The sequence below is a fragment of the Sinohyriopsis cumingii genome, chromosome 3 (genome assembly GCF_028554795.1).
Source record: "Sinohyriopsis cumingii isolate HCF-2022 chromosome 3, ASM2855479v2, whole genome shotgun sequence".
NCBI classification, from domain to species: Eukaryota; Metazoa; Mollusca; class Bivalvia; order Unionida; family Unionidae; genus Sinohyriopsis; species Sinohyriopsis cumingii.
The window spans coordinates 127681946-127970303 of NC_142963.1; the positions used below are offsets into that span (position 1 = coordinate 127681946).

Below are 288358 nucleotides of genomic sequence, written 5' to 3' on the forward strand. Positions count from 1 at the left end.
CGGGGTTTTCCGGGTTTTTCCTCCACCATTAATACTGGCCGCCATTGATAGCCTATCGGGTGCTGGAAAATGGCGTTAAACCCTACAACAACAACAACAACAATGGAGGACTCTTCTCTCCTTTCTCGATCGACCTATTTAAGAATGAACGCTTATATTTCAAGTTACGTTTCGTGTAGAGTAATATTTTTGGTACCGATGTTTAGCTCAGGCATTCGACTTTGTATGCGTATCCAAAGTTTGGCTTACTATCATACTTTTAAGAACAGACCATTTTCCCACGCTACTGCTCGGTATGGCCATGATCGTGCTCGCTTAATATGCAAGAACAGCGCGCTGAATGGAATGCTGCCTTCTCAATGGCCAACTAAAATAAGTTATAAATAAATTCTTGACATCATTTTCTTTTAACCAATGAGAAGACAGTCTTCTATTCAGTTGGTTTTACTTGCATATTAGGCGGGCGCGAGCAGGGCCATGTGGAACGGTAGCGTGGGGAAAATGGCCTGGCATTCCTTAAAAGTATCATATTAAGTCAAACTGTTGATAGGGATACAGTCAAATGCCTGACCGCTCCGGTGACCTAGTGGTTAGAGCGTCCGCCTCGGATGCGGGAGGTCGTGGGTTCGATCCCCGACCGAGTCAAACCTCAGCATTAAGAGATTAGTGTTAGGACTGGTTGGCCTGGTGTCAGAATAATGTGACTGGGTGGGACATCATGATACATGCCTGCGGCATAATGCCCCAGTGCTAGACATCACTATAAACTGCCACATTGCAGACATCGTAACGATATGGCTGAAAAATTGTTGAAGCTACGTTAAAAATCCAAATCACATCACATCACATCAAATGCCTGAAATAAATATGGGTACCAAATTTATTAAGCTACGCAAAGCGTGGCTTGAAATATCAGCGTTTATTCTTAATTAGGTCGCGCGAGAAAGGAGAGAAGTGTCCTCCCTTATAGCTAAATATAGTATATGTATGAAAGGTAAATGTAAATTTTAAGCAACGATACGAACCCCTGTGCTATGGATCGCATCCATGCACTCACAAATTAAAAAATTCATCCAAAATCACAAATTATGTTTCCTGTGGTTTTCCTTGGCTCGATTCTAGACGGACTGGAAATGACTTGAAAATTTGAAGCAACCACTCTCAAAGCTTTAACCAGATCACCTAACCATTTTCCATTTTATTCCCATTCGAAATTTCCACTTGAGTTTAGAATCTTTTACTGTTTAACAGAGGATTCCCATTTGTTGTCTTCAATCTTTTTACCTCGTTTGATATAGGATTCCAAATTGGGTCTCGAATCTTTATACCCTGTTAAAGCATAGGATATCCGTTTGAGCCCAGAATCTCTTTACCCTATTTAACTTAAGATTACCGTCGCCATCATCCCATTTTACAACACGCAAACCTATTAATGACATTTTTTTTGACAATGTATGGAACAATGTCAAACTTACACCAACGTTAATTTTGTAATTCCTCTCTTATTTTCAGTCCGCAGCATCACCACCCCCTTCGTTAGTCCTAGCATACCACAATCACATAGACCCACCATCACCCCCAGAAGATGAGTAATTTAGATGATACTATAAAACTGTTATTCGAAACTCAGATCCCCTACAACAATATTCATAAGCTTCAATAATTGAACCCAGAGGTATAGGTGAGTTGCTCAACATGAGTGCGCTAAGAGATTTTTTTCCCTTGCAAGTGGGAGTGTTGGGCGGGGTGCAATCTGTTTGAAATTATAAACACGTAGTTTTGTACATATCATTAGGCGTCAATATTACTGACATACCTGACCCGATTGATTAACGTTACAGGTGACACAAAAACTTGCATCACTAAAGTGGACAGAAGGGCATTATTAATTATAAACTGACCAGTTTTATCAGAGAGCTGTTTGGAAAGAAACAAGGGAGAACAATTTCGCCTGCCGAAGTTGACATATCGAGATTAGAAAATAAATACTGAACCAGATGTCTCACTGTTTACTTCAATACCTGACGACATTTACTTTGGTGTGGAATATATCTGATATTTATTATTTCTTAATATATAAAACACACTAACATTTTCTTTATCCTTTGCTGACCACGTATCTCAAACTTTCTCCAGACCACATTTGGCATAAATGAATGTAAATATCTGCTAAAAGGTGGGTGCATACTTAAGACATTGAATTTAATACTTCGCTGGTCGTTGGGCTAGGTTGGAGGCGGGTAGGTAACAGCACATATGAAATTTTTCACAATTACCGTACAATCTTATATATACATACATATATGCTAACCTATCTTAAACGCTGAATGAGGCCAAGTAAATAACCCTTGCCCGAATACACTTTTGTAGTCCAGTACTAATGCTGCATGCCAGATTATCGATTTAAGGTTTGTCAGAATAAATTTTGTAATCTCTTTGTAAAGCGGTGAAACCTTTTAATCTCTTGCTTTCATTGCAAGAACAACAACAGCAACAACAACTCTAATACCAATATATCTTTTATTATAAAAAAATACCTCTGAATGAGAGTTTGAATTCTTTTTACAGTGGAGAAAGAAATAATGAAAAACAAGAAATAAACTACTTACTAAAATATATAAAGTTGTGTTGTGACTTTCTTATGTAAGTGTATGCATCACCATTCAAACTTACACTGAGAGTACACTTAGGGGTGAAGGAATGTAAGTATATGCATCACCATTCAAACTTACACTGAGAGTACACTTAGGGGTGAAGGAATGTAAGTATATGCATCACCATTCAAACTTACTCTGAGAATACACTTAGGGGTGAAGGAATGTAAGTATATGCATCACCATTCAAACTTACACTGAGAGTACACTTAGGGGTGAAGGAATGTAAGTATATGCATCACCATTCAAACTTACACTGAGAATACACTTAGGGGTGAAGGAATGTAAGTATATGCATCACCATTCAAACTTACACTGAGAATACACTTAGGGACGAAGGAATGTAAGTATATGCATCACCATTCAAACTTACACTGAGAATACACTTAGGGACGAAGGAATGTAAGTATATGCATCACCATTCAAACTTACTCTGAGAATACACTTAGGGGTGAAGGAATGTAGGTATATGCATCACCATTCAAACTTACACTGAGAATACACTTAGGGGTGAAGGAATGTAGGTATATGCATCACCATTCAAACTTACACTGAGAGTACACTTAGGGGTGAAGGAATGTAAGTATATGCATCACCATTCAAACTTACACTGAGAGTACACTTAGGGGTGAAGGAATGTAAGTATATGCATCACCATTCAAACTTACTCTGAGAATACACTTAGGGGTGAAGGAATGTAAGTATATGCATCACCATTCAAACTTACACTGAGAATACACTTAGGGGTGAAGGAATGTAAGTATATGCATCACCATTCAAACTTACACTGAGAATACACTTAGGGATGAAGGTGTGTTGCACACGAAACTCTTTGTCACCAGGTCATACTTTCCAAAAATCTTTCGAACATTGCTTGCAAATGGTGTCTGTACTGTACATTTTTAAATACTATTTCACCTATAGTCACTAAGTTTGAACTGTACGCGTATCTTGGAATTAAGGTGTGTAAAACACTTCTAAGTTCGATAGCCGAGAACACGAATCATATATGCAAATTAGCCGCTTTGCTGCAAAATTCGTGTATAGGTAAGGAAATACATAATTCCTGATCGTGAGCATTTTAATTTGACCGTTATATATTTATAACAAGTGTTGGTTTGCCACCAACCTGTCCGCAAAATCATTACGTCTTCTTGGTATGTACGCACGACACACGTCTACATATCTGTATTTGAGCGGAGATTTGGGTACACGCCCAAGGACAAATAAGGTGAACATACATACTTGCTGCTCCCGTCAATCAACCATTTTGGCATTGGTAGAAATGAATATAGATGACTTTCATATCGAGTGGCAATTTAATGCTATATACCAATGACTCTCAGAGCGGTGGTGCTTTATCTACAGGTATAGAGGTCTTTAAAGAACACAGTAATCTAATCTTAATCCGCCTTTAATCTGGCCGTTCAGAGTGATCTACTTCAACATGAAGACGGTCAAACTGTTCGAATTGTGTGTCATTGCAGCTGGTTTGTATTTATTTATTTTTTATTTATTAGTGTTGAAATACATAGCTCTGAATGGCATTTGTAATGAAATGCAGTCAGAAATACGCAGCCTCGTATTCTTAGTTTTCATTGTACATTTTTACTCATAATGATACACTAATTATTAAACCAGACTGCTGTGGAATGGACAGGTGGGGACACAAAAAAAATTATATTACAGGTGGGGACACAAAAAAATTATATTACTGATCATATCGAATCTTTTGTGGTCGTTTAACGGTTGGAAATACTAGATATTTTATTATTTGATCAAACACTCTAAAGCAATTTTTACACACATGCATTAATTTCAGCAGCTACTGTTCTTGGAGGACACTCTATACAGAACAGCCACGGTCACGATGGCACACATCACAATGACCAGAAAGAAAACCATGGAAATCATGGCTATAATGAAATTCATGAAAACCAAAATGGGTTCCAAAACAGCAACAGATATCACCAGGGACAAATAGGAAACCAGCAACCTATGAATGGTGCACAAGTCAGCACAAGTGAAACCAGACCTATTTCCGGACAAAGTAATGTCCCAGAACCCTTTCAGCGCTATGGCGCCGTAGCGGTATCATGGTGGAACGTGTATCTCGCGGATCAACAAAGCTGTGGAATTCAGAAAATCAAGCCTAACAACCCTTACGTCAGGATCTTAGGGGGACATTTAGCCAAAGAAGGTAGCTGGCCATGGATGGTAAGTATCCTAGCATACAATATACAGTGAAGCCTCCTAACAGAGTCAGCTCCCTTATAAAAGCCACTTCATATTTCTGTCTTTTTAAATTAACATGTATACTTATCTCCCTTGAACATACATTTTTGTCCCCATCCCACATGAGGCTGGTTGAGAGAAGCTGCTTTGTACAGTTATATTTCAGAATAAATTCATGAGGTTCTTCTTTGATGAAGTTTCCTCATGCAAGATTTAAGCACAATGTCTTTCTCTTTAATATATAGTATCGAGTTCTTGAGATGTTCAATCTTTAACTTCTATTTTAGATTTTCAGACGATACAATCTCAGTTAATAATTTCTGAATAACTTCGTAGATCAAAGGATCCAGATTAGTTTAGAGACTGCCTACTCTGATTTGTTTGGAGGTCAACCAGTCTGATTAAACTCTCTTCTTATTCTATTTGTCGCCATACGCAAAACATAGTCGAAAAATCTTATAGTAATCAGACTGGAGGTAAACTGCTTACAAGGCTGACTCGGAGTAGTAAAACTATATAGTTTTTTAATTACTATTCATTACCAAAGAATAATATTAAGGAAGCTTTGTACTGGTCCACGTTTGCAAACACGAAGAAGTTAATTTCAGAATATAAAAGAGTTGAAGTTGGTTTGGTGAGCAAACTAAATTTTTAATACGTTTAATACAGTTCTAGAATTATTTAATAGTACGATTAATAATGTGCAGGTTTCATATTTGATTTTACACAGTTTCTTTGAATGTATCGTTATAATGGTTAATACGGAAGTGCAGATTCACCAAAATAGATACTAAATGAAAATATGTGCAATTCAATGACTATTTAGAAACATACCAAGCATTTGTTGAATATATCGTAAAGGTAACAGGTTTTGCTAAGACAGATAACACCAGGTAGAATAAATGTAAATCATGTGTTGTAGGTATCTATGTTCTCGACGCTGATTGGACAGCCATGGTGTGCGGGCACACTGATTGGTCGACAGTGGGTTCTCACTGCAGCCCACTGCTTTAGATTGTAAGTTTGATTTCAAATTATTTTAGTTGAAGCCGTACATTTTATAGAAGTGATGTAGAAACACACACACATACACACACACACATTACAAATTGTTCCGTCTTTAATGGTTTTCTCTTTATAGAGGTCAGTGTTTAATAATACCTTCATGTAATGAATAGGTAATGTGTTCGTCATTCAGAGGGTTCATTATTCAAAGGTTTCAGTTTACACGCATTCTATTTGCTATGCTCTGGAGCTAACTTACATTTGTTTGTAGCTGAGTAAGTAATCAAATTAAAAAGTTTTTAATAAACCAGGTTACTGCACTGCACTGAAGTAAAAGTGACGATGCAAGTACATATCATCCAATGTTTAAACAATGTTAAAATGCTGATTAGTTTCATTTTCCAACACTTATGTGTAAATGTACTTTTTCGTGATGTATTTTTATTTTCTCTTAACGTTTAGTGCAGGCTAAGAGTTTCGTAGGATGGTATAAAATATATTTTACTTTTACAAATTCGTGTTTACCAATCAGGCATGGAAAGAATATTACGTACAGAACGATTTCATCATTAGTAGTTTAATGTATTTCATGAGTGAAAAGTGTTTAAGATGAAGAACATGCATGTAAACTGTTGCTAAAGCAATTCACGAAAACAACATGAACATTTTGGAAAGCGTCAGTTTTTCATATAAAAATGACACTGGCATTAAATATCGATGTGAAGGTAGGGACTGGTGTTTAAAAGAATATCATTGGATAAGAAAACCTAGTGAACTCTAGGAAGACTTAAGATCTTTAAAAGAAGAATCATTTGCTTTCAGAAGATTTTAGCTTTAATTGGAATTGCTTGAAGTCCGTGAAGAAAGAATAAAATACCAGTAACAATAACACTATATCCTTTAGAAGAGGAGACCTTTTGTTCTGAAATTGTATATTTATGTACGAGTTAGACAAAATGTTTAGCCCCAGAAATAAAACGGTAGCCTCCTTAAAGTGTAGTCGTTCCTACCATTAAGAAATATAGAGAGAAAAGTTTGGAGACATTCACTTCTTTTTATTTTCACTTGCATATGTGAATAAATATTAACATTCGCAAAGTCCAAATACAGTCAGTTCGCTGATCCGACCAAGTGGGTTCTTCGCTTTGGAATCTACAACGCATCTGGAGCATCTGAAGATTCCAGGGAGCAAGTCCGCCTGATTTCCAGATTAATCATGCACCCTGATTTTAATGACACGAAGGCATCGTTCTCTTTCGATAACGACATCGCCCTGATCAAATTGGACAGACCTGTAACCTTCGCCGACGTGGTGTCCCCACTTTGCTTGCCGGTCACCAATGACCCAATGAATGAAGGTCAAAGTTGCGTGATCAGCGGTTATGGAATTGCAAACTTGAAAAACCGTTAGTATCATTAATCTTGTATAAGTTCTCTGCAATCATAGTGACGATACATAAGTCTTAGACATAGTCATTAGTAAGGAATACTGCCATCATAACATAAGTAACAATAAACATTACTGAAAATTTGACATTAAATTACCGATAACTTGTTTTAGTCACGATTGGTTCTTAATTTACGTGCATTTCATGGGAGAAAACAAACAAACAAACAAACAAACAAACATAATATTGTTGCACGTAACAACCTTATAGTGAAGTGAAAATGCACAATACCGAAAATGGATAGTTTACACCTCGTCATTGGTAGATGATGACGTTTGGGGGTGGGTCGGGTGCACGTAAACAAATATGCGAGAAATGTTTGGGACGGAATCGCAGTGGACGAAGATCCCTGGAAGCTCCTGCATTTTAAGCGTTTCCAAGGCATAACCGTAACCATTAAACTGTAAGAAAACTTACTCTTGAAAACATGCCGGTTGTACCGCACTTACTTTAAGGGAAGGCGCTACCCGGCTCCACCCCTGCAGGTCATTCCACATGGTTCAAATAAAATTAACACAGTAACTGAGAGTAGCGTACTATCGGGGGCGGACTGGGCGGTTGCCCCGGACGACAGAAGTCTTGGGGCGCCACTAATAATTGAGATATGTATTTTGTAGAGTTCCACAGAAAGTATAAAGTTTTACTGTTTATATTTCAGAAATAATTTTTTTAATAATTTGATAGTAAAATTCAGAAGGCAAATTTTGTGTATATGAGAGAGAGAGAGAGAGAGAGAGAGAGAGCATATTTGTATTCTTATTGTCACCAATTTTCAGCGATTGCAGCTGCGAAAGAACTAAATCTCTTGCACCAGGCTACGGTCCCTTTGATTGTAACCAGGCGTTGCTCCATGTTTGATGGCTATGCGGACAAAGTCACAACCAATATGGTGTGTGCTGGATACACAGAAGGGGAAGTGGATGCTTGCTTTGTAAGTAATTTTAGAAAGAGACATTCTTTTGGTCCTATTTTTCATCACGTCGACATAAGTAGGCTATTTAATACAGAGTCATTTGGAATAAAGTGCTTTGCCCAAGGACATAATACAGAGTCATTTGGAATAAAGTGCTTTGCCCAAGGACATATTATGTTAGCCAGCAGGCCTGGTCCGTTGGTAGGATTCGATCCCGTACCCTTTCCGTCGTATGTACGGCACGCTAACCACTGAGCCATAGCGGCACCTGCTTCCATTCGTATCCTCTTATAGCAGTGCTGTCCAACCTTTCTGACACCATGGGCCACTGAAAAATGTTTTTCTTGAAGCCGAGGGCCGCAGCAGAAAACTGAAAAGAAACGACTATATAGCTGCTCGAGCTCTGGCGGGCCATTTAAAACTAGCCCGCGGGCCGCGGGTTGGACAGCACTGTCTTATAAGATGCAGGAGATCACATTCGGTCTGTTCTACATCTCGAACTTAAAGAGGTTTACAGGAATCAGGCCGGGTACTGCTGGTTTGATTTGTGCAGTATTGTTGGCTGTTGCTTCCACTCTTCATCGATATCCCGTGTACAGAGTATGTAGAAAGTATTTCCGGTCTTGAAAACAAAACCCCTTTTCATACATTAATATGTTGTACTTCAAGGTGTAAAATAGGTAGTTTTCATGTATCGTTCAATCGGGGTGAGATATTTTTGTTGTGTTTCATTTCTTTCTTGAAATTAAGTTGACTATCATTTAGTGACATAGTAGTGATAAATGACAGCTACGTATTTAATGTTCGTTAAGTTGGAGTTGCATTTATGGTTCGTTTATTTATGTCAGGATCCTCATGCAGGTTATGTGTTAACACCATATTTAATTACAGTTATGCGCCCACCATATATACCACAGATTTTAAATATTAAAGAATAAAATTGTAAATTTAGTGAGGTGTTTAACGGTACTAAGAAGTCAATAATCTTATTACAGGGTGATTCTGGAGGTCCAATTCAGTGTGAAACTGGCGGGAAATGGCACATTACGGGTAAACGCATCACATGTTTACAACCCAACTAGAAATCTCACCACATTTAGGAATCAGATATTCAAAACACGGCTCCCTTTCTGTACCGAATCAACTTTGTCGTCATAGTTGGTACATCGGTCTTATTCAATTGCTGTACCTACAGTATCAAACTGCCCCCACCCCACCTTTCGCTCTCGCTTTGTTCAAAAAACCACCGCATGTATATACAATACAGTCTGCAATTTCTGCAATAATCTTCCAGACATATTTTCCGGTATTTTTTCCCCTCATAGTATCAGAAAAATAGAATTCTACATATCTAATCCTTCATTGTTTATTTACCTGTCTTTTCCCCACATGAAATAAAAGTGACATGAACAGCAATGCAAAGTACGGTGATCGGTTGTTAAACAGTTTGTACAGGCAGAAGCATTGTTTAATAACTCAGTCTAGTCAGGAATTTGCAACACTTTTTTGGAGTTCCTTTGAGAATTCGTTTACTGATCAATAGTCCTAAATATCGCTATTAGTAAGGTACCATAAATTTTCACCGGGTCTATGTCATAGTTCTAAAAGAAATCAAACAAAATTAAGTACTTTTCTATCAGTGTGCGGAGTATAATTCACTAAGGTTCTTTGTCTTGTTAGAAGCTATCTCAAATCAAGTTTGTATCCTGACTTTATCCATAGGAAAAATGCACTGTCATCATGAATCCAAGTGACCCATTCGTTACGGTAATGCTAAAGTTTGTTTATGATCTGTTTGAATAATAAAAGTATTGACTCACTTCCAAGGTAAAAATGACACTTTCAATGACGTTATTGATATACTGTCCAAGTTGTTTTTATTTTTGTATTTTAAATTCGTAATGTGCAGAGGATGTGTGTGTACAATAAAGTGAATTAAGTTGAATCGGACTGGACTCTAAATTAAAGTAACACTGCTAAGCATTTGCCCTTTTATTGAAACAAAAGATGAGATTAAAAGAACAAAGAAGTACAAAGAAGAAGGGTTTCATAATGTCAAAAATGGGACCCAAGCTGAATAAATTACTTCTAAGATTACGGAACAACTAGTAAGAGTGGCGTAGACGTCATTTAGCATTACTAAGACTTCTAGCACTTTTTCATCTTATGTCCTAAAACAAACTGAAAATGGAACAGTTAGGAATAATTCCATCTAAAGAACTTAAATACCATGAGGTCTTAATGATCGCTTAAAGCTTCTAAATTCTTCAGAGAATTCAAAGTTGTTTTCAACTTTTTGTAGAATATCACTGTATCCTAAAACTTTCTGTTGTTTGCTTTGATGTTAAAATATGACTCTAAGGTACCTGTTAATTATCAAGCGTATATTTAATGTAATTTTGAGAACATGTATTATTATGTTACTTTCTTGTACAGGTATTACAAGTTGGGGCGGAAAGAAATACGACACATGCGCAGAACCCGGACAGCCCGGTGTATACACAGCCGTTCGGAACTATATGTCTTGGATACAAAACCAAATGTTCCTAGACTTTTTCCATGGCTACCTTCTTGGTAGCGGGAAGTAATGACGCCTTTTGATAGTTTGCTTCGAATAATGTTATTTCACTTTGTATTATTTTTTAAAATGTGACGACACTCAAAGGTTGAAATCTATGCAAATAAATACTTGATAGACAAGCAGCATCCTTCATTTTAGAACGGAAATGGTCAATATTGATTGCAAACAGTTTTACCTAGCTAGCGAATTTTCAGGTTGACAAGAAGTGTGTATCCCTTGTACTGCTTGTTGTCGTTGTATTAATATCACGAGGCAATAAAACTTTATTTTAGAAAGTGTGATACAATCTAACACATATAAATATGTAATTAGTACCCTCTTTACTCGCTAATAAGTCGAATCAACCTGCACACTGCACAGGCTCTGATCTATCGTTGTACAGTTCACCGGCAGAACTGGATTTGTTTTGTTTCTTATTGTTTCAAGAGAGCCTGCAGTCTAGACTTGAAGAACTTAATTTTCCGCCAGATCTACCTCTGGAAGAGATGTGGAATCACATCAAAGCTGCCATTCTGCAAACCTCAGAAGAAATCCTTGGATTCACCACTAAGAAATACAAGAATGGTTTGACGAAAACAACCAAACAATCCAAGAACTGCTTGCCAAAAGGAGATTAGCGTACCAAGTCCATCTTGCACAACCATCCTGTCCACAGAAGAAAGCAGCCATCCGCCTTATCTGAAGCTCCTTCCAGTGCAGTCTCCGAGACATACAAAATAAATGGTGGACAAAGCTTGCAGAAAGAACCAAGCTGTACGCTGACACTGATGACTACAAGGGGTTCTATGAAGTACTGAAAGCAGTGTATGGTCCTTCCTTCCAAATATAGAGCCCCCTACGGGGTGCAGATGGCCAAGAGCTACTCACTGACAGGGAATCTATCCTGAACCGCTGGTCAGAGCACTTCCACAGAGCAGGGCACGTGTTCAGGATGGAGGATCATCGCCTGCCAAAGATCGCACTGTATGGTGAGCTGTCAACCGGCCACCGTGACAGATGGGTACCTCGAAGAAGATATAAAGATTCCTTGAAAAAGACCCTCACCACCTGTGGCATCGATCATCGCAAATGGGCATTACAAGCTGCTGACAGTGAAAGCTGGCGACGTACAGTTTACCAGGTCGCTGGCACTTTTGAACCAAACAGACGAACCATCTTGGAGGAAAGACGATGGCAAAGAATAAACCGGGAACCATCGGCAGCACCCACCACAACCCAGACATTACCCTGCAGCCTCTTTGGACGGACGTGCCTGTCACGTATTAAGCTCGTCAGCCACCAGTGCGCGTGCAACAGATATGGGCATCCCCCTTCCTAAACTTCGCAAGCGAAGTCAAGCCAAAAACAACTCGCTAACAAGTCGAATCGACCTGCACACTGCACAGACTCTGATCTATCGGTGTACAGTTCACCTGCAGAACTGGATTGATGTTGTTTCTTAGGAGCAATTAGTTGAACAGTCAACAGAGACCAGCGCATTTTGCAACGACATTTTAGGGTCTATGTTGTTTGTAGTGAAGCTAGACTTTTAACTGAGTATAGACGGTACTTGAAATAAGTTGTAGCTTGTAAACAAATTACTTTTTTTTATGCAAGTAAGACAAATAAAGTTAAAACTTGACCGTGGTACAAATGGTTCTAAGAACAGTTATCGTTATGACTAAATAAAAAACAGATTATAGTGATATTCATTGGTCAGAAACGCTCTTGAGTAATTAATTGTGTGTGTGTGTGTGTGTGTGTGTGTGAGAGAGAGAGAGAGAGAGAGAGAGAGATTTGGATTTTTAACGTAGCTTTAACAAGTGTGTGTGTGTGTGTGTGTGTGTGTGTGATTTGGATTTTTAACGTAGCTTTAACAATTTTTCAGTCATATCGCTATGATGTCTGCAGTGTGGCAGTTTATAGTGATGTCTAGCACTGGACATCATGTCGCAGACATGTAGCGTGATGACCCACCCAGTCACACTATCCTGACACCAGGCCGACCAGTCCTAACACTAACCTCGTAATGATGAGCGCCAAGAGAGGAAGCTGTTAGTACCATTTTTGTAAATTTTTTGTATGACTCGGCCTGAGATCGAACCCACGACCTCCCGCATCCGAGGCGGACGCACTAACCACTAGGCCACCGAAGCGGTAGTAATTAGGTGTGAATTTTTAAATATATACATATATATAATTTTATTTTTAGAAGAAAAAAGAATCAAAATGAATTTGTTTCTTTCTTTTTTTCTCTCACTCAGTTACAGATGGCCATCACCAAATGACAATGAAATGCAATTGCTATTACGATAGAATTTCAAAAGTTGAATTGTTAAGGGTGCAAAATGTTTGGTTCGCTTTTTTATAGTTTTGTGTATTCCAAGGAGACTTAAGTATATGCTGTACCGGGTGTAGACAAGGCATGTGACTGATGTTTTCATTATTCTTATTCTTCTTCTTCTTCTTATTATTATTATTATTACGTAGGTTGACCATTGAGTCAAGGAACACAGTCCCAAGGCCACCTAAAAATCAAACACGTTGAGTTATTCGATAATCTAGGGACAATACACACAATATACCGAAAACAATAAAAACACTTTCGCGAACAAACAGGACTATTTAGATACACAAATTACATAAACAGAATGACGCATAAAAAATCTGATTAGGTGTCATAGACAGTTGTGATACAATATGTTATTCTTGTTTTTTTATTATTTATAAAATCAATGAAATTTTTATCTGATTTTGCATTGTAACTTTTTAATCATCTTTTTCAATTTTACTTTTGTTATAACTGAACCATTTGTTTAAAAGCAAACATGGAAGGTTTGTGCATAATGAATCAGCAAGCGTTAATGTAATATTTAGCCTGTGAAGTTTGGAGCCACATACCTTTTGATATGTAATATACTAATAATGTTTTACGCCTAAACCAAGCCGAATTATTTAGAATATTGAGTTAAATGCCACACGATTCTGTCGTACTATTTGAAACATTACTGATACAAGCAATACAATGTCTGCTATGATTCTGATTTTCATGTTATTGAATGTCACATTGCGTACAGATAAAACTGTATATTTTGGTTACTAATGCGGCTTGCTTTAGGCATAAAACGTGATTAGCATATTACATATCAAAATATTTGTAGTTCCAAACTTCACAGAAGTAACTTCTTTTTCTACTTTAAAAGATTTTGAAATGTGTGCATTTCAGAATAAAATCAGTAGATGAAAAAGGGAATTACATAATATCTGTAGAGCGCCCCAAAGCAAACTTCAAAAGTTCCGGTGTTTTCTCAGAACCGATCACTTCTATTTTGACATTATAGGATTGAGGTCTGCATGCAAATTTACTTGCCTCGAAAATGAGGAGTTGACAACATATCAATCTACGCACCTCCGAAACTAACGATTTGACAACGGACGTACTTCAAAAAGCATGTTTTGTAAAAAAACGTATTAACACATTTTTGTGTAGAATTTTACTTAGATTAAATTATAATCAAGGAAAATATTAGAATGACTTTAGCAAGTCTTCAAAATAAACAAAGTAGTGGGGCTAAGATTTTGAACTATTTTGTCACTCTTAACATACAGTCGCGTCCAGAGTCGGTCGGCGTATGGATAATATTAAAAACTGAGTAAGAAAATCGTCAGATAGCAGAGTCGCTTACTTAGCGACTATGGTGCAGAGTGCCCCCAAAGCAATGGGGATTTGTTCAAAGAAAATGATGATGTAAAACTCTGATCGTATGTGCTATATGAAACCTTACTACTCCGATAAATGGATAAGAAATATAGCTACAGTGGCAGGCTGAAAAGTCACAAAACCAACTGGAACAAAGGAACATTATATACCAATGTCGTAAATATTGCGTGTTTACATAGCTGCTTGACCTGAAAAGATCAAAAGTTTTTAACTACATGTTACACAAATTTGATAATCAAGCAATTGAATGCTTCTGCGGTATAGGCAAAACACACAAATATTTGATTGTACAAATGAAAACAAAATGCATACAAAGTATAGCCAGCAAAATGCAGAACATGTTCAACAGAACAGAAATAGGATATAGAAAGAAATATTCTGCCAATGTCAACAGACCAGACACAGAGTACAAATATAGTTAGGCTATAAACCGAAGCGAATAGGTAAACTCGGCCAAATAATGGTATTATTTAAAAAAATATATATTAACTTGCGAAGTGGCGGAGAGGCAGAGATATGCGCAGAGTGTGAGCACAGTGCAGAGGAATTCAAGAAAACGAACACAGGCAAGAGAGTGAAATTTACCAATCCTAACATTAACCGCTTAATGCTGGGCGCCTAGCGAGGCAGCTGTAAGTAAAAAAAATGTATAAGTCTTTGGTATGACTCGGCAGGGTATCGAACCCACGACGCTCTAACCACTAGGCCACCGGAGCGGTCTTCAGTAAATGTGCAGGTTTACAGATCACTTTCAACGCCGTTAACATTGAGGTAAGCACAACCAGTCTTGACATCAAGATGGCTAAAGAATACAATATGAAGAAGGAACAATTACGTATTTGATCTGTTTTAATACGAGAATTTTCATACGTCTAGAGTTACAGTACAGTGTGAAGTTCACGTGAATTTTACGAGGTCAATATGTTAGTTATCCAAAATAGAGATATAATATTTTAAAAACAAAGTTCGATTTCAGACAGCATATAGTGATTCAGTGTACGAAGTAGCTGTATCAGTGTCAACCAAATGAATAATAAACTTTGAAATAAATCTGAAATCATACGATTGTTAGAATCAAAGAAAAATTTCAAAGTGTTGAAAATAGTATCTGTTCTAGATGGTGGTCCTGTTGGCTACAGAGAATGAAACACGCGTAACGAATTCTCTGTAGTATTTATACACTTACGGTAGCTTTATTATGATTCAGAAGAAGAACAAAAATCCGTTTGCTTAAACAAATGCCAGTCACTTTTGTGTTCATTTAAACGCGACATAAACAGAGGATCTCAAAAGGTAATGACTTAATATTGAATTTATGAAACGAGCTGAATAATGACCAGCTTTTACAGGCCTAATTTAATGTTAAATCATTACCCATTTGAGACTCTTTTTATCAGTTTTATGTTAATTGAAATATTTTAGAAAGAAAGAAGAACAAATGATTTCGATGATTCTGACACAAATGCTGCACCTTTCATTTGTTGCGCGTAAAAATATAGTCCCGGGCACAGTTCTATGACAATTAATGTCTAAAATTAGATTATGTTTTACAAATTATAAATCAAAGAGCAACTGTCCTCCGAAAAATAGAACATCTGACACATACAAAACCATTTTTCAACACAGTGTCCAATGGGAATTCCATGTGATGTCAGAGTTTAGACGATCAATGCTCATACCAATGCAAAGTGTAACTATCACCACTAAACAATTCCCGCTGTTGGTACGTCCATCTGAAACGACGATTACTGGATACAGATATTTCAGATTTACTGTAATGTATTTGTGACCTGATATTTCCATTATTTGATTTAGAACAGTAGACTAAAATTATATCCTGGACTTCTCGGTTTTGATGCACGTATACAAGTTTTATTTACTCGGAATCGCATTGCATATTTAACTGATTAAAATTCTGTGGATGGATAAATTTCTCTGTCAGTTGGAAAACATTCTTCTGTGAATAGAGGTGAGTTTATTTATTCCTACAATTTAACATTTAAACCACTATTGTAGATAGGGTGAATTCCATGTTACATGTATACCACCCATCCCTCTCCCCACGCCGCTATCAATTGACTAATTCCCTTAATTTGATTTGTTATTGTTCTTCTTCTTGTTTTGGGTTTAACACCATTCTTCAATGCATGAAATGGTATGCATGGCTTAACGAGCCCACGTGGGGTAAATTGGCCATATTTAGAAAGATGGGGGTCTTTTTTTCCCAATTCTCTTTTGTCAATCGAATCGAAAAATCGTCTCCATAATGTTTATAGTAATAGTAAAAAGAAAACGTTTCAGAGGCAGGGTAAGGAATAATGTCCACTATCGCAGCCAATCAGTAAAGAGAATACTGCGTAAGAATTTCATGAGTTTATTTTGACCAATCAGAATCGCATACAATGATATTTTAACATGTTGTCATATCAAAATTACGAAACTGAAAACCATATATAACGTGTACCGACTCTGTGATAAAAGAAAATAGCTTACAGCGAATTGAAAGAACAGCTAAACAAGACATAAACTTACACATTACAAATAAGGAAAATATTAGAGTGTATGTTGGTCATTAATCATCAATAGCAATCGGATATATTTTACATGCCAGCATAGGAAATATGACGATGGATAAAAGTGCAATTTGACAGTGAAATAGGTTTTCTCAAAATACGTGGGCTAAGAAGTAAAAGCAAAATTGAGATGATCTACATGATGCTTTTTAAAAAGCGTTAACGAATAAATACAGTTTAATGAAAGGAAGGAGCTTTGCAATAAAAGGTTAAAGATTTGTTTAGAAAGGAAAACATTAAATACTTTCAACTTACTCGGACAAAATACAGATGTAGTCGAGAGGTTCAACAGAAGACTATGGACTAGAATGTAGAAGCATTTCACTCAAAAGACATCAGTAAATGGGTTGACCTTTATCGCAGCTCAGTAGATATGACCATGTTTGAAGCAAACAAGGAAGAAAATAAATCAAAAACATGGATCATTCTACTGAGTTCCTTGATATTTAGAATGACTATATTCAAAATCGGTTATAAAGAATTTCAATATGCAAAATAACAGTGGCAGCATCGTTCATTGATATAAATATTAAATGATATGAAAACTTTCAGTTTCTGAAATATAATGAGTTTATAGACTGTGGTAAATATAGTAAAAACAATGCATTAGAATGTGGGGTAACAATGTGTCTCATTCGTAGCCAACAAAATGGTATACATGCGAAAGGTGATCATGCTTCTACAATCTACATAACATCCTTGCAGAGGTATAAAATATATATCTTCCTTTCCATTTTATTTCAAAGTATCAGCTACAAAATCCTTGCCAGATAAAATTCTCGTCGTTGTTGGTACTAGTTTACCCCTTCTTCTGGAATATATTTTTAAAACTGTCTTGATAAATAAGTGATAGTCTTAACAGGACAAGTTATGAACGAACTATGGTATTTGTTTTTCTTTATTTGTAATTCAGCATATATTTGTTATACACAGGATATTTCTATTTACCTGTTAAGTCATCATGGTCTCAAAATATATTTTCAAGTATTTTCATCTTACATATATAGCTTATATATGTTGAGTAAAAAGATGTCCCTCTTCCTCTTTGTGTGCCGTATTTTTTGCCTTTTTGGGTCTTAATTGTTTATTCAATACTTTTACAATTTTGCTCAATGCAACATAGAATAGTCCGTTAAAATATGTTCCTTTCTAAACCTCTGGTTTATATTTGATATGGATTAATTTGCAACAAATAAAACTCTCTGATGAAATGTATTTGGATGTCTTGATTATCCAGAGTATTTCCACACCGTATGTGATCTCCATACTTGCACTTGGCTTAGCTAAATACTAAACACTTAGTGGTCTTGTGTATTCACAGGTTCAGTGAATAGTTGTTCACATCGCCTTGGACACGATTACAAGCTGGTGACTCTAATACGACAATACTTTAAAAATCACAATAAAACATAGGAAAACATTTTATTAGTGTTGACGGATTCAACATTTCACAGCAATGCCATCTTCAGGGATTATATTTTTCTAGTTATATACGCCGAAACAGTCTTTTGTAGTCGGATTTTGTTCTTTCTAGTGTATTGACAAAACATTTTCAAGCATCATTTTGGAGGTACAGTTCTGAATGCAATGTATGTTTAAGTCTAATGACACCAATCTTGAAAGATTTTTGAATCCATCATAATAGTTTCTTCCATCTGTACAGTCATTAAGTCCTATATTTAGTTATGTTTAACATGTCAACACGGCTTTCTATATTTAGTTATGTTTAACATGTCAACACGGCTTTCTATATTTAGTTATGTTTAACATGTCAACACGGCTTTCTATATTTAGTTATGTTTAACATGTTAACACGGCTTTCTATATTTAGCTATGTTTAACATGTCAACACGGCTTTCTATATTTGGTTATGTTTAACATGTCAACATGGCTTTCTATATTTAATTTCGATATTCTAATCGGTATGACGTAACACAGTTTACCGATTCCATAAATGCTTACAGATATATCAAATTAATGTTCGAATTTTAAAGCGTCTCCTACGTGTACCTGACATCTTATAAATCAATGACTGTATCTGCTCAAATTGTACCTAAAAGGTCTCTATTGATCTTTAATATCAATATTTAAAGTGGATTCCACTGATAAAATAAACACTAGTATTATCATTAAGTTTACGTTACTACAAACATTTTTCAAAATTAATTCCATTCTCGCAAATGTATACAAATACCTTCCTTCAAGTCGCTGTTTCTTATCTATAAGCAGTGCTAAATAGTATAGCCTTTAAAACATTCATTTAATACTTTCACTTATATCCTGTCTAGATTTTATGTGAAGTATTCCGAAGAATGTCTCTATTGTAGTTTAAATTTCACCTTTATTCAATACATGCATAGGCGTTTTCAGTGGCATTTCTATTCTCAGCATGTTCTCGCACACGAGTATACCGTTTGATAATCTAATCGTTCAGTCTAACTGTGCCTTTACAAAAACAATCGCCGAATTTTCGAGGCTACTGTTCTTCAAATACGGTTCGGTATCATTGAAAAATTCATGCAAATCTCAATCCCACTGTCAAATCTATACACGTTGACATTCCTTGCAATGAATATCTAAGTCACTTCTTTATGAATCTGTTCTGATTTTATTTGTTTCTCCTCCTTAATTAATACTGTTCTAGCAAGAAATTTCGGTTTTCTCATGTAGACTTTTATATCATTATTAAAAATAGTTCAGACGTTACACGGTTCTCCCGAATGATGCTGTGGATGTTGGACGAATGTTAACAATAAAAATCTAGTTTAAAAAATCCCTAATCCCATAATGTATCAGAGTGCACCTGTAATAACGGACATTGTCTAAATTGTTTTATACAAAATGATTGATTTCTTTTATTTTTAAATGTAAAACGTACAAGCTTCCAGTAGAATGTGAAAGTGTCGTGGACATGTACCATGTGAAGCTATTCCCTAGTGTCTGAGAAAAGGTGTGGAAAATATCAGGACCATTAAGAGAGAAGTAGAAATATAGAAGAAGAAAAAAAATCGTAATAAAGTCAAAGTGTTACAAAATGACTGAAAGGAAAAATTATACCGACCAGCAGAATTGTGGCGGAAAAATATCTGGAAGCCAATCCACCGCCAACACATACATATACACAGCAGGTGTCCCTAACCCCACCCTCCCGCCTCCCCCCCCCAAAAAAAAGAAATAAGGAGCATGAAACAACCCGATCATTTCCAAGTAACTTTTTATAGCTAGATGGTTAAAATAATGACACAGAAACGCTTAAAATGCGAGAACTGTGGTGATGTCGTCTCACTGGCACAGACCGGGATCTCTATTTGACAGACTCCTGGTCTACTCGTTTACCCCCCACCTACACCCCCCACGCACATTATAAATGATATTTTGGATCCGCCACTGTAGACACACATATAAAACAAACAGTAGTTTTCAGTTGATGATTCTTCATGAACACTTTCATATCTACATAACACAGTTCGGCAGAATACATTCGAGGACGTCGGGTAATGAAATATTTCGATTGTGACTTAGTGTGTAACGTGTACTATCTTCCACCCATCTTCACTCAATATTAAGTATTGGCTCTTTTCTTTTAGTAAGTGTTTATTCACACAGCCGCCGAGTACTGAATTTTTCAATGGCTATTTGCATGGCTGCCATTTATCCACTGTAGCAAAATCTGTCCGGACGGCGATCATGGAACGCATTAGAGATGAAATGAATGATCTTGTATCATATTCTCCTGTGAACACAGGGGCTCAATGCATATGAAATTAAGAGCATAGGTTAATATATAAACAGATTGGGGTGGATGGGTTCCAAACCTGCAAAGCCATTGTTACAACTTTGCCCCCTCCCCAATCCATGAACTCAAACTTTGGTAACAGCCTGTGAAATGAAGGATTGTAGGAATGAACCAGTTTCAGCCACAATGAATATTGCAAAAAATCAGGAGTGAAAATAAATATATATGTTATGGAAGAAAAGATTAAATGTGTTATTTTTTAACAAAGAGAATTCTTACACAACTATCATACAAATACGCGACTCTGGTGCAATAGGTTAGTTATTCCACGATTGCTACACAAGCCGTGCGAATACCGTTCCTGTATCAGGTACACGAAAATTTTACGTAAATTTTATATATAATGGCAGTGCAAATAATCTTTCTAAAGTAGGTGTCACGCATGTCATGTATGCTTTCAGGACCGACTATTTGAGTAGCAGTTGTTTTTTTCTTCAGAATTTGATTACACATTCCTTTAAAGGCGAGTATTCACTTCATTTGGGTCATTATTTACACGTCCCGATAAACACAAGAGGAAAAACTCAATGTTAAAAGTAAATGGACATTTTTGAACGAGGTCAAGCTAAAGATGATCCAGCTCAAACAGGATTGAATGTCGCGCGCTGTGATGTTACAATAAAATTTTTTTATGTTGACAAAAAGATTCGCACTATTCTACGTTGTGACGATTAGACTCGATGTGCTCTTTTCTTCATCCATTTTAGTACATGATCACCATTATAAAAGTCCGTTTTGAAGTTTCATGATAACACAGTTGAGGTGCAAAACTTTCCATAATCAGGATCGAATAGATCAATTTTAGAACAACAATTAATATTTAATTTAAGATGAATCAATGCGCCTACATGACCACATCGACATACAAATGAGTAGGCCGATAAATCAGCCCTTCACCCGTGATGATATTGATTTTAGGGTGAGGGGCTGATATCACCCATTCATTAAAAGCTGCAATTATCTGCATCCAAACTTATCTGCAGACATCGGTGTACATGTTATACACTTACTGGTAGTTCTCTTGGCTGTGCAGATAATGTCGCGGCTGACGCGGCTGAAGGGTTCTTTTGGTGACATGTAGATTATATTTCCTTAGCAAATCATGTGTTTGGTGACTTGTAAATCCACCTGGAATAGCAACAACCATCTGTCCTGTGGCCATTTTGAATTTCGCGCTTGATATGGCTGTTACCAATTACCGGTATGTGTCTAAAGTGTACGCGGGTTTGTTCTGGAATGATTTGCATTGCAGCAAAATTGCACGTTTTAATGAACAGGTAACAACATACCCACAACATCGTCCATCAGTATCAACACAGATTTGTGGGGTTGATTTATCGGACTAACAGATGAGGCATACGACCGTCGTGCAAATACAAATAGTCTTTCCTCATGTAAGACCTTTTCTTTTCCCTAAAATGTTTCAGACTAACGAACAGCGATAGTTGACATTCACTGAAAATAAAAAGAAGGATTAAAGATAACGAGGATGAGGAAACTGTAACTTATTTCATACACATTTTTTAACACAAAGATTCAAATACGAGGAAAGACTTCGAGTCCGCGTGACTATCTCGGTTGCATAACTCTGTTAAATATTTTAGCAGGCCACAATCTTCAGACGGGTTATGCTTTATTCAAATTTCTTTTTACTGTAGTTAGAGATAAACCGTACACCAGTAAAAATGTCCCGGGTGATAATGTAAACAATGTTGTTTATATTAATCCTTACATAGGAAAAAAAAAAGTTTTCTTCACGTTTTATTGTAAGTTATGCACAATGAATGAGTCAGGTAGCTGTTGTCATCATCACTCAATGTATTTACTTATAAACTATAAGTCTAACTGTTATATACACTCCAAAGAGGTGGTGGGTGTAGTCACCTATATTCGATGTTTGAGTATCTCGTTCGAGAAATCAATCACGCTACCGTATCTGGGTTTTATAAAAATGTAGAAGTTGTCTCTATTATTGCGGACAGCTGGGCCACATGCCACTGAAATTCTGTTACTGTAATAAGACAATATCCGAATATATGAGGTGAAAAAATCACACACACACACATTAAAAGCAATGTCGGCAAAGAAATTTGTACAGAATAAAACTCGTACAGTATTTTTTATGCCATTCAAAATGTTTTAAAATTCCTTCCTTGCCTAAAAAAATGAGTGTTGATCATCCATCTACCATGGTAGTATTTACCATAAGGGTAATAGTTTGAAAGTAATCCAGAAGAAATCAACGTTGAAACAACATGAATAAAGTCAGTGTGAGTTCATTTCCAAAGTCTGCTGCATTATAGTTGGCAAGAATTTCAATCCAAAATAAGACTCATAAACAGTACTTTTCATCTTTCATTATTTATGCAGAATAAAGTGAAAACTGTTTTTATTTGTTTTTATATATTGTTGGGAACATGGTCACAATATGTAAGTAGCAAAGGAAGATAATTTGAGTTGTTCTGCTTACAAAGATTAAAATTATTGCGAAATTGTAAATAAAGAAAGATTGCACTATTTATGATATATTTTGAATGGCATCTGAAATTTAAAAAAAAAATATTACACCTCTAATCCACCTTTTAAATTCATTGCTAGTCATGCCTAAGACGTATGATGGGGGCTTTTGGGATGGGGTGGGGTTGGTTGAAATCCTACTGCCTGACAATCAGTGCCGTATAGCATGTTCGATCCATGGTTGGCAACAGAATGGGAAGCCGAATTTCAAGAATATATATGGCATCCCATATTGACATGCTGTACTGCTTAGAGTCCAGTTACCTTACTTGGACTATACTTAATCTGATGCCCTGTAAAGGTAAATCCAGGCTTTCATTTTTCAAACTGTGTTGACCTCCAATTCATTTGTATCAAGAGCAATGGTAGCCCCAAAATTCTTAAGTCAGTTGAACAAAGGATGCATTTTCCATAATAAAATGAGTACCTATGTCTAATCACATTTGGCTCAATTTGATATTCAATATATTAATTTCATTAAAGAGAATTACTCTAACTTCAACCAACCTTGACATTCCTGTATATATATATATATATATATATATATATATATATATATATATATATATATATATGGCACAAATGCATAACTGTTTATCAGTTTATCCTTGTTTTAAGCTTAACAAGTTCTTTGTTAGGACAAGAAACAAGTTACATCCACAAAAAAAAAAACACTGAACATGATAACCAAGAGAAAAGCTGGACTCCTACATGTCTGAATGAATGGGGGAATCTCCAAACGAGACAAATAATGGAAGAAAGAAAGAAGAAATAATTGAAAAAGTAAAAAAATAGGTAAACTACATGTCTATTCTGTGTTAATGTCATAAGCACAAGCATAATACGAAATTGGGGGTGAGCTTATCATTATCGAACAAAAAGATATCTTAAGTAAGCATTTGTCAGAAATATTTAAAAGTGGGATAGCCTATTATAATGCATGGGATTATCATAGATGAAGTGTGTGTGTGTGTGTGTGTGTGTGTGTGTGATTAAGGAACAAACTTAAGAGTTATTGTCTTTTATTTGAATTTTTCAGAAAAATGGGACAGTATGCAGCTCACTTTATTGTCCCAGATGATAAAGCTATTGGGAAACAAACTAACCCCAGCAAATCAAACTGGATCACAGCTCATGCCATTGCCTCAGAATGTAAGTTCAAACTCATTCAGTTTTAGCTGTATTGGTCATAAAACAGTAGAGCTTATCGGATGGTGTTTCATCCATTGTCCGTCCAGATGTTATGACAAGATTTTCATCACTACTCCTCCTAAACTACTTGGAGGATTACCATGAAACTTGCAACACACAAGGTCTTGATAGCTTAAATTAAAATATTGCTGCTTGCATATCCAAATATGGACATGACAGTGGCCATCTTGAAAATCTTGCTATAGGTATTCCTTCTGTATGGATTGTCATATTAAAATGGTCTTTTTTCATGGAAAGTCTTTCTTCTTATATGGTCTTGTTGGTCCTAATTGAAAATGGTGCCAATCTGACATCAGATTTGGCCATCTTGACAATCTTGTCATCACTACTACTCCTACATTGATGGCCTTGTCAACATATAGTCTCATCCAAAATCTTCTTATGATATCTAGCTGATCCTGAATAAAAATGCTGCTGATGTGACATTCAATATGGTCACCACAGCAGCTCTTCTGAAAATCATGTTTTTACCAGAAGATGTCTTATGATGTCCAGTTGGTCTTAAATGAAAATGCTGCTAATCTGACATCCAATATGACCACCACACAGTAGCCATCTTAAAAATCTTGTTACTGCTACTCCTTCTGAATAGATGATCATATCAACATGAGGTTTTCACTAAAATACATCTTATGATGTCTAGTTGGCCCTAAATCAAAATTGTGCCAATTTAATAGCTAGTATGGCCACACAGAAGTCATCTTACAAATTCTTTTTATTGTAACTCCTCTTAAATGGAAATTCATCTCAACGTGAGGATTCCTTCAGAATACTTTTTATGATGTGTTTTTTGTTCTAAATGAAAATGGTTCCAAATTCCTATCCAATGTGTCCACCACGTCATTTGTTAGTGTTTAGGAAGTTCCCAACTGGTGATATTTAGCATGAGACCTGAAATTACTTACATCAACTCAAATGATCTTTTTTGGAGGAAAAAAGATTTTGAGCTAAGACATTTAGTCATTTAATTAGTTTATTGTTTATTAGGTTTCCTTTAATTCATGGACACTGGTGCCAAAATTAGAATGGCAGTTTTGATTAAAGAAGTATTAACTAAAGAAGTAAGTTTTAGTTTTCCTTACAGATCAATGCTCTCAGACAAGTTTGCCAGAAAGGTACAGGTATTGGTTTGACAGATGATGATATAAATGGAAAAAAAACTTGTGCTAATTGGAATACTGTTTGGAATTCCATGATAAGATGAAACTATAGATCTTATATCTGTTCTAAGAAATTGACAACAAATTATATCCAGGCATCTTTTTCAACAAGAATTATGACTGATACTCAATCATTTTGATAACTGAATAAAATGGCAACCTTTACAGATTAAAAATATTCTGTCTCACAGTCCATTGGCATCCTACAATACCTGATAAAGGCTTATTGAAGGATGCCAAGACAGTGGTAAAATATATGCTGACTGTCTGTCAGGCACAGGACAAGTTGAAATTTGTCTGTTACCTGTCCAATCTTTTGTATAGAATAAGAATGAAAATTCTGGTGTTTGTCCATGATTTGGATTTTCCCATCCTAGCAAGGATTTGTGAGAAAGAAACCATTGACTCTGAAAAGTAATAAGTTTATTAACCTAAGCAAGTTATGCTGATTTTTATGTTATTTATAATAAATACCGCATATCTATATAACCACCATATAAGCTAGGTCCAGCTTCAACAATATGGACCATGATCTGCTGTTGCATAATATGCCAGCAAATCAGGGTATATATATATATATATATATATATATATATATATATATATATATATATATATATATATATATATATATATATACTGATTACTTCTTACAAACTGCATAGACTCTCATATCTGCTCTCACATAATGCATTGGCAGATCTGGGTCTATGCAGTTTTCAGTTGGACTGAACTTAGAGGAGAGTATATACAGTATATTGACTGTAGCTAACATTTTGGCAATGACTGCTTATGAGGGATGGTCTTTGGTGAAGGAGACAAATGGTAAAAATTTACTATAGTGATCCCTGTCTATGAGGCCACCTTTTCTTGACTGAAAAGCTGGTCTTATAAAGTGGTGGACAACATGGTAGAAATATACTATCATATAAAGTTTCATTTTAGTCTGGTCAAATTGTAGACTGCATAGACCCAGATCTGCCATCACATGATGCACTGACAGGTCTGCATCCATGTAGTGTGCTAGAAGTAATCAGTAGAACAATCAACAAAGACCCTGATCTGTCAGTGTATTATGTGATGGCAGATCAAAACCTATTTTGTTTGCAGTTAGACTTGACTTATAAGCAAGTAAATATGATATTTTGGTATTGGGCAAGATGGCCTCAACTCGGGGGTGGGGTGGGGGATGGGTGCACTACACCTTGATGCATGTGTAGCAATGGTACCTCAAGAGAGAGGGGGCAAGTGAAGACATGTCTATGTTTGACTATGGTGCAGATATTATCTGGTAACCTGTGATAGATTAATGGAAGGCTAGGTTATCAACTATTCTGCTGACTTTGAATACAGAGATAAATACACAAAGTAATCCACTAACCGGACAAGTGCACCCCAATTTGGTTTGCAATGTCAAGTGAAAATTTGCACTTGTTGAGTGAAGTACCAGAATTGCATGAATTACATCATAATTGTCACTGAAACTAGACTCTGTATAGCTTTTCACCAGCACAAGTGTAGAATGGTCAATCCACTTTGTGTGTACTCTAACATGAACAACCTAATACATGTACAGGAGAATCTTTTTTAATGTAATGTTTTATTTGCATTTTAATATTAATATTTTATATGATATTTTATTTTATATTTTATTTAATATTTTAGAATGGCAGCAATAACATGTCACATTTGAGTACTTACCTTTTCAGTGAGTATAGCAGAAGTTGAGAGGCTGTGGGTGAGATTCAAACAACTTGGTGCTGACACAAAAGAAGGAGTAATAACTGAGGCTAGTTTAAAGTCATCTCCAATTCAGAATGATGTCTTTATGAGAAATGTGAGTAGCATAAGTACCTAAGTAATTTGCATAATTATATATTTGTTATATAATTAATTAGTATTTATGTACACAGACTTTAAAGAGTCTCAATGATCAAAACAAATTTGAACAACCTAATTATCCACAAAAAAGTAATTTAGAAAACTGAATAAAACTAATTTATTTGACATTTTCTTTATTTTTACAGATTGCACCATATGTTTTATTACATAATGTTTCCAAATTGTAGAGCACACAAATTATAATCTTAGAAGTCTTATTAATTAGGTGTCTTATTAATTGGGTACAGTTTCTTCTCAATCACATATTTGATTTAATCAAAAGAGAATGGACTAGATGACTATATAGAATGGACTAGATGACTATAAGAAGAGAATGACCTAAATAATGGATAAAGTGAATGGACTAGATGACTGTAAGAAGAGGATTAACTTGATGACTGTAAGAAGAAAATGGACTTGATGACCATAAGAAGAGAATGGACTAAATGATGGATGAAGAGAATGGACTAGATGACTGTAAGAAGAGAATGGACTAGATGACTGTAAGAAGAGAATGGACTAGATGACTATAGAATAGACTAGATGACTATAAGAAGAGAATGGCCTAAATAATGGATAAAGTTAATGGACTAGATGACTGTAAGAAGAGAATGGACTTGATGACTATAAGAAGAGAATGGACTAAATGATGGATGAAGAGAATGGACTATATGACTGTAAGAAGAGAATGGACTTGATGACTATAAGAAGAGAATGGGCTAGATGACTGTAAGAAGAGAATGAACTAGATGACTAAGAAGAGAATGGACTAGATGATTGTAAGAAGAGAATGTACTAGATGACTGTAAGAAGAGAATGGACTAAATGATGGATGAAGAGAATGGACTAGGTGACTGTAAGAAGAGAATGGACTAAATGATGGATGAAGAGAATGTACTAGATGACTAAGAAGAGAATTGACTAAATGATGGATGAAGAGAATGGACTAGATGACTGTAAGAAGAGAATGGACTTGATGACTATAATAAGAGAATGGTCTAAATGATGGATGAAGAGAATGGATTAGATGACTGTAAGAAGAGAATGGACTAGGTGACTGTAAGAAGAGAATGGGCTTGATGACTATAAGAAGAGAATGGACTAAATAATGGATGAAAAGAATGGACTATATGACTGTAAGAAGAGAATGTACTAGATGACTGTAAGAAGAGAATGGACTAGATGACTGTAAGAAGAAAATCGACTAGATGACTGTAAGAAGAGAATGGATTAGATGACTGTAAGAATAAAATGGAGTAGATGACTAAGAAGAAAATAGACTAGATTACTATAAGAAGAAAATGGACTAAAAAGAAATTAGATACAATCTAAGTATTGTTAAAATTCAATCATGTTTGTAGGATACTTTGAAATGTATACCATTGTTTCTTGCACTTAATAGTTATGCATTATAGTCGAGATTAGGTACAAGTTAAAATAGGAGATGTACCAATTTTAAACTATTCCTTATTTTGCCCAGATAGAAAATGTATGAATCATGGATGACTGAGCAGTAGCCCAGATAGGAAGTCATCAATCATAGATGCCTTTTAGAAGAGGCCCAGATAGAAAATCATCAATCATGGATGACTTTTAAAATGGAAAATTTTACTTTACATTTTCCTTTACATTTTTACAACTGAAGGATAAATTGGTGATTAGAAAAATATAGAATGGATTAAACTTGACTTTTTGCACTCAGGTCTCATTTTGTTCCTTGCAGATTCTTGTGAAATTTATGTCAGGAGCAACAAAGAAGATTACGTTTGAAAATTTCTTGAAGGGTCTCAAATGGTGTGAACAAGCAGACCTGGAGCACAAAGTTAGAGGTTAGTGATGATGCTCATTTGGATTAGAGGTAAGTGATGATGCTCATTTGGATTAGAGGTAAGTGATGATGCTCATTTGGATTAGAGGTAAGTGATGATGCTCATTTGGATTAGAGGTAAGTGATGATGCTCATTTGGATTAGAGGTAAGTGATGATGCTCATTTGGATTAGAGGTAAGTGATGATGCTCATTTGGATTAGAGGTAAGTGATGATGCTCATTTGTCACTGTACCATGACAGTTAATAGGAATAATGAAAAGTAATTAAAAACAGTTTCACAGAAGTAAGGTATCTATTATATATGACACTTGTTTTAAGTATAGCATAGGCTGTCTTTGCCAGCCACCAAGGGGATGGAAGAGTTTGGGCTGTTTATGGATTTAGAGGTTTAAGGGAGGTAAAATGTATTTAGATTGCTTGGGAAAGCTAGCACTGGATATAGAGGTACTTTTTGAGGGAGGTGACCATTGTGGCAGGTTGGAATGGAACTCAGAGTGTCTTCTATAATACTGATGAATCAACATCTCTCAATTAGTTCAGATCTTGCACTTGCACTTATTTTCAAAATAAAATTTAAGAACAAAATTATATATATATATACATATATATATATATATATATATATATATATATATATATATATATATATATATATATATATATATATATATATATATATGCTTATTTTCAAAATAAAATTTAAGAACAAAATTATATATATATATATATATATATATATATATATATATAATATATATATATATATATATATATATATATATATATATTTGGTGGAGAAAGAACCCATGAGAACCCCTAGAAGAACCACTGACCTATGGGAAGCTACTGGCAAGCTTTCTCACATACCCACATTGGCCCAGCTCAAGACTCTAACCCATGCAGTGAGAGATGAGATGACAGATCAGTGATCAGTAAAGGCAAATGACCACTAGGCCACCCAGAGCCCCAAAATTATATGATGAGTTTTATTTGAAATTGAGCCCAAGTATAATGTTTTATCTGTCACATGATGAAAAAGGCTGATTTAATTTGATTTAAACCACAGAATTTGTTGTGAGATGACTTTGAAATACATCTGGATTCTTCTACCATTACACCATTGCCTTACTTGACATAATGAGCTGTTTTGTTACATGTTACATATAGAAAAATTATGGCAAGGGTTTAATAATCTAAATAATGTAGTAGCCTTGCAATAAATATAAATGCACACACCAATTCAGGGGTGTCAAATAACTAAGCAGGCCACATTTCATGGGAGCAGAATACACATAATTATAAATTGTAAGAAAGAGTGGCTCTGTCAGTTTCTTCATGATCAGTTCCAACACTCTTGTAATGCAAATCTTATTATGTTCCTGTCATATATATTATTCTTCTCTCATTTCATCAGAATTTTTTTGAGATTATTAATCTTTTTTCATTAATGTAATATAGACTATTCCAGCAAAAAGAGCCAGAAAAACTTGACTACTAGATACAGTTAAATCTGAGGACAGCTCTGCACAAAGGACACCCATGCATGAGGGACATTTCTGAACCTTGTTTCTTAATTTTGCTTTCATATATACCTCCACTCCCAGTAAAGCATATCTGCCCATATAATTCAAATGATTTTTGGTCTTCTAAGTGCTATTATTTGACAGTTATCATTTGAAAGTAATGGATGATTTTAATGACATGCAACTAATCTCTCATTTATGGTGCATTATGAATGGGAGAATTATGTAAAGATGTGTGTGTGTGTGTGTGTGTGTGATTTGGATTTTGTCAGTCATATTGCTATGATATCTGCATTGGGGCAGTTTATAGTGATGTTTTGCACTGGGACATCATGCCACAGACATGTAGCATCATGTCCCACTCAGTCACATTATCCTGACACCAGACTGACCAGTCCTAATACTAACCTCTTAATGCTGAGCTCCAAGTGAGGCAGCTTACTAGTACCATTTTTATAATTCTTTGGCATGACTTGGCTGGGGTTTAAATCCTTGACATCCCGCAACTGAGGTGGACGCTCTAACCACTTAGTCCACTGGAGCGGTCAGATTATTATGTAAATGTAAACCAAATCGTCTATATTATTGTTGTGACTGCAGTAGGTTGTAAGTTTGAAAAGGAGAAGTGATTTAGGACACAAAAACCCATTGACACTTAAAGCCTGACTGGATTTTCAAACTTGTTGACCTTTTTATCATACAAATATTTTTAACTGTACTATTGGTATGTTAGGTCTGAAATGGAGATATAGTTTATAAATGAGACTTAGACAAAATGTCAATTATCCTGAATGACTAATACCAGTGGTAAAGTTCCAAGGATTATAGACTAGAAGAGTCCATTACAACAGATACAAATATAGCAGATTGAAGGTTACAAGAATGACATTAATACAGTGTGACCCTGCAGTAGCATGCTCCATTATAACAAAAATACAGTGTGACCCTGCTATAGCGTGCTCCATTATAACAAAAATACAGTGTGACCCTGCTGTAGCATGCTCCATTATAACAAAAATTCAGATATAACATGATCGTGGCGTGGGTCCCAAAATTTCATGTACATGTATTTTTCTCCTAGACAAAAATAAAATTCTTCATAAAAGTATTAAAATTGTGTGTTAAAAGTTTATTATCATTTTTGGGAAGAGATAGTGAATGAATGATGAATAAGTTGATCATAGCATGGCTACTGAAATTTTATATACATGTATTTTTCTCAAATGTGAAAATATAATCTTTTTTTGTTCTTAAAAGTACAAAAAATTCTGTGTAAAAAGTTTATTCTGAGATTGGTCTTTGCCAATGTTGCCAGTTGTCATTTTTTTTCTTCTTAATGTTGAGAAATACTCTATGTCATTTTTTTTTGTTGCTTCACTGTTGGCTGTTTAAACTTGTATTTACAGTCTTGAGATTGTAGTGGAGAAATTCAGAGGCACCATAACAGGAAGCTACAATCTTGATATAAAATGCACTGGAATCTATCTATTGTTACATAAACAAATTCTTTGTTCATATTGGCAAACCATTTTAACAGTGCATTGTTATATCATAATCCACTTATGCTTACATGATGTGACATCTGGCCTGTGTACTGTATGCTGTGATACACTCTAATAGTCATGCTACCTGGACTAACTGCAAATGAGCAACCTTTGAAGGCAGGAACAGTAACTGCTACAATATACCAAATGACAGCTAATTCCTTCTTTTTCTTCTTCATTTGTACCCCAAAAAATAGTTTTGTTGAAACATCAAAGAAGACTGATTACCTTTGAAACACAATGCAGCTATATAAATACTAAGCAAAATTACTAAGCAAAAAAAAAATCAGTCTCAATGTTCTACAGTTATTTGATGTTGCCACCTCAATAAGAAACAAGCATTTCTATGGTCCTCACAAGCTTTCCTTCAATAACACCACAATCTTCATCAAAGAAAGTTGACTACAGTCTTCAATAAAAACAATTAGATATAGATCAAATGAGGACTTCCATTTTTTATATGTGTTATTTGTGTTTTCTAATGGGATATGACTGATACAGGAATTTTATAACATGTTATCCTTACTACAGTTCTTAGATTTTTCATATACATGTATAGTACTTAATGGATTATGGACTGTACTATACAAATGTAATTTGACAATATACAAGTATCTTTCAGACTAGTTTGTCTTCATTTAATCAAAAGCATGTATTATTATTCTTGTTTTTACTACCCCCTCCCCCCATACATTTTCTGGTACAAGCATAATTTTCTTCAGCTAACGGACTTGGTTGGATATAACGGTTGGGTTCTGTTAACCCCAACCACCATGTTATAGCAGAATCACACTGTACACACTTTGTAGCTTGGGTGTCCAAAACAGCCCTATATTCCTCACCCCTTTTAATCACATGACTATTATTATATTATATAAGTTAATATAACCATGTCATAATGTTTCTATGCAACATATATAATAACATTTCAAAATGTAACAAATGATATCTTGATGTCACAGAAGGCAAAGGTTTAGTGACTGTGACATCAAAATGCATTTCAGAGTCATTTCACTTCATCATTCAGCAGTTTCATCAAATAAAGTCAGAATTTTTTAAAATTGATAAATAAAATTTTGTTGTTGTGCTGATTTTAAATTTATTTAATTAAAATTGTTGAAGAATTTAAATCATTTGCTTGGCAAGGCTTAAAATTACTTGACTCATTGGATAAGTGTCAATTGCAATGATAACATATGTAAAATCTTCTATATATATGAAATTAATTATTTTAAATTGTTTCAAGGCAGTTTTCAGTTTTGTAATATTTACATTTGTTTTGCTTTTAATTTGAAAATTAGCATAATTGTTTATATATATATATATATATATATATATATATATATATATATATATATATATATATATATATATATATCATACTGTATTTGTACAAATATTGTCAAATAACCACTTCTAATTATAGTATATGTATCCATTTCTACAAAGAAATAATTATTTTTTGGGTATGATTAGGCTACAGACAGTCTAATGGACAAAAACATTGATAATGGCATTGAAATTCAAATATATCATTTTGGAAATACATGTTTTTTTCAAGGTATTTTCCACTTACTGAACAATGGTGGTCCAGTAAAAAAGGAGCTTATGCAGAAAATTTTGGAAAGGGTTTACCCAGGAGATAAAGTGGTATGTATACATATATTATTATGACAGTAATGTGAACTTAATTGCTAGATCGTGTTGAGTTGTCAGCATCTGAAAATTTGGATCTTTATGAGTCATGGTTTGGATTTTCCGATGCTGACAACAAGATGTGACAAGGCAGTCAAGATTGAACTATTATAATAATGATATTTTTCTTTTATATTAATTTTCAGATAAATAAAAATATCACAAAACAGGACTAAATCAAAGAGAAATTGCTAAGAATTTCAACTTTTCTATTACAAGCCTTATCTTAGGTTATATACTCACATACAAGACAAGACCATTTGCAAAATGCATAGATCAGACCTACCATTTCATGATGTACCAGTAGATCTGGCTGAATGCAGTTTGTTAGGAGTAATCAGAAGAGCAAACAACATAGACTCTGATCTGCTAGCACACTATGTTATGGCAGATCAGGATCTTTGTTGATTGCAGTTTAACTGAAGTTATAAGTGAGGATATACAGTAACTCATAAACCAATGTGCACTTTTTTAAAAACTCATATGCAGATCAATATTAGTTTTAAGTGAAGCATATATAACAAGAGTCACTCATGTTTACTACTATCACTGTTAATAACACAAGTTCTTTGACCCATTGGGGCAGGAGACCCATATATGTGATTTACAGCTATTTTGCAATTGTCAAATTTTGCATCACAGAAGGTATCACCAGCTGCATGTTTACGTCTGAAGCCTGACTGTCAGTGCTTGAACTATTTCTGGTGGACATTGTGAGAGGCTCTGATGGGGTTTTGGCATGGGAATGGCAGCATTATTTTTAGTTATTTACAGTGTGATTGAACAAATTGTTGAAACTTGATAATACATTTTTTTTAAAAACAATGTTACTAATTTCCTTTTGTATGTCGAGCGAGGCTATATCATAGATATTCATGCTTCTTCAGTTATAACCAAGAAACCTTGAGGCAAAAGTAGTTCCAACCTCATTTTAGAAGATAGTAATATGGAATTAGAAACAACAATATTGTTTTCCTTCTTTTATGATTTGTCAGTAAAATTCTGGCTTATTCTTGGGTTAAAATTCCAGATAAAACTAACACAGCCACTCCATGGACCCCATTAAAAAATTGTATAAAATCAGTGTACTTTCTAATTTATATCAGCTTATAGATTTATATACAACCACTTTATTCAAGTTGGTCTTAAATATTCATCTCTTTTATATATATTACAATTTTTAAATAGACATCTCAAAATCTGCTCAACAGCCACAACAGAATTAAAACCAACATCTGACACAAAGTGCCCTTGCTTAAAAGTCTTTCAGTTTTGTACAAATGATTCATGTCTGCTACATATCCCCACTGTGAGTATAAAGCAATCAAGGATTAACAATTCTAGATGTACTGTTTGTATTTGTTTTGTTGCACTTGCATACTCAACTCTAATGTAATATTTTGCCATGATTGACAGATTTTGTTTGGAAAATATAGTATATGATTTAATCTTGCATACTCAACTCTAATGTAATATTTTGCCATGATTGACAGATTTTGTTTGGAGAATATAGTGATATATGATTTAATCTTGCAGCAAGACATCAAGAGGATCAATGATATGTTCTTCCAAATTATGGACACAGACAAGAAAGGTTAGTGTTGATATATTTTTGCCATTTGGTGCTGTAATGAGTAATAATACTATGCAGTAGGCTATTTTCACATGGGTTTTATTTTATTCATATTTTTTATCAATAGCTTTTCTGCAAAAATAGAGCAGCATTTGAAACATCACAAAAAGTTAAACAAAAATAACCATAATAATAATAATAATAATATGAATCATTTTGAATTCAGGTACCGGTATATCAAATTTTGTGGTTTGGTAAGAAAATGCATTTCTGTGGGTACTTAATTCTGTGTATTCATCTTTTGAGAAAATAAATGACTTGCAGGATGCAGCGTGACGATGTAGTGTTATGACTCTATGGTCTTAAACTAAGTAAGAGAAAAAGCAAACCATCAAGTTGCAGAAAATTCAACAAATAATTTAATTCTCTATTTTATAAAAATGAAAATATTTAAGAGGAACTAACAGTATTGCAATAAATCCCAAATAATGACACAGATGAATAGAATATTCCAAATAATTCCAAGTCTTGAAATGTGCTGTCATACCAGTAGTCTTGCTGCATCACAGTAATATAATCCAGAATGTCTTTGAATGAATCCACAATATTCCAAAATAGTATTTTAGTCCAAAAGCCAATGAGTGCTTTGTAATTCCAATGAATAATTTAAATAAATAATTTTTCCAATGCATAATTTAAATAAATAATTTCTCTCAACTAAAACTTAACACAACTAAAATTGATTTGACAAAAACTGATGTTAAGATAGGAATGAAAGTTCTGTTGATCACAACCTTTATATAAAAACCTAAGACACAATAAGATGACTAGGTTGTGGGCCATTTTCCCATCAAATTCATAAACATATTCTTTCTAGAAGCTTCTGAGGTCATAATCAGGACTGGTTCTTGAACTCATACCCAAGTAAACATGTATTTATAACTTACAAAGAAGACAAAAACATGCAAGTAGTCAGGTACACACTAAAACTCTATCCTCAATCATGGACAAAGGTCATGTAAACGATACAAAGTAAATGTACATTACAGTAGATTACTCTATAAGAGATAATGCTTATATTCATTTTCATGCATTTTCAAGCAAACATTCTTAATTCTTGATCTAGTGATTAGGCTGATTAGATAAGTTATTCATTACTAACACTTAGCATAAATTCAGAGATTTGAATCAAACAAGATGCTGACAAACTATTGCACAGATGTACTAGCTTAATTTCACTCCATGTATTAAGACTGTAATTAGTTTTTAGTGTTCTTAATGATTGCTACATAAACATAAACTCCCAACAGCAATTAGGAATTTGGTGTTAACACAAAGCTGATGACAGCAAATCAAACCTATTTTTCCATATTTAAACAGTTTCACTCTCTCAACTATCATAATGCTACAGAGACAATGTCAAAAAAGCAGTAAACTTTAAAGGTAGTTGCACTCTTAGATGTTTTCCAAGCACAAAGCAGGGAAAATGGTATCATACCATGGCTGTACAAGATGCATGCAACCCTCAGATTTACATGTCATGATCCAGGTTATTGCTCAGTTAAATGAATGGAAGGACAGTGGAGATGTACTCTCAGATAAGGTCACGATTGACCTTAAGAATAAACCCATAAGGCAATTCTTGCAGATCTGGAGTATTCCCACACATGATGAAGTAATCACTTTGGATGGACATGAAGAAAATGGGCTTTGTTTATTCAGCAGCTCTGTATCTGAAACATGTTTTGGTAATAAAAATGAGCATATGTGTTCCATTCACCCAGTGGAATAGTGATTAGTACTTGTGATAAAAAAAAATGCTGTGTAAACATTTTAGTATATGTATGAAATGGCTAATATTTAAATCAGACATGGTAGTTGTTTCACATTAAAATAGTCAGTATGGAAAAGCAGATAATACACTGCTGTGTGGACTATACATTATGTTCATGGATTAATAGAGACAAACTTGATTCAAGAATATGTGTGCTTCAAACACAGTGCAAATTATGATGGACATTGAATTTTCCTGAACTTTAATACTGTCATATTTCTCAGATGTTGCCAAATTTCATTGGATTACATGAAGTTTTAGTATTAATTATTATAAATGGATATATTTTTTTGTGAAGTAAAGAAGGACACAAACGGTGAGTAATTTATTCTTATGACATCACGTGAACTCATTGCACTTTATATCCAGCTTTTAGGTTTCTGGAGTGTTTACACATGCAAAAATCATGATCAGTAGATTTCTGTTGCTCATCATCTTTCATAAATGTATAAAGATAAATATTTCTCAGCAATATAAATACACTTGTTATTTAAACAAGCACATACATTAGTGGTGCTTTACCATCAGATATCAATGGTGGAGGAATGCGCTTTTGTATTAAGCTGGATACATATTTCATTTACTTTAAATTTATGGTCTAGCTTTCCCATAAATATCATGAAAATTGGTACCCCATGAATTTAAACTTATTCACAGTAAAAAGAAAGAAAAAAGAAAGAAAGGATATTCGTTTAGAGAGTAGTGTAAAATTAATATTAATGAAAAAAATGTCTTAAGATTGGAAACAACATTTTGACACTGCAGCAATAACAAATGTAATTTCGTGCTTTAGTGATGACATGTCTTGGAATTTGTGTCAGGAGAAGATTCACCAGCTACTTGCATATCAGTCAGGTTAACATTTCAATGAATTTTGTAGACAGTTAATTTTCAGATACATTGCTTGCTCATTCTTTTACAATTCATTGACTGATTGTTACAGGTCAGGTGACGGAAGATCAGTTTGCAAATGCTGTGCTGAAAATCCCACAAGGTGTTCTTAAACAGATTCTTGACTTCCAAATCCTGCCAGATGAAATGAAGGAAAGGCTTCATAAAAACTTGCTCGAGGTGAGTAGAATAAAATACTATTCAAGGATTTATGGGTATCGTGGATTTGATTGAAGATTTCCAAATTATGTGTAAATTGTCAAGTATGCTGATCAAATGTTGTAAATGTGACACTGGGATGGCATAGCTGAAGAACAGTTACCATGTCTGCAGAAATGTTCATGAATTTGACATAAACTATTTTGGAAAGCAGGAAATAATAAAGCATCTAAAGGTTGTTCCATTTAAATATACATGGTACCCAGGGAAGGTGGGTTTTTGAAAATATGTGCCACGGTAATTTTTATTCAATGAGCTCACATTAAAGAAAATTTAAATTGCATCTATGGGTGAGAACCCAACATTAAAAGTGCCTTCCCTGGGCCCCAGGTATGTTTTACTGGAACAACTCTAATTAGCATTACAGTTTTCAAGTTTTTTTTTATTAGCATAAAGTTGTATTAAAGATCCAAGTTTAATTTGTTTACTAAGCACAAAACCAAAATGGCTCTTAAAAGTCAAAATGGACTATTAGCACTGTTTGATCTTTTTGTGACCTTTTTCTTAATGGGTGTTCATGTCTTCAGTACTTTGGTTTATGAGACTTTGAACAAAATTACTGCTTAAGAAAGATTATTGCCTAATCCAGGTTACATTTAAAATACATTCGACTTATTTTAATGTTTTAAAATTGGTGTTTTTCTACATATGACTGCTATGTTGTTTGACAAATTTATTGAGCCATGTTAATTGAAATGTGCATGTAGACATGTCATGTATGATCTCCTCATCCTACAAACAGTTCACCCAATGCATGTACTGTAATAGGTTCTTAGAAATTTTTATGTTAATAAGCATTCTGTATCTTCAGTTCCATGACATTGTTCCAAACATGCTTTTACCAATTTTTATTTTAGTTTCGAACAGATACAGGCATGGCCACAGGGGCCACACCCAGAGGACTCACCCCAGGGAGGGGGAAGCAGATTGCTCCAGACAGTGCTTTGAAGGCAGTTGCAGAGAAGATTCATAAGAAAGACTGGGAGAAGGTGGCCAACAAACTGGGATTTTTCAGTGATGATATCGAAGAAATCAGAGATGCCTACCCTTCCAATACACAGCAACAGGTCAGTAAAGTGGATGCAGTATGTTTGAATGGACAAAAATGTTTTTAACCTCTTTGTAAAAATTTATGATAATGCAGAACAACATACATTGTGGTGCTGGGAACAATACTGAAGTAAAAACATACAAGTCTATGAGAGGAGTGCTTGTGGCTATTGATGAAGTGCAGGGAAAGAACATTTAGGTGGGGCAGTAGAATTGTAGCAAACCTGTACCAGATACATCCAGTGAAGGTTACAGGATTTTTTTTTAATGAAACTTTTCTTTTATATGATGGGGCCCTGAGTGGCCGAGTGGTCTAAAGTGCTCTCCGTTACGGATCACTGCCATCTCACCTCTGTCTGCACTGGTTTGAGTCTCGGATTCAGCCAATGTGGGTATGTAAGAAAGCTTGCCAGTAGCTTCTCGTGGGTCGGTGGTTCTTTCCGGGGTTTTCCCGGGTTCTTCCTCCACCATTAATACTGGCCGCCATGTATAGCCTATTGTGTGCTGAAAAATGGTGTTAAACCCCACAACAACAACAACAACTTTTATATGATAATAATTATTGAGTGAGAATCCATAAAAATTTAAGCAAAAGTAATTATTGATCATGTTAAGAAGGTCTAGGTCAAATTTTGCATGAGATCTTAGATTAAGAAGGCATTGGTCAAATTTTGTATGAGGCTTTATTATAAGAAGGTCTAGGTAAAATTTTGTATGAGGTTTTATATTTAGAACACCAAGGTCAAATTTTGTAGGAGAATTGATGTTAAGAAGATGTTAAGATGACCCAGGTCAAATTTTGCAGGAGGGCTTTACGTTATGAAGATATAGGTCAAAGTTTGTATGAGACTTTACATTAACTCATTAACCCCTGGAGGTTTTTGCCTTTTTCACCTGAAATGTGAGTAGGAAACACATTTTGGGGGCTATTTCTGAATCCATCCTAATACATCGACTTCCAAGAGATTTCATGTTAACCTAATGAATAGTTATCTTAGAAATATTGTTTTTCATTGGCTATTTCACTCGTGCATGAGCAGAAGGGTAAAAGTAGGAGTTCTTTTTTTATATTGTTTTATTTTCTTAATGAACCCATCATTTTTGTATTGAGACCACTCTTTATTCCAAATGCCCCTCTTATCCTACCTTTTGCAAAGGTTTGTCTGTCTGTGTGCAGTTCAGACCAGTCTGCCTTAGATCTGAGGCCAGAAAGTCTCAAATCTAGATACAAAATCGGATTCCGACCACGAGTGACTTTTGGGTGGAAAACAATCGGGTCCAAAAAATTTAGTTTTTCCTTCTGTATTTTGTAGTGCAACTAGAATGTCCAGATTATTTGGTATAATTGTAGAGCTACATCTGTCTGCCTTTCTATAATACAACCCAATTTAGTATATCTTACATGATCTTGACACTACAGAGCTCGGCAGTAGGCTACTACCTTAAGACATGTAAACGCGGTGCCAGGGGTTGTTGAGTTAAGAAGACCCATGTCAAATTTTGTATGAGACTTTACATTAAGACTTAGGCCAAATTTTGTATGAGGCATTATGGTAATAGCTAGGTCAAGATTTTTGTATGCCCATACGTTTGTTTCCCTTCATTAACTTTGAAAAAAAAACATCATGGACTGAAATAAAATTTGGTTTAAGACTTTACATTTAAGAGACTTTAAAATTGATCTTCCTAATTTTCAGGCAAAAGTTTACAAAGTTATTGCCCTTATTTGACTTTGAACATTTTCCTTAAATTCCAGCTTTGCCCCTTGATTATTTCATTTTTGCAGGGGTATCCATTGTGTAGGGACACATTTCTAGTTATTGAACATTCCCCAAAATGTCCCAAGGTAAAAGGTGTCCTTTATATTGAAGGATCCCTTTAAGGCAGCTGTTAAAGTTTCTGTCAGTGTTGTTTGAATTGCAGGCATATCAGATGTTACGTCAGTGGAAAGATCGGGATGGAAGCATGGCCATGCTGGAAGTTTTAGAGAAAGCTCTACTAGACTGTGGCATGAGGGATGCAGCCTTAGTGCTATCCAGTTACTGATCCAGAAATTTAATAGTATACCAGTCCAGGCAGTTTTGACTAGACTGTGATATGTACATCTGAGATCACCCCACTGAGGTCATTACAGTGGTGAGAATCTGAGTATCATTCATGGCGTACACTTAGACAATGTAGTGTTTGTCGGATGTAGTCATTCTGTGAAATCAAGAAACAAATTTTATCAAGTACTTTACTGGAGAATGCGGGAAGTCAGTTCAGTCTTTCTTAGTGCTCTCCTAACACATCACACACAGCAAAAGCATGCATGATGATTATTGAATTGTGCAAAAAATCTATACAAAAGGGCGTTTTCATACATTAATACATGTGTGAAGACAGCAATTTAAATTCTAAAGTGTAGAAAGTGCGCAATCAGATCAGCCAGAAATGGTCTCATTGTATAAAAATTGTCATTATTATGAGTGAATGTCAAAATGATTGACACATTACATTATAGCGTGCACTATCCATCCAAACAAGTGTCCACACTCTTCTCTTGCCTGCCTTTCTCACAAATCATCCTATTCATTTGCTTTTGTTTAAAAGTCAAGGTCATACCTAGGTCATTTGTGATGTGTGACACATGTTCATGTTCCATCTGAACCCAGTGATATCATGAAACTTTGCTCAAATAGATCTTATATACTAGCTTATAAGCCAAGTCAAACTGTAAACAACAAAGATCCTGATCTGATGTAGCATAAAGTGCCTGCAAATCAGGGTCTGTGTTCTTTGTTTGACTGATTACAACTAACAAACTGCACAGACCCAGATCTGTCATCACATAATGTGCCAGAAGATCTGGGTCTGTGCAGTTTGCAGTTGGATATGTCTTATATGTGAGTCTAGATGGTACCTTCAGATTATGTAATAAGCAAAAGAAAGTGTTGAAAGCCACTTCCATATGTGTGTGGCACATGTGTCAAGGCCACAATAAAGCAACATTTGACATTTCTTTTGTTTCATTTATGAGTTAGCTTTTGTCTGAAATCATCAAACAGAAGAAATTTTGATGAAACTTTTTGTTATCTTGACACACAGTAAGTTGCAGACATGTATAATTTTTGTCTTGGATAGGAATCATGTGGACCTGATTCCAGTCTTATTATTGTTTTATGTAGGTATGTAATTCTTGACTTTGAGAAGATAATGGATTTTGTTGCATTATCATTGAGTAGATTACAAAGTTAAGAAAAAAAAACTTCACTGGGTAAATGGAAGTCTTTTGATAATACAGTCAGAGAGATGGTAAAAGGTGAATACAAATGACTTAACATTTTTTTTTCTGTGTATAATTTAATATACTTCAATTTTTGCTAATTGTCAACGTAAATTTTTGTAAACCATGTATAAATATATTATGCAATGCAGAAAGATCAATAAATTGTAAACTTGTAATGTGTTCTTGCTATGTGAATGCCCTGCCATACACCTTGTGTGTAATTCTGAAGTCAGGTATGCATGAGAAACAAATAAAAATGACATTATTTGTGATTGGGAGGAAAAAACCTTAAATGACAATTTACATTTTTTTTAAAGAGTGAACATTTTTATCATAGTCATTGATCTGATTGAATAAGATTGTTAATTATTTAATTCCTTGTATCACTGTACATTTCTTAAGGAAATTTGCAGACATATTTGCATAGGTAGAGATTAACCAAAGAAAATGGAATATTACTGTTGTTTGTATTTTTACTCATCATTTCAATGGTGCAACAATGAGCTTTAGTGTGATGGATTAAGATTTAGTGTCAGAGTTTTGCACCTTTTAAGTTTCATAGTTCAGTTCAGCATGGACTAAAAATGTATACACCTAACAGTTTAAAAAATATATAAACCTCAGCATGTTAAAATGATAATCTTAGACCTTGAAAACTCAAGATCTCTGTTCATTTGTTGCAGATAAATGATTACCAGTTTAAATTAGAGGTGTAATTTACAGTAGATGATGGTAGATGTGGAAACTCCTGTACAAATTAGCCATTTTTGAATGGGCCCTGGGTGGCCAAGTGGTCTAAGGTGCTCAACTTTACAGATTACTGATTCGTCTCCACTGTATGCATGGGATTCAATTTTGGGTTGGCCAGTGTGGTATGTGAGAAAGCCTCCTGTGGGTTGGTTTTTCTTTAATGATTTTCCTGGATTCTTCCTCCACCAAAATACTGGCCACCATGTGCAGCCTATTATGTGCTGAAATTGGCGTTAAACCTACAAAACCAAACCAAGCCATTTCTGCAATTATTGATAATTTTCTGCATGGTATTAGGGGTATAACTGGTATTAGATTACTTCTTTGTAAAAATATTCATTGCTGTAGGGGGTCAGCTAGTAAAAATATAACACTGTACCATTTTACCTTCGGGGCCCCGAGTGGCCGAGTGGTCTAAAGCGCTCACCGTTCTGGATCACTGCCATCTCACCTCTGTCTGCGTGGGTTCGAGTCCAAGGCTCGGCTAGCGTGGGTATGTGGGAAAGCCTGCCAGTAGCTTCTCGTGGGTCGGTGGTTCTTCCCTGGGTTTTCCAGGGTTCTTCCTCCACCAGTTATACTGGCCGCCATGTATAGCCTATCTTGTGCTGAAAAATGGCGTTAAACCCTAGAACAACAACAACAACAACCATTTTACCTTCAGTGCTTTGCGTACAATTACCCACAATGACTTGCACATATATATTTCGACATTTACCATCATCTGCCATAAATTATTCTAAGTTCAAGCTGAAGCATATTGATTTAACTGGTTAGAATAACTGAGCTTTGGTGTCATGATGGTTTTCTAGTAATTATTTTTAATTAGATAAAGCATTTTTTCAGAAATCTAGAAGGGTATACATGTACGTGTACCTTTATAATTTGTTGAAATGGACTATTGTGATCATGTAAAACTTAAACCACATGAGATTGTGACCAGAATACCTTGCTATGTTGTAAACGTTTGGGGGGGGGGATAAAGTGGTTTGATTAATAATGGAACTAATCTATTGGGACCTTAATATATAGGGCCAGTCTCCAGAGGAGTGACAGCTGGGGATAGTCAAGGGAATTTTTGTGTACATTTTGTTCTGCAAAATATGCCAATTGCTGAAGATAATTAAATATAGAATTTATATATGTCATTTTGTTGAGATACATACAGTAAATCATTCAGCAATGCAAGATCAAGGTATGCTCATCAGAATTTATCATACAAAAAGGAAATTCTATGCATTATGTGATATCAGGATTTATCATACATAAAGGAAATTATATGCACAGAGTGATAACAGCCTTTACATCATACATACACTTATGCTATTTGTTGTTTTTCTTCACCTCAAATCTCATATTACAGCTGAATTAACATAACAAATATGAATTAATGGATAGCCTGAGAGAACTGATTGAGTGGCATTCTGTAGCACATCAGCACCCAATAGACTATTTAGCCCAGACACGAGTAAAGCACCTTACACACGGACATCCAATGCCAGTCAATTGGACTTTGTTGTGTAGGATTTGAACCTGCATCTGAACTGACTACAAGCCTGGCACATTAATGACCGAGTCATTGTGACTTAGAAAATGGCACACTATACATTAAATCATCAGGAGTTTTGAGGAAAAGAAAATTAAAAAAGATAAATGTACCAAATTATATTGAACACTGAAGAGAAAGTGAATTTGTGTGCATCACCCGATCACTGTGAAATTTGTGTGATTTGTGACCAGGTAGTAAAATTGTGTGAACTATACCATGTGGAAATTCTCCCCTTGCTACATGATATAAATCCATTTTGAAATAGAGTGTGACTAAATAAAATAACTATAGACAGATCATTTTGTTTAAAGTTTTTTTATATATTACTTTATTTCCTAAACCACTATAGGGATTTTCATCATATTTAGGATATACTGTTAAAAAGCTGAGACAATTCATTCCACGATACATGCTTTGGTCCCTTTGATCTTGTGGTCAAGGTCCTTGTCATAGAAAATTTACATCAATGTTTTGGATAGTTTTTTTTTATTTGCTTGTATTTCCTAAATCCTTGAATGGACAAATCATTAAAAAAGTGAAGACAATTTAATCTGTGACATGCTTGTTCTCTGCTTTTGACTTCTGACTCAAGGTCACATTTTACAGAAACACTTTGATCATATGCAGGCCAAGGCTTTCTTGTTTGAATCCATGTTTATTTGTAAGAGTTGCATATTCTGTGCATATTTTTTATGCAGCAGGTGCATCAATATTTGGACATGTTTATCTGTATGTAAGCCCATCCATTTGTCTGGATAACCTTGTTTCCAAGATTGTATAAAAACCACTCGATGCAGACAAATGAATTTTTTTTAGCATATCTATATCCATATGAAGATGACCCGATTTCTAGCATATCTATATCCATATGAAGATGACCCGATTTCTAGAATATCTATATCCATATGAAGATGACCCGATTTCTAGCATATCTATATCCATATGAAGATGACCCGATTTCTAGCATATCTATATCCATATGAAGATGACCCGATTTCTAGAATTTCTATATCCATATGAAGATGACCCGATTTCTAGAATATCTTTATTCATATGAAGATGACCCGATTTCTAGAATATCTATACAGTAAAACCTTGGATTGCGAGAATAATTCGTTCTGGAAACATGCTTGTAATCCAAAGCACTCATATATCAAAGAGAATTTCCCCATAAGAAATAATGGAAACTCAGATGATTCATTCCACAACCCAAAAATATTCATATAAAAATGATTAATACAAAATACCTTTTTATATTTTTATTAATTAAATTTGACTGGTGTGAGGGAGATGAGAGACAGAGAGGAGAGGAGGCAGAGGAGTTTATTGTGTAGGATGACTTTCACTGTCACTAACAGAATCATCTCCTTCTTACCGTCTTCATTTTCAACCTTTTTCTTCATGGCGGCCATTGTTGCAGTACAGTTACTAAAGAACAGTCACTACACTTGGACACAAAATAAAAAATTCTTTACGCACACATATGTGGTGACAACACTATAGTAAACAGTATACGCTCACACAGATGTTGACTATACGAGTGAGGCACGCTGACTGAGACCAAGCATGGGAGACGATTACCCACAATCCCGCAGCGAGAGAGAGAAGAACCATTGGCTCAGTTCTGATCACGTGATGCTCGGCAGACAAAGTGTATACGTACACTCGTATTGCAAGATCTCGCTCGTTTATCAAGTTAAAATTTAATAAAATGTTTTGCTCATCTTGCAAAACACTTGCAGACCACGATACTCGCAATCCAAGGTTTTACTGTATTCATATGAAGATGACCTGATTTCTAGCATATCTTTATTCATATAATGACCCAATTTCTAACATATCTTTATTCATATGAAGATGACCTGATTTCTAGCATATCTTTATTCAAATGAAATGACCCGATTTCTAGCATATCTTTATTCATACAATGACCTGATTTCTAGCATGTCTTTATTCATATGAAGATGACCCAATTTCTAGCATATCTTTATTCATATGATGTCCCAATATCTTTATTCATATGAAGATGACCTGATTTCTAGCATATCTTTATTCAAATGAAATGACCTGATTTCTAGCATATCTTTATTCATACAATGACCTGATTTCTAGCATGTCTTTATTCACATGAAGATGACCCAATTTCTAGCATATCTTTATTCATATGATGTCCCAATATCTTTATTCATATGAAGATGACCTGATTTCTAGCATATCTTTATTCATATGAAATGACCTGATTTCTAGCATATCTTTATTCATATAATGACCCGATTTCTAGCATGTCTTTATTCATATGAAGATGACCCAATTTCTAGCATACCTTTATTCATATGAAGATAACCTGATTTCTAGCATATCTTTATTCATATGAAGATAACCTGATTTCTAGCATATCTTTATTCATATGAAGATAACCTGATTTCTAGCATATCTATATTCATATGAAGATGACTCGATTTCTAGCATATCTATATTCATATGAAGATGACCTGATTTCTAGCATATCTATATTCATATGAACATGACCTGATTTCCAGCATATCTGTATTCATGTGAAGATGACCTGATTTCTAGCATATCTGTATTTATATGGAGATAAACTGATTTGAGCATATCTGTATTAATATGAAGAACACTTGATTAGATTTTCTGGCAATTACAGAAATGTTTAAAATAAATTCCAACACATTATAAAATGTTTTGGACATTTTATTTTTTAAACAAACTTTGTTAGCACATTTAAGCAATAAACACTTTAGGTACAGAATACAAATGAAATTTGGTTGGCTTATTTGTACTGAAATATATATGAATTGACTAGATATTCAGGTCATTACAAGAATATTATCATTTTCTTATAATGATTTTTACCTTTTTGGACTTCAACGTTTGGCAAAAACCCTGTTGACAAAACTAAGCAAAACCTACTTGAGATAGAACAAAATAAATCTAACAGGCTTCTTTGTAAGATGAAATGAATACATTTTTTGGCCAGTGTAGCTGTTTTGCAACCTTTTTTGCACATTTTTAAACTTATTGGACAAGAATATTGTTTGAATGATAGAGCAAAAGCCACTAAAGAGAGATACATGACCTGAATATTTTTTCATGCCAGTATGGCAATTCGTTTTTATTAATTTTTAAAACTCTGGACAAAGAGCTTTTGGTGTGCAGAATGAACATACCTGTTTTACAAACACAGGTTTATTCCTGATTAAAAGTTATATTTTAACAACATAAAAATATATTGTCTCTTGAAATTCATTATAAAAGGGTTCCATATTGACACATTTATCAGTGGAAATATTCATGACCTTGACCTTGTTACCATGACCAACATCTGAAGGACAGAATCTATGAACCTAGTACACATATCCACATATCCAAGCAGAAATACACTATTATTAATCTTTTTACAATTTCATTAATGAACAGATCAAATGAAATGTTCCTATTACTAAAATGGTACCTCATAAAAACTAAATGCATAATATTGTTTTGGAATGTGTGAAGGTAAAATATCAATGATAATGCAATGATGTAATAACAATAATGTCAATGATGTAATAGCAAAAATGCAATGATGTAATAGCAATAACAAATGATGTAATAGCAGTAATGCAATGATGTAATAGCAATAATGCAATGATGTAATAGCAATAACAAATGATGTAATAGCAGTAATGCAATGATGTGATAACAATAATGCAAATGATGTAATAGCAACAATGTAAATCAGAACACATAAAATAAAGACAATAATTCAACCCCAATGATAAAAATCTACACTAAAATTCCCACCAAGTTCCCGAGAAGGATATTGTGCTGTCAAACACTTCAATACGCCTTGTAAACATTAGTTTTGTCACTTTAAAATGACCTCATAAGCATATAGTCATCCCAAACTATAAACACTGTCCCTAATAAAACACTTTAGTATAGCACTGTCCCAAATAAAACACCAGTATAGCACTGTCCCTACTAAAACACTTCAGTATAGCACTGTCCCCAAATAAAACACTTCAGTATAGCAGTCCCCAAATAAAACACTTCAGTATAGCAGTCCCAAATAAAATGCCTCAGTATAGCACTGTCCCTAATAAAACACCTCAGTATAGCACTGTCCATATAAAACACTTCAGTATAGCACTGTCCCTAATAAAACACCTCAGTATAGCACTGTCTCTAATAAAACACCTCTGTATAGTATTGTCTCTTATAAAACACAACTGTATAGCACTGTCACTAAAAAAGCCACATCTGTATAGCACTGCCCTTAATAAAACACCTCCATATAGCACTGTCCATAAGAAACACCTCCGTGTAGCACTGTCCCTAATAAAACACCTCTGTATAGTACTGTCCCTAATAAAACACTTGAGTACAGCAGTCTCTAATAAAACACTTCCATACAGCACTGTCCCAAACAAAGCATAAAAATACTTAAAAGTCTATTTTACCATGTAAAACAAGGTTTCCATGAAGTGTTAAAGTGAGGGACCACTATATAATAATACTTTTCTAAACTGTTCTACTCTCCCAACTTTTACTGCAAATCAGCTACATATTTTGAGCCCAATAAGACCATTCTAGTATTAATCAAGATCAGATACATATTTTGGGCCTAATAAGACCATTCTAGTGTTAATTAAAATCAGATACACATTTTGGTCCCAATAAGACGATTCTATCAAAAAGACCATTCCAAGATGAATTCACATTGGGAAAATATTTTGAGCCCAATAAGACCATTCTATCAAAAAGACCATTCCAAGATGAATTCGCATTGGGAAAACATTTTGAGCCCAATAAGACGATTCTATCAAAAAGACCATTCCAAGATGAATTCACATTGGGAAAATATTTTGGTCCCAATAAGACGATTCTATCAAAAAGACCATTCCAAGATGAATTCACATATGGGAAAATATTTTGGTCCCAATAAGACGATTCTATCAAAAAGACCATTCCAAGATGAATTCACATTGGGAAAATATTTTGGGCCCAATAAGACCATTCTAATATTAATTAAGATCGGATACATATTTTGGTCCTAATAAGATGATTCTATCAAAAAGATCACTCCAAGATGAATTCAGATTGGGAAAATATTTTAAGCCCAGTAAGACCATTCTAGTGTTAATTAAAATCAGCTACATATTTTGGGCCCAATAAGACCATTCTAGTATTAATTAAAATCAAATACATATTTTGATCCCAATAAGACCATTCTAGTGTTAATTAAAATCAGATACATATTTTGGTCCCAATAAGACGATTCTATCAAAAAGACCATTCCAAGATGAATTCACATTGGGAAAATATTTTGGTCCCAATAAGACAATTCTAATATTAATTCAGATTGGATACATATTTTGGTCCCAATAAGACGATTGTATCAAAAAGACCATTCCAAGATGAATTTAGATTGGGAAAATATTTTGAGCCCAATAAGACCATTCTAATATTAATTAAGCCTCTTGTACTGGACACTTTTATATTACTGCAAAACCTTTTGGTCCCCAAGTTTGCTTTTGGGAGGTTTTGGGGTAATGTGTAAAAAAATAAAAAAGTGAATACACCGCTATAGATATGTTTTATTTCAAAGTATTTTACAAAAAAGACAGATTTGACTGTAACATACATACAGCAGTGGTCTCATTAACAAATTAATTACCATTTGATGATTGAACACACATCAGGGATAAATTAACAGAATTTTTCATATGTAAGTTGCATCCATTACCACTCTAAAATAAATATTTACAGTTCTGTATGACAGCTCCAGTGGCTAAGTGGTTAGAGCATCTGCCCTGGATGTGGGAGGTCTCAGGTTTTAACCCCAACAGAGTCATACCAAAGACTTATAAAAATGATACTAGCAGCTGCCTTGCTAGGTTTTCAGCATTAAGAGGTTAGTGTTAGGACTGGTCGGCCTGGTGTCAGGATAATGTAACTGGGTGGGATATCATGCTGCTTGTCAGCCACATGATGCCCCAGTGCTAGACATACTATAAACTGTCACACTGCAGACATCGTAGTGATATGACTGAAAAACTGTTAAAGCTAGGTTAAAAATTGAAATCACACACATACAATCAAGTAAAGACGATGGCACTAGTTTTGAAAGGTGTCTGCTCTTCATATAAAAAAGAACTGTTTGCATGTACATGTGAGCTTTAAAAAATATTCTTTAATTCTAAAAATCTCCGTGATATAACATTTTCTGTGGGAAAAATATTCTGTTCATAACAAGGTTAACACATCTCTCAATATAAAGCTTAATTGCCCTCCTGTTGGAAAAAGAAATGTTTTACCCATCTTTTCCTCAGTTAGATGAGATAGCATACTGCAAAATAAACTAGACTTAATTAAATATGACCCTTGCCTAAATGTTACAGAAAACCTTTCTTAATGTACAGAGGGTGAAGTTAATAAAATGTACTGGTATGTCAACAAGTTAGAAAATTTTGATTGCAGAGAGCTCCTTTTGAAAACTACTGATTGATGTCACAAATATGCACAGAAGTTTACAAAATTCAACCTTCTAAATTGATGCCAAATCAAAAAGCACTCTCTTCAAAACAATGGTTAATGTTACAGTGTTGCCAAATCACAAAGCACTCTCTTCAAAACAATGGTTAATGTTACAGTGTTGCCAAATCAAAAAGCACTCTCTTCAAAACAATGGTTAATGTTACAGTGTTGCCAAATCAAAAAGCACTCTCTTCGAAACAATGGTTAATGTTACAGTGTTGCCAAATCAAAAAGCACTCTCTTCGAAACAATGGTTAATGTTACAGTGTTGCCAAATCAAAAAGCACTCTCTTCAAAACAATGGTTAATGTTACAGTGTTGCCAAATCAAAAAGCACTCTCTTCAAAACAATGGTTAATGTTACAGTGATGCCAAATCAAAAAGCACTCTCTTCAAAACAATGGTTAATGTTACAGTGATGCCAAATCAAAAAGCACTCTCTTCAAAACAATGGTTAATGTTACAGTGATGCCAAATCAAAAAGCACTCTCTTCGAAACAATGGTTAATGTTACAGTGTTGCCAAATCAAAAAGCACTCTCTTCGAAACAATGGTTAATGTTACAGTGTTGCCAAATCAAAAAGCACTCTCTTCGAAACAATGGTTAATGTTACAGTGTTGCCAAATCAAAAAGCACTCTCTTCGAAACAATGGTTAATGTTACAGTGTTGCCAAATCAAAAAGCACTCTCTTCAAAACAATGGTTAATGTTACAGTGATGCCAAATCAAAAAGCACTCTCTTCAAAACAATGGTTAATGTTACAGTGTTGCCAAATCAAAAAGCACTCTCTTCAAAACAATGGTTAATGTTACAGTGTTGCCAAATCAAAAAGCACTCTCTTCAAAACAATGGTTAATGTTACAGTGTTGCCAAATCAAAAAGCACTCTCTTCAAAACAATGGTTAATGTTACAGTGTTGCCAAATCAAAAAGCACTCTCTTCAAAACAATGGTTAATGTTACAGTGTTGCCAGATCAAAAAGCACTCTCTTCAAAACAATGGTTAATGTTACAGTGTTGCCAGATCAAAAAGCACTCTCTTCAAAACAATGGTTAATGTTACAGTGTTGCCAGATCAAAAAGCACTCTCTTCAAAACAATGGTTAATGTTACAGTGTTGCCAGATCAAAAAGCACTCTCTTCAAAACAATGGTTAATGTTACAGTGTTGCCAGATCAAAAAGCACTCTCTTCAAAACAATGGTTAATGTTACAGTGTTGCCAGATCAAAAAGCACTCTCTTCAAAACAATGGTTAATGTTACAGTGTTGCCAGATCAAAAAGCACTCTCTTCAAAACAATGGTTAATGTTACAGTGTTGCCAGATCAAAAAGCACTCTCTTCAAAACAATGGTTAATGTTACAGTGTTGCCAGATCAAAAAGCACTCTCTTCAAAACAATGGTTAATGTTACAGTGTTGCCAGATCAAAAAGCACTCTCTTCAAAACAATGGTTAATGTTACAGTGTTGCCAGATCAAAAAGCACTCTCTTCAAAACAATGGTTAATGTTACAGTGTTGCCAGATCAAAAAGCACTCTCTTCAAAACAATGGTTAATGTTACAGTGTTGCCAAATCACAAAGCACTCTCTTCAAAACAATGGTTAATGTTACAGTGTTGCCAAATCACAAAGCACTCTCTTCAAAACAATGGTTAATGTTACAGTGTTGCCAAATCACAAAGCACTCTCTTCAAAACAATGGTTAATGTTACAGTGTTGCCAAATCACAAAGCACTCTCTTCAAAACAATGGTTAATGTTACAGTGTTGCCAAATCACAAAGCACTCTCTTCAAAACAATGGTTAATGTTACAGTGTTGCCAAATCAAAAAGCACTCTCTTCAAAACAATGGTTAATGTTACAGTGTTGCCAAATCACAAAGCACTCTCTTCAAAACAATGGTTAATGTTACAGTGTTGCCAAATCACAAAGCACTCTCTTCAAAACAATGGTTAATGTTACAGTGTTGCCAAATCACAAAGCACTCTCTTCAAAACAATGGTTAATGTTACAGTGTTGCCAAATCAAAAAGCACTCTCTTCAAAACAATGGTTAATGTTACAGTGATGCCAAATCAAAAAGCACTCTCTTCAAAACAATGGTTAATGTTACAGTGATGCCAAATCAAAAAGCACTCTCTTCAAAACAATGGTTAATGTTACAGTGATGCCAAATCAAAAAGCACTCTCTTCAAAACAATGGTTAATGTTACAGTGTTGCCAAATCAAAAAGCACTCTCTTCAAAACAATGGTTAATGTTACAGTGTTGCCAAATCAAAAAGCACTCTCTTCAAAACAATGGTTAATGTTACAGTGTTGCCAAATCAAAAAGCACTCTCTTCAAAACAATGGTTAATGTTACAGCGTTGCCAAATCAAAAAGCACTCTCTTCAAAACAATGGTTAATGTTACAGCGTTGCCAAATCAAAAAGCACTCTCTTCAAAACAATGGTTAATGTTACAGCAATGCCAAATCAAAAAGCACTCTCTTCAAAACAATGGTTAATGTTACAGTGTTGCCAAATCAAAAAGCACTCTCTTCAAAACAATGGTTAATGTTACAGTGATGCCAAATCAAAAAGCACTCTCTTCAAAACAATGGTTAATGTTACAGTGTTGCCAAATCAAAAAGCACTCTCTTCAAAACAATGGTTAATGTTACAGTGTTGCCAGATCAAAAAGCACTCTCTTCAAAACAATGGTTAATGTTACAGTGTTGCCAGATCAAAAAGCACTCTCTTCAAAACAATGGTTAATGTTACAGTGTTGCCAGATCAAAAAGCACTCTCTTCAAAACAATGGTTAATGTTACAGTGTTGCCAGATCAAAAAGCACTCTCTTCAAAACAATGGTTAATGTTACAGTGTTGCCAGATCAAAAAGCACTCTCTTCAAAACAATGGTTAATGTTACAGTGTTGCCAAATCAAAAAGCACTCTCTTCAAAACAATGGTTAATGTTACAGTGTTGCCAAATCAAAAAGCACTCTCTTCAAAACAATGGTTAATGTTACAGTGTTGCCAAATCAAAAAGCACTCTCTTCAAAACAATGGTTAATGTTACAGTGTTGCCAAATCAAAAAGCACTCTCTTCAAAACAACGGTTAATGTTACAGTGTTGCCAAATCAAAAAGCACTCTCTTCAAAACAACGGTTAATGTTACAGTGTTGCCAAATCAAAAAGCACTCTCTTCAAAACAACGGTTAATGTTACAGTGTTGCCAAATCAAAAAGCACTCTCTTCAAAACAACGGTTAATGTTACAGTGTTGCCAAATCAAAAAGCACTCTCTTCAAAACAACGGTTAATGTTACAGTGTTGCCAAATCAAAAAGCACTCTCTTCAAAACAACGGTTAATGTTACAGTGTTGCCAAGTGAAACTAAGTGTAATACTAGTATGCCAGATTAGTCCAGGTAATGTACTAGAACTAAAAATGGGCATCACTGGAATGACTAGTATGCCAGATTAGTCCAGGTAATGTACTAGAACTAAAAATGGGCATCACTGGAATGACTCACATTTATGTGGAGTGTGGCAGAGATTTAATTGTTAACGTAAGTGAAAAACAGTAACTAAACTGGTATGAAAGATCTGTGATGTGATTTGGATTTTTAACATAGCTTTAACAATTTTTCAGTCATATCGTTATGATGTCTGCAATGTGGCAGTTTATAGTGATGTCTAGCACTGGGGGCATCATGCCACAGACATGTAGCATGATGTCCCACCCAGTCACATTATCCTGACACCAGGCCGACCAGTCCTAACACTAACCTCTTAATGTTAAGCGCCAGGCGAGGCAGCTGTAAGTACCATTTTTGTAAGTCTTTGGTATGACTCAGCCGGGGATCAAACCCACGACCTCCCACTTCTGAGGCGGACGCTCTAACCACTAGGCCAGCAGAGCGGTCGGTATGAAAGATCTACAAAACATGATAATACAACCTGTAATCAAAGTAAGGTTTTCATTAGAAACGGAAAAACAAGAGGTATTACTTTCTTTACGAAAACGAGATGTCAGAGGACAGAACAGCCAGTGAAGTGATGCTTAATTTGAACTAGAATACAAAGGATGCTACAATGACTAATTCCACTCCCAACCATACAATAAATTGAAATAGATATAAATAAAAAAATGTAAAATAATTATTATACTAAGATGTTGCAAATATATCCATAGATAGTACTATAACAACTGTCTAGATGGATTTGTAGAAATAATGCTGATTTTCATGGATTTTGCACTCACATCAAAGCATAAGAAACTTTTTACTTTCCTCCCATTTTTAAAAATGACAGGATTTCTTGCTGGAAGAAATCTGTATGCCACATTTGTTCTGAGAATTAGTTTCTTCTCAGGGCTTTCTTGATATGAGTGAAGTGTGCAGGTTCAACATCTCTGGGTCTGGATGAAAAACCTGCATTCACAGTTGTTGGAATGGGCAGGAAGAAAGCAGGATTTCCCTGGGAATTTCTTCTGGTATTTCAAAAGATCATTGATTCATGTTTTTTTCCCACATGGGTGGACCAATCAGAATTAGACATAATTCTGAATCCCTCAGTTTTTGCATGACAATTGTTGTTTGAGGAAGGGTCTCAACTGCCCATGCTATCTGCTTTGGAACTGGAGAGAAGGCTTGGTGCTCTGCATTCCATTCTGTTGTAAAAGGTCGACCGCAAAAGGTGCTAATTCAACTGAAGACAGTTGGGAGTAAGAACCATTCAGCATCAATCAGCTGAATCTGAAAGAACATTGAGTCAACCAAGACATTATTCGGCCTTGGAGGTGGCATACTTGGATGTGGAATTGTCAGCTGTAACACCAACAGAGAAAGCAAATTTTTAGCAAATTACATTTTTCTGAGATTACTAACCTAATCACATTAATGTTAGGAAAATAAACTCCACTGCCTCATAAATTCAGTCTTCCCAAATATTTATATATATTATTATGTTGATAGCATGCAGTGAAGGCTTAAATCTGGTAAACATCAAGATGATAGGAAGCCGTAGTGGTAGTAAGAGATTGGAATGGTGATGAGTCCCTGTATATGAACTTTATAAACTCTGATATAGTATGCATTTCGGAGGTATAGGCTGCAAGCCAAACCATACCTGAACATTTGGATGTGATGTGATATTTAGATTTTTAGCATACAGTGTGATCCCGCCATAATGCACCCTGCGATAATGCGAATACGGATATAATGCAGTCATGGCATGGCTCCCGAAATTTTGTATATACATTCAAACATGAAAAAATATATTTTGTTCAAAGTTAGTGAAATAGTGTATAAAAAATTTATTATCAATTTGGGGAAGAGGTCGTGCTGGAAAAAATATTTTTTTAAGTACGTGAAATAGTGTGTTAGATGTCTATTATCATTTTGGGGAAGAGTTTGCATATGAATTTTAATATTATATGATTGTGGCGTAGCTTCTGAAATTTAACAATTTCACCAGGTTCTTGAATTGTTATGCCAAAATAAACATTACCAGAAATGTTACTTAATACTGATCCATGAATAAAGCCAGTAGTTCATCTTTGTGATTGTCTTCAATTAATTCTGTATACAATTGTTGCTCAAATAATAGCCAACATGTGTTTCTTCTTTAACTGCATACACAACCAAGCAGCAGACAATGCGGTGGTTGATAAATGATTCTCACAATTTAATAAACATCAAAAAGCAAAAAAAAACTGCCATCACGTTTGTGGAGCTTGGCAGTGTTATTAGACGCAATCAGTTGACCAGTAAATAATGTCCGCTATATTAGCTGGAAATTGAAAGGGTATGAAATTGTACATGCATTCAGCTTAAAAAATTTTTAAAAAGTGACTCGTGACCATTGCAGGCCTACTGCACTTAGTTCTCGGGTTTTACATGTGTTTGGTGTTTGCTTATGAACTCATTATTAATATCCTATTTTTTATAAAAATATTTTACCATTATGGAAAAGCAAGTTCACAAATGCAAGTCGTTTCTGCACTTTGCACAATGATTAGTAGTTTTCACAAGTTTCTTTCAGTATTCACAAAATCTGAAGTAAAAATTATATGCACGCTGAAAGCATGTGTTGATTTTAATTATTCTTGCTGTAGTCGTTCAAACAAGTAGGCGTACAAGTGTTAATTATTGGAAATTTACAATGGATAAATGTACACGGAAACGCATATGAGAAAATTTTAGCAGTATGAAATTTGTAGACACCGTTTATAGACCCTGGAACGTAATTAACCGTACACGTGCTTCGTGTTTCTTAACCTAATTTTGCTGTTAATTTTTCTCATTGAATTCAGACACATAATGATCAAAATTATTTAAGTTTAAATATGTATGCAATTTTTGCAATGGAATTACATGTACTATGGATTAATTGCAAGCCCCAGTGGCACAATATCAGATGGCAAGTAAACAGTGTTAATACTCTGTTTGTGCTATATATTAGATGTTGAATTCAGACACAATGATCTGGAACAAAATTATTGAATATTGTAAATCTGTGTGAAATTGTTCAATGGAATGACATGCATTATGGATGAACTGCATGCCATGTTTGCATGATAGTAAACAGTGTTCATACCCAATTCTTCATATACATTAGACATGAAACATGTATGTGGCAATGAGTTTTTCTCTGAAAAAAGTAAAATACTGTAAAACCCTGCATTAACACAACCCCGCTATTAATGCAATCAATTTTTGGGACCCCAATTATTGCATTATAGCGGGGTTCCACTGTAGCTTTAACAATTTTCCAGTCATATCGCTATAATGTCTGCAGTGTGACAGTTTATAGTCATAGCGAGCACCAGGGTAACATGCAGTAGTCATGTGGCATGATGTCCCACCAGTCACATCAGTCACATTATCCCGACACTAGGCCGACCAGTCCTAACATTAACCTCTTAATGCTGAGTGCCTAGCGAGGCATCAAACTTTTGGAACCAACCCCATTCTTAACATGGTGTCAAAAATGGGGCAAGAATGTTTAGATCTTTGACAGAATAAATCTTGCCGCTATCTCGGGGGTGGGGTGGGGTGGGGACAAGGGAATATTCGGGCGAAAGATCCCTATGAACCTGCACTGTGAACAATCTCAACTGTCCTTTTTGTAAGAAGAGTGTTCATTCTTGCAGCAAGATCTCTGCTTTGCATGGGGTTTCTTGCAATGTCCATGATAAGAAGCACTATTTATAATGAGAGAGGGGACCTGGTCTTACTTTGGGGTCCCTAAAATCCACAGGTCAGAGAGGCAGTGTCTTCTTGATGGGATTGGCAGTCCTTCCTATTTCTCCGATCTCTTCCAGAAAATAATGGTAAGGCTCTATCTAGGTCATTGGGTCTGTGATATTTGCATCAATGGTTGCCTGTTGTGATCTAAAGCTGGCTATTGTAAATGATTTATTAAACAGCTCATGTGGAGATAAATTTGTGTCTATCCACCAATGGAAGATCAATAACTGCAGTTGAAATGAAGAAATGGTCTTATCTTAAATTCCTGGAAATTCTTTTTGCCCAGGTTAGTGTCAGTCCTTTCACGGGACTCTTGTTTATTTTTCCAAACCATACATTATTTTTTTTCCTTCAAATCTGTATTCAGATCTGAACAGTTTGGCTGTAAAGTGACATAATTTGAGGTTGCATAAAATGTAATGACAGTGATTTCACTTTCTCTGATTAACGGTTTACTATCTATAACTCGTGCTAGAACAATAGACTAAAAACAATATTTTCTCACACAGATTATTTTAATAAATACAGTATGGTAACATGCATTAAAACTGTGTGAGGGAGGTAAAAACTATTTAAAAAATTTAGAAATTTTTTAAGAGATAGTTTGCAAATGTTACAAGCCTTCAAATTTACCCTGAAGAATCTGAAAATAAGCTGACCTAAAAAGTAATCCAACCTCAAAAATATGCAACAGAATTCCAACAACCTTTCACCCCAAAGTAAGTCAACCTTGAAAACAGGCTGCCCAATTTTAACTATATTTTGATTATAAAATAACCAAACCTCACAAATAAGCTGTCCAAATCCAAATACATTCTGCCCCTAATGTAAGCCAGTCTTGAAAACAAGCTGCCAAATTCCAATATTTTGCTTGCAAAGTAAGCCAGCCTTAAAATTACACTGCTCAATTCCATTAATATTTTGTACCCAAATCCACCTAAAAAAAACAAACTGCCCAATTCCAACAACATTTTGTGTACAACCAACTTCAAAAATAAGCTACTCAAATCTAACAACATTTGTCACAAAAGAAAGCCAGCCTTGAAAATATAAACTGCCCAATCCCATCAACATTTTGCCCTCAAAGTAAGGCAGCATTGAAAATATGATGCCTAATTACATAGTGTATCTCATGCATTCATTCAAGTTAATGTGCTGAGTGAAGAACAAAAACATCTTTATACAGGAAACATGTTTTTAACTACAAAACATGAGAAAATGTAATTTTGTAAAATCACCTGTCAGTTATATCATAATCTTTTCAAATACTGAATTGATAACTATGAATGTAAAAGCATCACCAGTATTGTAATTAGTAATACTGGAGACAAAGAATTCACTTTCACATGGCTACCAATATTATTACTTGAAAATATGCAAGACATTCTAGAAAATAAGCTTTTATGGTATCCTGAAATAATGTTATAGATCAGATTTTTTTATACAATGTATAACAGCTATACACTGAACGAAATTTGTTTATTGTTTTAATGTCTAATATGTGTCTTAAAATATACCAATATCACAAATATTTTATAAAAATAAAATAAAATAAAAGTACTTAACTGTTATAAACTCTACATAAAGTGAACAAAATTGCCAAATCAATGAAATGGAAAGGTGACCCAAACAAATGTGGAAATCTTCAAAATAATCAAACATGATTTGAAAATCAAACTGTCTATTCAAGAAGTATCTATAAGAAAAATCTGAAAATCTAAACTATATATAGGGGTTCAGTAAATATGACAACATTATACCATTTTTGCCAGTATATTACGTATCCAACAGCAAACAATGCACAATTCAATAGGCTTCTTTCTTCCTCCAAGAGTAAGAAATCCACAAAGTTTGGCCAAGGTATATGAAATAAAACAAATGTTATTGTACAAAAACAATTTTCTTCTTTCAGTCACTCTGACCTTTACCTTTGACCTTTGAATCCCAAACAGATAGGCTATTTCCTTACCAAAAGTGAATGCAATTTACAAATTTGGTCCTGGTGCATGAGGTAGAACTAATTTTATCGTGCTGAATAAATTGGTCTTCTTTCAGTCAGTGACCTTGACCTCTGTCCTTTTTACCCTCAAATGAACAGACTTCCTCCTTACCCAAAATACAAAATAATCTACAAGGTTTAATCACTGTAGATAGTGGAGAACTCGATTTGTGCAGAAACTGTTTTTCTTCTTTGAGTCAGTGACCCTGACCTAAGACCTACTGACCTCCCAACTGAGAGGTTCTTCATTACCCCAAGAGCAAGCCATCTACAATGTATGATAACCACAGAAGGTGGTCAACCTGAGTTACTGTGTGGGAAACTGGTAACAGACAGATGGATGGATAACATCATAACATAACATGCTCCGCATCATGTCATTTGTAGAATGCAATAGCCCATTTCATACCAAATTTAACCGAGTTGCTCCGTAATTATCCGAATAACCTCCCGAGTTACTTTATACTCCAGCCAATCCAACGCTGGTGGGTACATGTACATGACAAAATGGCATCCATTGTTGTTTAGAAATATTTCAGAAATAAAATTAATTAAATGATTGAAATTTATATGTAAATTATCCACAGACTTTCAAAAACAAATCTGATAAACTCATATGAAATGCATTTTGTTATAGTGATGTTTCGGATGCACAGAAATAGTTTGAACAACTTGCTCTTTGATTGCCAGGATTACATTTGTTTACTTCGACACCGTTTCCTTACTCACATGTACATGTCCAATGTAAACAGCTCAAAGCTACTCTCTCGTATGGGTTTGAAATCCGCCCTGGTTTCCAGAAAATAAGACAGGATGGTTCCAATATTAAATTTTGTCAATATCTGCAGCAGCATCGCTGTTGAATATGCATTTTTCAACTCAATAAACGATGTTGAAGTAGTTACAGAAGTTGATGCTGATGCATTAGCCATATTTTGCCCACCACCTATTACAGTCAGCTGACCACTCGCCACATGATCAAAATTCCGAGCAAATTACGAAGTTCACCGAAGTCTGCATGAAATGGGCTATTGTTCCATGTAACACACTACAAAGTAAAACTGTTCTTTATGTTTGACAACTATTACATGAATATTCTCTCTAATGAGAAAGAATTTGTCTCTGAAAGTGTAAAATGCTCTAGTGATCGGTTACTAAATTTCTATCATGAGCGCTCAAGACAAATACTGTAAATAAAATATGAAATTTTCTAAAGTTTTATTTGGAAGACTTATTGCACAAGCATCACTGTTTTTATGATCTGTTGAAAATGGTTACTGAACAAAGTATCACTGTTTGTATGATCTGTTAAAATTGGTTACTGAACAAAGCACCACCATTTGTATGATCTGTTGAAAATAGTTCCTGAGGATTTCAGGTGAAAGTTATGAGCTGGCAGGTTAAAAAATCACAACAGTTGATCAGCAGAAAATTCAATGACAATTTCGTGTCAAGTTCATGGAATTTTCATTAGTTAGGAATGCTGCTTCAGTAGAGAGATCTCAAAATAACATCAAGAAAGGTGTCATGTTCACTCCTGTCTGGACTTCTGGAAAAAGAAAGCAAATATTAATTTAAAAAAACAAGATACATGTGCTTATCAAAGATAATTCAAAACCAAACAATGAAATTTCTAAATGTATGACTGGTATTCCTCAAAAAGCTAAATCCACAGAAAGTTTACTGTACACACCAGATGTTTTCAAACTAATATACAAGACTGTAGTTGCAAAATTTCACAGAACGAGACATGAAATATGATAAATTGGAAACGAATGCCTCAAAAATGTCAACAATAGATAAAAGCATAATATAGACTTACTATAAAAACTTCTAAAATTTGAAAGCTAATCAAATTGTCACTCTTGTTTGTAATGTCGACTTCTGAAAAAATATTCCCAAAATTTAACAATTTTGAAATAAATAAAATTAAAATTTGAAAAATATACATATTTATCTATTTCCACATCTTGCTTAAGAGAACTGTTCAATCAGCATTTCTGCTGTTAATTTATTTTCTTGAAGTATAGTTTATTTTGATATTCGCTATGGCACAAACTACATAACAGATTCATTTTATGATAAACTCTGATGATAATCCTTAGAACAACATTTTCTTTGAAAAAAAAAGATCATCTACAGAACATTCTATGACTAACATTTCTGTCAAAGAAACAAAGTTTCAAACATTCTATGACTAACATTTCTGTCAAAGAAACAAAGTTTCAAACATTCTATGACTAACATTTCTGTCAAAGAAACAAAGTTTCAAACATTCTATGACTAACATTTCTGTCAAAGAAACAAAGTTTCAAACATTCTATGACTAACATTTCTGTCAAAGAAACAAAGTTTCAAACATTCTATGACTAACATTTCTGTCAAAGAAACAAAGTTTCAAACATTCTATGACTAACATTTCTGTCAAAGAAACAAAGTTTCAAACATTCTATGACTAACATTTCTGTCAAAGAAACAAAGTTTCAAACATTCTATGACTAACAGGGGTCCTACAGAATTTTGAATGATAAATTCAAAGACTTTTCCCAAACTTTCAAAGACCACAAACATATATTTCCAAAACATATTTTCACTAACATTTTGTATACAAGTTATTTTATATGAGAAAACAAGGGATGCAAAATACAATATTGTTTAATGATGAAATTCAAACTATAATTAATTTCCTAAAATTGCTTTATAATGATCTGGAAGATAGGGTAACATTCATTATTATTTCAGAAATATGTAACTTATGCATCAGATTTAATACAAAATAAATTGTTCTCTTAACAGACATCAGCACTGCTTTAAATGCATTATTATAGTTGCTGTTTAAAAAAATGGGTTTATTTAAATGTTCAAAGACTTTTAAAGACCTCAGGGTAATCTGCTCAATTTTCCCAAACTTTCACGGGCTTGAAATTGCTTCCTCATTTTTCCCAAACTGTCAAAGACCTTCAAAGACTGTAAGAACCCTGACTAATGTTTCAAAGTCATAGCAGAATGATGACACTATTTTATAGTCAAAGCAGAATGATGACACTATTTAATAGTCAAAGCAGAATAGTGTCAGTATTTAATGACAGAATCATAATAATGACACTATATAACAGTCCAAGCAGAATAATGACACTATTTAATAGTCAAAGCAGAATGATGACACTATTCAATAGTCAAAGCAGAATGTTGTTGTTATAGGGTTTAATGCCATTTTTCAGCACACGATAGGCTATATATGGCGGCCAGTATTAATGGTGGAGGAAGAACCTGGGAAAACCCCGGAAAGAACCACCGACCCATGAGAAGCTACTGGCAAGCTTTCTCACATACCCACATTGACTGAATCTGAGACTCGAACCCACACAGACAGAGGTGAGATGGCAGTGATCCGTAACAGAGAGCGCTTTAGACCACTCGGCCACTCGGGGCCCCCAAAGCAGAATGATGACACTATTTAATAGTCAAAGCAGAATAATGACATTATTTAATAGTCATAGCAGAATGATGACACTATTTAATAGTAAAAGTAGAATGATGACACTATTTAATAGTTAAAGCAGAATAATGACACTATTTCATAGCAGAATGATGACACTATTTAATAGTAAAAGTAGAATGATGACACTATTTAATAGTCAAATCATAATAGTGATATTGTTTAATGTTATAATCAGAATAATGACACTATATAAGTCAAAGCAGAATAATGACACTATTTAATAGTCAAAGCAGAATAATGACACTATTTAATGGTCAAAGCAGAATAATGACACTATTTAATGGTATAATCAGAATAATGACACTATATAAGTCAAAGCAGAATAATGACACTATTTAATAGTCAAAGCAGAATAATGACACTATTTAATAGTCAAAAGCAGAATAATGGCACTATTTAATAGTCAAAGCAGAATGATGACACTATTTAATGGTAAAATCAGAATAATGAGAGCATCTAATACATTCAAACAAGAGTAATGACAGTATTTAATAGTCAAATCAGAATAATGACAGTATTTAATACAGTCAAATCAAAATAATGACAGTATTTAATACAGTCAAATCAAAATAATGACAATAATTATAAGGTATATCAGAATAATTAGTATTGTTTACAGTCAAATAAAAATAATGACAGTATTTAATATAGTTTAGTATATCATTTAGCAATTTCGCATTTTCAAATTGTGATTCCAACAATAAAACCCATAAAATGTATTATCCACTGAAATAATTTCAAACCAAAACGTTAACCTTATTTTCATAAAACTAGAGACAGAAGTGATGAAACAGTCTTCCATTATGTTCACTAATTTGGAATGCTTTAGCGTAATCTGGAGTGATATTTTTATTCAGCCACCCATGTGCTAACAAAAGTGCTCTGAATGGCTTATAATACAATCACCTTATGTTGGAACACGTAGGTTGTGGTTGACTCTGGAAACTATTGATTAATGAATCTCAAATACCTGGGCCATTTATCAAGGTATGCAATTTTGAACTCAACTTTATGCACATAAACCATTATTTTCTTATAAGACTCACAATGAAATTGACTTCTGACCATTAGTACCCTGAATCAATAGGCTTCTTTATTATCCAAGGAGCAAGTGGACAAGACAGATTTTTTGTTGTCAAGGAACCAAACTGACTTAGACTTTTGAATGTAGCAAATCAAAATCAAAATGTTTCTTCCATACTTTAATTGCAAGCCTTCCACTAAGGTCAAGGTAGATGCTCTAGAATCCAAGTTATTATTCTAAACCCGTTTTGCTTCTTTTCCCACAAAGGTGTAAGTCATCCACAAACATAGTGAAGGCACATGGTTGATAACTAAATTTATGTGCAGAAATAATTTTTATTTGAAATTTATGTGCTGAAATAATTCTTGTTTTCAGTCACAATGAACTTGACCTTAGAGCTTGTGACTTCACGGCTTTTTTTACACCCCTAACTGTAAGTAATTTGCAAAGTTTGGTCCATGTCCGTAATGCAGGACTAATGTTACTGTGCAGAAACCATTTTTTTTTCTCAGTCATAGTGGTATTTTGACCTAAGAAGTGATAGACTTCTTCCTCACCCTTGTACCACTCCAGTGGCCCAAGTTAGTGATTTTAAGCTGAGACCGACTGACTACCAAATTAATAGAGTTCTTTCTTACCGCAAGTGCGAGCAATCCACAAATTTTGATAACAGAAGATGGTGGAAAACTTGAGTTATTGTAGAAATCATTTTTCCTTTTAGCTGTAGTGATCATTAACTTTGACCTTTGACTGATACCAGCAGATTTATTCCTTACTCCATGTACACAAAGTTTGGTAACTGAGGATGGTAGGCAACTTGGGAGAATATGCAGAACAAAATTGGTAACAAACAGACAGATGGAAAGACAACAACATAATATGCTACTAATGGTGGGCATATATGAACACCTTATATCTGAGAGTGCTACAGTGTCACACCTCAAATAAAAACCCTAATTTTATGTCTGTTAAATAAATGCACCATCTGACATGAGCTTTTAAAACTGATGACAAAATTTAAATCTTTTCGTAAATGTCATAACTATTTGATAACATATTCCAACGACATTTCAGGTTGTCAATTGCACTTTTTAAAAACTTATCTTAACTGCTGAAGCAAAAATGTGTTACTCAGGACAAATGTAACATGTTTTCGTTAAACAAAAAGAGATGCATTGAGTTTTGACTTGATCTTGTAAGTTCAAAACAATATAAAAGTTAGGCTCAAGTAACAACTTGAAAATCTACTGAGCTACTTGATATACAATTTAGCAATTCATAAAAGGGACTTTTAAAAAATATCTACAGTTTTAACTTTGTTCTAATTACAGTTAAAGAGAGCTAACTTTTGAGTGAGCTTGAGTTTTATACTAAACAAATTTGGAGCATGTACCATCTTGTACAAGAAAATAAAGGTAAGAGTTGAGTTAATACAGGTAAGAGTGGAGTGACATCATGAATGACCTCATCATATCAGGATGTCAAGAAGCATTTCTCAGCCTCACCTGAACATAACAAATTACATACAAATTATTGAGGATAAACTTTGTGAGTTTCAAACTGTTTCTGTATCATTATGTATATGTACCTCAACAACCATGTAACTAAAATACCATGATACATTTAACTCATGAAAGGATTACATACCAACTTCCACTGAATTAATCTGACCCATTCCTCTGATTCTTGAGTTGTTGTGGCAAACATGTAAAATGTTCTCCAAGGAAACTGGATCCTGCAAAGATAAGCAACAAATTAAGACTTTTTTAGACTAAAAAGACTAAGAAACCTTCCTTTGGAGAAATATACAATTTTCAATAGAACTTACCCAAATAAATCTACTATCATGGAAATCTGGCCCTTCCAGGCTTGTTTAAGAACCAAACCACCCAATCTACATCTATTACCTTGGAAATCTGGCTCTCCCAGGCTTATTTAAGAACCTGTGATTTGAGATTGGGGAATGGTAACATTTGATAGTGATGGAAACAAATGTCTTCTCCTTGAAGAATGAAAAGAAGGAAGTAAGTTATTTGTAACAAAGAGGCTTAGTGACAGGTCCTTATGTCGAACATTTCTGCCCACCACTTGTTTTAAAAACTCTTAATTTCTAAGGTCTTGCTTGGTATGAGCCAAGCATGCAGGTTCAGTCTCTCTGGGTTTGGATGAAGGACCTGTATTCATGATAACTTGAACAGGTAGGGAGAAGGCAGGAATTTCCTGGGAACTGAAGACATGAAAGAGGCAAAGAATTTTCTTAGGCAGAAATTGGATTCTGACCCAATGGTTGACACTAATGAGATGATTTCAAGACATCTTCCTAAAAAAAGCAGACTTGGTTCAAGAGGGTTCCAAAATCGATAAAAATGCTGGGATGGGATGAGGTAAGATTAGTCATTGTTTACAAGGAATCTAAGGTGAAGGTGCAGTGAAACAAGTTAATGCTTTGTAGAATATTGATCACTAGGGAGTTTGATGTAATAGATGTGGAGGTGGTTTAGAATTGTGACACAATTCTGTACCCTATTCTGGTGAAGCCACTGGGACTGGTTTTCACACTTGAAATGGGTGCCCTAAACTGGTAGTTATAGTCTGACTGTACATCCCTGTTTGTCTGTACCCCCCTACCGATTTCAATAATGAAAACATTTAATGTGATAAAAAGTGCAGAGAGAGAGACCACTCTCATCTGTCTTCCACCTGGGCAAGCTGATGACATTCGTCACTTCTGTTTGTAAGTATCTTGATCAGGCAACATATTTAAAGAAGAAATGAGCAATCTATGAAAATATTCAAGATACTCTGAGAAGCAATTTTAAACATTGGCAGCCATTAGCAATGCACAGTAATTTTCAGATTCTGTATCAATTTCTTAGTGTTCTGAGGTATGGTTTTATGGAACAGTTTGGTAAAATTTGATGGAACAACCAGGCGTCATTTGATGGAACAGCCTGGCATCATTTGATGGAACAGCCATATAATTTTTAAACTCATGTAAGCAACTAAATCTTTTATTTTTGTGCTAAAATGTCAACTGATGAAGTTTTCATTTCAAGCACGGTGACATATTTCAGTGAGAGTGTGACCAAATCAAACTGCAGATAAAAAAAATGCTTATGACTTTCACTTTACATTAGTAAGTCATTCCTGGTAAGCAATGATTTATTTCAATATAAATAAGGTTGGTTAAAGTGAGTATACAATTCATGCATGTGCTTAAAATTGACCATGAACAGAATTTAATGCCATGTCTGCAAGTTATTTATCAAATATGATGTTACAAAAGGGGCATATGTATATGATTAAATGGAATGACACATATTAAGTCACAAGGAACTAATTATTTTGTGAGCTACGGAACCAGCCCATGTGTAGTGTACTCTATCTAAAATAATGAAAATAACTGAGTGGCTGAAAATAATTACCCAAAGAAATTGACATTAAGTTTTTGCTTAAGAAGACACCATATGAATAAACTGCAAGAAAAAGCTGGCTTCAACCTAAAACCATTTTCATTTTTATCACTTTTGCTGCATAGACACTACTAAATGTAAAGAAGGAAGTCTTGTGGTGGATTTTTTATTGTGATAACCAAAAAGGGAATTGTGCTCAGAAATGAAATGAATATCATTTTCATTATTTGAAAGTTTCCTCTTGGATAGGTCATGCACAGGAATTAAACATGTTTTGTCAGTCTTAACATGAAAGTATAATAATCTGACCAAATATTAACATTAGTCAGTGAAAATAATTACCACAAAGGATTAACTAAATTACTTATGGAGAAATTGTATGTAAAGTAAGTCTAAATCTCAGTTTATTGCTGTCACCACATGGGTTTGTACTACTAGATCTAAAACTTGAGGATCCAGTCATGGAGATATCACCTGGCCAGGTTTTTACAGCAGGCACCTATATGGGAATTTTTTTAAACAAACAGATCTGCACAGCACATCATTTTTGTGATTTAAAAGAAAATTCTCCTTGATTGATAGATTGTAAGCACATTTTGCAGGTCTAACCACAAAAGCATTGTAACTTGATTGAACATTACAGTTTATGGAAACTGAATTAATATTGAGTGCCTATATAAATTTGATCATGTGTATGTATCATGTAAGAAAGGAATTCAAGCCAATAAAGACTTAAACATTTCATGTTTTCATCTCACGAACTTTTGTCACTCTTGAGAAAGTACCATCTATACTGGCTTATAAGTCAGGTTCAACTGTAAATTATATGGACCCTGATCTGCTATCACAAAATGTGGTAGCAGATCAAGGTCTCTGTTGTCTATCTTACTGATTACTCCTAACAAACTGTTAAAGACCCATTAGTGCTAGTGTATTATGCCATCACAGATCTGAATCTATACAGTCTGCAGCTAGCTGATCTGGGTTTACACTGTTTGCAACTGCTAGATCAATTTAAACAGTTTGCAGCTGGCAGATCTGGATTTATACTGTTTGCAGCTGGAAGATCTGGATTTAAACAGTTTACAGCTGGTAGATCTGGATTTATACTGTTTGCAGCTGTTAGATCTGGATTTAAACAGTTTGCAGCTGGCAGATCTGGGTTTATACTGTTTGCAGCTGCTAGATCTGAACTTGTACAGTCTGCAGCTGGGAGATCTGGATTTATACTGTTTGCAGCTGGGAGATCTGGATTTAAACAGTTTGCAGCTGGGAGATCTGGATTTATACTGTTTGCAGCTGGGAGATCTGGATTTAAGCAGTTTACAGCTGGCACATCTGGATTTATACTGCTTGCAGCTGCCAGATCTGGATTTAAAGTTTGCAGCTGGAAGATCTGGATATATACTGTTTGCAGCTGGGAGATCAGGATTTAAACAGTTTACAGCTGGGAGATCTGGATTTATACTGTTTGCAGCTGGCAGATCTGGATCTATAGCTGGTTCTGATGGAGCTGACTTCTATTTAAGTATATAAGGTAGCTTTTGTTTCTTTGATCATGAACATTGTTTCTCATAATTTTAATTGTTTCAAGATTCCTTAAGTTGCTTTATCAGTTAATTGCTTTATGTTATATGTCTGTTGTAAAGATGTCAAAATTTTAAAAATGGTAACCCAGGTACCTGTCGATCCTAATGACTGGTTACCCGATCTAAGGTAAATTATATTAAACGTGAACCAGAACTGCTTTGTTGTAAGTTCATGCATTCCAATCCCCCAAGAGGTAAAAGGGTAATTATTACTAATATGAGTGGCAAAAAAAAAGCAATCTGAGCATAAAAGAATATGATATACATTACATACCATAATTACAGAAAACCACATGAAAAACATATTTTTGCTACTTACCTGGATCTGCAGTTAGTTAAAATTCTTGTCATAAATTGGATAAATCCATGTGGATTAGTACGAGAATACAGACACAAAACAAAATGATAAATTATTTATATACAACGCTTACTTTAACTAGTCTACATCACATGTTTAACTTTTAGCTAAAAGGTCATAAAGCCAAATCAACTAAATGCTGTATTAATTACATCACTATCAAATTCCTCTTTCAACATTTTTAAAGCACTATTGATTTGTCCTTTTCCTGATACAATATATTCTTCAGTTCAACAAAATCCCTCTCCTCTAACATGTTATAGTTATATAACATTCATGAGTTACATCGATAAAGCCCATTTCACTTCATATTTGGTGCCACTTTTCCAGTATAGACTGGTCTGATACTTCAGTGTTTATCAAACTATAATGAATCTGTGGTACATGGCTTCAAATTCAAGAAACCCATCTGTTTTCTTGGAAATGTGTCATGTACAGTTATTGTAAATAGAAAATAAAGAAGCTGTTTGACGTACACAGCCAGATTGTTGTTGTTGTTGTGGGGTTTAATGTCATTTTTCAGCACACGTAAGGCTATACATGGCGGCCAGTATTAATGGTGGAAGAACCTGGGAAACCCCCGGAAATAACCCCCGGCCCCCGAGAAGCTACTGGCAAGCTTTCTCACATAGCAAAATGGTTGCACACATCGAAAATACAAGAGCAGTTGGATCAATGTCATGTGACATGAGTCTCGAACAGTACTCATTTTTTTCTTCTAAAACTTTATTATACATGGACTAAACGGGTACCCTATAGCTAATTTTATTACCCAGGTAATTATGAATGGGCAGGTACCTGAGTACCCCATTACCCATTGACATCTTTAATCTATTGTTGTTATTATTGTTAATTGTAAACACTTATATCATGCATGGCGGAAGACAACAAGGCTTTTTTCATTGAAATGTAGTTCCTAGCATATGAAAACCATGAATGAGACAACTGGGCTGAGACAACCTGAATGAGACAAGAAAAGTACGGTTGGCAATCTGCTAGATTTGTCTGTCACATTGGTGAGAAAGAGAGAGACTGATTCATAACAGAGTGGTAAACAAATGTAAAAACAGATGGTTACATAAATGCAAGAGATAAATGAATGCACAGAAAAAAGATTATGGAGACAGAGATATTTCCATTAATACACAAATGACCTGAAGATATTGGCTCTGCCTTTGAAGCCATTGTCCATTTCACAACCTGTACACTCATTCAGATCCAACACACGGATTGGTTGCCGGTCCCCTTTGGATTTGAAATACTTCAGCTCATTCTTCTGCAGGACAAACCACCGTGTCTTCCAGGTCTGGGAGAAAAATAAAATACACTGAAACCCATCTATCACAAGGAATAACAAAACTGTGTTCTTTGTAAATATGTCTCATACAGTTTTAATACAGGTGTCATTTACATCTAAGTGTCTACTAGGGCAGATTTCAATTTACAACTTAATCTCACTTAATTAAACAGCACAGAAAGAGATGGAATAATTTTGTCTGTGGCCAGAGTTTGATTAAAAGAGAGGACAAAACACTTTAGCAAAAAATGAAATAATTAAAAGCAATTACAGGCTGTATATGAGACATGACAGTCATGGTAAGTTGGGATATACAGTGAAACCTGTCAAAACCATACACTAGTTACAAAAAAACATTAACTCAATAGACATCGCTTTCCAGACTCTTAGATTTTATGAATCAACAACGTGTCCCCAGAATACATTATTATCTGGCATAAATTTATTGGATATCCAGACAAAATACATTTCCCAATAGATCTGGTAAATATATAAATACATTATTTTACTTCAAAATTGTGTAAAATCCTGAAGAAACATTTAAGCCCAAGCAATTTTGTTACAAACAAAATGACCATTTCTACTTCGACTCGATCCAAATTTTAAGTTAAGCAGTTTTTATTGAAATTAACTCCAATGTATTGTTCCTGCTCAATCATTTAGTGATACTGGAGTAATAAAACATTGAGAAGCAGTAAAATTGACAAATCTGACTGTAGAATGATTGCTGAAGAACATGGGCAGTTTCCACATATACTTCTATGCATAAATCCCCCTCCCCCTTTGGGATATACTGATATATTCATAGAAATGATGGTCAAAGTTTGGTCAGTGAAGCAAAACTGGTTGATGAAAGAAATATAGACCTATTCTGACAAATTCAATGTTAAATAAATTTGCTGACCAATAACTATGATAAATAAAAACCTATTTAAACAAAAGTATCATGGTATGCCAAATGATAACATGATACACTCAGTAGCAGTGACCCTGCCATGACTTTAACTCTAAAAGCAAATAGATTCCTTTCTAACTCCAAAAGCAAACCATTTAAGAAGTTTGGGTAAAGAAGATGGTGCAGAACACAATTTATATTATAGGGATCAATGTCTTCATTGCATCATAGTGACCTTACCCTTTTTGCAGTCTGGCACAAAATCTATGTTTTATTACCTTTACATAACAGCAAGCAATCCAAGTTTTAGTTCCATGATGTGGTTTGTAATTAAAACCTTTACATAACAGCAAGCAATCCAAGTTTTAGTTCCATGATGTGGTTTGTAATCAAAATCTTGACATAACAGCAAGCAATCCAAATTTTAGTTCCATGACGTGGTTTGTAATTAAAATCTTGACATAAAAAGCTTTTATTTGGTTTAGTCACGTTCAACTTGACATTTGAACTTCTGATCATAAAGTAAACAGTCTTCTTTTTTATTCAAATGACAACCATCCACAAAGTTTGCTCAAGATGAAACATTGTGCACAAAAAACATTCTCATTTGAGATTTTCTTTTTTTAACCCAGGTGAGGAAAAAAAAATACAAAGTTGGAGTGGGGTTAATGGTCCAGAACTAAACTTATTGTGCTGAAACCATTTTGTATCTTTAGGTCAATTTGACCCTGACCTTTGACCTTTCAAGTCCAACAAATCAACAGTGTTTGGTTAGGATATGTGGTATAAAACTAAAGTTATTTTGCTGATAGAAAAAAACAGACGGATGGACTTCATAGATGATATTCTCAGACTCGTGACAGGCATATAATCAAAGTACTGAAAATACTGATGGCTTGGAAAACATACTAATTTAGATAAGATCAACAAAAGAACATAACTCTAGAGATACTGTGAGGATTTATCATGTTTACAGCAGTGTTACATCAGGGTGTGGTCCCATTGCTGTGTGATGAGCATGTGTTTAAGAGCAATCAGAAACTAACTTTAATGTTATACATTTTCCTATTGTTTGTTGTTTTGAACCTAAATTTGGCAAACATTTTCCTTGCTGTTACTACTCTGTCTAATGCAGTGTTTGACCACATAGCAGTGACCTTGCCTGGAGCTGGACTTCACTTCTGGGTCATCACTAGTTTTGTTTCCTGCTTTCAAAATTTCTGAAGTTTTGTAGAAGACTTTGTTTTGTATATTCCTCCACAAAGAAACTGTGTTCTGTGTAAGGTAATTATTATTTAATGAATATTTATTAAGTTACTGTAAAAATTACATTATTCTTCACTGAATATTCTTATTTTCTTGATTATTATCCATAGTGGAGGTTAGATTTTCTGTGGTGGTTTTCGATAGAATTCCACAATCCTTTTAGGATTTTGTAGGGTATATAAACCAGAGGCTTGGCAGAATCGAGAGGAATGGTCTAAGGAACCATCCCCATTTCAGGTCAGAAATGAAAATTATATGTACATATATTAAATTTAATTTATTTATTTAAATTTATTTAATTTTATAATATATTAAATAATAAGTACATATATTAATTATAGGTACATATATTTAATTGTACAAGGAGTCACACTTACATTTGTAATAGTGGTGCTGAGAAAACTGTTCTAGATGATCATAAATACAAGAAAAGACCAAAATTAAGAAGCAAAACTTTAAGAATGTCTTGTGCATGCAGGAGGAGAACCACTTCTGGATTTTGGGAAGTGTAAAGTCACCTTAGAACTAGACACACTGTCAAGATGGATAAAGAAGTCATTGTAGAAGGACAGGAGAAGAAAAAAATGCTAAAATCATTAGCAATCACAAAACAGGAAATGCCATACCAAACATCAATACAAAAACTAGACCAGAAGCTTGCACAAAATTCATATGCTTACATCCAACTCAATGCAAAATTGGAAAACTGATTTGACATTAACCAATCAGACATTAGAGTTTTGTTTATTTGAGTGAGAATATTTCGTAATCTTAGAACCAGAGCTCTCATTATTTTTAAAATATGTTCTTGATCTAGTATAATAGGACTTATCTTACCTTGAAAATTGCACCAACTTTTGTGAGGAAACCATCCTTTGAATTAATCTGGAGAAGAAAAAAAATAGTTGCTATGATTTGTGACAGGCAATAACTCGGAGTACATTAACTTTCATGGTCATTATATGTGGGGCTGTTTTTGTGCAAAATTACATTTTTGTTCATATTCAAATTTATAGATATGTATATGAAAGATACTGTGTTTATAACAAAGGTATTTTATACTGGGTCTTTTAATTTGCATGTATGTAGATTGTTTACTAGCCCGTCAGAAAATCCTGGCTATATAGTGTCAATAAAGAGTTTAATTTTAAAAATATAGAGTGTGTGTGTGTGATTTGGATTGTTAACATAGCTTTAACAATTTTTCAGTCATATCGCTACAATGTCTGCAGTGTGACAATTTATAGTAATGTCTAGCACTGGGGCATCATGCTACAGACATGTAGCATTATGTCCCCACCAGTCACATTATCCTGACACGAGGTCGACCAGTCCTAACACTAACCTCATAATGCGAGGCAGCTGTTAGTACCATTTGTATAAGTCTTTGGTATGACTTGGCTGGGTTTGAACCTGCGACCTCCTGCATCCGAGGTGGATGCTCCAACAACTATGCCACCTGAGTGATCCAAAAGAACATAAAGGGAAAAATTTATAAAAAAAACTTCAGGAAGATAAACCCTTCCAAATAAAGTACAAATATATGTGTGTGTGTGTGATTTGGATTTTTAATGTAGCTTTAACAATTTTTCAGTCATATCGCTACAATGTCTGCAGTGTGGCAGTTTATAGTGATGTCTAGCACTAGGGCATCATGCTGCAGACATGTAGCATGATGTCTCACTCAGTCACATTATCCTGACACCATGCCGACCAGTCCTAACCCATACCTCATAATGCGAGGCAGCTGTTAGTACCATTTTTATAAGTCTTTGTTATGACTTGGCTGGGGTCTGAACCCATGACCTCCTTCATCTGAGGCAGATACTCTAACCACTAGGTCACCAGATCAGTCAAGTACAAATGTAGTTTTTCAAAAGATTGTACAAAAATATAAAGGTTAACAAGATCCTTCAAAGGGACTGGCACTTAAATGTCTAAAAATAATTTCAGGAATTCAAGATAAGACCATTTCTTCTTTTTACATACCAAGTGTTGAAACCATCTCTGATATTCTTGAGTGATAAGATTTTCAAATTAGCTGCTGTGGTGGATATATTGGAAGTGAGATAATCACCATTTTTATGTACAATAAAGTAGACACCATTAGAAGATTTCTGGTTAAAACCCTACGCCAAAATGATCATCTATTCAGAAGAATTAGTGACAACAAGTTTTTTAATAAGTTTACAGGTTTAGCCATACTGGATGTCTGTATGGCACCATTTTCATTTAGGATTAACTAGATATCACAAGAACCCTGCTGGTGAAAACCCTATACAATATTAATATGATCCTCAATTCTGGCAGAATAGTGACAAGAAGATTTTCAAGCTAATTTTAGGTCTGATAAACATAATTTTCATTTATGATCAACTATATATCTTCTGCTGAAATCCCATTGTCAATATGGCTTTCTGTTTAGAAGTAGTGATAACAAGATTCTCAAGATGGCTGCTATGGTGGCCATATTGGCAGTCAGATTGACACCATGTTCATTTAGGATGAACCAGACATCATAAGAAGCCTCCTGGTGAAAACCCAGCATTGAGATCGCTTGTCATCTAGGATAGTTTCTGAATGTCCATCACTATCATTAATGCTCCTGACTGTGTAAAAGAACAAGAATGTAAAGATAAGCTCTGTGAGCTGATCCATGCACGGTCAAACCATAGTGAAGTTTCTAATTTATAAAGTCTTGTGTAATTGGAGAAAGATCTTTTAGTCTACTCCCCAAATCTGTGTTTGCCACAGCTCTTAATGTTTTTATCATATAGAATAGGGTTACATGATTTGTCAACCCTACCTATGATGAAAAAAATAATTACTGAAACCTTCTTACCTATGAAATTGGTGAATCCCGTGAAGCTAATAGGATGTGTTGTTTTAAATGGGTTTGGTAGTCATCTGTTCCTATCAGATTAAAGGTTTGCCTATGCAAAGCTAAATCTCTCAGATAATAAACTTGAGAAAGTTGACTTTACATGCCAGCCAACAGCTTCTACTAGATCTTGGTTCAAAATGTTATGTTTGAACATGAGGCTTCTCATGGGTTGGTGGTTCTTTGAGGGGTATTACCGGGTTCTTCATCCACCATTTCTACTGGCTGCCATGTATAGATTATCTTGTGCTTAAAAATGGCGTTAAACCCTACAACAACAACAACAATGACCATGGGAGGTTAGGCAAATACGTACAGCCCATTCCAACTGATTGACAGAGTGTCCACGATGCAAACTTCTAGGTCTGGAACTTGACGAGACAAAGGCGTGGAACTTGTGATTCCACCTCCTCACAAAAAGATCGATCACTGGAAGCCACCAAAGTGTACAGATCCTAATAAAGATTGATTGATGGAGAGACCATTCCATGTGAATGACTTGACCTTTCCTGGATAAAGAGTCAGCCAAGACAAATAAGTCTGCCGGGAATGCATCTAATTTGTACATTGATTTGGATGTTGCTGCAACAACATACAAATTGCCAAATCAGAACACAGAGGTTGGGTATTTTGGTGCCCCCCTGTTTGAGGAGGTAGGTCACTACCACAGAGGTGTCAGACATAATGAAGATCGTTTTGCCAGCGAACTGATCCTTCCAGAAATGAAAGGCATTGATGATGTAGTGACTTGCTTTGACATGGCATGGAACACATCTCTTGTCCGGTTTATAAAACAGTAGAGAAGACTGTAAACTGCTTCTAGATTACTGTCAAGAGCCTGAAAGCATCTGAGTGATTTTCATACAAGTGAGATCAGAATGTAGCTGGTACTTGAAAAGAAAGCAAAGAATTTCCAGGGTTATCAATTTTACCAGACAGCCAGTTACTGAACTCCTTAATTTTAGCAATTTGGGAAGGATGGCATCACTTCCTTCTCATCAAAATCTAATGCTGCTTTAACACTGTAGTCTTGAGTAGTGGTAGGAGATGGTGACCAAACTGAAGTTGCCAACACCTTATAATTTTCCTCATCTGTGGTCTTGAAACTAAATTCAGTCTGTTCCATGGTTGGATCTGAGTACAGTTCCATTGTAGGAGCTTCATTACACCTACTATGTGTTGAGTCCTGATCCAGTTCTGCTTGCAGCTTTGATTAAGCCATACCAGAGGGCAATGATTACTCAATTCCATCCTCTTTGAAAATGTCACTAACTCTCCCATGTGGATAAGCAATGAACATACGGAAGTCTGACACTGCTGGAATGGCTGGCTGATTTACCTGGTGTATAGTCAGCCTGGATGCTGACAGTATAGAAGATGGTCAATGATCACTAAGACTCCTAGGGCCTGGCCAGACAGACAGATTTCTTACTGAAATCTTGGTCATAGTGAGAGTATGTCACCAAAGGCATGGCTTAATGAATAGATCTGTCACTAGGATGACTGGAAATCCTACTTGTGTGTCCATTGGATAGCTAGTAATGGCTGGATGTCTGTCACTATGAAATGGAGCCATTGGATCTGGTACAAACCCCATGCACTGTTCCGAGCATGGGCTTCTGGCCCATGCCTGGAAATGCCGGGAAGGTGGTGGTACTTAAGGCCACTGTATAGCCTAAAATTGGGGACACACTCCCACATGAGTCAGAAAAAGGTGTAAATGGAGCAAGGGAAATAAAGGTAATATTTGGCCTGTAATAACTGTGTCCTTTCTTGGACCAGACAACACAGCTGTTCAAATGCAGATGGCGGTAGCATCTCAACGTTATTCTCTCCTCTGCCAGTGATGTTACTGTGGCTGATGGTTCCAAGCAATGAAATTTAGGTTGGCGACAGGGGGACCTCAGCATCCCCCACAATATTCGCAATGGAGGTTGACTTTGGATGTATACTGCAGATGTCAAAGTTATCTTGCCTTGACTTATTCCATCTTTCCTTCCCTTCTGATGCCTTCTGGACTATTGTAGCCAAGATTTCCTCTGTCCACGTATTACTCATGCTGCATGGCAAAGACGATGTACACTTAGTACATACGATACATGAATCACGGTTGTCTTCCTTTCCTTTAAACATTTTGTATTTCAGTCATTTAGCTGACATTTCTACTGAAACAACACAAGAAGAGAAAACAAAGCAAAATTATCAGTTCAGCAAGTTACTAACTTGCTAATACCACCCCCCTTATTAATGGAGTAAGTGAAAATACTGTTGCACTAACTTGTAAATGACAACATGAGTTTAACGATAGCATGTTGTAATGTGGTCCTAAATAGACAAAGTCTGTAAAGGTGACAGAATCACTCAAATATGGAAAACAATGTAAAAGTACTGTACACAACCTGGAGTAGGATGGTCCAGTTTTAACACTAAGATGGTTTAGATAGTTGGAGGTATAATGTACATATCATCAGTACAGCAGCAAAGCTTAAAAACTAGTGACACCTGGCGGTGGCAAGGGGAGCTAATGGGCAAGAATTATTGCCCTTTGTCTATATGAGATGGACAGGAAAAGACAGTAGGGCTGGATGCGTGAGGTAGCAGGCTTTATATCCCATAATGTTAATGTGATTGGGGAACATTTTTGAGGGAGAAATGTAAAAATGTACTCTTTCTTTCTATCCTTTCTATTTGATAGATTTGTTTTATATACTAATTATTTGGGAATTTTTAAAAAAATTTCATGTTAGTCAGACCTATGGAAAGAGCCATGGAAGCCACGAGATACATATATGTTCCATTTTTGAATCAGTATTATTCAATATTTCTATATGGTTGAAACTATCATTCGACAGCACTATAAAAGTGAAAATTATACTTGTTAATAAATAGGTATTGCTCATATTTGTTTATAAAATCTATACACTGATCATACATGATGATAGATTCTTATATGAATCACATTTGTTTATAAATGCTATACATCGATCATCCGTGGTGATAGATCCATATAATCCATCATATTTGTATATGAGTTCAATATGTTGATTCTTGTTTGATTACTCTTTTGACGTTATATGATCTTGTTAGTTCAATTTTGGAACGATATAATTTTCTTACATCTGTAGTTGAACTTTGTGCACACAAGTATGGTGAAAGATTCATTCATCATTCAATTACATTATAAATAAAGATATCATTCATGAAATTGTGTTGTGTCTTCGCTAGATTAAATCCCAACCTGACTTCATCCTGTTAAATTCTAAGTGACAACCACTGCTATTTAAAATAAAGTAAATAGAAAACACAGCATTTACACTGAAAAGCAAGCCATTCGGAGAGTCCTTGAACAGTACTGGTGATGTATAATGTCAGCAACATGTGACATATAACTTGATGATTCTGATGCAGTAAGGCCTACTACATGTGAACTGTAACAGAGTCTTGGCTTTAATGGATGTTTGACAGAAATCAAGGCTTTAGCCATTTTAAATACAGTCATAAACTATTATCAAAATCAAAATCAAAAGATCACACCTCGAAAAAAATGTCATTTATGTTACTGGAAGCCATCAGACTTGGAGCTTTGTATTTAACAGTCCTTGTTATAGCCCTGTGAATAATAATGGAAGCAAGATAACTATCGATGATACAAAATTAAATTTACTGCTGAAGTGAATAATAATGTGGAAAATCATCATGATTAAAAAATAATTCTCTTTTTCCCCGTGATGATTATGCTGTAATCTTAGATGTTCAGTGACTTCTGTTTGTTATTTCCTGACAAAGGAAAAGAAACACCTTGTACAAACAATCAAAGTCTGCCCACTTTCACTGTTATGTTTTGATCGAAAAGAATATAATATCTGTGATATAGACATTAATATTTACAATCCTCTTCTCTTTCTCTCTATGCAGTGTTAAATTTTATCTGTTTTTTTTTTTTTATTTGAGAAAGACATGTAGTTATCCAGGCTACAGTAAAATAGATGAATATCAACATTAATATTTCAATGTTTCTTACGTAATGAACTGTATGCATCAAATCATATTTTCTTACTTCAACAAATTTTAAGAGAATTTCCTCACTTCATATTCAGGATTGTTTTATGTAACTTTGCCCAAAAATATAGTTAAAATATGTGTTCATGGAGTTGTCTGCCTCTGCATCCTGCACACACGCTTTCATCTCTCTTCTGCTTAAAGGAACTCGATAATACAGTATATTCAATTTTCATTTAAAATTTAGCTGATGATAAAATTTCAAGTTTGTGATAATCCATTATGAGAATATTGCATGCACTCATATGTTTAGCCACCAATCTTTAGTTTTTTCTTTCACTATTTCTTCATTCCTTCTCTGTTACTATCAGAGTTTTACATTATTTAACCAAGTTGCAGTTCCCTGAAAGTAGTTAACATCATCAGCTTTTGTACATATAGATTTTAGAAACTGACAAAAAAATAATAATCACATTTTAACAGTGAAGAATGGCATTGAATTTCTAAATGAATTAGTTATACTTCATATTTATTTTGCAATATTTGTTCATTTTTGTAGAGTATGCATCAGTTGGTAATGCCCTTCTCCACCATGGCGTAAGATTTTTCAGTCATACTGCTACGTTGTCTGCAGTGTGACAGTTTATAGTGATGTCTAGCACTGAGGCATCATGCCACAGACATGTAGCATGATGTCCCACCCAGTCACATTATCCTGACACCAGGCCGACCAGTCCTAACACTAACCCCTTAATGCTGAGCACCAAGCAAGGTAGTTGTTAGTACCATTTTTGTAAGTCTTTGGCATGACTCGGCCGGGGATTGAAGCCATGACCTCCCGCATCCGAGGCAGACGTTCTAACCACTAGGCCACCGGAGTGGTTCATGGCATAAGAATGACTTTCAACCTTCAAAAGCTGCAAATCTATAAGTCTGCAAACACGGATGATCTTAATCAAAATCCTCTCAAGGTGACAAATGGAGGAAAAAATATGATTGTACATTCATCTATAAAATGGGATCCATGACCATTTCTGTGATATACGGGATTACACCATAATGAGGTGCTTTATAGTGAGGGACATTTTGGATTATATCATTGTGAAACATCAAGACTACTGGTAAATCAGTACATTTAAAATTCTTCTTGACACTTACAGAAAAATCTGTTCTTCTTTCATTATCTTCACCAGTACTAAGTCTACGTTCAGCATGAATGGAAATGCCATCATACAGATCTGGTTCAATTATTTTTTTGGGGTATGGATACTGTAACATGACTGTCTGACCTAAAACAAAACAAAAATTGACAAAAATAAATTTATGAAATCAAATTAAATATATTTATTACTCTAAAAAATGAATTAATCAATAGGAATATATTTCTTTATTTGCTGTTTATTTCAATGCAATAGGTACCGATAAGGCAAAGGCAATGCATATAAGTACCTTTTACCTACCTTTTGTCAGAACAAATGATAGATAAACGTGCAGAATATTTTTGTTACAATGGGTGTAGTGGCTTTCTGAATAGTTTCTAGTGCTTTACCTTGTTCTGATTTCATGACAAACTTCCTGCAGATGAAAATTTTTCAAAGCATACAACTTTTGAAAATCTGTGTGTGTTATCATAGCAGCATGCTATGAGATGCTGCAAACCAGTCATACAGTTTGGATTAAACAAACAAATTACTTTTGGCATCTAAAAATGGACTCAGGTAAGAAAATAAAGAAAGCAAACAAAACAAAATGATTTTCTACATAAAGCTGTGTGCAAGCCAAGAATGCTCACATGTAATATTGCAACACATCTCTGGTGTGTCACATATGATATTGGCTAGCTTAGATAATATGTCACAAAAACTCACTAAGGTATGCTCATCTTGGGCTTTGTGTATTTCATATAATATGCATATTTTGATATTTTCAGATGACCTCACTTTGCTTAGTCATTTTACAGGCACTGAAATGTATAATGAAGTACAATTTTATGTCATGCTTACTGTTTTAACTATCTAAACCTTTAGCTGGAAATTGGCTATCTTAAAAAAATTCACGGCACCATACTGTACCTGAGTCCCCTCCAAGAAGAGGATTATTTTGAAAGTGGTACTCCAAATCTGCTGCAGTCTTGTACTCTCCATGACCAAACAAGTACATGGAACCAGTCCACGTTATCGCATAATTTTTCACAGACTGACCCCATCTGAAAGCAGTGAAAGTAATTGCAAAGAAATGTATGGCACTGCAATTAACTTTTTTTAGTGTGACTTTTTCAAATAACTTGTAAATACTACTTTACCAAAATACCTTATTTAAGTATGACTGCTTGCAAAATGGATATTTAACTCTTTAAAAATTTATATATTTACATAGCTAAGGGTCCAAGAAATTCAAAATCACTCATTTACAGGTTAGTGTTTGTTTTCTTTTTGCTAACCCTAGTCGAATATTGAGCCCTAAGTCACACAAAAAGTTATGGGGAAAGTACCCTGTCACTAATTGTACACAAAATAATAGCTGCAAATATTCTTCAAATTTGCACAAGTTAAAATTCACAAGACTCCTCTTGTCAAACACACAAAGAAAAGGATATGTCAATGGGTTATTATTTTCAATATGATACAATTACTTAGATCAAATGAGTTTTCCACAACAGAAAATCTGCTGATGATATAGGTCAAGTCGTACATCACTAAAGCTTTTCCAAGGTTGAATATAATTTCTATTTGCATTATTTTCTTTCTCAGGTCTGTTATTCCAATTAATGTACACATTAATCATCATGCAGAAAACCAATTCTGACTAAAGTGATCCTGCAATGAAATATTCACTCCTTTTCCAACCAGAGATTTTTATTGACAATCTTTTATTTTACAACTGTTGTTGTTGTTGTGGGGTTTAACGTCATTTTTCAGCACATGATAGGCTATGCATGGTGGCCAGTATTAATGGTGGAGGAAGAACCTGGGAAAACTTTGGGAAGAACCACCAACCTACGAGAAGCTACTGGCAAGCTTTCTCACATACCCACATTGGCCGAATCCTAGACTCGAACCCATGCAGACAGAGGTGAGATGGCAGTGATCCGTAATGGAGAGCGCTTTAGACCACTCGGCCACTCAGGGCCCCCTTTTACAACTGTAGAACTTAACTTAAAATGACTACTATAAATCTTGTATGATCATGACCCAAACTAAAAAACTCATCCTAAACCAGTAAAATGTAGGTCACTGTGACTTATTTTGTATGGGCATGGTACTAATAGAGATGTATACAATCATCAAGTTTAATGATTCTAGCACAAACTAATAAAACATAAAATTTAACCAAATTCAATGATATATGAAATGTGGGTCATACTGACCTATATTTGTGATGTTTGAACCATGCGATAGTTCATTTCATAAGCTGTTGCACCATCAAGCAGTGAATCTCAAAAGTGTTTCCACTTGCTTGACAATAAAACTATAAAACAAATTTGCACTGGAAAGCAGGATACACACAGAATAATTAAAAACGAAAATGAAATATTTATAACTAATTATTTTCTTCTACAGGTGAAAAAATTTAAAACAGGTTATAGCACATCAAAATTATGACCATTTATGTAAAAATGTTATTACTTGGTAACTCAATTTTGGAAAGAAAGTTCACACAATGTCAAGATCCACCGTGATTCACTTCAAATTCATGGATATCAATTTTCATGGGCAAACTGGACCATGAATTTAGTCACAAGATATGCACCCTGCTTATATTCAAAGCATTTGCTCCCCTCCTCTGTGTGCCGTGGAAAAACACTGCTTGTTGCTTTGTTAGGTCTTGGTACATTATTGATTGAGATCTCTTAGAAATTTGCTCACTGTGACTCAATTTGCAAGCAAAATTACATGAACCGGAAAGCTACAAGCTAATGTAATAATTACATCTGAATCTACTGTATTAAATGCAAAATTACTCATACTTTGTGTCTTTCTTCACTTCACAAAGTAGATGTTATATCCATTAACAATAAGAAAAACTCAATAAAACTGTATGCGATGCAATACAATTTACAAATACTGAGAAAGGTGAAAGCATTAAGACTAGAGAAAATATAACAACTATCAGTTAACTAATTTTTTAAGCTAATGTATCCTTGAATAACCTCTTAAAAGCTGTTTATCCATGAAAATATCCTAGATATGGAACATGAAGGAAGCGCATTATTTACAGTTAGACTCTGTTGCATGAAGGCAGTGCATTATCTACATCTAGACACATGAAGGCAGTGCATTATTTACAGTTAGACAATGTCACATGAAGGCATTGCATTATCTACATTTAGACACTGTTGCATGAAAGCAGTGCATTATCTACAGTTAGACACATGAAGGCAGTGCATTATCTACAGCTAGACACTATCACATGAAGGAATTACATTATCTACATTTAGACAATGTTGCATGAAGGCTGTGCATTATCTACAGTTAGACAGTCACATGAAGGCAGTGCATCTACAATTAGACACATGAAGGCTGTGCATTATCTACAGTTAGATGCTCTTACATAAAGGCAGTGCATTATCTACAGTTAGACATTGTTACAGGAAGGCAGTGCATTATCTACAGTTAGACACTGTTGCATGAAGGCAGTGCATCTACAATTAGACACATGAAGGCTGTGCATTATCTACAGTTAGACGCTCTTACATAAAGGCAGTGCATTATCTACAGTTAGACATTGTTGCAGGAAGGCAGTGCATTATTTACTGCTAGACAATGTTGCATGAAGGCTGTGCATTATCTACAGTTAGACGGTCTTACATAAAGGCAGTGCATTATCTACAGTTAGACATTGTTACAGGAAGGCAGTGCATTATCTACAGTTAGACACTGTCGCATGAAGGCAGTGCATTATCTACAGTTAGACACTGGCGCATGAAGGCAGTGCATTATCTACAGTTAGACACTGTCACACGAGGGCAGTGCATTATCTACAGCTAGACACTGTTGCATGAAGGCAGTGCATTATCTACAGTTAGACACTCTTACATGAATGCAGTGCAATATCTACAGTTAGACACTGTTGCATGAAGGCAGTGCATTATCTACAGTTAGTCACTGTCACATGAAGGCAGTGCATTATCTACAGTTAGACACTGTCAAATGAAGGCAGTGCATCTACAATTAGACACTTACATGAAGGCAGTGCATTATCTACAGCTAGACACTATCAAATGAAGGCAATGCATTATCTACAGTTAGACACTGTTTCAGGAAGGAGGTGCATTATCCACAGTTAGAGACTGTCACATGAAGGCTGCACATTATCTACAGTTAGACACTCTTACATAAAGGCAGTGCATTATCTACAGTTAGACACTGTCACAGGAAAGCAGTGCATCTACATTTAGACACTGCTGCATGAAGGAAGTGCATTATCTACAGTTAGACACTATTTCAGGAAGTAAGTGCATCAACTACAGTTAGACTCTGTCACATGATGGCAGTGCATTATCTACTGTTAGAAACTGTTAGACATAACAGATAATATGAGAACAATTACTGTGCCCAATTCAAATAAGGTATCCATCAACTTACATGAATTTTGTGTTAACACAATTACATATGAATTTTTTATTTATTTAATATAATTCTAGTGAAGGCTAAAAATATAAAAAAATATTTGTCTAAAACCCAAACATTAGTATTCATAAATGGCTAAAATGAAAAGTTTTAAAATTAATTGAATTAAGTTTTTTTTTAAACTGAAAAATAAAAGAAGTGAAACCCTCCCAAAAATCAGCATTATATGGGTTATCACAGACACATCGACACATTCAGCTTTGGATTTAATTTGGATTTCCAATAAGGTATATTCAGCACTTTAATTATTAGGATTTGTGTCTGTAATTCTATGACTATCTGGGATTTAATTTGCAATAATGAAGTTCCTTTTATTACACCTTCATTATGTATTCTAGCGAAATAAAACATTTGTTGAATTTTACAAAGCTCATTGCTTTTCACTCTTTTCTGTTACTTTACTTAAGAGCATAGTCTTGTAATACCTCCCTTGAAAGGGTGATTTAAGTTCCTCCCAGGAGAATTTGTCAGTGGGTAAATCTGGGGGTTTCTGTGCATGTGGTTGGCACAAAGGTATGATGCCATTTCTTTTAAAGAAGACAGCTGCCTCTCCCTGTGATATGCTTTGAAAATGTCAAAAGTACTACTGTCTTATTTTCACACTGATTACAGCATTCATATTCGGCTTGTTTGATTTTCAATACATGAAAAAGGATGTCCCCATCATCTCTGATTTGGATCTATGCATTTATGCCAAGTGTTAGGAAGTAATAACTTACCTAATCAATCTGGTTAGTGCAGTATGACTTATGTCTGACTACTAGGCAGTGCATGAAAGTAAATGATGGTATAATCTTTCAAAGTGATATATACGTTGCCACTCATTAATTTATCATATTATGTCTCCATAATTTCATATTTTGTAACCAAACCATGAAATTTCACACCCACAAATTTAAAGTGATTCATAGCATGTCATGTCTATATTTATTACCATTTAAGACCAAAAATATTTCAGTATTTGTAAAACAATGAGCAATTTGAAAGGACCTGTGCTGTACTGGATGAAAAGAAATTTCAGGAATTCAAGACAAGACCAATTCTTCCTTTTCAATGCTCAGTGCTGTAACCATCTCTGACATATTTTAGCAACAACAAAATGTTAAAATTTGCTCCTGTGGATGTCAGACTGGCACCATTTAGGACCAACAAGACATTATGTAGGACCAACAAGACATCATGCAGGACCATGAGACATCATAATAAGTCTTTCTATTTTGGAGAAGTAACAATAAGATTTTCAAGATGGCTGCCATGGTGACCAAATTGAATATCAGATTGGTGCAATGTCCATTTAGAACCAACTGGACATCATAAGAAATCTTTGCTGAATGAAAGGTATCAATGTGATAAACCATCAAGCTATCATAAGATTTTCAGGATGGCCATTCTGGTGGTCATATTGGAAGACAGATCGGCACCATTTTCATTTACAACCAACTACATTATATATACTTTCAGTGAGGAAACTAGACATCATAAATAATCTTTCATGGTAGTGGAAAACATGCTGTCATTGATTTCAGTGGGAAATGAAACTGGGTTCTAGTCCTGATAGTGACAGTTAGTCTTTGTATTCATTTCCATTGCATTTTGGATCTTGGCTGACTTTCCGTGGTTGAAGGCCTGGTGGGTTTGACTTCTTTGAGAGGTTATCTGTGTTAACATTTGAGGATGAAAGTCAAAGTAACGGGGGAGGAGCAGAGTCTTATGGTCAAGGTATACAAGGCCAGTTATTAAACAGAATAACTGGTCTGTACCTTTTAGTATAGTAGCATGTATGCTTGAATGTGAGGCAGATAGACTGGGCATGATTCTCAACAAGGACTGTCAAACTTTGTATCCCTTTCTATTACAGTATGAATTTTTTTAATAAAGTTTCCATAGCTGGTTTGTCCAGACATTTTAGTTATGAAAACTAAAATCATGTAGTCACATACTTACAATGTGCTTTTTCTATACCTAATTGAAAATTGAGTTCCAAGACTTGGGAGAAGGCTTACTTTTCAAAAACCTGCATTCTCATTGGTAAAAATACTCTGAGAAATTGAGTCAGTGAAATAGTTTTAAATGTTACCTAACAGATACTGCATACTCCCCCTGTTTGGAGCTGTTTCTAATTAGAAAGGTGCCATCAACCCCATTTTGCAGCAGGAGGCATTCTGCAGTATGGCGATCACAGTTTGGATGGAAAAAGCTGAAAAGAGAAGTGGATACATTATGATCACTTAACACTGTACTGATTTGAAGACGATACATGCAGAATCTGGATGACTCGAAGATGATACATGCAGAATCTGGATGGCTTGAAGATGATTAGCTCCAACACCCATGACTGTGTATCTGTGTCCAAGACCTGGCAGAATGTTATATTTATATTTACCCTTGTTCATTTGAATTACTGAACTAAACTCTTCAACTAATTTACTCAGTCCTTTACTATCCAAAGATTCGAGCTGTCAAGGTTGTACTAAATTAGCAATGCATTTACCCAAAATGACCAATAAGGAAACATACTACTGACTGGTTCAGGAGGCAGACATTGTATTATGGGGTGGATGGGGGTGTGGGTTGAATTCCAGTCTCAGTATCAAAGTTCTCTGAGTTAGTCTTCCAGGATGTTTTCAATGTGGGGTCCTTGTAAAGGAACCTTCCTATTCCATATGTTAAATTCTGGAAAAACTCCTTCATTATTAAGTTGGTCCTAAACTGGCTTTCTTTGAGTCACTTTATGCATCAGTGTTTGTGTGGGCTTGTCAGTGTATACTGTATGTCATCCAACGAGGGTACTTATGACATATCTTTTGAAACATGAATGGTATACATTGTACCCACCATGCATGTAATTGTGTACCATGTATGTCATGTGTGTGTGTGATTTGAATTTTTAACGTAGCTTTAACAATTTTTCAGTCAAATCCCTACGATGTCTGCAGTGTGGCAGTTTATAGTGATGTCTAGCATTGGGGCATCATGCCGCAGACATGTAACATGATGTCCCACCCAGTCACATTATCCTGACACAAGGCTGACCAGAAACATTTTTGTAAGTCTTTGGTATGACTCGGCCGGGGATCGAACCCATGACTTCCTGCATCCGAGGCGGATGCTCTAACCACTAGGCCACCAGAGCGGTTGTATGTCACGAATGGTATAGTATGTACCCACCATGCATGTAATAGTGTACCATGTATGTCCTCAATGGTATATTATGTACCCACCATGTATGTAATAGTGTACCATGTATGTCATGAATGGTATATTATGTACCCACCATGCATGTAATAGTGTACCATGTATGTCATGAATGGTATATTATGCACCCACCATGAATGTAATAGTGTACAATGTATATCATAAATGGTATATTATGTACCCACCATGAATGTAATAGTGTATCATGTATGTCATGAATGGTATATTATGTACCCACCATGCATGTAATAGTGTACCATGTATGTCATGAATGGTATATTATGTACCCACCATGAATGTAATAGTGTACCATGTATGTCATGAATGGTATATTATGTACCCACCATGAATGTAATAGTGTATCATGTATGTCATGAATGGTATAGTATGTACCCACCATGAATGTAATATTGTACCATGTATGTCATGAATGGTATATTATGTACCCACCATGCATGTAATAGTGTACCATTTATGTCATGAATGGTATAGTATGTACCCCACCATGCATGTAATAGTACTCTATGCAGGCACTTGAAGTTCATGGTGTACTCATGAGACTATTGACCAACAAGTCTCAATGACCTCAGCCTTTGGTTCAGGAATGTAGTTTTGAACTAAACTTAAAATGCAGAAAAGATTCTTTTTTTTAATTACAATTACAATAGCTTTAACCAAGAACTTTAGCCCCCAGATATGCCATCCTTATGCCTGTCAATGTCACATAATATGTGTGGAACAATATAAAATGAAAGATAGAGGTGAAATAAATAAAACCTGTAGAACTCTTAAGACACATGAACAAAATTTATTATAAAATCTGAATTTCCATACTGAAGTCCATACCAATGATATAAACTAATGTTATCATGCTGAAACCATTTTTCTTCTTTCAGTTATAGTGACTGCGACATCTGATTTTTTAATCCCAAAATCAACAAGCTTTTTTCTTACCCCATGTGCAGTCATCCAAAAAGTTTAGTTTCAGTAAAATGGTGGAGAACTCGAAAAGTTGTTGTGCAGAAAGCATTTATTTTCATCCTGTCACAGAATCTATTAGGATCTTCCTTACTCTAAGTGCAAGCCATTCATGAAATACAGTAATTTCAGATATATTGTGCAGAAACCATTTATCTTCCTTTGTCCTTACCCCAAGTGCAAGCCATCCTCAACATCTGGCAAATGGTGGACAACTTAAATGATTATGCAGAAACAAAACTGGTAAAAGATGAATGGGCAATATCACAACAATATGGTTGACATATAAAAGGCATGTAAAAGGTGACCTAGCCTCTGAAGAAGAAGCAAACTGTACAAATACTGCACCTTTATGCAAGACCATGGTAGAATGGTCTCATCTACATTCAATTAATGTACCTATGTCACTGAAAGAATGAGTTAGTCTGTATTTCATTTATTTTCATAGGTCTCAATTTTCCTGGTTTAGTAAAACAAATGAAGACGTTTTAGTGGGCACTTAAAATTGTGGTTTTGCCTGTCAAAATTTGCATTTTTTTGTAGGTATCTAACTTTATGGACTAACCTTTACAAATATCCAAATAAAAAATATTCAAGAGCAAAACTATGCCTATGACAAATAGCAATCACTCCAATGGTTAAAACAATACCATCACCTGTATCAGGACAAATCAAACATGCCAAGTTCAATCACTGACACTCAACATCAAAAGGAGCAGATGCAGCCAATAACACCAAGCTAATCGGTTATTAAAATAATGTATTTGCTGGCCTATACGTCAATACATTTTGACCCAAAAAGCTTCATCTTGTATTCCAAATTAAATTATATATATATATATATATATATATATATATATATATATATATATATATATATATATATATATATATATATATGTTATGTAATTCAAATCACTTTATTATATGTCATGTAATTTTCGTATGAAAAAAGTGTTCTCCAAAAGTATGAAGAATAATGTGTAAATTTAATTATCGTTTTGGGGAAGAGAACATCTATGAAAAAATGTATGAACCGACACTGACAAAGATTTTAAAATATTTACGTGATTGGCAGTATTAAATTCAGATACATAAAAATGTATTTGTGCTAAAGTAGCATGTATTAGTACTATACATTATTTACATTTGATTATAGGTATGTGCATTAGAAGTTAGAAATTGAATAACCAAGACAAAAGACATGTATTCCATCACATATTTCTTCTTGCATCTCATAATCAAATAAAATAGGAGAGAGAGAGAGAGAGAGAGAGAGAGAGAGAGAGAGAGATGATTATAATCTGTATTGTTTAGTTACCTGATGATCTTACTCAAGTACAGGGGCAATACTATATTCCATTATCAATTAACACCACTGTCCCAAAAACCACATGGCTTTGCAGTGTTATTTACATGCCAATTAAATATGCTACAGCTTTGGTCAGGTCATCCAAGCTAAAACCTGTTTGAGAGCAAGATTCAACAGACCAGATCAAATTAGTGATGCTACCAATAGGGAAATGAGGCTATCCATAGGGTATTGTGAATATGATACTGTATAATAAAATGGAATCCCAGGTGCTTATTCATGTCAGTTTGTCAACCAGTGACACCTTTTGTACTCGCAGACAAACTGTCAGCAATTTAAAGAGACAACTAGCATGAGCAAAGATCAAAACCAAATGCTGCCTAAGTACAAAAAGTGTAGATGCACTTACTGATAAAGGGTAATATTATTTGCTGGGAATGAGGAGGTCATTCTTATACTCCTTCTTGAGAAGTACAGTGTGTGTTGTTTTATCGTCTGAAAATGGCAAGGACAAAGCAAACCACAGTTTAGAAGCACTGGATTCCCCCACAGGACTATCTGAACTGTCCACTACGGACTCCGAAACTCAAAAAGAGTAAGAAGAATCAAATTACACAAAATAATTAATCCAAAAGAAAATAATCAACAAATGGAAATCAACATGGAAAAACGAGACATTGAAAACAGAATGCGAGCAACACGAGGCAATATGGCGACCAGAAAAGAAGTCAATTACTTGGATAAATTTTTCAAGCTGGAAAGAGTAGTGATGCATGACAAAAGCTATCTACAATGTAAATACAGGGAAGGAACACAAGAAATAGACATGAGGCACATTCAAAGGGAAAACATACCTTGTCTAACCACAGTAATGATAGCCATGAAAATAGCCCACCCAGAATGTATGGATAGAGTATACTCCATAAACCCTAATGGATACAAAGGCTACATAATAAGACCAAAAGGGAAGAAACCAATCTTACCATATGGGGAAATACATACTGGGAAGGAAAGAGTGACAATAAAGGAACCAGAACCGCTGCTAAGGGAGATAAAAAAACAAACAGGAGAATTACATGTTACAGACATCCCGCTGGAAATCCCAATAGAAGAAATAGTTAAGCGCTTTGAGGAAAAATTCAATATCCCGGTTATCTCAGCAAGGAATAGAACGATAGAAACAACATCAATTTTAGATGGAACACGGATTTTAGAAATAGAAAGCAGTAACATGAAGAAAGTAAAGAGAGCCTTTTACATATTCGGATTCTTAGCAAAGATGTGGTACAAAGGATGCATCTTTGACAGGACATGTAATAGATGTGGGAATACAGGTCACACACCGTTCAAATGTCCCCAGAACTCGGAAAATATAGGACCAACAATAAAATCTACAAAAACAAGCAGCAGACAATTAGGAAATATGCAGCCACAACAACAACAACAACAAAGAACACAAGATGAGCAACAGCAACAACAACAGCAGCAGTTACAAGAACAGGGACAACAAATACAAGAACAGAAAATACCGAAAAAAGCAGCAACAAAGGTGGAACAAATACAACAACAAAGAGATGAGAAGCAGCAACAACAACAACAAAAGCAGTCACAAGAACAGGGACAACCAAAACAAATACAAGAACAGGGAATACTGAAACAAGGAAAAAAACAAAGGATAGAACAAATACAACAACAACAACAAGAGAGAGAAACTACACTACAGAAAGAAATTGAAAACAAAAAACAAGGGCAAAAAGTTCAACTGCAGCAACCCAAACAGACATGAGAAAATGAACAACAAGGGCAACAACAACAACAACAAACAAAGATACCAACAGGGCAGCAACAACAGGAAAATAGACAAGAAGAACATCAAAAGAAAATAAAACCACAACAGCAACCAGAACAGAATAAAAGTCAACAACAACAACAACTACACCAACAGACTCGAGATCAGCCTCCAGAAAACGAATTACAGGGATGTAAACAACAACAACATCAAATACAAATGCAAATACAAGAAAGTCAACAAGAAAATAACAAGCAAATCCAACAAGATATTGAACCTGGGCAACAATTAGAAAGCAAACTACATCAAAAACCAACAAAACGAAGTCTACAAGAAAAAGAAGTGACACCAATACAGCCACCACTACAAGAAAATCTTAGAGAAAAGACAAAAGCGAAAAGACAAGAAAGGAGGAAAAGAGAACAAGAGGAAAAAAGGACAGATGAAAAACCTATGTTCAGCTACGATGAATACATTGAAAGGAAATATGGAATATAATATTTAACACAAAAAATAAATAAAAAAATAAAAAAAAAATAAAAAAATAAAAATATTTAATAAAAATAATTACACTTCAAAAAGCAATAACACGATAGCCAAACATACAGAATACCAATCATAACATGTAGGGCAGGAGGGCCTCCCTAAATGGTCTGTGAAGATCAAAAGGAGAGAGAACCCTCCAAAAAAAAAAAAAAAGGAATGAGGAGGTCCTTGTACATGCAAGGAAAATTCATAGCATGCTAAATGGAATTCTAGAGATTTAACCTAAATGGAGTCTATATGGATTTAAATATTGTGAGTCTTTAAACTTTGATACTGAAGGATTATGAGGAATGAGAATGAGGAGGTCTTTGTACATGCAAGGAAAATTCACAGCATGCTAAATGGAATTCTAGAGATTTAACCTAAATGAGTCTATATGGATTTAAATATTGTGAGTATTTAAACTTTGATACTGAAGGAGTATGAGGAATGAGAATGAGGAGGTCTTTGTACATGCAAGGAAAATTCACAGCATGCTAAATGGAATTTTAGAGATTTAACCTAAATGGAGTCTATATGGATTTAAATATTGTGAGTCTTTAAACTTTGATACTGAAGGAGTATGGTATGTATTTTAATAGTTTCCATTTATTATTTATATTTAATTTATTACTGTTTTCTCTCTTTGACAAATAGCATGAAGTGCTGAATTCTCTCTCTTACTCTTATATCAAAGCATATTTTATTTGATCATGAGGTGGACAGCGAAAAATGCAGTGGAATACATGTCCCCCCTTCTCTCTTTTCAAAACAAAACTGGAAAAAAATATTTTAGTATCAATGATGCAATTTCCCTAATGCCAGAAATCTGAAATAGAGTGATACTATTAACATTCAGGAAACTGAAGTTACCATAGTTTCATTCTGCACAACATGGCAAATTTTATCCAACCTGTAACTCAGTAAATTTTTAGGTCAGCATCATTAAATGCAACTAAAAGTACATAATTTGTTTAAAATTCTTTGTGTGAAACACATTAGGTACTTTTAGCTACATTTAACAATGCTCACTTGAAAATTTACAGAGTTACTGATAAGATAAAACTAGCGATGTGTGGAACAAATAACAGACGAAGCTGAGTTATTCATCTGGCCCTGCGTTAAACTCAGTATTGACTTCTATACGGATGAAGGGTAGAAAATGTACAAAATGTGAGAAGCTGACTTGTACTTCGCTTTGATTTATAGGCCAGCAATCACAGCACATGTGTTATATGATCCCTTCCTTAAAACACTTTCCAATAGTTGTACCATTAGTACTTTTAATGATCATGACATTAACACAGTAGCAGAAGGGTAGTAGAATTCAACTTAGATCCTCATCAGTTTAGATAATTCATCATTCCCACTATCAACCAGCTGTCCCTTGCTCAGTGCTATTAGCAGCAGCATCAACATTTGATGTATTCTGTGCCCATGAAAGTTGGAAGTTTTAACTAAAAAGAAAAACCAATGATATCACCCCTTTGCTTAATCTTGCCTCATGTGTGAAAAGAAGATCAGTGTACTGTATTACTGGACCTTAAAACCTCATCAGTGTGGCTGATTTTTCATTGGGTCTATAGATCCATGGTTCAGGACAACACGTGAAATCCATGAAAATTGGTAATCTGAAAATCAGTGATACAACAGAATTTACTATATATACATGCTTATAAATCAGGTTCAACTGCAAACAACACAGGCCCTGATCTGCCAGTGCATAATCTGATTGCAGATCTGGGTCTATGCAGTTTGTAGTGGAACCCAACTTACAAGTGAGTACATATGACAATTAAAAATACCTGAGATCCTCTATTTTATTTGGTACAATATTCCTGGATGTCATGCTGTCAAGTCCTTAAAACCTGTCTTCCTTACGTTTCTGATCTTCACTGAAAATAATAGTTGATGCAGGTTAAAATTATGGGAACAATTATTTACTGAAGCAAAAGCTTTACTGAGCAAAACATGGCAAACATAAGTCCATGCATTTTTTTGTTCTTTGAGGTGGGAATCCTTGTGATCAAGATTAAATATGTAAACTTTCAGAGACCTTGAATATTGTTCTTTCTGGCCAGGTGTCCTTTACTGTGGTACCAAAGTCTCAAAAAGAATGCGTGCTTGTCAGATAACCTTTTTTCTAAAAAAATATGGCTGTACTTCAAAAACACCTGGTTGTTTGATTAAATCATTAAGAGGAATTCTAATTCATTGGAGTTCAAATTATTTGTCAATCAGTGTCAAAATATATTTTTCATGTGCCATTTCACATGATTTTGCATCAGGGCAAACATACTTATTAGAAATCATTGCCATCAAAAGCTGGTTGCCACCCCCACCCCCCGCTTCCAATTTGAGTCTTTAGTTGCACAGTTTTAATTTTAGCATGTCCAATGTTACCAGTTAATGGAATTTTCAATATCTGTTTTGTATGGGGTTGTTATGCTAAGGCATGCCTCATTGAATATGCATTCAAACCTCAAAGTTACAAATTCCCTGAAACAACATTAAAATATATGAAAATATACATGCACAGAAACAACACGTCTTTAGAAAAAAGATCTTATTATAACGAACTATTAAAAAGACAGCAGCAGCAGCATTCATTAGGCATCACAGTACTTCATTGCAACCTTAATAGCATTTTGGTTAATTTTATCATCTAGATTTTGAGTTAATCATTAAAATCTTGGTGCCAAGTAGTAATTTATTATTATACAGTGGTGATAAAAATTCAAAGCCTATTTCAACTTTAGAAAGAAACCCACCAAATCCAAACCTGCAGTTAGTGAAATCCCTCCAAGGTTGAAGTATTGGGGGAGGGGGATGAAGTTATACTTTTTTAATATCATTTCATTTCCAGTAAAACTGATACCCCTCTACTCTGTAAACTGAAGGAAACAATTGTGAGAACACAATTTCAATTTTACACCCCTCACCAATAAAACCAAAACTCACATCAACTTAGAAATGCACTGTAGGTGCTAAATTGCATGAAAAGCTTATATTTACGGGCCACAAATAGTCTGTGGTCATGTGTTAAGAAAAATGCATATGACAAAAGATTACTTACAGTTAGCATATACTGTAGTTCTCTAACTGGTGAGTCAGTAATGTGGAAATATCTCATTTATATCAACACAGAAATAGGCTAATAATAAGCTAATTCAGAGTCTCTGAACTTTAAAAAAGGAAAGCTTTTCAAGTAAATTTTTCATAACTGAACATCTGTAGGCAATTAAATTAAGAAAGATTATCTACTTATTATCTAATTGTAATTAAAACTATTCATTTGTGTAATTGATCAATATGACTCATTTATACTTGAAATAATTGGCTTAAATAGCAACCAGCCAAATATTTGATAATTTGATGCTGAAAGTTTACAAAACAGCATCTCTCATTTGATTTTCAAAGAAAAATTGCAAAAAAGTACATCTGATTTTTAATTTTCAAAATGTATGTGTTTTTTGGTCTTAAAGGTAAGGCTGATATAGACGATAATATGCTTGTACATCTACTTGTATTCCAAGAGACATATGTTTTCAAGTCTGTGATACACTTGGTAAACAAAAAATTCAAAATTAAATCTGGTCCAAAGGATTTTCAGTTTAGAGGGGTTTCAATGTAGCTTGATTAAAGTAATGTTGTTTTAAAAAGCACCTTGACACATGCAAGACTATGCCATACAAAAAATCATGAATGGTAGTCACTTTAGGTGGTCTCAAGACAATGGCAACAATTCCTTTTACAATTTTATGTATCTAGTCTTGGCAGCAACATTTGCTAGTCATAAAAGCTGCTCATGTGCTGGTACTCACTGCCTTGAATAGTACCAAAGAAAATATTTAAGTATTTAAAACGTTCCTAAAAGTTTAACAATGCAAAAATGGTAAAACATTAAGAAATAACATTGCAAAAATGGCATGATTTTAAGAAATAAGGTTCAACTTGACTCAGTGCTCTTTGATAAAGAACAAAATGGATCAATTGTTGAAGGCATGCAGAACCAATTGTTTTTTAAAATCAATTTGGGACTTCTTCAGTGGCCTAAGTGGTTAGAGCATCCATCTCAGATGTGGTTGGTTGCAGGTTCAAACCCAAACAGAGTCATTTCAAAACTTACAAAAATGGTATTAGCAGCTGCCTTGCTTGGTGCTCATAATCAATTAGTTTATCTTGTAAATAATATTTGGTTCAAGTTGTCCTTTATCAATGTGCATGGAGCAGAGCTGAAATTTGGTTGGATCCATGTTGATTTAAACCTGGGCCAACTTGTGTTGGGTTGTGGTATCTTTGCTGTGACCTGCTCACTTTCCTAATTTTAATACTGAAAAAGTATAAAACTCAAAGAATCCAATATCTGTAAAATTACATGCCGAGGAATGGTAAAGCTCAGCTGATAGTATCTTACTGGTAGTCCCACAATGTAAGACATAGCACATGTTGGTTTTGTTTTAGTGCTATGTCTTACTATCCAAACAATGGCCTTGTATAGCGTGTTCCGATGTCATTGACATCGGAACGAATAGTCAAAGTTTCAGGAATATCTCACACATTTGGCAGCATATATCGACACTCTTCCACTAATTTATGTGTAATTAATATACTTACTGTGCTGTCTTTATCCTGGCGGAATGAAAATATGACACTAGCAAATGGATGCATTTTCATGTTTCGTTGACATACATTTGAATTTGTTGCAATGCGACGGTAGTTGAGGTATGCCGAAGTATGTTTAAGTAGGTTCATGTGGCAGATATGTTTCTTGAATGAAATGAAACGTTATTTTAGAGTTCCAATAGGCATAATATATTTTTATTCATTTCGTTAAAGAATAATATTTTAATTTAACCTGATTTTGGCATTCCCAGCTTTCATCGCTTTCCAGTCAACTGAAATGTAGGCCAATGAAACTTGAAAACAGGTCCATTTCTTTTGTGAGAATTTGAATTTATTAGAGAAAAGACATAGTAAGTAAAGTCTGACTAAAACATTATGACTTTACTTTGAAGAAAAGCGCCATTATTTTAGTTGCCAGTTGTGTGAGATATTCCTGAAAATTTGACTTTCGTTACGATGTTAGTCGACATCAAAACACACTACACAGTCAAAGAGCTGTTAGTTAGGCAGTAAGACCCTGATGCCCAAAACACAAATATCAACGTCAAGGTTTTACATGTAGGACTATCTTACTGGTAGCCTGTGGACAGCAAGTTTGAACCCATGTCCAGACATCTACCCATATATTTATGTATAACTGGGTCAACCAAAACAACATAAATAACAGGGTTGACTTATGTTGTAGGACTAGTCTGAATGCCAATATCAGTGGATTGTTTTGATTACCATTGAGCAAGGTTTCCTACCTCAGTACAACTCAATGGAACTTGTTGTTTGTGGTAAAAATAGCTGATACAGCAAATGTTACTTGCTGAAATTAAAAAAGCCATGTAAAATAACAACTATTATTACATTTTTTTGTTATTATTATTACATGCAGTAAATAGGCGCTATATAGCCATACAGTGCTGGTATGCCATAAAAATCTACAACAATTAACATGCAGTAAATAGTTTGCTAAACTGAGAAGAAAACAGAGCACTGTACAAGCTGAAGATGAGGCTGTCTCTGAGGGCACCTCCTTCAAGCCTTCTGGAAGGACCAATTATAGCTTCAGGCACAAACATTTTCGTAAGAATACAATTATACAATATGTGTGTGTGTATATATATATATATATATATATATATATATATATATATATATATATATATATATATATATTAAGGGCGGCAAGAAAAGTTTTGACCCAGGGAAAAAAAAAAGAAAAAAAACAATTCCAACTTTCCTCTCTTTGATCTGCCATAGTGAACTTACCGAAATAAAGATAGTCGGAAATAGGTTATTATTGATCGTCACTTAATTAGCAGAATAAGTACACCGCTACTCTCTACTTAAAAGAGGAAATCAGTACATCGATATCGTTGTACGCATCGTCTCAACAGATAGTGAATGAACAACTTCCTGATTTTTCTATGTGAATATTTACATATTTATGTGAAAATCTAAGTGCATAATATGTATTATAGGGATTACAGCCGAAATATACCTAGTGATTCGAGCTAATTGTTTAATATTAGACTTGTACTATCCTAAGGAAGCCATTCGGACCATCTCTGCTAGGACTAAGAAACAATACAAAGCCCATATATGATCGTCACATTGCGTCATAGTCGCTAAATAATGGACTCTGCTATCTGGCGATGTACTATCCAATTTTGGATATTGTCCCTATGCCGATCAGCTCTGAGGTCACGTCTGTATATCAAGAGCAACTAATTAGCTTCAAATACGTGGCCATTATAATCTTAATTTTTAAGACTTAATGAATTCAGTCTAAAACATCTCTTGGAAGTAATTTTAAACTAAGCACAATTTCTTTCAAATAAAATTCGGTTAGTATGTGTTTTTGCAAAGCGTAAAATTGCTGATGCTATTGGAGCACTATTTCGGATGTGCGCAGTTTTGTGCTATGTAAAGCTCTTGTTATGTATATGAAATTTAATTAATTGTTTGTTTTTTAATTTTTTATTTCCATTACATGCTATCGAATGTAACTTAATTTACTGGGTTTGATATTGTCCAGAATAGAGTTCAAATCTGACCGATTTTTAAACAAAATTGACGTAAACAGCTAATAATAGAGACATTGTATATAATGCTAACCTGGTTCCTGCCCTTCATTTAGAAACTGTGGCAGTTCTAGTTAACATTTTTTAAAATAAAAATTATTATTCTTTCCCAGAGTAAGAACACTGATTTCAGTTTAGGCCATACTGGGAGTACGTGATGTTAGGCATGTAAAAAAAGCTTCTGTTTTGTTCTGGAAGGGTAACCATGTGACCATCATACAGGAATCTGTTTTGCGCCTTAAATTAGTGTATAACTGTTTTTTAAATATAATTTGTGCATTCGGGCTCTAAACTATTGACACTTAAAGGTGTTTTGTTGTGACCAGTTTGAGTTGAAATTTTATTTTATGGAATACAAGTGATTCTTTTCCCTGGAAATATATAAGTTCTCATACATAATTCTTGGACAAATACATGCATTGAAAATTTATTCGGAATTCAAAACTGGATTATTTTTTCTGTGATTCAACAAGGAACTGTTGACACAACAGCACTCTGAAGGTTGCAACAGACGTCATTGCCTTCTGTTTTGGATTTCATCGGGGCTCGAACTCAGATTCATTTAGGACTTTTTAACAATAGGACTTCTATTTTCTAATTCTTCGGTAAATTTAGGATTTAATTCGTAAAAACCGTAAGTTCTTTTTCTCATTTTTACCTTGTTTTTTCTAGGGAAATAAATTATTTGTTAAATTTTACAAAGCTTGTTGTTTTCACTTTTTTCTTGTTACTATTTGTAAGAGCCAAAACACGTAACACTCTTGAATATCTGATTCGTTGGCCATGTGTTTAGATCGTCTGCCTCGGATACGGGAGGTCGTGGATTCGAACCCCGGTCGAGTCGTACCAAAGACTTATAAAAATGGTACTAACAGCTGCGTCGCTAGGCGCTCAGCTAGCATTACGAGGATAGTGTTAGAACTGGTCGGCCTGGTGACTGGGTGGGACATCATGATAAATGTTTATGGGATGGTGCCACAGTGCTAGACATCACTATAAACTGCCACAATGCAGGCATCGTAGCGATATGACTGAAAAATTGTTAAAACTACGTTAAAAATCAAGCAATTATTGATTTTCTAAGCTGCACCAAACTGAAGTTACGGTCTCCAAAACTTACGAATTGCGCAAATTTTGTCTGACGGGACAAAGTTACGCTCCTGTGCAACGAGCTCTTTTTTACTGAGAGATACGGTACTTGAGACTCAATGCTACATTCCTTCATTAATCGGAGAACAGCGGTAGATGTAAAACTATGTTTCTACTTACCATTATCTCGATTAAACTTTAGGAATCTTGTTCCATAGAAGGATTTATTTTTAGCCAACACAAATCGAATACACATTATACTCATTTTCAAAATATCCCGACTATGCGGCACACACGTTAACGGCCAAATATGATCGGTTGAAAGGGTGATACTTAATAGCACGGATACATCTCGTTCATGATTTTACATTTGAGCCAATCATATTACGTTTTGAAGTTTTTTAAAAATTATATATAATGTTTATTACATGGGCGTCAGCTACATAGGAACCGAGAACCAGGCTAGTTGCATAAATGACGGTATATGACGTGAAAATGACGTTACTTATCAATAATGACGGCTACTGTAGTATTTCATATGTACTTTTGATCGTTAGCAGAAAGTCCCGAGGTCTTTCCGATTGTTTTTAACTTAATAAATGTCTGACAACCAGTCGAAGATTGAATGGAAAAATGGCGGGGGTAGACAAGAAAGGAGACGTAAATTCGTATTATGAAAATGGCCAGGACTCTTTATCCAAAGGATGTTCGACTGGCCAGAGAGAAACAACGAAGAAAGAAGGACAGGAAGTAATCGAAATGCCCGATATTGGGGATCGTTATATGGTTCAAAGAGCAGATAAATCATGGCGTAAGATATTTTGAATTCACGTTAAAAAATATTTTCATGTGAAACAGTTGTGCGTCAGTTTCTCTGTTGTTTAGTCCGTAGCGAAAAGCAGGATAACTTAGCATTAAGGGAAATTTTTTTTGTGAAGCTGAAATCTAACAGGCTGGTTTGAACAATTATCGTATCGCTAATCATCATGTTTATTACCCACCCACCCTATCGATTTTGAAAACGAAAATTATGTGATATAAAAGAATGCACAGAACGTGGACATTTCATTCATTGATTTATAATTTATAACTTGTCTGTTGCCACGGGTCCCTAACACTCTTGACTATTGGCATTTCAAAGCAAACAGAAGCTCCCAATGTAAACAAGCAGACGTACTGCTCGCTGTCCTTTTCTGGTTTCTAGAATATTCCAGTTTAGTTGATGTTGTTGTCGTGGGGTTTAACTCCCTTTTTCAGCACACGATAGGCAGTACATGGCGGCCAGTATTAATGGTGGAGGAAGAACCCAGGAAAACCCCGGAAAGAACCACCGACCCATGAGAATCTACTGGCAAGCTTTCTCACATACCAACGTTGGCTGAATCCAAGACTCAAACCCACGCAGACAGAGGTGAGACGGCAATGATCTGTAACGGAGAGTGCTTTAGTAGAACCTGTGTCGTGCATGACCAATACTTGCAATATCTAGTTTACTATTTCTAAAATAAATTGAAAAATAAAGAGGAGGAACTCTGATAGTTATGTGTTTAGGGACATGTAACTGTATGAAATTATGAGATTATCAAAAACAGCGAACTATTTCACATCTTTTACTTGAAAAGATTGTCCATGCAAATATGGTGACCATGTTACAAAAGAAACTCCCGTTTGATTTAAAACGCCAACAAGTTGAAATGGATTTGGTTGGACCATACTTTAACTTGTCTTGATGAAATGAAATCCTGGCACAATCAAGTGGATATGTTTTCAGGATCCATTGATATACATTTTAGATGGATGAAATGAAGAAATGCTGAAATCAGTTAAAGTAGGAGTTCTGTTTTTAAGACAGGAATCTGTCAAACCTGTAGCACCTTAAGTGATTTGACCAATTTGTTTAATTAAAGAAACTTCATCTGACCTAAGCATTCACAATGACCATTGCATTTGAACCAGCATAAAATCGATCTTGAAAATGCATCCACTTGATTGCACCGGTAAAGAGATGACCGGTTAAGTATAGTCCCATGGAAGCAATCACATTTGAAACTGTACAGTAGTATTTGACCTGATTTGACTTAGCAACATGATGCTCAGCACCAATTGTCCTGGCAGTAAGATGTCGCCCCTTTCCATGATAAATATTGATGTTGTCATCTTATATATACAAGGTATTTTGAAGGTGTGATATTAACTTCATTGGATTTATCATGGTTTCATTATTACATATTTATAATTTTTTTCCCCGTAAACCCTAAACTATTATGCCAGGAGCTGTCCAAAAAATAAAAATCTAAAAATAACCGGTTGTCAGCATTTCCAGCCTTTGGAGATCAAGAATTTTCTCTACAAAGGGGAAATATAAAAATGGAAACATTTTTTAAATGCTTCAACAAAATAAATAAAAAAGTTGTAACAAATTTGTACAAGGTAATAAAAAAATACATATAAAACATATTCAGATTTTTTCCTTGCATGGTAATTTGGAGTAAATTTTATCTGATTGTGCATTATGATTCACATAAATTTGAATTAGACCAAAATATAAGCACATTCAGGGTGAATCAAAAATACGAAATGCATCTTATTATACATTGTTTCAATTTCACTGATATTTGTTCCTGAAAACTGAGTAGCAAATTAAAAATTTAGAATATACTTAACACTTTGTCAAGATGGTGAAGGGTAGGTTGCATTTATAATAATGTAGGATGGCTCTGATTTTTATCTCGCAAGCTGGTGATCAGTAATATTAAAATTACAGTGTGACCCTGCTATAGCATGCTCCGTTATAATGCGAATTTGGATATAACATGGTTGCGGTGTGGCTCCCGAAATGTTATGTACATGCATTTTTCTGAAAAGTACGTTAAAAAAAATGTAAAATGTTTATTATGATTTTGGGGAAGAGATCACGTATGAATAATACAAGACGATCATGGAGTGGCTCATGAATTTTTATATGTATTTTTCTAGTACACGAAAAAGTTTTTTCTTCTTAAAAGTACAGTGTGACCCCACTATAGCGCGCTCTGTTATAACGTGAATTCGAATATAACGAGGTCGTGGCATGGCTCCTGAAATTTCATATACATGTATTTTTCTTGTGCACAAAAAAAAAATCTTAAAAAGTACTAAAAAAACTTAAAAAGTTGCTTATCATTTTGGGGAAGAGGTCGTATATGAATCATACAAGACGATCGTGGCTTGGCTTCTGAAATTTTATATGCATTTTTGTCCTGCACGAAAAGTATTTTTTTCTTTTTAAAAGTAAGAAGAAGAAAAAAGTGCATAAAAAATGTATTCTGGGATCGCATAGGTTTTCGCCAATGTCGCAAACTTGGATTGTTTTTCCTTATTGGCTGCAAAACATACCATGTGGCTTTTTTATTTATTGGCAACATTGTTGGCTGTTTAAATTTTTTTTATACAACCATTGGTTTGGAGTGCAGAAATTCAGAGGCCCCATGAAAGGAAGCCACAAACTGGATATAAAATGCACTGAAATTTATCTATTGTTACATAAACAAATTCTTTGTCCATACTGACAAACCATCTAAACAGTGCATTGTTATATCATAATCCGCTTATCTTGACATCTAGCATGAGTTCTGTATGTTCTGAAATGTGCACTTTTTTGTTGTTGACATTTCTGGTAACAGAGATCAACCGGACGAGGCATTGTCTAGTAATCTATCTTTCATCAGATTTTCAGCCGTTCGCTAGTAATTAATATATTTACAAAGACTGACATTTGTATGTGGATGGTAAGTAAAATTCCTCTTCTTTTCACTCAGAATTAAATCCTTCAAAAAACTCACGTTTTCTGTAATAATCCCAGTCACCAGAACACCTGCGTCTCTATCGTCCATTGACCCTTTGTTAATTTTCAGACGCATGCGTGAAAGCATCACGCTGCTACCACAAATGTGAAAAATAAAAAAATAAAAATACATTTTACTTATTGGTTTATTCAGTAGGCATGAAGGGACAGTAACTGGAATAGTCTAAACGACGGCCAATTCCTGTTTAAAAATGTACCCAGATCAAATAGTTTGCTGAAATTTCAAAGGAAACAGATTACCTTTGTAGCACCAACTGTTATGAAAACATACTCAGCAAATGGAAAAAATACCAGTCTCAATTATGCAATACAGTTATTTGATGTTGCGGCCACAATAAGAAATGGGCATTCGTTTGGTTCTCCAAAGCTGTCCTTTAGTGGTGACTTCAATAGCATCATGCACCCTACATCAAAGAAAGCCGACTACAATCTTTCAACAACAGCAAAGAACTTTTCTTCAAAGGAAGTCAGTACCAAACTTAAATAAAAGTGATGGAATCTGATGGATTTTTGCATTTTCCAGTGTGACTGGAACACGTTAACTGTGCTTTGAAAGTGTCCTTTTTTGTAGGGAAAAAGTTTATGTTTACGAACGCTACCAATGGTGGCTTAAAACGCAAACTAACTTTTACTGACTTGGAACGTACTTTAAAGTAAATGTGTTAAGTCATTCGTTACTTGATTGTGTTACATTTTTCCACTGAATTCAGACCAATATGACCTGCTACAAAATTACTGAATATTTTAAAGCTGTGAGTGTGCATATGGAATCACTTGTATTGTGGATTCAATGTATATGATGAGGTTCGCAGGTGAGTACACGGTGTTGATACTCTAGTCATGCTATACATTAGACATTTATATAAAAACAGGATTTATGTATATGTACCAATTCATGGTTCTCTAAATAAAGTAAACTATTATATTATGTCTTCTCTGTTTTCACTACAGGTGTATTTCTCATTTAATATGCATCAATTTAAGATGGCAACTGTGCCGACGAAGCACATATTTTACCGTCTGCATTTATTACCCCACCCACCCCCACACAATTTTTTTGTTGTGTGTTTGGGGGGTAAATTTTCTTCAGCTAACTGACTTGGTTGTATATAACGCGGTTCGGCATATAACATGGTCGGGTTTTATGGCTCCCAACTACCGTGTTATAGCGGGGTCACACTGTACAAAAAATAGTGTAAAATGTTTGTTCTAGGATCGCGTAGGGCTTCACCAATGTCGTAAACTGTGATTGTATTTTCCAAATTGGTGGCAAAATATAACATTGGCGATTTTTTATTATTGGTGACATTATTGGCTGTTTAAGCTTGTATGTACAACCATTGGTTTGGAGTGGAGAAATTCAGAGGCCCCATGAAAGGAAGTCGCAAACCTGATACAAAATGCACTTAAATTTATCTATTGTTACATAAACAATTTCTTTGTCCATATTGACAAGCCATCTTAACAGTGCATTGTTATATCATGATCTGCTTATGTTGACATCGAGTATGAGTACTATATGTTGTGAGATATCCGCTTTCTTTTGTTGTTGACATTTCTGGTAGCGGAGATCAACCGGACAAGGCATTATCTCGGAATCTAACTTTCGTTAGATTTTTGGCCGCTAGTAATTGACATATTTACATTGACATTTGTGTGTAGATGATATGTAAAATTCCTCTTCTTTCCACTCAGAATTACATCCTTCAGAATACCCACATGTTCTGTACTAATCCTTGTTATCAGACCAGAACACCTGCGTCTCTATCGTCCGTTGACCCTTTGTTAAATTGAGTGGAAGGCAGCATCACTCTGCAACCACAGATGTAAAAAAATAAAATCTTCTTGGTTTATTCAGTAGGCAGGGAGGAACTGTAACTATGATTGACCAAATGACGGCCAGTTCCTTTTTTAAAAATGTACCCAGATAAAATAGTTTGCTGAAATTTCAAAGAAAACATTACCTTTGAAGCACCGACTGTTATGAAAACATACTCAGCAAATGGAAACAAATCAGTCTCAATAATGCAATACAGTTATTTGATGTTGCCGCCACAATAAGAAACAGGCATTTGTTTGTTTCTCCAAATCTGGCCTTTAGTGGTGACTTCAATAGCACATGCATAATTCATCAAGGAAAGCCGACTAAAATCTTCAATAAAAACAAAGAACTTTTCATCAAAGGAAGTCAGTACCAAACTTAAATAAAAGCAATAGAATCTGATGGAGTTTTGCATTTTCCCATGTGAGTGGAACATGTTTCCTGTGCCATGAAAGTTTCCTTTTTGCAGGGAAAAAGTTTGTGCTTACGAATGCTACCAATGGCAGCTTAAAACGCAAACTAACTGTTATCGACTTGGGACGTACTGAAAAGTAAATGCATTTCATCATTCGTTACGTGATTGTGCCATTTTTATCCACTGAATTCAGACCTATATGACCTGTGACAAAATTATTGAATATTTTAAATTTGTGTGGATTTTTCCGATGGAATTACTTGTGGATTCAATCTATGCGACGAGATTTGCGGATGAATACACGGTGTTGATACTCTATTCATAAGACATGTATATAAAAACAGTATACACGTATATGTACCAATCCGTGGTTCTCTAAATAAAGTAAAATAAATATATATGTCTTATCTGTTTTCGCTACAGGTGTATTTCACATTTAATATGCATCGATTTCAGATTGTAACTGTGCCAATGAAGCACATATTTTACCGCCCGCACTCCCCCCCCCCCCCCCCCCCGGCAAAATTTGTTTGGGTGCATGCATCATTTTCTTCAGCTAACTGACCTGGTTGCTTATAACATGGTTCGGTCTATAACATGGTCGGGTTCAAAGGCTCCCAGCTACCATGTTATAGTGGGGTCACACTGTATGTATCTAGTGTTTGAAAAGTTATGAATTTGGCTTATGGTGTGCTGATTTTGGTCAAAAAGTTGATATAAATTTGCAGTGTAACATATTTTCAAGCCATGAGAATATCCTCGCAAAGTATTGGTACTACTTCCATCATGCTGGCAATGCATCTTCCGGTTTGGATTACCTGTCTGACCATATTATTCAGAACTCAATTTCATGCAAATTGCATCAGCTACAATTTTCAAAAATATCATAGAAAATGGTAAAAACTTTGATCTTCCTAAAAATGTACACATAGGAGTGCATATTTGGCCGAATAAGAGGATAAAATGCAATTGAAATATTTCTTTGTGCCATTACTCACTATAAAATGCATGCTAAAATTAAAATACTGCCAGATACACAAGATTTGGTGATTTTTACTTTACATAAAAAACAATAATTCCATGCAAGGCGTTATGACGTTAACACAGGGTATGGTGCAGAAAAGGACCTGTTTTGGTCTCTGGGTCTAATGTTAATTTTCAAAAGCATATTTAAGTTGTGCAGTCTTGCTTGTGCATATATATCTTGTATTTTAGGACTAAACAATTATTCAACAGAAGCTTGACATTAGATTATGTTTACTTTTTTTGAGAATTGTACAGACTATATAACAAAGACTTGGACGTACAGTTGCCATATTTGTTAATTATACCGTTCATAGTTTGCTGGTCAAGGATGAGTTCTTACTGTGTACCATTTGTCACTTGGGTTAATATCTTGTCAACAGATTTAAATTTTTACTTTTTATGCATCCCTTTAGAAGATCATTTTATGAGGTACTTTACAAGGTATGCATGATATGTAAAAGTTAATAGTATATTAGAGACATATTAGCCCTGTATTGTCAATTTTTAAGCGGCAAGAACGACCTCCACCAGTATGTAATTATTACATCAATGATCACCCTTTAGGAAAACCATCCTTCTCATATGGCTACATTCCTGCTGCAGAATGGATGGCAGTATAAGACGGGAACCACTGTAATTTGCATATTGGAAAAACAGATGACAGTTTTCTTAAAAATAACTGTAAAAAATGACTTGAAATATTCAGGAGCCGTGTATATACCATATTTATTGGGTACAGCATTTTAGAAAAAAGCCAATTAAAAGTCTCAGGTCTATTAATCTTCTCGTTTTTTTTCCAGATGCAGCTGAAATCATTCAGACACGAACAAATGAACAGGAAAAACCAGAATTCTATGTACATTATGATGGCTGTGAGTATTAAACATCAGGTTATCATTTAATACACAGTAGCAGATGGCCTCCTGTTTACCCAATGATAAATATTTGAAAATAATGCTCAATTCCCTATTTTTAGCTCAGTTGGCCAAGTCATTTGATAGTGTCATGCTGCATCTGTCATGCATTTGTTTGTAATTTCTACTTAAAGAAAACACTGAAGCAATTACAACAGGATTTTGCAGAGGGCATTCTGCAATGAAATATTTAATTTATATACAGTTAGGCTGATCCATCATCCAGTATTGCTAATGTTACTCAACACAGATGGACCTTTCCTTAACAGAATTAGACTACATTTGAAAGAAAGCATCCTGTTATCAGGGTCTTCAGTTTTATACAAATGATACTGACTTGACATCAGATATGGTGGCAGATGCTAAATATAGAAACAATTACATTTTGTGTCTCCTTGAATCACTCTTCTTTTGATGCTATTGTGCCTAGCACATATTTCCCCCTGAGGTAAAAATAATTCAGAAAAAGATTCTTGAAATTGATTTGTGCATCTGGTTGAGCCAGTTAGCCCTGTACTTGAAGTTATTAGTAGATTAAAAATGTTTAAAAAAAACCTACCTACCCTGATTTTAAAAACAGTGCAATAGGAAATAGGAAACACTTTTTTGGCCTTAGAATACAAGATACATAAAATTTAAATGGTACAAGTCACCAAAAATTGCAAGAAAGTACTTTTTAGGGATTGCAAGAAGTGATTTGAAATTTAAACTGAAGAAATGTTGAACTTCATGGAAATAGTAAATTCTTTTAAGTCTGAATCCACCAAATTGTTTGTCGATGCCAGTCTTGACAACAGGTGACTACCAAAAGTAGGTGACTTATGCTCATCATGAAAACCCATATTATTTTCCTTCTTTAAGAATATAAAATAATAGATAAATTTGTTTCTCTCTCCATGTATGTAGCCATGGAGATAATTAAGGTTGTGTTTGGATTACAGAAGCATGGAATTTCTAAGTTCACACGTGAATTTTTGATGGGGGTCTACATAATTGCATGTAATTTGTCTTTAAATGAGTACAAAAGATGATTACACACATGCGCATTAGGTGACAGCCTTCTGTACATTGTATTTTTTTCCTGTTAAATGGCATGAATGTTGCATTTATATACAGAATACTATAGCATTCATGGGTGGTGGGTGGAGCTGGCAACTTAAGTAGTGTAGTCAGTGTATTGGAGGAAAATGACAAGACTTGGGTTGAATATTTCTCCTGAATCCCTCTCCAGTGTAAGTCTTAAATTTGATTGTTTGGCTGATTGCAGGTTAAAGATGTGGACACTTCCAATACACTGGTTGATAGCAAATGTAATTGTTTTTGTATGTTCATTTAGAGACTTGATGCAACATAACCTTGAAGTTGGTAAACAGAGCAGGTCTCTTGATCTAGTTGACCACTGGAACCTTTTCAGCTAGCATCTAACTGTTGTGAATTTACTACATACAGAGTCACGGTTGAGGTGTGTAATGGGGTTCATCACAGCTCATGCATTATTGAGAATGCTGCAGTCTAAGCTGATTTTGTTTCTGTTCTTTGACATTATGTACTGTATATACTATTTTATAAGTCGAGTCCAACTGCAAACACCAACAATGCTGATGTGCTATAGCATAATGTGCTGTTTATGCTGTTTGTTCTACTGATTACTCTTAACAAGCTGCATAGACCCAGATTTTCTGGCACATTATGTGGCAGCAGATATGAGTCTGCAGTTCGCAATTGGACTTGTCTTGTGAGTGTATATGGTAACATTCTCTCTGAAGCTCAAGCCATAGATTGATTATAAATGATTTACAAATTGGTTTCTTGTGTCAGTCAACCGTCGACTGGATGAATGGGTTGAGATTGATCGGTTTGACTTGGGAAGTAAACATGAAGACACCAGCAGCAAGATGAAAGATGTCTCCATTCTGATGACGGATCTGAGTGATGGCACTGATAGGAAAATCACCAGAAATCAAAAAAGAAAGCATGATGAAATCAACCATGTACAAAAGGTACTTATATACATGTCTCCCTTGATAACTCGCACATAAAGGGGTCCACAAACATTGGCTGCACTATAAGCGAGGGCACAAGTTACAGAGGGATCTCTAAATATTGAAAAAAAATATCCGCTTAGACATAGAGTAAACCATGGGGGATATAGGGAACTGGGCTGTTTAATGACTGAATCCTCATTTTACAATTACGTTTATAATAATTGTTAATAACACACTTTTTCTAATGAAGTTGTTTGTTTTTCTCTATAAGTAGCATTTATTTTCAAAATGTCTAACATGTGAAAGATCGTTCCAGCTGGTTTCAGCAACCATTATGTGTACATGAAAACATTTGTGTATTATGTCACTGCTTTTTGTTTTGTTGATTAGTCTGGTTCCCGGATTGTATTTAATAGTATAATGCCAAATCATGAGCCAGAGTAGCAGGTAACTAGACTAACTGTCGATACACTACCAAACAAGATTCCTTTTTAAAAAACTAGCGACATTTGTTTAGTGAGACAATCGTTTACATCGAAACTCCATTTTTATATTGTTCAATTAGTACAAAATTGATGTCGTGATTTCATTGGAAGTAATAGTGAAACTTCTTATCATCCTTGAGGATATCTCTAAGTGCCATTTTAGGAATTCTCTGAAGCACCTGCAGTGGTCCGTATCTGTGAAACCAAGCTCTTTATTTTATGAAGCGTTTGTTTTGCTTGGTTGCCTTGCTATCTTTAATCACAATTACGAATGAGTCAGTTAATTTAAGGTAGTTTAATTATGTTACATACACAATAACATTTATAAGTGTTCAATTGATCAACTGAAGTAAGTTCACCCAACATACTACAAGGGCCACTAGATTTTAAGTATGTAGGATTTGTATGCCTTTTAACTTTTCTTTTATTCCACCACCTTTATTTTATTTAAAAGACAAAATTAATGTGATAATACAAAGGAAGCCAGCTTTTAAATTTCAGTGCAACAATACAAATACTTCATAAGTCAGTTATCAGTGAAACACTTGTGGACATAGCTGTTAAAGTAGATTGACACATTTTACGTTTAAATGCACATTGCATTTATCATGATTACACTGAAGAGGAACTCAAAGATATAATTAAAACACAAATTTCACTTAATAAAAATGATTTAATTGGCATTTAAATGTTAACGTACTGCCTACACTAGGTGCAAGTGACATTTTCATTGATCAAAATTTCCTTGAATATCTTTAATAACAGTCTACTAAGAATGTTACTTGGAAAGAAAATGTAACCAATTATATGACTTCTTATTAAAAGTTGATATATATATTGATTGCTTTTTTTACATTCTTGGATAAAATGTTTTCTCTCCTACATTGTTGCACTTTAAGTTCCCCATCCAAATTCCTAATTATTATGTATTCCAAAGGCTTTGTTTTATTGTTCTTTTGTTACCACATTTAATTGGTTAAAAGTTATCGGTCCACCTGAGAAAATTAGTGCAATTATAACATTTTTATTACCTGACACACCAAAGCCAGATCAGAACAATGGTGGTTGTTTACATAATAGAGGGTTTAGCAGCAAAAGCGCAGGATAACGAAAGAGTGATTATCACACATGATTCATACTCAGTAAATAACAATGGCCTAACACAGTGCCAGGTAATAATTACATGATAATAACACCTCATTCATAATCGGTACTTTTGTATCAGTTTGATCGTTCAGTCCAATTAAAGTGTAAAAAAAAGAAATTTTTGTTTTCCACTTTTCTGACTAAATTATTTAGAAATATTCTTTAGCTGATATTCTATACCTTTATGTTGACTAATTGAGTACAGCTTGAATTAAATATTTTCTTTTCATTTTGATTCCTGACTGTTGTGAGAGAAGAAAATCATTTTAGATGCAAAGCTGCAAATAAAAAATAAGGAATAGAAGTAGTAATATGTTCTAAAGATACATTTCAAGCCTTGACAAAAAAGTGCATGAAATAAATATCATGCATGGCATGTTTTTTCCACACATAATGTGCTGCTGACAGTTTTGGCAGGGTTTGGTGAGCAAACATATCATTCATTACCTGTAAGCAAACATATCATTCATTACCTGTAAGCAAACATATCATTAATTACCTGTAGCAAATATATCATTCATTACCTGTAGCAAACATATCATTCATTACCTATAAGCAAACATATCATTCATTACTGTAAGCAAATGCAGATGATGATGTTTGCCTCTTTATGGTGTATGATGCCTACTTTGGTCAGGTAATGAGGATGTTGATTTCTTGGATTATGGTAATTCAGATAGACCCTCCCACCTGTGATACCAACCACTGAAATGTAAATTTGTTGTTCCATGAAGATATTGCTTATGAAATTAGTGATCACCAGAAAGCAGCTGAGTTGTTGATAAAAGAGAATTTTGAATAAAAGTGATTTTTATGATTACTGGCTGGAACATGCACATATTTGTTGATACTTTCATTGGATGATTGCACTTGCTGTTTTTTTTAAATGATCACATGCATTTAGATAAATGTATGTTGTTTGAAAATATTTTACCATTGTTATGAGAGTAAACATACTAGTATAAGTTGTTTACTGCATGCCTTCCAAGGTTATCAACATGGGCAATTATATAAACATTTTGAAGAAGAAACAACCCCATGAATTTGATACAACATTTCTCAGCTAGAATGTTCTTAAATTCCCACTCCTCTGTGGAACATTACTCTCTCTGTGTGTGTGTGTGTGTGTGTATGTGTGTTGCTTTCGTTCTCTTGATGGAACTGTTCTGTTTTAAACAGTATTTAATCTTCAGGCAGAGGATTGTCTGTGTTGTATAAACAAATTTTTGTATCATATTCATGCACAGTGTTTTAATACTTGAAAGTGTGTATGTTTTGGTGGAGATATATTGTGCAGTGTTTTGGCCATGTGAGTTAAAAAGAGCACAGCAGAAGCTATTTATACACTTTAATTAATTTTAATGATAGGACTACTTAGATTACAGTATTGCAATTACAGATAGGTAAAAAATACTTAATCAGCTGCCACTTAGACAAACAGTTTAATTATTGTTGTTTTTTTTGTTTCTAAAACATCTCTAGAAAATGGCATTGGAATACATTTCTAAACCAGTTTGAAACAACCTGTATAACAAATACATGAGGGCATATGTATGGTGTTTTCAAATTCAAACCAGTGGTTACAGATGTATCTAACTTTACATATACATGTTTAGGGAGTTGATTCAAAATTAATTGTAAATCTTTTGGACTGTCATGGCTAGACATATCAGTGTATATGTAGATATTACTTGAAGCATATTGTCAAGCATAAATATTGGTTAGACATAGCTTGTTTTTGTGTAGTCCATACATGACTGGCTTATTGTCTAGCTTATACATAGCTTATTGTTGTGTAGTCTGTACATGACTAGCTTATTGTCTAGCCTATACATAGCTTGTTGTTGTGTAGTCCGTACATGACTAGCGTATTGTCTAGCCTATACATAGCTTGTTGTTGTGTAGTCCATACACGATTAGCTTATTGTCTAGCCCAGGGGTGTCAAACTCAATCGCTCAGCGGGCCAAAACTCAAATCACACGTAAGGTTGCGGGCTGAACAGGATAAACATTCAATAAGCGGAAAATTAAACCTTTTTTAAACATTAATATAAGTTAAAACAGAAACAAGTTTTAATAATAAAAAATCATTGGCATACCCATTTTCGCTCTTATGCCAATTTGTCAGAGCTGGATGTTTGGCATCTTTTCTTGGCTACAAGTTCGTTTATGTTAGGAGTAATGTTCTGTGTCATTGAGATTCTCATGATGGACTGCAAGTGTTCATCAGTGAGACAACTCCTGTGTGATGTTTTGTTAATCTTCATCACAGAAAACAGCTGCTCACACAGATATGTGCTACCAAACATGCTCAAGGTTCGAGCTGCATGTAGACGAAGCTGGGGCATCTCTTCAGGAATGAAACAAGTGAACTGTGCAGGCCCCACAGTGTCGTACTTTGCCTTTAGTGTCCCATTACACTGCAGCTCTGTTAGCTCCATCTGCAAATTTACAGGTGCAGTTTCCACGTCTATGGCAAATGGGTTACGAAACAGCTCGAAATTACTTTTCTGTGCTTCAGAGTCACTAAAGTGCCGTGCGAACTCGGCACGAAGTAAGCTTTTCAGCGAAGTGTGCATTGGGAAACACCATAGCCTAAAATTCTCTCTCGGGCCAGATATAATTGTACGCCGGTCAAGACCTCTCGGGCCTGATATAATTGTACGCCGGGCCTGATGTGGCCCGCGGGCCTTGAGTTTGACACATATGGTCTAGCCTATACATTGCTTGTTATTGTGTAGTCCATACATGACTAGCTTATTTTCAGCCTATACATAGCTTGTTATTGTATAGGCCATACATGACTAGCTTATTGTCTAGCCTATACATAGCTTGTTATTGTGTAGTCCATACATGACTAGCTTATTGTCTAGCCTATACATAGCTTGTTATTGTGTAGTCCATACATGATTAGCGTATTGTCAGCCTATACATAGCTTGTTATTGTGTAGTCCATACATGATTAGCTTATTGTCTAGCCTATACATAGCTTATTAATGTGTAGTTCGTACATGACCAGCTTATTGTCTAGCCTATACATAGCTTGTTGTTGTGTAGTCCATACATGATTAGCTTATTGTCTAGCCTATACATAGCTTATTAATGTGTAGTCCGTACATGACTAGCTTATTGTCTAGCCTATACATAGCTTGTTGTTGTGTAGTCCATTCATGACTAGCTTATTGTCTAGCCTATACATTGCTTGTTATTGTGTAGTCCATACATGACTAGCTTATTGTCAGCCTATACATTGCTTGTTATTGTGTAGTCCATACATGACTAGCGTATTGTCTAGCCTATACATAGCTTGTTATTGTGTAGTCCATACATTACTAGCTTATTGTCAGCCTATACATGGCAAGTTTATTGTCCAGCTTATACGTAGATATTACCAGTTATGATAGCACTGTTACTGTAAAAAAGATTCTGCATTACTTTTGTTCAGGAGTAATAGAATCTATTCTAGAGCTGAGAATTGATGGTGGGCTGAAATCCCACCCTCCATTTGAAAATGGGGGTTGATTTCTGAATATAGAAGGGATTTCATTAAGAAATAGCAGATAGGCTTGAAAATGTGTTGCATGATTTTCATGCAATTGATTTTTTGCTGCAGATTTTCAGAAATTAGTGTTATCCTGCAATTTCAGAGCCAAGTGAACTCTTCCCTGGGGTAAATTTAAATATTTGTAAACATTAACATTTTTAATCAAGTGTTTTTTGTTTTCATTTTTTTCCTCAGACATATGCAGAAATGGACCCGACTACTGCTGCTCTGGAGAAAGAACATGAGGCTGTAAGACTAAAATTTTTTAACAAAATATCTGTCAGTGGTATGATCAGTTTTGAAATCACATTCTTTGGACTGACTGTGATTGTTACAAGTCTGCGCTCTTAAAATAAGTAACAGAAAAGAGTGAAATAACCATTTCAAGCCACTTCTCTAGCTTTTAGATAAGTCATAGCAATTAAGAACATAAATTGTATATAAATATATAAAAGATGGAATCTGAGACACAGAGTTGAAGATCAGAGTGACAGTAACATCTTTTTTTAGTGATTTTGTCCATTAGTCATTCACTTATAATTGTTGGACTTTTTGTAATTTAAAATAATTAGTAACAATATGACTGAAAAAATATACATGAAGATTTTAAAAATACATTTTTTTTTACCCATTTAGATCACCAAAGTTAAGTACATTGACAAGATTCAGATTGGAAAATATGAGATTGACACATGGTATTTCTCCCCGTACCCTGAGGAATATGGCAAAGTATCCAAGCTGTGGGTTTGTGAATACTGCCTGAAGTATATGAGGCTAGAGAGGTCCTACAGATACCATCAGGTACCTAATTATATCATTACTTTATCTGAAATGTCTTATGATTACTTATTTCTGCCTTGGAGTAATCCATAAAATTGCTTCTAGCAGGTAAAGATTTTAAGCTCATGGGGCTAATGGGGGCTGCAAAAAGTAGTTGTTTGCTCTAGCTTATTTAGGTGGACAAATTAACCTGCCTGCAGTCAATCTATTGGGAAATACTCTGCCATCTGCATATTTTACCTGAAACGTAAACTCTTGACCCATTGAAAAGGAGAGTAATCCTATTTAGTATGATATGCAGAATAATAACGAGAGTTTTGGATCTAAGAGGCTATTGTGAGTGTGGGTGAGGGACAAATTTGAGGAAATAGAGTTTGGAGGTTTGACTGATCTGAGCATTAATCTACTTGGATTGGGAGAATGTGATAAAATGTCATATTTCACAAGGAAGTGGTATTGGTGGAAAATAACAATTTCAGAGATTAAAAAAACGTGTGTGTGTATTAATGATCGCTTCTGCCACTGTTTAATTATATGAGAAGAAACAAGACCACTCAGGGCCTTTAAATCATTGATGGAAGTTGCATATACTTGTCCATCTTTTCTACCAAAATGTAAATTATGCTTGGCCATCTTTTCTACCAAAATGTAAATTATACTTGTCCATCTTTTCTACCAAAATGTAAATTATGCTTGTCCATCTTTTCTACCAAAATGTAAATTATACTTGTCCATCTTTTCTACCAAAATGTAAATTATACTTGTCCATCTTTTCTACCAAAATTTATATCATGCTTGTCCATCTTTTCTACCAAAATGTAAATTATACTTGTCCATCTTTTCTACCAAAATGTAAATTATACTTGTCCATCCTTTCTACCAAAATGTAAATTATACTTGTCCATCTTTTCTACCAAAATGTAAATTATGCTTGGCCATCTTTTCTACCAAAATGTAAATTATACTTGTCCATCTTTTCTGCTGAAATGTAAATTAAACTTGACCATCTTTGCTACCAACATGTAAATTACCCTCACTGAACATCAGTGTTAAGCTGTGTACAGACACTGATTTTTGACACTATTTGTTTGCATTTCCATTTGTTCAAACTATGTCCACACATCCAGTGAGCTGTTAGGATTTATCAATATGGCTCACAGATTCACTTATCTTTGACAGTTAGACAGTTGCAAAAGCCAGTGCTTTCTTGGATCAGTTATATCCCCTGTATTGTTTCATGCTTTTTTCTGCAGATTTCCTTTGCACAGTTAATTATACAGCATCAAAAAGTACTGGAAACATGGTTTAAAATACTCAGTATTTCTTAAAAGGTGCTTGAATTTTGAGACAGACATATTTCATTGAAAAACATTAATTTGATGATATAAATATCAAGCTAAGAAATGAATGATCGATTGAAAAAAGCAGAAACCCTGTCTTCCTAACATTTTACAGCCGTTTTGGGTAGCTTACATATTCCATGCATGCTTTTGGAGTAATCATTACATTTTTCCCCACTGAATTACATCTTATGCTTGCCTGTAGATGGATTATATTTTTCTAGTAAATTAAAAAATAAAATAATAATAAAGTAATCAAAATATTGTTTGTCATTTATATTATCTCCTTATTTCCACTTATACAAATTTTGGAATATTCAAAAAGAAAGACCACTGTGTAATAATTGCATAAGAGCTAATTCATCCATCATAGATGTATATGTACTTCCCTGATTTTCTATTTGTAGCAACACATTTCCAAAAAAACAGATGGGTTTCTTTAATTTGAAAGATTGTTTCGTAGATTCAATATGTTGAAAATCAAGATGGTTAGCAGACCAGTCTTTACTTTTAAGGAAAATTGTGCTAGACGTTTAGCGAACAGGATTTTACAGTGTCTTGTGGATGAAAATTCTTAGAGTAGATTAGTGTTGTTCCAGTTATCGATTATAATCGATCATCAGTTGGTTGAGCGAACTAATAAGATAATTGATTGTGAAACTCCATAATTGATTATGTGTAAAGGGAGACTACTTTTTAGTTGTATGCAAAGCACAAAGGTTAGTAAAACTCCCAGCCACTAAAGTTGACCTGAAATTTATTAATTCCCTTCACAACTACAAATATAAAACCATATGATATTTCATAGTTGCAAAATTTCATAATTAGGAACATATAACCATTATTACATGATCAAGTTGTTAAATAGTTGAGTTAATAAATTTAAACACATTTTGATGATTTGTTTCAGTTTTAAATGCAACATTATTTGTAGTATTTGTAAACAATGACAAACAAGAAAACCATGTCCTTCTACACTTAAAATTATAGACACATCACATATGACTGAAAGAATTTTGGGGGATTGTAGCAGTATTTCAGTTGCATATGACTTATCAGTCATAAAAGTTGCGTTCATTTATTAAAGATGTAGAACAAAAATAACACACAACACAATAGACAAAAATGTAATATTATTATCAGGTTAAAGTATACATGTCATTAAAAGAGATTACTCCTGTACATTTACTAACATCTTGAACTATTGATCAAATATATAACTGAATAACAAACAAAAATTAAAATTTGCTCTTAGTAACCAATTATAATCGATTATCAGTTGGTTAAGTGGAACCGATTATCGATTATGAATTTCTGACCGATTCCCATCACTAGAGTAGATGGATCTTTTTAAACTTGAAAACATGTCCGATTAGAAAAAGACCAATCAGCACCATGTTACAAATTTTAAATGAAGAATATGAGAGTAATATAATGCAGTACTTGGATTGGGCGCAAAAGAATTTGTACAGGTCTTGATCATTCAGTGAAAGTTAGATATGTAGAGAAGTTGAGTGTTGAATGTAAATAATTTGTCAGTAAGTTTTTTGTTTGTATTCTGGTTCCAATCCAGATGGATTTTGTCCATTTTGCCAAGAATTTTGACCTGATATAACATCCAGGTTAGTTGCAAGAATAAATGGACATTTTTTATACCGTCTTCGGTAATTATGGCATGTAATATATGCCCAGATTACATTTTTTTCCCACTCCAATTAGCAAAAATTATGCTTTTACCTCTCTCGGGGTTGGCATGTATGATATTCTATAAGACTTCCAGTTGGGTCAGTTACGTGCTTTTAGTATTTAACTTCTTTTGGGATTGTAACCATGCTTTGTTTTAAAATGAATTGATGCTTTGTTCATTGCACCTTTAGGGTTGATAAAATATGTAAAAACTTGGTGATGGGAAGCATATATTCAAAAATACATGCTGTAAGGTAATTCATGCTGGTAAGGCCAAGTGATAATTTTAGTTCTGTGTCATGTGTTTGTCAAAAGACATTTGATTAATGGTAGCTGAAGTTACTTTAGTTCTGCAAGTCCTGCACTTTTATTGATGGCGGGGACAATACATTGACTTACACATTGATCAGACAGGCCTCAGAATGGTATGTTTTTGGCACTGTTGAGCCAAAAATGACTCAGAACGAGTAGAAAATTTAAAATAGATTTTAGAATGCAGAATTATAATTTATTCAGTTAACATCAATGAAGAAATGCAATTGAATTAGCCTGAAATGCTGGATTTTGGGGGGATCTGACTACTCTGTTAAATGTATCCATGCTTGTGACCTTAGCTCTAGAATACCTGCCATCAGTATAACTTTGGAACTTTGGTAGCTATGGTAACTGTAGCCAGATTAATGAGTGAAAGTGTTCTGATGTACCAGGAAATATTGACAGTAGGAATGGATTGTGAACAATGTTTTGCTTAAGCTTGAAAAACTGTAGGGGTTTGAAACTCTGGCAGTTGACACTGATACCATGGAGACTGATATAAATGAGATGACTGCATCTCTACCTCCATTCCCAGAAGTTCCTTAAACTTAAGTGTCATCTCCTAGACCTAGTTTTTAAAACATATTCCTGAGCTGTTTAGAAAGGAAATACATTATTCTGAAATTATATGGACCGAACATACCATTATGAACATTCTCCTATTAAGTTTATATGCAGTTAATTAGTGTTTGAAAATAACATTTTTGTCTTTGAAAAGTGCTTGAATATCCTGATAAAATATCTGTATGAATCATGCCAGGACTTGCTTATGGGATGGTCTGTTGTCCATCTTTCATTGTCTGTCCATCTGTTAGCAGAAGTTTGTTATCACTACTCATCCTAAGAAACTTTGGTACACATTCTTTTCATGGTCTAACTGGTCCTTAATGAAAATCTGTCAGTTACCCCATGTTTGTTTTCACTACTCCTCTGAAAGTACTTGGAGGATTGTCATGAAACTTTACACACGTGTTCATCCCATGTTTTAGTTGGTTCTAAATGAAAATGTTGCCACCACAGTAATCTTGTTACTATTCCTTCTGAATGAATGGTAGTATCAGCATGGAATTTTTGCAAAAGGACTTCTAATTATAAATCTTAAATGAAAATGATCTGATGTCCACTATTTCCACCACAGCAGCCATCTTGAAAATTGCTACTCCTCCAGAACAAAATTCATTTTTCACATGGGTTTTTCAACAGAAGACCGTTTATGGTGTCTGGTTGGTTCTGAATGAAAATGGTGTCATTTGCACATCCAGTATGGCCATCACAGTGGCCAGCTTGAAAGTATGGATTTTTGATGTTAGTCCTAAATGAAAATGGTACTGATCTGACTTTGACTACGACTACCACAATGTCTATCTTGACAAAAATCTTGTTATCACTACTTCTCCTAGATGGCTGGTCATATTGATACTATGCTTTATCCAAAAGAATAGTTGTGGTTGATCATAAATGAAAATGTGCCGATCTGATATCCAATATGGTCACCATGGTAACCATCTTGAAAATCTTGTTATTGTTACATCTCCAGAATGGAAACTGTTATCAGCTCGGGGTTTTCACTTGAAGACTTCTTATAATGTTATGTTGGTTCTCAATGAAAATGGTGCCAATCTGACATCCAGTAAGGCTGCTAAGTAGCTAATTTGGAAATTATTGCTGAAGAATATCAGAGATGGTTTCCACACTCAGTGGTTAAAAGGAAGAAAAGTTCTATTTCCATAAAAGTTATTTTCAGCCAGTAGAGTATCATTCCCTTTGAGGGACTCTTGTTTCTTTTTAACTTGCACTCTGAATCCATGACACCATTTGAATATTGTCCATATATATTTCATTATTTTCACAAGAGGACACCTACAGTATTGGTATATTACAACTTAAATGCACACTTTATGAAATGGTAGACTGAATATAGTAAATATATTACCAAAATAAAATTCTGACTGATAGGGTATGGTACAAGTGGAATCTTATTCTGAATGAAAAATGCTAAACTTCCAGATATCCCAGTGCTGTATTGACAGTTCACCCAGCATATGGAATATGAAGTTTGCAGTTGTTATATTTGAATGAAAAGGCAGTTGTTGCCATGTGTAACAGTTCTACTCAACTAAAATGAAAATCTTCCTTTTTACAGTACAGATCACATGTATTTTGGAACCCCAACTCAAGATGGTAGGAGATATAATTCCTCCACTTTTCACTCTGTGATGGAGCAATAAAATACTAGCAAATCACCATACACTGGATAGCAAACTGATGGCATCTCCACCTTAGAGCGGCTGATATGCATTAATTGACATTTGAACAGCCAGTCAATGAAGATCATCCATGGAAAGATCAACATGCCATAAGTGGTTAACAATCAAATACCATTTCACCAATCAGTGAATTAATTTGAAAAGTCTTGTATATTTTGTACGTTTATAAAACTTATGAGCTGACTTAATCAGAGGCCCACTATTGAGCTTTTCTTGAACAGCATAAATTTATCCTACTGTTTAAATATGAAAAATAATCCTCTGAGGTATGGACAGTTAAATTCCAGATAGTAACAGCTTCTGTTTAAAAACACAACAAAAAAGAATACACTGAATTTACACTTAAATGCAAACCATGTGTTTAGTCCTTAAGTAGTAATGGCCCTGTTATGAGACTGAATATACTGCCATACTCATACATGGGTAACTATCAGAACATAGGCAGCATTGTTTCACATCAGTCAGATATGAATGTGATTTGTAAATTGTTTGACATCTATCATTCTTTTCACTGCAGAATACAATCATACTGAAATTCATATGATACTTTACAAAGCATATTGTGCGAACTGCAACAGAATAAGGAAATGAATGCATCATTCCATTAAGATATTATTGAGAGGTTTATAAATAAATAAGATTCATTTCCCCAGCTGTACTCAAAATAGGTTCATTAGCACTTTCTGAAGATTTTGTTTAGTATTAAATAGAGGATTTTGTAATAAACAGTAGAAAGCAATAAACCAATTTGAGATACATGTAGAGACCAAACTTGGTACTACTGTTACTGATAGGTCTTTTATTTCCGTAAAGTCATGTTAGAGAAATGTAAATTTGACACAAATTTGATACCGATCATTGTATCAATTGAGAGATAAGGAATCATTACCATATTTTCCACTAAATCCATTTTAACTGCAGAGCAGTATGCCAAATTCAGAAATTGGCTGAATACTATTGAAAGAATGTGGTTTGCATGTTTTTTTGTTGTATTTTTATATTTGTGTCTCAATAGCCAAATGCTTCAATAGTCACAGGAAACTGCATTGAAATAATTAAATGTCTTAGATCTGTATTACAATTAGGTTACTTGCGCATCATTTCCGTATGACTGATTAGTTTTTTTCTATCGTGTTAAAATCTTTGTTTTTATATTATTCCATACATCAACAATCAAATAATAGGACATGTGGATATAACTGCACAGAATGCGTTAAATTTGTTGAACCTTTAAGATATTTTCCACATTATTCATTTCAACAATATCCTGAGGTCAAATTAATTCACAACAATTACCAAACTTATGCTGTTAATGATGGAACCATAATTTGAGCTGTAAACTACATGCACCAAAGTCGGATGGCTTTGTGTTAGAAATGTGCCTTTCCCACGCTGAAAAGGACATTGTCTTCTGATGCTAGTTTTATAACAGTGTTTACAATTCTCACTAGCCTTATTTTTGTAGAACATCCACTCAAACTACTTCTTTATTAGGGAGAGACCATTCAAGTTTCCAAAGGATTATATCATTTGAAACAATTTTATCTTGTGATGCATGAAAGAATTAAAAAAATGCCCCAGTCGGACAGTATAAATGCAGTCAGAATTGAACTGCTGTGTTTATATATATTCAGCCCTGTGACTGGGTCATTACTTTTCAAGGAATAAACACATGGTTCACATTTTAGTGTAAATTCTTGTTTTTTTCTTGTTTGTTTTTTTAAAAACAGAATTAGGAATTTTAAATGTACATATCTCAGAGGATACCTTTTCATGTTTAATGAGTAGCATAACATTGCACTGTTCAAGAGAGGATCAACAAGGTCTCATCAAGTCTGTGCATAATTTTTTAAGATTTCTTTGAAAAAAGTAAAAGCATAAACTTAATGCAAAAGATGTTAATCAGCCTTTTGTAAGTGAAAAAACTTAAGTAGTATTAGTACTGTTTTTGAGGCATTGAGACTACATTATCTAAAATTTGATTTGGCATCATACACATTACACAGTCTTCATTAGAATTTGGAAATGTGTGTAAACATCTAATAATTATATAGATAAATTAGCATATTTATCTGTCTTTGTCTTTCAAAAGGGCATGCTTGCAGTGGTCATACACAATAAGCCACACACATTTGATAGACCATGTCCACTCTGCAGAAAGCAAGGTGTGCAGAGCAATTTTCCATGAGCTGCCATGGCAACTCCATCAGGATGCGTGGAGGTTTTTTCTTAGTCCTCTCCACTCTCTTTCTCCAGCACCACCGCATTGTGTGGGGTTCCAAAAATGAACATGAGCTGTACTGTATGCAGTTGTTTAAACATGACTTGCCTAAAAAAATCTAAAACCCAGGTTTATTCACAAAACCTCTTAATTGTATAGCCCCAGAAACAAAAAGTTATACTTTATTGTGCAAATCATTTTCATTTGAAATATGTTCTTGTAGCAGTATCATTCTTTTGTGTTTTGTTTCAGAGTCAGTGTATATATCGACATCCACAAGGCAGAGAAATTTATCGAAAGGGAACAATATCAGTATTTGAAGTTGATGGAAAAGAAAGCAAGGTAAATACATTACATGGAAACTTTCCTCTACTGAACACTTTTGGGGTAAAATATTTTGTTTTATGGGGTTAAGTAGCATACAGTCACTATATTAGAATATGTGGACAGACTGCAGCGGAAGCCAGGTTTCAAAGGTGGTCATTTTAAGGTAGTTTCCAGGTTGCAACTGGGATGTACAGTTGCATGATTCAATCAGAATGCTGCCAAATTACAATCTTTTTGCACTAAAAAATTTGCACACAAAAAAGAATTTTTTTAGTTTTATGTAAATACCATGCATGTTTTTCGTCTTATACAGAACTCATTGTTGGCACTCTGGACACATTTCCTGTCGATTGATTGGATTGTCTGATTAACTTGCATATTTTTAGCTGTACTTGTCACAGACCAGAAAAGCTTCATAATAGCTTGATGTCCATCATCATACTTTGCACACACATTCATCCCATGGTCTTGTTGATCGTACATGAAAATGCTGCTGCTTAGGCATCCAAAATGGCCTCCTTGGCTGTCATTTTGAAAATTTTATCATTATTCCTCGTGAATGGGAAGTCATATTGACATGGAATGTTCACCAGAAGACTTCTTTTGATATTTTGTTGGGTTAAAAAATTGTACCATTCAAACATTGGCTATGGCTGCCACGTGGGCCATCCTGTCAATTCTTATTATTCCTCTTGAATAAATGGTCATATAAGTATCGGTTTTCTCCATGGAGAAATTTTATGATATCTACTTGCTCCTAAATGAAAATGGTGCCAATCTAGAATTCACAATGACCATGATGGTGGCAATCTTAATATTTTGTTATCACTACTTTCCTTGGATGGATTGTCACATGGGGTTTTGACATATAGACTTTTAATGATGTGTAGTAGATAATAAATTAAATTATAAGTGATCTGAGCTGACATCAAATATGACCACCATCTTGAAAATCTCATAAAGGGTTTGCACGCTTATTAAAGGTCATTAAAAGTCATTGAGAAATGAATAAACCCAGGTACTCAGGTACCCACTCATTGATAATTATCTGGGTAATAAAATTAGCTAGGGGTATGTAGGGTACTCATTTATTTTGTGTAAACCATCCCCCAAAGAATCTAGACATGGTTTTGGGTTCATAGCAAAAGTTATATCGGGTGGCATCAGGAGTGAGTGAGACATTACAAAAACCAGTACAGTTTGAGGCATGTATCATGTGACATTGATCCGTTGTAGACCTCCATCTACTGTAGGGTTCATATGGTCTTTGAAGGTCTTTGACAGTTTGGGAAAAATGAGGTAGCATTTTCAAGGCCTTGAAAGTTTGGGAAAATCAAGCAGATTATCCTGAGGTCTTTAAAAGTCTTTGAAAATTGAAAGAAACCCAAACATTTTAATTTCTTTCCATAATCACAAATAAAATTGTCCAAGGTTGTTAGATTCAGATGTAGTAGAGTTTTCTTGGTTTCTTTCTTTTGATGACCTGTTCAGTTTCATTTCATCATGAAACAATATTGTAGTATTTTGCATTCATTCATTGTTTTCTCATATAACATAACTTGTATACAAAATGTTGGCAAAAATAGGTCTTGGAAATCTGTGTTTCTGGTCTTTGAAAGTTTGTGAAAAGTCTTTCAATTTATCAATCAGAATTCTGTATGAACCCTGTACTGATCTTTATATTGTTGATGTGTGTGACCATTTGGCTATGTACTCGACCAGTTTCCTTTTTTTTCTATTTTATAGTAAATGTACATGACATGTTTTGAAGAAAACAGATGGGTTTCTTGAATTTGAAATCACGTGTCACAGATTAATTATAGTTTGATACAGATGTATTTAGCAGACCAGTCTATATTGAAAAAAGACAGCTTCAGTGGCCTAGTGGTTAGAGCATCCACCTCATATGCAGGAGATCGTGGTTTCAGTCCCTGGCCAAGTCATATCAAAGACTTATAAAAATGGTACTAATAGCTGCGTCGCTTGGCGCACAGCATTAAGAGGTTAGTGTTAGGACTGGTCGGCCTGGTGTCAGGATAATGTGACTGGGTGGAACATCATGCTGCGTGTCTGCGGCATTATGCCTCAGTGCTAGACATCACTATAAGCTGCCACACTGCAGATATCATAGTGATATGACTGAAAAATTGTTAAAGCTTTGTTAAAAATCCAAATTACTTGCGCACTCACTATATTGAAAAAACATTGTGCCAAATATTATCAAGTGAAACAGCCTTTATTGATGTGACTCGTGGATGTTATATGACTGAAAAATGTTAAAGAAGCATTTTGTTAAACTGAAGAACATGTTGCATTGAGAAAAGGACAAATCAGTAGCACTTTGCAAATTTTGAAAAAGGATTTCTGCAGTTATGTAGTACAGCATTCAGTATTTATGGACTTGACTTTACGACCTTTCAGCAAAAGTTAAACATGTGATGTAGACTAATTAAAGTAAATGTTGTGTGTAAATAATTTATCATTTTCTTTTGTGTCTGTATTCTCATACTAATGCACATCGATTTAGCCAATTTGTGACAAGAATTTTAACTAAATGCAGATCCAGGTAAGCAGCAGAAATAAATGTACATGTTTCTTATGGTTTTCTGTAATTATGGCATGTAATATATGGATCACTCTTTGTATGCTCAGATTGCACTTTTTTGCCACTCATATTAGTAATAATTACTCTTTTACCTCTTGGTTGTTGGCATATATGAATTTAAAACAGAGCAGTTTTGATTCACACATGATTTAATTTCCCTTTTGACTGGGTACTCAGGTAACCGATCATTAGGATTATTGGGTAACCGCTTGACTTTTTCTAGGTTCATTAGCACTTTCTGTTCAAAGTATTCCTCAAAAAACATTTTGAATAATGCAATGAGAAGTAAATAATACCCAAAAAAAAGTGTTTCTGCCAAATCATTTTTGGTCAATATCCCCATTTTATCTCAACTCTGCCAAAGGTCAGGTGATTTTTATTAAAAAGACTGGAAGCCATTTCCACTGGTAATCCCTTTATTACTTATAACACCCTCATAAAAAACAACCTGCATTTAGTGTCAAACTCAAGATTACAGCAGTAAGGTTATCAGTCAGCGGCCTGAAGTGTATACATATTAGATTAGCCTTTTTAATCTGATTACTAAGCCACACATAATTGCACTGGTAAAATATTTTCACATTAGACTGGTTCCCATTGGTTTCTGTAAAGTGGGGATAGAACTCACAAATATGCTGATCTTTGAGTCATCATAATCTATTTTTTTTTAGAAGTGTTTGTGCTGTAAATGGTCTTTAAAATAGAATTTTTGTCCTACCACCAGTAGAATCATGTTGATGAGCAGCCACACAAATGCTAGTATCAGATTGAATGTTAATCCAGTCAAGGCATATTTGATTTCCATTTTGCTTATATTTGATTTCCATCTTGCTCAATCATAAAGGCCTTTTAGCTCTACCCAGTTGATATTGATTTTGCATAGGTTCAATATTATTGGCTGATAGGGTGTAAACATAAGTCTTTAGCAAACATCGATTTGTTATGGAGCGCATGTGGTCATTAAGAAATTGTACCAAAGGTGAATCAATGATAATTAGGACTGATCGAGGCATCAAGACCTGAGGTTACATGTCTTGCTGAGAAACCTGCCAGATATGTTGTTTTTTTACTGAATTGATTTTCCATCTGAAACTTTTGATCACCAGTGCCAATTTTGTGAATTTTAAATAGTCGATGTTTAAATTATACAGATCTTTAGTTCTTTTTTAACTATTTATTTCAGCTTTATAGAAATTGTCCTTTAAAAAAAAGCCAAAGTTTGACTGCTCAAACAAACACTGAACTGGAGATCATTGGTTTTTGGTTCGAGGGTGTCGTTTTGACTAGCTTTAGCAAAGAGAATGTTAGTGTCTTCTTTCTGTGCATTTTAGAAGCTGGACCTGGTTTTATATACCATCCATGTTTAAGATACTTTTTGTCATTGCAGATGTACTGTCAGAACCTGTGTTTAGTAGCCAAGCTGTTTTTAGATCACAAAACACTGTACTTTGATGTGGAGCCTTTTCTCTTCTACGTTCTAGTAGAGGTAGACAGACATGGCTGTCATCTGGTTGGATACTTCTCCAAGGTAATGTTAGGGATTGATTTTGCTCTTCGTGTATGACATGTATCCCCAATCCCAATAAGCAATGTGAACTTTAGGAATATCTTGGCACTTTGATATGCTGAATCGGTGTGCCTGTTCATTTGTTTTACTGTTATTTTGAACCATCTTTATAGCTTTGATAATAGTTGTATATATGATAATATATTTTTTTTAAACACCGCATAACTTTTTTCTCTCATCTGTATTTGATGTGTCATGAGACATACATGTCACAGAGGGTGAAAACTTTGTCGCATCTCATTAAATCAGTGAGTTAGTAACCTGATGAAGGATTAGCTGACTTGACAAAGGATACATAATGAAACTTATATTTTGTGTGGCTTTAAATTCATTAATTGTACTAGTATTTGTTTCATACTGCAATCTTCAATTAAAGTGACAGGTTTCACACATGTCTGGAAAAGTCTTAGAATTTTAGACTGGTCTTTGAAAAGTACAACAGTTTGTCAAAAAGGGGTTTTATGCTGAAAAAGTCCTGTAACTTAGTATAAGAAAAACTGCTTGATTTTTTTTTTTTTACAAATTGTTCTTATATAATTAAAATGTTGTTTACAAATTATTTTTATTCCAAAAGAAGTTTATTCCATCTCAGACAAACATTGTGATCATGTAATCACAAAACTTGTTTAGCACCAAAGGATAATAAGGTGGCATAGCTATTTCTGCACTAACACTGGTAAATCAGGGCCTTCATATCTAATGGACTCTACCATTATGAATCAAGGCAAAGCACATGGTTTGTACAATGACTGGTTAAAATCCATTTAAAAGACGCAAGGGAAAGGCATTGTGTACAGCATGCAATTGAATGTTAGATATTTTTAACATGTGTGAAAGTATGCAGAAATCGCATAATGAAGATGAGAAACATTATCAAAATGACATATCAACCTGTTATATAACTTACATAGTATTTCCATACAGCTTCACATGAAAGTGATTCAGATATAATGAAACAGTGGACATATTTGGGTGTTAAATATAACCTCATCCCTCAAATCCAGCAAAAATAGAAAGTCTGCTTCTTGCAGCCTTTAAATGTTTATGACCAAGAAGGAGAAGAAAAAAGACAAGCATCTGACATTGAACTACTACAGAAGTCTGCACATGAATTAGAGCTGTTCCATTTAAATACACACAGGACTGGGGGAAGGCAGTTTTGACATCGTAGAATGAGTATTTCTGGCAGAGTACCAAAAACTGACACATTTTTTTTGTAATTGTTCACCTGTATAAGTTGCACAGTATTTTTGTTGAAGTAACCCCCACCCCCAAAAGTTTAAATTTTCATCAACTTCAGTTAGTATTTATTTTATATCTTATGGCTGAAACAAAATAGTAATAAAAATAGACAGGGTTTGTACAGCCTTGAAAGTCCCAGAATTCAGAGGGATGCCTTGAAAAGTGATTGAATTTCAATAAAATTATATTTTTGAAAATTGCTAGAATTTGTGAACAATTTCTTGAATTTCTTCAAAACCTCGTTTAATTTTATCTGTACTGTAAAAACCATATTGCTATAATGAATTTTAAAGGAAATAAAGTAGCAGAATTTAAAAAAAAAGTGTAATATGATAAAATTTAATTCTAAAATTAGTTAATGACACTGGTATTTGAACAAGATGTGTCCCTTTGCATTTGTGACACTGTTACCAGACCAGTGGTGCAGATGGCTGATCTAACTTACACTTGACCTGCCAAGAACTATGTATACAGTTGCAAACAGGAACTTGAATCTGCTTTGCAGTGGTTAGGTGAAAGTGACGAGACAGAAAGGCTCATCACAAGATATTTTATTTTTTAGATGGGAGATGTGTTCTCAAGTCTCGTATTAAAAGTGAGAAACACAATTGGATTGCACATTTGTCTGCTGTCACAATGCATTCATTTTATGGGGTTAGGATGAAAAGTGAAACTTTGGGAGCTTTACCCATTGTCTCAAGTGAAAGGTTAACAGTGCCTCCACCACTGTTGTCATCAGTTTCAGGTGTTCATTGTGCAGCAAATGATAATGTTTTTAAAGCAGAAATAGGCAACTGCAGTTTGAAAAATAGTTAATTTCTACATTTCTCTTTTGAATATATTCCCTGGTCACTTTAACATTAGGAAGATAACTCTGGTACTTCCTGAATCCAGCTCTTCTAAAAGATGACAATTTGTCCTGTCTTTCTGTATCAAAGATATACCTTTTAGACAAGTTGATTTGAATAGACCAAAATCCCTCACTGGTTCCAGAATGGGAATCTGTCCTAGGCACTAATGTGACTCAAATCCAATGAGTTGGAACCATTTGCCTGGACCTTGCTGAAGCTGTGATCATAACAGCTTGTTTCCTGATAGCTGTGATCATACCAACTTGTTTCCGGATAGCTGTGATCATACCAACTTGTTTCCTGATAGCTTTTAGCTTCAGTTTGCAGGGTGAATGAGCTACTTGTCCTTTCAGTTGATCCGAACTATCTCCAGTTTAGATCGGATGGATCGGTAGCCTCATGACACAACTGGGCCAGCAACTGGTTATTGTCGGTGGCAGTCAGAGGGTTGTCAGAATTTTGCTCTGACCTATAGAAAGTTGAGAGCAGTGGCCACAAGATCCTGTCTGAACCCTCAGGCATTACTTGAAGTACACAGAGGCCAATCGTTGCAACTGCAAACAATTCTTTGTCCTTTTTAAGGTGTGAAAGCAGGATATCACCTCACAAGGTGTCTTTGTGGTTTAAGTGGTTTACATGCCGGTATACTTTGATGTTTCAAAAGATCAGTCACCTCATGAGGATTTCAGTTTATGAAATCAGAGCAGTCTCTGCAACCCTTGTGTTCAAATGCAATGTTGCAATCAGAGATATCAGAGAAGCTGTTGGCTGGCATGCAGTCAACTTTTCAAGTTTTTTTTCACAGGAATTTAACTTCCCAGAGACAAAATCCAGTCCGATGGGTCTTGTGACTGACCAAAATGATCACCAAACCTAATTTAACCAGCACATCCTCTTAGCTTTGCTGGATTCACCAGTGAATTTTGATGGTAAGAAGATTTCAGTAAAATCATCGTCTTAAGCTTACAGAGCAGTTATGGATCATGTGACCATAGACTGTGTTGCTTTAAGCAGGAGAACCAGTTATCCTTCACATAGGAAATCCAGTCTTTCCTCCTTAGAAGGATACTTGAGGTATAAGGATCATGCTCAGTATTGCCTCCACCGATTACCTATTCTTATAATGTTAATGTGATCGGAAAATGCATTCAAAGGAGAAAGCAAATTTTAAAGTAAATTACGTTTCTTTTAGAAAACATACCTGTCACATTAGTTCCAACCAAAGATCCTTCCAACCGCCCTGCACTGTGAGCATCCTTGTTGGTAGTTTGCTGCACTTAACAACTGGCAACACAGTGGTGGCAAAGGAAGTTAATGGGCATGTTCTTTGCCTATATATGATAACAGACAGAAAAGATCAATTTGCATCTTTTGGTAGAGCTGGATTTGGGAGGTAGCAGGCTTATGTTCCAAATATTAATGATTGGGTAGGTATTCTCATAGAAACATATTTTATTATACAATTTGCTATTTTCTTGGAAATAAAGTGTGCATGATTGATGAAAATGTGCACTCAATCTTTATCTTTTGTGTGATTATACCCACAAAAAATCAAACATTTTGAGCAAAATTTTCAATAGTGGTGGGAATTTCACATTCATATATTCTATATGCAACACTAAGATACAGTGATCCAGTTATTGATCGTTTACTCCTTCACAGCAATACAGCACGAGAAATGTGAGTTTGATGATGGATTTTCTGAGGTGGAAGATTTTAGAACCTGTTAAATTTAATTGGCAAATTTAGGCAGGACTCCCCAGACAGTTATTTCAACCGCCCACAGAGGCAATTTTATATCATAAACACCAGAGACAAAAGTTATTTTGACCCCAACACTACCATAGCATATAATCTTCTGTCCCATTATCCCATCTAAGTTATCGTGGAACAGCCATTATGTGAAATGGTGAAGAAGACAGGCAAAATTTAATTGGTTACACAGGCTGATTCTTTAAGAACAAGCAGGTGAACTAACATAACTGAATTCCAAAAGTTGATCCTGTATACAAATACTAAGCATAAAGATATGCTATCTGTTCTGAGGTCTGATAGCAGTAAAATTCAGATGGGACATGTAATAAAAGCCAGATGTTTTAATGATTGTTGTAATTCTTAGACACTAACCCAGTAGCTGATGGTTTGATTATCACAGTGACGATTTGTAAATAAAATTTATTGTAAAAAATAATAGATTTCTTTGTCAAAAATAATTTTTGAAAAGCTTAAAAATATTCAAGAAACATCAAAGAATTTTGTTTTGTAAAGTCTGTATGAACCTTGAGTGGATTCAGCCTTTGCGTTATTTTATGTAGCAATATGAAATTGAGAAGAAGATGTTAAACGCTGTAAGATGCCAAAACAATGTTTGAAATAATAGGAAAAAATAGACTGCACAGCTTCTTAAGTAAAGTAGATGGTAATTTTGCTTGCAGCTGAATCAGGAGGCTTGGATTAATATTCTAATATTTTTGTAATTATTGGTTTGTAGGAGATTTCAATCACTCCATGTCTAATCACTTAGTATTCATTTTTCTTTTAGCAAATATAGTTTGTATTACAGATAATAGTAAAAAATATACTAACATTCATTAGCAAAATATAGATCTAATGGACTCTTAGTGTCAAATTTATATGTAAGGGAAGTAACTTTAGATTTAGGAAACAAATTGTCCTTTTAGTTATCTCACTTGGATTTTGCTGTACTAATGGTAATCGAAAATGCTTTTATTAGGAAATTATAGTGATTTTGCAGAAAATGTTTTTAAAATGTTAATATAAATTCTCAAGTGACATATAAAGGAAAGACAGTTTAGAATTATTTCGATCAGTGTTTTTATGATAGTAAAATAGCCACAGAAGCATTATTTCTGGAGTTAATTAATTTTATCTGCTATAGCTTTTGATCACTTCAACCTGTTAGTCCATCAGTATTTTCAAAACTTTCATTAGTAATATATTTTTTTGTGTGCTACATTTAACTGCGTAGTATGGGCCAATTATGATATCAGAATCTCAGAAGATGATGTCTTAGATTTCGAAATAATTATAGAAACAAGCAGATAATGCATAAGAAGTCTAACTGGATCTCTTACTTTGTCATTCTCAGGAAAAAGAATCTCCAGACGGTAACAACATTGCCTGCATTTTGATACTTCCACCATTCCAGAGGAAAGGCTATGGAAAGTTCCTCATCGCATTCAGTAAGAAGTTGCTGATTAAACCCTGCCTTGTTAAAACTTATTGTAAAATAACCACTTACATGCCTCATCAAGTTCAATGAAGTACTGTAACATATAGATTTACAGTTTTCATGTTTATCAGATAAAACCTGTCTTAAAAGTCACTGTAACCTATATTCATCCTTGATTGATTCTGGTTAAATTTTGTTTTATGTTTATTTCTCAAACTTTGTTTGTGCTAGAATCCTCAAGCTAGATGATTTTATGCATTACTATTTAAATGGTTTTTGTGCTTACATCATGGCCAGATAGATTTTTTTACATCCATTATATATAGTATTGTACCTTGTGTCATCATAATTGCTTGTAAAAAAATTCTTTTTTTGGTGCAGTTTCTTGTCAAAAGGTTTTGGTAACCACATTACTTAGTTTGATCAGCTTTGTCAGCATAAGCAAAGGATTAGTGCATGTCCATTCAGATCAGGTAGTTTTCTCAGTTGAATTTCAGAATTAGAGATTAAGTAATTTTTTGGATAAAGTATGATCGGGCACCTACACATAGAATTGCTATTGTTTGTTTTACAGGCTATGAGCTGTCAAAGCTAGAAAGCACAGTTGGTTCACCAGAGAAACCTCTCTCTGACCTTGGCAAGTTGAGTTACCGCAGCTACTGGTCTTGGGTGTTGTTGGAAATCCTCAGGGACTTTAGAGGAACACTGTCAATTAAAGATTTGAGGTAGCTACTGTAATGATTCTGATAGTGTTTTTGTCTGAACAAGATATATGGTGGTCCCCATCTTATAAGGGCATCTCTTCTGCAATGAAATGTCAGTATGAGACATGGCCTCTTTTGAGTATGGGACAAAATACCTTAAAAGTAGACTTTTGGTACAGGATGGGGTTGCTTCTTAACAGAGCACCTTTCAGGAAAAATACTTTTTAACAGAGGGCCTCTCACAAAGGGTTGCTTCTTGATATATGGTCTCTCAGGAGGGGATACTGTAGAGGAGGACTACTGTACATGAAGTTTTAAAATGAATGAGGCATTACATTTCATGATTTTACCAATATATTTTTATCAATGTAATCTACCTCTGACAGAAATAATGTATTTTCTGCTTGTCTTGTACTGGTGTAGAATGATGTCATATACCACTGTTTGTCTTGTACTGGTGTAGAATGATGTCATATACCACTGTTTGTCTTGTACTGATGTACAATGATGTCATATACCACTGTTTGTCTTGTACTGATGTACAATGATGTCATATACCACTGTTTGTCTTGTACTGGTGTGCAGTGATGTTATATACCACTGTTTGTCTTGTACTAGTGTACAGTGATGTCATATACCACTGTTTGTCTTGTACTGGTGTACAATGATGTCATATACCACTGTTAAGCCCATTTTTAAATGTAAGATTGCTGTCTTCTTAGCTCACCAAGTAAGTTTATGGTATAGTTCAGTGTTTTTCATCTGTCATCCATCATGTGTCCATCAATAATTGCTATTTGAAATTTCTAATAAATCACTGGACCAGTTTTAACTAAGTTTGGCAGAGAGCATCCTGGTGTGAGGAATCTGATGATGATTGGCCTTCCGATGTGGTCATCGTACTTTTAAATAACTTCTTCTCCAAAACCACTGAATTGAATTTGATAAATTTGACAGAAATCATCTTGGCATTAAGACATTACAGATATATACAAATAATTCTAATCAGTGTGGCAATTGCTACTAAGCATTACCAAAAATAGATAAGCTTATCTATCGAACTTCATGTACTACTATGTTCAACTTCTTAAAAACTGCTAGACCATTTTCAACCAAAGCATTGCACAGAACTTAATGACATAAAGATCTTTTAAGTGTATACAAATGTTGCAGATTTGCTGTCAAATATTGTTACTGTTAACAAAAATAGGAAAACTTTAAATGACTTCTACAAAACCACTGAATAGAATTTGACCAAATCTGACAACATCCTTTCATGCAGTCCTTTAAAGCTGATACAAATGATGCCGATCTGCCATATATTTTGCCACCATTTTTAAAAGTAGTAAAACCTTTAAATGATTTCATCTCAAAGACTTGTGAACAGACTATTGTCCTGGCATAGAGTATCCTGATGTAGAGTGTCCGATGCTGATCCATCTGTAGGTCATCATTACTAAAAAGAGTCAAATATTTTAAACAGTTCTTCAAAAAACTACTTCACAGAATTTGACCAAATTTTGCTATTCGGCATGATGGTGCCCATGAAATACAAGAGGACGAAAAAGCTTGTAAACATCAGCTTGCTGCTTCATCATACACAGCTCAGCCTGAACTTATGACATATATAAATACCAGAGAGAACCTTGATGTAATTTGATCAAAATTTGGTTTATTAAATTTCTTTTAGAAATGAACTTTCCTCTTTCAGTTACTAGTGTTGCTGGCAATTTATTTCGCACACTTTTTACAGATAGTAAAATCGTAAAGAATTACTAGCCTGCTGGAACAAAAACAGTTCAGTAAGAAAATCACACAGAATTGAGATCATCAATGAAAGTTGGTTCATTGGAATCAATAATGACTGAAAGAAAAAAAAAAAACAAGGTGTGGAAAAGGCTTCTATTAACAGCCTGTGTCTGAGTGTGTTGCACTCTTGCACCTTCTGAATGGGCACCCGAATGGAACATGGTGCCCGTCTAGAAGGTTAAGTGTGCAACACATGCATCTTTGACATTAAATAATTGTGGAGGGCACTGTCCTACTTTACTGATGGTTGTATATGTTTTAAATAGTTACATATGTATTAAAATTTTTTAAAAAATCAGTATTTGTTCCAGAAAATCAGTATTTTTGTCACAAGCAGTCAGTATTTTTGTACTCGGAGGTTGGCAGCTATGCTGAATGGATTATCATATTAACATGGGGGTTTTCACTAAAAGATTTCTTTAGATGTCAGGCTGGTCCTAAATAAAAATGGTTCTGATGTGATATCCAAAATTGCTGCCATGGCAGCCATCTTAAAAATCTTACCACAGCTCTACTTGAACAAAGTCATTGATGTGGAATTTTCACCAAAAGACTTATTAAGATATCCAATTGATTTTAAATGAAAATGGTGCCAATCTGATGTCCAATATGATCTCCACATCAGCCATTTTAAAAATCTTGTTATTGCTACTCCTCTCAGAATGGAAAGTCATATCTTGAAAATATTGTTATCTCATCCCCAATGGATGACTATATCAAGTTGGGGTTCTCACCAATAGAGTTCTTATGATAACTAAATGGTCCTAAATGAAATGGGGCCAGTTGCACATCCAATAAAGTTGCCATGATGACTGTCTTAAAATTCTTGTTGTCACTGCTCCCCTGATTGGCTAACCATTATGAAATGGGGTTTTCACCAAAAGACTTTAATGAAGTCTACCTTGTCCTAAATTAAAATGGTGTCGTGCTAACATCCAGTATGTGTACTGTGGCAGCTAATTTGAAATCTTGTTATCACTGAGGAATAGTATAGGTGATTTCAACACCTGACAGTTAAAAAGTAGAAATGGTTTTAGTTTGAAATCCTGGAAGTTCTTTTTGCCCAGTAGAGTGTCCTCACCTTCACGTGACTCTTGTTTCTTGGTTACTTCAGAGCTGATAGAGGTAGGGGATTGAATGTTTGTAGCCATGTACATCTCAGCAAGATGGTATGCCCTATTCTGCAGTCATTGTCATACAATGAGACCAGGATCTATGAGGAAATGGGGACCCAGGGTAGCTGAGTTGTCTAAGGTTACCTTTCCAGATCACTGATGTCTCACCTCTGCCCACATGGGTTCGCGTCTTGGGGACTTTAACCACATGGGTATGTGAGCATGCTTGCCAGTAGCTTCACTTGGGTCGGTGGATATTCTTCCACCTAACGTACTGGCCACCACGTATAGCCTGGGAAATATGAATTTGCTTGTTTGATACTTGCAAGATATCATGCGATGAAAATTCTGGTTTGGGAGAGATTGTCTGTCAAATTAATTTTTGACAAGGTGATTGTGTGAAGGTATCAATTATTCTTAATTATTCCAGTTCAAATGTTTACAGCAGATCTAAGGGAAAGAATTTGAACTCTGAAGCTATACCTTTGTAATAAAAAATTTCTTTTGTGTTCTGACAAACATATACACATTACAGATCCTATATAATCCTTGTAATTTCAGTGAAATGACAAGCATCACACAGAGTGACATAATTAGCACCCTGCAATCTTTGAACATGGTGAAGTACTGGAAAGGTCAGCATGTGATTTGTGTCACACCAAAGCTTGTGGAAGAACACCTGAAGAGCGCACAGTACAAGAGACCCATACTTACTGTGGATCCCTCATGTTTGAGATGGGAGCCACCTGTTAAAGTACCCAAAGTCTCAAAGAAATGATAGTGATTTTTTATACTGACTGCTACCTGTGAATATTAGGGATCAAGACAAGATAGGACAATGTGTATGTAATGTGACAATTAAAAATGAATGTTCTGGATCCAGACAAGAAACGACATATTTGTGATGTGACTGTTTCATATGAATCTTAGTGTTTCAGTCAAGAAATGACAGTATATTTTTTTATGTGACTGTTTCATATTAATGTTAGGGATCTGTCAAGAAATGACACTATATTCGTGATGTGACTGTAATGTATGAATGTTAGGGATCGAGTCAAGAAATAGCTGTATTTTTGTTTTGTTGCAGTTTCATTTGAATGATAGAGATGGAATTAAGAAATGGTGGTGTTTGTATTAACATAACTGTTATAGCTGAATGTTATATCTGTTTAAAAAATAAGAGGGAGGGCAGTATTGGACTGGTCAGAATAAAACGTTGTGTTGAGCTGTTTGTGTGAAAGGGCAATAACTACAAACATCATGGCATTCAGATGTTTGTTACCTTCCTTGAAAATAATAGAATACAGTACAGTAATCTTTACTTTTATTTGTTATATTTTACTGTAACTGCCGAAACAAGCCTGTAAGAGGTTTTCATCCAACTACAGGTATGCCATTTGTATTTACACGTCTTATCTTTCTTGCTTACCAGCCCAAGTGATTCATATGTCTATATTATCTTTCAGCTGCTAATAAGCTGATAAAAGTTATGTATTTGATTTGGTATGCATTAATTTCAAAGAAAGTTTTTGGTTAATATTCATTTTGTACAAATAAATCCTATCCTTCATGGAAAAAGAATTCTCACCTTCTGATTCAATGATTATAGAAGGAGGAATTTGATTGATCCAAACAGAAATTCAGGTGGTAAAATTTAAACCAGGTTAAAGTACACCACTCCCTCGATAACACACGCCCTGATAACTTGATAACCTGCTTAAAATGTGAGATCAGTCGTAGATCATTTTTTTCTTTTAGAAAGTACCAAACAATTGATCCCTATTTGTTGAAAATGAAGAAAATCACAATAAAAATTGGTAACTGAAACCTTGATATATTGCTCGTACTATTGTTGAAAATGGTTGATATGACCTGGAAATATGAGTCAACGTTGTGAAATTATCAACTTTTAAGGCAAAGTCATGTATTTTGTTAAATTTCTTTCCAAACAACATTCTTGGTACAGCTAAATTACAGTATGAAACGAGCGATCAGTCATTGAAAATGTCTCTAACTCCTACTTGAGGCATCAGTTTTACAAATAAATAATACCAAATAAATTAGTTTTTTACTCAGTTGAAATTCAAGTATTAGTTTTATCTTTTAGTTCAGTTTAAGTGTAATGATTGTAATAATAATGTGCACAGTTGTATTCAAACATGAAATAAGCCAATCTACCGTAACGGCTGTGTCCGCAAGCGTTTCTGTGAGGATCTAATTAAGTGCCAACCTTGTTTTGATACCTGATTGAGCAAATATTTGTTGTATTGTTGCAATGAATTAAAAGCTGACCTTCTTGTGCTACCACATTAATTGCATTTTTTATATCAAATATAGTGGGTGGATTACATGAAAAGTTAAAATTCATGCAAGTCCAACCTGCATAAGAGCTAGCATGCCCCATTAGTGAATGTCAGGTCAACTCATTTAAAGTGATCATTTGAATGCATAAGTATTTTGTGTATTGTTGCAATGAATTAAAAGCTGACCTCCTTGTGTTACCACATTAATTGCTTCTTTTGTATCAAATAAAGTGGGCAGAATACATGAAAAGTTAAAATTTATGCAAATCCAACCTGCGTAAGAGCTAGCATGCCCTGTTAGTGAGTGTCAGGTCAACTCATTTCAAGTGATCAATCGAACACTTATAACTCTTTTGTGAATGCAATATAATTAAACTACATTAAATTAGCATACTGATTCACAAACGTGATCAAATATGTAAAGACAACCAAGTGAAATTAATAATTGATGAAATGAAATTTTGGTTCACATATATGTTCTATTAATGCAAAGCTAGATTCAGAGATTGTAGTTATCTTGTAATTCCTAATTAAATTGGCACTCTGAGATTTCCTCACGGTTGAGAAGTTATGCTATTAATTGTAATGAAATCAATATTTTGCTCATTTGACAATAAAAAAAGTTTCGATGTTGAAGGCTGTTTCATGAACTAAATGTTCCATTTTTAAAAAAATAAAAGGAATCTTGTTTGATTTTGAATCAGTAAATAGTCTGGTTCCCTGATTATTATGATTTTTGTGTTGCATTCTGCAATAGTAGAGAGCAAAGCAAGGAACATATGGGGTAGGGAACCAGACTACTTAACATCAACATAAAACAGTGTTTTTGTGTACACGTGCAGGATTGTTGAAACCAGTTGGAATAACATTAGCAATCTCTCAGCGGTTGGGCATCTTGAAAATAAATGTAATTTTTTGTTTTAACATAAAAATGAATAACTTTTAACGATAAAGCGCTTTATTGACCATTATTCCCGACATGATTTTAAAACGAGTATTCTTCTGTTAAACAGACCATTTTGCCTCCTCCCCCCCCCGCATCAGTTTTCTGGAATACATGATGGCATCATTTCATGTTGTTATGGCGGTCCCTGAATAACTCGTGCCCTCACTTATCGTGTAATCTATGTTTTTGGACCCCATTGTGCACGAGTTATCGAGGGAGAGGTGTACTTCTATTTGCCATTGTTACTAAAGTAAATAAGCATGGCTTTTGTTTTTGTTTTGTTTTGTAGGTTTAACGCCATTTTTCAGCACTCGATAGGCTATGCATGGCGGCCAGTATTAATGGTGGAGGAAGAACCCGGAAAATCCCCGGAAAGAACCACCGACCCTCGAGAAGCTACTGGCAAGCTTTCTCACATACCCACATTAGCCGAATCTGAGACTCGAACATATGCAGACAGAGGTGATTTGGTAGTGATCCGTAACGGAGAGCACTTTAGACCACTCAGCCACTCGGGGCCCCAGCATGACTTTTAGTGAATCCACACTTACTGACCTGTAAAATATCTGTCTTGAAACACTTGTTTTGCAGGAGAGTTAAGAATCTGGGTCACTTGTCAGTCCAGATTTGACTTGGCTCAGTATTCTTGAAAGGTTTTGAGCAAGAAACTTGTGTTCAAGCTCAGAGCCTGAAATGTTGTGATGATTTTAGTGTAATTTTGTCATTTAAGATTCTAGTAGAGCATAGTTAAGAAAATTCAGCAAGTTTTCTGATTGTAACTTTATTCTCATCAAAGTTATAGACAATCAGAATTACAGGTAAGCCACCAATTTTCCAGCAATAGATGGTTTAGCACCTCTTTTAATCCGGACAAAATTACGAGAGGGGAATTGAAATTCCCGACACAGCCAAATTAGTTTACTGTGCACACACTAACTTTGATTGTTTACACTGCTGTTTTTGGTGGTGATACTTGTATTTTGTGCGATTCTTAGCTTATTTTACTTACATTTTGCCCTAGCTATGGCTTCTAAGAAAGGTGCAAGTGTCAGTGGCAGTGTCAAGCATAAACACCAGTCAATATCGATACAAGATAAAGTAGAATTGTTGAAAAAACTGGACCGTGGTGTTTCTGTGCGAAAGCTGTGTGACACATGGTATTGGTTCATCAACTGTTTACGATATAAAGAAGCAGAAGGACAAAATATTGAAATTCTATTCAGACAGTGATTCCAAGAAGTGAATGAACTATGAAAGATGGTAAGAGTACTGAGCATGACCGAGTGATGATGGAATGGTTTTGACGACGTCGAAGTGATTGAGTGGACTTGTAGGGCAGGATGGTAATAGACCAGGCTCAGTGGTTTCATAAAGAACTTAGAGTAGACCATGAGTTTGACTATAGTGGAGGATGACTTCAAAGGTTCAAGAAGCATCATAGAATTTCCATGCATAAAGTGTTTTGAGAAAAGCTTATAGTTTATGATCACCTCAGTCCTAAGCAGGTGTATAATGCAGATGAAACTGCATTACATTGTCAATGCGTGACCTCGGTTGGTCTGGCAAAACTGTTAATCCAGGAAAGCCTTTGAACCAAGGGTGCTGGAAAATTGGTTGTTTTCCTGAGTCTGATTTTGAGCATTTGTTAGAAAACAAGGCGCATAGCCACAGCTGAGCTATTTACTGTTCTTATAACCAAATATTTGATGGAAGCATTTTAGCCAGTTGATATTGACTCTGAAGATGGTGGAAAGCAAAAAAGAAATAACAGGCTGCATCTAAACCTTATGTGGTTCCCAACATCCCCAAATTTCATTTAAATATATTTCTTTGATGTCTTGGAAGGAAATATAAAATGAGACTGTGCTTCAATTTTTGCGACAAATCTTGCCTAAGATTTCGAATTAAAAGTGGTTCTTTTTTCTGGTGATGTTAGTAATATTGTAAGTGTGTAAGTCCAATTTTGTTGTTGCATGGCTGTTTTGAGACCAGATAGTCGTGGGTACAAATCAGAATGTTGCAAACACAACAAGAGTTATGGTTTATTTTGTTTTTGCAGCTTGTACTTTAGAATTCATGCAGAGGTAGTGGACTTAGCACTACATGTTAAAAAATGTTAATCAACTGAGTTTACCTTTTCATGATGTAACTTGCTATTCATAGTTTATAATGTTTCATATTCATTAAGCAACTACAGTCAAACCTGTGAATAGCATTTTCTCATGAGAAATGCAAAACTGGCCATTGCACACAGGTGACTGCTGTATACAGGTTCTCTTAAAATTGAGCAAATACCATGCTGCACTGAATATCATTGTTATTTCATTATCTAGATTGTTTTATGTGCTTTGTAAAACAAAATCATAATTACAGGTATACATTGTTCTCTCCCAATTTTATATTCTGTAGAATATTATTGTATCCTGCTCATTTTAGTCCATCCTATAAATGAATTCATAACTGACTTAAATATATGCACCGATCTTAGTTTGTTCATGCGATAAAAACAGTATCTGCATTTAGTCAGTTGCTTAACTTGCCATGATCAAAAGACAGTTGGCTTATGTTAAATGCCTGTGATGACCAGAAAATCAAAAGAAGCCATATATGGCTATTCACTGTGACTCATGAACTGAAAGTTTCACCTGCCATCACAGACACGTTTTGAATATTGAATGACCCCACCCCTGACCCTAATGGAAAGGGATGTAACTCATATCTCTTATGAACTTTTCTCTTCAGAGATATCTTTAATTAACAGGCAAATTGATGAAGATATTCAACTATACCTAACACACTGGCATAGGTGACTTCCATTTCTGCTGAAAAACACAACTACTTTTCACACCATCCATCAAACAGATTGCTTCAGTCCCTGTAAGGATAAAAAGTGCCTTCTTTCAAAGCCAACACATTAACACCTTTGAGTTAGTTCGACTGGAGTATGTTAAGTACAAGGGAGATGTTAAATACTTAAATATCAATTCGCATGATATGTCTTAATTAAAACAATGCCTTGCTCATCAAACAAAATAAGTTTTTAAGTGGCATACTCTGAGCATTTGCTGCTGCTCCAGTGACTGCTTAAGGCAGGGTGAGACCATTGTTTTGGTTAGGAAATACTTGATGGTTTACTGTAGAAGGCAGATGGCCATTAAATACAAGGCATTTATGTGGGAAATTTGCTTGGGGGTATTAGAATGGCCATTGTGACCTGGTTACCACTGAACATGGGTGACCATTAGGACAGGTTTGTAGGTACATATTTTCTTTGTCTTTAGCATTTTTAATCTGATGGGGTGAATGTAGAGCAAACAGTAGTAGTCCCCAAAACCAGTTACTAAATGATATTATTTACCAACCATATTTGAACATAACCAGCTATAAAGTTGCATTGTTTTGCTAGAATCTTAATAGGATAAAAACAGCACAGCATCAGACCTGCAAGTGAGTGATATACCAGCAGATGTGAGTAAATGCTCTTCACACTTGTGTACTCTTATGCAAGACAAAATAGCCCTGCCATGAGAGATGCAACAGTCAGCAAAAATCTTTGTCCCTTTGGACTTTGAGGTTGGTGGGGACCACAGATGACAACGTAATTGATTTTATTTTGCTGATGATATTTCAATATGCAGTATCTATTATTTTCATAGTAGATATAGTGAAAATGATACAAAATCATGAAATGTAGCACATGAAAACCATTTTGTTCATGAGGAGAGAGTTGAGGAATTTCTACATTTTGAGGCCTTAAAATTTATCGAGAGATAATGCATGGCTTAAGGAAAATACCATATTTTATAACTTTTTAATCCCCAATGCCTGCTACATGATCTGTGGGGAAAAAAAATCATTACTGTACCCATCAAGCAGTATGAAAGCTATTTCAAAATTTCAATTTGAGGACGTTTGAGATGTCTAGTGAAACTTGGTACCTTGTTTTGAAAGAACCTGGAATAATTCACCTAGTCAAGGAACATGACCGTGTGATGAGAATCAAAAGATAGCTGCGCTGTTACCATGTGTAGGAGCAAAAGTGCTTCAGGGCTTGACTGGAGAGCCAATGAATGTCAAAAAGTTTAGCTTTGGCTGATTACTTGCAGACTGCATCTGCAAAACTCACTGATAATCTGCTTCAGTCAAAGAGCTTTTTGGAGATGTCTTTTCAAGAGCCACACATGTCGATGGTTAATGTGCTGAAATTGCAACCAAGAGGGGGTGGATTTGAGTCCTGCCATTGGATTAGCCCAGGTAAGCTACTGTGATGTGTTTCTGGGCAAGGTACTTTAATGTGTTGCTGAGCTGTATTTAACATTTAAATTCTGCCATCTTAAATCATGGTAGAGTTCTTGAGTATCTTTGTGGACCCTAATCCTCTTTGGTGCTTTAACTTATAAAAATATGGCAACCACAAAGATGGCTGCAAGTGGAAATAAGTCTGCCTCAGATGTGAGCAGAAAAGTGAATAAACCTGCATGGAGAAAATCTCGAGTGCAAATTGCCCTTGACAACCTTTCATTTTCCTAAGTTTGCCCTAAGTGGAATAACGCAATGCAACAGGTAAAGCATGCTTTTCTCTGAGGCCAAAAGTCCAGCTTGAATGAAGAATAAACCTTCCACGAATTGTATCTGTATCCAAATATTACCCGGCCAGAAGGTGAAAGCAAGTTTACAGTCTCGACGTGTCCCAAACCGGTGCAAACAGCCACTCAAACCGAGCGTGAAGCAGATAATGAAAGTAACAAGGATGACTGTGCAACCTGATAAGGAACTAAACACTATTAGCAAGAAACTGTTGGATGTAGCTCACAAAGAGCAGTGAACTTGTTATCAGTGTAACAGTGTGACAAGTAAGAAATGAATACTACCAATTCCTAACAAGTTACATCAGGTCCACACAAAAAGAAAGAAATCACAGGCCATTATGTTCTGTAATCCATGCGCAAAACCGAACTAAGCATCAATTAATTGACTAGAATTATGAAAGGTTTGATGAATCCATCAAGTTCTTTGATAAGTTTGGAAGACTAGGTGATATTGAAACAGGATAGTCCCTGATATCATGCCATAGAAACCTCTTAGTAGCCTGCTTTCTTAAAAAATGTCTGACACCGTATACAACAGAAATGCCAAGGGTTAATGGCAAATACTGATAAAATAAATATTCTACTTAAAGAACATGACCAAAGAGCCCTCGGTTTTCATATCCTTTTACAAGAAGATGATAGAGTTAATATAAAACATTTAATGAAACAAGCGTTCAAAAAATACTGGCCAGGCTGCAGTAGGAGACCGGTCATTATAGTGTTTAGCTTTGCCTGTAAACTGACTTTCCGTAGTATATTATAGACACCTCAGTGACGTTAAAAAGCCATGTATTTAATGCTAGTGATTGCAAAACACAGATTGATGAGCAGACCAGAAGGTCTTGCTAGGATTATACAATAATTCAGTAAGATCCACATTTGCATATGCTTTGTATTCAGATCTGCTTGCAAACCTTACCTGCAGATGCTTGATACACAATCAGGGACTTTGACTTTTTCTGAGAATGTCTAAAACTTCGATTTCAGAAAGCCTCTATGTTGTAGTGTTTGGTCATAGTTTTACATCAGATGAATGAAACTTTCTCTTAAGGATACACCACTCCAGTGCACTAGTGGTTATAGTGTCCGCCTTGGAAGCGGCCGAGTCATACCAAAGACTTACAAAAATGGTACTAACAGCTGCCTCGCTAGGCGCTCAACATTAAGAGGTTAGTGTTAGGACTGGTCGGCCTGGTGTCAGGATGATGTGACTGGATGGGACATCATGCTACATGTCTGCGGCATGATGCCCCAGTGTTAGACATCACTGTAAACTGCCACACTGCAGACATCGTAGCGATATGACTCAAAAATTGTTAAAGCTACATTAAAAATCATAATCACACACACACACTCACTCTTAAAGATACTACCAAATTATTAAGTTACAATGTTATTTATTATGAAGACATGGATTAGAGGATGAATGGGTCACACGAACTTGTCCAGATTAACCCACAGTAGATTGCCTCATTGGATTCCCTTTCTTGGACCCTGTGTTGACTTTAACTAACCCAGAAACAATGAGCAAAACACTCAGCGCCACCATGATTAATAAAGTTAGACTCGGCATTTTTCTTAACAGTGATAGAAGGTAATCTTTCTTTCACCTTTGAATAAGGCACAAACGAGCCAATTCTCGCTCTCCAGACTTCGATACTTGTCCACATTTTCGATCAAATTCCAGAGCTCACGCAAACACATTATACACTTGAATTCACAGTTTACTTTACATAAATGGGTGCATTATAGCATGTATAAAGCCGAATTAGAATTGGAAAAATATCTCTCGTGGGGATTATCATATTTTCTTTGGAAGTTGCTTGCTTGGTTTACGTGTTCAGCGCGTATGCTGAAAACAGAGACAGGTAGGCTTAGCAGGATTGGCAGAATTAATAGGTATTGTGAAATGTTGATTTCGTAGAAGATGAATTCCATTTTGTATGTATTTGTCCAGCTTATGTACATTTAAGAAAGAAATACTTTAATGAAGTTTAATTCCATTTAATAAAGAAATACTTTAATGAGTCATAGTAATATATTAATCAGAAATCTTTCTTACTATATCAATTCGGCCTTTGGTCTTGGACAATGTTTGATAACTCAAATGAATGGTGAATAATATATTTAGAGGCAGTACCATCTTTGTAATATTGTTCACCGAGAATAGGAAATTACATGTAAATATGTATACTCATGAGGAACACTATATTGACACCATGGCACAGATTATATTTACTTGCATTGTATTTTGTAATATGGACCAGTGACCTAAATTAATGAATAAAGTATTATTATTAAAAGCTACAAGACATCATTACAGTTGTGAAGGAGACAAGACTGCCCTGAGAGTATTTTTGTCATAAACTTAACCCGAATGAAGGTATTACATAAACCAGCTGTCGGTGTATCTCAGTTCTAGTCCAGTGTGGAACGTTTGATTACTTTTATTGTCAAGAACAGCTGAGTGATATTTAAAGCTAATTAGAATAAGGTTAGTACTACTCGAATCTATCTAACTGCACATGTTATGTCGTTTTAGGACATAATATCAAACCATGTAAACTCAAAAAACATAGTTGAACCTTTTGACACAGGAATTCGTCCTCATCGAGAAACATAAAAAATTATGCTTACTGCTTGCCGATACTGCTAGTTTCTTTGTTCTCAAATCACCACCTTATGTGTCGCCACCCTCACTCACTCCAATATTGTATCTTTCCAACCAATCTTTTCGTTTTGCAGATTAAATTAAATGATGTTGGAGCTTCCTATCGTAGCCATGTATTGCTGGATACAATTCGTTTGAAAGAAGGAGACGAGGTTGCGGCTGCCGTTGCAACACCAATGACACCATCTCGAGTCGATTTATATTTATTAAAAAAAACGAAATTTTTACCGCAGAAATTAGTTATTCTCAAATCTTGGAACTTCATTAAACTAATACAAAAATATCTTTTAAACCCTTTAATACCCCAAATCTTACAGAAAGATGTTTAGCGCGTACAATCAGGGACAAAAAATTAAAAAACAAAATTTGGTACTGTTTTTCTGTCTAGCCACAATTAATATTAAGGGTAATGAAAACTAGATAAAGCAGTTATGACTGACCAGCAGTTGCACGTTTCCGAATAGAAGATTTCATATACTGACTGGGGGGTGACAGGTTTGTTATGCTGTCACTGTAGTAGATGTGGGGTGGGGTGCTTCAAATATTATATTTAAATTATTATAGAAGTCCCACCCAGGCTCGATTTTGGTTGGAAGTTAAATTAGTGAAAGATAGATGTAAAGCTCCGAGCCCCCAGTCAGCAATGCGGACGGTTAAATGATTGAATATACAAAAAAGTGAAATTCAGCTAATAACAATTTAATGACAATTCAATAATCAAATGATTAAAATTTCCCAAGTACTCTCCTTCCGCTCGACCCTGTGAGAGCCTTTTGCATCATTTGATTTGTACTGTGAGATAGCTTTCCACCTGTCCTTGTATTCTACTCATCTGTGTATTCTTCTCTCCTATTCCTCCAATTCCTTCTCCTCTTACTTCTGACTTTCTCTAAATTCCTTCTCTCCACCGACTCTTCGATACTCTTCCTCCTTCTCCACCTTCTCCTCCTCTACTCCTTTTCCTCCTCCTCGACACTATCCCGACTATACTCTCAAAACCGACTGTTCTGCTAGCCGCATTTCCTTCTCCCCTCTTAGGGACCCGGGACTCACTGAACAGGAAGTTCAATTCCCCAAAAAGCTTCCTCTAGGAAGCTTTGTCTTTCCTTAGAATCTCCTCTCTAAGTTTTCCCGCCAAATTAAGATTGGCTGTCTCAGAGTGATCCTATCTGCTCAGCAATCTTCCCAGGAGAACTAAATTTTCGCTTGCAAGGTTAGAAGTTATAATTAGAATGGAAATTGTCACCACACCCTCCGTCTCAATTCCAATTAGATGTCGCTTTGATTCGATCCAATCAAACTTAGCGGACAATGTCCTTCTTGTTGTCTGTCCACGTAAGGACGGAGTTAGAGCACGTTCCGTCCCTCGCGTGTTCCTCTGATCTCTGGACAAAGCTGTATCACGTAGGTGGGAAGTCGCTCGATCTAACGCCTGTGCCGATTCAGGATGCCGGGTCGTCTCTCTAGTCGCGGTAACCTTGCGTAAGAGATTAACTCTCGTCTGCGGCATGATTAAACAGCAACAATAGCTTGTACTAATACCTTAGTTTATACACGACTTACGAACTGGGGTTACGCACGAGGGAAACTATGTGGAATGAAAATTCCCAAACAAAATTCTGAACGTCCAAACACACCATAGGAGACCGGCCCAGCCATATAGTGTACGAGACCTAAGCGCTACATTGGCAGCGGGACCCGGCCGGTGGATTTGACAGTATGCCTAAATTTAGTTTTGGTCAATTGGAGAACGGGGACCAAGGCAGCAGCTTTGCTCGCTTTGCCCTAAGGCCCGTCCTGACTGGAGACTGACGTCAAACCCATAACTAGAGATTGTCGCCAAATTCGTCAATGGAGACTGTTATTCTTGTATAGGACAAAGCAGAGACGTGGTTCTACTGTGCCTCATGCATACCTCCTGAAGTGTGAGCTTCGAGCAGTGTACATACATTGCCAGTGTCCCGTAATTGGGAATCAATTTTGTTTTATGTATCGACTTGCACCCAATGAGACATAAGTTTCTGATCTGAAGTGAAGAAACCTTATGAAGATTTACCACCAGGGACAAATCTTGGATTTTGTTATTATGGAATGCAGTCTGTATAACAAATTTGACATAATTTATTTTAAGGATTTTGTATTCTTTCACTTTTATGTTATGTTCATTAACTTTACAAAATTCTAACACCATTTCTTTTATCTTGTATTACTATATGCATACGTCTATTTGTAAGGTATTATCTTCTAAATTTAAAAAAAAAAACATTTACTTTTTTCTATTTTAGAACTTAACTTTTAATCAGCACCAGATAACCAGCATTGTGCTGACGTGCCGTCGAACCCCGTATTTATATGCAATGTCGAATCTTCTTTCCAGATTTTCAGAATGAATGAAAAAAGAATGTGTTTAATGCATAAAATAAAACAATAGTACCTGAATATAGATAACTAAAGGTCTGTCCATGAATTAACTGGTTTTATTATTCCCCTTTACCCCCACCCACGTACTGAAGGTGAGGAAGATATAGCCATAGCGTTATCCTTCCGTCGGTACACGAGTCAGTTTCCGCAACACAGTTTGCTGTGGTCTATTTTTATCATTTATTCTCATGTGGCTTACTCGTGGACAGATGCAGATGTTAAGCTCCAAATGCTGTTTGCTTGAAGTTTAATCTTTGTGGTGAGAACTGTAAAATACTGGAAATGTTTCATTCCATATGGTCAAAATTTAAATTCTCTATCATTGTAGCCGGTAATTGTATCGTATTTTTAAGACAGACTTAGTTTACGCGTGTTTAGATTCAGCTGTGAACTAGTAAAAACGCCATATGATATACAATATTCAGTATGTTTGCCCATGACCTGTTTTGACAAACGAAATTTCCTATACCTACATTTGAAGGGAGATTAAAGTACATTAATTTGCCGTTTTCATGGCGAAATCTGACTGGATGAACTTTTTTAAACATGTTTTTTTTTATACTTTAGCAACGACATTGTTATAAATTTTAGCAAAACCAAGTATGGTAGATACATTTTAAAACGACATTAGAGCAATGTTTCATATTTTTCTACGGTTTAGAATTTTGATGACTTGGACTTCTTGTATCAGCTGTGGGAACATACAAATTCTACCAGCAGAGATCTTGACTTTATTAAACTAAAGCAGATTGCTCAAACATCCAGAAGTCTATCTCTTCGAAGCCCTCAAGATACAAACATTTGATAATATTCGTTGTTTTATCTTTTGTTCTGTCCCAATAAAGTATTGACAGTGTCATCGAGTTCATTCATCCATTTTTCTCCTTCTTATATTAGGATATTGTCAGATTGAAGATACTTACATTATCTTCAGACTGTTTGAGAAATCAAATGAGATAAGATGGCATCATCAATCGAGATCAGTTGGTATCATCAATTGAGACCCAGCTGGCATCATCAATTGAGACCCAGTTGGTATTATCAAATAAGACCCAGCTGGTATCGTCACTTGAGCATCAGCTGATATAATCAATTGAGACACAGTTGGCATAATTTTTAAAAACATTTTTTTAAACAAAAATTTTGCGTAATTGTCAAAAGGTCATGGATGCAAAACTACGTTTTACATTTATTGGAGGGCTGGAAAAAAGTTCTTTACGAAAACAAACGTAACTGCAGTTGTAATCAATCTATCTTCGGTTTTTGACTGTTTACCTTATGATATTCTAAACTGTAAGTTGTTAATGACATTCGTTACGTCAGATGCCTCAGTGAGTCCTTTTACTGAGCTGTCACAGTGTAAGCCGCTAAGATGTAGTATGTTTTGAATAATTGGACTTAAATTCAAAAATGGGTTACACAGGATGAATCCTCGAACCTTTACGTTGCAATGTTGTTTTCGATATTTCTTTTTAATTTTATTAAATATGATTTTCTACATAACTATGCTGATGAATACGCACTGTCATTTTCATTCTCAGACTTTGACATAATTCAAAATGAGTCCAAAATTCTGACTGACTGGTTCAACGGAAACATATCGCAATAAAGGTTGTAAGCATTGCCTTAGTAAAAAGACATTCTATGTAAAACATGTACTTAACATAAGCGATGTCGTCGTAAAATGTGAAGAAATTGCCAAACTGTCTGGAATCTGTAATGACAACCACTTGTAATTTAATACACGTGTAAATATATTTGTGGGATACCTTGAAGACAATTAACTGTTTACAAAATTATTGTTCAAAAGTTAACAAGACTCATTAAATAGATAACTTTATATACCTTTTTCCGTCAGCATCTGTTCCTTTACCTGGAACATCGTCAGTGATAGGAAAACTACTAAACTTCATAAAAGACAAAACGACAATAACATTCTCTGAGACGTGCATGACGATTACACCTGAAGTTACCACACACTCTTACTTAAAACAACAATGCCAATATTTAGTGCATAGACTTGGGTCAATGGCTCTAGAGACTTTTCAAATTCTGAATAAGTTTGTTCTCCATTGTTTGGATGATTTGCTCTATCATAAACACAATAAATGCAATTTTAATATTGAAATATTTGTATGTCCCACGAATTAAAATCCTAATCTATGGCAAAAAAAAGACAACTTTAGATCTGCATTATTCAAATTCTTATCCTGTGCTTTGTTATTGTTACCAAAACACGAAATTAACTTTTTAAACTGCCTATTTGAAAGTGTTTTCCCTGCTTAAATTTTAAAGTATATGATACGTAATATGTATATTGGAATTTTTAAAATATGCAATGTCTGTACGTGTTGCGAATCATGTTGATTAAATGTCTTCATTGTTTTGCTTTGTTTTTTGGTAATGTTGGCTACAAGCTCATCAGAGCACTTTTTGAATTGTTGCGTTAATGCAGACTATAAATGCAACATCTATTATCTTACCTTACAATGGGTCGGATCTCTGATGCATTCGATGTTTAAAACCTTATCATGTGCACAAAAATGAGTAAACGTAGATTCCCTTTTTTTTCCCAGACCCCCAATTTCGCTTGCTTCATGAAAGGAGCGCTGCTTCATTATAATCATAAAAATGAAGCCTTCTATCTTGGATAAACAATAATAACATCCACGAAATGTTTGACTTCGTTTTTAGGTACCACTTTCTTATGCCTCGTTTTCTGAGCACGGCAACCTATTGTATTGTAAGTAGAATGAAAGAAAATTGTTACAGGGTAGACAAATTGGCATATTCTTCAGTTGCAAATAATATACATATTTGAACATTTCACAGATTGATTGATTGATTGATTTTATTTTTAACGGCGCATCAGCACTGTTAGGCTATTTAGCGCCAAACAAAATGTTATATGCATAATCTTTTAAAAATTATAAAAAATCTCATATCGACCAGCGATATAAAAAAACAAATAGTTGAAAATAAAACGGTACGATGGTAACGGTACAAAATAAAGCTTCCCGATCAACGGGGGATGTAAATGTTGTATGTTAATGAAAAATTATGAAAAGGTATTAAAAAGGGACGGTATATATATTGCATAAAACTGCACAAGGTGATAGCATAAAAGAGTTTTGAGTAAATATTCACTGCTTTCAGGAACTCTATAATACAAGTCATGTTTATAGTATGAAAAGTTCCTTCATGTCATGCACATTGTAATACTGATTGCGCGTAGGTTGCAGGTCAAAACATTCTATCATAAAGTGCTTGACAGTGAATGGTTCATTGCAAGAAACGCACTCTGGTGAGTCTTCACCTTTTATTATGTGGGAGTGGGTGATATAAGTATGGCCAATTCGGATTCTTGCAGTGACTACCTCCTACCTACGCATGGTTCTGTAGGAAGGAGTTCATTCTCCTAGAGTTGGCTTGATTGCTTGAAGTTTGTTATTCAATGCATCATTCCATGATGCCTGCCACGTCTGACGTAAGGACTTTCTGACACTAGGTTTAAAATCAGTATACACAGAATGTAGGCTATTGAGTGGTAATTATTTTGTTGATATTTTGTTTCGTCTGTTTTGCTGTAATTGAAACGAGGACATGTTTATTTAAGGGATCGTTGCATGTGAGATAAAGTGGGGAGCTGTAGAAAATTAATTACCAATTTTTCATCTTAGTTGTCATCATTTTCAATATAAAAAACAGTTAAGTTTTCTTCCATTCAACAGACATTCCTTGAAGTACAGAGAATACTATATCTTTTGGCGGCTGTGTTTTCTTGAACTAGCTGAGTGTTTCTGTAACTTTATTATATAAATTTTTATTTGGAATTCCATGATTACATCATACTTTTCGTAAGAGTCATTGATGTAAATGTTCCTTTTCTTACAGTACCACAAAATATTTCACAGAAGTTAACTTACATAGGTAAGCGAAATTAGGAACAGTCTATACCCAAATTAATTTCTTGTCGGTATATAGAGAAAACGAATGCTCCTTTACACGCTATTACACTACTGAGAATGTACTAGTAACTGATCTGTGTATTTATGCAGGGTATCCCTAGTGTTTTTGTGTAAAAGTATTTTTTCTTGTAACATTAGCATTGGAAATTTATGTCACAACTTTTGAATCAGAGTTCGCAGTGCGTTTCTCCGCTCCATGAGGTCTCTCAAAAAGATTATTAGTGTTTACATTGCTTTTAAACGACTGTTTTATCTGAAACTAATGTCCACTATTTAGTACTTCTAACCTTAGATTTCTTATTTTAGTAACATGAGGACAATCGATTTGTGCTGCAGAGAGGGACACTGTAGATAGATATGAACCGGTATGGTCATGCCTCATGTTGGCGTTGACCCGTATTCTGTATGAAGAGAACATATGTACCGATAAATTGGTCTTATCTTTCATCCTAACAGACTATCCCATATCCTACATACACACTTGGGAGAGTCGCCTTTCATGGAGTGCTAAGGCCTTTACAATATGGGAAAGAGCATCGGTAAGTTCATTGTTCTCAACTGGATGGAGTATTTAGCATATATGTAAGCTTTTAACGATGCTCTCTACAACTGATTATTGCTTCTTTTTAGAGTACTAACTCTATTCAATGCCGTGAATGACTTAGGCTTTGTCGTCATACCCACGAGAATTTTACAGCAATAAAAAACAAGCTATTGTGCTCCAAAATCTGTACATTGATGCTGACATTGTACAAAAAGGGGTTTGACAACAATTTAAACATCATGTAAGCAATTTGTAATTGTTAAATTGTACATTTAGGTCTCAACTGGTTCAGCTTTACTTTTATGTGTATGTAGGAACAAACACAAGATATTCTCAGCACTACTTTTATTACGTTTATCAAATCTATTTTCTAAATGAAGACCCCAACACAGTTTAAACACAAAGGTGGCAGAATTTAAATAAATGATGTACATCACAAGCATTCTGAAACTAATTGGACTGTAAACAAGACTATAGCTTAGGTATCAGTGGTTTTAAAGCTGTCAACATTTACCTGTCTCAAACTCCAATTATACATGGCTGTGCCTCTTTAACTGATCTTACTATTAGATGGATAAAGATCGCATTTTCACCCGCGTCAAACAAAGGGAGACCTGATAATACCCGGATGTAAAACCTCATATTAAGGCACACGTGACAATTCTATTATATATATATATATATATATATATATATATATATATATATATATATATATATATATATATATATATATATATATATATATATATATTGGTACATTAGGCATTGTTGTAAGGATCGACGATTATCAGGGTTATATACATATTGTAAGTACATGTCTTTATATAGAAGTTCTTTTATGAAAGTAAGTAATCATTTATATTTGAAAATGTTTGACGTAAATATCTAAGCATAGAAGAGTAGTCAGGAAATTTTATCACACCCAAATGTGCGAATAAATCACTTAAAATGGGTACCGCTGATAACATGTGAGCAGAAATATTGAAACATGGTTCTCTGTTTCTGACCTATTTTAAGCTGCTATTTGGAATCTCAGGCTAAATGTTTACTGTTTGATCCAGATAACAAAACTGGTAATAGTAGTAGACCCACAGCCGATGGCTACGCACACATACATCATTGATCTTTTCGTTTAGTTGGTATAGACAATATTGATCTGTTATTTCTGTCTAGTAAAGACAATATTGATCGGTTATTTCTGTCTGGTAAAGACAAATGTTGATCTGTTATTTCTGTCTAGTAAAGATAATATTGATCGGTTATTTCTGTCTGGTAAAGACAAATGTTGATCTGTTATTTATGTCTAGTAAAGACAAATGTTGATCTGTTACTTCTGTCTAGCAAAGACAAATGCCGATCTGTTATTTTTGAATGTTATAAATATGTTGATCTGTTATTTCTCTCTAGTAATTACAATGTTAACCTGTTATTTCTGCCTGGTATATACAATGTTAATGAATAATTTCTGTCTCGTACAAACAGAGTTGAAATAGTTATTTCTCTTTCGTATAGACAACGTTAATTAGTTATTCCTGTCTCGTAATACAGTGATCAGTTATTTTTGTCTGGTATGGTTGTTTCTACCTGATGAAGTATATTCTGTACAAAAAGCGCCCAATTCTTCCACCGCTGTTGCATTTTATAACTGATATAACACTATTTTACAAATTAATAAGTCACCAAAAATTAAAAAGATTAAAAAGACACTTATTTTACAAACTGACAGGAATTGATATTTAAATAATAAACGAATTTCTTTCATCAATACATTTCTCTCATTTATATTTTGATTTCGAATTGTCTCTCTTAAATTTACAGACACGATTCTGTCCTTTCAAGTAATACTACTTGCGGCGTTTCCCGTTACTTTTACATGTAAGTACAGACACGAACAACTATTTATTAAAATTAATTAATCTTCTTGCAGATTCTGTCAGTTCATTTTTACAGCGATAACTGCTTTATTTAATTAAAGATGGAAGCAAAAATAGATGTCCATACATTTGTCAGTTTTTATAGATGCTGTTAGATGTCATACACCCTTCAGTAATAGTCACCCTTTTAAGTCATATTTTAAAACGATTTGAAAGGTCTCAATAAAAGAATGGTATTTCAATGAAGTGTACTCAACTCGGTGTCCTGTACTACATAAAATCTGTTATACGGTAATATATCATAAGCCAAATTATTTTCGTACTTTCAGATTTGACGTACATGTGTTGAAACCTCGAATAAAGCAATTAATATGTAACAATATTTGCATTGTTAATGCTTATTTAAATTTATATTGATTTCAAAAGTCAAATTAATTTAATGTTGCGGAGTAACAAAGTGCAGAACTAGTGAATTAAATAAATGAAATATTTAAAATATAATGTAGTTATTCAAATTAAGTTTAGCTCTGAGTGTTTTATTCACTTCTTTCTAAAATATCTTTCTACAAGATGGTGGACCGTTATGTTTGGGATGCCATCACATATCTCTGCCACGTGACTGTAACAGGCTCATACGATGCGGAGACCACGAAGTACGATTTTTGTTCAATGTTGTCATCAATGGTTTCTTATATCCATTACCTTGGCTGACATGAATAATGACGATAAAGTAACCATTCTTAGTAAAAGTTTGAAATATATGTATGCATTGAGGTTAAAAAACGTATTATTAGTAGCCAACCAAACACGATCAGGGAAAAACCTACTTATGTAAACGTTTAGACGATAATTCCATGTATGTACATGTCTCTTTTTAGACCACACGACGATTTGTTATGGGTAATGTTCCATTCATTAACTTAATGTCTTTATGTCTGTTTAATAATCGAATACCAGGAGAGAGAGAGAGAGAGAGAGAGATTCGTACAACCCCGTTCGATTTGTTAAAAAGCTTCTCTTAAACTCTGGAACATTTTGGTATTTTCCAGGTGTGCTATGTTGAACAAACTGTGTCACCCTCTGGGACGATATGGTATGATTCCGGATGCATGTCGGTTATGGTAAGCTGTGTGCGTGTGTGTGTACGGGGGGGGGGGGAGGGCGGAGAGAAAGAGATATGAATGTATGGACGATGGGATGAATGGATATTCCGGTACTTCTTTTAATATATTTATTACAACTGGTTCAGATTAGTAATAGTGTTGATTTGATATAATTAATAGTTATTTAATCAAATTTAGGTCGTGAATCTTTTGCATAACCGTCTCTACCACACGACCATGTAATAGTAATATTTAAATATTTAAGCATATATAGATTATTTATATTTTCCAGTGTGGCTTTATATATATATATATATATATATATATATATATATATATATATATATATATATATATATATATATATATATATATATTAAACAAGACTTGAAAATTGTATATTAAAATATTAACATTGTTTCTCAAATTATTTGAATTGCCTTCAATTTGTGTCCGTATTACCATATTAACAAGTTTGTTCAATTCCTATATTTTTAATCCATTTCTGATGTTGTTCAGTACAATAAGTTATTATTTCCTAAGATTAGATGTTCCTTTGTAAATTGGTCATCGTAGCAGTTAAATCGTCTTAAACTGTTTCCTTTATATATTATAGAGGAGTCCACGATAATTGTCTCTCCAGTTCCCTATCAAAAGAATATCTGTTTTTTGTGTGATTTATTTGCGAATCACGATCCTTTCCCAAGAGATTCGTACTCATTTCAAAGTGTGCGAAATACTATTTATCTGAAATAATGTTTGTGCATTCATCTGCATTTTTCTGACCTGATTTTTACTTCTCTTAAAGAGATACTGTTTTTATTTCTTATCTTTATACTTAGTATTTGGATCACTATCACATACAGCAACATTTATAGGCTGCAAAATTATATAACTGATCTTACTATTTGGAATGCTTTTGTCAAAGACCATTGATTTGACTTTGGAGTAGATATTGCAATATAACAATTTAGCCAAATTACAATAGTTTTTATTAAACCAAATTTCGCTTAGAACCTTTTTAACATTATTTTGTTCAATCCTATCAAAAGCCTTGTTTTGATTGATAAAAATCATTGCTCCCGATTCACCAGTTGTATCTGCACAGTCTGATATATACTATATGCACAGTCTGATGTATACTATATTCACAGTCTGATATATACTATATTCACAGTCTGATATATACTATATGCACAGCCTGATATATACTATATTCACAGGCTGATATATACTATATTCACAGTCTGATATACATTATATTCACAGTCTGATATATACTATATTCACAGTCTGATATATACTATATTCACAGACTAGTATATACTATATTCACAGTCTGATATACATTATATTCACAGTCTGATATATACTATATTCACAGTCTGATATATACTATATTCGCATCTTCTCGTGTCTTCATTGACAGGGTCTTTATGGCCAATCAGAACGACCTTTCTTTCAACCTTTTAATTTTCTTCAGGGTTTCCTTTATTTTTCCTTTTTCATCTTTATTATTTTCTGTTATTATTTTCTATTTTTTCCACCATATTTATTATACCACTACTAATTTTTCAATTTCTTCTTTCCCTCAGCTTTCAAATGTGTCTATATTAACATGTAATCTATTTAATATATTCCTTATTTTTACTTAATCAAAATTATTTTTTTAATTATATTGTTATGTTTATGTTATTCACTGTGCATTTCCCCCATATAAATCTATTAAAAATATACCCCATATCGGTCTTTCGTTCATATATAATTATAATTCTAGTGGAAAATGATATGAGAAAGCATCATCCAAAATATTCCATTTTTAAACTTCCTTTTCAAATTGTTTTACTAAAATAAAATCTTCTTCGTTCTTTCATATTCTATTGAAAGTATCTTTTGCTAGGTTATAATTGGCTACAATATCTTTTATATTTTATTTTTCCATGATAGGTGCACTGATATTAGCGAGTCGTTTATCTTTTTCCGCAGTCGTATCGTAGTTTGGTAATACATGGTTTAAATCCCCCAATTATTAGAGATGTTTCGAATGTTTCGTAATATTTTCCCAGATCTGTCCTACAGACCTTTTTCTCGTGATACTAAGTTATTGTGTATATATTTATAAAATTAATGGCTTTAAAGTTTATATAAATCAATCTCCCATCAAATAGATGGTCAGATTCTATTTATTTACGCAATTTGTATAATAGAATTCAGATAAAAGTAATAATTTTACCCCTCTGTTATGATTTCTAACAATAACTATAACTATCGGATACAGTTTCATGTTTAAAAATATTAGATTCTTCTTGTGTGATTTTTCCAGTTTCTCGTAGGAAGATATATGATTTATATTATACCATTTTTATTAGCTGGTTTAATTTATATATAATATTAAAAAGATATTTTATACTCAAATCCAATTTATTGTTATTATATTTTGTTCACGAAGGAAATTTGTTTTGTATCTGTTTGTGTCCTTGTCAATGTATTGTTTGTAGTTTTAGATTCTGTTCTAACTCCTTTGCTTTATCGCCAGATTTATCTTTTTCTTAATTTACTGATTGGGACCGTGAGTGTGGAGGAAGAGATCCTTTCCTTTTAATGTACGGGCCTTTAATATGTTGTTTGGACACCAAGACATATTTGTGAAGACAAATGACAGTCATGGCTATTTAACTAGATTTTTATAATGAAAATCAATTGAGTGACTATGATTTTTAGAATACTGTGTTGTCGTCTCCTTCGGCAAAGCATTAAAAGGAAGGCCACATGCCTGATTAATCAAGCCCTCATTCTTAATTAAATTAAAAACCAAATAAAAATCCCAAACATGTTCTATGGACCATGTATACAAATGAATAACATCAATCACAAATAGATAATAAGCAGATAATAATCTTTCTTCAATGGCTTTCCTATAGGCATTTAGTTGTTAATAATTCGCCTTAAAATTGGCATTTTCCATGGTGGAAAGACTTCAGATTAGCTTATTGCCATCCCTAATCTGTGTTAAGTATTGTTTTAACCCTGCCTGCTTTTGAAACAGTTTCCAGGTATTTGTTTAACCGACAAGTCTACTACACAGCAACAGCATTAGATAATCATTTTAAATCTGTTCCAGCGTTTGTCATAAATTTAGCAGCTAAAATACATTGAAGTCTGGAGTGAGTTTGGGTTTAATGGGGCGGGGGGAGGGGGAGTAGCGTAAAATTTAAATTTGGGATCGAAATTTGTTTTGGTATTCGGAGTTAAGGGGTTTCGTTTTTCTGGATCAAAATGATGATACTAAAGAAGGACATAATTCGGGACACCACACAAATTATATTTTGTTTTGAGGGGTTGCTATATATATATATATATATATATATATATATATATATATATATATATATATATATATATATATATATATATATATACTCTTGGTATATGGCTATGTATAATTTTTTACGTTTTTATTCCTGACTGTAAATTGTAGTGATTATATATAGATGAGATTTGGCGCACGTTCATAGTGTCTTATTTCTAATACATTAAAGAACGTAAATAGATGATTACGTATGTCTTAACAGTTACCAATAATATAATTATTTATAAATATGTTTGCAAGATTGGACAGATGGGTCAGGTGATATAGAAAAATTTAGTTTATTCCCATTGGATGAGTTAGATCACACAAATAGGTGTTTTGAAATATTAGATTGGGTAGGAAGATCTGTTTTTGTAGGTTATATTGTGACATATGGTCGTAATAGACTTTTGAAGGTGTATATAATGAAATAATGGAGCAATCAGATTCATTCCTGTTTTAGAGTAATTATTTATATTATTCTTGTTGTAACATCAAGCCTGCAGACATATTCTATGTTGCATTTAGAGTTTATTTTATTTGAGAGGAAACCATTTGTTTGGTATATTCAGTAGAAACAGAAAGTACTGATTGGACTATAACATTATTTTGGAATTATTGTGAATTATTCAAAGGAATGTTGAACAAAGCCGTTTTTACAATGTCACGATTCTAGGCGAACCAGTACAATTCAGAATCTTTAGGACATTAATATACTTTTTTCAGGATTATTTTGAATAGCTTTCATAATGCTGTAAGTTTCTCTTACATTTTCATTTATAACTTTGATAATTAAACTAATTGTTAAGTTTTACAAAACTTGTTGGTTTTGATTCTTTCTGTAACTAAGTTTATGACCATATAGTCGTGACAGAAATTGGGGGCTCGTCCGGGATATGAATTTCAGAAATATTTCAGTGAAATTAAAATTGTTCTGAATTTTAAATTTAGATGAATTTCAGTTTAAACTTTTTGTTGTCCCTGGTCTTTGGATTTTCATCGTGAAAACGAGAAGCTTTCACAGTGTCATTTAGGGTGAAGAGTTTTGTTTCCGATCCAATCCAGGAATGGCTAGAGTATTTGAAAGTGGAGTTACAGATAAAAATAATGGAATCAGAGTTAAGAAAGGTTAGGTTTGTTTCAGATAGAAACAATGCAGGAAGAAAGAGAAAGGGAAGAGCGGTAAGTGCAGATACAAATTTAAATGCCAAATGTTCATGGGAAAAAGAATAGTTGAAAGGTTGTGTGCATCTAAAAGGATTGATAAAAATTATGACAAACTTAGACAACTCGTATTAGTAGAAGAGTTTAAGAACTGCATTTATAGTGACATCAAGACTTACCCCGATGAACACCGTGTAGACACTTTGGTAAACGCTGATGATACGCCTGTTGACTATTCGTTGACTCGCTACGTTTTATTTGTCAATAAGTTTTCCTTTTAGCATATGGTTAGTAAGAAATCACATCAGTCTCAAGAAAATACTTACAAATTCCAATCTGGCAGAACTTACAAGAATCCAACGTTTGATAAGATTGATCCGAAATCCGTATCTCTACCTACATAAACGTATTGCAAGAAAATGGTTCACGTTATTTTGATCGCTTTAATTTAATAAATAAACAATAGAATACATACAGAGCAGCTACAAATGCTCTTGTTTCTCAGAGGTCAAGGGTATGGTCATATATGGGAAACAATGCATTTGTGGAATCAAACAAACGCCAGTCTGATTTGATTATGGAGAATTATGAACAATCAACGTCGAAGAGTCCTATATCATTAATATTGATTTGGCCACTCCTGTCCCTACTAAAATGTTAAGGAACAACGGGGCTTATCAGAGTGTTTCATTATCAGGTACTTGCCTTTGTCTGCGAAGTCTTCATTTGAATGTGTTCTTGTTCAGGGAGTACAGTGTCGCTAAATTCAAATTCCATGGTGTTCATTTATTGCTAGGCAATGACTTAGCTGGAAATAAGGCTGTGGTTAATCCACTTGTAACTGACAAGCCTTGTTTGGATAAAAAACTGATCCTATTGGAAATGAAATCACTGATTTATTCCCTGCTTGTGCAGTTACTACAGCTGTGGAAAAAGAGCTCTTGAGAATAAAGTTGATAAGGAAATCATTGCTTTAGCTGATACATGTATTGATCAGGATTTTTGATGAGGTCACCTTTGCTCCTGTCTGATCAATCAAGAAGTACTGATCAAAGTGATCCTTTTTTAACCACTCATTTTTTTATTTCTATCAGGGCGACAAACGACAATGACTTGTTGTCGAACAGGAAAAAGGTTCCTGAGATGTTTTTTTAGAGGGCTATTAGCGAAGCTGATTCTGTAGAGATACGAACTTGCTATTTTTTCACATCTGGGTCCTTATGAGAAAATGGCGACTACCTGAGGTACCCGCTGATGACGTGTGGTCACTGAGCAATCCAATTGTAGTTCCTAAGTCCTATGTGTAGGAAATTCTTAGTGTAGCCGATAAAACTCATTTGGCTGGTCATTTAGGAGTCTCTATTACATATCACAATATATTACATCATTTGTATTAGCCAGAAAATTAAAAGTGATTTTCCAAATATTGTTTATCTTGTTTCATTTGTCAGTTTGCCAGTTTTAGTTCCTGAAATAGTTTTTGGACGTGTCATTGGACCATTGGATTTGGTAAAGATAAACTTCTTTTAACAGAAGAGTGCGACATGAATCTTTAAGATTTTGACTATGAATGTGGATTAGCAAGATATAATCTTATATTTACTCACTTGAGACTGAAATTGAGGCAGGTCAAAACTACAAAAGTAGGAATTTTTTTCAGCTTTGTGATAAAGTTCTGTCTCTCTTTGCAATACTGTATAATCCTCTTCAGGTTACATTCTATGGTCCTTATAAAGTTAAAATGAAAGTGATTTAAATTATATAAACACTCCTAGGAGGCCTTAACAGAAATAACTCCGTCACCGGCTATGTAAATATGTTAACTGAGTAGGTTTTACGAGATAGCTCTGTAAATCATTCAGTAAATTTAATAATATTTGCCCTACTCAGTGACGATTTAAATGATGACATACAACCGGATTATATTGACTTTGATTCAACCAGCCTTCAGAGTTATGAAATATTAGAGAATTTAAACCGTAAACTTTCACATCTACAAATAGAGGAAACTAATGCGCTAAAGCAGCTAATAGGTGAATATGTGCACTAGTTTCCAGATGTGCCCACTGGAACAAAAAAATCTACCACTATGTTGAAATTCTAGATTCTAAGCGTAAAATAGAACCCTTACAGGATGAATCCCTCTCAAGCAGGAATGTTTGAAAAGGAAATATAATATTTGTTGGAGAATGAATTTATTGAACCATGCAAAATTAACTGGAGTTTGCCTTGTATTCTTGTGCCGAAACTATATAATTCTTTTCGTATGTGTACTGACTATAGAAAATTGAACAATGTCACCAAAATAATTATTTCCAATACCAAAAATTGATGACTGTATTGAAAGAACTGGAAATGCAAATTATGTCATCAAGTGTGACCTGTTAAAAGGATTCTAACATATTCCAATTACGGATAGAGCAAAAGAAATGCCGGCTTCTCCAACTCCAGATGGTCTGTACCAATACAAAGTGATGCCATATTGGTATGAAAACTTCTCCCTCAATATTCCAGTGACACCTGAAAAGATCATCTGGTGACTATCAGGAAATTCTTCGTTCGACTGAATGAGGCAAATTTGAGAATTAATTTTAGCAAACGTATGTTTTGCTGAGATTCAGTTTCAATTTTAGGACTTGTTGTGTGACATGGTCAAGTTATGCCTATAGATACTATGGTTAAAGCTATCTTTGAATTCCCTGTGCCTATCAGTAAAAAGCAACTGATGCAGTTTTGGGATATTTCTGAATATTATGGGAAATTTTGCAAAACATTTTCCATGGTTGCTGAGCTTCTAAACAATTTATTGAGTAAGAACACTAAGTTTTATTGGTCTGACAAATGTCAGGAAGCGTTTGATAAGTTAAACGTCATACTTAAAAGTACAACTGATCTTTCAGCTCCAGATTTCAATCAATAATTTAAAATATCTGTTGATGCAAGTGATGTATCGGTTGGTGGCGTATTAATTCAGGAAGATAAAAATGGCGTGGATGATCCAGTGTGCTATTTTTCTAACAATTTAAACAATCACCATAAAAATTAATCCACTATCGAGAAAGAGTGTCTGGCTTTAATTTTGGGTTTACATCACTTCGAAGTGTATATTAATTCTGCTTCTTCTCCGAATTGTGTCTTCAGTGATCACAAACTGAAATATAAAAATCACAGATTGTTGATATGGAGTTCGATCTTGCAAGAATACAACATAGACATTCGGCACATCAAAGGAAAATAAAATTTAATCACAGATGCACTTACACGTGTATATGAGCTCTATATTGCCTTATTTTGTATAATTTGTGAAAATTAATTATACAGCTTCCTGTTTAATTTCATTATTATTATCATTTTTGTGTTTGATTAATATGGAAAAAGAAAGCTTTTTGGATAAATGTTTCTTTTCCTTTTGAGTGAAAGTGTTATATATAACTATGTTCTTTGTAGCTCCTGGTACAAGAGTTTGTATAATTTTTTTTGTTACTTGTATTCATGACTGTAAATTTTAGTGATTATCTACAGCTGGATTCGGTGTACGTTCATGGATCTATTTTAAGATAGTAGAGAACTTACAATTTCATAGGATGTATAAATAGTTGCTCATCTACGTTTTGTGTGTGCATGTCTGTGATTTGTATTTTTAACGTAACCTTAATTTTTCGCTACGATGTCTACACTGTGGCAGTTCATAGTGATGTCAAGCACTGCGGCAGACATATAGCACCATGTCCAACCCAGTCACATTTTCCTGACAACAGACCGCCTAGTCCTAACACTAACCTCTTAATACTGAGTGCCAAGCGAGGCATCTGTTGGTACCATTTTAAAAAGTCTTTGGTATGACTTGGCTGGGGTTCGAACCCGCAACCTCCTGCATTTGAGGCGGATGCTCTAACCATGTAGGAAACGGGAGCATTCCACCTACGTCTTTACAGTTACTAATAATATAATTATTAAAAAATATATTTACGAGATTCAACCTTTTATCCCATTGGACAGATCGGTCATAAGTATCCTAGAAGAATTTAGTTAATTTCCATTGGATGAGTTAGGTCATACAAATAGGTATTTTGATATATTAGACTGAGTAGTAAGATCTGGCACATGGAGTCTATTGCAACTTATAGTCATAATAAACTATTGAAGGGGAGAACATAGCAAACTGATTCAATTCTGTTCTGGAGTCATTCTTATTTCTTGTGAAGTTGCTGTAATATCAAGTCTCCAGACGTATTTTATATTGTATTTAGATATTATTTGAGAAGAAAATCATTTTTTTGACTATTCATTGGAAATAGAAAGTGCTCATTCAAATATAATATTATTTTAGAATTATTGTGAATTATTGAAAGGAGTTCCTGACAACGCCATTTTGACAACGTCACGATTGTTGGCAGACCAGGACATTTCAGGATCTGAAATATATACGGAATATATCTTTTGGGTTTTAATATAACTTTTTTTTTCAAGATTATTTTGGACTGACTTGATAATACTAAAAATTCCTCTCACAATTTCATTTATAACTTTATGTTTTACAAAACTTGCTGTTTTTGATTTTCCTGTCACTTAGTTTATGACCACTGAGTCGTAACATCTCTCTCTCTCTCTCTCTCAAATAAACATGCATACTTGGATGCATAGAGAAATAGAAGATGATACATCATGACTACAAGGAACGTTAATTTGTTTGCTCCACAATATACTAGAATAATCTTAGGCACAAGCCCGATTTGGAGAAGACCAAAAATTCCATTAATACATAAGCAGTATTCAAAACGTTTTTCTTAGTTGTATCAGAAGAACATTATATAATACATTTAATAAAAAGGAAGTGGAGATGAGATGATAGTAGCGAACGTCATCATCAACATCATCATCATCACAATAATGATGATGATGATGATGATAATAACAATAATAATAATAATAATAATAATAATAATAATGATAATAATAATAAATTAATTCAATAAGGTAATTACAATGTAGATGTAATTTAAGTAACATTCGTCGTATTTTACTTTGTTTGTGCCTTATGGATATAACTTTCCCCGATTTCTAACCTCGGCAGAGTTTGTGATGTACATGTTTCTAAGCGACAAATTGACGTTGTCATTCTAATACAGACTGATATGCTGCACTCATCTTTTAGCACATTGTGAAAAATACAAGTCTATTGTGATCTCTTCCATCTTTCTGATTCGGTAAGTCGATTATAAATATATAATACTCATAATAATAATAATAATAACAACAACAACAACAACAACAACAACAACTACAATAATAATAATAATAATAATAATAATAATGATAATAATAATAATAAATTAATTCAATGAGGTAATTACAATGTAGATGTAATTTAAGTAACATTCATCGTATTATACTTTGTTCGTGCCTTATGGATAGAACTTTCCCCGATTTCTAACCTCGGCAGAGTTTGTGATGTACATATTTCTAAGCGACAAATTGACGTTTTCATACTAATACAGATTGATATACTGTACTCATCTTTTAGCAAATTGTGAAAAATATAAGTCTGTTGTGGTCTCTTCCATCTTTCTCATTCGACAAGTCGATTATTATTATTATTATTATTATTATTATTATTATTATTATTAATTCTAAAAATTATTAAAGAATCGTTTATAGCAATATTTTCTTGTGCTTTATTGACACAAAATATATAGACTGAAATTATAATAATAGCGCAATAGTTCTTGACTTATAACACCTTTATCCACGACAGAAGCATAAGAATAGTAGAATCAATTTAATTCAAATCTGAGGTTCTCTTATATAACACATGAACACATGACATTTTGTTGTAATCGTACATTTCCAATTGAGGCCAGAATTTCTTAACCACAATTCGTTATTGATAGCGAAATTGTTGGACGAAATTCGGAGCAGGAGTTGTGGGATGTTCGCTTCTGGAGAATAGCCTTTCGAAAATGAATAATTTGAGTGTACAATTCCTTGATTCAATGCAATTTATATGTTATGTTAGGGCTTGTTGTAAAATGTAACAGTGTGATGGCAGATGGAAATATGTTAGTCGATGTGGTGGATGGTTTACATTGCAAACGAAAATTGATGACCAACTCTGTTTTGTTTCTTTTGCTCCGTTATTTATGCATTAACGTTTCTTTGTTTACATCTATCACAGAAATGTCAATCATATAGTAAACAAAGCCCAATTCACCGTGTGCAGACCGGCCTTGACATTAGCACATGCATGGAATGCTGTACTGGTGATTACTGTAACATGGCAGGATGTGGAACGGCAGGTAAAACATTATCATTGTATAGCCCAGGAACAGTTGTCGCATATTTGTCTACCGGAGAAATAACGTTAGCACAGTTGGAAACAATATATTATTTTAAAGCGAAGATAAAAGTTGTGAAAAATTAAAAGACTCCCCACCCCCCAAAACAATCTTTTAATTTTTTCTCATCAAGGTGAAAGTCATAGCTCAAGATCAAAGATCGGGTCAGCATAGATAATATATACTCTATCTCAAGAGCATTGATGCTAGCATAAACTAACCAAGCCATTCAGAACTTTGAATTTTTCACCAAAATCATCGTTGTTCTGCAAGAATAGGGGAATACAGCCTGTGTACAGCTTGTATACAGCCTGTCTATGACTAGCGGTCTGATGTTTAGACTTTGGTATTCTGTCCTAATGTTAACATTTAGATTTCAACATGCTGATCTGAGTTCTTGATACTTTCAATCACTGTACTGTATCTATAGGTAGGGTTTTAAAATAAAATAAAATGGCTGTTAATTTTTAGATCGAAAGGTTAAACTTCAAGGTCATCGTGATTCAACCAGAGAAAGAGTTTTCCTGAGTCTCAATAAGTATTCCTTCACTAAAGTTTGAAACCAAGTTGACCGTGAGTGTATACAGAATCCTAACAATTTCAAAGAAAAAAGTGGAAGGTCAAGGTGAATTTGGTCAGAAGGGGGTAAAAAAAAAACGTTGAATGGTTTAAAACTTTTATTTCTTACCTGCATTTAAATTCATACGGTGGATTTACTGGAATACGAACAAGACTTGCTACACTTCAAGTCGGGAGATGGAAGGTCTTCAGATGTATTGCTTTCTAACGGAAAGGTTTAGCCTTGTCCGTAAATTACAGCATTTGCTTCAAATTAAAAGTATCAAAACAGGTTGAATTAAATACAGATAAAATGACGAACCGAACAGACTTTACCTTTTCTTTGATATCACTATTGACAATCGACATTGTAGCTCGAACCATTCACCCTGAAATTAAACAATATACAAAATAAACTTGTTGTGCGAGTACAGTTTCTACTGATTCTGACAGCTGGAGAAAGACATTTCGTGCTAATAGCATACGTTTATTCATTGTTTTTTAGTAACCCTGGAAACTTAAGCATGTTATGGACATGACGTTCAATGACGTGTGAAAGCAAGAACTGAGAAACTACAATCTAATACCAGCCACTGACACTGACATCGAAAGCATGCATTTGTAGGTTTGAACATGCAGACGGATTTAAATAGTACTCTTGTCATGATGTCAGTGCTACAAACTTTACAAAACGATGAGAATGACAATTTTCAAGGCCACGAAAGATGATTTTCAAAATAGGTTTTTGTTACGAGTGTTTGCAAAATATATTATCTGTCTAAAGAAGTATTTATCTTGGAAGAGTCATCAGATTCATATGTGAAAATATATAACTGTGTCAGAATTTAGAGCGTTTGTGGCTATATAAGTCGATAGTCACCAAGCTACGAGTGCATATCTTTACATTTGTTATCTGATCGCATAGCAACCAACAGACGATAGAAAAGAAAACTTACTAACTGTAATTTTTGGCACTTTTTAGTGTTGTTTAAAAGCGATTTTTATACTTTCAGATTTACTTTAATCACTGAAGACATTACGATTCTATAAAACTTTGGTTTGAACGAGACAATACACGTTCTATTACAGCTTTTATAGTGCTTTTTGACTTACTTATCTCATATTTCGTCTTCTTTATTTACAGGTATTCACACCGGGACAAGCGCGAGTTTGATATGCTTCAACTGTGAAAATCATCTTGACCCAAATAATTGTGATTTGCTAACTGGATGTACTGACACTGAGGTTCGAAAGTTGCATCTTATACCTCCTCAACATCTTCCTTCTCCCTTCTCACTTCTTTCTTCTCCTTCCTCACTTCTTCTGGCCTGATGTGCATAGTAACGATTCCGCACGCAAAATGTCGGAGTCAAGGTCAGCTCTCTATGTGCATCAGCAGGTTGCTGTAGCTTATATAGATAAATGACCCAAATCGTACATAACAAATATATGATGTCTGTCTGTTCTTTTGCTCGCTTGTCTTGATATGTGTGTGCATTTTAAAGATATTTCACTGTTTTTCACTTGAAGCGGACAGTGGTATTGGGATTCTGAATCACATCATAGCCATTGAATATTAGGAACATTTTTACACTCAGACTCCAAATTTTGGTGTCTGATTGGTCAGTGATTTGAAGTAAGTCAATAAAATTTCAAAGTTTTTAGTTCACTCTGATCTGAGTGTGCGATTGCATTTAACGTGGTTTTGATTTTGTCCAGGATGCATGGTAAAAACATCTAACCGGGTTACGTCAAAACATTGACCAATCAAATGTCATACTTTTATTTTTAATCTGACCGTGAAGAGAATAAAATAATAATTTTATTTTAATAATTGGAAATGCAGTAAAATATTTTTTGTTATATATTTGTTTAAAAGTCCGAATTAGTTTTAGATTTGTTTTAAAATGAATAAGCAGACTATTCCTATTGTTATTCACAGTTATTTAATAAGACTCGTTAATTACATTTATTTATTTTTGAGCACGATTGAAGTTAGATCCTGGACAATGTATTGTAAGTGACCATTTCAACATATATCAAGATGAAATAAAGGAGTTTTCTTCTTTTCATTTTTTTCTTTTGGTACAGTGTTTCTTTGTTGTTATATGGAACCAGCGTACATTTTACTTTTTTACATTTTGTAAAATTTACGTTACAGAATATATCATATTCATATTCACCGTATTGTAAACTTTTTAACACACCAACTTTATGAATGATGATCTTTTAACAGTCTTCTAACACACTGACAGTATATATGATAATCTTCTAAATCACTGACAGTATATAACACGGGTTTCTAACGCACTGACAGTATATGTGATGGCCTTTTAACACATTGACAGTATGTATAAGTCTTCTAACGCATAAACAGTATATACGATAGTCTTCTAACGCAATGACAGCATGTATAGCAGTCTTCTAACGCACTGACAGTATGTATATCAATATCAGTCTTCTAACGCATAAACAGTATATACGATAGTCTTCTAACACACTGACAGTATGTATGACAGTCTTCTAACGCACTGATAGCACATATGATGGTCTTTTAACAGTCTTCTAACGCACTGATATTATATATGATAGTCTATTTTAACACACTGATAGTATATATGATAGTAGTATATATGATAGTTTTCTAGCGCACTGACAATATATATTATAGACTTTTAACACAATAACAGTATATATGATCGTCTTCTAAAATGTCATTATTTAATAGTGTAATGTCTAATTGCATTTTTAGTTGGACACAATACTGTATTTTTACAAACGTTTCCTCTATGTTCAAGCATTCAAACAATCTTGATGTTTGGACATGTAATTTTAGTTAAGCGGTTTCTTTTTCATGTCAGAGTTGTTACCTTAGTGTTGAACCTAGCATAATCGTGGATCAAGTGTTCAGAAGTGGGTGTATCTCCAAATCGGCAAGTAACATTTAATTATGATTTATAAGTAACTTTATGCAACTTCAAACGAAATATTATTAGCAGCCTCATCTTTGATTATTGTTATTATTATTATTGTTATTATTATTATTATTGACTCTCAGACGGAAAAAAATTTTTCGTCATGGAAAGTCTTGCAAGTGCACGAAGTAGGCATTATAATATAAAGTTAGATTAGGAAGGGCAAAATGAGTGCTGGAATACTTACATTTTTAAAAATATAAAATTTAAAATCTTTTATTCATATTATAAAACATATAAAAAATATATTTTCCCCAAGGTCCCTGGGCCATAGTGATATTTCAGAGCTGGGCCATATAAAATGATTATTTTGTATTTTTACAATCACTAATAAGAGAAAATTTCATAACTACTCCTATTTTAATATAACAACCAAAACCAGAGTGCTTGGTGAAAAAATTAAATAGTACACTTGTTTTTGGTGTAAGCTTCCTCTCGTAAAATCACTGCCATCTATTTGAAATCGGACTGCTCGCTTCCCAAGTTTAGGGTTGTGACAAAAGGAAAAAAAACCCACAACCGAATAACACTACTTTAAGCATTTAATAAATTACAAAAATTGCATTTGAACACAACAGTTTCATATATCATGAAATTTTAATATAAAAGATGACAGACAGTGGTCGCGATGTCTCTTCGAGATATAAAAACACTAGCACAGTAGAAAAAAGAGTTCACTTTAAAAAACTAACACACATGCATTTTGAAATATCTAAGTTATTCATTTATTCTATGAGATCTTTAAAAAGTAGACCGAATATTTCGATAACATATTTGTTTACAAAGAGTTTGCTGATAGCGACATAAATGACAACGAATATTATATACTGCTAACGCAGAGTTCAGATATTGAAATAAATAGTTTTTTGACGAAACAGAAATAGAGTTATCACCTCTCGAAGTTAGCATTGCATATGTCTCACAAAATACCGCCGTGTTTAAGGCATTATTACCTGATCACCGTGTTTAAGGCATTATTACATGATCATGATTGGGACACAACAATTAAAACCTTAATGATGTAATCAAATCTTAGTCCTTTTTATTTCGTAAAAGATCATGATTCAACACAGAATCTAAAGCTAACTACTTTTTAACAGCATCATGGAATAATTAAAAGTACCTGTGACAAAATTAAAATCAATGTTAAACTTGCGTAACAATTAGTTTTAATGTATGGAGAGTTAAAATCTACTATACTGTAGCAATCACTTTTTAAGTCATCAGGACTTGCTCAGCGTACAGAAATATGTCTGATGTACAGAAAAAATGTTACGTAAAACATTTTGAAGTAACCAGTTAAAATATGCTACGTAAAACATTTGAAGAGACTATTCAAAAAGGTGTCACGCAAAACATTTCAAGAGACTATTCAAAAATATATTACGTATAACTTTTGAAGAGACTATTCAAAAATATGTTACGTAAAACATTTGAAGAGACTATTCAAAAAGATGTTACGTAAAACAGTTGAAGAGACTGTTCAAAAAGATGTTAATGTTAAGTAAAACAGTTGAAGAGACTATTCAAAAAGATGTTACGTCAAACAATTGAAGAGACTATTCAAAATATATTACGTAAAACATTTGAAGAGACTATTCAAAAAGACGAAAACGAATAGAGATTACAATTGCAATAATAATAACCTGAATCGTTGCTAGTTCGTTAGGTAGAATTGCTTACAATTGGATGTGTCTCCTGCGCCCCCAGCTCTGTACGATGACAAAACTCTACTTGAAGGTCTGAAGGAAACTGTTAGGCTATTAAAATGACGACACAGAAAAATGCAACTGTTACCATTATGTTGACCGCATTTGAGACAGATACAGGGGTACATGGGTTAAAAACACATTTAATATCAACAGTCATTAGTTATCTCGGTGTTTGATTTGAAAGATATCCAGTAATTTTTTAAGTCCTATTTATTTTAAGTGGCCCAGAACTCTGTTTCTTTATATCAATACTTAGGCAGAGTTAATATATACTATGGTTCAGGAACTCGAGTGTATTTTTGTTTTTATGTGAACACATTGACTTGTCCAGGAACGTTCTCTTGAATAGTAATAGAGTTTCAAGATACAAATTGTAAACGAATGTAAATGGACCAGCTCCAAATATTACTATTGCTCAGGTCTCTTATTTTACATTCCTTTTCTTTGCGTAAGAGAGAAGTGGTGCAGACATGTATGAAATACGAGAGTTTAAATTTTAATTCCCAAAACCATCCACAATTCAAGTTGCTCAAAATGGTTGGTTTTGCTATTACTATTTAGATGTTTTGGTCCATCCATTCTCATTCTTGTCAGTCCAATAATACAAATTCTTTATTCCAGAAAAATAAAGGTATTCTGATAAGTGATTTTATTTCTTTTGAAATTTCAAGCATAGTATTGATTTAAAAAATACAAAACTAAAGACTTCCTGTCTGTAATTACTTAATATACTTTATAAATGTTTAACAGGAAACAGCGAATTATATTTCTTTTAATAAATTACAGATGTGTCACAATTTATTTGGTACGGAGATTGTCGGTAAAAGACAGAATTACGGCACTTGCCATGGTTGCTGTGAGACTGACTTATGTAATCGGAACTGTTCAGTTCTCAGGCATCAACACTTAGAACATACATCACCATGGGTATCCAACTCCGAAATAACGACGCAGAAAACAACAAATACGCAAACAACAACGAGGCAGACTACCAAACATACGTCATTGCAGACAACGCCTACAACAACACATACACAATCACAAACAACGCAGACTAGAACACAAACATCTTTACCAAAAACGCAGATGAAAATACATTCGTCGTCGCCAACAGAGCACGCACCAACAACCGTTTCGACTAGACAAACAACATTGCCAGCATCTCCAAGTATTTATTTATTTCGTTGACCAATTTTTGTTGTTGTTACGAGATTAAGAATTATATACTAAAATTCGAATCCAAATTAGATACAGATAAGTAAACCGAAACTGAAATATTGTCTACCCTTAAGTGACCGTACCCATATTTCCTCAGCTGTCCCTATTATAAACCAAGTTGTGCAAGGTTTGATATTTAGTGATCAAAATATTGCAAATATTGGGATTTCTGGATGACCAGGTCTCCACAGTGGCGCACAAATTCGAGCATGGAGTGGAAGAGGAAGAGATTCATAGTGGTGCAGAGTGGTGAGAATGGATGCACACGGATGTACACGGATTGATGGTAAAGACAGCTAATAACAAACACCCATACTCATTGACAAACACACATAATTACAAACATATATTTATGGATAAACTGATTCTTACAGCCAGCACTCAATCTTACAACCAAAACACAGCCTTAAGGCAAACACATGCCCTTACAGACCAACACACGACCTTACATATCAACAATCATCCTCACAAACAAATGTTTTCGAGGTGAGTGTTATGGTATGATGATGATAATGTCAGGTCAGACAACACCTGCTACCTTAAGTAACAGTAGATGGTACCGCATGTGAATGTTGAATCAGGGTTGGCTGGAAAGTAATTTCTGATGGATGTGAATGCAGACGGCAAGACTTGTGTGGGCAGCGCAGGGCATGAGATTAGGTGCAGTAGGAAATGATTATCATCCACTACATCCGGAGTTTTCTCCACACATCTCGAAAATGGCATTGGTAATTACAGCAAAAGCAGACTAATACTTCTGAGGAAATGTACCAAACACAATTGCCTAATCATCAAGACAAACCGTAACAAGATGCACTCACTCTCCAATCAGTGACATCTTATTGACAACGTCATAGTCCGGAGAATGGACAGCCATGATGTCCGAGTGACAATAAATGCTAGACTTACCACTGGTTCATAGTCTCCAAGTTCAATATCCAGATTCAGCCTAGAAGGCGACAAGACAAAAGTGCCCCAAAAGCTTAATGTTCCAAAATCGAACAGAATAATGTGAAACAGGTATTTCTTTTGAAGAACTATGCAACCAAATAGGTACAGTAGATATAAACTCCGAGAATGTTGAAGAGAACTGGGCATCCTTCAGAGACTCCGCGTACTCAACTGCTTCCAGAACCCGTGGTCATGTCACATGTCAACATCAAAATTAGTATGATGAGAACGATACTGCCATACCTTAATTTCTGACTATAAAACAACGGCTACAGAAGGCCTGCTTAGAAGGCAGTACTGCACCATCCATCAAAGCAGCATTCAGCAACATCATGAGGACTGTCCAAAATAAACTTGAAGAGTCGCAAGACTTATGCTTGATAAAGAAGGCAATTAAGATTCAGTCCGATGCAGAAAGGAGTAAAATGAAGAACCTTTACGATGCTTTGAAGACAATCTATGGGCCACAATAATCAGAAACATTTCCAATAATGAGTGCTCACAGCAACTCAATGCTCACTGCCAAAGAAAAGATACTTTAAAGATAGACAGAACACTTCGACAGTATCAGCACTTGAGCAACATCATCAATCAATAGTCCTCGATCAGAAAGTAGGCAAATGATCGTCCGCCCCAAGTGGAAATCAATATATTCCTTGTTGATCCTGCAACGCTGACTGAGACTGTAAAAGCAAATGACCTGCTGTCACATGGCAAATCCCCTGAAGATGTTATTGCGGCAGAAGTCTACAAAGCCGCTCGAAAAAGGCAAAGAAGCTGGCTGAACGTTTCCAGTTAATGTGGAGTCAGTGAACTATACCGCAGGGGTACAGGGATGCATGCATCAATTACTTCCACAAGTGGAAAAGCAACATACAATTCTGCGACAACCATCAGGGCATCTGCTTACTTTCAATAGCCGGCAGCATCCACCCCAGAACTGTGCCGAATCGCATCGTGTATCACATTGATCAAGGGCTCCTTCCTTAGAGTCATTTACCAGGAAAGCCTACCATCATAATAAATGGCTAGACCCTCGTGGCAGTGGAGAAGTTCACCTATCTGTGCAACACTATATCACGTGCAGTCCACATCGATAATGAAATCAACGTCATAATTGACAATGCAAGTGTGGCTTTTAGCAGACCACATGCAAATATGTGGGAGCGCAGAGGCATCAGTCTAAAAAGAAAGCTGAAGTTCTTCAACACCGCTGCATTGCCAGCTCTGCTGTATGCTTGTGACGCCTGTAATGTGTTTAGACACCATGCCAAGAAGCTGAACTAGTTCACATGGGCTGCCTGAGGAAACTGATGAGTATCAGATAGCAGGACAGGGTCACAGAGACTAAGTTTCTTACATGGGCAGGCATTCTGTGGATAAAGTCACATTTGAGATGGCAGGGCACGTTAGAAGGATGCCAGAAGACAGACTATCAAACTGCATCTTCTACTGTGGGTGGAAATGGGAAAACGAAAACGATCCCAGAGTGGTCAGAATAAAACGCTTGAAAGATTCCCTCAAGTCTTCCTTGAAGCACTTCAGCTTTAATACTGAGTATTGTGAAAATCTCGCACAGGATCACCCCACCGTGCAGAGTCTCATCCATACTGGAACTAATGACGGTGAACTGAGGGGAGTGAGAGTAATGTAAATCTATATACAGCATGTCGTCTATTGATCAAGTAAACCCTTGTGGCATCTCCTGTCAAGCGTGCCACAGACAGTTTAGAGCACCAATTGGTCTGATCAATAACTCATGTACTCACAGAAACAAAACCAATGAGTGATGTCATGGTCATCGTCGAAATAGATTGACCAGAAAAACACATATGGTATGATGACCATCACATGTACATACAGATAAAGACCCTCACATACAAACCAACTCCCGTATGGATCAACACACACTCTGAAAGATGACAATCATGACGAGTTTGTTCTTATCATGATCGAATTTGAATGATCCTGACCGGACTCCACAGCACATACTACTCTTGGACGATTTCTCCCATGACCAAAGTGCTGACGGAGACCGAAAGCCTAAAGCTAGACTTCGTGGCCTTCGCCTCCAAATTGTCATACACAGCTTGGTGGTACTGGTGGTATTGATGGTGAAAATCCTGTCCTGGCCTGGTGTTGTTGTCCTTAGACCTGCCTTCCTCTCTCCTCTGTCTCTAATTTCTCTAATTCGTCTTTTCCTTCTAGTGCCTAGTTTGCGTAGCCATTTTCGAAAACCAGTTACAGTTTATTTTTGTCCTTTGCTTCTAGTCCATCTGTCTCTTTTGTTGCAGAAGTCCACATTGGATCCATTGGACTAAGGAAAAATTGATTCAAACAATTAGTATGGTCTCAAGTAGGTATTATGACTGCATTGCTGAATATGTCAACTGGTTACTGGCCCTTAAACACCTGATCTATCTCTGATCTGACTCGAGCAGCAGTAGTGATGTTTTCTGTTACTCGTCATATATGAACTTGGCAGTTTTCCTTGTGAGAGTTTGACTGATTTAACTTACTACTCTAGATAAGAATTATGCGCGTCACTCATACATTGTCCCTGCTTCGATGTTGGTTTTGAAATCGATAGCATTGACCAACATAAAATGTTTGATTCAGTCTGAGATACCCCTCCGCTCCGTTCAATAAATACTTATCCTGCAGCAACATGGCAAAGTGCAAACTATCAATCATTTCCAATCTGCAACCTTGTTTGATTTTTTTTGTGTCTGATTGTGGTTCGTGTCATGATCAGCAACCAAAGTCGCGTATTGGAACCTGGTGATCGTGTCAGGTCGCTATACCACAGAAACATCCAAGTGTGTTTTCTGACTTCTTTTTCATAAGGGAGTAGAATCTTTAGGTGAGCCATCTAGAGCTAAGTGTATATACGGCTGCATACTTGTTCATTGTTCAGGTACAAATCCACTTTTTTGAACCAAGAATGCATGAGCAGTTGAATGGTTGTCAGCGTGACAACTGGGTCTGGATTCGTATTGTAGTTTCGATCGCTCGCACGTCGAGGTACAGGTAACTGTTATTAAGCTCGACGTAGGCTTGTCTTGTCCATTGATTTCGAAATCGATGCAAGCTGTGATATTGCACCAACTGGGCTTTTTGTTTTATCATCCTTGAAGGTGGCAAGGCCAAACAGGTCCAGTTCCTTCTTTGAATATTCGCTAGATACTTGATGCACCTTGTCTGCTTTTTAATTTGCAATAACTAATGTCCAAGTCTATAGTGTTCTGTTTCTTTTTTTCAGTATCATTATTGACTTAGTATTTTACTACGTCTATTAACATATCGTTGTTGCGGGGTGTCAGAGCAACTGCTTCGATGGGTGTACCATATTATGAAAAACATTGAATTGTCTCACTCCAAAGGTGAATTATAGCCATAGCACTGGCTCAATCCATTCTCGACATATGTGACTATTATTTATTGTGTATCCAGAAAAAGTTTTTTTTTCCTTATACACTAGACAATGCTTTTCGTCATAGGACACTGAAGATGATCGCTTAGAATGTAAAGAGGCAAACGCACTTCTGTTGTCTCCCTTTGGGAAAGTCTTCTTGCATTTTCTTCCGTGAAGCGTTGACTTTAAGATTTTAATTTCGGTTACAAGTCACATTCATATAGGATTCGGCGGCTAGTGCGGTATCCACTACTTCTCCCAAAAACGGAGCTCCAGCGTTTGTAAGACAGCAACGTCAATTATCATCTTTCTCAGTGGTAAAAGTTTTGTTTCAGCAGCGTCATTTCGAGAATGGTCGGCCCTTATTTTTTCAAAAAGTGATAGGAAAACTCCTCCTAAAATAGGACCGGCTACTGCTCCTAACAAAAGTGCAGCTAAATCTGCCACATTCGGTGCACTCATCATCAGAAAAAAAAATAAAAGAAACAAATAAGAGCACCATGCTCTTTTCGGTCATTGTAATTTTCTTTTTCATCATGTTTCGAAGCAATTGATGACGTTGCTCTCATCGATGTTTTTGTGTTTTCTTTAATGGACCAGTTCTTTTTTATTACGTTTGTTATGTGTATTTGATTTAATATATATTTATTTCAATTTAATTGTTTGTCAGTTTTGCTTTGTTTATTTTTTATTACATGATGTTGTAATGTTAATTTATTCACTAGAGATGATACATTTTTCAGAAAATAGTTTGACCTTGACTGTTAGTTTATAAACACCAGGTGTTGATCTAAATCCTGAACTTGTTTCAGAATTTGTAGCAACCTTCGTAAACAAGTTCTATTTTATTTTAAAATGATTGGTTGTTTTCAAGGTCATGATATGACTTCATGTTTAAGATGTAAACATTTTTTAAAAGTTTTTTTTTTCTTAGATTAAAATGATTGGTTTTCGTCAGGGTCACACTGGGTAAATGAGATATGTAACAGGTACTTGCCTTCTATACTCTTCAAGAAGATGATCAAGTGACCCCTTGGTTACGTTAATAATACTATACAACCCATGTTCTGGATAATTATTTTCAGTAGAAGCTGGGCTGTTAAACTGCTAGTTGTGTGTTGTGCTGTTTTGAGTTATTTCAAATTACTTGGTTTGGAGTTATTTCAAATTACTTGGATTCAAAAGGATTAATTCTGATATTTTTCTGGAAAATACGTGTGCTCATGTAATATTGTAGAACAAGAACAATATTCTATAAAAATTTATTCAGCTATCAGAAACCGGAGTGATAATTACTGTTTCTACAAGGAACTGTAGACTTCAACACTACAGATTCCAGCATACGTCATCGTCTTCCATCTTGGACTCTTCGTCGTGATTCGAACGTGAAATCAGTAGAACATTTTGTTATTAGAACTACTACAATTTTATTCTTGGATTATTTTTGGATTATTTTTGGATTTGATTCTATAAAAACGTTAGTTCATATTTTTTCATTTTAACGGAATTTTTCCAGGAAATAAATTATTGTATTTTTTTCAAAGCTTGTCGTTTTCACTCTTTCTTGTGTTACTGTTAATTCGAGCCTGAACAAGTGACGTAAGGCGTTGAAAACAATATCAGGATATGATTTAAATGCCCTCCCAGGGATGGTTTTAGGTTATAGATATAATTTAGCTATGGCGATCCCTGGTGTTTGGACAAGATTTTCACTTGAGGTTTGTATCTGGAACTTTTGAACAGCATCAGTAAGGATGCATTGAAACTGATGGTGCGATGCATTTAGTTTGTTAAAATGTATTTTGCGTGATTTAAATATAGCGATATGCAATGTTCATTTAGGACATAGTCTTTTTTTCTTCCTCAATGTTACTATGATGCCGTCAAAAGATGGCGAAATGAGTCTAACAGGAGTAAGACATGATCCTGGTCGTCTTCTCAAGGAATATCCTCCAATAACGAAATAAGATGTCATTGACTTTCTTGGAGTAATGAGTGCGTCGTGTATGACGATCGAACAAAAGTGTTTTGTGTTCGATCAAAGTTCGAAGAATCGAGACTCGGTCACACAATCATCATGTTCACGTGATTGCTTAGATACCCCCTCCAACTATGACGAACATACATTTCATCGATCGCTTTGATGGCGGATGATGCATAATTACTTCAGACTCTTATGGTTCTGATATCGAACGTACAAAACAAAACATTTTATACTTTACACCAACATTGTTTTAGTTTTGGACGTCTTCCATTTATCACAACAACTGCGACAGTTCCATTTTTGTTTTGTCACAATACGATACTTATTGTTTGTTGTTGTTTAAGGTTGGGGCGTAAGCAATCATGCACGTTTCCAAAGATGCCTTGTTTATTGGTTACATTTAATCTTCAGGCATAGACTCAAAGAATTTTCGAGTCTCACAGATCATGCCAGTGTAGAGCACGAGAGTGCCGATTACGGGCTACTTAAATTCTTGGCAAGTGTAGTGTGCTTACAAGGTACGGCTTACCTTTTTCTTAGAGAGATGTTGATTCGCATTCAAAACAAATCGCATGACTTTGCAAAAGACAGCTTTTTTCATGAACACACAAAGTTGTTCCTCTCGTCATTGCGATTATGTCTTCTGATGTAAATAAATTTATCAAAATTCTGTTGGCGGAAAAACGATATCCAAACAAATTCAGCGACCAGTAGGCATACCCTAGGTTGTCTCAGGTTGAAGTGGTGTCGTCCTGTGACATTAATTAAGTCCTTAATAATTCGACTGACATCTTCCCGCGCAATTCGAAGCTACACTTTGTTCAGGAGACGTAGCATGGGTTTTCTTATAACTTGTTTGCAAATTTTCATCTGAAAATTTTCCAGGCAATCAGTCTGCTTATATCATTCAGACATCAGTCTATACCATTTAGGGTGTAGTTCTTCTTTGCGTTTCATATGAAACCGTACCAAATGCTCGTAAATACATTATCTGAGTTGAGTGTCACAGGTGGAATCTAAATGCGCATATCCAAATAGTCCGTGATGATGAAAAGAGCGACATTACGAAGACATTATGTCAGGTTCATTTTAGGATGAATCTTTATATCCCCATTCGTATGGTTTGCCACCACAACTGAAATTCTGCACTTTGTCTACTTTTCCCAAATACACCAATCCCGCTTTGCCTAATTCATTGGAATTTGGTCCCTGGAAGTATTTTCGACGTCTCCCTTTGAACGTATTGAATCTTTCTCCACCTCACAATACTCATGCAGAATGACTATAGTCGTGTATTCTACTCACATAAATGATTCTTCGTAATGTAGATGTGGTTCTGGAACGATCGGTTTCACCTAAGCCTATGGTGTTGGGAGCAGATTTTAACAGACATGGACTGGTCTGCCACACAAATGATTACCTCCATAGCTTGGAACAGTGACAACATCACTTCCCGTGGTGTAAGGCGCCGTATCACATATGTGGTTAGGCACGAGTTTATTCTTTTTTTCTGTGAAGAAAGGAACATTAGAGGATGGTTGCTTTTGTTTATCGACGGTTCTGGTGAGAACATTCGAGTCACATCGACTGCTTTGTAATATTCAACGGAAATTGTACGTCACAGTATTCATCGGGAAGACAATACCATTTTTCCAAGACAATTTGATACATTTACTATAACGTGATTACATTATCACCTTGGATTACAATCGTCGAACTTAAAGCAGCTTGCTCGATGAAACCGACATACATTTGGGCATAAAACAAACATTTTACCTCAAAAACAGAGTTTAGATTGTCAAAGCAAAATATAAAAGCACCGAAAAAAAAAAGAAAAGAAAAAAGAACAAAACTTCCCAACCAAACAAGTCGTTAAATTCAGATATACGGGTATTCATGACTGTAGCTAAATACAGCAGTGTTATTTAGTGCAAATCTGATTAAAATCAGATCTTCGCTGTCCTAGGTGATGATCTGACGACCGCTGAAGGGTTATATTCTGGTGAACTTTCGAATTAGCCAATGGAAATGCAGTTTTCGAAAATCTGAAAGTGAATCAGATCGTTTGATACACATTCATGTTCTTCATCAACACTGCTCAGTCTCCAAACCCGATGATCTAAGACTTCATCTGATTGGTTGATAAAATGAACGATTATGGTAAAAATATAGGTTACCATAACATGACTTCAAAGCGGTCGCTGTCAGATCTTCATGTATAACAGTGAAGATCTTATTTTAATCAGATTGGCTTTCGTGCTATCAATGTACAAGCGATATATGTAAATAATCATTCTATCATTGATCTTAGAGGTGTGTGAGGCAATACTATCGTGTGCAGGACGGATGATGTGCACGATTACTGAGCTAAGGCTCAAACCTACTCTACCTACAAGGCTCTAATAGACTTTACTGAAACAGACACAAAAAAAACAGTGTACAATGTATATATATAACGTGAACCTCCTTTTTTCTGAATGGGTTATGCCAGATCTTCACATTTGTTCGATACGCATGTAGTTCGGATAAGTTGATATTAATAGGGATAAATGAAGTTGTGATACATAGGTTTTATTGACATGAAACATAACATACAAATAATAGCATTAAACTATGCTGGTAGGTAAAGTGGGTCTGCCTTAGCTATACAGAAAAGAATAAACCTCTTAAATGATATTGCAGTTACCACAAATGCCGTGGTATACACAAATTTATGCCATAGTCCAGTTGTTGAATGAGTTGTAACATAGATTGTAATTAGATACAACTATTCAAACTCAGTATGACTTTTTAATGCTCAAACCTAACTTGTAAATTGGCTGGTGTCAACTTGTCAATGTGTCAGTGTCTACGTGTCAATGTGTCAGTGTCTACTTGTCAATGTGTCGGTGTCTACTTGGACGCAACATAAAAAGTAGTAATTAGTCTTAAATGAATCAACATCTTAATAACTAAATCCAACACAGTAATTAAGATACATTACATTTTATTCAAATCAATGATCGATCTTTGGAAACAGGGGGTCATTGTATTGAAACTCTGTACAATTCTAGTACGTGTTGCAAAAGTACAAGACCGCTCCGGTGGCCTTAGTGGTTAGAGCATACGTTTCGCATGGGGGAGGTCGAGGGTTCGAAGCAAGTCATACCAAAGACTTCTGAAAATGGTACTAGTAGCATTTTAGTTTGGCGCTCATCATTACGAAGTTAGTGTTAGGACTGATTGGCCTGGTGTAAAGATAATGTGACTGGGTGGGACAGGATACCACGTCTGCAGCATGATGCCCCAGTGCTCGACATCACTACGAACTGCCACACTACAGGCATCGTAGTGATATGACTGAAGAATTGTAAAACCTACGTTAAAAACTCAAATCACAAACACTTAAAAGTAGACATACTGCGAGATATACAAAATCAAGTGTATATATTGACTGACATGGAAAAAAGTGACAGTCAATTGATTTTTAATGCTTTGTTAATTATTTTCAAGCACCAAAGTCCGTATTTCAGTTGTTATTAACTTGTTGACGATTGTAAATATCAGCACTTGTAAAACACCATCTCGGTCGATAGATTATGCATTCATGTGAAATCCTTGATTAGTCCTTTTCTGATTGGTATTTATAATTTTCATGTTTTTTTGCAGAGGACAGTTGCCTACAAGCAGGATACACCTTTAATGATCAGCTTAATTTGTGCATATACATAAATCACACTCGGATCACCTGGGAAGCTGCACGCGCTACATGCCGGGCTCATGGAGGGGATTTACTGAAACATATCGATGTCCCCATATTGAATTACCTGAATAATATGCACTTTTATGGTATGTTTTGATGAGTTGTTTTAGGTAATACGTTTTTGATCTCATTTGTGTACATGGTTGATTTGCATAAATAACGTTTGGTGTATAAAAACCTAGTGACCAAATCTAACTAGAATAAAGAGCTAAGAACTGATAGATGAATTTTCCAACTTAATGTTTCCTACAGTCTAGACAATAACAAAGTTCAAGAAAACAAATATTAAATAGTGGAAAAATATCATGCAAACGAAAAGCCTAATTCGCCCAGTGGAATTCATGGTCTTATACAAGGAGTTATTATATTCCGTTGTTACGTCTCAAACACACATAAGACTCAAATATTTGGTAAAAATAGATCAACTAAGCAATGGATCTGTTTGGATTTGATGGGTCTATTCATCCCCTTAATTTCCATTGATATTTAAAACAGGCGTTTTTCGTTCAGAAAAAATGATAAACAGTCATGACAACTGACAGAACCCGTAAGTTCTGAAAATGTTATGACTTTTAAACATCTGAAATTAGACATTTTATGTAGTCAAAATGTCAAAGTGACCCACTCAGATTCGGTATTCCACACTCAGCTGAAGGATCAATTATCATCAAGATAGGTTGAAAATTGGCTCTGTTTTAAGTTTTCTAATGCTTCAAGTACTCGAGGACATGGCCAAACTATTATTATTATTATTATTATTAGTAGTAGTAGTAGTATTACTTGTAGTGTCAGGAGTAGTAGCTGTTATTGTAGTAGATAGCATTAGTATCAGTAGTAGTATTAGTGTGTGTGTGTGTGTGTGTGTGTGTGTGTGTGTGTGTGTGATTTGGATTTTTATCGTAGCTTTAACAATGTTTCAGTCATATCACTACGATGTCTGCAGTGTGACAGTTTATAGTGATGTCTAGCACTGGGGCATCATTCCGCAGACGATACGTAGCATGATGTCCCACCCAGTCACATTATCTTGACACCAGTCCAACCAGTCCTAACACTATTCTCTTAATAAGTCTTTGGTATGACTCGACCGGGGATCGAGCCCACGACCTCTCGCATCAGAGGCGGACGCTCAAACCACTAGGCCACCGGAGCGGTCTGTTGTATTAGTAGTAGTTTTGGTAGCATGAATATTTGTAAAAAGTAGTAGTAGCATCAGTAGTAGAAGTTGTAGGCTTAGGAGCGTTATAATTGTAGTGTCATGGTGATGATGATGGTTATCATAGCACCACACCACCATCACCATCATCAGAAGGGGTAATTGATGCTTATTATTATTATTATTATTATTATTATTATTATTAGAAGATGAGATTTTCAAAGAGAGATACTGGGTTGGGGCTTCAGACATTGGGAGAGAGAATGACTGGCGTTGGTTGGACGACAGTGCAATTCTTCAGAAAGAACTCCTCTTCCACACCGGGGAACCGAATGACTACAACCACGTGGAGGACTGTGGAACTGTTTATCATCTCAGAGATGACAACGGTTTGAAGATGAACGATGACCCATGTAACGCTTCCTTCCCGTTTATATGCCAATTTCATTTTTATGGTAAGTTGAAAATCATGTTCTCTGAACAAAGTGCTATCAAAGTTCGAGACTATATATCCTTTGTCTTTCTGTCTTTCCTTTCCACATAAATCTGCTTTCTATAGCATGCTGGTTTTGTTTGATTAATCTAAAATTGTGCTCATGACGAACTGGTGGCATAAAAACAAACATATTCACCATATAAAATTTTTGGTGTCCAATACTTTTTCGAGTTTGAGAAGCTTTCTTCGTCTATCTGAGCCATGTAATATGTTTCTATTGTTATCGGAGAGGGTCGTAGTAAAATCTGCAGTGCCTACTCGTTAGTCTGGACCCTTAAGTTTGTTTTACTTGAAGTAGGTTTGCGGATCTGAGGATGAATATTATACAGTAGAACTTAGAAAACTAATAGTACTTTAGCCTAAATTTGATTCTAGGTTTTTCGAGATCGCCGGTAAGAGAAAACTCGATATTAGGACTCCTCCATTCATCTGATCTGTGCCGAATATTTGGGAAATCGGTGTTTGACATATAGCAGTTTTACTATGCAAATATGGTGTGATGGCTGTCTCTCTAACCCCACTCATATGATGAAACTTAAAAGATCTTGTTTGACTAAATTAATATATTGCTAGCACCAATTGTGTCATACCTAAAAATAAGTAATACTAGCAATTTTTGTATCTAATAGTTTCATTGTTAGGTTTACATGGGTGCAACAACACTGAATATACGTATGTGAAGGCGCTTGATTTGTGCTACAAGATACATAAAGAAAATCCTACCAGTTGGATGGAGGCTAATTTAGCTTGCCAACTGGAGCATGCGCATCTGATATACTTGAAGAACATCAGTTATGAGAAATACCTGCAGAGTCTGGATTTCTATGGTAAGAGTGAACATAATTTTTGTATCTTGTATAATCCGATGGACAGCACAACTTTTTTTTATTGTGATGCAATAGAATATATGTTAAAGAAAAATCTCCAACTTACAGTTTCGTTCCATTAAAGGAAAGGAGCAAACATCAACATGCAAGTAAACAAATTTTATGAATTTGTGTTAGAAGTAACATATATCATTGACCTCGAAGTTTATCATGGAAACTTCATTGCTTTTCTAATATGTATTAATTAAATTAATTGGTACTCAGACTTTCACACTTTTTGTAAATAATATGTTCTCAATAAGGAACCAATCATTACATCTAAAAGTATAGTTAATGTCTTTAAAGTTTGTTTTTTACTCGAAGTGGAACTTACCCAAGAATTATCCTACAGTTAAAATGTGTGTACTAGTGTTCTTATGATATCCTCGTATCACTTCTAACTCCCGAGTGACAGACAGTGAACAAGGTTTTAGTTCGATTGATCTCCTCGTATCACTTGTAACTCCTGAGTGACAGACAGTGAACAAAGTATTAGTTCGATATATCTCCTTGTATACAACTTGCTTACCTCCTACCGCAGAACAACTCGATAACTGTCTGCGTTCATTGCTTGACAAACATGCCCCAGCTACCAAGTGCAGAGTATCAATTCAAAAGTGTTCTCCATGGTATAGCAGTGTTAGGGACCAGCTTCGCACTGCTAAAAGAGACCGCCATGAAGCTGAGAGGCTCTGGCTTTCCACCAGACTCACTATTCATAAGCAAATCTATCAAGTCGCTAAGAAGAATGTTACAAATATAGTCCATGCAGCGAAATCAGCCCACTACACTACTAAGATCATGGAAAGTTCCAGCTGCAAAGAGCTTATCGAGATTACTAACAAGCTAATGTCAAGGAACAAATCAACACCACTTCCAACTACCTTCTCTCCAGTCGACCTTCCGGACATGTTTGCAAATTTCTTCCGTGACAAAGTACAAACCATTGGAGATAAGCTTGACACCCCAATTTCAACTGATTCGTCGTCACCATACAGTTGGGATACATAATTTGAGCGGCAACCATTAGCAGTATTTGAACCTGTCTCTATGGATTTTGTACGTACAATCGTGATGAAGGGTGCCCCAAAGTCATGTGAACTTGATCCAATTCCAACATCACTGCTGCTTGAGTGCTTAGATCCAGTATTGCCTTCACTAACTGATGTTATTAATACCTTTCTCTCATCCGGAGAATTCCCATCATTTTTCAAAACTGCCATTGTAAAGCCTCTGCTGAAGAAACCAACACTAGACCATAACGATTTAAAGAACTACTGCCCTGTTTCTAATCTCCCATTCATATCAAAAAGGTTGTTCTATCCCAGCTTGTATCTCATCTAAATTCAAACAGTCTTTGTAGCAATGTTCAATCTGCATATCGCCCTTGCCACTGTACTGAAACTACTCTTCTAAAAGTAATTAATGACATTCTTTCTGCGTTGGATAGCGGAAAGATTACAGTCCTCACCCTCCTTGATTTGTCTGCAGCATTTGACACAATAGACCATGATATATTACTTCACCGTCTCCAGCATGCATCTGTGTGAGAGAGCTTGCCAGTAGCTTCTCGTGGGTCGGTGGTTCTTTCTGGGGTTTTCCCGAGTTCTTCCTCCATCATTAATACTGGCCGCCATGTATAGCCTATCGTGTGCTGAAAAATGGCGTTAAACCCTACAACAACAACCAGCATGTATTTGGCATTCATGATACAGCCTTACTGTGGTTCAAGTCCTACTTGGTCAACAGGACACAGATTGTATCTGCAAATGGAATACACTCCAGTCCAGTTGATCTGTGTTGTGGTGTTCCACAAGGGTCTGTTCTTGGACCTGCTCTCTTCATTCTGTACACTCAGTCGCTCTCAAGTGTCATAGATCATCATCCAGTGTCTCACCAATTGTACGCTGATGACACCCAAATATACAAATCTAGCCACCCAACTGAAGTTGATGCTATCATCCAAGGTGTAGAGAGGTGCATTTCTGATATGAAATCATGGATGACATGTAACAAGCTGCAGATGAATGATGATAAAACTGAGGCCATTCTGATCACAACAAGACTTTCTCATTTACATCCTTTAACTCAAACAATAAATATCAGCAACACTAACATTAAATTCACACAATCAGTACGAAACCTAGGTGTTACTCTGGACAGTACTCTCACATTGCACCAACATGTCATTAACATATGCAAGGCTGCATATCTTGAGCTGAGACGCAACAGCTCCATTCGCAAATATCTTTCAGTTGATACCACTAAAACACTTGTGTGTTCATTAGTACTTTCAAGACTGGACTATTGTAACTCAATTCTGTCTGGTTCATCTCAATATCTACTCCAGAAACTTCAAAAAGTTCAAAAGACAGCTGCTCGAATCATACTTAGAGTACCACGACCAGAGCACACCTCCCTGCTGCTCTGTACCCTACATTGGCTATCCATTTGATCCAGAATCAAACACAAATTTTGTTCTCTGTGCTACGTTTCACTGTCGTACTCTAGTCCAACATACTTGTCCGATCTCACCCATGTATATACACCAGCAACAAACTTACGCTCCTCTTCTGACAATCGTATACTCATTATTCCCACTAATGAAAACAAAGTCATATGGACAGCATTCTTTTGCATACCAGGGCCCAGCAACGTGGAATGAATTGCCCACTGAACTTAGACACAAAGACACAGTGATCACATTCAAGAGTGCTCTCAAAACTCACTTATTTCGACTGCAAGAACAAACTTAAAGACCTAATAATGTTTCCTATCTGAAATATTCTCAGTATGTTTTTTATTTTTTAATGTTTTTCTGATTTCATGGTGTTTGATTTTGTAATAATATTATTATATGTTTTTTATCTTATAGGTGTTGTCTAATGCTGTAAAGAGCTTAGAACTTCTCAAGATTAGGTGCTATACAAAGTCCTTATTATTATTATTAATTAGAGTAATATAATGTTCCAATTTTGTTTCTTCTTCATGGATACGAAAGTCATCTAATACAAGTTTGAAAGCCCTTTGTTTTTAACACACACAAGGGTCATCAAATATAAGTTAAATTCATCTTTTTCTATGATAAGATAGCAATCCTACAAGGATTAGACTGCCTTTCTCCATACATATGTGGGTCATTGATTTCGACTTTGCGTCGTTTTCATACATACGTGGACCAATTAATTCGACTTTGCATCATTTTGGTACATACGTGCGTCATCTAGTTCGACTTAGACCGTGTCGTTTCCCCTCATAAATGACAGTAAATGGTAAGCATAACCCTTGACACACGTTTAAAGTAATGTTCTTCTTGGGCGTAATGATGGATCTCCATCTGTATGATAGAATGGTGATAACCGTCGACATCTAGCCTTTATTAATATATATTTATTGCTATGATTCTTAAATATCCACGAAACAAATCAAAGTCTTTGCAGTTTTTAGTTTATCTTTGGGAAGAGAGTATTATCAGAAACACCTATTTTGGACTCCTGGGTGGGTACAGCTTGTCTTCAAGAATGTATGTCATCCCAATCAATGTTAGACCGAGTCGTTTTCGTGACTTCTTACCTGATCGGTTTTTTTTTCACGTGTGCTTTTTTTGTGATGACAGCGATAATCAAGCATGCAGTTTATGATTTCCTTGAGTATACGTTTTTGTTTAAAATATTGCTATAAGTACTTGGAATAAATTTTTAGTTAGTATTTTGTCAAGATAGAAAGACAATTATACACAATTTGCAGTATGACAACGTTTGCCCAAGCATACTGAAAGACATGGAATCTGAACGCAGAAACTCTTTCCTTGCATTTCTAGTTCAAAGACCCATGACCCTGAATTGGACTGATTGGTACCAATTGGACGTACCAAATGAAACAGTGCTTTCCTAAAAGCTTGTTATCCACGTCTATGAAATTGTAATATATACTCTGTTGGCGTGACAAGTACAGACCCAATTACGACAAAATTACTACAGGAGTTTGACACGGGTACGATGCGAGTGCAGACACGGGTACATAAACGTTCACTACCCACGGACTACTGTTATGATTTGTATCAACGCTCGAGTGGGGAATAAACCGGCCACTGTTATTTCAATTGTATTACACACATAACATGTGCACAAAATGGAAGTTTTCGGTGAGGCCGATATTATTGATTGTGACTATACAGCATCATCTGTGGAGAGTCATTTTCTGTGAGACTAAACTACTACTGCAGGAATAGGATTTCTGACTGCTACTATACAGTATAGAAATATAGTTTTCTTTTTGTGGCTATATTTATATTGGCTCTGGCGGGGATTGTGTGAGGATATTATATTTAACAAACGCTGGGGTATATATATATATATATATATATATATATATATATATATATATATATATATATATATATATATATATATATATATATATATATATATATATATATATATATATATATATATATATATATATAGTATGTGTGTGTGTGTGTGCGTGTGTGTGTGTGTCCTAAAAGTTTACAAATTTGATGCTTATACTATTTGGATAGAATTTATGAGCATATCTAATGTGGGAAACACATTATTCGAACGATGAAGAGTTTCTAATGTTGTAGAAAAGATAAGTGCGTCATACAGATCTGTCAAAGAGGCTCAAAAGAAATATCAATTTCAAAATAGGATCCGGGGCATCTTGATTAATTAATTGGGTATCGAATTTTCTTTGAACAGCATCAACGCATATTTGGCGAAGAATACAACAAAAAGCGAAGAATCACTGTTTGTCATGGTGCAAGAAAACGCCAGATAGTTGACGCATAGTGACAAAGACAGTGCGTGCGACAATATTGATAGTGCCTCTGGCAATTAAAAAGATACTTTCAATATTAACATAACAATTGCACCCACACTCACTATCCAATGGGATATATTTTTTTATAACACCCTGTCTACTGGATGTGATGCCACGTAATGAAGTCTGCGGTTGATGCAGTACTCAGCGATGTTTCATTTGAGCTGTTCTTGGTGGACACCGACTTAAGACACATTTTACATGAATTTGTTGGTTTGTTTGTTGCTGATCAACCATATAATTTTGCCTGTTTATTTACATGACCCTCGTTCCGCATTTCAGATTACCATAAATGAAGAGCTTATACTACATGGTACTGTGTTCTTGCTCAGTTAGATGAACTTTCATTTACATGACACTCAGTAGCATTGAGACGCAATCACTGCAATGGTGAATGCCTTAGAACATGATAAATATGTAATAGAACACGCCATTGCGATTACTCTAAATCACATTTCCTAGCATTACGTGGTCTAGATCAAGGGTCGGCAACCTATTTTATATCGCGTGCCACTTTTTTTCCAGATTAATTACAAAATGAACGAGCTCGTGCCACCAGTAAGAGAGTAACACTGTTTAAATCGAGATTTTTTGGCTGCCCTTCGCGTGCCACACACGCATGCCGTAGGTTGCTGACCCTGGTCTAGATGCTCAATCATGTCGTAAATATGACAGTTGTAGGTTGCTGACCCTCATGTCTTAAATATGGCATCGAGTAAAGTAGCGTAATCCATGACTGGAGCGATTGAGATGGAAATTGTTCACCATGTGAATTTGTCAATTTGATTATGCCACTAAGCCGTGACAGTAATGATGCATTTAAAATCACAAGTCCGCGGAATCATATCGGTACTCGTGTGATCCTCAGCCGTAAAGACACTGAGGCCATTAATAATTAAACTGAGAAAACCTTTCCAAGGATTTTTGGGACGTTCGAAAACTTTTCAAGACAGGATCAGGATGGAATGTAGGCATACGCATCAAGGTTCAACTGCATATTTCCCCGCTAAATCCTTTCACGGTTCGAGTTACATTCCAACACAAGCACATATTCTGCTGCAAGCAGTAATCAATATGAAAATTGATTACTGTTGACGTTTTGCATAGGCTCTCATGTCTGCATTGTATACCGCAATCGTTAATCAAGACCAACCTAGAAATGCATGCAATACCTGGGTGAACATAAATTGGGTAAAACATAATTTCGTTTACAAGTTACTGACTTTAGTAAGTTTGAACTAAGTAATTGTGGCATAACTGATACCGTATTTCCTGGGAATGAAGGTTTCGGAAATCGAAATACACATGCAGACATTTTAATATTGATTTGTTATTGTTACACTGCCACTACGTGTGGAGCTAACATTTCCCACGAATAGTATACTGTCATAGTAATTACAAGGGTAAACATTTTCCATGCAGACTTTGCATGCATATACGTTGTAACCAACAGCTGCTTGACTAGCATAACGTTTGCCTTAGTGGAATCAAAAAAAAATTCTCAGCGTACGATTATGCTTAAACCTGATAAAATCATTTTGAAATTTACATTGGTGCAAAGAAGAATGAAGGTACCATATATACGGGACTTTGAATGTCTCAAACACGGACAAATACTGGTTGTTGATGCATATTACCACCAATGATATGTATGAAGACATGGTGAGACGTTGATGGTAATGAATTTAACACCAGTTAAAATCCGAAAGATCATCCACTGGTTAGTAACGAACACAAAAAGGTTTGTAAATTCAAGGACGAGTTCTTGGGTAAACCTATAGAGGAGTACGTGGGACTGCGCCCCAAAATGTACTCCATTGTGGTTGGTGGATCAAGAAACGTTAAGAAGGCAAATGGTGTTTGAAGAGTGGTTGTACAAAAGGATCTCCGGCACGACAGGTACGAGAAATGTCTGCAGCCACAATGTGAGTGTGCACACACGGCAAATATAATCCGGTCAACGAAACATCCGAGAGTGTTTTTTTAATTATTGCACTAGAGTAGGTTTGTCCACATCTGTCACCAAACGGTTGATGCTTCCAAACGTAATAGCTACTTACGCATTCGAGCATGCGTATATCCCAAAATAAATTTTGACGTTAGTTTGGTATGCGCGGAAACAACTTGCAATTCCTATCTACTCGGTGGTTCTATCACAGAGCGGTCTCCTGCAGGTGCTAAATGATAACGTGTTGGTTGCCTCTGAGCATCAATCCGGTCAGAGATTGTAAATACATTAATGGACCAAACCGGGTCAGTAGTACGACGTTGCCTATCTTTTAACTCCCCAGGTTCATACGGACACCGAACGAAAGTGCTTCTGAAAGGATTTAAATAACTGTGTAGGTAACGGTGACATTCATCTGTCGAATAGCCTCGGCGGGTTTCAATCCAATCATGCTCGTGGTTTCATTAAGTAGTGCTTGTATGACTAATAGAAGTCACGTTACCCACTCGTTATATCAAGCACTCAGTGCCGAGACCTCATCAATAATTTCTGTGCGTACCAGTGTCGAAATATGTGTTCCACAATGGCTTAATCGCGATGTATATTAACAAGTCCAACACGAACTCTCACCGTATGTTTTTCTAACAATGCTGCAACGGCTCCGAAAAATTCTTTGGCCGGATTCACTTGCAACAGTTATGGCCATGTTAGTAGTGAACGTGCATGAATAACATTAAACGCACCTGCAAGAATCGCTGAAACTTTCAACGTCAACTTCTCTTCTTTGTATCCACTAGTGAAAATTACGATAGTTAACTAGTGCTTGTATATATGCCCATTTATCCGATGATTGGAGAAACAAAAGATCAGCTTGATGAATTTCGTTGTGCGTCCTCATATCAAACCAGTCACGAGAATTTTGTCTTGGTGCGAGTAGGTAAAATTGGCAGAATGGTTGTTTGGCCAACCACGCTCAAGCAACCTCGTGGGTGACCTTTACTGCGCTCACGAACTGTCAACGGCCACGCTGATTGTATTAGATCTTATCCATGTTTATTATATTCGTGTGCTTTACCTCAAGTAAGTTTACTTTGTCCACAAATGACTCTCTTGGCCTTCAGGCCTTCTTACAGATGATTGATCTATCAGTTTGTTCGAGCGTAGGACTGATCGCGTTCAAGTCATGAATGATCATCAATATGAGTACGTTGACGTTTACGAATATCACTTGATGCTTGGTACACTAGATTATGTTGGTAACATCGACACTGTTTATAGTCGTTTCTCTAAGTTTCGGTTAGTTGTTAGAATTAAGGCATATTTCCAGCCTTTAAACAGGCCAGAGTAATTGTGTCTAGGAATACTCTTTTCACTATTGTATTTCCTACACGGTGTTCCCGATAGCTTCCTTGATGCATCAGCGACATTGACGGTAACATTTTCTTAAAACCCGAGTTTGCGTTTACCAGTGGACCTGGAACCGGAGGTTCTCACAAACGTCAACTTCTCTATTCCACAACGAATGCAAGTTCCAATGATCGCAGTTCTACCGTTACGTGTTTAAATCCATGTTGGATTTGAGGTACGTGTTTTGTGCTGCATCGCATACAAATATATTGTTTCATGGGTCACGGAAGAAATATTGTGCTCCAACAACCAGCAAAGAGTGTATATGATGTATAGAACAAGTAGGCATGCAAGGAGTTTACTTGCTTTACGCAAGGATCTGACGAGCTGTTTGACCTTCATTATAAAAATACTGGATACATCTGTAGCTGAAAGAACATTGCGAATACAAGGAAATGCTTACAGAATTTATGCAACTATTATTGACGGCAAGACAAACTCCCAGTTCGCAAGTACCTTCACTTGAACCCTACGAAGCTACGGTTGAAAAACAGGCAGAAGTGGAGAAAAAAATTGAAGTTGCTGTCGCACCCGAACCTGTAAGTACACGCTTAAAGAAAAAAATGTCCATGTTTAAAAAACAATTGCATCCTTTAGCAATCCTACACCTCCGGTGGAAAGGTTTTCCCAAGCTGAAGATGAAAGACGAAAAAAGCAAAAACAGCAGCAACGTGCAGTTACAATCCAAACTCAAACATCTAAACTCACACGTAAAAAAGAAGAAGACAAATTAAAAAGATGGCTTGAACAACAAGAAAAGTAAGAAAGAGAAGGTCTTGGTGGATTGTCTGAACCTCACGACCATGTGGATCGTTAGAAACACACATAAGGTCGGGTAACGCGGGAAACAACGCACCATTTTAGTCATTAATGAGTCCACATTAATTTATCAGCATTTGCTCACCAATAACATCATGGACCCTGGTACGTTTCACATGTTGATGCATGAACTTGCTGAAGACAACGATGATCTATTCAACCAACGTGCGTACAACAGCGATGATGAATTCTAAAGAATTTTTTGCGACATAAATGCTGATATTTAGCGTGTCGTTGAAAAGACAACCCCGAGCGTTACCTCCATGATTAAGATTTCATTAAAGAAAATTGTATGTGCAATGTTTTATACCAATAACCGCGGGGAAGGTCGGACCCTGAAGACTGCACATCGCATCGTTACTCATTTATTGCAGATGACCTAATATTCGATCGCGGCCGTTTGGGGGATTCCTTCGAATAACTCATTTATGTTTTCGTCAGGCGGTGGCGCCACCTGGAACGTTGTTTAACTTCCCATAGGTACATATGACCTTGAATGGATAAATAATGAGATCTGAGAGAGGATGGCATTGTTGACTTATAAGGACCATCAAATGTACATACGATTACACCAGCACTGATATCTCCATCAAATCTCCATCGTACGAGGTTGATAGTGCGCTGTCGTTGTTAAGAACAGTTCTTGGATGGCCTGAATATATTAACAAAGTTTCCCCCAAACGAACAAATTTTTGCGTACAGGACTCGACGGTACCAGTCGCTGTTTTACGTAAGTTATTGTCAGGATAACCACCACGACACAGGTAAATCTGACTGACTGGGACGTCATCAGTGGTGGTTTTGAAGCTTCATCCTCGGCAACGCAAACGTCGCTGGATTATATATCATTTGGTTTTGGTCTGAATGATGATCCTCGGTGATCTTTTATCGATTACTCATGCAGCGCCCATATATCTTTCATGTCACGATTGCCGTTTGGCACATATTTGTTTCACCCTTGCGGACCAGAACTGGCATATGTGAGACCTACGCGGGGAGATTGTGACGATACAATTGTGCAATATATCGACATGATATTTATATACAGTGACGGTAGTACGTAGAGGCGTGATACTAGTGTCTGGTGTCAACTCAAGAAAACTCGTTTATATGACATTTTACGCAAATATAATTGCCTATGTTGTCCAGGGATTATATACAGGCTCACCAAAGATATTCACGGCCCTGACCTCGAGCACGCAACAATCGCCAAACAAGTAGCAATGCGAGTCTTTGATAACATTAAAAACGTTGCTGCTAATAAGTTGAAAAATCTGGGATTTCATACATAGACAAGAATGTCATTTACCGCTGATTTTATTCAACGCTAGCGTAGCAAACTCAGCTGAAAGGCCAATATGTTGACATTTTGTTCTTAAATGGTTGTGTGCACTCGAGCGTTCACCAACTCCTGTAAACATTTGTTGATTTTACCTTGTCACTTAGAAAGTATGCCTATTGATATTAAAGGACGTTCAACTAGCGACGACTGATGTGGATTTGACCATGTTTGTCACCAAAGCGGTTTGGATTGAGATTACCAGCCCGATTGTTGTTGACGTTTACTCGTGCGATTTTGTGATTTTTGAAGATCAAACCGAAAAACTTGAAACATTTAAATTTGACATTGAAGCTATTGTTTTGAAGCTGCGATGTGCTGTCGCAAAGAATCTGGCTGAAATCAGTGAAATTTGGTGAATCAGAGACTCTGGTATGCCGATTGCTTTTATCAAAGACAATGTTGACGATGTTAGACCTACAACAAGACAATAATTGGATGAAAAGAGATACCTTCACAACCACGATCAGTAATTTTAAGGGGCATATTCGGGAAGATATTGATCAGCAAAGGAGAGAAAAAGAGATTGGTATAGTAAATGGCAGATTTGTTTTTATTGCTGTCAAGGATGGCTGGAATACACATAAACATCAGGTCTTAAAGGTGCGCGAATTTGGATTGTATTTGTTTATTATAAACAGATCTAGAGAAGACAGGGATTGAGTGACATTACTGGTAAACAATCAGCATAATCAAAGATCAACCGTGATACGTTCCCGTAGAGATGAAATTGATAAAAATGTTTCATATATATATGATATCAATATCATTATTATTAGAGATGAATTCCCACATGGTTACTTTTCAATATCTGGTGTTTGTGTCTAAGATTAGATTCATCATTACATATAAGGGTGCATAATTAGTTGGATAGGTTACCATAGACGCCAGCGTTCATGGTGATTTTATTCCACTTCTTGATGAATATTTGCTTCAGAGTGAAGTTAGGAAACCGTCGTCTACACTAAACTATCATCTTTTCAAGGGCCGAATAGTCAACAGTTGGGACCATCCTGATGTACCTAGTCTAGGCCAGCTTGGTGTTATAACATTAACACGCGAAAATACCCTGTTGCTGACTGTACATTAAGGCATGAAAACACTCAGGGATTGTTTCTACAACGATGAATAATTATTCGCAGATAAATCCAGCCTGGATGCATTCCCAGTTAATTGATCTTGCACAAAGACGAGTACAGCTGTTTCAGATACAAACCAATGGCGCAATCAATATGATTGTAAGTGAACTTGATATCCCAGAATGCAACAATGCCAGTTTAAATATTCTATAAGTGCATATTTCATATGACTGCATGGCAGTTGTACTAGTAAAAAGGGTAACCAGCCCAATATGGGCACCAAAAAAAAAAAACAACTGAAAATTAATTGTTGATGATAAAATTGAAAGAATTTTATATGACCATTTAGATCTGAATGTACGAGTATTTTGATTTGAAATTATGGCAGCACTGATATTTTCTCATCTTTTTAGCTTTTAATATTGTTTTTTGGAATTTCACATTTTCCAGGGAGGGTCACCATAATATTTTCAGTGCTTAGGGCCCTGGAAGGCCTTAATCCGGCCCTGTTGTGCGTGACCAACCTGTCAAGCAATTATACTTCGCGATCACATTATTAATAGAAGAACTATGATACACACGCAATTTTACAGACGCGAAAAAATAATCGAAGTGGAGAAAAAAGCAATATGAAATCACCAAGAGAATCTTATTAACATGAACTATAGATGCGTTGGTTTTGGGGTAGCGGGAATCGCGACTATGTTAACTATTACAGGCACAACACTAGGAAATGTTGGATACATATCATTAGTAACCTGTTTCACAGTGGTGCTGGTAAAATAATGTTGTTACAGCTGCATTTGCGAATACTTTATACTTTGAATTTCTCGTGTCGTCACAAACAGTCTCATACAATTTCCAAACTGTACTCAGTAGCTATGGAGGATAAAACGATTTGCATGGATGAGTTCAACTGTTTTAGCGGAAATAAAAACCACCGGCGTCTCTGATCACAGTTATGGAACGGGGGAGGGGGTAAAGAATTTTACAGGCGGTGAAAACTAAGTAAATGATAGCATGTTTGCCCGTGTACTTATGGTGTCAGAATTTTGAATCATAATCATAGCTCGTATGATTTCGCAACGGAGTGATTGAAAATAGCGGTTTTGTAAGTTACTTATCTAGGTTTAACTCTTCTACCACATATGAATTTCCTCTTGCATGGGTTCCTGTTGAAAACTTACGCAGATTACAATCGTGGGTTCTACTGTATGCGCGCGTGATGTGAAAATAAAATCGTGTGTGTGTGTGTGTGTGTGTAGAAGGCGTAGACCTAGATCAGTAACAAAATGCAAATCCCCATTATCATACTACTAAAGGCAACTGGAGTGTATTGTTCTATTCAGAGGCACTCCACGGCGGTATAAAGAAGCATTCTCACTAGTTTTTAAAGGTTAGGAAAATCTTACTATCGGATAATAAAATTTTATGCCAAGTACCGGTCACACCTCTTTCTTGGCACAACTCAAATTCCATGGAGTTAAATTTTCTTCTCTTCTCACATGAACGGGAAAGATGCTTTTAATCTTTGGTTTAGAGGTGTCGCTGAAACAAGGAGGTAAACATACACCCTCTTTTTGTTGGAATCATGACATTTATTAGTTAAAGAAAGCAACTATTTGTCTTTAGAGCATGACGATACACACAGATACTGGATTGGAGCCTCGGATTTGAGACAGGAGGGGAATTTTGAGTGGATAAATGGATTACCGTTAGGAAATTTGCAGTGGCATGAGCACGAACCCAACTCATTTGAAGGAAATGAGGACTGTATTAGCCTGATGTATTTCAACTGGGACAATTCTCTCATGATCAACGATGACGTCTGTTCAAAACACTTGTATTATATATGTCAAGGTACGTAAATTCTAGTATCGTACAATCCTTAAATCCTTAAATAAAATGCAGTAACTTGTTTTCGTCAAATGACCACTGATAATTAGATTAGGCAGGGATTGTTCACAAGCCTAATTCAATTGCATCTATCAGAGGATACACAACATATGCCGTTTATATAGATTCATTCTATTAATGAATACTGAACGTACCTGTTGAAAATAGGCTGATAGATATCCATTCTGGATTGTGCTGTAATTGCACCAGTCCCAAACTACATTGCAATTTATCGACTCTTACCATTAAATTTTCCCTAATTACATTATACTTCTTTGTAACGTTTCATTCCATCAACTAATACAGATAATACATATCTCTATCTCTGTACGTGTGTTCAGACAGTTACAGTTGGTAATAATATTGACTATAAAATCATATGAACTTGAATTTTGATAGTGTCAACATGTTTAACTCACTTCGGTATAAGAAAACGTTATCTTATGGTGTGGACCTTCTTCCAGTGTGTCGTCCATCTAAGGTCAAACAAAAAATGTGTTTCCGGTCGGCGGAAGTTTCCTGTTTTTTATTGAAGACATTAGCAATTTTTCCCCATTGGAAAATAATCACAAAAATCACATTATATATTTGTGCCTGGTGTTTAAAACAGCCTGAATAAATGAAATGACTAATACCAAGGATAGAAGTTGGAGGTGAGCACATATAAAATAAAATAAAACTTGGAAACCCAAATTCACTATAATGGGAATAAATTAAACATTGTTATATTTTATACATACTTAGGCTTAAAGCTTTTTCATCCACCGAAATCTAAAACATTTAGCTAATATCTTATTAATAAAGTCGGAAAGTAATATTTTCACACATAACCACGCACACTCAAACACACACACACTAAAAAGAGTAAATCAATAATGAACAATTAAAACCAAAGTAACTTCTAGGAAAGTTTGCGTTATGGGACATACATATGGACTTGTGAATTCAATAGCAATGAAATTCAACCTTGATTTACTTGCATTGAAAAAATACAGAATACATTTTAAAATGCTGTTTGAGGAGGTGAAAAGACGCTAAATAATTGTATGTGCCGTTGGGAATTGGGGGATATCACCTATTCTCGAGATTGTTATACTGTAGTGTGTTAAATACGATGACAATGTAAACTGTTATCTTACTATACAAAACCTTTTTGTTTTAAACCGATAGATATGTGTACTGTTGTTATATTTTATGGTAGTGTTGAGCAACTCAGTTTTTATCTGCCTGTCTGCATTGGATACAAGGAATTTTGAAATAAAATGTTAGGTTTATATGGTACGTGTTTAGGCTCGAATAAACAATAACAAAAGAAAGAGTGAAAAGAACAGACTTCTCTGGAGAAAAATAAAACACTGTAAAAGTAAACAAAAAATAAGAACTTACGGTTTTAAGAATCAAATCCAAAAATAATCCAAGAATAATTCACGAATAAAATTGTAGAAATCCTAATAATGAAATGTTATAATGAATTCAAGTTTGAGTCCCGATGAAATTCCAAGATGGAAGGCGATGACGTATGCTGTATCCTGTACAGTGCTGTTGTATACAGTTCCTTATCGAAACACAAGAAAAAAAGAATCCGGTGTTGAATATCTAATTTTAAAAAAAAGAAATGTCTTTGTTCAAGAATTCTTTATGAGCACTGAAATATTTCCAGAGAAACGAAATAATCTTTTAGAATCAAAATAATCTGAAGACAAATTAACATTTAAGTCGAAAACTGGCTACAACAGATGAAAACGACTTGACATCAAGTGATTTTGAGACGCAGAAGAGGTACCCGTATGAGGATCACGTGATCATGTTTACATCACGTACTCTCAACATGGTTCTGACAAAAAACAATCATTTTACTCTAAGAATAACATAAAAAACGTTGTTTACTTCACTAAAACTATTTACAAGTCTAGAGTCACGTATTCAATACAGCCTCGATCTCAACCTTATTATTCCCACAATAAAAATAAATAAAAAAAGAGCTTGTTCACGTGGCTGTTACTAATTTTTAATTAAGGCCAGGAACTAGGTAAGCCTTATGGATTTACAGTTAGAGTCAGGTCAAACAGATTTTCTGAAAAAAATTTCAAATCACGTAAACAAGATTATATTATAATAGCATGTAATAGAATTATAAAAAAATAAAGCTGACAAACAAACAATAAAATTGAAATCAATACAAATTAAATCAGATATACGTAACACATAGTTCACATGGTTAATATGCTGATTTGCAAAAATTCAAAACTTATTAAAATTGTAAGTTTTATTTTTTATGGCATATATAAAAGGCCTTTACCTCCAGTCACAACTAAGATTAAATATACCCATCTGTCCTGTAAAGGATAAAAATACCTTACCAGTTAGCTCACGTATACTTTAAATTAAAATTGGCATCTAAACTCGACCCAAATAATCGCCTTAAAACAGACCATGGAACACAAGTAACAACGCTGAAAATGAACTACATCCACATTGTGAAATAAATAATGTGAAAAGAGAACAAATTCACAAATATTTTAATGTTAGCAGGTAAGCCATAACATAATCGAAAGTCAAAACAGGACGGTAAGTTCATAAACAGCTTTATTTCCAATAAACTGTTAAAATTGCTACTGATGTCCTATTATTCTTATAATTTTGTCAATAAATACTCTATACTTCAATACTAAAACATTATGTTGTAGACTACCTTATCCATTTCCTTAGTTAACAACCGTACAATCCATTTGTGTTGCATAGGGAAAAAGGTTTTTCTTAATAAAGTTATTCGCATTCTTTCTGGATGAGGTAAACTTCCGTTTCTCTTTCTGTTTTATCACGCACTACATCGTCATCGTTTTGTATATGGTAGTTTGCAATACAAGTCAACGAAATTGCTTAATATATGGCACGAGCTATTAAAGTAAAACATATACTTCTTGGATTCACCACAGAAATTGCGAAATAAATTCTCTGTACGGCAGGATTATCTGACAGTATCAATCTACTGTATGGAAGACACATTGGCTGCAATCCGTCACTATCTCAAGTCAAGCTTCCAAGAATGAAACAAGAAAGAAATTAGAAAATTATGGTCATTGTTAGTCAACAACTTTTGGAGTTTTGCCAAAGTCAAGACATTACGAACTACGTGTACTTTTGGTCACCCTCCCCCGCTTCGGCTTTTATCCTTTTGAAATAGAAACTTCAGGCTGGGGCGGGTGTAAATCACTTCATTCCTCAACCACCCCAAAAATCACAAAGTTTTCACTGTGGTGCATAGAGTATAACATTGTATTACTGTGGATGAGTAACACAGGCATGATCTGTCTGGGTTTGCATCTACATACGCCTTTCAAGTTATATCTTATTTCATTTAGTTTTGTTTTCCTAAAGGAAAATTACTTTCTTTCATATATATATATATATATATATATATATATATATATATATATATATATATATATATATATATATATATATATATATATGTATGTATATATATATGAAAGAAAGTAATTTTCCTTTAATTTGCCGCGTATAGTGGAGGGCGTGTTATTTTAATTGAAAAACAGTTGTATATTTGGATTTCTTCGTCTTAGTTCTGTCAAATTATATGATGTATATTCTTTTATTAGCAATGGTTTTGTGACAAATGTTCAACAAATAGCATTAAAACATTGATTTCCCCATACTCGTTTCTAGATCTCGAACTTAAAACCAGCAGCAGATTTTGAACAGAGATCTAGAGATCCAAACTGAGTTAAGCGAGTGCTTTCTCCGGAGGTCATTTGAACCGATATGAATAGTTGATGGGGATCTGGTATATTTTGGTACTCTGACCAAAATATTGTTTTATCTACAATTTTTACTGGAGAATGTTGGTGACCTTGTCAAGATTTAAATAAATGATTTTTTTAAAAAAAATCAATATTCAGCTGACCAAAGGTTATTAAAAGACTGGAATGTTGTGAAGGCTGAACTGTATTACTGGTCTCAAGCACCAGTATAAACCCGTGTTTGTTAAAACCTCGGTTTGTATTCTATTTTTTCTGCATCAGAGGTGCCTCGTTGTCGACCAGACTACACCTATGTAAAGGATATAGATCTTTGCTACAAGATTCATCACGAGAACAACTACAATTGGGAACAAGCTCGGACTGTTTGCGAATCGGAGGGAAGCGATTTGATTGTGATGGACAATAGGCCCCTTATGGAATTTCTATACCACACCCTAGATAACGATGTCACCAACAGTAAGTTTTTCTGTCTCTTTCTTAGTCCAGTGTTGGCATTTCGATGGCTTGGCACATACTATATATTCTCAAAGCTTCATGACTTATATTCACTTAGTTTATGATTAAAATAAATAACCCTGTAGTAAAATGAAATAATTAAGCTTTAAAACGTGCCTTTATGGGATGTTTCGGTTACGTACAACCCAATTTTCTTATCCCTGTAAAATATAGACTATTGATATGGCTGAATCGAGACTGTTTGATACTATCACAAAACGTTGAGATCTGAAAGCTTCAGAACGTCAAGGGATAACTAAATATCGTATAGCACAATGTAACTTGTTTGCGTCGGAACATCAATACGTCTAATTATCGTACAAAGTACCGTGTCTTTTTAGTGCCAGTACGTCAATAAATGTATGCAAATTTCGTATGATATACTGTTACATTTTAGTGCCAGAACTCAAGACATACCGGTGAATATCGTATGACACATTGTGTCTTCATAGCGTACGACATATAGTGACTTTTTAGTGTCAGAACATCCAGACATACGTATAAATGTCGTGTGACATACTGTGACTTTTAGCGTTTGAACCTCAAGACATGCATGTAAATATCGTCTGACATTCTCTGACTTCCTTGCGCCAGAACGCAAGATATGCTTGTAAATTTCGTATCACCTGGTGTGACTTGTTTGCGCAAGAACGTCAAGATATACATGTAACTATATTATAAGATACTGTAACTTGTTGCAAGTAAAAGTGGTTTTGACATACTAAAGCATAACTTTCAGCAATTTTGCTCATATCAATGTATAGTAGAACTTTAAAATTATTGTATGAAACGTGTTGAAATGCAGTATATTACTGTTTATATATATATATATATATATATATATATATATATATATATATATATATATATATATATATATATATATATATATATATATATATATATATATATATATATATATATATATATATAACTGTCGGTACCCTTCACATACAGTGCGTGCAGTTTAACATATCACTTTAAGTGATTCTGCTGATTGGTCCAAAAAAGAAAAATAAAGACTATGAAATTCTTGCGATGTATTCTCTTTACTGATTGGCTGCGACCGTGGGTAATTTTCCTTTCCCCGTCTTCTAGAATTTTATAACTTTTGCCATTGACATTTTGGCCACCATTTTTCAATTCGACTGCCCAATGGGGCGTAAGGAAAAAAAGTTACGTCCGTCGGAAGGTGGCTAATTTACTCTTCAAGGGCTCATTACAAATAAAACTAAAGGTATCTGTCAATGGATATAATTCTGAGGGGACGTCTAACAATTACCCAATCCTATGACAAGAGTGGTTTAAATGTTAACTTTTAGGAGAAAATAAAATCACTTCTGTTTAGAAAAGAATGTTGACATATTCAGGTCTCCCAAATGACCGAATGTTATCCAAACGCGGTAAAATAAGCCCAACGAGCTGATGTTTCTTATTATATTATGCAGTTCCGACACTAAAACCAAACTGTGTACATCTACGGTACTGTTTCAAGTCAAATATTGCACACATACATTATAGTTAATCTGGAATTTCTGCATCCAGTAATCATCATCTCACACGAATATCCAACAACTGCAATGCTTTGCAATGGAATTGACACTGTCGGTGAAAACTAAACATTCGCATTAAAATCGTTATATATGACTTGACTACCGAGTCAACTATGTGATCTAACACAGGATTTTACATGCTGTTTGATGATGATGTTTGTGTCAACTATTCTATTGATTTGGAAGGACAGCTGATCTCTGGATTAATAATTTGTAGATATAGTCTACTTTTAAATGTTACTGGTTATATAAATGTACATTATTAATTCAACCAGATGAAATATTCGGACAAAATCCAAACCTCATCCAAAGCATTAGTTGTTTGCAATTTTGTAAAATTAGTCATAAATCTTTGCTGAATTATCACGATGATGATCAGATTGCGTGCAAGTTCATCAAACAAAATACAAACATGCATCGGTGAACTCAGGAACAGCAATCAGCTATTTTTCTGATAGCAATCTGGATACAAACTGTGAATTTGGAATTTTAGGTTTTTGTTTGTCCAAATATTTAAATAAGTAAAAATTGAATCAAATCCCTCCATTAGCCCTTAAAAAAATGAAACATCTAATATCATGAATAGGCACGTGGGTTTAAAGTAAAGTGTTTTTGCATTTTATATTAATTCATTCAAAACAATGTTCGTACATGACTGATTCATATGTTATTTTCTATGATAGTTTAATGGTATAGCTGAGAAACAAGTTGTAGTATAATACTAAGTAACACAGACTAACTTGTATCCTAATTGTATAGTCTCCTAATAATTAATATGTAATATTTTTGGCAGAACAGGATGAACAATACTGGATCGGCGCGACTGACAAAGTACAGGAAGGGAACTTCAAATGGGTAAACGGTCAGCAGGTGGAGACTAATTTCTGGCACCCAACCGAGCCCAACAACGCCTATGGTGATGAAGATTGTGTTGCACTCTGGTGGTACAGTGACGAAAGGCACCTAGGAATGAATGACGTTCCGTGTGAAAAATATACAATGAAATTTGTATGTCAAATGAAATGGTAACTTCAGGCACAATCTGCACAGAACTATCCAGTTCAGAAATTAGTGGCATATTATTTCGTGGAACTACTTAACTTAAATTTAAGTATTACAAGTTATTCTGATTTATGCACATGGTATTAGTTATCTAGAAAGAAGTTTTGTTTATATTGTTATTCATGTTCATTTGAATGTTTTCCAGATTATGCACGGATGGATACAAAATTGATTATGGTGAAATAAAATGCTGTGTCACTGATGCCAGATTGCGACATTTAGTAATAGTTTGTTTATTTAAATTAGTAAAAGATTGATTTTTTGAATCGCGAAATAGACTCAATAGGAAGTATGTTTGAAATTATACTGAAAAATACCCAACCATTAGGAATGTAAGTTCAATTTCTAAGACCACGCCAATAGCTTTGAAAACATAAGTTTTGATCCACTTAAAAAAGATCATTATCATATTTTACTATATTGCTGCGCAACATCTGGCTTCCTGCAATATAAAACCGTTCATTGCTGTTTTGATTTATCGTTATGAAGCGTCCCCACTTCTAAAGTATTTCACGGTGACTTTACAATCTTATTTCTACTTAGTCATCAACAAACCTATCTATCTATCTACCCACTGACCAGCAAGCCTAGTCCGATAAATCAACCCCTCAGATATGCGTTGATACTGATGGACGATATGTGGGTTTGATGTCACCTGTTTATTAAAATGTGCACTTTTGCTGCATTCAGATCTTTCAGGAGCACACCTGCCTATAATTTAGGCACTTAGCGGTATTTGGTAATAACACAACCATAGATAGCGCAAAATTCGAAATGGCCACAATACAGATTGTTGTGCTATTCCACACGGATTTACAAGTCGCCGAAAATAGGATTCGGTCCGGAAATATTATGTACATATCACCAAAAGAACCACTCAGTCGAAGGTAGCTCAGTAGCTGCGAGAAATACTGGTAAGTGTATACACTTTTCACGAATGTGTGTAAACAGGATTGATTGCAGAGTTTTGCAGAATTTAATGAATAGGCGATATCATCCCCTAAATCCCCAGTCATTGTCATCACAAGTGCGGGGCTGACCTCTCGGCCGACAGCCAGACTATCAATCCGTCTACCTGTTCATCAAACAATCCATTTATACAATATACAGTTTTAAATAACATGATTTCTGTTGATTGAGTTGGTAACATAAAACGCAGAGATTGTATTCACATCAATATTAACACAGTTACAAAATTTTTTAATGGAAATGGTTAAATCGAGAAAGTTTCTTTTTATCATTATAATTAAGAAGTGTGGCTCACCATTGAACATAAAATATGGAATGGTTTTTACAGAAAGAACAAATCGGTAAGGAAATTCTGCAAGGAAAACCTTGTGCAGTTACAAGGGAGACATTTAACCACATACTAGATGATTTGATCTCATTCTTCTCTCCCTTGAAGCAAGTATACGACAAGCGATTTCTCAACATATTTCTAACTATGAAAATAAGCTTATTAAACCAGAATGATCGCCTAATGCCTTCTTTCTTTCTCGAATTAAATTTAACACAAGGAATGACAGCAATTGAAAATGTATAAAAGTTATACAACGAAAGCAATGCAATTAGAAACAAAATCTCCTCCAGCTCAAGGGGAAAATTTTATCAATTATTATATTAAAGCAAAACTGCTGTTGTAGATAAAACAAATTTGGCAACTCACATTATCGTTACTTTTTCTTGAATGGTCATATACATAAGGAATTGTGTATCTTATCTTTAGGTGGGGTGAGGGTTGGGGCTAAATTAAAAAAATATTAAAATAACAAATAAAATGAATAACACCCGTTCGTTGCTAGAGAATTGTTTTCACTTTGATATGTCTCAATTTGTCTGCGTGTGTGAAATTCAGTCATGAGAAGATCCTAAACAAAGGACAAACAAAACTGACATTGCACTGAAGGACCCCCCCCCCCGCAATTAGAATGGTTAGTGCGTGTTCAGCCTGTGTACTAAATGCAGACTTTGGCGCTTTCTGTGACGGAGATTACGCATTGTTTTGTGTGTGCGAACGTTTGTTGGATCATGAAACAAGAGTCTCAACTTAAGAGTTCAAAGTTTTCCCCAAGTACTCAAGTAAACGTCTTTCTTGAGTATTCCGGTAAATGTTTGCTGGGGCGCAAGAGAAAATTGTTTTATTTCGAGAGTTAATTGTCTTCCACCGTGTAGTCTGGTAGACGTTTGCCGGAGAAAGAGGTAAGAGCTTCAGAGCTGGAGTTTGAATTCGTTAACGTTTACTCCGGTAAACGTTTGCACAAAGCCATGGATGATCTATATTTTGATGTGATCAGAACTAAGTACATACCTTATTTATATCAAACACTTACAAAACGGAGACTTTAAAACACACATACACACATACAGACAGACACAGACACAGACAAACAGACGCAGACAGACACACACATAGACAATTGTAGTGTCCCAGCAGAACGAGAGACTAAATGTTTGAGTACTTGTGACGTCACGAAACCACTTAGTTCATGTAAGAATATGTATTTTCATTTTTACTGGCAGAATATTATCTGTGTCTGTGTCTGATTTGGATTTTAACGTAGCTTTAACAATTTTTCAGTCATATCGCTACGATGTCTGCAGTGTGGCAGTTTATAGTGATGTCTAGCACTGGGGCATCATGCCGCAGACATGTAGCATGATGTCCCACCCAGTCACATTATCCTGACACCAGGCCAACCAGTCCTAACACTAACCTCTTAATGCTGAGCGCCAAGCAAGGGAGCTGTTAGTACTGTATTTTTTATAAGTCTTTGATATGACTAGGCCAGGGATCGAACCCACGAGCTCCCGCTTGCGAGGCGGACGCTCTCACCACTAGGCCACTGGAGATGTAGATTAATTATTATGGTTTGTCTGGTGGGGTATATGGCGATAGATAGTCGTAATAGACTCATGAGAATGTATATAGGGAGAGAACTGAGCAATTCGATTTTTTCCTATTTTGGATTAATTCTTTTTCGGATTCTTATTTCGTATGTTCAAGTCAGTATGCGGATGTGTTTAATGTTGTGTTTAGATGAAATATTTGTTAAGACTATTCAGTGGAAATAGAAAATGCTCACTAGAATATAACATTATTTTTGGACTAATGTGAATTATTTAACGAATTCCTGAACAACACCATTTTGACACGCCAGGACTGTTGGCGGACCAGTATATTCTTTGATCTGAACTTTGTACGGAACTTTTCTTTCTTTTGGACTTTAATTGAACTTTGTTTCTCAGGATTTTTTTGGATTCAATTCATAATACTATATGTCCCTCTTAAATTGTTATTGAATAACATTGATAATTAAATTATTTGTTAAGATTTACAAAACTTGTTGGTTTTTGCTTCTTTCTGTTACTCAGTAGACGGGAATATATAGTTTTAGGCTTCAGTCTGATTTCCCTGAGTGGGTCCCGAATCCCATTGACAACGATTGCGATAGAGAAGAGTTGAATCGTTAAAGCAGCTGTCATCTATACGCAACAGTGTGCCTCACATTTTCTATGGGTAATTTGGTTTGAAGCATTTTTCAGAACAAAACACCGCTATTCTACTAGTCACCAGCAATGCAGGTAAGAGCAGGTCTGGTAGACTTATATCTTGGTGTGCTCTGTCAGCGCTTTGTTTTCCCACACCCTCTTTGTTAGTCGTGCCATGATGATGTTTGCCTTTCCAAGCCTTCTGTCCAGCTCCACATCAAACGAGAGAGTGTTGCTGATGGTTGAACCCAGGTAAGTAAAGTTGTTGACTACTTCCATGGTGACACCGTTGCTATTGATGGGCAATGGTGGTATCTTGCAAGCTGACGTTTGTCTTTTTCAGGCTTATGGTGAGCTCAAACTGCTTGCATGCATCAGCGAAACGGTCTCCCAGTCTCTGGAGGGCATCTTCGGTATGGGTGACAATAACCGCATCATCTGCAAAGGACATCACCCTGATGAGCATCGACCTCACTTTGGTCTTCGAGCGCAGTCGTGGCAGCTTGAACAGCCTCCCATCGGACCTGGTGTGCAGATATAGGCCATCAGTGGATGAGTCGAAGGCGTAGGACAGGAGCAAGGAGAAATAGATCCCGAAAAGGGCCGGCGCCAGCACGCAGCTCTGATTCATGCTGATTTTAATGGGGAAGGAGTCCGAGGAGGATCCATCATACAGGACTGTTCATTTCATATCGGTATGGAAAGAGAGTTCTGGGGGGCAACCGATCTTACTGAGAAGTTCAAATAGACCCTTCCTGCTAACCACTTCGAAGATCTTGGTAAGATCGATGAGCTTCATCCAGAGTCGCTGACCTTTCTCTCTGATCTTCTCTTGAAGTTGTCGGAGGGAGAAGATCATGTCTGTTGTCGATCTGCCTGCTCTGATGCCACACCGGGATTCCTGGTACACACGGCGGTCCGTCAGCAGCTGAAGGCTGTTGGGTTATAATGCGGGCGTACAATTCATAAGATGTCACATCTATTGTTTTCGCATCACATTGACGCTTCGTTGTGTTCCTCCTTTTTTTTGTCCCGCTTCTTCTTGTTCTCTATCACTTATTCCGTCATCAGAGTATTTGATTGTTAAATTCAAATTCAGCATGGTCCTATAGAACAATTAAATGCCTGGATGGATCTCTTTGACTTGATCCAGGGGGCGATGAGCATACCTAAGGTGTACTAAAGTTGACTAAACTTTTCGACCGTATTTAGGGTAATTTGTATCTACTTTGGGAGTTGAAGATGAATGGCAAGAACAGTGAACACACTGCTTTACACGAGAGAAGCATGATCGTGGATGCAAACTTCTTCCTATTCATTATGTAAAAGTATGAAAGAAACATTTTTAAAAATTTTATTGCCAAGGAATGATCGATAGAGAGAATGACAAAGTGCATTTATTTTCAACAAATAAACAGACAACAATATTTGTTTTCTCAAAACCAACATATTTTAATAATATGCAGTTTCTCTAACTCAAATAAGAAAATACTGAAACAATAAATTGAACCTATTTCCAAGGTTGACAACGTTGTGAAGTCACAGCTTGACAATGTTGTGAAGTCACAGCTTGACAATGTTGTGAAGTCACAGCTTGACAACGTTGTGAAGTCACAGCTTGACAATGTTGTGAAGTCACAGCTTGACATTGTTGTGAAATCAAACTGTACTTCCAATTATTTGTTACAGTCTCATGTTGGCGTTGATCTACACTACGTTTCTGAGCTCAAGAAAAGATATAGCAATATTGTTTTCTTCAGTACTTATGATCGAAGCAAGTCACGATGTGTTAAGGGAATCCAAGACTGCGTTGATGAAGACCATGCCACACACATAATTGTCTGATCGTAACAATCTCACATTACTAAATTGAATAGATACAACATTTCGTCTCGTAAAGTCAGAGATGTCGTCGTCCAGTGGATGCAAACCACAAGAATCAAAATATTCCAGACTTTGTTGGTAGTTGGAAAAGCAGACCACTACCCATTGGGTTCCTGGTCGATGACTGTCTTAATCATCTGTGTTATGACACAGAATTGAACATTTTGAGGTTTTCGATGTGCAAGCTCATTTTTAGCATACATCATTGGATTCCACTGGACTGTGAGCCTGAGGGTAATGAAATTCCTAGGTATCAATTCTGTTTCTTTCGTAAAGGTTAATAATAAATCACCAGCTTACACCCGATAAATCGATGAAAGATTAGTCTATACTCCGTTGCAAAGAAGATCCGGTGAGTTTCGTCTCCAGCGATATCAATGGAAGTAAGGAATATACAAGTCTTTATACAATTGCTTCCAAAATTGTCTCTTCTGAGATGAGAGTCCATGACTTTTCCAGATACTTTTCTACCCTGTCTTTTAGAGTCATCATCAAACATCTGTCGTTTTGTGTCTTATTAGCATGATTAAATTAACACCCTGAACAACGTTTCCATGCCTAGGCCTGTGATTTCAGCCAAGTTATCAGGAAATCAGGAGAATAAATGTTTTGTTTTGACCATCTAGCCATCACGACTGTATTATTGAATATGTCTGCAATTGTGATTTGTGACTACTATTGTTGTTCTGCATAGAAAACATTTTTACCCCCTACCTCCATATGTTCTTTGTGTTCCATCTTTTTCTAATACTCTGGGATCGCTTCTCTCAAACTCTTGATTTCCAGACTGTTGCCAAATTCTGAATACAAGATAACGTTATCTTTATTCGCTATAGCTAGAGCAAACGGATGTTCCACGCTAAATGTCCTTCGTTGTTGTTTTGGTCCGCAGGTGTAATCAAATCCTCAATAAGCATAACCTTCTGCAAAATCGTCTCACCAAATACAGTGAATGATGTTGGTACACAGCTGCCATGTGGTTTCCAACAGTATCAAGTAAGAGCTCAAGTAATTTTTCAGGGTAAAGATAAGATCAAAAGTTTTGGCACACACCTACATGAGAGACTTCCACTTTGAACATGTTGAAGTACTGGAGTACGAAAGGAGTTTGATCTGTGGCTAAAATCCCCATTGCGGGTGATGGCAATAAGTAAACATTTTGGTAGCTGTCCTTGTAAGCCATGATCCTCGATCTTGATCAGAGTCTATAGGCAATAGAGAAGGCCGTAACTTTGACTCGTCACTGAGGATACCTATCTGTCGTTCCTCATAGAGTTTGACTCATGTAGTGTATGTTAGACCTCCACACCGTGCGCACAAATCCTGGCTTCTTTGATGCTCTTATTGTACTTGTTAGCATAAGCTAACTCACGACATTACTTAGATTCTGTCTCAGGTGAAAATCCACTCCATTAAAAAAGATATATCTTGCATCCACATTTTCAAATGCAAAACGATACATTTAAACAGCGCTCTTGTTTGATTAAATTTTGGCAGTCGTTACAAATTTTGTTCTCAGCATCGTCATCATTTGCAATCAAAGCTCTGTCGATAAACTTGTCCCGAGTGTCAGGTTTCTATACCATCGAGGAATAAACACAGACACGTGTTCTTGGCCTCCTTAACATACGTCACGAGAATTTCCAGGTACACCTGATAAGAGAAAGTGTCTATGCTGTTGCTGACTGTTTTGTAATTCAAATACAAATCCACATCGCTGATCAAAGAACGCATGAAACTGTTGACTGCAGTAAATCTTGCATCTTTCCCTTGAATGCTGTTACCTGGAGAACCTTGACTTTCAGGTACAAGTAACTGTTATTTAGGTCGATGTAATCTTATTTTAGTTCTTTGATTTTATATTTAAAGACAACACAGTGAAATTCTACCTATTGGGATTCTCGCATAGTCGTTATATATGGTGGCATGGCAACCATATCGAGTTTTGACCTGGAATATTCGATAGACTCTCGGTGCATCATTTTTCAATTGGCAATGAAAATGTCCTCTGAGAGCTCTCTTGTAGCTTCTAAAAAATCTTTTTCGAACATGTTTATCCAGCCTGAAGAGGTTTTGATGTCTCTTTCTGCAACGTCCTTGCTGTGGCCTAGTGGATGAAGCAATGACTTGGTCAGAAGTGTGAATTGAATGTATAGGGTTCTCTAGACAACACAAAATGTCCTTTCCTGTTTACGGTTTCTGCTGGACTTTGTTGATGACGACGCTCTGTTGTTATTATGTTTCTTGAATTAAAGCTACATTTTTAGAGCATGCAATACCCGAGTCACCATCGCCTTTAAGATGGTGCTACCATACGAAAAGCAATTTTAACATATCTCCCAAAACCATGTCCTCGTTGTCGAGCGACCTCTTGGTACACATATTTCTGTCACAATTCACTGGAGCATCAGTTTTGAAAATGTATTTTCACTGTAACTTTTCCTTTTGAGAATAAAATATTTTGTCCAAGATCTTTTATACTAATACTGTCACTTTCAAATTACGATTTACTGACGGAAGATATTGAGAATGTACAAATGTTGAATAAAATTTGTAATTTAAATTTCGACGGTTCTTGTTTCAGTGGCGTCAATCGTGCCTATACAAGAATGATCTTTCAAATGTTCCAGGTGATGTCTGCTACTGTTTTTGGTCGAGTGGTGACTGTTGTTGCCAGCAATACTACCGTAGTTGTCGTCCATGTTGTTGTTGTTGTTATTGTTATCGTCGATATATTTCACAGACAGAATGAGAAGCGAACAAGCTATACAACTACTAATGAAAGTTGTCCACAATTTTTTGTCTTCTTGTTGCAAACTAAAATTTCCGATGGCTACTCTGGTGACACAATACCCAGCAAACATTTGGTAGATACGGTTTAATTTTTTGGGACACTTTCTCGGCACCACACTCACAAGGATTGCTTTTCTGGTCAAAGGAAGAAGGAACTCTGAGACTGAGAAGTAACTGCTGTATTCAACTCCATGCTGGTTGCTTCTATTGCATGACTTGTGAAGCTGCAGTAAAAAGAACCAAAACTACGTGGTTATACCTTCGAACGAAATTTCATTTCTTTAAGTCGACGTGTGCACACTTTCCTTTTCTTCGATTGAGAATGATTTCGCTATCGAATAAGTCGTCTTCCTTTTGGGTCACTTATTGTATCCCAGGGTAGTTAAAAGTTCCTTTTAACATATCTCCGTTCACATCTTCCAATTTATAGATGGGATGATCACGTCCACATACTTGTCCCGTTGCACGAAACAATCCTGCCGTCGACTAAAGTAAATAACCTTTATCAAAAGTGCATTTGTATTTCCAATGAGAGCCCTATCGCCGTTTTTAGCACTTCTTCTGGTGTTGAGCGACGTTCCAAGCAATCAGTCTAACACTATCACTTCGATTACAGGTGTTACGTCTTCTGGTACGCATCGATGCTACGATGGTACGTTAGCTTTGACGAGACGTAGTAACACGTTGATGTATCTGAGAGCATGTTGATGTGTAAATTATTTTCACATCTTTGAAAGGTTTCGTTTTGGGGATTTTCGGTGGTGAAAAAATGAACGTGTCTTCTTCATTTTTTTGTAAAACGTTTGGAAAAGAAATTCGGTGCCTTTATTTGCCATCTTAGAGGATGTCTAAATCTTTGTTTCAAAACCAGATGAAAATTTTGCACTGTCTGAATTTGTTTTATGAATGAAAGGATCTCCGGAAGAATATTTTGAAAACACGTAAGCGACATAAAATAAATATTAATAACCACGATTGTACGCTGAAAACGAGTGTGTGTGTGTGTTTGTGTGTGTAATGTGGATTTTTAACGTAGCTTTAACAATTTTGTATCCATATCGCTACGATGTCTGCAGTGTGGTAGTTTAATGTGATGTCTAGCACTGGGGCATCATGCCGCAGACATGTAGCATGATGTCCCACCCAGTCACATTATCCTGACACCAGGCCGACCAGTCCTAACACTAACCTCTTATTACTGAGCGCTTAGCGAGGCAGCTATTAGTATCATTTTTATAAGTCTTTGGTATGCCTCGGCCGGGATTCTAACCCACGACCTCCCGCATCCGAGGCGGACGCTCTAACCACTGAAAATGAGAGATATCTACAAAATCTGATTGCATTGATCATCGATCCCTGATACTTCTGTTTGGCTTCTGTAATCGTTAGGTCGAACGTGTACATCGATTGTTCATGAAACCGTTACCGCATTGTCTTGAGGACGTAAACTTTCGAGTTTGCTTTTGAGCAGTTCATTATAAGTTTTGAATTCCTCAGTATCACGCAGCACGAGCGTGATTCTTGTAAATGCCGACTAACAGCGCATTCGTGATGTTGCTACTGCTTCTCAATAAGTCATCCAGTGTTTGATACCGCTCTTAGGCTGTTTTTATTTGACGTTTTGTTTTTGCGATGATGCTTGACGTGTAGTAGAAGTAGTTATAGGATGTTGGGCTACTTTTTATGTCTTCATTTACTTGTGTCTTCCTTTTTTTTCTGCTGAAGAAGGTGTCGTCATCATATTTTTTACCCTAGCTTTCATTTCTTCTCGTATGGTAGCAGAGGAAGATGCCAACAAGGATGCTGTCCTGCTAGATATATAAGCACACGAGGCTTGAAACGCTTCTCGTTCCTTCTTCTTCCACAGCTGCGACTGTGTCGGTCATTCTCTTACAAAGTTTTCTTTATTTCTTTCTTGAAATCTCTCAGTGTAGTAGTAGCTGTCTCATCTAAAGCTCGGTGATATCAGTATTCGGAGGTAAATGGGTGACCGGTGTTCGTACCAATGCCGAAGTTCTATTTACTATTTATATAGGACGAAATTTATTTTTTGTTGATCCATTAGATCCAATGATAAACTTTTGATGTCTTTCCAGAAAAGCATGTCCTTTTGATATTCATTAATTCCACCACTATCTTAAATAATGGACGAAGAACGTTCCGATGTTTTTACGCGCTATTTCAGTATCTTGGACGAAGGTACCATTCCTTTCAAAACGTGCGAACAATGTTTACACAAGCTCTCACTAGTTTCTTTGTGTGCGTTTTGAATATTATTTGTTTTCGCATCGAAGCATTGGATTTGTCAGGTATTGACAACACACCCAGATGTGTATCTAAACGAGGAGAGTTTTATTGTGGTTGAAGGCTGTATGTTGCTGTCGAGAATTTCCTTGTGAGAAAATTGTTTTAAGAGTAAAATCACTGAAGTGAATCTTATGCCACACTTCATTTATTATATTTGATTTTGTCTCCACTGGTTGTCGGCACCTCCTATTAACTTCATGAAAGGATTCAATCGACGATGAAGTATTTTCATCGGACTAAATCGTGAAGGTTTTTGTTTGGATAAATGTAGTAAACTTGTAACACAACTGTTCTGAATTTTACTTTTGTCATAAGAACTGCCACGGTGTTAGGTAGCTGAAACAGTCGATAGAGCAATATTATTATAATTAGCAACAACTGGTCTTAAATCAAGTTTCGTAGTCATCATCATGAACGAAGAAGATGAAGTAGAAGTGGCAAGAGAAAACGTTACAGAGCGGAGTTGTTCATTTGAATAGTGCGCGTTTTGATGGCAATAGCTCCTTTCTTTCTTTTAGGAGATGCTTGTTCTTGGATCTTTTCTTCTTGCGGCTTTTATCCTTCTTCTTCTTTGAGTGTGAACTTGCTTGCGCCACAACCACTACGTCTCTCGTCTTTTTGGTCTTCCGTCTTTTTGGGGATTTTGCTTATTTAGTTTCGGTATTAGAATCCCAATTTAAAACTGCACGAAATATGACAGCTTCTGAAGATATATTTGCATTTAAAATGATTTCTTTCCTGTTTTTGTGTATCGATTGTACAATCTGCCAATTGCGTCAACGCTACTTTATAGTTTTGAAAGAAAAGTTTTGTTTTATGTTGTATGTGAACGATGCATTGAAGTAATTGACGTGCTGTCAAAGTAATCTATTGTTACACTGTTTTAAGTATAGCTTCTAACGAATAAGAACGTATTTCATCCAATTGTTTACGCGGCTGATGGCATGCAGTACAAAAATCAGATTGGCAGGTGGATGAAATTGAAAGGAAGTCATGTTGAATGCTGTTAGAAAGATAAAAAGTGTAATGATTTTTTTAAAGATATTCTTTTAGACAGAAGCCAAAGGTAACGTGCAACTGACAGGACTTCCTTCTTGGCATCAGTTGTGAAACAAATTGGTACGAAATCTCAAATAATCGGGAGTGGCAGGTTTTAACTTGATGAGCAAATACGCATGTGGTGATGAATGGCATAGTCATACGCATAGTTGAGCGAAGGTGTTCCTTACCCTTTGGCTAACACTTGCACCTTAGATCTGTCATTTGGACCTTTAAACAACAATAAATACAGGTGGGCATTGCGACTGATGATGCAATATGGTTTACTTTGTTGAAAAAATGTTTGAGTAATGAAAATAAAACTGCATTAACGATAGTGTCACTTTAGTGTAAACCAAAGTTTAATTTAGTTTTCATCGAAGAGTAAGACATCACTTTTGGTGCATTCATCATCAACCTTAGAGTATATACTGTTTCCCTCACTCGGTTGCTGTGTTAAATTATTCCTCTTCGTTATATTTGATCGTTTGTATTCACAATGAAGTGTTGATCTTGTAGAGTTTCCTCTTTTCATATTGGAAATCAGCGCGTCCTTACGATGCATTGTTGTGGTCTGGATCTCGCACTTGTTTCTGGTGCACAGTTTGATAGACTTCTTCTATAGGGAAACTGACGATTTGTTGGTTACGTAAATGTAAAATTTTGTGTGGATCTAATGCTTTCACTCGAAAGTCTTCATCTACTTCTTCTTTCAAGACATCAAAGTTGAATACTCGACTTATTCGATAGTTGGGTGTCAGTCCCTTCATCGTGCATTGGTATGAATTTCTCCCTGTCGGTCTTTATTATTATCCGTAATATTTGGGGCAACCCAAGTAAAATTGACAAGAACGTTTTCTAAGTGCTATTTCATCAATATAACTAAACGTTCCACTTCGACTTTTAGGCAATGGCTCTGACGGCAATGGCAGTACATACAAGTATCAGTGTCAGAGAAAAGGACTCGATCTTCTAAAAGTTCAAAGACTTAATTCAATTTTAAAGTGGAATGGGCTGTCACGTACGCTGCAATGGTGACATTTCCAAACTCATGATGGTGGTGCAAACTCTGTCGCATCTTCTTAATTGATGAAGATTAAATTTTCACGGACAATCTCTATCTGTTTCAAGAATTTTTCTTTTGTCGTCCACTAGTTGAAAGTAGCGATTCGTAAGTTCGATATCTACCTCGTCGTATTTTCGGTAATGAGTAAAAATTCTAGATCGGTTTTGAAATGTTTCAATTTCTAAATTTCAGCCATATACTGAAGGAATTACAAGTTTCTTTTCACTACCTTTTCTAGCTTTTTGTATCCATTTGTCTTCATTTTTACGAATGTAATGCAGCAGACACAACGCTTTCGATGACAGAACGAGAGTTGGGACAGAGGGAATATGATGGCCAGTTTGTTTATGGGCATGAACTTCTTTCTGTACACAAATCCACAAATCCACGATAAAAGAGCGACACCACTGTGATCCAGAAATGACTGTGAAAATTTACTACAGAAACGGCTTAAAATTTCCACATCAAATCTACAATATTTAATCATTTCCAAATGAAAGTCGAACGGGTTTCAAGAGATCGTTTGTTACCAGATGTAGAATAGCTCTCATTGTTTTGTGTACATACTTTCTGTGTGGATGCAGCAAACGTTAAGCAAAAGCGGGAGAAAATCATGAATGTTAATAATGTCAAAGCAAAGGAAATAGCATTTCTAAATTTTTGTAAGACACACAGTATATATGATAGTCCTCTAACAGTCTTCTAACGCACTGACAGTTTGTATGATAGTATTTTAATGCCCTGAAAATATGTATGATAGTCTTTCACCGCACTGACAGTTTATATGATGGTCTTATATTACAAGGAAAGCATATATGACAGTCTTTCACCGCACTGACAGTTTGTATGATAGTCTTTTAACACACTGACAGTTTATATGATAGTCTTTTAAGACACTGACAATTTATATTGTAGTCTTTTAACACACTGACAGTTTATATTGTAGTCTTTTAACACACTGACAGTTTATATGGTAGTCTTTTAACACACTGACAGTTTATATGATAGTCTTTTAAGACACTGACAATTTATATGGTAGTCTTTTAACACACTGACAGTTTATATGGTAGTCTTTTAACACACTGACAGTTTATATTGTAGTCTTTTAACACACTGACAGTTTATATGGTAGTCTTTTAACACACTGACAGTTTATATTGTAGTCTTTTAACACACTGACAGTTTATATGGTAGGCTTTTAACACACATTGACAGTTTATATGGTAGGCTTTTAACACACTGACAATTTATATGGTAGTCTTTTAACACACTGACAGTTTATATGGTAGTGTTTTAACACACTGACAGTTTATATGGTAGTCTTTTAACACAGTGACAGTTTATATGACAGTCTTCTAACATACTGACAGTTTATATGATAATCTTTTAACGCACGGATAGTTTATATGATAGTCTTATGAATGCTCTGACAGTATATATTATAGCATTATAATAAGATATTTGCTATTTAATAATATATTATATAATTGTAATTTGTTTGCTTAATATAAATAAAGTTTCATGGGACCGGTTTGTGGGCATAATAATGTACTGCTAATCTTCCCCTAGATGTTCAAAGACTCACACAGTTTTAATATTTGGACAAATAGTTTTAGTTAAGCGGTTTCTTTTACATGTCAGAGTTGTTACCTTGGTGTTGTTTCTAGCATAATCGTGGATCAAGTCTTCAAAAGTGGATGTATGTCCAAATCAGCGAGTAACATTTTATTATAGTTGGTGAGTAACTTTACACAGTTGCAAATGAAATCGTCGTAGCTGTATCATATTTGAGTCTTTTCGTTAATAATAATAATATTGGTAGCTTTTAGACCTGGAAAAGTTTTTGGTTTGGAACAACTTGCTGGTCCAGAAAGTAGAATTTAACTTATAAAGTTAGATTAGTAAGGGTGGTAAGATTGCTGGAGTATATAAAATTGTTTTTAAATTAAACTTTAAAATATCTTATTCATATACGAGAGCTTGCCGCTTAAAATATTTAATTTGCACATTTAAAATTAAGTAACTCAATACTTGAACAGTTCATGTATATGCAAGATCATACACTTTAAGATGCTCAGCTCGGACCTGCCTCAGAAATATTTTTCGATAACATAAATTTTCACAGAGTTTGCTGATGGCGACATAGTTGAAAATGAACATTATATATATATATATATATATATATATATATATATATATATATATATATATATATATATATATATATATATATATATATATATAACTTTAGTCTGGAAGAGTTTTTCGTAATATGTAACACATGAAATAAATGAAACTACATTTTAAGAACACAGACATAATTAAACGGACTTGTGCAAAAATCAATACTAAACATTTGCATCACAAATTAAACTTGAGGATGCGAGAGATAAACTCTATAATACAGTAGCATGCACTTTTTAAGTCATTTTAATTAAAAGAGAAAATTAAGTTGCTTAGACTTGTCACTTTTCTCACTATTATGTAGAGGCTTTACTTCACTCTCATTCTCAAAAAAATACAACTTCAGTATTTCTGAAAAACAAAAAAAATATTTGGATTCGTGTGTTTATTTCTCTGGAGAGTGTAAGCTTAGTAATGATTTTAAAACAAAAAGGCAAAGCTAATGGCTTGCTGTCTTTAAGTATTTAGTATTTATTTTTTTATATAAATACTGAAAACAATGCCTTATTCTTCCTTTCATAAATTAGAGATGTGCCGTGCTTCACTTGGTACGGAGATTGTCGGTAAGAGGCAGAATTACGGCACGTGCCATGGTTGCTGTGATACGAACTTATGTAATCGGAACTGTTCGGTTGTCAATTACCGATATGTAGAATATACAACTCCACTGCCAGTCCCCTCTAAAATAACAAAGTAGGCAACAACAAAGCAGACGGCTAAATATACGACGTCACTGACAACGCAGACAACAACACATACACAATCACCAACAATGCAGACTAGAACACACACATCATTACCAAAAACGCAGATGACAATACTTTCTTCGTCACCAACAACTCACACTCCAACAACCACGAAGAATACCATTTCGACTAGACACACAACACTACTAGCATCTCCAAGTATTTATATTACATTATTGTTTTTTTGTAAACACAAACATCTACAGACCTCCAAGGGAGACAGGGGAAACCCACACCAAAACACGCTTTTAGGAAAAACAGGGTGTCACTCTAAAGTCCTAACGAGTCATATGTACTGGGATGGGGCTTAAGGGTGTCAACAACCCAACAAAATCATTATCTAGCCATCGATGAAAAAATTACCCTTGATTACGGCCGTTCCTCATGTATCAGTATAATGCCTATGTTCAGAATGTGAATAAATTAAGTAGAATGTACAGTGCAATACAGGATTTAATAATATATATATATATATATATATATATATATATATATATATATATATATATATATATATATATATATATATATATATATATATATATATATATATATATATATATATATATTACGTGCTTAACACTGTTAGTTGATGAGAAGTATTTTCCAGTACTCCATAAGGGTTTCGTCTCGCCGCAAATGTAGACAGCATTGCCGTGCTATAGAGAGGATATATTCATAATGATCACGAAACCACAACTCTGCTCTTTCATTATGTTTTAAAAACTGCCCAATACAAGTCTGCATGTGTGCTTGAGAGAGTCCAGTGATTTGTTTATAAAAATGTACGCACTATCCAATTTGTTTATTGTTTTAATGTCACGAAGTTTAAATTAGTGGAAAGAGCATTCTCTCTTACGAGGAAATTCACCTGTGGCGCAGTCAACATGCATCACGATGTAGTGTGACAGGTAACGGTTGATCGTCTCAAACCTGACTTTTTTAAAAACTGGTTCATTAGGTAGGAAGAGGTTTTCGTACCCATATGCATTATATTCATACCGTATCGGCGCGTGTCAGAGGCGGTTTATAATTTTGAATCAAACCTTTATACTACTCGCATAGAATTTTATTTTCATGCGTTAGAGATGAACCTTCATCTGAATCATCAAATACTTATCGTGTTTTGCTTGACTGGGAAGATGTAGTCGAGAGCATGTGCAACCTGAATTTCTACACACACTTTTCCATATTATGCAATGTATAAATATCTTAAATCGCTGCCTTGGTCTATTGTGAACCAAATTTCCACAAACAGTAACCTCCGACATAGTCGTCGTTGGAAATGTTGTGTAATCCGTTGTTACCCCTGTCTTGTCGATCCAAACATACAGGTGGAATTTCAAGTGGTTCTCGTGGGTAAAGTTGCGTTAAAAGCTACGTTTGTGTAAATCACTCTAAAACACACGAACTTTAATCTTGGATAGGGTCAAGCCGTTCGGGTCAATAGTATTCAAAAGGGGATATGATAACTCCTAAAATAGTACAAGTTATTGTTCCTAATACATTTGGCATCACCATCTGAAAAAATAAAAATAAAATAAACCTCTTTGGATGAGCACCTTTCTCCTTAAGATCACTGAAGTTTTCTTTACCACCATGTTCCGAAGTACTTGATCATGTGTTTCAAATGGCAATTCACGTTCAAACGAACATTAATAAGGTCATGATATCAATGACATCCTTGGAAACTTTATGAGTGATATGTTTTAACTTTGGTTAACACCAAGCGTCATACCCCAATATTTGGATAAACGAGGTGAGATTTCGTCAGTATCACGACCAGGACAATGCAGGCTGCTCTTTTGGACGACATCTTACTGATGTTGCTGAAAATGTGAGCACATCGTCTTTTATGCAGACACTGGTATCCAAATGTTGTCGATATGTCGCACAAATTTAATGTTGACAGAAAAAATAAACAGCTATTAACGAATTGATCAACTAAGTTTGTAACGCTTACTTTTCGTCTTGCACTTTTCTCACTGGAACAGCAATACTACCAGAAGATACAGAATGGAGGGGTGGACGTGTGTCCATTTCGGCTTTATCTTCAATAGTGTTAGAAATACATTTCGTAAATCTGCTTTAGCTAGCATCACCAAATAATGATGGGGGTGATACAGGCGGTGGCAAAAATGTTGTTGCTGATACGACTGCTTCTATGACCATTGTAGCTGCTGGCCGAGATTTTCGTTTGACTCGTAGCCGTCTTCTTCTTCTTGTCTGCAATAGTTGTGGTTTCCTTCTTCTTTTTTGTTGTCTCTATTTTTTTTCGGTTTCTTGGAAGATTTCTTGTTTTTTAAATCTTTGTATTTATCTTCAGTTTCGTTTCCGCCTCATTGGGATGACATAATGACTCTTCCTATGCCATTTACAGTGTAGTTCTTTATTGCGTTTCACTGATGAGTCAGTACCAAACGCTTGTAAATATGTTATCTGAGTTTCAGAATTGGATTTTGAATGCTCTGGTCCATCGAATCAGTGGTGATACAATAAGTGTTAGCGCAGAGAGACAATTTGCCCTGCTCATCGTAGGTTAAATTAATTTACTCCTATTCGTAGAGGTTCGCATCACAACCGAAATTCTGCACTTTGTTTCTTCTAAAATATATAAACCCCGCTTTTGTTAGACATAGTGCTCATACATATTTCAACGTATTGAATCTTCTCCCAGCCCACATTACTCCTGAATAATGACTGGAATATTGTATTCTGTTCACACAAATGATTCTCCGTAATACGGACGATTTTCTGGAACGGTTGGTAGCACCTAAGCCTATGGTGTTGGGAGTAGGTTGTAACAGACAAGGACGTGTTTGCTACTGAAATGATTATTTCCATAGATTGGAACAGTGTCATCATCACTGTCCATGGTGTAAGGCATAGTATAATGCAAGTGATAAGGAATGGGTTCATCCTGGTCCTTTTCTGTTTAGAAGGGATATTTAGAAGATGGTTGCACTTGTTCGTCGACGTCTTGGGTGAAAATTAACCATCGGCCCTACTTTTATAATCGAGGGGAACCTCGGCACAGTGTGTAATCGGGAAGAAATAATCGTTTGTCCAAGGCGAGTTGATAAAGTTTCTTTAACGAGAATATGTTATAACTGTACATTACAAACGACGAACACACAAAAAAAAACACAAAAAAAAAAAACGCTTATCATGGTGAAATTTATACACATTGGACAAGAAACAAACTTTTGATGTCGTCAAAGCAAGAGATAAAGTACAAAAAATAAACCCAAGTCGCCAAATTCAAACAAATATGTATTTATGTAAATTGTTTGCTAGTTGACAGCAACTAGATACAGTATTGTGCGTTCATGATATCAATGCACATGTAAAAAAACATCTATAGTTGATTTTAGGAGAGTATGAGTAAATCCTACTGTGAATGGTATCATTTTCAGTGTGTACAGGAGGGATGACGTGCATAATTATTGAGCTAAGGCACAAACCTGCTCTACCCATAGGAGTGGTATAGACTTAACATTAAAAACCGAAACCAGAAGCTAAACACAGTACATAAATATCCTGAACACAGTATAGGAGAAGCAAAAGATTTATATCAATGGAAGTGTGAAAAATCGAACACCAATCTGAGCTATAAAATCTACACATCTGGCGACACAAAGTAGTTTGGAAAAACCGATATTAATATGCATGAATGATATAAAAGGTTTTATTGTCAAGAAATAATATATGCAAACAATACCATTAAACTACGTTCTGGTAAGTACAGTTGTTTATGGTTTGCCTCAATCATAAAGATAAATTTCCAGTGTCATAAATGATGTTGTATATACCTCAAATACCATAGTATACACACATTTATGCCATAGTTCATTCGTTGGCTCAAGTGGAAGATGGGTTCTAATTAAATATAACTGTTCCATTATGAATGTTTTTTAATGCACAAAACTTTTTGTCAGTGTCTACTTGTCAATGTGTCAGTGTCCTGTCAAAGTGTCAGTGTCCATCTGTCAATGTGTCAGTGTGTACTTGCTCGCAAATTAAAGAGTAGTAACTTGGCTGAAATTAATCAGCATCTATACAAAAAAATCAAACACAGTAATCATTTTCAATTATTCTTTATTCAAAGCAAAGTCATCCATCTTGGGAATCAGGGGATCCGTACATTGAAACTCTCTGTATAATTCTTTTATGTGTTGCAAAATAAAAATACTGTAAGATATACAAAATCAAGTGTATATAATGACTTGCGTGGAAAAATTGATAGTTAATTAATTTTTTAATGCTTTATGAAGCACCAAAGACCCCATTTCAGTCAGAATGAACTCATCGACGACTGGAAATATTACGGCTTATAAAACGTATTCTCGGTCTACAAGGCACAATCTATATTTGGATTCACGTGAAATGCTTGATTAGTCCTTTTTTTTATAGCGATTTATAATTTTCTTACTTTTTGCAGAAGACAGTTTCCTGCGAGCAGGATACATCTTTGATGATCAGCTTAATTTGTGCATACACATAAATCACACACGGGTCAAGTGGGAGGCTGCACGCGCTACATGCCTGGCTCATGAAGGAGATTTACTGAAACATATCGATGTCCCCATATTGAATTACCTGAATGATATGCACTTTTATGGTATGTTTTAATGGGTTGCTTTTAGTAATACGCTTTTGATCACATTTGTGTACGTGGATGATTTGTATAAATAATTTTAATGTACAACATGTAGTGCTGAAATAAAAATAAAAGAAAATGCTTTGAATAAAAAGCATATTTGTGCCATTTGCAGTCATGATAGACGATTATTCCACGCCAGAACACTCAAGAAAATGAAAACAATCATGGTTATTGACAGAATTAGTCAAAATAAATTTGCGAATGATTTCAAAATTTACGTTTCATCTGGTCACAATTTTCGAAATGACCCACTCAGCAACGGTGTTCCTCACTCAGCCGAAAGATCAGTTATCATCAAGACAGGTTGACAAGTCATCAGTAATACCACCACTACCGTTATTATCAGCAGGAGAAGCACCTGATGATGATGATGATGAATTTTTAAAAATTATTATTATTATTATTATTATTATTATTATTAATAGTAGTGGTAGTAGTTGTTTTAGTAGAAATATTTGCAAGAAGTTGGTAATATCAGCAGCAACGGTAGGAATAGTGGGCTTAAGAACATTATTATTGTTGTGTCATGGTGATGAGGCTAATAATGTTGATGATAATGATTTTCAACATCATCTTCACCACCAGACATTCAAAATCACTCTCTACAGCAGAAACAGTTGTTTTTGATTATTATTATTATTATTATTATTATTATTATTATTATTATTAAATGAGATTTTCAAAGAGAGATATTGGGTTGGGGCCTCAGACATTATGACAGAGAATGACTGGCGTTGGTTGGACGGTTGTGCAATTCTTCAGAAAGAACTCTTCCACACCGGGGAACCGAATGACTACAACCACATGGAAGACTGTGGAAATGTTTATCATATCAGTTCTGACAACGGTATGGAGATGAACGATGACCCATGCAACGCTTCCTTCCCGTTTATATGTCAATTTCATTTCTATGGTAAGTTCAAAATCACGTTTTCTGAACAAAATGCTATATATATTTCAGAATTACATTTCCCATTTCTTTTTGCCTTTCGTTTTACGTAGGTCTGCTTTCTCTTCTCTTCGTTTGATTAATCTAAATTGGTGCGAATGACGAATATAAAAACAAATACATTTACTATAAAAGAGAATCATCTTGCATATAATACTTCCTCTAGCTTGAAAAGTTTTCTTTATCTCGCATGAGTGATGTAATATTTTGCTATTGTTTTTCGACGGGATTGTAGCAAAATCTTAAACTCCTATAAATGAGTAAGGATTCTAACGGCCTATTTCTGCAGTTCCATTTTTGTTCTTGAAGTAGACGTGTTTATGAGAGGATGAATCGTATGCACAAGAATTTAAAAAAATCAAAGTACTTCTAGCCCAAATTTGTTTCGAGGTTTTTCGAGATCGTTGGTAAGAGAAAAATTGATACCAGGACTCGGCGATTTATCTTAACTGTGCCAAATATTCTAGCATTTGGCATTTGACTTATGACAGTTTTACATGCATGGTTTCATTGCTTCCTTTTAGCTCTAAGCATCGACATAGGAATAAAATGTCTGTCCATCATGAGCACTTTTTTATTATGAAACGAGCAAAGGGCGTGTTACTTATATGGGGCGTAATACATCTTGGTGTCTAAATCAGTATATTACAAGTACCAATTATCTTATTCCTTTAATTAAGTAATACACGCAATTATTATATGCTCATCTTTCGTAGTCAGCGTGTCAGGTACCCTTTAAGGTTAACGTATTAAGTAGTCTCGCAATAAACTGTTGACTGCTAGGGATACAATCTGCTCTGCTTGGGGAATGATTTGAATTCTAATTAAGAACCTTTGATGAACAAAGAACAAACAGGAGTGCAATCTTAAAGCAAGGTCATTGCGGTAAAATGTCTGAGGTTGATGTAAACCAGGATAAAATCTTAGAAAATTGGTCTGTTTAAAACATTTGCCATAAAAATAATTTTTGGATGTATCATTATTAATAAAGGCGGACTAGATAGGAATTATTACATCGATGCTAGTGATAAAGGTGTTTGGCGGGTAAAGCAGTAATCCTGATTGGTTAAGCTAAACGAGGGTATGTGTGTTCCACGACGGAATGCGGGTTTTTAGAATAGTTATACTCTTATAATTATTCAGCCCAAGTTTATCAGGGAATAGAAAGCATTTCTTTTAACGAGTATCGGAAAGTTGAGAACATATAAAGTGAGAATAAGCTATATAGTAAGAGCGAATCTCAAATAAAGTACAAGGAAAGAAAATAGCCATACACTCACATGTATTGTACAGTGGGGGAATGAGCACACTATGCAACCAAAGGGTTGATGACCCAAAGATTCTAAACAATGAGAGAAAGAAGGAAAGAGACGGAAATGCCGACCGATTATCAGCAGTGATTTGGTAAGATTTGAAGCACAAGGTGATGCTATCATGCCAGGCAATCTGAGTTCGATTTGTCACTTAATCATATAATGAAATTAGTTCAGTCAGTAACACAATTTCAGTTCGCATTATTGTGTAACTGTTTCTGACAGAAAGTGAACCATTCACATGTCATGTTCGACTTCTTTTTGTGTATGTAATTGATTACTTGTTGTATTTTACATACGGGTGCTCTTGTCATTCAATTATACATTTCTGATCAGTTCTCTTTTATTCCATCCCGTAATTTCATATTTTATGATATTAATTACTAAGTCCGGGGAATAACATTGTGGTCGATCATCTCCTTGATAATGATCACCAAAAACACTCACAGCATCCACCCCATGACAGCATAAAGGTCTTTAAATAATGTGCAGAAGACGCTGAGTCGTAGTCAGGTATGCGAACAAAAACTGAACAAAAAATCAAATTTCAAACGCCTTCTGCTCAGAAGTTCATAAGATCTGTTAGAAATTATATGGGTTTCAAGGTCTTTCAATTTTATTCAAATGATGCTGACCTTCAGTTACCTATGGTTGTAATTACCAAAAGAAGAAACACGTTCAAACGACTTCTTCTAAAAAAGCACTAACAGCTGTTGACTAATTAAGAAGAGGCTACACTGGCATACAGTTATTTCAAAATTATAGAAATGGTTCTAATCCATCATGAAATGTAGACACCGTAACTAAAAATACAACACATCTTCAAATAATATCTTTCTAAAAATCTCTGAACACAAATTGACCGAATTTGTCAGGAGAAAGTTCCGTCATAATTGTCCTTCAAATTTTTCTAACATGTATGGCCGCCGTTTAAAAAAATAGAAAAATCATTTAAACAAGGTATTGCCAAAAAACATTCAAACAACCTTCACCAACTTTCAGAAACGCACACAGTCACTAAGGCCTTTCAAGTCTGTACATATTATTCCGATCTAGTAACAATATATGGCTGCTGTTACTAAATATGGATTAAACACCCTCACTATAATGACTTCTTATCAAAAAGTTAATCAACAAAATTTGACAAATGTAAGCGAAAGAATTCGAGCTTGAAAGACATTCAAATGATCATCGAAATTGCCAATCTGACATCAATTGTGCCAGCCGTTAGTAAAAAAAAAGAACCTTTTCATGGACTTTATCTCAAAATCCGCTTTAAAGAATTTGACTAACAACTCGATATAAAGCCATGTAAAGTTTGAGCAATTGATGCAGATGTGTCATGAATATGGATGAAGATAAAGCAAAATAAGAACCATTTAAAGTTGGTTTGATAACATATGAAATCAGTAGAGTTAGAAGAAACTTCTACAGAGAATGTCATATCGCCTCAGTTTTATTGGTCAGCTGACCTGGGTCTCTTGTGGTTCCTGGATTATGTCCTCAGTACATCTTTGCTTCCATTCGATAAAATAATACTGGCAGATAATTCTCCCTTGCTTTCCCATATATTTGTGATACATCCAAGAAAGGCATTTAGTTTTAATAGCTCATGTCATGCATTATGGACGAAAAAGGCTATTTTTCGTATATGTCTTCATGTTGTTGTAAGTTTAACGACATTTTGTTAGCACATGATAGGCTATCCATGGATACAAGTGTATCTGGTGGAGGTAAACCCGGGAAAATTTTGGGAAGAACCACCAACCTATGGGAAACTACCTTTCTCACATACCCCACTTTGACTGTGCTAGAGACTCGAACCCTCGCGGACAGAGGTGAGATGGCAGTGATCGGTAAAGGCAAGTGCTCTTGACCACTCAGATACCCGGCGTTATTCAAGTGAAATACACACTTCTTTGATTTGTCAAATAAAAGTGTAAAAGAAATTCTCTGCGTCACGCTTGCTCATCTCAGTTCGATAGCCGTGTATAAACTAAGGTATTAATGCCATAACATTGCCGCAGGCTAGAGTTAATCTCTTACGCAAGGTTACCGTGACCAGAGAGATGACACAGCATCTTGAATGGGCACAGGCGTTAGATCGAGCGATTTCCCACCTATGTGTTACAAATATCAGAGGTACAGGGCGTGTTCTAAATCCGTCCCTACGTGGATATACAGCGAGAAGAATAATTGTCAGTTAAGTTTGACTTGATCGGGTCAATGCGACATCCAACCGGAATTGAGACGGAAGGTGTGGTATCAATTACGATCCGAATTATAACTTCTAACTAGCAAGCGAAAATTAAGTTCTCCTAGAAAGACTGATGAGCAATATAAGGTTACTTTCACGAATTTAACTTCCAACCAAATCGAGCCTTGGCAGGACTTCTATAATAATTTAAATAAAATATTGGAAACACCACACCCCACATCTACCACAGTGACGGCACACTCTGTAAGAAAGATTATCTGAGAGCGTGATCTACTGTAGGGAAGCAAAAATGGAGGCAATCCGTCTTTGTATTGTTTTTTGAACGGGTACAAGCTGGAAGAAAAACGTAAAATACCGTCTCATATAAAAACTAGCTCATGTCGAACTTTTAAGGATAAATAAGAAGGAAATGACACGATTCTTGTCATTGTTCATCAACAAGTTTGAGCTTTGCCAAAGTAAATACTGCTTATTACTTTTGGTCACACATCTCCTCGATTCTCATCCGTTTGCAACGAAAACTCGGAAATAGCATATGTGCAGGTGGAGACTATTATGCAGTTGATTCGAGCCTGAGGTCGTGTGAATCATCACGTCATTCTTTTACACTCCCCGCCCAGAAAATCAACCACTTTTTACTGTGGTGCATACATTATAAAATGTAATTAGTATAGACGAGTAATACACAAGAAGTGTCGGGCTTTGCATCTAAATATGCCTTTCAAGCTGCATTATATTTAATTTAATTTTGTTTTCTTAAAGGAAATTTAATTTCGTCAACTATATATATATATATATATATATATATATATATATATATATATATATATATATATATATATATATATATATATATATATATATATATATAGAGAGAGAGAGAGAGAGAGAGAGAGAGAGAGAGAGAGAGAGATTACAGATCATATGGCGAATAACAATCCTTTCAAGTGTACTGGATCCATCCAGCAAGGGTTCACGTGTGCAAGGGATTGTTTAAGATGAATGCACTAACAGTGCGAAACTAGTATCTAGTTAGCCTGAGCGCTTTTGACTCTTTAATGAGTCTTTTTCAAAGGCAAATACAAAACATAGACAAGACAAACAAATAAAACAAAAAAAAACGGTTATGTTTGCGAAACTTTACATGGCTGTTTCTACAGGAATTCAACCTTTTAACTCTATTATGTGTCAACTAGTTTATTTCAGCTTGTTGCTGATACTGGAAAATATTTGTAATGACATAGAAATTGATGAGCCATAACGACATCTGTTATTTTATGTAAATTGAAGCGCAGATTATATCCCGGATACTTCATTGTTATTGTAGTCATAGGCTATTAAGCAAATTTAGAGAATTATTTAAAAGGAAATGTGTCGGCTGCAAAAGATAATTTTATTTGTGCATGGTTGTCTTTTTCTAGTCTTCTTGGTTTAAACCGCTTGGTTTCAATGTTCTAAGGCGGCGTATCCAGCAAGATTCCTTTTCTTTCCTGGTTTGGGGACTCCAGTTGGGGTTATGAGCAAATGCAATAAGTATTATATGACTGAAAGTGTGGCCAGGGGAGGAGAAATGTTCTGTGACCGGGCTTCTGTACAGTGTCTTTTTCATTCAATCAGATATATGAGGGTTGATCCTTTTGTGTAGCTTTTCAGTTTCTACGACATAATGAAGGCTACATATCTTACATAGCTGAGATAAATGACAGCGTGCTGGTGAACTTGGTTATGATTCAAATAAATGAATTCTTTCTCAGTACTGATCTAGTGTAAGGTCTCAAACACCAGCACACACCCGTGTTTATCAAGGCCGTAGTTTGGATCATATTTTGTCTGCATCATAGGTACCTCGTTGTCGACCAGACTACATTTACGTAAAGGAAATAGATCTTTGCTACAAGATACATCACGAGAAAAACTACATTTGGGAACAAGCTCGGACTGTTTGCAAATCAGAGGGAAGCGATTTGATTGTGGTGGACAATAGGCCTCTTTTTATACCATACCCTGGAGAACGATGTCACCAACAGTAAGTCTTTCTGTCTCTCTCTCTGTTTGCTAGTCCAGTGTAGGCATTTAAATATCTTGGAATAGAATATATATATTCAAAGCTTTATGAGTTATATTAAAATTGTTTTTGATAGAAATAAACTTATATTTATTTCATGATTTGATAAGTTCTGTTTACATATTACAATCATGGACAAAAGTTAAGTACACAATATAAATTAAATATACACTACCTTCTCTTAGAAGGTCATGGTTAAGCTACTAGTAACTGGTAAAAAAAATAATTGATTCCTGTATTAGGTAAGTCTGTGGGAATCAATCAGAGATCACAATTTACGGTTGTATTCAGATATTAATCGAGAAGATGTATTAATTTAATTAAAACATTTATTGGAGTTACTAAAGTGCTCATTCGCTTTTGGATTTATACACACTACTTTGTGATACGGTGAACTCATTCCAAAATATTCTCGACTGCATCCTTGTGTTATATCGGGTAATTCAATTATATTGGAATTCATTCAGAACATTCTATATTTTTGGGGCTTGCGTTAGGACATTTAGGATTTTTTGGGATTTAATTCACTATACTGTAAGTGTCTCTTGAGTTTCACTGTGATGTGGAGAAAATAAACTGCTTCTTGATTTTACATGAATTGTTGGTCTCACTTTCTGTTTCATATTTTACGACATCGAGTCGTAATACATGGCATAGACATTTGACAAAGAGGACAGGGGTTCTTTCTGGTAGATATAAAATTATTTTGAATCTGAGAGCATATACTAGATTATTTCCTAATTTCGAGGTCTCGATCCTAGGACTATATTCAGGAAGAGCGCATGCGTTATCTGGAATTATTTTTTCTTCTAACAAACTCGCATCAAAATAAGATATACATGCTTAAATGTTTTAAATCAATGTAAATAAATTGAAAAATTTAGTTACAGGAAACTTTTGAGTTGAAAATGTTGCAAAAGTATCAGTGGCTGAGGATGTTATTGGAAGTGATGAATTCAGCCGGTATAAATAATATTCCTTTGTTTTGGAATATTTCTGGTCAGAACGATTTCTGATTTTCAGTGAATACAGAGCATCTGGAAGTTTGAAAAAGCAGTGAAAACATGGCGGTTTTTAAGTCTAAAATTGACTAAACTCCATTCCAGCGGTTGCTGTTTGCTGTGAAATGCCATCTTGAAAACGATTTTCAGGTATCTACTGACAGCTTCATTCTACTTTGACCGATAAATCAGTAAGGATATGATAGCAGAAATGGGACGGTGAATGCAGAAGTTGCCTGTGTTAAGGATTAATTTAGCACAGGAGAAAAGTTTTGATTGCAAGAACATATTGTTCAGATGCTGACAAAGAAGCAGACTTGATTTATTTGGCTCTGCCAATCATCAATATAAATGGGCATGTTCAGTAGATTCCGTTGTCTTGACAGAAAGAAGAGAAGTTATGGCTAACGGTTGGAATGTTCGACACAAACGAAGAACACGAGAAGAATCAAAAGCAAGACCAGTTTAGTACATGTCATCAAAACTACTTTCAGGGGTCATATATTAGTTGATAACGTATTCGTATTTTTATCGTATTCACCACATAAAACCGTGCTCCGGCATATGTATAATCGCAATAGTTCATAAGTTTAGGCGCTCCGCTCCCTTTTAGACTAAACTCTGCATAAGAATCGTGACAATCAGTAGCTTTCACAGGTTTTTATAGCTTCCTCTAATATTAAAGATAAATATATGCGTCTTGCAGGGTAATGGAACATTTTTTTGGATAATTATTTATTCAAAATACATCATCCAGTCTGTTTTACTTCCAAAATCCCCGAAACCACAATAAAAGTTGTAAAGTAGTTCACGTGTATATGAATTAAATGGTTCCTCCAGGGTATTGTTTTTTTTTTCAAAGATAATAATATATTCACCAGAAAGCAAACTTCAAAACAGCATAATCCGCCACCAATAGTTGGTAATGAAAACTATGTTACTATTACAGTGTTTCCCTTTACGCACATTTGTGCGTCAGGGACGCACGTGGAGAAAACTGACGCACACATTTTATTGCCGTACGTTTTTTTGACGCAAAGGATTTTCATAATGCGATCAGGATTTATTTAGTACCCAATGCAGTGGACGATGGATGGCATCGTATATGGAATTACGTCACAATTAATACTTCCAGTTCAGTACCCACGAATGTAGTTCTAGTCTATTTTTAGAACATTTTTTCCTCTCTCAATTTGGTGGTGATAGAAGAGTTTTATTTATGCTTTTTTGGTAGGAATTTAAAGGTAATTGTTTATTCTTGAGAATATGAGCTCAGGGTGTTGTTGTCTGTGTGTATTTCGGCGACAGTGTACAGTGAGTAATAAGGCCTTGGTGATGATCCGGAAGTGAAATCTGTGTTCTATTTACATGTGGCTCTGTTGACAGTCCAGCATCTCAAAAAAGAGCAGGTCAACCTTTGACAAGAACTTCACCGTGAAGTCATCTTTGAAGGTATTTTAGATTAACATATGATTTGTATTGTTTGTCACACAGTGGAAAGGTCAGTACTGAGAAACAAACGTAGAGAACATATAATAAAATTAATTGTGTTCTATGTCCAAATACAGCTTGGTACCACGAAAAATGTTGTACCGCGGTATTTCTGAAGATACCGCGATACGTACTATGGTATACCACAGTTATATTAGGGACCAAGAATTTAATGTTTTGGGCATTGGCCTGACAATTTTCGTATATTTTCGTCTATCGATAGCTGGAAAAGTACACTGATCTGATATTTAACAAAATAAAGCTATATTATATCCATTATATTAGCTGAAACAATAATAATTATTATCCTGAGGCAAAGAAAAAAAAATAGCTAAAAAAAATCGCAGCCGGTACTCTTATCCTATCCCAGAAAATTGAATGATCAGTACCTTAAAGCAGATGCATTTGCTTTCTCTCTGTGTGTGTGTGTGTGTGTGTGTGTTAATTGTTGAATAAGGTTTAATCTAAAAACTGTAAATAAAGTGGGAAGAGTTAGCCAACATAGAAGCTGACACCCTATGAAAGCCATTGTGTTGATAAAAATAATAATTGTTTTCACTGAAGCCACATCTACGCATTTGATATAATATGCAGGGAAACTTAGAGTGGGATGACAATACCCGAGCAAGATATTTATCACGGATGTTCAGTAAACATAAAACACTTATTCAACAAACGAGAAAATATTTAGTGGACTTGAGAAATTACGTAAAAAATGCTCTCCTGAAAATATTTGGATGAATCTCAGCGTTGCAAAGAAATACTTGTACTTAATATATTAATATGAGCTTATTGTATAATCCGAAAAGTGTCCTAAAGCTGGATTTGGCCAGAATATATGTCACAAAATCCCATTTGGCCACCAGATGTCAAACACGTGATTAAAGGATTAAACATATATTTGTAATATTCAAATTAAATTTGTGAAAAGTTCAGCGCATTTGTTCAAAAAGTAATTTTTTAAAGTATTGCAATAAAAAGTGAAAACATATTGTTAATGTAATGAATTTAATAGCAAGATTACTCTTACATTTCGGTGGTTCTTTCTTGGTTTTTCCTGGGTTCTTCCTCCACCATTAATACTGGTCGCCATGTATAGCCTATTGTGTGTTGAAAAATGGCGTTAAATCCCACAACAACAACAAAAACAACAACTCTTACATTTACGTATAATCATTGCTCAAGGAAACTACCGAAGTACCGGTACGGAGTAAAAGTACCGTAATAGATAACCACCATAAAATATATAGCGGTAAACCGGTATACCGGTGATACCGTACATCTCTAGCAATGAAGATATATTCCGGGCGGTGAAGTAATAATCACAATAAATTGCACATGAAATTGACGTAACAAGCAGAAATTATATATTCAGGTCACATCAACGAAACCTTGATACTTGGAAAAGATATTAAATTATTGCGCTGACACTAAAAGCTACCATATGGACCGACGGACAAAGACATAGAGTCGTACGTTCGACGAGTGACAGGTTAATAAGAATGAAAATAATGTCGTTTGTTTTTCCTTACATTTCAAAAATTACATTGCTGAACAAAGTGGTTTACTATCTTTATTTGTTTACGCCAACATTGGTGTTTTTGAAATTGACTTATTTAACGTTGATCTGTACTCTTGACCTTAATATAGAAAAAAAACGAATGTTGTTTTATGTTGCCATATATATATGTATCTGATGTTTCTTTGTATTGCTATTTCTTTGTATTGCTTTGCACAAAAAGCTTCTTCTGATGTGTTCTTTACAGTAAATATGTCTATGAAAAATTATTCGGGACAACTCCAGACAACTCCTCTCGTGATGGATCTTAAAGTAACTTCTCTTGTCAAATGAAATATTCCTAGAGTTTGAAAATTTCGCAGAAAAAGTTGGTAACTCGTCCATTACCTTTGTGGTTTGTAATTATATAACACTGGTCATTAAGTTTTGCTGAATCATTACGGTGATGATAAGATTCATGCAAGCTCATCATTTAAAGAAAAGAGAATTAATGGGTGAAATCAAGAAAAGAGAATTAATGGGTTGAAATCAAGAAAAGAGAATTAATGGGTGAAATCAAGAAAAGAGAATTAATGGGTGAAGTCAAGAAAAGAGAATTAATGGGTGAAATCAAGAAAAGAGAATTAATGGGTGAAGTCAAGAAAAGCACACAGCTATCTTTTCTGATCGCGATCTGGATTCATGATGTGAAACTGTAACTTTATACTTTTGTTTAACCAAATAATTAAGGATAAATTCAATCAACCCCTCCATTTACCCTGAAATAAGGAAACGCATAGTATTATGAACAGGCATCTGTGTTTAAGGGAAAATTATTGCCAATTTATATTAATTTATTCAAACAATGTTCCACACGTTATTTTCTTCGACAGTACAAAGGTATAGCTGAAAACGAGGCCTAACAATACTTTGTAACACAGACTACGTTTAGTCTCATACTTTACTTATCATTAAAATCTAACTGATATTTTTTGCAGAAGAGGATGAAAACTACTGGATCGGCGCGACCGACAAGGTACAGGAAGGGAACTTCAAATGGGTCAACGATCAGCAGGTGGAGAATAATTTTTTGTTGTTGACACCTCTCAGCTCCATCCCAGCATACATGGCTGGTTAAAACTTAGAAGTGACACCCTGTTTTTTATTTCTGGCACCCACCGAACCCACCACCTATGGTGATGAAGATTGTGTTGCCCTCTGGTGGTACAGTGACGAAAGGCACCTAGGAATGAAAGACGTTCCGTGTGAAAAATATGCTATGAAATCTTTGTCAAATGAAATGGTATCATCGTGCACATTTCGCCTAGAACTATCCAATTCAGAAATTGTTGGCATAATATTTCGCAGAAACCTTTAAATATTTAAATATTCTAAGCTATTCCGATTTCTGCACACGACTTTAGTTATCCATCCTTCTCTCTTTTTCATGGTCTCTCTCATTCATTCTCTCTCATTCATTCTCCATCTCATTCATTCTCTCATTCTTTTTCTCTCTCTCATTCTCACACACACTCTCGTTCTCTCTCTCTCTCTCTCTAATTCTCACACACACTCTCATTCTCTCTCGCTCACACTCTCATTCTGTCCTTCATAACCGTTCCGGTGGCATAGTGGTTAGAGCGTCTGCCTCGGATGCGGGAGGTCGTGGGTTCCATCCCCGGCCGAGTCATACCAAAGACTTACAAAAATGGTACTAACAGCTGCCTCGCTTGGCACTCAGCATTAAGAGGTTAGTGTTAGGACTGGTTGGCCTGGTTCCAGGGTAATGTGACTGGGTGGGACATCATGCTACATGTATGCGGCATGATGCCCCAGTGCTTGACATCCCTGTAAACTGCCACAATGCAGACATCGTAGCGATATGACTGAAAAATTGTTAAAGCTACGTTAAAAATCGAAGTCAAACACACTCTCCCTCATACACACATTCTCATTCTTTTATTCTCTCTCTCATTCTCATTCTTTTTCAATCTCATTTTCTGATTCTTTCTGACACTCATTCTCTCTCACTCTCATTTTTCTCACATTCTCAATCACTCACTCTCTATCTTTCTGTCTCGTACTAATTCTCTCTCACTCTCTCACACTCTGATTCACTCTTTCATACTCATCCTCTCCCTTATTTTCTGTCTCTCTCTAATTGATTCTTTCTTTCTTGTTTGTTTCTTTCTTTTTTTCCCTCTCTCACACACAATTACACAGAATAAGTCAAGAAAATAACTTGGTAATGCCTAAAAAGATTCTGATTAATTGATTCTGTGACGGGTACAGCGTTTCTAGAGTTGTTTTATTTTTTTTACCTGACTTTCAGTGTCTGAGTTAATACATGCATCTCGTTATAGATCATTCTCACTCACTCATGTTCACGCGCATTCCATCACACTCTCATTATGCCACATTCTTTCTCTCACGCTCACTCTTTCACACTCTTTCAATCTCACTTTCTCACTCTCTCACTCTCATTCACTCTCACTTTCTATCACACTCATTCACTCAAACTTACTTTCTCGTGGAGGCTCATTGTCTTTCATTCACTCTCACACTCTCAGATGATTTCATTCTCTCTCACATAGGCTTTCTGGTAACTGTTTAACAGTAACAGTAAAACAGCTGTTTTTCGTCCAATATCAAAAAGCAGTAAACAGCTGTTTTTTTTCCTAACTGTTTTACTGTTTCTAACGGACACTGAGACATTGGATTTTGACGCTCTCAAAACTCTTCTGAAGGCAATGGAACCTGTGAAACTTGCTATTGAGAATCTAAGTCGAGAAGACGCGACGTTGATGAGTGCTGACACAATTTTAGAATTCATGTTCAACAAGCTCTCTAACCTGAATAATGACATTAGTACCAAGCTCATGGAAAATTTGAAGTGTCGCGTTGAAGAGCGATTGAACAATGATGTCATGAACCTCCTGCGCAGTCTCAAAGATCCATCTGTCGCCCCGTCAAAAACTACGCTAAATTTCGCAGGAAATCTAGCGTCTCGTCTATTGAAGTCAACGATGTAGAAGATATCGTGGAACAGTCGTCAAATAATGCTGAAAGTGTGAACTTGTCTCTTCAAGATGAATTGAATTTGTTGCTTCAAAAAGATGGATCAACAATTGCAGTCGGAGGGCAAGACAGTTTCAAATGGCTCAAGTCCGAATTCACGCTCTTCAGGAACTCTGGCCAGCGCACTGAAAATCTCCAGAAATTGTACAACGCAATTCTATCCATTAAACCGGCATCAACGCACGTTGAAAGAGTTTTTTTTCGGTCTGTACGAATTTCTGTACAAAATTAAGATCGCGTCTCTCAGACAAGTCGCTTAATGCACTTATATTCTTGAAATATTATTATAAGATGTAAAAATGTATTGATTTAGAACTTATCACGAAAGATATATAATAAAACGGTGTTCATCACAAAAATAAGCTATTGACTGTAAAATTAGTGAAAATATGGAAAAAACAGTAAAAACAGCTGTTAACAGCTGTTTTTTGAAAATTGAAAATCCATCAAGAAGAGATCTTGCTCTCAAAAAAAGAATAGAACAGAGAAACATAGTTGCTACGCTGGTGATAAAACCACATGAACATTACATCACGTATAGATCAAAAGACATGTCACGAACGTCCACACTTGATTATATATTAATACCTGAAAAATTAGAGGTGCTGTAAAAAGACACATAGTAAATGACAAAATTGATTTCTCAATATCGGATCACCTACCTATTACAGCGGCACTTGTAAAAGATATATTGAAGGAAAATAAAAAGACATGTGTATCTCCAAGAATGAAATGGAACTTGGCAAATCCATTAGAAATGAGCATGTATAAATCTGATGTTAGTGCATTCTTGAATTTCACCTATGAGTGTAAAAAGGTAGAAGATATAGAGAAGTATAATGAATTGATAACTAAGAGTGTAATAACTGCATCAGATCGATATATTCCAAAGTCCGAATTCAAATCGCACTTGAAACCATATTGGAAGAAAAGTGGACTTGAAAAATTACATCAGAATATGAGAAAAGCGCGCGGAGAATGGATTAAAGCAGGAAAAAATAGAAGCACAGAGTGTAACATCAAAAGATACAAGGACGTGAAAAGAAAGTTTAGAAAGAAACATAGGCTAGAGAAAAAGGTATATAAAGAGTGCATATTTGAAGAGATAGAAAAGAGTACAGAAATGGGAAGAGACGAATTCTATGCAGTCATACGGGAAAATAGAAAAGATAAATCGGACATTTGTAATATTGCATTTCGAGGAGTAGAATCTAATACTTTGGATGAATGTGTCAATCTATGGAAACTATATTTTTCTGAATTAAGTGGTACAACAGATGAGGAACATAATGATTGCGTCAAAATGAAGAATATGTACGAAGAAAGCAAACTAGAGACCGATAACATAAAATATAGTAATATTACAGAGGAAGAAGTGTTGCAGCATATCAAGTCTCTAAAAACAAAAAAATCACCAGGCATTGATTGCGTATCGAATGAGCACTTAAAGTATGGTGGAAAATATTTAATCAGACATTTAACTGTCCTTTTTAATTACATGATCCAGTATGAGTATTTACCTAATGTATATAGATGTGGGATGATTATACCGATATACAAACAAAATGGTAAAGATAAAAAGGATTCGGTGAATTATCGTGGTATAACATTGACATCTTGTTTGGGAAAATTGTTTGAAAAAATATTGATGACCAGAATTCAAAAATATTTAGAAAAAATAAGCTTTCCACATCCTTATCAATTTGGATTTCGTAAGGAGGCTGGAGCTATCTCCGCTGCATTTACTCTTCAAGAATGTTTGATGTACTTTAATAATCATAACTCTAATGTATATGCTGTTTTTCTGGATAACGAAAAGGCATTCAATAGACTGTGGCATTGTGGACTACTAAAAAAACTAAAAATATTAGGAATTAATGCAAAAATATGGAGAATAATCGCCCATTCCTACACAGTCAAGTGCCTGTGTAGCGTGTCGAGGATGTATATCGAACACATTTCCATTACGGAGAGGCGTTGGTCAAGGGCGTGTAATGTAGGCTTTCTTATTTCTCGTGTACATAAATGACCTATTGAATGAACTAGTAATGACTAATTGCGGGATAACAGTGAATCAGATGAATATACCTGGCATGCTTTTGGCAGACGACACTACTCTACTAAGCTCTACGCTGAATGGATTGCAAATACTCGTGAATACAGCTTATCAGTATGCACAGAAGTGGAAATTGAAATATAACTCTAACAAGAGTAATTGGATGATATTTAGTAAAAAAAATGAAGTGTACTCATCAAATGGAATTACTCTGGGATCACAGAATATTCCTAGAGCAAAAAAAGTGAAATATGCAGGAGTTATCTTTTCACAATCAATGAAAACTAATGATCGTATAGTCTATTCCTACGATAAAGCTAAACGTGTAACAAACTCACTATACTCATTTGGATTAAATGCAGATGGGATGAATCCTATAGTTTCTGTGAAAGTCTGGGAAAGAGTTATATTGCCGTCTGCTTTGTATGGCTCAGAACTTTGGTTTAATATATCATATCATGACATTGAATCAATGGAGAAAATGCAACGATATTTCGCCCAGAGAGTACAAGGTTTCCCTCAAAGATCGCCTATTGGATCTACGACATCATGCTTGGGGATGATATCAGTGGAAGCTCGCATAGATAAGCAAAAACTCGTAATCCTTGGTCGCATGTGTAGAACATCAGCAAACTTAACTGCTAAAAAGGTTTTCCTCTGGGCTGTTGGAAATTTGATTTTTGACCCCCAACATAGCTACAACTCTTTTATATATGATATAAATACTGTACTCAAAAAGTATGATTTAAAAGACTATCTCAACGACTTTATTTTCACTGGAAAATTTCCAAACAAAATAACATGGAAAAACTTAATTGGGACAAGAATACAGATATTTGAGGAGAGAAAACATGAAATGAGATTCAGAAATCCATCAGAGGGATTCGGTAGATTTTTAAAAATTAATCCAGGACTAAAAATGCATCATCTATGGAAAATAGCTTACACTGACTCAAGCAGAAAAATGGAATATGGGACATTAATTCGTATTGGAGGAATGCAAGCAAGACCTGGACTGTGTCCCCTATGTGGCAAAATGAGTCATGACCGTATTTTGCACATTTCGATGAATTGTGCCTTAACCTCAGACAACAGAAACCACTTGATGGAAAGTCTATTTTCGTATATGCCTCCAGTGATTTACCGTGATTTCTGTGATCAGATCGATGATGTTATACTGATTATACTACTTGGTGGTTTAAATGATATATCAGAACGTTTAGAATTTGAGGCATGGATAAATATAATCAGACTATCAACCAAGTATTTCATTAAGATAAAGGATATTATATATTCGATTCAATAGAGAACTCACTCAGAATATAAGGAAAGAAATACTTGTACTGGATTGCAAAGCGATTAGGAAACTAACTATTTTTGTTGTGAGGATACATTTTCAAATGTTCTATCGTATATATATATATATATATATATATATATATATATATATATATATATATATATATATATATATATATATATATATAGTTTAGTAATGATTTTAATTTATTTATTCGTTTGCTATTGGAAATAATTCAATAAGTAACGAATCCACTATTTTTGTGATTCTATGTATTTAAATGCATTTCTTTTTTGTCTTAAAATCTTCAGAAAATGGAGGAATAAAAGAATATCATCATCATCATCATCATCACACTCTACACTCTCACATACTCTCTACAAAGGAAACAATAGACACTTGTTATTGGGTTTTGAGATTGATCAAGGAACAGACTCGTGTAGGTGTTAATGTGCCGAAGTATAGCTGAATATATACCAAACTTAAAGAAGATAAACTTTAAGTACGTTATGCATGGTATATAATGTTGGATTAAATCACCCACACAACTAAAATTTTGTTTGCACGACCCCAACGTTGTATGGTTGTGAAACTTGGTTTAACCGAAGCCCTCAGAAATTACTTGTACTCGAGAGGCCATCAATTTTGCGATATGCATGTACAATGAATCTCTAGATATACACGACCTGACGTTTCGTTAAGCCTATTATGTATTTTACCAATTGAAGCTTACATTGACATCTAAATATGGATTTTCTTTGAGTAGCTTTGCAGGCTGCCTGCATTTTTTTTTTGTGCGAGAAAAGTATTCGTACTCCGTCTTTTCACCTATCAGATTCCAACATTGCAAGTTAAGTGGCGTCACTTGGGTTGGTGTCACCTCGTGCAGTAACATATGGGTCACCTCCATGGACCTCCTTCCTGCACAAAAATTCAAAAATTTTATAGACAGTCATTTTGGCGCCACCATCTCTGATGGCTTCACCCGGATCCCCGCTAGTGACGCCACTGGCAAGTTAAACAGACTGGCTTTGATTTTTGAAATGTTTAAACTGCTGGATAAGTCGAATCTTAAAGACGCCACAGAGTCAAACATTCTTCAAGGTCGATTCCCGGTTAGTAAATCTGAATGGAAAAGTATTGTTAAATTCCGAGTCCGTTTCTTATATGGAAATGCTTTGAAAGTTAAACTAAATGAATATATTTATCTTACTCAATTTTAGTAGTTATCTATTAATGGCAATCTGATTCCCTCTGTAATCTATGAAGTTGGAAAAATTTCCGTGATCTCTCGAGTCATGACGACTCGTTGTCAATATTTTTTTCATATCTGGAAGAATCTGCATGTACGCGTTGTCAAGAAGTCAGCACCTGGTTGATCATTTTCTATCTGCATGCAGCTTTCTTACACAGGACCTTGAACAGTTTTAGTGTGATATTATTGATAAATTTTGGGCTGTATGTGTACATGCACATAAAATTAATGTTCAGTATTGATTTGGTGAATTCTCTTAGATATGCATTTTAACTGTTGCTTCCACGTGGAGAAAATATACAAGAAACGTTCGACTGTATTGAAGACGTGTGTGTGTGTGTGTGTGTGTGTGTGTGTGTGTGTGGTGCAACTGCCTCCCCCTTTACTGCAGACGCTTATGTTGGTATGGGCTTTTCCAGCTTCTAAATTCTTTCCATTTTTATACATATCACCACACTAAGCATTAATAACACTTCTTAGTTAACATCGCAGCAAATTCACCTTTCTTATTTAATCTTGCATCTTTACCCTACCTTTCATGTATGTGTTTTTCTGACTTGTTCTGACTTGTTCTGACAGGAAATGTATAAATCTAACATTTATCATACACAGTGCTTTTTAATGGCATTATGTTTTAAATTTTAATTTACAGCGTTGTTTCAAGGTATTAGTTGAAATGGACAGGTGATCTCCCCATGTTCATTGTTTGAGAACGAGGTCCTCGTGCCATAGCAACATATCTGAACTTTAACTCTAAAATGGTAAATACATTTTTATTAAAATTAAGAACGTTTTGACGACCCCTGTCTTTCAGAATAAATTCTCTTGGTGCTCTTGTCAGATATCCTTTGGATGAAATGTTTCTTATTATATTTTTGGCTTACCTTACTTTGTAGTTCTATCTACCTTTTTTGTTTAGAGATGATATTAGGCAGTCTTGGATTACAACAAGAATTCCTCTTTGTTAGTACCGCTCCGGTGGCCTTGTGGTCAGAGCGTCCGCCTCGGATGCGCGAGGTCGCGAGTTCGAACCTCTCCGAGTCATACCAAAGACTTATAAAAATGGTATTTACAGCTGCCTCGCTTGGCGCTCAGCATATATGACTGAAAAATTGTTAAAGTTACGTTAAAAAATCCCAATCACACACACACACACACACACACACACACCCCTCTTAGTTAGTATCAGGGTGTGAACTAGTGTTTTTTTATTGTTCTCTTTTAAATACAAGGTTGCATATTCTATCGATATGTCATATATATATTCCGCTGATGTTATATCCCTCTCCGCATTTTTCTCACTTGTTACATCTTAGTTGTGAAAAATATTTCAATGTTTCAGATGAAAGTGTTGCCTTTAAAAATTACCTTTTTTCCTCTTTTCTTTTGGTGTGAGGCTATTTTATTAGGTACAGACTATGAAGTCCCCTGTTTAACATCACAAGGATCGAAAGGAAATGCCGCAGAACATCTGTACTTCGAGGCTGACAAGTTTTGACTCTATTGGAGGCAACCGCATGTGGATTTTATGCCAGTCCAATGCATAAATTATTTTATTTTTAAATATATTAATAGTTCTTTTGGAAATTGGTTAGTGGTCCTATCCATAGCAGACAAAAAGAGCCGCATGAGTGTCCGTGTCTTTCAGTAGTCCCTGTTTGAATCTAGTTGTGTAAATTGATTGTGTAGCTCCAGATGCAGCATTTATGATGGGATGCTTGTAAACTACACAACTGAATAAATGTGAAGGGAATGTTCCGTCGTCAGCAGGCGCCGTTTATTGTTGTCATGGTGGTAAGTGTGATGAAAAGCTACAGGAGAAATTGGCTTAAAGCCACGATTTAACTGGCCTAAGGTGGCGTAGTAAAAATAGTTCCCTGTATTATGTGATTGAATAGCATAGCTTTACGGCGTGAAATATTGACGGTACGTTACGGAAAGTTGATGAAAAGAAACCATACAGTTGTGCGATTGATAGACAATTAGGTAGTTGTGAGATCTGTGGTCTTGTATTAATTAGAGTAAAATTATTTTTAGAATGGACACGTTGGACTTTAAAGTTTACAAACAGTAGTTGTATGGAGATCTTTGGAATCGGGGAAAAACATACGACTCCTAGCGGAATCGCGCGAGGGTTTGACATCACTTGGTCAATGGTATGTATGTATGTATGTATGTATGTATGTATGTATGTATGTATGTATGTATGTATGTATGTACTTAATCTCTTTTACTTGAATTCGCGCTATAATTATCAAGGGTGACGGATTGTGCGAATTCTCCATATGTTTGAGAGAGAGAGAGAGAGAGAGAGAGAGAGAGAGCTTTTCATTGATTTGGTTGTTGTATTCTTGGTTTCCTCGTCCAATCTTGCTTTCGTACAATTTGGAATCGGTGAAAGGATTTGGTTACGGTTTTGTGGTATTTTACGATACAGCAACAAATTGAACATTATATCATTTTGGGGCAAGTAAAGTGAATTTCCCCGAACACACTACGGTATCCGATCGATGTCACGAGTCAGAAGCCCGGCGCGGATATAGTGTGTTGTTTGAAATTGGTGGGAGCAGAATCTTACATGTACGGGTATATATCTTATATACTCGGATATTACCTTTGAATGTTATCCAGAGCTTCGGTACTTGGTATTCTATAATTACTTTTCATTTGATCTAGCATTCAACACTTTGTCACAACGCCGTGTTAGGCAAAACCACTGAAACAGAAATTTGAATAAAACAGTTCTCTGTGATTTATATTTAAACAATATTCCTGCAGAGGCTTCGGTGTGGATTACATTCCCGAATTAAAAACCATTTTATGTCTGTTAAGTACCAAATACATCTTCATATATACATTAATCCATCTCAACTTACATGCACTTTAATTTTAAAGACAAATAGTTAAGTATCCATGGTTCTCCGTAATTCTCTTATTGTTTTAAAATATTGACATAAACTCAAAGGTGTTCATAATGATTTTAGGATAGCGGATATTTGAAACAATGCAGAACACGGTAGCTTACCGTAACTTAAGTTTGCGTCCTCTCTGTGTTTGCTAAGAGAAACATTTCTTTTACTTTGGAAATATATGATTTTTTCGGCAAACTACGTTTTGGAAAAATTCCTTTGTCATCTAAGATATACAAGAGTGATATTTATGACTATCGCAGTGATAAACGTTATTGGCCAGAACTTACGCAGCCAGCACGGAATGTCATTTCCAATTAGTATAATGTCCAGCAAAATTCGAGAGCTTCTCCTTGAAGCATTTCAAGTACCAGAGTTAAAGAGGAAGAGTCTTGAAACACGATTACAAGGATTCTGATAAATATCGCATTGCCATTTTGATAGATATGATTCTGAGATTACATCACGAACGACACGTGGAAGTAGTTTATTTTTGTCTTCAAATAGTTCGATGACTACATGTTGTCTAGTCATCGAGACTATTAAATATTAGGGTGTATTTCATCGATATCTCTTTCATTCTTATTTGACATTCGCAGTTAAAATCTAAATAACTTTTGAAATATTTCATTGCTTCCTTCAGTCGCTGATTGTTAGTATTCATGATCATGCATGTATATTTGTTTTTGTTCAGCACGGGAATATACAACTCATAAGCTGCTCCACTGATTAGAATGCACATTTAACTTGTCATTTGTTAAAGGAAAATAGAATGATCATGTACATTGGTGTTTGAGTCCAGCTTCAATTAATAAAATTAAGTTTAATTAAAAGCTATTATAGGGACTATTTATATGCTTGTTATGAATCGATATATAATGAATTTATTTTTAATGGTCATTTTTAGAAGACTTGTATTCATTTGATCCTTTCAAGCAAAATACACGACGGAATGTATGGTTTGATAAATTAATATATGGGCATATTTATTACACAAATACCTTATTTTTAGTTCTTCACAGGTCTTCCTCGTCTCCTTAATGTATACTTTATGACTTTTTATTGACATTTTACAACTGGATTGTTATGCTTACATTACCTGCAGATGGCAGATTAGAAACTGGAATACGCGTGTGATAATATGTTCTGCTTATCCCCAGAATACCATTTTCATGTCAAATGTGGTAAAATCTCTAGAAAAGTTTCATACTTTTGTCGTCTGCTTAATCTGCATTGCAAACAAATGTACTGCCACAATATCGCAGAGTTTAGAAAGGGGTCCATTTAGATAATGGTCTATTTATTTGCCACAATGCCATCAAATTATTAGATAATTGCCGGTTTAGTTATCAACTATTTATTATTATGAGTTTTCAAAAACATCATTTGCATACACTGTCATATCACTATTTATCGACTGTTTTAAAGGATGTAACTTATTTCTGGGGACAACGAGGTTTTTATTTCTCAATTGATTTGGAAAACGGGAAACAACAGCAACAATGTTAAAACTGAACAAAACAGTCTTTTCTTAGCTTCTAAATTAACATGTAATAAACAAATTTTCGTATTAAATTCAAAGCACACGTGATTTTGTAGAAAACATATTGCCTGATATAAAATTACCTGAAACGCCTTTTTTTACTACGCCATCTTAGGCCAGTCAAATCTTGGTTTTGCTCCACATTTCGCCTGTAGAATTGCATCACATTTACCAACATGGCGACATAAATGGTATCTGCCGACGACGGAACATTCTATTCTTGTTTATTCCATTGTGTAATTTATGTCTCCAATCATCAATACTGCACCTGGAGTCACACAACCAACGTACACTACTAGATTTTAATAGGGAATGTGGAACGACAGGGACGCTCATGCGGCTCTGACCTGAATTCACCAAAAGCAAACCATGGCATCATGGAAACTCACTAACACAGAGGCGTAGCGGGGGGGTGGGGCAGGGGGGTACATATGTCCCCGGGCGCCAAGGTACAGGGGCGCCAAAATGAGGCTTACAACGTTACATTATAATAAGTAAACAAGGGTAATATTCAAAAATGTGATTAAACGGGGAGGGGGCTGGGGCGCCAATTTTATAGTTCGTCCCCGGGCGCAAAATATCATAGCTACGCCTCTGCACTAACACACTTCACTTCGTGACGTTTTCTCCTAGTAATAGGCTACTTATTTCAGGCTATGGAATATTTGCACAGGACCAAGTTCCAATAATCAAACAAGTAGTCACAAAAATCAAAGAATTCTTTAAAACGGGGCACTATAACCAAATGCACATACTTCAGATTTATTACATTACTAACTCAAGGATCATACTTAAAGTTTTATTTTTAAGCTAGTACATACATACATACATACATACGTTACTTAGTCCTCATTAATTCTCTTCCCTGTCTTTCCTTTTCTCCCCCCCGTCCAGTATGTGCATTGAGACATAGATGAATAAATCACTGAATAGAAAATTTAATTTATTTTGTTAAGCAACTGATGACTTCTTAAAGTGAACCAGTTTCTTGCATATCGATACTACTACTATTACTACTAACGACAACAACAACAACAACAATAACGATAAGACTGGAGAATTTCGACAAAATCAAGTTAATAAATAATATAGTCAAAGCACGTCTAGTTGAAAATATGTATTGAACACATTCTTTGCCTGGTTTGTGGTGAAATTAATTTTCGTCAGATGGGATCCCTATTTTCTCGGTGTTAGACCCGTTTGAGTTAAATCTTCAGACAGGCAAACATGTAAGCAAAGGTTTTAAAGAATTCCAATGTAAACTTTATTTTCTTAACATCAGTTGGAAATTTTTATTTGTATGTAAATTATCTAAACATTTGGAGGGAAAACGATAGAAAGATCTAGTATAAAAGATTTCTCATTTTTTTCTGCGAAGAAAAACTCGTGTAAATAATGATCAAATCTGCCTTCTTCATAGCACGTTTACTGGGAATCAACTAAATGATCAATTCATTATATCTCGAGTTGTCTACGGCATCCATAAATAGAACTCTTCACTTGCAAACCACTTACCATTGGATGGTGCATATAGTAGTATAATTCATCTCATCAAATGCGACGGACTGAAGCGTTTATCATTCATAATTATGCAATAAAGAATGCATTGATGTTATACAATACAAGATATGTGAAAATGCCATCATTGATATAAAAACACAAAGAAAGAAATGTTCACACACAATACAATTTAAGCAAGTAAGGATACCAAATTAAGTAGTACAATAGAGCGATTTACCGTTGACTGATAAATACTAAGGGCGTTCTAGTGATTGTAGATAATATCATACAGTCAATCATAAGACTACATAAGTTGGTAATGATTTAATATAGAATTTATGAAACGAGTTGAATATTGTCCAGGTTTTAGACGCCATGGCTCGCAAAAGCTGGACATTATTCGATGACTTTAATACATTCAATATTAAATCAATAGCCATTTGAGATTCATTTTATCACATAGGTTTTTTTTCCAGTGGAAATTTTAGATAGCAAAAAGACGGAATAATTTCGTTCATTCTGACAGACGTTGCACCTTTCATTTGTTGTGCGTACAAAATAGCTCCCAACAAAGTTGAACTAGTGTTAACGTTTAAAAGTAGATTATACTTTTCTTACAAACTATAAATCAAAGAAATAGCGTATTTCCGAATAAACAGAAAATTTTACACATACAAAATCATTTATCAACACAAAATGTCCAATGCGCGTGATGTCGCATTGTTTGGTGGAGTATCTGTTCGAGTACAGTAGACGATCCATGTTTACGCAACCTAACGGGTCATTTTCACAACTAAACACTGCATTATTGAAAGTATCATGTGAAAGAAGGTTTACTGAATGCAGAAATTACTGTTATGTATTTTTGACCGGATGTTTGCAGTACTTGACTTGGAACAGTAGACTACAGAATATGTAAACAAATTTCATTTCCAGTCTGAATCGCATCACATATTTACCGCGTAAGTATGAAGTGGTTGGATAAACTTGTGTTAGTCTGGAGACCAGTTAATGTCCACATTCTTCTGTGAACAGAGGTGAGTTTATTTACCACGTTTATATATAGGGTAAATTCCATGCTACAAGTCTACTGCCCCCTCTTACCCCACCCTACACACTCGCTGTCAACTGAGTAATACCCTTAGTTTTACTTGTTGTTGTTGGCTTTGTTGTTCTTGTATTGGTGTTTTAGCCATTTTTTCATGTTATGATATGTTATAAATGACATAAAAACCCTGTGGTGGTACAATGTCCATATTCAGACAGGCGAGACCATTTTTTTCTCCAAATCCTTGCCTGACTCTAAGTGAAAAATGGCTGCCAAAATGTTCATTGAAAACAAACAATCCCAGAAGCCGAGGTTAAAAACGTTTTCCAACGATCGCAACGAATCAGTAAATAGAACACTGCATAATAATTTTATGGGCTTATTGGAACCAAACAGGATCACATAAAGTGATATGTGAACATATTATAAATTCAAAAATATGAAACTGCACACACTATAGGTAAAGTGTACCGACTTTGTGATTAAAACAAAGTAGATTACACCATTATGAACCATATCGCATTCAAGTTAACTTTAAGACTCTGTGCATTTTCATAAAATTGAAGAAAGAGCTTCAAAATTAAATGGTGGCTGTTGATTATGTTGCATTGGCTAGTTTCTCTCTCTCTATATATCTCTCTGTTAATAAGACGAGTGTCCAAGGATGTAATTAGAGTCACCAAGCAGCAAAGCTATCTAGCAACAAAGGTATCACACAGAAAGGGCAATACAGTTGGACGTTTGAAGTCTTGCTTTGATTGATATTTATTGATAATACAACAAAAGACCGAGTTGTTAACTTGCTCTGATCAGAATAATAATAAACAATACTGAATAAGTACATGCCCAATGTCTTGTATATTTTCAACAAGAACTCTCACATAATTCCAAGGACTAATTTTCATTATCATCCTTTAAATTGTATTTTTAAGCTAGTAAGTATACTTGTCTTTTTTTACACACACACATACCTAATTACCTACCTACCTACGTTACTTCCTTATTACTCTTCTTCTTCTACTTCATCCTCATTACTTTTCTTCCCTTTCTATCTTTTGCTCCTTAGTCCAGTGTGTACATTGATGGATGGACAGATGGATGAATGGATGGAAAAGTTCTCTAATTTGGTTAAACAAATTGATGGATTCTAAAAGTGCACGGCCTTTTTGCATATTGGTTCTACAACTAACAATAATAATAATCAAAATTACAACGCCAACAGCAACAAGGTAGGAGGCTTATTGAACCAATGCCAAAACATGTAACACGATGTACATGAATTTTGCTGTCATTTCTTTTGTAGAGGATTTTATCTTTGTGATCAATTTTGATCAGGTAGACCAAACAGGAGCAATGCTGGATTTTTGACCCAGAACATATACACACCCTTAGCTGAATCAGAATCACTATTCAGAAATGCAATACAGTGAGTACGAAATAAAATATTAAAGTGACATGAATAAATCCGGAACTGAATATTACCTACAGAACCACATATAACTAACTTTACGAAACTGAAAACGAGGAAACATACATGACTACTTCGCACGAGGAAACTGTGTCAAAATCCGCATACGTGAATGGCAATGCGAAATCGAGCATGACCACAATGGCTGAAGTAGGTGCTGTAATGAATGCTGCAATACCGGTTAATTAGGGTTGCCAGTGTGGATAGTGTTAGCAAAGAATTCTGTTGGTCCATGTCAAAACGAAAACAAAAGAAAGGTCATCTCCTTTCTGAAGCTCTGTGGGTTAATAAAGTAAGTTTAAACTATTCAGAATTTAATCATTTCAAAATCAAACTTGGTATTACGTCTTTGTTGAAACGAAACTGTCAGAATAGGATGTAATTAGTTTTGAAACTCATGAAATTAAAGGACTAAATATTAGACACAATTCCAAACGTAACTCGGTTGGCTTAGCTCTACCTGTTAGAAAATCATTTAAGGCAAAGAACTGCAATCAAACAGTTCTGAATACATATTTCTTTGGTTTAAAGTTTTAAAAGAATTGCTCAACCGCTCCGGTGGCCTAGGGGTTAGAGCGTCCGCCTCGGATGCGGGATGTCGCGGGCTTGAAACCCAGCCGAATCATGCTTACCAAAGACTTATAAAAAAATGGTACTCACAGCTGACTTGCTAGGCGCTCAGCATTAAGAGGTTAGTGTTATGACTGGTCGGCTTGGTGTCTGGATAATGTGACTGGCTGGGACATCATACTACATGTCTGCGGCATGATGGTATGTGACTGGTTGGGACATCATGCTACATGTCTGCGGCATGATGCCCCAGTGCTAGATATCACTATAAACTGCCACACTGCAGACATCGTATGATATGACTGAAACATTGTTAAAGCTTCGTTGAAAATCAAGATCACACACACACACACACACACACACACAACGCGTTAACCCCCCATTTCCCGAGGATTCCGAATACTTTTCAAAAAATAAATGCTTTCGATCAAATTAAAGATGAACTACTGAACAAACTTCGTGAAGCTCATCTTGTCTTCTTGCAAGGCGATTGGAATAGCTGGAATTCATATATTGATGATTTTATTACATTATTACTGACAACGCTGATAATCTTGATCAAATCGCTTCTGATTACCATATGATGTACAGCGTCTCATCAATAACGGTATCCCAATGAAAAGGCGTAATTGTGATTAAAAAAAAGCCACAGGATATTGGCAATAACATATTAGAACTGTATAGAAATTGCAATACGTATATAGCCAACTCAGGAATAGGATATGACACAGGAATAGGAAAACGTACAAGTAAAGGTCTAAATGTAATAGGCTTTTGGGTCATCACTGTGTAAAGTTTTAATTTCATCAAACAATTTGGTGTTCATTATTTTTGTCCAATGCTGTCGGACATTCATAATGTAGTAATTTTCACTGTACACACTGTGATGGATGCGTGTTTATCTGAGTCAAAATGTGTCAAAAAACGATTGTGGAGATTTGTTAAGCTTCAATTAACAAACTACATGGCCTGAGAGAAACCACGAATATCGATAAACAAAAGGTAAATGAGATTTCTGACGAAAATTGGAACAATTCGTTTAAATAGTGCTAATAAAAAATTGCCAAACGCGAACAATAAACAAACATACCATAATAAAATACATCGAAAACTGATTTTTGGAAAGAATGAAAGCGAGTTAGAAATGATTATAATACTACTAAAAAAAGTCATGACTAAACACACTCTAAAGTAAGAATGCCATTCTTTCTTCCAGTAGAAAGTACAAGAAAAACAACCAGAATTTTTCAAACCTCCATAGGAAGAAAATTCAAGATAAACTAAGAAACATGTAAACATAAAGTCCAAAACAATTCTGGTCAATAATAAAGAATTTGACTCAAGCAAATGATAGCATACCTTTTAACGTGAACACCTTGTATGACTATTTTAGGAACATAAATTCATCCTATGAGAATAATGACGAGACAGTTACGAATGAGGAACACTACGTATTATTCAATAAACAAAACTCTTCAGAGGTAATACTCAAAGAACTAAGAAATTTGAAATCTAATAAGTCGCCCAGTGAAGATTCCATCTTGACGTAATACTTCAAATGGACAAGAGAAGTTTTTTATCCAGTTTTTGTATGTTTTAACCTGATTTTAAATACAGGTGTTGTTCCAAAAACCTGGACTAAAGATGAAGGGAGGTAAATGAGATCCTACCAATTACAGGCTAATTACTCTACTGAGTAGTCATGGTAAGGTATTTACCGCTGTTCTTAACACTAGAACTCCACTTTTACTGGAAGAAAATTTGTTCCTGTCTGAGGCCCAACCAGGTTGTCTATAATGATACCCCACAACTGATATTTTTGTCTTATATTCCTTACTAGGTCTCTTTAACAGAAGACATAAACCTATGTATTGCGCTTTTGTGAATTTTCGCAGGCTTACAACAGGGTATGGAGAGTTGGCTTATGGAGAAATCTGATTGACTGTGGTATAAATGGGAAATACTCAAGGTAATAATGAATATGTGTATGGATGTATAATGCATATTACACAATGGAAGGAAATCAGGGCTATTTACTTATATGCAAGGAACTAGACAAGGAATTAACCTTTCTCATGTACAGTGGCGTCACTACGGAGGTGCTGGGGGTGCAGACAACACCGGGTGACACCATGGGGGGGGGGGGGGCGGGGTGACACCCAAATGACTGTCTATACAATTTTTGAATTTTTGTGCAGGAAGGGGCTCCATGGGGGTGACACCATGAGTTACTGCACTGGGTGACACCAACCCTAGTGACGCCATTGCCCCTGCATTATTTGCCCTGTATCTAAATGACATTGAGAATGAATCACCGTTTGAGCTTGAATGGTCATGGAATTTCATTTGATTTACTGGATGAGATATTCAGAACTATTTGTTTAACTATATACATACGATACAGATACATTATCGGATAGCCCAAGAGATACGCAAAATAACCGTAACGTATTCTTTAATTGCTGCCAAATGTTTAAGGTTATCATTATCACAAGAAAAACAAAAATTATGATTTTTGGGAAATGCAGAAGCAGAAAGATGTGAAGTTCAAATTTGGATAGTCAGAACTGACAGAAATTATGTACGTTTAGGGCCGAACCAAAAGGAAAATGGTAGATATTTGGTGAGAATTAAGAACCTAATTAGTCAAGCCAGAAAAGCTATGTACCTTGTTAAGAAAAGAATATAAATTTCTGAATTTGCCTGTTGACTGTCAGCTTAAACGTTTTGATCTGACAATAGTTTTGCTTCTCACATACGCGGCTGACATCTAGGGTTTGGAAACATTAGATATAATGGAACAGGTGTATTTAGATTGTCTAAAATATGTACTAAAGTTCTGATTTTTTAAAAAAACAAATCCACCTCACGTATGTTTTATGATGGTTATTGGGTAAATCTCATTAATGGTAAACAAACGACACTATCTTTCACTATGTATCAGAGGCATGTGCAGGATTATAATGATGGCCTAGGCAGAAACAGATTCAAAACATCCTATCAGAAATTGGGTTTAAATTTAGTTGGAATAACGTAAACAATACCAACACGTACTGGCTAGATACAGTTTTTAAGGAAAGATTTCATGAAAAGTTTACTGAAACATGAGAATCATCCATTACTTACACAAAAAATGGTGATACATATAGAATTTGTTTTACAAGGAATAAAAATTAGAGCTTTATTTGTTAAAACACCTATTACAAGGCAAACATAATAAAATTTCGAAATATAATCACATTTTACCTATAGAGATGGGAAGATGGCAAAAATAACCTGATATGAAAGATTGTGTACGCTTTGCAAGCAAAACTGTGTGGGTCATGAATTTTATTATATCCTTGAATGTTAAGTATTTCAGAGAACAAAAAAAACAACGACTACCCAAACACTTCTATACGTGAACTAATGCACAAAAGTGCACGAAGTTTAAGAATTATTGTGTTCTCAGAGACTTGGCGCTTTAAAGAAATCTATCTAAAATGACTGATTAAATTTTATCAAAATTTTGTTAATGTCAAATTATCTCTACTCTATGTGATTATCGTTCTTTCCTTTTTCTAAATAAGAGAAAGGTACCATTATTTTATCATTGTAGAGTAATGAGTTTGCTAGAGATTAATTTGTGTTCCATAATTAGGAATTTATAACCGTCATCCCAAAGTTATCGATATCTATGTAATTAAATTTCAACATGATCTTATTTTATTGAAGTAATGACATTACCAGTGTAATAATGACGTGAATCTGAGTTATATTGCAATTACTGCCAAAAATTATATCGACCATGACTGATGTACACCCATGCAAAGTGAGATGCTGACATATTTTACCTTGTATTGTAACCTGAGTGTAATAAAGAATTTGTCTTGTTAAATTAATCCGCATATTAGAGCATTAACAGGAGAATATCAGTGAAAAGACGCAAATGGTTTCAATCTTTTTGCACTATATCCCCTCTTTTCAATCATGTCAACATCACTTTCTGAATTGGAGTTTAAAACTTGTTCGTATTCCATTGGAGTATTGACTGTAATAGTGCTGTCAATATGAGTTAAATTTCAATTACTGTGAATAAAATTATAACATTCAATGCTAATGTACATGCATGCAATGTGAGATACTAATATTTTACCTCATATGTTGGGTAATGCAACATGCGTTGAATAAAGTCTTTGTCTTTTGTCGTTTCATAAAAAATATGGATTGAACATCAGTATCGAAAGCTTAATCAAGCATGTAATACTAAATGCGTATGTAATACAACTAAAATATTTGGATGTGCACATTCGAGATACTGAATAAATACAAAACTATCATTTTGATTTGATTGGAGCGGGTACGGGAGATGTTGGTAAAACCCGTCTTTATATGGGCGATGTGGAATAACTATTTGATATGGCGCATGATCATGTTTCGTGTTAACCGTCTTGCCTTATCCTTGGCCATAAAAAACTCGTTCTTTCCGCTAATTCGGATTACATACAAGTTCGTTAGAGACTCTTTCCTAGTTCATTCCGGTTATATTCTTCTTTCCATTTACAGCATTATTATTGAATTAAATTCCATTTAAACCGCATGCATCAAAGCCGTGATACGAGATTATAGTCATTATAAGCATCACGATTACCACATACAGACATACTTTGGCACGAATTTGCAATTAGGACATACAAACGACAGTAATAGGTAGACAAGCGAAAATCGGTCAAATAGCTGGTTATTGTGTGTCGATACAATTTATCGAATTGATTTTGATGCATTGGCATAAGAATAGGTCAAGTGGATCTGGTGAGCCAACTATTCTAATGACATAAAATTCCTCCGGCTCAACGATATCCCTTTCACTGGTAAGTGCTTCTGATAATGACAATGACGAGAGCTTTATTTTTCTCAGGTTGTATTACGTAAAATATAAAGTAAATTCGTTAGTAGTGTTCATCAGCCATATACAATATAATGTTTTACAGTGAAGGCAATTCAGATTAAAACTATATATATATACTAAGTATTCAAAAGTAATACAAACAAAGAAAACGTTACATAGAATTAGGATAAATGAATACAAAATCCATCTGTGATAAACGTCTTACCTTACTATTGTGTGTGTGTGTGTGTGTGTGTGATAAAGGTCATCTTGTGAACCTGCTGACTGAAACTGAAAGCAACTGACTTGCTGTAAAATGACAAAACACCTTGAAAATACGCTATACAAACAGATAGCTACAAAACAGGAGGCTCGCACATGGCATATAATTTGCCTGGACTCAAGGAACTATAATCCATGGGTACAAGATGCATCCATCGTCCACTTGCATAAGCTTAAATGCAACGGACAATCCTGCTACAACCATCAGCCTACAACTGAAAAGCCGTACGAAGTGCCTACCAGCACAGTAAAAGGCCAGAACCTCGTAGCAGAGGACAAGTTCACCTATCTTGGCAGCACACTATCACGTGTAGTACACATCGATAATGAAGCCAACGCCAGAATTGCAAAAGCAAGTGTAGATTTTGGCACATTATGCGCAAATTCGTGGAAGCGCATAATCATCAGTCTACAAACAAAACTGAAGATCTTTAAGGCGATAGTGTTGCGAAACCTGCTTCATGCACATAAAACCTGGAAGATTTACAAACGCATCGCCAGCAGGCTGAACAATGTTTACATGAGTTGTCTGAGGAAACTGATGAAGATACAATGGCAGTACAGGCTCTAAGACATTAATGTTGTCACATGGGCAGGCATTCCAGGCATAACACACTCTGTTGATGAAATCTCCGTTGCGATGGGCAGGCCACATCACCTGGATGTCTGAAGAGTAACTACCAAAGAAGATCTTATACGGCGTGCTAAAATTGGGAACACTATCTCAGGGATGTCAGTAGAAACGCTACAAAGACTCCAAAGATTCCGTGAAGTCCTTCAACGTTAAACTGAGTCTTGAGAAGATCTCAGATAGAATTGCTACACCTAGCGCAGTCTCGTCCATACTGCCGTTGCACACGTTCAACGGAGATAATTGCAGAGGACATGCAGACGTGAGGACAACTTAAATCTCAGAATTGCAGCACGTCTTTTATTGGTCAATAAAACAAAGCCTCATCTTCAAACCGGTTCGTGATGTTATGGACAAACAATATGCACCTGTCATTATTGACGATATTAATTTTCTTTTTAACAAAACAAAGTTAAAACAGTGCCTGCATGCGAAAAGGTTCCAAATTTGTTAGAGTACGTCCAAGATAAAGAATACACATCAAGATAAATACGAAATGCATGTGCGTCTAATTTTGTATGAATATGTTTTGTTTTCTCTCTAGCACTACCAGACGATGATTAGTTCTTGCCATCTCGGCAATATCAACATGGTCATATGACAATGCTACATTCGGCACCCGTATTAGGCAAGGTCAGTTATCTCTAATTACATAATGTAAACCGACATTCTCAACTTTTGGTATTGGAGAGAGAGAGAGAGAGAGAGAGAGAGAGAGAGAGAGAGAGATTGGAAGTTTAATGTAATTGCCTCTAGATTTAAATTTCACCTGCCATATTTCAGTTTATGGCGAGTTAGCGATGATGCTATTCTCATCATAACAATGAAAAGAAAATATACGTCAAATAAGGATTATTAGAAATTAACGAAATTTCATAAAAGAATATAAATTATTTTAGACAGTTTATTAAACTCCCGTGTTCTCGGAACTTGGGAAGTCTTTACTCTTTGGTAGATTTGGTAAATGTATTGGGGATATTTAATTAATAGTTTTCTTATTTTGTTTCGATATTTTAAAACTTCAATCTGCTTCGGATATGGTCGAGTTAAAAATAAACGATTCCTATATCTTTTAAATTTTATCAAGCACCCTTTCCTTTATGATTATATATAACTTGGACTTATTGGGAATATTTTTATTAAGTCGAATAAATTGAAATCGATTTTTCCAATAAGATTGTGTGAATGTTCTTAATCAGTTTACTTATGCATAGATCATTATTATAATCCTGTAGCGCCTCAATGACTTGATATAAAATAGTTTGGTATGTTTGCCATTACTGATGTCCATTCAGTAGGCAGTCATTTTTACTTTCATAAAGCATATACGTAAGAGAGGGTTTTGTAAACATTTTACACATATCTAGGAAAGCCTAAATGAATACTTTCCACCCTGCATAATTGTCCAAGCCTACAGATTTCACCTGTACATCTAACAATTAGAACTGTGGTCATATCAAATTAATTGAGCTGACATCCTGCAGGTAAATTAAAATTACATCATGTTTGCTTAAGACGATAAATAGGTTTCCAAGCTTCAATAGTTAGGATTTGAATTTCCATTAAATATCTATTGTTCTTCATAAATGTCAATCCTAAATATTTTTTCATTTTAATGATTTTCAGCTCGGAATATCGCAATTTGAACATCTCATTTTATCTGGTTCAAAAATTACCATAGTTACCTTCGGAAAATATTTGCTGTGTGATTCCGCTCTAATATGCGATTGCCATAGTTGATTGACCTATTTTATTACAGGTATGTCGTTCAATTGGGATGTTATTATCACTGCGATGACGTATGGTGCTACTCTACTGTGTTTAAAATGGTGCGGCAATATTGATTATCTCATTTGATCACTTTGTTACCAGTCTATGCTCTTACAATAAATAACAGAAAAGAGTGAAGACAACAAGCTTTGTAAAATTTAATAAATAATTTATTTCCTGAGATTACAAAGTGAAAAATGAGAAGAAAAAAAAGAACTTACGGGTCTACGAATCAAATCCATAAATAATCCAAGAATTAAAAACACAAGTCCATATAATAAAAAGTCCTGAATGAAACTCAATTCAAGGCCCGATGAGATCAAAATTTGAAGGCGATGACGTCTGTTATAGTCTGCGAAGTCCTGATGTGTCAACAGTCTCCTGTTGAATCACATAAATATTATTTTAAGTTTGAATTCAGTATCAATTCCAAATGAATTTCTTTATCCAAGAATTTTGTCAGAGCACTTTTGTATTTCCAGAAAAAAATAATCACTTGAATTCAATAATATAAAGAAAATAAAAATTCAGCCCAAACTGGTCACAACATAACACATCTTAAAGTGCCAGGTGTTAAAGTACGCCTGATAGAATTCTGACAGTCACAAGATAATATAGTTCTCTGTTTGACCTGAGGTCACAAATTAGCGATTTCTAAAAACAACCACTACCTCATGGAAAATACTTTTCTAGCATGATTTAATGAGCCTTGTTTATTATAAACATAATAGTCGATACTATTCACTTTGGTTTCTCCAAAAACCCTGACCAAAATGAACAGGTTTACAGGTCAAACAGAACTGACCTCAATTTTTGACAAGATCAAGTCCCGTGAATAATGTTACATTACCATAGCATGTATCGGAATAAAACATAAATTTAAAACTAACCGAAAAACAATTAAATTAAATATACATAACAGCTTACTTTTAGCTCCTCAGTTTTTACCAAAGTTATCTGCCCAACATATGTTCTGTGAAACTCGAAATCGTGATCACCACTGAAGATTGTGTAAGTTATCGATATTTGAGGAAGACACGAGTATTAATGTCTCTTTTATAATGAAATGCCCACAAATATTAAAATAGTGGCGTAGTAGTCCCAATGTATAGAACATAAAACAATATTTTGCATTCATGACTGGCCATGACCTTAACATACACAAGATGGCGGAAACCCAGTCCTTTCCAGAACTGAATTTTTAGATTGGCCCTATAATCTTTATTTCAGCTCTACAATAAAATGTAATGACTCTTTTAACTCTTCCTAGTATTTCCTAGATTAGTAACGCACAATACTGACTACGATACACGTTTGTTAGTATTGTTTAATTAAAAGCTTGAACAATATGTCAATATGTCGTATATCCATTATACATATAGGACACACACACACACACACACACACACACACACACTATGATCTTAACACCCTTGTTTCATTTCACACACTGCTGTAACATGGTCTTCATTTTATGCAGTTGGTAAATAAAATATTGAATTTGTTCTCTTTCACCGGTTGTCTTATGCATGTCCTTGAACGTGATAATTGTGAAGTTGCGAAATGTTTGAATTGCAGGGCATGCCATTCAAAACTCATCTCATCAAATGAGTAAATATACATTTTACCATAAAGAATGTTTTGTGGGATATGATAATTTTATGTGTCCGTAATAGAAAGAAAAACACTCATATTATTTTCACTGTACGCATGTTAGTTAGAATATTTTGCATGTATATAACCTTTTTTTGGAACCTTTCTAAATCAATGAGCTGAATTACCATTTATTTGAGTAATAAAGTTTTAATAAATATTTTTGAGACACCTTACTCGTTTCTCGTATTTATTCCGCTCATTTCAAGCAAAGTTATATGAAGATATTGTATATTATATATTTGTCCATTATTATTAAATGATCCAACACAGCACGTTTTTAGTGAGTATCAATAAGCAAACTTCTGTCTTATAAAGTAGTGTCGCAATGGTCATTTTGGCTTTTTAACTTTTAAGTCTTGACCACTCCACACAACCTCAATCTTCAATGATGTGGCAAGCAAGCCAAGTACAGAAATACGCAACCGGTGGATAATTACTCCGCGTAATATAAGATAGTTTTACTCAACTTTTATTGCGTGTAATCCACAACCGCACGATTTATTATTTGTGCCAGGAGTTGTGACTTTTCATTTCATCCAAAATAGTCACGAACTCGGCAATGCTAATTACGTTATCCTTAATTGCAACCAAATACAGCTTAGTGATCGTGTTGAGACTGCTTTGCGCCGCTGCAAGAAGATCTGAATAGACACATATTTGTGAATGTAATCCTATCGAAAATAATTTAGTAGCACCGCCAGAGACACCGGTTATTATCAATCTAGCCTCAACAATAATCCCGATTGGTGCACAGACAATAGTTGTCGTTGCTGTGATTCCATTCACATGAAGATAAACTATTGTTGCTTCGTTAAGCCCACAAATAACATCTACGATTGAACATGCGCATTTGTACCTTACAAACCACTGGACTCTCTAGGTGACTTAATCTCGTAACTGTTGATCCCTCGATAATTTTGTCACTTCGATAACACTGAGGGTGTGTCGTAGTTCTTCTGTTGATAAAACAATCGTGTAGTATAATTGAACGACTGGCAAACCTTTTCATAACTCGTAGCGTGTAGGTGTAATACGCACACGCAATTCAAGGCAATTACTCATTTCTACTGGTATAATTGCCATAGAATTATAAAATTGTTTTTGCAAATATTTAAATGACTGGCGGTTGTGCCTTTTCATTAAAAAACCCACACAGGTTACGCCAATACCATTTACACCTAACGATTGCCTTTGCCCAATGCTTTTTACCCGAACAAGTTCATCCTATATTTTAATAACAGTCCAGATCTTTTCTATGTCAGTTGACTCAATGTTGATTAAAATATTCGGTGAACATAACGTGGGTGGATAGAGCAGAGAATACTACTTCGCTGTTATAAAAACAATCCCGGAGTGATTTTGCAACTGACGATGAGTCCACATTTGGGCGTTTGCCTGTGTAATGATTCCCAAATGGTTGTGGCACATCAGGGTGATTCCAACGGGTGATTTCTAATTGACCCTACACACAATTATGCGACAGTTCATACGAGAGATTTAAAACACCACATTGACGAAGGTATTCAATTAGAAGCTGAGCAAATGTGTTATTAATGTTAACATCCGCTGCCAGCTGATTGAGCATCTCATTAGTAAATTCCGTAACGTCATAACCGCGGTCAGAATTTTCATTACTTATATATTATGATAAAATCTTATCTTAAACAATACCAAAAACGGTTCAGTACCCATCCGGATAAATCTTGAGTGCTTCGAACTGAATTTCATCTCCGGTAACTAATGATATGAACATACCATCAGTGTAAATTTCTTCTTCGACCTTTTTGTGATACGTGATATTAGTGGCATATGATGACCACTAAGAGGCTACTTATCATTTATCAACATTACTATTCGACTAAACGTACTACAGGTTATGGTAAATAAGTGTAATTCGGACCACGCATCTTCAAGATATGACTTTTAGGTCTTCAAAGACATTTCCATCAAGAGAAGGTAAAATAATTCAGCGATTTTCTAAAATTGCGTCGTTAGATTTTTCCTACTTTTCTTTGATTAATATTCCTTGAATTTGATTCCGTGTAATAACGACTCGCGGTTGTGCGGGTACGTGTCATATTGCAATATTAGCTGTACAAAGATACTCTTTGACCAACGAAACCGACGTACCAGCGTATTTGATTCCACCGTTTTTATTAGCTTAAAGAAGGTTTTTTTTGCGACAGCGCCTTTGAGCCTTACAATAATATTTTGAATATAAATATTAGACGTTTTCAGTTTTCCAGTTTGATCCTGAAAATTCACAAGGTTTCCTGAGTCAACGTCAGCAACAACACTAGTAATTTCAGACCCGATCTGTAGTCGTGCTGAGTAATGTCCGTAAATGTGAAATACATTTCGTATAGTATTAAACGTGCTTTAATGTGAAATCAGTGTATTTGGCGGCGTCAATGAGCACTGAAATGCACGCATTGCTTTTACAACATAATAACCGTATATGGGACTATCAGATCGTGTATGTACTGGTATAGTCTAAAACAGTAATTGTTTACTGTTCGTCGTTAAATAATCAACAACTTCAACTGGTGGTGCAAGTCAGTACGAGTCAAAGTACAAACATTGCTGAGGTGTCTCACATATAAGACCCAGTGTGTACCATGCCCTGCTGTCAAATCCAGTTGACAATATATGTTGCACCTGTGCATAGGACCATCGATATAAGTTCATTTCGTATAAACACTCCACGAACATGTTTGACTGATTTAGTCATCTCAAGTAAATCGAGATTGACCAATGGACGGGCCAACGGCGTCATTGTGTGCGACAGGGTAGTATTTGACTTGTTTATGGTAATCAAAGGTCTCTTCCTTTTATACGGCCTTCCTTTTTCAGCGCCTTTCCAGACAGAGTTCCGTCATCCCCTATCGCCGCTGCTTTTGCAACTGCGGCAGTCGCTGCTGACAACAACGCAGGAATTGCTGCAAAGAATGGCAATATTCCACCAGTCTTTTGCATTTGTGTCACCTCTGGCCTTGATACTTTTTATGTTATCGAGGTGTTATTGTGTTTGGCTGCACTAAGATGAGCAAGTTGTGTTTGGGTAAACCACACATGGACATTTCCAGTTAATTTTGCCGGAGAAACTTTCATTGTGACCCCACCAAGTTTTTTTTATTGCGTTATTTTTCGCAAGTTGATTTTCACTAACGCAGACATTCATTAATTGATAGGCGATTATTTGAATTCGTAAGACGTTCAATTATGTGTTTTTACATCATTGCATCAATGACCTTCATTTGGCACCAGCACCCTCAAACAATAGTCTCGAGAGACAGTATCACAGCATAATATATGTAATTAGCACCAGCCGCATCTACAGGTGCATGAAAAAACACGTCGACAACTGATTGTCTATACAAATGCAAGTGTTCCAATGCAAAGCAATATATCGGGTACGGTGTCATGAACTCCATTAGACGTTGGAATTGTAAATTCCAAACCTGCCAAACTGCACTCGTACATGATGAACCGTCTGAAACAGGAATAATTGAAAAAAGAAATTCAATATTTGCTGAAGTATTAAAAGTGACTGTAATTCACCTTGTATATTTGTTCCAAAACCAGATAAAACTTTCCGTATGTTTACTGATTATAGGAAGGTGAATATTGTCACAAAAAGAGATTCATTCCCATTACCAAGAATCGATGACTGTATGTATAAGATCGGGAATGCCAAGTATGTTACCAAAGTTGACCTTCTGAAAGGATTTTGGCAAATTCCACTAACGGAAAGAGCAAAGGAAATTTCGGAAGTTCGTGACTCGAGATGGACTTTACCAATATAAAGTAATGCCGTTTGGGATGAAAGGGTCACCAAGTACATTTCAACGTCTCAAGAATATGATTACCTCTGGTCTAGAGAATGGTGATGCTTACATCGATGATGTCATCATCTACAACGACAATTGGAAAGAACATTTAGCAAGAATTCGGAATTTTTTGACAGACTCACTGATGGATGTTTGACAATTAATTTGTCTAAAAGTGAGTTCTGCCGTGCTAGTGTAACTTGTCGAGGACACATCAATGGACATGGACAAGTTAAACCTATATATGCTAAGGTAAAGACTATCTCTGAATTTCCCGTGTCTGTAAATAAAAAGCAATTGATGCGATTTTTAGGCATGGCTGGATATTTATCGAAACTTTTATTCCAATTTATCTATAATTGCTGAACCTCTGAAAAATGTATTGAGTAAGAAAAACAAGTTCCTTTGACTGAAAAATGTCAGGAGGCTTTTGACAAGTTGAAAGTCGTACTTAAAAGCGCGCCAGTTCTTACAGCTCAGTATTTCAGCCAATCATTTACATTGTCTGTTGATGTAAGTGATGTTGGGTTTGGAAAAGTTTTGAATCAAGAAGATGAAAATGTTATTAATCACCGAGTGTGCTATTTTTCTAAGAAATTAAATAAGCAGAAAAAGATTATTCAACAACCGTGAAGGAATGTTTAGCTTTGATATTGGCATTACAACATTTTGAAGTTTACCTTAGTTCAGCTCCTTCTTCAGTTATTGTATTTAGTGACCACAACGCCCTTACTTTCATCGCCAAGTTGAAAGCTAAAATTCAAAGACGGTTAAGGTGAAGTTTGTTGTTACAGGAATATAATCATGACATCAGGCACATCAAAAGAAAAGATAATTTAATAGCAGACGCACTTTCTCGTGTGTAACAATGTATTATTTCATATACACTGTGTGTAATGTTTGAGTTCTTCTTAACCTTATGTATAATTAGCCTGTGGTAAACAGACAGATTCATGTATGAATCTTTCTTTTCTTTATGGGGGAAGTGTTATGTATATTTGATTTAATTATATCTGATTTAATATGTTTATTTTAATTTAATTTTTTGTCCGTTTGAATTTGTAATTTTTTTTATTGCATGCTATTGTAACGTGAATTTAGTCACTGGAGATGATACTTTTTCCAGAAAATAGTTTGACCTTCACTGCTCGTTTTGTAAACACCAGGTGCTGATCTAGATCCTGACCTTGATTCAAAATTATTAGCAACCACGTAAATACGTTCTATTTGTATTTTAAAATGTTTGTTTGTTAGCGAGGTCATGATGGGACTTTGTCTTTAAGATGTAAACAGTTTTTAATTTATTTTGTTTCGTAGAATAAAATGATTAGTTTTTGTCAGGGCCAAACTGGGTGTACATGATCTTTAACAAGTACCTAATTTCTACGAGCTTCTGGAACATGAGCACGTAACCCCAATTTTGCGTTTTAGAAGACGGTGTAACCTTTGTTTTGGAGAGTTATTCTCAGTAGAAGTTGGGCTCTTACGCTTAAGTTGTATGTTGTGCTGTTTGGAGTTATTTCAAATTACTTGGATTGGAGTTATTTCAAATTACTTGGATTCAAAAGGATTAGCTTTGTTATTTTCCTGGAAAATACGTGTGCTCATATGAAATTCCTGAGCAAAGACAGCTCTTGTAAAAATTTATTTGGATTTCCAAAATCGGAGTGATAATTCTTGTTTCTACAAGGAACTGTATACTCCAGCACTACAGGTTACATCTTACGTCATCGTCTTCTATCTTGGATTCTTCGTCGGTACTCGAACTTAAAATCATTAGAACATTTTGTTATTAGGACTACTAAAATGTTATTCTTGGATTTCTTTTAGGACTTGATTCCCTAAAACCGTTAGTTCATATATTTTTTTCTCCATTTTTACAGAATTTTTCCTGGAAAATAAATTATTCCTTTTTCTAAAGCTTGTTGTTTTCACGCTTTCTTGTGTTACTGTTTAATCGAGCCTAAACATGTAACACCTGGACTACATGTTTGATTAAACCAATATAAAAATAAGGGGAGATAAAGGAGATCCTACCAATTACAGGCGAATTACTCTACTGAGTAGTCTTGGTAAGGTATTTACCACTGTTATTAACACTACAATTCCGCTTTTTCTAGAAGAAAACATTTTATTGTCTGATGCCCAATCAGGCTGTCTATAAGGATACTCCACAACTGATATTTTTGTCTTATATTCCTTAATATATCTTTTTAACAGAAGACATAAACCATTATATTGCACTTTTGTGAATTTTCGCATGCTTTCAACTGTGTCTGTGTCTGTGTGTGTGTGTGTGTGTGTGTGTGTGTGTGATCTGGATTTTTAACGTAGCTTTACAAATGTTTCGGTCATATTGCAACGATATCTGCAGTGTGACATTGATAGTGATATTAAGTACTGGGGCATCATGCCTCAGACATGTAGCATGAATGTATTGCACTTTTGTGCCAAGCGAGGCAGCTGTTAGTGCCATTTTGTAAGTCTTTGGTATGACTCGGCCGGGGATCGAACCCACGACCTGCCGCATCCGAGGCGGACGCTTTAACCAAATGGGTATGAAGAGTTGGCTTATGGAGAAAACTGATTAACTATGGTATAACTGGGAAAATACTCAAGGTGATAATGAATATGTATATGGATGTATATTGTGTATTGCACAATGGAAGGAAATCAAGGCTATTTACTTATAGGCAAGGAACTAGACAAGGAATTAACCTTTTCCTGTACAGTGGCGTCACTTGAGGGGTGGGCGCGTGTGTGGACCGCACCGGATGGCATCATTAGAGGGGGCGACTCCAAAATGACTATAAAAATTTAAAAAATTTGTGCAGGAAGGAAGTCCTTTGGGGTTACACCTTGAGTTACCGCACTGGGTGACACCAACCCTAGTGACGCCACTGTTCCTGTATTATTTGCCCTGTATCAGTATGACATTGAGAATTACATTTTGAGCACGAGTTGTAATGGAATTTCAATTGATTTACTGGACGATATATTTAGAACTATCTGTTTCATTATATGCAGACGATACAGATAAATTATCGGATAGCCCAAGAGATACGCAAAATAACCGTAACGTATTCTTTAATTGATGCCAAAATTAAAAGGTTATCATTAACACAAGCAAAACGAAAATTATGACTATTAGGAAATGCAGAAACAGACAAGTTCAAGTTAGGAGATTCAGAGCTGACAGAAATTATGTATGTTTAGGAGCGAACGAAATGGAGAATGGTAGATATTTATTGGGAATTAAGACTCTAATTAGTCAAGCCATGAAAGCTATGTACCCTGTTAAGAAAAGAATATTAAATCTGAATTTGCCTGTTGACTGTCAGCTTAAACGTTTTGATCTGACAATAGTTCCGATTCTCACATACTCGGCTGAGATCTAGGGTTGGGAAACATTAGATATGATGGAACAGGTTTATTTAGATTTTCTAAAATATGTTCTAATTTTTAAAGAAAAAATCCACCCCACGTATGTCTTATGCTGGCTATTGGGTAAATCTGATTACTGGTAAACAAGCTATTTTACCTCATGTATATGAGGCTATTGCTGGATTATAAGAATGGTCTAGGCAGAAAGAGATAGGCGAAAGCATTCAATGGGAATAATCTTAACTATCCCAACACATACTGGCTAGATACATTTTTTAAGGAAAGACTTCACGATCAGTTTATTGAAACCTGAGAATCATTCATTACTTACACGACAAAAGGTGATACATATATAATTTGTTCTACACGAAATTAAAATCAGAACATTATTTGTTTAAAGACCTAGAAAAATATAAAGCAAATATAATAAAATTTCAAAAATATAATCACCCATTACCTATTCAGATGGGAAGATGGCAAAACATGCAATGATATGACAGATTGTGTACGCTCTGCAAGCAAAGCTGTGTGGGTCATGAAATTTATTTTATCCTTGCATGTAGCTATTTCAGAGAACAAAATGCAACGACTACCCAAACACTTCTATATGTGACCTAATGTACACACGTTTAAGAATTAATTTGTTCCGAGAAACGTGGCGCTTTAAGAAATCTATCTAAAATGATTCATATTATTTTATCAAAATTTCGTTAATTTCAAATCATCTTTGTTCGATATAATTGTTGGTCTTTCCTTTTTCTAAATAAGAGAAATGTACCATTATTTTATCATTGTAGAGTAATGAGTTTGCTAGAGATTAATTTGTTTTCCATAATTAGTACTTTATAACTATCTTCCCAAAGTTATCGATATCTATGTAATTAAATTTCAACATGACCTTATTTTATTGAAGTAATGACATTACCAGTGTAATAACGACGTGAATCTGAGTTATATTGCAATTACTGCCAAAAATTATATCGACCATGGCTGATGTACACCCATGCAAAGTGAGATGCTGACATAGTTTACCTTGTATTGTAACCTGAGTGTAATAAAGAATTTGTCTTGTCATGTTAAAGTAGTCCGCATACCAGAGCATGAACAGGAGAATGGCAGTGAAAAGACACAAATAATTTCAATCTTTTTGCACTATATTCTTTCTTTTCAATTATATGAACATCACCGTCTGAATTAGAGTTTAAAACTTGTTTGTATTCCATTGGAGTATTGACTGTAATATTGCTGTCAATATGAGTTAAACTTCAATTACTGTGAATAAAACATGCGTTGAATAAAGTCGTTGTCCTTGGTCATTTGATAAAAATATATGGATTGAACATCTGTATCGAAAACTAAATCAATCATGTAATGCTAAATGCGTATGTAATACAACTAAAATATTTGAATGGGCTCATTGGACATATTGAATAAATACAAACTGTAATTTTGTTTTGTTTGGAGTGGGGATGTGGGATGGGAGAAGAACCGTTTGTTAGATGGGGGATAGGGGTAACTAATTTGATATGGCGCATGATCATGTTTCATGTTAACCGTCCCGCCTTATCATTGGTCATACAAATTCGTTCTTTCCGCTCATTAAGTTTACATAAAAGTTAGTTAGAGACTCTTTCCTAGTTCATTCCGGTTATATTTTTCTTTCCATTTACAGCATTATTATTGAATTAAATTCTTATCTAAACCGCATGCATCGACACCTTGATACGAGATTATAGTCATTATAAGCATCGCGATTACTACATATAGACATACTTTGGCACGAATTTGCAATTAGGACATACAAACGACAGTAATAGGTAGACAAGTGAAAATCGGTCAAATAGCTGGTTATTGTGTGTCGATACAATTTATAGAATTGATTTTGATGCATTGGCATAAGAATAGGTCAAGTGGATCTGGAGAGCCAACTATTCTAATGAAATAAAATGCATCCGGCTCAACGATATCCCTTTCACTGGTAAGTGCTTCTGATAATGACAATGACCAGGGCGTTATTTTTCTCAGGCTGTATTACGTAAAATATAAAGTAAATGCGTTAGTAGTGTTCACCAGCCATAGACAATATAATGTTTTACAGTGAAGGCAATTCAGATTAAAAGCTATACATAGTTAGTATTCAAAAGGAATACAAACAAAGAAAACGTTACATAGAATTAGGATAAATGAACACAAAATCCATCTGTGATAAACTTCGTACCTTACCAGTGTGTGTGTGTGTGTGTGTGTGTGTGTGTTTCTGATAAAGGGTATCGTGCGAACCTGCTGACTGAAACTTTAAAAGTAATTGTCTTGCTGTGAAATGGCAAAGGACACTGAGCACACGCTATACTAACAGATATCCAGAAAGCCGGAGGCTCGCACATGGCACATAATCTGCCTGGGCTCAAGGAACTATAACCCATGGGTACAAGATACATCCATCGTCCACATATATAAGCTTAAATGCAACGGACAATCCTGCCACAACCACCAGTACAGCAGAAATGCCGTACGAAGTGCCTACCAGCACAGTAAAAGGCCAGAACCTCGTAGCAGTGGACAAGTTCACCTATCTCGGCAGCACACTATCACATGTAGTACACATCAATAATGAAGCCAACGCCAGAATTGCAAAAGCAAGTGCAGCCTTTGGCATATTATGCGCAAATTCGTGGGAGCGCAGAATCATCAGTCTACAAACAAAACTGAAGGTCTTCAAGGCGATAGAGTTGCCCAACCTGCTGTATGCATAGAAAATCTGGAAGGTTTACAAGCGCCTTACCAACAAGCTGGACAATGTTTACATGAATAGTCTGAGGAAACTGATTTGGATACAAAGGCAGAACAGGCTCCAAGACATGAAGGTTGTCAGATGGGCATGCATTCCAGGTATTCACACTGTGTTGATGAAATCTCGGTTGCAATGGGCAGGCCACATCATCTGGATGTCTGAAGAGTGACTGCCAAAGTAAATCTTATACGGCGAGCTAAAATTGGGAATACTATTTCATGGAGGTCAGAAGAAATGCTACAATGTTTCCGTCAAGTCCTTCAATATTGCACTGAGTCTTGAGAAGGTCTCGCATAGTATCGCTGCACATGGCTCAGTCTCGTCCATACTGACGCTTCACACGTTCAACGGAGATAATTGCAGAGGCAATGCAGACGTGCGGACAACTTCAATCTCAGAATTGCAGCACGACTTCTATTGGTCAATAAAAGCCAATTTTGCATCTCAATCCTGTTCGTGATGTCATGTGAAACTAATATGCACCTATTATTGACGATGCTAATTTTCTCTTTAACAAAACAAAGTTAAAGCAGTACCAGCATGCGAAGAGATTCCAAAGTTTTAGAGTTCGTCCAAGATAAAGAATACACATCAAGATGGAAACATAATGCATGTGCGTCTAATTTTGTATGAATATGTTTTGTTTTCTCTCTAGCACTACCAGACTATGAATGGTTCTTGCATCTCCGCGAGAGCAACATGGTCATATATACAATCCCACATTCGATGGTCCTATTAGGCAAGATCAGTTATATCTAGTGACATAATGAAAACCGAAATTCTTAACTTTCAGTATTGCAGAGAGAGAGAGAGAGAGAGAGAGAGAGAGAGAGAGAGAGAGAGATGAATTTGGAAGTTTAAAGCAAATGACTTTAGATTGAAAAGCCATCTGCCATATTTCAGTTTATGGCGAGTTAACAATGATACCATTCTCATCATAACAATGAAAAGAAAATAAGTAAAATCAAGATTATTAGAAATTAACAAAATTTGATAAAATAATATCAATTATTTTAGACAGTTGTATTAAACTGCCTTGTTTTCGGAACTCAGGAAGTATTTACCCTTTGTTAGATTTGGTAAATGAATTGGGGTTGTGCGTTCTTTTTGTTTAGTACCTTTTCATTATAAAAAAAAAAACCCACACAGGTTAAGCCAACACCTTTTACACCTAAAGTTTGTGTTTGCAGAATATCCTTTACCCGGACATCTTTTACCTTTTTTAATAATAGTCTAGATCTTTTCTGTGTTAATTGAGTCAGTGTTGTGTACAATATTCTTCGGTGAACGTAACTTGTGTGGATAGAGCGGAGAATACTACTTCGCTGTTATAAAAACAATCCCCAAATGTTTTTGCAGCTGACGTTAAAGTCCACGTTTGGGCGTTTGCCTGTGCAATGATTCCCAAATGGTTGTGGCACATCAGGGTGATTCCAACGGGTGATTTCTAATTGACCCTACACACAGTTATGCAACAGTTCATACGAGAGTTTGATAACACCACACTGATGCAGATATTCATCCAGAAGTGGAGCAAATTTGTTATTAATGTTAGCATCCGCTGTCAGCTGATTCAGCATCTCATCCGTAAATTCCTTAACCCCATTACCCCATCACCGCGGTCAGAATTTTAATTACTTATATATAATGATACAATCTTATTTTAATCAATAATAAGACGGTTCAGTACCTGTCCGGATAAATCGTGAGTGCTGCGAACTGCATTTCATCTCCAGAAACTACTGAAATATATATACAATAAGTGAACAATTCTTCTTCGCCTTTTTTTGTGATACGTTATATTAGTGGCAATTGATCACCACTAAGAGGCCGCTTATGATTTATTAACATTCCTGTTCGACTCGACGTACTTCCAGTTATGATATATAAGTCGATTCGGACCTACGCATTTTCAAGATGTGACGTTTAGGTCTTCAAAGAGATTTCCAGAAAGAGAAGCAAAATAATTCGGGGATTTTCCAAAATTGCCCCGATAGATTTGTTCTCCTCTTCTTTGATTAATATTCCTTGGGTTTGATTCCCTGAAATTATGATTCGCGGTTGTGCGGGCACGTGTCTTATTGCAATATTAGCTGTATAAACATGATCTTTGATCAACGAAACCGTTTGTATTAGCTTCGACCAGGCTTTTTGCGACAGCGCCTTTGAGCTTGACAATAATATTTTGAATATCAAAATTAATCGTTTTCAGTTTTCCAGTTTGATCTTGAAAAATCACAAGTTTACCTGAGTCGACGTCAACAACAACACGACTAGTAAACCCATACCCATTTGTCGTCGTGCTGAGTAACGTCCGTATATGTTAAGAGACATTTTGTTTAGTAATACGTGTGCTTTAATGTGAAATCAATGTATTTGGCACCGTCGGTGAGCACTGAAATGCACGCATTGCTTCAACAACATGATAACCGCATATCGGACTATCAAATCGTGTTTTTACTGGTATAGTCAATTAACAGTAATTCTTTACCGTTCGTCGTTAAATAATCAACAACTTCAACTGGTGTTGCAAGTCCATACGAGTCAAAGTACAAACATTGCTGAGGTGTCCCACATATAAGACCCAGTGAGTACCAGGTCCTGCTGTCAAATCCAGTTGACAATATATGTTTCACGTGTGTGTATGACCATCGATATAAGTTCATTTCGTATAAACACTCCACGAACATGTTTGATTGATTTAGTCATCGCATGTAAATCGAGATTGGCCAATGGACGGGTCATCGACGTCATTGTATGCGACAGGATAGTATTTTACACGGCCTGCAATTGCTTTTTCAGCGACTTACCAGACAAAGTTCCGTAAGGCTCTATCTCCGCAGCTTTTGAAACCGCTGAAGTCGCTGCTGCCAGCAACGCAGTAATCGCTGCAAGAAATGAAAATATTCCACCGGTCTTTTGCATTTGTGTCACCTCTAGTCTTGATACTTTTAATGCTATCGAGTTGTTATTGTGTTTGGCTGCACTAAGATGAACAAGTTGTGTTTGGGTAAACTACACATGGACATTTCCAGTTAATTTTGCAGGAGAAAGTTTCATTGTTACCCTACCAAAATTCGTATTGCATTTTTTTTTCGTAAGTTGATTTTCACTAAGGCAGACATTCACTTTGTGATAGACGATTTTTTAAATTCGTAAAACGTTCAATTATGTATTGTTCCATAGGTGCATCAATGACCCTCATTTGGCCACCAGCACCCTCAAACAATAGTCTTGTGAGACAGTATCACAGCATAATATATGTAATTAGGACCAGCCACATCTACAAGTGCATGAAAATACATGTCGACAACTGATTGTATGTACAACTGCAAGTGTTACAATGCAATACATTATATAGGATACGGTGTAATGAAGTCACATTGGGAAATCTGCAAAACAGTGTCAATATTTTAATGTCGGTCCATAAACGATCACGGCGTGTGATATGCACGTGGGAAATGAGTGGTTCCAAAGTTAAGCCGAATTTCTACGGTAGGTTCTTGATATCCATTTAACTAAAACGAAACCTCATCCACTTCTAAGTCGTCACATATAATTTTGTTACGAGTTCGGACATTGCCACGAATTGCAAATTGAAAAGCCACGAACATATGATTTTGTTTTAGTGAGACCATGCTGGGTACTTATTTGCCAAGTAAATTGTCCTTCGATACCAGCTGGTGAGTGCTCGTCTGTGCTGTGCCTGAGAAACGACAGAGTTGAAACAGTTCCAGATTTCATAAACGACAACAAATGTCTAATTGAGTACGATTGAGAATCCGCTTTATCAGATGCATCTTTGGAAAACATCATAATGGTACCAGCTGATCTTGCTGCATCTGTATTCAAGAATCATCGTGAAAACATGAACGTTGTCATGAATTGGTTCGATTTCTTTTCAACTGATGGAAACACGTGCATCGTTAAAGAAGGCAATGATTCCGTTGTGAAGAAAACGAACTGTAATATTGGGAGGATACTCAATACCGCTAGCATCATTTTGGAAAGGTTTTTCCTCAAATTCCAAAAAACGCCTCGTATGCAAGGAAAACCCTAAACATGTCACACACTTGCAATGCTAGTTTTAATTGATTGGGGTCTCTGGACGGGTAAGAGTGATACTGAAAATATTTTTTTAAACTAAAAGCCACTAAAAGAGACGCGTAGTTGTTCTTGTTGTTATTCTACTTATTCAGTTGTTTCAGTAATTGGCCATGGTATTCGTGACCTTGCCTTTGATCTTCCGCGTGTTGACTTATCATTTCGTGTTGTAATTGCATCACTGGTTGTGGTATGAGCCTTTTCATATATTCTGCTCATAAGGCTTCACCTTCTTCAGCTTGTTTTGCTCGCATGTGCTTGTTTTCGTTTACATCCAAAACGTCTATGGTAGGTGCTTCGTCGATGGTACAAAAAATGATGATGGCATTATCACTCGTTTCATTCACCGCTTTTTAAAAGCTTATATATATATATATATATATATATATATATATATATATATATATATATATATATATATATATATATATATATATATATATATATATATATATATATATATATATATATATATATATATATATATAACAACCAACATGATAACACGGTTGTTGATCAGCCGATGGGGCAACCACATACAGCTGATCTCACCTATTGTAATAGTTGAGGTTTAGTTTGATTCTGCAAGCGGTAGTGATCAGTGTACAAACTGAGTTTGGAAAAACAGAACTTCCAGTTCCATCACTGGATGATTGGTTGATTTGAGTGCTGCTAGTACAATGAAGTAGATTATGTTGAAAGCGTGAACGAAATGCCTGATGTTACTGAATAATACAATACACAATACAATTATGTCTTCGTATGTTTTACGATTTTGCCCAGCTTGTCAGCCAACTTTTGTCAGCCCTACCTGTTACCAACAACATCTGAAGACGCAAGGTTCACAGAAGAAACTGCTTATGAACTCCTGAAATTTTGTCCTACATGTGGGCAAATTATACATAGCAATAATGCCTAAGCACACATTTGTCCAGAAAGAAACGACGTCACATTTGTAACCAGACTGGTGACTTGGAGCACGAATACTGCATTCAGTCATATCAGCCTATACAGGAGGAGAAAGAAGATGACCAGAACAAGAAAGGCAATTTCATTTATTTTTTATTTCGAATGAATGCAAAAGACCGGCATTTACATTCCTACTTTCTGCGTGGCTCATCGTGCAGGTGAGAAGTGCATCCAAGGGCATATCTTTAGTCATTGCCATCACTGTAGCAAGATTCCTGGAGGAGGTGAAAAAATATTTCGGGAACCTAACACGCTGATCGCTTTTGCCCAATGGATCTTAGACCCTATCGACGAAACGTAGAGTCGAGAGGACATCGAACTTTACGGAGATTGACATGGCTATGCCACGGTGATGGCTCACAATATCTCGGGATACGATGGACAGTTTCTTCTGAAATACGACGGGAAACGAAGCACTGAACGTCCTAAAGTGACTTTGAAAGAAGCCAAGCTTATTTCCATGCGAGTGTGACAATTGCAGTTTAAAGATTTGATGAGTTACTTGGCCATGCTTTTGAGTCGAATGCCTGAACATTTTGAATGGCAGAAATGGTCATTGGTTATTTTCCGCACTTTTTCAATACCGAAACCAATCAACATGCCGTTATACCCCATTTGCCGGATGATCACTACTATGACCCCGACACAATTTGCACCGAACAACACGGCACTTTCTACGATTGGTACCGCATTCAGGCCTTGGACCCTTGTTAAAGTATTATCGTTCCGACGTAATCATTTTACGGATATGTTGTGGAAAGTTGTGAGAAATGTTCATGAAACAAAGAGGGATCAATCCTTTTTTTAAAAAAAAGCCCGCACCATTGCCAAAGCGCGTTCCTTAGTGTCACGCAAACGAATGATACAGGAGAAGACCCTGGCTGTCATCCGCCCTGAAACGACCAATTTTGTCAAACGTCAATACTCGGTCAAAGCTCTCCGTTGGCTACATTATTTGTGCGACAAGGAAGACAAATGTATCCAGCACGCCCGAAGCGGAGTAGATGAAAAGACCAACGGAACGTATTTGGTTGGCAGACTGGGACTTAGAAAACCCTATGATAGTGTACGAATTTAACGGTTGTTTATTTCACGAATATCCGATCTTGTACCCTCAACGGTACACCCACAGTCAGTTTTTGCAACGTACCAGAAAAGACTTGTACCAGGCGACTTCTCAGCGATACTTGAAGTTAGAACAGCAAAGATACCAAGTGGTGGAAATGTGGGAATACGAGTACAATCATCGCTTGAAAACCGATACCGAGTTGAAACTTATCGTGGAAAGTTACAAGTTGGTGGACTCGATGTACCTGCAGGACAGTTTGTATGGAGGACTGACAAATGCCACCTGTTTACTGTACACTTTTGACGAGTAAAAAGGAGAATAAATCAAATACTTGGACGTGGGTTCGCTGTATCCTTACGTGTGCAACTATTGTCAGTTTTCCCAAGAACACCCACAATTGCTGAAGAACACATCGACTTCGAAAACATTCGACAATACGAAAGACTTGTACCATCCCGTTTCACCTTACCATTGCCAAGGAAAACTGATGTATTCTTTGTGCCGTATTTCTGCCGAAATGTGCAACCAAGACCATCCTAGACAGCACACCTAAGAAGAACAAGCCTTGACATGATTGTTTGACTGTGTTTATTTGTTCAAAGCTCTGAACCTGGGATACCAATTGTTAGAAGTGTACAAAAGTTGCCGCTTTGCAAAGACCGAACAGTGCCACAAGTTCGACGAGACTTTGAATGTCATTTACGCAGACTACGGGGACGTCTTTTTGAAACTAAAACAAGGAATCAGCAGATATGCTTCCTGGTGCCACACTCTCGAAGCCAAAGGAAATTCAAAGAGAAATACTTTGAGCAGGAAGGCATCACTTGAGATCACATCTAGAAAACTAAGGTCGACGCTCGTTTGCCAAAGTGACGTTGAATTGCTTGTTATGGCAAATGTCACAACGACCGTGTTTATCTAAGATGAAGTACCTTCCCTATATTTTCTGATGATTCACGAAAAACCAAATACATAAAACACGTGGACGTCTTTTGTGAAGACTTGATTCTGGTCAATTATGAAGAAGAACTTCACTTTGTACAGGCAGACGAATTTAGAAATGTCGTTATTGCGGCCTACGTGGAAGCCCGTGCTCGTTTAAAAGTGTACGAAACCTTGCATCAGTTAGGAGATCGTGTGCTATATTTTGACAGGGACAGTTGCATCTACATTAACCACTTGGTCACCGGAACCCTAACGTTGAAGTACACCGTTAAGGATCCTGGACGGAAAAGCACCCCGACGGCAAGATTCTAAGTTTGATAGTGGCGGTCCCAAAAATTGCGGCTATGAATACTGGGGCCAACAAGGAGAAGTGCACATCGTGTGTAAAGTGAAAGGATTGACTCAATTATCGCACCAATAAGTACTGAACGTTAGGGTATTGAAAGAATCCTTGTAGTCTGGAGAGGATCAAGACTTTACAGTGACCAACTACGAGCCTCACACAATTGTACATTTAACCACACCAACTCGTCAGTCTATCTTTGGAAAACTGTATCAAATTGTGAACCAGAAGCGAGGGCGGCTTCCCAGCCACTTCACTTTACCTTATGGACACGACTATATTGGCCAGCATATAAAAAGGGAAAACGTACAAGACCGATTGTTCATTGTGACTACAATTGCCAAGTGAGAAAGATAAATCATTGTAAACATACAGAATTCAAGTTCGGTGATTCTTAAGTGGAGTGCGATGCCGAGACTTGCTCTTGCAGGGATTCTGTAGTCTGTGACCAGAGCGATTCAACTTCCACTGGAACTTCGCTATGACTACTATTAATATACCTACCTTGGAAAGTAATGCTGTGCGTGTCTAACCCGACGCATGCGAAAGCGATGCCACTTGTGATCGTGAACTCTTTACTGGTATTCGTTGTCTATGTCATCCTCAACGTGAAACCATGTGTCTACCACCTTACATATGTCATCTATGTTTGAGCAAACTACTGTGGGTTTCACAGTACCTTCATCGCAATGAACCTGTGAAAGAAGAAGTTTCGTTCTCGGTGTGTTTGTCTGAATATTGCGACTTTGAAAATCGTTTTCAAACCTTCCAAGGAAAGTGGTCTAAATATCTGGGAGGACCTACTCACGAAGAGTTAGCCAGAGCTTAATTTATCTACTTGGGCGAAGTTGATAAAGTGAAGTGCTTACATTGCGGTGTGTCACTTCACCAGTTGGAACAGAATTATTCATCTTACCTGGAATATGCTCGATGGTCTCAACACTGTCTCTACCTACATTTAGCGGGACTGCATTTATAACTTCTTGATGGATCTTTTACAAGAGAACATTCGTTTTTCGCCTATTGAGTAGCTTGTAACTTACACCCTTACTGACAAGATGTACCTGACTCGAAAAGTCATGGCATTTTGGACAAAATAAGCGGTAAACTGTGCCAAAGATTTGTAATCATGAAGTCTTTTGCACTATAACATTTTGTCATTAGAGGAAACTTCTGTGCGGTGTATAGTGTGTGTGTTAGTGACTAAACTATTTGAATACGCCGACGGAGTACGATCAGTTCTGTGCAAAAAGTACATTTTTTAACTCCCACAAAAGAGGGTATAAAACTTGCTGCTATGGTACGACCTTTATCATTAGTGACACAACAATTGCCGTGGAAGGAAATAAATTTCAGTATTCAGACTGTGTTGGATTACAAATGCTTATTATGAGAACTGTATCCAGTGAATTTGGGCCGTCGTGTTGTGTGTGTTTTAGTGACGTTCTTTCTGTGATTTCGTTTACTAGCCGATTTCTTTTGGAATCTTTACGATCTGTACCTCACAGTACCACCAAAATCATGAGTGGTACCTTTAAACGTACACGAGAGACTAATTCTGTTAAAAGTCTTGCACTTTCATCTTTTAGTCACTAAGGATGATTAAGAAGATGTGTGTCTAGCTAGTGACTTACGCCCTCACTGGCAAGATGTACCCGACTCGAAAAGTCCTGGTTTCTAGGCTTTGACAAAAGAAGCGGCAAACTATGCCAAAGATTTGTAATCACGAAGTCAAACGTCCACTGAAAAAGTCGTATTTAAACCTGTTTAATCGCAGTGTTAGAAGAAGAACCCGACACCCTAGGATTACAACCCATTTAGGACAGGATTGTCATTGACATCGACACCCGCAAAAGTCCTTTCCGAAAGGACCTCTGTGTGATTGTGCCAAGTGTAGAGACTCAAGAACATTACCCAGCGTCCCTTGGACACAACACCATCGTCACAAAAATGTTGTACGGTGACTTGTTTATATTCCACTTTTATCGTCTTGATGTGTATTTTATCCTGAATGCAAAGGATGTCACCTGTCAGATGTGCACACCATCACCATCCACATTCTCCCTTCCCAAAAGGAAAAGGAAAAAGAAAAGGACAGTCCCGGCATCCAAAATACCGCTTTGCAAATCATCGACGTCTACCCCAGAGAAGGCCCCATTGTCCAAAGAAAGAGAGCAGCAACCTAATTTGATGCTCTTTGTGGCGATAATGCGATAACCAGAGAGTTCGTCAAACAGACTAGTCACACACCCAGCCAACTATACCAATAATACTACTTAGAAAAATAAGATAAAAGGATGTGTGCAAAGCCATCTTTTTTGTTTGTACTCTTCTATCAGTTTTTATGCCACTTTCAGCATCCTGACATTTTCAATCTCTTCAGGGTATGTCATCAAGTTTTGCCTGACACGATGCAAATGGAAGTGTGCTTCGTTTAGTTTGGACAGTTTAGAAGAACCCTTTACGAGTTGACGAGTAACACTAGATGGCCAGATGCGACAGAAAACATCTATACGATTTTTGGTAGGAACGCTATAGTTTATCGCATGGTGAGGGATAGAGAGAAGTCAAATAGTATATATAGTGATACAAACCTTTTAAAACAAACGACACAAATATTGTTTTGATAAAATGTTTATTCAACCAACCAACGATCAACAAATAATATAACATCAACACATTTTTCAAACAACACATTTTTGACAACATTGACAACGGTGTGAAGTCAAGTTAGACTTACGCTGATGGAGGTCATTTGGCCATTGATATACCCTTGGTTTCCTGCTAAAGACAAGAGATAGCCACGATGGTCACAAAACCATCTATCTACTTTTCATCGTTTTTAGTAGATTCAAGATCAAAATAAGTCACTAAATGTTCTAAGGGATATCCAAGGCTGCGATGATGAAGAAGACGCACAAAATATTATCCACACACAATGGAATCTGTGCCTTGCAATTTCTCATTATTGCATCGTGTTGTCTGGGCGTTTCCTCTGATAAAGTTGATGATGTCGTCTTCCAAAGGCAGTAATTCATACGAATCAAAATACTCCACACGTGCATCGTCGGGAAATTAAACGGATACTTCTTTGCTTTGAGTCAAAACGGTATATTTTAAGGTTTGCAATCCTCAGTCACCATCGGTTTTCAAACGGGAGCCACCGAACGAAACGCCGATTTCAAGCATATCTCCTAAACCATGCCCTCGCTGTCAAGCGACGCCTTGGTACAAAGGATACATGACTTCCAAGTGTTTAGAGAATCGTTTTCGACAATGGAGTTTCACTGTGACTTTACCTTTGATGAATGGAATATTTTGTCCCAGATCACCTTTTATACCAATGTTGACACTGTCGAAATACGACTTACTGACAGGCAAATAATGAGAATGTACGAATTCGCTGTGAACGTTATAGAGGAACCATAAGGGACAGTGCCTAAGGGCCACACCAAAAGTTACAAACTGCATGGATGAGCATATACCGCCATCCCCCGAATGCTCCTATGCCAACAGGGAGGGCAATTTTTTTGAAATAATGAACACAAAAAAATTACCATACTATGCAGCTAAAAGAATGACACAAAACGTAGAAAACCCCAAGACTAAAGTGTTAACAACACCAAAACAGGACAAAGGCCCCCCCCCCCGCCACACATTAACAGATAAAGTAAACCTAAAATTGAATAATATAACCATAACAGGACCCCCAATTGATCAGATAGTTAAAGAAATACTAACAGACACCATAAACTGCTTTCGCTCAAACAAAAAGAATCTAGAGCAAATAATGGAAAAGATCCAAGAAATGCTAGCCATAATGACTTAACCCCCCCATTCAAAAAACAACTTAAATGACCACGTACCATAATTAATTACACTACCAAACATAACTCAATA

At 35.4% G+C, this 288358-nt stretch overlaps 5 protein-coding genes across 8 annotated transcripts; 4 read left to right on the forward strand and 1 right to left on the reverse strand.

The window, feature by feature from the left end:
• Window positions 1–3918: 3918 nt before the first annotated feature.
• Window positions 3919–12570, forward strand: LOC149803813 (chymotrypsin-like protease CTRL-1). 2 transcript variants are annotated; one of them, XM_089951440.1, is made up of 7 exons: window positions 3919–4144; window positions 4477–4871; window positions 5812–5906; window positions 7005–7300; window positions 8119–8273; window positions 9251–9305; window positions 10692–12570. In XM_089951440.1, the coding sequence occupies exons 1-7, from the start codon at window positions 4102–4104 to the stop codon at window positions 10841–10843; spliced, it is 1191 nt and encodes a 396-aa protein (XP_089807566.1). In that variant the 5' UTR covers window positions 3919–4101; the 3' UTR covers window positions 10844–12570. The 2 variants fall into 2 exon arrangements, with proteins under 2 accessions (XP_089807566.1, XP_089807567.1); XM_089951441.1 differs by having other exon boundaries at window positions 4480–4871.
• Window positions 12571–22570: 10000 nt separating this feature from the next.
• On the forward strand, window positions 22571–43278 carry LOC149803814 (uncharacterized). The gene is made up of 9 exons (XM_089953625.1): window positions 22571–22671; window positions 24462–24574; window positions 27504–27631; window positions 29399–29504; window positions 34134–34222; window positions 35804–35861; window positions 38618–38745; window positions 39642–39851; window positions 41758–43278. The coding sequence occupies exons 2-9, from the start codon at window positions 24466–24468 to the stop codon at window positions 41878–41880; spliced, it is 951 nt and encodes a 316-aa protein (XP_089809751.1). The 5' UTR covers window positions 22571–22671; window positions 24462–24465; the 3' UTR covers window positions 41881–43278.
• A 19100-nt stretch (window positions 43279–62378) lies between these two features.
• Window positions 62379–100977, reverse strand: LOC149803815 (dual adapter for phosphotyrosine and 3-phosphotyrosine and 3-phosphoinositide-like). 2 transcript variants are annotated; one of them, XM_089953627.1, is made up of 9 exons: window positions 100714–100977; window positions 96332–96461; window positions 89109–89228; window positions 83474–83607; window positions 82560–82690; window positions 75359–75406; window positions 72218–72369; window positions 67351–67438; window positions 62379–62726 (listed from the first exon to the last, which is right to left on the reverse strand). In XM_089953627.1, the coding sequence occupies exons 2-9, from the start codon at window positions 96334–96336 to the stop codon at window positions 62709–62711; spliced, it is 696 nt and encodes a 231-aa protein (XP_089809753.1). In that variant the 5' UTR covers window positions 96337–96461; window positions 100714–100977; the 3' UTR covers window positions 62379–62708. The 2 variants fall into 2 exon arrangements, with proteins under 2 accessions (XP_089809753.1, XP_089809752.1); XM_089953626.1 differs by lacking the exon at window positions 96332–96461 and adding an exon at window positions 96636–96725 and having other exon boundaries at window positions 100714–100976.
• A 2229-nt stretch (window positions 100978–103206) lies between these two features.
• Window positions 103207–142321, forward strand: LOC149803816 (histone acetyltransferase KAT8-like). Its single transcript, XM_089953628.1, has 10 exons — window positions 103207–103428; window positions 110525–110596; window positions 112457–112638; window positions 117994–118047; window positions 118435–118599; window positions 126660–126749; window positions 130727–130867; window positions 136109–136202; window positions 136767–136917; window positions 140382–142321. Exons 1-10 carry the CDS (start codon window positions 103251–103253, stop codon window positions 140596–140598), a joined length of 1344 nt encoding a protein of 447 aa, XP_089809754.1. The 5' UTR covers window positions 103207–103250; the 3' UTR covers window positions 140599–142321.
• Window positions 142322–157148: 14827 nt separating this feature from the next.
• LOC149803817 (C-type mannose receptor 2-like) lies at window positions 157149–210600 on the forward strand. 2 transcript variants are annotated; one of them, XM_089951443.1, is made up of 14 exons: window positions 157149–157257; window positions 159084–159140; window positions 159710–159792; window positions 160189–160260; window positions 170931–171051; window positions 172793–172893; window positions 174510–174581; window positions 177122–177503; window positions 187552–187731; window positions 189011–189256; window positions 189939–190124; window positions 203230–203457; window positions 207537–207731; window positions 210117–210600. In XM_089951443.1, exons 1-14 carry the CDS (start codon window positions 157242–157244, stop codon window positions 210350–210352), a joined length of 2175 nt encoding a protein of 724 aa, XP_089807569.1. In that variant the 5' UTR covers window positions 157149–157241; the 3' UTR covers window positions 210353–210600. The 2 variants fall into 2 exon arrangements, with proteins under 2 accessions (XP_089807569.1, XP_089807568.1); XM_089951442.1 differs by having other exon boundaries at window positions 157156–157257; window positions 189008–189256.
• Window positions 210601–288358: the final 77758 nt, after the last annotated feature.

Excerpts from the sequence above, each read along its gene's own strand:
- LOC149803813 (XM_089951440.1), top strand. The coding sequence starts at position 4,102 with ATGAAGACGGTCAAACTGTTCGAATTGTGTGTCATTGCAGCTG. Across the intron at positions 4,145-4,476 it reads ATTGTGTGTCATTGCAGCTG|CAGCTACTGTTCTTGGAGGA; the intron begins GTTTGTATTTAT and ends CATTAATTTCAG. Across the intron at positions 8,274-9,250 it reads GGGAAGTGGATGCTTGCTTT|GGTGATTCTGGAGGTCCAAT; the intron begins GTAAGTAATTTT and ends ATCTTATTACAG.
- LOC149803814 (XM_089953625.1), top strand. The coding sequence starts at position 24,466 with ATGGGACAGTATGCAGCTCACTTTATTGTCCCAGATGATAAAGCTATT. Across the intron at positions 24,575-27,503 it reads TCATGCCATTGCCTCAGAAT|TGAGTATAGCAGAAGTTGAG; the intron begins GTAAGTTCAAAC and ends TTACCTTTTCAG. Across the intron at positions 35,862-38,617 it reads TATGGACACAGACAAGAAAG|GTCAGGTGACGGAAGATCAG; the intron begins GTTAGTGTTGAT and ends TGATTGTTACAG.
- LOC149803815 (XM_089953626.1), bottom strand. The coding sequence starts at position 96,679 with ATGACATCCAGGAATATTGTACCAAATAAAATAGAGGATCTCAG. Across the intron at positions 83,608-89,108 it reads GAGTATGCAGTATCTGTTAG|ATGGGGTCAGTCTGTGAAAA; the intron begins GTAACATTTAAA and ends CACTGCTTTCAG. Across the intron at positions 75,407-82,559 it reads AAAGAAGAACAGATTTTTCT|ATTAATTCAAAGGATGGTTT; the intron begins GTAAGTGTCAAG and ends TTTCTTCTCCAG.
- LOC149803816 (XM_089953628.1), top strand. The coding sequence starts at position 103,251 with ATGGCGGGGGTAGACAAGAAAGGAGACGTAAATTCGTATTATGAAAAT. Across the intron at positions 103,429-110,524 it reads AAGAGCAGATAAATCATGGC|ATGCAGCTGAAATCATTCAG; the intron begins GTAAGATATTTT and ends TTTTTTTTCCAG. Across the intron at positions 110,597-112,456 it reads CTATGTACATTATGATGGCT|TCAACCGTCGACTGGATGAA; the intron begins GTGAGTATTAAA and ends TTCTTGTGTCAG.
- LOC149803817 (XM_089951442.1), top strand. Across the intron at positions 159,793-160,188 it reads TACGATGCGGAGACCACGAA|GTGTGCTATGTTGAACAAAC; the intron begins GTACGATTTTTG and ends GGTATTTTCCAG. Across the intron at positions 187,732-189,007 it reads GAATAATATGCACTTTTATG|AAGATGAGATTTTCAAAGAG; the intron begins GTATGTTTTGAT and ends TATTATTATTAG.